Below are 217,500 nucleotides of genomic sequence, written 5' to 3'. Positions count from 1 at the left end.
TTGTGTTAATTGCAGCTGATTCTTCAGAGGTACAGATAACTAAAGGAACAGGACTAGTACCACTATTATTACCAGAAGCAGTGGTTTGTAGTTCCTACTGCTCCATTTGCTCCAAAGGTATAAGTAATATTATTACCCACTGCATGTCTCTCTCTCAAACTGTTACTTCAGATGTCCTGTTTAAATCTCCCATGGTTTCTATAGATGATGTTAAGACATTGTCCTACTGTTGAGGTTTTAGAGGCTTGCTGTATTATGGAAGTCGCCTGTGAGGTCCTAATGCTGGTTTGGTTTTACTTTATGGAGCCTGCTGTATTTATGGAACTCTCTTACAAGGCCTAATGCTGGTTTTGTTTTACTTTTTTCATAGGAAATTTTTTTATTAATCGGAGATTATTTTTTAATTTTTTTTATAACAAAGCTGGGCCCCCCTCAGCCAATACGGCCCTAGGCAACTGCCTAGCTTGCCTAGTGCTGGCTCTGACTCTGCTAATACCTTCTCACATTTGTGTGTTAGCCATGATTCACTGTTTGTAGTGTTCTCTTTTTTCCCTGGAATTGTACTTTTGGGGGATTATTTGTTGTATATGAAATTTTAGATGAACTGCACTTAGATTAAATTTTTAGATGTTTTCTGTTTAGATGAAATATTCCTTTAAATGTAATGTAATAAACACACACACACAATTTTATACATATATGTATATATATATATATATATATATATATATATATATATATATATATATATATATATATATATATATATATATATATATATATATATATACACATACATACATATATAAATAATTATATCAGCAGTCCTTGAGCTGAACTTTAGCAGAGTGCAACTCAGTGATACTGATCCATCTAATGAATCACATCATGTATAGTCACCCAGAATGAGAACTACCCTGAATCCTGCATTGGGGGGTAGGGGGATGGCAGTCAAAAATACTATCTTCAGGTGATGGATGGGGACTACATGAAATGTAGTAGACTAAATGCAATTGAACTACATTATTAATGTAAGCTATAGTTAAGCTATAGTTATAGTTATTGCTCTATAGTGTTAGCACTAATGATAACTTTACAGCTATCATTGTTACCTAACTGGATATATACCTTATAGCTTCCTATAGTCTTGCTCCTAGCCTAGTTAGAATAATAAGATTTAACCAGAATTTTGTTGACTTACTTTTGATAAGGACTTGCTATAATACTGATTAGAAGACTTGTAAGGAGTGATGCATCTTTCTAGACAACTTGAGAACTTGATAGCCTGAGCTACATTTTTGTACAGTTGTACATGATTAGATGCTCATAATATTATGTTTAATTACAATGCCTTTGATACAAAACTAAATATCTTGTTTCTACTATTTTTCTCTTTCTGTTAAGGGGTCCAGAGAAGTAAATATTGTGGGAAGAAATATCCAGGGAATTGTTATGGCTAGGCTTGCATAGGCCCTAGGGCCGATAGTCTAGTACCACCCTGTGAATCTATGAACCTATAAAACAATCCCAGCTCTCCAATCTGAGTACACTGCTCTAGGAGACAGAAACTAACAACCTGAAGAACAAGGATCCTGTCCAAACTCCCTTCAGTCTCCACAGTTGAGCAACCTATACCTGTACTTTCTCAGTAAAGGGAGCATGAAAGTATGTGTCTAAACTATCACGGCCAGTATAGCCTATAACTTATTATTAGATCTAGGTGGTTATAAAGCGCTAGCCAGGAAAACCAGCAGCTTTACTCCCTCCCCACTCTGTAACCAGTCTAATCTACTTTTTCCACCATTTAAAGACACTCAGAACCACTACTCCCTTTCTTGCATTAGGAACCTAAACATCCTCCTTTTTTACCCTGCTTACAATAAATTAATTTGGGCCACCAGGTGGCAGACTTGTCCCTTCCAGACCTTGAAGCCTTCTCCTGACCTGTACTACACCTTTGCTATATACTGTTTATCCACAGACTTGCTATTAAACTGTAGCCCATAACAATCTATTTATTTGTATGGTTAGCTGTCACACACCCTCCAAATAGCTCTATTAACTACTCTTTTAACTTTATTCCAGTATTTAGGGTTACATACCTACTGTAATCCTTGCTTCAACTGTTTGTTTTTTTCAGCTGCTTACCTCTCTTGTCTCTACCTGCTCCGTTTGCCCTGCGGGGGCTCACTCTGCTCCCCTACTCTACCCCAATTTCCACCCACCCCTGCTGCTCCTAAGCTTATACATCCTCACCACACCCTCTTCCTCTCCAATCCAATCACAATAGTCATCTTGTTAACATTATACATACACCTCTCTCTAATCACCCCTAGTATAACTCCTCCCCTTTAAAGAACACCAGTAAGCTTAGTAGTCACTAAGCAAACATGACCTTTCCAAATCCAACTAAGGCTCTTAATCATTGTCTTTCTCCTACTTTCTCTAACAGCAACCTACCTGCTAACCTCATATGAACAGTCAATATATTTACAGCTGAACTTCCCTAATGCGCAAACAAGTACTATACCTCTTATTAACTCCCCAGAACACATAAATATAACATCTTTACCTAGCTATTTACCTGCTAAATATCACAGACTGACCCATATCAAATACAACTATCTAAAAACCTAAAAAACCTCTTCACCATTACTTTAACCTCCGCAATCCCTTAAACAAACTATTACACCTATCCTTACTAGATGGGGACATTCATCCTAACCCAGGACAAGGGCAAAAAACAAGCACAGAACCACAAATTCATGTTCCTGCTACCCCAAATATCCCATCTAAATCTCCCAACTCACTCTATATAGCTCACCTCAATATTCGTAGCATAAATAATAAAATTGCCCACCTCCATGCTCTCCTGGATGTTCATTCCTTTGATATACTACCCAAGATGTTGAAATTATTCCATCTGGGTACAACATCTTGAGACAAGACTGCAAACTAAAAAAAGGAGGGGGGTGTTGCTATCCTCTATAAAGAAGGGCTACAAATATCTATACTAGATCTTGTTTCCTCTTCTGAAAACAATGCAGAAATCATTAGCACCAAACTTCAACTTAATCACACCAAATCCCTAAATATAATATGTATCTACTTGCCCCCTGGTAACAACATCACCACTCTGGAAGGTATCCTTGCTGAACTCTCCACAGAAATTCCTCAAGAGACAACAATTATTAGAGACTTTAATATAGACTGGAAGGACTGCTCTACTGAATCACCAACCTCCCATATTAACCTTAATGGCTTCTCACAAACAATCAACTCCCCAACCAGAATTAATAAACCCAATAACAAAGAATCCATCCTAGACTGGATTCTAATAAATAATCACCAACAACTCTATAATGTAGGGACCCTCCCTGATGATGTAAGTGACCATTCTCTCACTTACATAATCAGGCAAAGGTCGAGCTCACACAACCCAACCATATATAAAACAATAAGAAGTAACAGAAACTTTAACCCCAATAACTTCCAAGCTGAACTAAAAGAATGTGATTGGTCATCTATAAAATACCTCCCACTTGACGAAACAACAAACTACTTTAACTCAAAATTCTTAACCATCCTTAACCACTATGCACCAAAGCGTTCCATCAAAATTAAATCTAAACCTGCCCCATGGCTTACAAAGAAAACCAGGCAAACAATTCAACAGAGAAATAAAGTTTGGGCACTATGGAGAACAACTAAAAATCCCGTAGACCAACAACAATTCAGGCAAAAAAGAAATGAGACTAAGAAAGCTATACTCGAAGATAAAAAAAAAACTTTTACTTCCACCTCCATCAGACCAACCAAAATAATCCACAAAAGTTCTGGGCTAGCATAAACAGACTACTTCAACCAGGCCAGTCTGCAACACCACTCCCTATAAGATCAAATTCCGACAATCCAAAACAAACTGCTGATGCTTTTAATACCTTCTTCACTGAGACCATCCAAACACTTGCTAATCAACTAACAGACAATAGCTCTGCCCTTCCAACCAATACTACTAACTTTCTCCCAACTCTAAACCTGCAACCTGTCCCAACTTCCCTTATCTGCAACCTCTTAAGTAAACTAAAACCTACTACCCCCTCAGCTGACCAGCTACCTGCTGAATACCTGCAAAAGGCAGCCAAAGTCATAGCTTATCCTGTATCATTGCTGATAAATAGAATCATACAAGAAAGCACTATTCCCAACATCTGGAAAATCTCCTACATTATCCTCTTCCACAAGGGTGGAAACTCCAGAGAATATTCTAACTATCGTCCCATAGCTCTACTTTCCCCATTAGCTAAAATAATGGAAAAGTGCATCCACAGACAGTTACTAGACCACCTACTCCAGAACAATTTACTGGGGAAATCTCAACATAGCTTCAGGCCTTTCCACAGTACAACTGCACTCCTATCCTTCATTGACAGCATCAATAAAAACCATAATAACAATCTTCTCTCTTCAGCACTTTTCATCGACCTTTCAAAAGCATTCGACATGGTCAACCACCACTTACTTCTCAATATTCTAAAATCCTTCTCTCTGGACACAAAGACTATAAAATGGTTCCAGTCCTACCTTGATAATAGACAGCAGGCAGTGCTATGGGACAACAACCTCTCATCCCATCTCCCAGTTACTCTAGGTGTTCCTCAGGGCTCTATATTGGGCCCCCTCCTTTTCTCAATATTTATCAATGAACTCAACCTAGCTATTCCTTTAACTAACTGTGTACAATACGCAGATGATTCGACAATAATCTGCTCAGCTGAATCTCAATCCCAACTACACACTCTAACTCAGACAATGTTCAATAAAACAGAAAATTGGTTTCTACAATGCTGCCTCCTCTTGAACCCCCCAAAAAACAAACTCATCGTCTTCACTCCTACCCGTAAATCACTCCCAATGAACTTTTCAGTCTTATCCAATAATGGTACACTCATATCTCCCAATCCAACAACTAAACTTGTAGGAGTAACCATTGATAACAACCTGAACTTGGAAACCCATATCAACAATACCATAAAAACTGTCAACAAGAAACAGGGCTCCCTCTATAGGATAAAACCCTTTCTCTCCCCACTAGCCAGAACCACTATTGCCTATTCCCACCTTATCTCCCCACTTCTTTATGCTTCTTCCATATATACTAACTTATCAAAAAATAACCTTAACAAGCTAGCCAACATTTACAATAGCTTTGCCAGATTTGCTACTGCTTCCTCCTTTAGGACCCATCACTGCCATAATCTGAAACAATTAGGCTGGTTAGAGCTTCTGAATCAGATTCACTTTAAACAACTCACCATTGCGCACAAAACCCTTTTCCAGCCTACCAATACCCCAATACTTGCTAGTCTCATTACCCAATATAAGAACCTTTCAACTTTACTCTCATCTAATAAACTACTAGTATCAACATGTAAATCTAATAACATGGCAGGAGATGCTCTGTTCTCAAATGCAGTTGGAAAGTATTGGAACCAACTCCCCCATGAACTTACATCACTGTCTTCATTTACACTTTTTAAACACAATCTGAAACTCTATCTTAAAACCCATTGGTTATGTCCCTGTACAAATCCAGACTAATCTCATACTATATCCCAAATACACTCTCTTAAGACCTAATTCCTGCTCTGTCTGTGTCTTTTTACATCAAGGCCTATCCTTGGCAAAAACATATCTTTTCCTAATAGAGATAATTTAAAATACCTAGTTAAATTCTTCTGCATATAATTCTAAAGCATCCTACCTAAGGCAGGCAAAAAGTATTGTTTAAACTGTGAGCATTGCTGAACTGTTGAAACTTTAAGTATGCATTTGTTTAAGAATTACTTTCTAGTTACTAATGAAGTCTTGTACATAAAGTCTAAAATATCTTATGCTTGTAAATCAACTGTGAAGATTCCTGAACTGTTTAAAATGTGTAGTATTTAACTGTATAACAACTAGTACCTGTATGTTAGTAGTCTAGTAATCTCTTGGAGCTTATCTCCGTGGGACTCTACTGAAAATGGACATAAATCCAGTTAGACTATCCCAGTCAAGAAATGCAAAATAAATAAATAAATAATAAGTTGATTAAACCCCACTTGACCAGCCTGACCTTCACCATATACAGACACACACACACACACACACACACACACACACACACACACACACACACACACACAAGTGTATATATATATATATATATATATATATATATATATATATATATATATATATATATTTAGGTTTACTTCTAAATTTCAAAGTATCAAAACTTCAAATTTCTTATGGTCAAAACCATAAGATTGAAGTTTTAAACTTTGAGATGTAATTAAAAAAAAATAAAAACAAAAAAAAATCTTTTTTTTGCATCTTTGCAGGGGCAAGCTCTCCTGCACCCCCTACACTACCCACAGTCCTGCTAATTAAATATACCAACTACATGATCGCACTACAGTGAGGAAAATGGTAAATATACTGTTCCATGCTGTACAGCAATCTTCATTTAAACAGTCCGATGTTTCAAAACTTCGATCTTATGGCGTCGACCATAAGAAATTTGAAGTTTTGAAACTTCAAAATTTAGAAGTAGCCTCATATATATGTATATATATATATATATATATATATATATGTGTGTGTGTTTGTGTGTGTATGTATGTAGCTACACACACACACACACACACACACACACACACACACACACACACACACACACACACACACACACACACACACACACACATATTTTTCCCATAAGGAATAATGTAAATTGAATTAATCCATTTCAGACCCCCCCAGAAAATAGAGATGTTTTAAGGCATTACATGCATTACTAGAGTTGCATTTTACTAATAAACAGTACAGTATATGTTCACTAATAAACAGTATACGTTCTCTAATAAACAGTATAACTTCACTTTAGCTGTTGTATTTTACTAATAAACAGTATAAGTGCACTAATAAATAGTACAGTACAGCATAAATTCAGTAATAAGCAGTACGTACAAGGCCAAATGGGATAATGGTAAGGAAGATGGTGAGGAGGAGGAGAGATTTTATTGTTTGGAAGGAGAGTCCCCTTCCATAAAAACTTCTGGCAATTGCCCTTCTGGGGTTATTTCTATTTCTCTTTTCTGTCTCTTATCACCACTAAACCCTGCTTGAGACTCACCAGGTTTAATTTTCACTAGAAACCAATGATGTTTTTTTTTTGCCTGCATTTCAAGATGCCTCTAAAATGGGAAACTGTTTGGTCATTGAACAAATTAAAATTGCGGCTTGTTAGAGCTTTGTCAGGGTGATATTTTTCAACAAAATTTTGCATTTTCACCCATTTTGTGCACATTTCCTTGATTAATGAACTGGGGACATCCTCCCTTACCTCCTCCTCACCTGAAGACAGTTCCTCAGCCAGTATCTGTTGCTGCACCCGCTGAAGCTCCTGCAGCTCCTCTGTGCTGAGCTCTTCTTTATGCTCTTTAACTAACTCCTCTACATCATCAGCATTGACCTCCAGGCCCATGGACTGCTCCAGAGTCACAATTTCCTCCACAATGCCTGTAGGCCTAGGCTTGGTCTCAAAGCCTTCAATGTCCCTCTGAGTTACAGCTTCTGGCCACAATTTCTTCCAGACAGAGTTCATGGTCCTATGAGAGACTTCCCCCCAGGCCTTATCAATAAGATTTAGGCACTGGAGGATATGAAAATGTTTTTTCCAGAATTCTCTCAAGGTCAACTCTGTATCTGGGGTCACATCAAAGCAGATGTAAAAGAGAGGACAGTCGGTTCTGCCATTTTACTGCTTGTTGGCATCCTGATAGGTAGCTTTTAAACCATGAGATAAAGGGGGTGCTGATGTTTAGGGTTGATAGTATATTAAGGAGTCTATTATGGTTGGCCATATCGAAAGCTTTAGACAGATCTAAAAAAGTGGCAGAAACTAGTTGTCCCTTGTTTCTGTGGTGGTTAATTGTGTTGGAAAAGGACTTTAGAGCTGTTGTGGTGCTGTGGGAAGGGTCTAAAGCCATGCTGATATTTAGATAGCAGATTGTTTTTTAGAAGGTAGTCTATTAGTTGGGTGTGAACAACTCTTTCTAGTATTTTTGATAAGGGTGATAGAATAGCAATTGGTCGGAAATTACTGAGTTCTATGGAGTTGCCACCCTTGTGTAGTGCTATTACGTGGGAGATTTTCCATATAGTAGGTACTTTACACTCTGATATTGATCTATTAATTAGAATAGCAACAGGATAGGCTATAGCCTCTGCAGCTAGCTGTTGGAATTCTGCTGGTAATTTATCTCCAGCCAGGGTGGTAGGTTTAAGCTTGTGGAGGAGTTTTAAAATGGATTTGGTTGACACTGGGTGCAAGCTAAAGTGAGAGATATTATCTTGTATGTTTGTACTAGTCTGTGTGGCTGGTAGGACAGGGCAGCTACTATTACTTTGGGTTTATGCAAATGCCTGAACTGTTTCTGTGACATATTTATTGAACTGAGTGGGGATAATATCATGGTCATTTACTGTTGCTGGTGTAGGGGTAGCAGATTTACCTGGTTGAAGTATAGAATTTATAGTTGCCTAGAAGTTTTGAGGGTTGTGAGTATGTTTTTCCTGGAGGTTTTGGTAGTAGTTAATTTTGTCTTGTTTAATGAATTCTTTGGCTTTATTACAGAGTTCTGAGTAGTTTTGTTTTGTTGATTGGGTTCTGTTTTTGTGAAACTGTATCCATGCTTTGTCCCTGTCTTTGAGAACGGATTTAGTTACCTTAATTAGCCAGGGAGCATACTTTGTCTTTATTCTAATGGTTCAGGTGGGTGCATGATGGTTTAATATTTGTAAGAAAGTCGAGCTAAAGTAGTGTACTGCCTCATCTAGAGATAGTTGTGTTAGTGGTTTCCAATTGTAACATTTTAAGGCATTTATATTCATCTGGTTTGAAGTTGTTTTTGTTTCTGACTTCTCTAAAGGTTGTCTGGTTAATCTGGTGAGTTCTATTTCTACGAAGGAAGGCAGGCTGATGGTCACTAAGGCTTTCAGGCAGACAGCCTGCTTGGGATGCGAGTGAGGGATCAGATATAAGAATCCAGTCCAGAATGGACTGGCACTTGGGTGTGTTATCAGTTCTAGTAGGGGATGAGATAAAGTTGGGTGAACCCATGAAGGTTGATGTGGGTGGATGGATTGTGGCCAGAGCAGTTGTGCCAGTCTATATTAAAATCTCCTAACAAAATATTTTCCTGAGGAAGAGAGTTTGAGATCCATTCTAGTAGGTTTTCCATACTAGTAATGTTGTTACCTGGTGGGCAGTAGCAGCCTGTAATACTTATGTGTTTATTGGGATTCAGTTTTAACCTTGTAAGGATGACTTCTGCATTATCTATGTCTGGAATATTAGCATCAGGTTGTTTTAAGATGAGATGGTTTTGGAATATTAGCGCTACATCCCACCCCCTTTGCCTTTTCTATCTCTGTGTGTTATAACCTGGTGCTGTTATTTCATTGTTATTGATTTCTGGTTTTTAGCCAGGCTTCTGTCAGTAATACAATTTCAGGTTTATATAGAGCTAATAGGGCATGAAGCTCATGAACTTTATTTAAGATACTTCTCACATTAAGGTAAAGAAAGAGGAGATAGGCTTTGTGTCTATGGATAAGAGGAGTAGGGTGATCAGGATCCGGATTGGGTAGAGTGTTGGGACCAGGGTTGGGGTGTATGTCACCACTGCATGTTACTTTATTTAGCATACATAAGTAGAGTTTGCTAAACTTATAGGTTATGATATAATGTTTCAGGGAGAGCTGAGCATTTAATTGACTGTATTTTGTGTAGGTAATAGTCAGTGTGGCAGGGTCTAGAGGCATGGAGCTATATGAATGTTTGGTGGTACAATGAGATAGCCAGTAGCTGCAGTTTGCCATGTTGTTTTGCAGCTGAGTGTGGTACGTGGTGAGGACTGAGCAGTATGATAGTTGTGACTATATAGAATAGGGTTTTAGTATGTGATCATGTAGGCTGTGGAACATTGTTCCTTGTATGAGGATGATTAGATGGAGTAAGTGGAGTATTTCAGTGTATCTGATAAGATTAGTTAGAGTGAGGTTGAGGTGTGGTTACTGTGGTGTGGTTGAAGTTGTGGTTAAGTGTGATAGGATAATTAGGTCAGTGGGAGGTACTGAGTAGTAATTGAGGGGTGTGGTTTGTAACTCTACTTAAACTCTTGAACAAATTCATCTGCAGCTTTTTTGTTGGCACTGGTTGCCTCTTCATGTTGCACCACACTATGTATGCACTTCTCTTTTTACTATTTTCAAACTGCCCATGACTGGCTTTAAACACTTCACTAATATCAGCACTTGTTCCAGGCTTGTATTTCAACAGATCAGCATGCAACACTTTTGCTTTTTCACAAATGATGGTCTGAAATACTATCACCAGCTAACTGTTTTTCATTTACCCTAATCAACAACAATTTTTCCACTTCCTCTAGTCTCTGTGATCTTTGTTTTGTCACAGCTTTCACTCCTTTAGCAACATCAGCTGCTTTGATGGCCTGTTTATTTTTCAGGATGGTGGAGATGGTTGTTCATGGCATTTAGTACTCTATAGCAAGATCAGACATGTGGATACCACTCCCATATTTCTCTGTTATCTCTTTTTCTGCTCTATCATGGTTCTAACTACTTTTCTTTTCTGTTGGCTGTTATCACTAACCCTCTTAGGACCCATGATTATGCAGTACTGTACTTCTCTGCACAAAGAATAACACAACAATCAAAAAAAACACACACACACACACACACACACACACAAGAAAGTGACAGTGGACCTGTTCTAGCAAGCGTGATGAATGCCAGACAAATGACAAGTGCCAAGATAATCTTGTCTCCTCAAAATGTGAGAAATACCAAATTCGATGAGTTTCAAAGCCGATGCGTACTTAGCATGCATAAGTACCACTGTATGCATATTTTCCTGGCAATTGAGAGAAAGAAAATAAAGTCCCAGTGGTTCATAACAATTTATAAAAAGTGTGGATAATTAGTGGAGAACATCAACTGGTACAAATAACCAAGGCAAAATAATTAGTATACTTGAGATTTTTCTGGTACTGATACTGTTAAGGGGGAGATGAATGTTGTCCTGAACTGATTTGATGTATAATGGTTCACCCAAGAAAAATCTGCTGCATGAACGCTATGTGTTTTGTTGCCAACTACAGCAGCTGGTTAAATCTTTTAACACATATACCACAGATTTAAGATTAACAGTACAGCCATGAATAGACACCAGGGTCTTTAGGAAATAGAAAGCAAACAAACAGCTGCTTAGAGACGCAGAGATATTGGTTGTAAAGCAAATGAGCAAACTGAGAAAACTTAAAGCATTTGAAGCTTGGTCTGTGAACGTCAGTGTTCATAGAGGTGTCAAATGTTACAGAAATGAAGAATGTAATAAAGTTCAAAGCAAAAACATGCAGACATTTTGGTGGAAGTTGTCCTCTTATATAACTCAATTCATACAGAAAGGTCTGTGCCAAATGCAAAGGAAACAATTACTTCACCAAACTTTAAACAGAAAGTGGGAGTATATGTGTTCATGATAAACAGGCATACTGTGTGAGATGATAAAGATGCAATATTTAAAAATATGGTGAGCAAGGATGTAATGCATAAAGGACTCATAAGCAGATGCAGGGACATAAAGTGATCAATACAACATGGAATTCAAGAGCACATGAATGCACTTTTTTGCATACTACTTGCATCTTCCTGAGTCGGAAAAATGACACTAGTACAAAACATCAAATATCCTGATTGCAGATTCAAAATGCTTGAACAGAAATCCTTTAATAAAAAAAATGGGGTTAAAGATAACAGTGATCAAGTGTTTTGTTTACCTGATATACACTTGCTTCAGTGAATCATTAAGTACATCTGATGATCGTAGATGCTCTTATGGAAAATAATTACTAATTGGAGATCAAGCCAGTGAAGCCCTGTGTTGGTGAAATGTATTAGCCTTGTTAACGTGGCAGGACTTCTGTAGAGTGCATCTGATAACAGATTACTCCAGTCATTTTAAGTATTCAGCTTGTTCAATCCTCTAGATGTATTAGCCTTATTAATGTGGCAGAACTGCTGTAGAGTGCAGGTGGCAGGACTGCTGTAGAGTGCGTCTCATAACAGATTACTCCAATCACTTCAAATATTCAACTTGTTCAATCCTCTAGTGACCTTAAGCAAGATCTATGGAGGGTGACCTACAAAGGATAGTAGCTTAAGAGGTTATCAGACCAATATAAGAACTTAGTAAAAGGTTTAATATATATGTATGGATTGAAAAGGCATAAGTGATGTTTTAAAAGGACATTACTAAGTACCAAAGTAATACATAATATTGTGTGAGGTGACAGATTGTGAATTTTACAAAGCATGACATATCACAAGAGTTCTAGCAATGACAGGTCAGCAGTGGAAGTGCCCATTGGTGTAACAGTAACACACCGTTTGGACAACACAGGTGGCAGATGCTTTCTTTATAGAATTATTTAAGCATGGTAATTCATTAATTTGGTTGTGTTCAATTTGTTTGAAGAGCTGGAACATGTTCATGATTACACACATAATGTAATTATCTTAGAATAAAAGAAATATGAGCAGAATGTGTAAAGTCCTGGAAAGGGTATGTCATTATGAGCTAAACCTGAATAAGGGAAAACTCTGAATTCTGCAGTAAGAAAGCTGTGTTCTAGTGGACTGCTCCACCTCACAAGGCATATGTCCACATTTATAAAAACTGCAGCTGTAGGTAATGTCTCTGAAACAGAAGACTGCAGTGCCCAGAGAGAGCCTTAGGAATGGTTAATTATGTGGGGGAGTTCATGCCACATCACACATCAAAAGCTAGAGTGCTCTGAGAATTGCTGTGAAAAAATGCTGACATGGCGATATTCATTTGAAGGTTAGTGGGAATACCTAGGAGTTATTCTAATTATGCACCTGGTGCTGATATACTCTGATGTGAATAGGAACACCACAGCACTTACAGATGCATCAGAGATGGGCTGGGTGCAGTTTTACAACAAGAGCATGAAGGATGCTAAAAATGCAGAGCCCATACAGCTCAGTATGTGACTTAAGGACAGATCTACATGAATGGAAACAGAATGTCTGCACATAATATTTGGCTGTGAGTGGTTTTGTTCTTATACTTCAGCATTACCTCTGATAGAAATGGAGGTGATCATAAGCTTTTAAAAACAACAAATAAATAAATTCATTTATTTATTCATTTTATTTATTTGACATTTGTTAATTGGGATAGTCCGAATGGGTCACATAACCTGTTTTCAGCGGAGGCCCTGAGAGAGAAGCTCCACATTTAGACATTTAGGTACATATAAACAGATCGATCCCAATTTTTACAACAAAAATGTTTGTTAAGACTTCACATAACAGATTGCAGACAGGTTAAAGTTGAGAGCAAAGGTCCATGGTTGCTTAGTGTTTTGCTTAACTTCTAAAACATTACTATTTTTTGTCTGTAGATTAATTGAGAAGAAAATAATTAATGTATTTAGCAGCATATTAATCATGAGACTAGGGATACACTGGACCATATAAGATCATATAGACAGCGTTACTTGGAGAAGGAGAGAAGTAGCATAGAGATTTGTAGGCCTCAAAGATATACAAGGGGTAGAGAAGACTGAAGAGAATTAAGGGGGGTGGGTAGAAGAACTAGTGATGAGGGGGAATTAACCTGGAGTTAAACATGTGCATTGTTTTCGGATCTGAGTAGTCTGCTTGGTGTATAGTGTTTGACAAGATTCTTTAGGGCAGGACAGGCAGTGTGTCTGTAGATTAGGTTGTGTATAGTAGTTAGCTGGATATATGTTCGTTGGTTACAGAGTTCAAGCCAGTTTTGTTCCCATAGTGGTTTACAGTGGTGTGTATGGTATTTGGAGTTTGTGGCGAACTTGGCTACTTTGTTATAGCATTGTTCCATTTTTGTCTTGGTGCAGTTTTGCAGATTGGTGAGTATACAAGAACCATAAAATACGGAGGGGAGAAGAAAAGTTTTTGCTAGGGTAGTCTTGGTTGATGTGGTAAGGAATTGTCTATTTCTTTAGAGGAGTCCTATTTTCTTGTCGGTTTTCTTTATGTTTTGTTGGATTTGAAGGTCAAAGGTGAGTTTGTTATCGATAATTTTGTTTATTGTACTCTTTCGATGACAGTGTTGTCAGCTGAGTGGATGGTAAACTGGTCAGAGCTGAGGGTGGTATTTTTGGGTGAAAGACTATGAGTTTATTTTATTTATTTATTTGTTTTTTTGGGATTCAGAAAAATGTGGACATCTGTGAGCCATGATTCTATAACAGTGAATGAGTTTTGAGTATTGTTGAGTCGTTTTGGGAGAGAGCGAGAGATACAGATTAAGGTGGCATTGTCTGCATACTGAATCAGCATTTCAGGGGAAGAGGTGGTATATAAGTTATTTATGAATATATTAAACAGTAGGGGTCCTAAGATGGAGCCTCAGCAGACTCCTCTAGAGTTATGTAGAAAGGGACAGAGTTGATTACACCATTTAACGTCTTGCTTCTAGTCTTGTGGATAGCTTTGAAACCATTGTACTGTGGTAGGAGAGCATCATACGTTAGACAGGTTATCAAGGTGTAAGGGGTGTGAGACTGTATCAAAGGCTTTAGAGAGGTCCAGAAACACTGTGGATACCAAGTATCTTTCACCGCTAGCCCTATTTAAGGTATCTGTAAAGATCGTAGAGCTGAGGATGTGCTGTTTCCAGGCCAGAAGCCATGCTAAATTTGAGTAAGAAAGTTGCTCTGTAGTAGGTATTTCATTAAATGCTGATGGATACACCTTTCAAGAATTTTGGATATAGACGATAATATTGACATGAGGCAAACGTTGGATATTTTGGTGGAGTTCTCTCCTTTATGTAATAGTGTTATATGTGATAGTTTCCATATAGCAGGGACTATAGAGTCAGAGAGATCTATTTATGAGGATGTGGTTAGATAAGTGACTGAGTCAGTGGTGAGTTTTAGGTATTGTGGGGGGAGATTATCTGCAGAGGTGAAGCAGGATTTTAATTTGAGCAATAATTTGTTTATTCTTGAAGTGGCTATAGGCTGAAAGGAGAATGAAGTTTGATTACCTTTGCATTGGTTATGTGTGTTGTTATTGATCTGGTCTGAGTTATACAGTTGGGAGTTATTGGTGTTAGAGTTAGAGATTTAGTGGGGGTGTCTTGTGTTAGTGTTAGTAGTCAGTAGCCAGCAGGTCAGCTATGGATTTTATGAGGTGTTTATTAAATTCTTGAACAATCCTCTAGTGGAATACATTGAAAGATGTCACTGCATACGCTGAAAATGATGCATTTGAGGAGGCATGATTATAAATGATTGTACAGGCCTTGAATTATCTAAATATGACTAATGCTTTGTCAAGAGTATGTTCTTCATATGACTGACCACTAACAAGAACAGAACTGACCACTAACAAGAACAGAACTAAGTGGCTGTTGATATTGTAAGGCTGGCAGAGGAGTATAATGGAGGAGACATCTAAGCAGGTCGTATGGCATATGAAGATGACCAGACATGCCCCACTGTTTTGCACTCAGTAGTGAGCTATTTGGTGAAAGGAAGATCCTGCTGGATGTAGAGGTGTTTGGGCACTTATAGGTACTCAGTGTTTTTTTTTATTCAGTAGTACCTTTTTGTGGAGGTTATTCCATAATGTAATTATCTTAGAATAAAAGAAATATGAGCAGAATGCATAAAGTCGTGGAAAGGGTATGTCATTATGAGCTAAACCTAAATAAGGGAAAACTCTGAATTCTGCAGTAAGAAAGCTGTGTTCTAGTGGACTGCTCCACCTCACAAGGCATATGTCCACATTTATACAAATTGCAGCTGTAGGTAATGTCTCTGAAACAGAAGACTGCAGTGCCCAGAGAGAGCCTTAGGAATGGTTAATTATGTGGGGGAGTTCATGCCACATCACACATCAAAAGCTAGAGTGCTCTGAGAATTGCTGTGAAAAATGCTGACATGGCGATATTCATTTGAAGGTTAGTGGGAATACCTAGGAGTTATTCTAATTATGCACCTGGTGCTGATATACTCTGATGTGAATAGGAACACCACAGCACTTACAGATGTATCAGAGATGGGCTGGGTGCAGTTTTACAACAAGAGCATGAAGGATGCTAAAAATGCAGAGCCGATACAGCTCAGTATGTGACTTAAGGACAGATCTACATGAATGGAAACAGAATGTCTGCACATAATATTTGGCTGTGAGTGGTTTTGTTCTTATACTTCAGCATTACGTCTGATAGAAATGGAGGTGATCATAAGCTTTTAAAAACAACAAATAAATAAATTCATTTATTTATTCATTTTATTTATTTGACATTTGTTAGCTGGGATAGTCTGAATGGGTCACATAACCTGTTTTCAGTGGTGGCCCTGAGAGAGAAGCTCCACATTTAGACATTTAGGTACATATAAACAGATCAATCCCAATTTTTACAACAAAAATGTTTGTTAAGACTTCACATAACAGATTGCAGACAGGTCAAAGTTGAGAGCAAAGGTCCATGGTTGCTTAGTGTTTTGCTTAACTTCTAAAACATTACTATTTTTTGTCTGTAGATTAATTGAGAAGAAAATAATTAATGTATTTAGCAGCATATTAATCATGAGACTAGGGATACACTAGACCATACAAGATTATACAGACAGCGTTACTTGGAGAAGGAGAGAAGTAGCATAGAGATTTGTAGGCCTCAAAGATGTACAAGGGGTAGAGAAGACTGAAGAGAATTAAGGGAGGTGGGTAGAAGAACTAGTGGTGAGGGGGATTAACCTGGAGTTAAACATGTGCAGAGCCAAAACTTATTTAGGTGTGCTTTTAAAGAGGCTTTAAAGAGTGGTAAACTTGGGGTTATCCTGATATGTTTAGCGGGAGAGAATTCCATAGTTTAGAAACCTGAGTATGAGTATGGAGATTGTCCTGCTATTTTAGACGGTTTGGAGATTTCTAATAGGTTTTTGTTTTCGGATCTGAGTGATCTGCTTGGTGTATAGTGTTTGACAAGATTCTTTAGGGCAGGACAGGCAGTGGGTTTGTATATTATGTTGTGTATAGTAGTTAGCTGGATATATGTTCGTTGGTTGCAGAGTTCAAGCCAGTTTAGTTCCCATAGTGGTTTACAGTGGTATGTATGGTATTTGGAGTTTGTGGCGAACTTGGCTACTTTGTTATAGCATTGTTCCATTTTTGTCTTGGTGCAGTTTTGCAGATTGGTGAGTATACAAGAACCATAAAATACGGAGGGGAGAAGAAAAGTTTTTGCTAGGGTAGTCTTGGTTGATCTGGTAAGGAATTGTCTATTTCTTTATAGGAGTCCTATTTTATTGTCGGTTTTCTTTATGTTTTGTTGGCTATGAAGGTCAAAGGTGAGTTTGTTATCGATAATTAATTTTGTTTATTGTACTCTTTCAATGACAGTGTTGTCAGCTAAGTGGTAAACTGGTCAGAGTTGAGGGTGGTATTTTTAGGGTGAAAGACTATGAGTTTATTTTATTTTATTTTTTTTTGGGGATTCAGAAAAATTTGGACATCTGTGAGCCATGATTCTATAGCAGTGAATTATTTTTGAGTATTGTTGAGTCGTTCTGGGAGAGTGCGAGAGATACAGATTAAGATGGCATTGTCTGCATACTGAATCAAAATTCCAGGGGAAGAGGTGGTATATAAGTTATTTATAAATATATTAAACAGTAGGGGTCCTAAGATGGAGCCTCAGGAGACTTCTGTAGGGTTATGTAGAAAGGGGCAGAGTTGATTACACCATTTAATGTCTTGCTTCTAGTCTTGTATATAGCTTTGAAACCATTGTACTGTGGTAGGGGAGCATCCTACATTAGACAGGTTATCAAGGAGTAAGGGGTGTGAGACTGCATCAAAGGCTTTAGAGAGGTCCAGAAACACTGTGGATACCAAGTATCTTTCACCTCTAGCCCTATTTAAGGTGTCTGTAAAGGATAGTAGAGCTGAGGATGTGCTGTTTCCAGGCCAGAAGCCCTGCTAAATTTGAGTAAGCAAGTTGCTCTGTAGTAGGTATTTCATTAAATGCTGATGGATACACCTTTCAAGAATTGTGGATATAGACGATAATATTGACATGAGGCAAACGTTGGATATTTTGGTGGAGTTCTCTCCTTTATGTAATAGTGTTATATGTGATAGTTTCCATACAGCAGGGACTATAGAGTCAGAGAGATCTATTTATGAGGATGTGGTTAGATAAGTGACTGAGTCAGTGGCGAGTTTTAGGTATTGTGGGGGGAGATTATCTGCAGAGGTGAAGCAGGATTTTAATTTGAGCAGTAATTTGTTTATTCTTGAAGTGGCTATAGGCTGAAAGGAGAATGAAGTTTGGTTACCTTTGCATTGGTTATGTGTGTTGTTATTGATGTGGTCTGAGTTATACAGTGGGGAGTTATTGGTGTTAGAGTTAGAGATTTAGTGGGGGTGTCTTGTGTTAGTGTTAGTAGTCAGTAGCCAGTAGGTCAGCTATGGATTTTATGAGGTGTTTATTAAATTCTTGAACAATCCTCTAGTGGAATACATTGAAAGATGTCACTGCATACGCTGAAAATGATGCATTTGCAGAGGCATGATTATAAATTATTATACAGGCCATGAATTATCTAAATATGACTAATGCTTTGTCAAGAGTATGTTCTTCATATGACTGACCACTAACAAGAACAGAACTAAGTGGCTGTTGATATTGTAAAGCTGGCAGAGGAGTATAAGGGAGGAGACGTCTAAGCAGGTCATGTGGCATATGAAGATGACCAGACATGCCCCACTGTTCTGCACTCAGTAGTGAGCTAGGTGTGTTGGAGAAACAGGTGCTGAAAATGATCAGATAATAATACACAGTTTCATGGAAGTAGACATGTTCCACATGTTATATCAGGACCAACTGGACAATGGAAAATAATGAAACTGATCTGAAATGTAATATGTAGGCACAACATGACCAGAAGCATAAACAGATGGATAAATAATTGTACTATGTATATCAGTCATTCTCCTAGGTAGCAGCGGACGTTTTGTTAAATGACATATCAAAAAGTCCTAGGGAGAAAATTCCAGTGGATTATTTCATTTCAGAATTCCAGACTATAATTGTGTTTAGACTACTAGTCCATTTTAGAAAATTTTCAGAGTTTACTGCTGTCACAATGACAGGATCTCAGGCAATGACCCTACCCAGTACTTTTTTGACATGTATGGCTTTCCAAAAGCTGTGATGTCTGACAAGCAATTCAGTATACTACTTATACTACATATACTATTTATGCTATGTATACTACTTATACTATGTATACTACTTATACTACTTATACTACATGTACTACTTAATACTACTTATACTACATATACTATTTATGCTATGTATACTACATATACTACATGTACTACTTATACTACATATGCAACTTATACCACATGTACTACATATACTATGTATACTACTTATACTACTTATGCTACTTATACTATGTATACTACATATACTACTTAAGACTTCAAGACATTTATTGGACAGTATGCACTGAAGGGTGTCACCGTGTGCCTGTAGTTACCTCAGGTTATGAAAATAATGCCTTAAGAAACTAGAAAATGAAATTGATGATCCTTGTCAGGAAATTCTGGCATAATGTGTGATAAATTACCTTCAGGAGCTAACATACTGCAAAGTAGATTTGTGTGTACACTGATGAATTAGATCTGCATTCTAATACCTTGATTTTCAATTATCTGTGTTTTAGCTGGGTTTTCTCCAGGTACTCCAATTTCATGCATTCCAAAGACATGCAGATGGTAGACTGATGACTCTAAATTGTCTGTAGGTGCTAGTGTGTGTATGTGTGTGTGTGTGTGTGTGTGTGTGTGTGTGTGTGTGTGTGTGTGTGTGTGTATGTGTGTGTGTATGTGCGTGAGATACAGAAGAATATACTGGCAATCTACGTTCAATCCCTGTGTACCTAATATTAAGTTCCAAGAATGATGCCAGCTGTTTATGGAGTTAGTACAGGTGTCAAGTACAACGGAACAAGTCTGGATGAATGGAGGCATTGTGACCTAAATACATCTAAGGATTTGAGTCTAGCTTTAATAAATGATTCTGTCAAATCACAAAGGTCTAGTGTTAAATATCATAGTACAAAGCCTTATGTATCAGCTGCTTGGTTTCATAGGTGTATGACAGATGCAAGGAATGCAGAAAGAGTCCAAAAATCAACTTCACTAAAATAGTTAGTTGTCTATGGCACTTAGTATAAAGTGAAAGTTTAAAATTATAAACTTAAACCCTAAGATATTGAAGGATATTCTCAATTTAAATGAAAAGTGAAACAAACTAAACTTATTAGATTTGTCCTGATCCCATTATTAGTACAGAAAAGAGGATAAATTAAATAAATGAACTGACTAAAATGCTTCTTAGAATGGAATGACTGGTTTGCTACCCAGTAAAGCTTAGCCCTCAGATTTAAGGTCACATTACTTCCATTCATCCTTTGATTAAGAGTTCATTTAGAAGGGCAAAATCAACACAATGTCCTAATGTATCTGGACTAATACTTTTATTAAAATTAGTCAACATAAGAACTCAGAAAATTTAAATCAAATCTTTATATTTTTTATACAAAGAACATATATCTAATACAGTGTGCTGGCATAAGAACCGTCATTGTGTCCATGAATTTATTGTGTATACACATGGAATGTTGCTCTAATATTGTGTATACCCATGGAATGTTGTACTAAGTATGTAAGGAATCTTCAAGTTGACTTTCATTGAGATTCGCTGTATTGAGATTGATTCAGTGAAGCCCAACTCAACAAACCTCAGAGAGAAGCTTTAACATGAGCCCCAAAGGGACTCTTAGCATTTGATGAGTCAAGCTGTGATGAATCAAGCTTGGTTATCTGAATATTGAAAAAACCTGGCCAGACAAAACCTAAGGAACCCTTTGCAACATCTCCATACATTTGAATGTGGATTATTTCTTGTGGATTGCTCTTGTACTAAGGCAATGTGAAAGCATAAACTAAGCATGTATATCCATCTCATTAGTGTGGTTCAAACTTTCATGATAAATAATATAAGATGGGAATTTTACTATAGGTCATTCAAGAGGTCAGGAAGGGTTTATATTGAAAACAAAAATGTGACGATAAGAAATCTGACTTTATAACTGTGCATACTAACATTAACTACCAACAAATGTTCATTGCATCAGTATCATATCCAAGCCTTCACCCCCACCCCCACCCCCAGCCAGGCATTTTACCAGAGGTCATTTCAAGCCTAGCCTTTTCATCCCAGTGTAATACCAGTGATACTCTGGTCAATACCCAGGACTTTATTTAGTAATGAATGCCCTTGTCTATGAGGGTTGTGGGCGCTATCCCCAGTAAGAATTTACAGTGCCCTATCCAATCATCCAGATTCCTTTTGAACAGTGTCATAGAGGTGTTCTGCTTCACATGAATTGTCAGTCTATTCCAAAGATGCAGCAGTCACTGGGAGACAAATCTGTACCCCCAGCATGTCCTATTTACGTCCCTGGAATGGGTGGCCCTAGTCTTTTTGATTTATAGTTGTGCAACAAATTCATTAGGTTTGGGTTGGAGAGTGCTCTGTAAGCCAGGCGTAAGTCTCCCTTAAGAAGTTTATATGATGCTGAGTCTAGTGACAGGGACTTTAACCGGTCTGTGTAAGGCACGTGCTGGAGTCCCTTGATCTTCTTTGTTGGAAACCTCTGAGGTCTCTCCAATTGCTGTAGGTGCTTTGTATGGTACATGCCAAAAGGGGTGTTAAACTCAATTATGGGCCTGATTAGTGACGTGTATAGAGTGATTATAACCTCCTTTGCTCTAGAGGAGATGTCTCTGCTAATCAAGTGTGTTACGCAGAAAGCCTACCTTACTACAGTAGACACATGGTGGTCAAAGTTAAGGTCACAGTCTACTTGTGATCCCATATCCCTTACCCCTTCATAGGTACATAGGGTATTGTTATTAATTTGATAGTGTGAAGGGACATTGTTATTAACACAAGGAATAATGATGCATTTCTTTGCATTTAGTTTGAGACTGTGACTAAGACACCAGCCATTGGTCTGTGTAAGACCCTCCTGAAATATACTGATATCATTTGGGGATTCATTAATTCCACCCAGTTTGCAGTTGTCCACAAACTTGGTGATCCACAGCCCCTTAGTTTTGTCCTGAATTTCTTAGAAGTATATACCAAACAGCAGGGGGCACAGCATTGACCTTTGTTGTACCCTGCTGGTGACAGGTCTGCTGGTTTGATAGTGTGTGACTGGTTTGTGAGCCATTTGGCAACCCATCTAACATCAAAGGGGTTTACATTCAGTTTGCTAAGTTTATTGGTAATGTCTAAGTGCGGGATTGTGTTAAAGGCCTTGGCCAAGTCAAGGTATGCTGTGTGCACAGATTTGCCCTCGGCAATGGTCCTGCTAACATTTTTGAAGAAATCCACCAGGTTTAATAGGCAGGATCTACTCTTCATGAAGCCAAATCAGGTCATATCCAGGGTGTGGAGGTTGCCTATGTCTTTATTTATGAGGTCCATGATGATAAGTTCCATGGCCTTAGAGATGAGGCTGGTCAGACTTATGGGTCTATGATTCCCCAGGTGTATTGGTAAGCCACCTTTGTGGAGGGGAATAATTGTTGCTGTTCTCCATTCCACAGGAACATAGCTTGTGGTTAGGCTGTGATTGAATAGGGTACTTAATGGTTATGGTAGTTCATGTCTTAAATAATTAAACATCGCCATGTAGTTCCTGCAACTGGTACAGAAACACCAAATATAGAACAAAAAAACTGACCAGGAAGCCCAGGATCACACAGAACCGAACCTTTAATGTGAAAACACAAAGTAAAATCACAGTTAGTGCTTTCATCAATGAACAGGCCTCTTCAGAACCATGAGTTACAAAGACTGCAATGCTGCTTAAAAGCTTAAATGAACTAGAAACACATCCCCAGCAAAAAAAGAGTTAAATGCTTTGAGTCCTGAAAACCCAGCAAATGTTTAAAAGAGACATGAACATGCAAAGAAAGACACAAGAAAAGAAAAAAAAGTTAATAATTAATAAAAGATGCTATAAGATGCTGTAAAGTTCTGTAAAAATGTATTTATTTATTTATTTATATTTATTTTACATTTGGTTACCAGGTAGTGTCCGACTGGGTCAGGAGCCCATTTTCAGTGGAGACCCGGGGAGAAAAGGTCCACAATACTGAAAAAGTCAATGACAGCAGAGAAGTTATACAAAGCAATAAGATGGATAGCTCATACAAAAATGTTAAACACTGACCTGTTTCAGCACAGCAGAAAATTGAGACAAAAATAATTTACCGTGTCATGTATCAGTATAGAGTACAGTATAGAATACAGTATAGAGTACAGTATAGAATACAGTGTAGATTAGAAGAAAATACTACACAGCATAGCATTGTAATCTTTTTTTTTATTGAATCTGTAAAATAAATTAAATCTTATTCTCACTTCTTTTAAGTTTACTCAGTATAGAAATATAGTCACTAAGACCGCATGGTTTGATGCATCTAGTTTAAGTTGCCAGTACATCTCCCTGTGCAGCAATTTGTTCTCCCAGTCTCCAACAAAAGCAGCTACTTCCACTTGTTCAAGTCTTAGAAAAGAACATTTCTTGAAATTCTTACATATACAAGCATGTCTGGCCAGTGCACTTTTCTTGTCTTTCTTGGATATACTATAAAGGTGCTGATATATCCTCTTGTTAAATGCATTCTTATTCTTGCCTATATAAAAAGCAGGATGTGAAGTGCATCTGGCCAGGTAAACAATCCTTTCTGAACTGCAAATGAACTTACCCTGAGCCTTCATGGCTGTAATCTTGTCCAACAAATCATCCTCAAATATTCTTTCAATAAATGAGCACGGATGACAACTGCCACATTTTGTTGTTACCTAAAAGTCGTCATTTAGACCATCTTTTGGCTTCTCCAGTAGGCATTTTATATTGGGCTTATTCTTGAAGGTAAAGGATGGGTATTCAGGAAAACACATTCTTATCCCCTCATCACATTGCAAAATACTCCAATTTCTCTACAGCACTTTTTGTATGTCCTTAGCATCAAGAGAATAATGTAGCACCTTGATGGTGTGTCCTGCAAACTCCTTACCTTCACCTTCACATTGTTTAAAGTCACCAGTACTGAAGCCATATTTCATAACTGTGGTGTACCTGTTATGTCTTTCCACCCACACCTCCTCACATAGGTTGTCAAATAAAGATTCAGGGTAACTTCTGTCAAGAAGCATACATTTAAGTGTATCAAAATGTGAACACATATTGTCATCAGAGGGCAAATGGGAAATTCTAATAAGCTGTCTTTTCACTATGCCCCTTTTCTGGTGAAATGGAAGGCAGCTGGTGAAAAACAGAAAAGAATTGTAGAAGGTGGACTTTCTAAAAATCTGTGTATCCAGACCACCCATATCTCCTTTCTCTCTCAATATCCAAATAGTTTGTATATTCAGAATCAATGTGATAAGTGAACCTCAAAAAAGAGGCACTAAAATGTAATTGCTTCAGAAATGCTTCCAGTTGGGCCTTGGTACCAGACCAGATGAACAACAAATTATCAATGTATTGAAAATATCCCAGACATTTTTCAAAACAGGGGCATGTGAAAAAGGCTGTAAGTTTCCACCTAAGGACTGCATTTGCAAATGTGGGAGCACAAGCTGCCCCCATTGCAACACCTTGTAGTTGTTTATAAATCTTCCCTTCAAAAACCAGGAAGTTGTTATTAAGTACAATTTCCATAAAATCACAGACAAGTGTGGTGTCAGACACAGACAGAGAACCAGTCTGAGACACAATTTCCCCAAACCATAACAGGCCTTCTTTATGAGGAATCATTGTGTATAAACTTTATAGATTACAGGTCACAAACAGAACATCATCACCAGGTCTAATGTTCTGATCTCACGAATCTTGAATGATATGTGGAAAATCACAAAAAAGCTGTTTCACCTTATGCCCAATGAATTTTGTCATTGGCTCAATAACAGAGCCACCAGCTGCAACAGTTGGTTGTAGAGGAGGGTCAGAGATGTTGGATGTCCACCAGGGCAGCTAGTTTTCACCTTGTGCCCTGGCTTTGATTCTATCTGGAACAGCTGAGTCTATATACTTATACAAGTGTTTGTACAGGCTTTAGTGTAAGCTTTGGTGTAGTTACCACTTCCAGCTGGGAGTGGAGTTTGGAATGCTTTTATAGCTTCCCCTAGGAGGGTATATTTTGCCTTGGTGAAGTTTTTTAGTCTGCCTTTACACTTTGTGAGTTCTGGTGTTAGTGCCAGTTCAAAGGTAACTAATCCGTGGTCAGATTTAACTAATGAGGATCCAACGGTTGCATCTGTTTGTCATGTTAGTGAGGACCAGATCTAGTATGTTTGCTCCTCTTGTTGGGGTTTGAACAATTTGTTCCAGGGCATTTCAGTTAACAAAGTCAAGGAACTTTTGCACTAGTGAGATAGGGCTAGATTAGGTTTCTCAGTTGATGGTGGGATATTGAAATCCCCCATGACCAGAGTGTCTGGCAATATTTGGATTGACTCCAGTTTGGCCAAGTAAGCCTTATGCACATCATGATTCATGGAGGGCGATCTATAACTAGCTATGACTTGAATGGGGGGGGTCTTACCCACAATAATCTGAACTTGGAGTAACTCCATAGAATTGTCCTGTCTAACTAGTCGAGAGGTGAATTTATCTCTATTATAGGTAGAAACACTGCCTCCTTTGGTTCTCACATGTTCGTTTTGTGGTCTGAAGGTGTGAAAGGTATTGTAGCCTTGCAAGGCTGGGGTACTCTCTGAGGCCTTGAACCAGGTTCCTGTGTTTGCACAGACATCTACATCCTGATAGGAATGCTTCCAAGGTGTACAGTTTTTGGTTTAGGCTCTTAGTGTTTAGCAGCATAACCCTTATTTTGTTATGACTGGCAATTTTCACATTGGCAATTTTGTTTTTGATACCTCGCCTAAAAAAAGGCACTATGGGGGAGGCAAGAGCCTTTGCCAGCAGCTGAAAGCCTATTGATGCCAGGTGCAAATGGTCTCTGGCAAAGCAGTAAGGTTTGTCGGCCGTGTCATCCCAGGCTGACAGAAACTGGATCCCCTTTGAATGACAAATACTGGCAATTAATGTAAATGGAGAAGTAACTGTAGGAAACACACATCTGCTATGCTGTCTAGACACACATACACAGGCACACACACACACACACACACACACACACACACACACACACACACACACACACACTTGACTATAATGAGAACAGAACCCCTACCAATTTAAGTACATGGACTATAGAACACAGTACTTAACATGTGGGAATAATTATCAAATTGGTAGGAACTAAAATGTTCTCTCAATAAATATACCATATCTCTCAAGTGCACCTCACTGTGAGGAACATTCCTCCTTTTGGGACATAAAAAGTTCATGTTTCTTTCTGTTCTACATTGAAATAGTTTGTTACACAGTAAGCATTAAGAATTTTTTATAACTAATATTCATAGTAAATAATATTGAATTATATTAATTCAAAAGAACATTTTATAAGTATAAAGTAGCACATTTTAAACATTCTGCAAGCTTCCTAGTGGAAGCTGTTAGTAAGCTGCTAGAATGTGTTACACGTTTTGCCCATTTGTTATACATTATGAAAGGCAGTGTTCCACATTTTGGAGATGGAAGGTTGAGAGCTATGATAAATGCTGCATATAGCTTGTAGATGCATGGGCCCAACACATCAGTCCAGAAGGTATTTGATAAATGTTGATCTGATATATGACTGCTACAATCATTGAAAACACATTATGTAGCTTTGCTAGGATATACATTCATAAGAGATACTCATGGCATCAGACACAGAACTAACTTATTTCTGCGGTCAGGCAATTAGCAGCAAGGAGATATTTTAACCTTTTCTTTTATTCGATTGTTTTTCACTGACATTATTTAATAAAAGATGGGCTGTATTCAATAACACACGATTTACTACATAAAAAAGTCAAGAAGAAACCATGTGTATAGCAGAAAATGGAAGGCGATGATTAGGATAGATCTAGAAATACGTCACAGAAGACAGTGATAAATGCATTATCCTACTGTTAACCTCTGTTTAGCTTCAAAACAGAATTACAAAGAGACCATATGATTTTCCTCCGAAGTGAAACAAAGTGCTGCTGGATCTGAAGGCACATTTGGCCTGTTAGGCTACCTAAAATAAAATGTAAATGACTAATTTAAGCATACTGGATAATGAAAACCAGGACTGTGTATCTCCTGCATGGAAATGATCTTGTAGCTGTCAGTACTTTGAAAATCATGCAGTGTTTTGAGTATCATACCTGTACGTTATATGTCTTGCAGGCCTTACTTAGAGAACAACCACGGAGCGCGTTGTGCCATCCTTATTTGCACACCTTTCCCTCTCTACTACTCCTCCATCTCCTTCTGTAAAAGATTAACAACAGAAAATGAGAAGGCTTTGATAGGAGCAAGCCTCTGACTGATAACTAGACCAGGTGGGGACATTGGTAACATAAACTAAAACATCCATGGAGATTCCTTTTGTTAAAACTGGGCTATTCTGAAATGAAATACTTCACTATGATGACCTGTGGGGACAGGATTCAGAGACAGGAGTATCACTGCATATAGGGCAGTGTATGGAGAATTTGTGGAGAAGGACAACTTCTGATCAAACACAAATATGCAGTATGGCTGTTCAAGATATATGTTACTGTCTATAAACAGATAACAGATGGGGTGTGGTAGATATTCAGACAGAATTCAAATATTTACATGATTGGTGTTACATTCCAGGTAGTTAACGCATATTCAAATCAGCAACAAAGAATGATTAACAGTGTTAAAATAATTCAAAGACATCTATAACATACTTGTGTATCTCTGAAACTATATTTCCCTGTAGTTATAGTGGTGCACAAACTGTGGTAAGGTCACTGTATTTCTATTTTACACACACACACACACACACACACACACACACACACACACACACACACACACACACACACATACACATGGTAGATGAATTACACCAGTTTTTTGCCTACTGTTCTTTAGTTTGGCATCTACATAAATGAACCAATGTGCAAGGATATCCCTTACTGATACAAGAAGAGCCAAGAGAACTGTAACGCTACAAAAGTCAGCAATGTTGTGATATCAGGCACAGAGCATCAAGTACAAAAATGCATCAGTTTTGTGATAACAGACACAAAGCACCAAGCACAACAGAAATCAGCAGTGTTGTGATGTCAGACACACAGGCTCAAGTACAAATAAGATGCACAAATCACTGTTATGCCACAATGGGTAAAGTATACAAATTGCACTACCTAGTCTTCATTATTCACACAGCATATACTTGTCTCTTTGAAGCTGGATGATTCTTCTGCACTCCCATGTGTAACACATACCCTGAACACAGAAGAAGTTATTAGGGACCTGGGAACCCAGGTTGACAGTAGCCTTTCATCATATGTGCCCTGTCTGGTGCTGTTGTAGCACACAGTCCTGAGCACCTTATATGATCTCATATGCATAGCACACAGTGCTACTGTGCTATACACCCTGAGCACACTGTAAAACCTCAGCACCTAGTGTCTCATTCTGAAGCAGGGAGCATAGTGTTTCTCTGTTTAATACTCTTACACTTAACAAAACATGCACTGCCTTGCGAGTACAATCAGTGGTCTATGTACATATGGTGCCAACTGTGTTATGTGTATGCATGCAGTCTGCTGCACTGCCTACTGAGTACTATCTGTGGTCAATGTATGTAGAGTGCCAGCTGTGTTCTGCTGCAGTGCTCAGCCTTACATAATAAGTACCAACAGTATGTTAAATACATATGACACACAAACTGTTATTCTCTTTTTGAATGGAATCTGCTGATCACATGTGTAATCACAACACTTAATTTTCTAGTTTGATTCCTGGCTAGAGTGCCTTTCAGGATGAACTGAGGTTACCCATAATCCCTTTGTCTGCATGAGTTTTTGTCAGAGTGTCTGTTTTTCCCTCATCCCAGAATATGCAGGAAGCTGGAATAATGATGATGCTTCAGATTAATCCTAGGGCTGCATTTGTGTGTGTGTGTGTGTGTGTGTGTGTGTGTGTGTGTGTGTGTGTGTGTGTGTGTGTGTGTGTGTGTGTGTGTGTGCGTGTGTGTGTGTGTGTGTGTGTGTGTGTGTGTGTGTGTGTGTGTGTGTGTGTGTGTGTTTCTCTGTATGATGCTTCAGAATAGTCCTGGGGCTGCATTTATGTGTGTGTGTGTGTGTGTGTGTGTGTGTGTGTGTGTGTGTGTGTGTGTGCGTGTGTGTGTGTGTGCGTGTGTGTGTCTCTGTGTGATGCTTCAGAATAGTCCTGGGGCTGCATTAATGTGTGTTTGTGTGTGTGTGTGTGTGTGTGTGTGTGTGTTTGTTTGATAACTGGCTTGGTAGACTGAATAGTCTCCTATACAGTACTTCCTTAAAGTGATATGTATCCTCTTCACTGTCTACCACATTGTCTAATTTTTGCTGATGATCCTCTTAGTGCTTTAACTAAAAAAAAAAAACCTCCCTTTCCATACTTGCAGAGTAATTAATTTATTTGACCCTTCATTAGACTATATTGTAAATTATGATTACTAATATTGAATATTAGTAAAAACATATACCTTATTAGTTTATCTGCAAACAATAACACTTGGAAAACAAACTGGAGGTATGCATCCTTTTCATGCGATACATAGCTTATTTCCCACTCACAATACTGCTAATGAACATATTACCAGCCTCCTTAAGTACAGAATGCCTTCATTCTCACACTGAAGCCATACATATCATTAAAATTGAGCTTCTACTTTTGCCATAGCATAAATGCTAAAGTACAATGCAAGTCTGGTAGTAGGCATTTTAAACTCTGTCTTCCATTTATATTTCCATTGCTTTAATATATGTAAAACACAGTTCTGGAAAGAGAGTTGTACATAAATATTTTGCAAATGACAGTATAAAACATTTGCAGGATGACGTACCCTCACTCTCACACATTTAAATATGCCCCCTATGATGATAATATAATGATGTACTATCATGGGAGGAGGCATTCATTTACAGAGGTTGGGGGATGGATTGGTTTGTCTGCATGCCATTGTGGAATGATAGTAACCATTGATCATTACACCAGATGTGCAACAAGGGGTGCCCCTACAGTGAATTCCAGGTGATAACACCAGCTAGTTTATTTACCTATGGAGCAAACCATGTTTTGTATCAGGTTTTTGCCTTTCCCAAAGATGGCAACCCTATTTATACATTACACAGCCAACATGACAATAATTTTTAACAGTATGGATTAACTGATAATGGAATACTTTTGCCTACTCATCCTGAAATTACACCATACAATGGGTTTATGCTGTCAAAATGAAGATGTTATTGCCTATTCTTCCTTGCCCATTTCTGGCCTACTTCACACATTTAATGGCATTAGGTCCATTCAGTAGGAGCAAACAATATACTGTTGCTTAAATCTGAGATCTTTACATCTTTTGGACATGTTTTAGCTGAAATAGCCCAGTAACAGACCTTTATTAGTGTTCAAAAAGGGCACAGGGATTGTAAAACCAGAGTATAGTACAAGCAGGTAACCTAGTTATCCATATTAGTATAACCAATGGAATGTTCATTATACTTTTTTTCCTACGGCAGAATGTATATATTCATTTTTTAAACTCCAATCACTTAAAACATTTTTAATTATTTTCTGTCGTCCCTTATTAATATTTCTTAGATTCTGTAAAGTGGCTGCAGCAACCAAATATGTTGCTACCTTATCTTTGTTACAGTTAATTGTACAGAGTAATGAAATGAACCAGTCTAGCTCAGTTATTTTATTATGACCTCCTATATTATGGTGCAAGCGTTGACGTAGGTTCATATGTTAGTACTAGGTTACCTACACTTGTCCGTCATTTTAAGCCTAGCCAGTTTCCTTTTCAAAGGTGAGAATCACAGCCTGTACCAAGTGTCTGTGGGGTAAACACCTTAAATGTTATACCAGCCCAAACCCATTAAAATTTAGGCTCTAGATGATTGCAAACCTAACCAATAACCAGAGGACAGAATCTAACCCTGTACTTAATATCAGTGAGGTAAAGACCTTAACCGTTACACCAACCCTTGCCATTATTATTAGTAATATAATGCACTGGGTGCTGTATAGCATGAGACCTGGTAAAAATGATGGCGGTAAAGCACAGGTAATACATAATAAATTTACACTGATGAGGTTAAAAAATCACCAACAAAATTTAAACTTCAGACTGCTTTCTAACACCACTAAAAGATAAGGGGAAAAAGGAATTTGGATCAGGTAGTACTTTTGTAATCAAATGTAATTATACTTTCATTAGCAGAATTTTAGTCTGAGGACTGTTTTGCAGCTCTTGTTTCTGAGGTGTGCACAAAATGTTTGATCTGGTTGACTTAATACCATTGAAGATATCTGTTACTTCCAGGTTATCACATGCAGCACATATTAGGGCCTACCTTTGTATACTCTGAAAGTTAGAAGGCCAGACATGAGGTAAAAAGAGAGGAACAGTGAAAGGAATTGTGTGTTGATGCCTTCACTGATAATTATATGCACCCTAAAATACACAGAATACCACATATCTTTCCATTTGATAGCCCATTTGAAAGGACAAGTAGTTTGACAGAACAACAAGTTCACTTGTCATGGTACAAACTTAATGCAGACAATACCAAGTTTCTCACATTTTTATTAGGCCTTCATCATCACCCTGTATGCTTTCAGTTGTCCTCTATAATGAAACCTTCACATGGTTATGGTCTTTTTATATAAGAACTCCAGGTACAGATACAGTGTCCATGGCAAGAGCTCATGATTGTCTTATACATACAGTAAAATGTTTTGTTTAGCATTTTATTTTCTTTTGGATAGAATACCTTCTTCCTTCACTGCCACTTTTCAAGAGCTCTCTCTCTTTTTTCAACTACGTGCTATCTGTACATGATCCCCTGATTGTTTTTTTTTTTTTGTACTGAATGAGGACATTACAGAGGACAAAACCAGATTCTAATTCTGTAACTTCTATTAATTTATTTTCCCTGTGCATATCACATTCCAGGTTTATATAATCCTTCAGTAACCACGGTTCATCATGTTACTAATTTTTTTTACATGTTGTTAGTTATGTATATTGTGACTGTATTATAGTCTTTGTATACATGCTGTATTAATCACTGCTGTGTTTCACATCGTTTATATGCTAGCTGTTCATGTGAGTTGTGATTGGCTTATAGTTTTGATATATGATTCTGACCTTTCCGAATTGGAGACTATACATACCTTAGTAAATGAATTATAGTCCGTACATACTTTGCAGACTTTACTGCAAAATGATATTACTTTTATTATTTGCAATGTGCATGCTATGTCTTATTACCATAGATAGTATTTTGATGTCTTATAATTTATTCTAGTTCTCATCTCACCATTTTTTACGTAGAGTTGTTTTACCAAATAAATATTTAAGGGTTATTTGACTCAACAATGTCAGCATAATCAGAACATCACATGCAGAGGGAATGAGAATTCTGACAAGAAAAAGCAAAATCAAGTTCTGTGTGAATAAGTAAAGAAACCAGGCTGCACGAAACCAAGCACGGAGACTACAAATCCTAACAGTATGTCTCACCTTTTACTTAGAGATGATTAAAACAAAGACAAAGACAACTCCTTTCTTCTTTAGCTATCAGGAACAGGTAAATAGTAGAAATTACAATTAATATGCAGTATATACCCTGACAATGACAATTACAGTGCGGAACTCTCAGGTGCATTACACATTTATAATTACTTAAAAATATAATGTACACAATTACTTACACCAATATTTTACCATTTACCAGATGTAATATATCAATCACTCTCTCTTTTATCCCATGTCAATGCAAGCTACACCTGTTGTGTGTTCATTTATATTTTATTAATAATGGTTCTTTGTTTTAAGTCTGCAGTAAACCAAAATGATATAGATTATAAACACTCATGCAATCCTTATAAAAATATCAGTTTATTCTGTTAAACAACTAGGTTGGTATTCATAGCCTCAAAAATGGGGACACATTTTAAATATTGCTGTTATAAACTTAGAAAGTTGCTAGAATAAAAGATCTTGTATTACAATACATTTTCTGAAGGATATGAAGCCTGAAACTGAAATGCCTGTCATTATTAAATGAATTCAGTCCTCAATGATTTACCACACAAATTCAGAAAACCAAAAATTTTATTAAGAACTGACTAAAAATATGAGGCAAAAATCTAGACATTCTGTGAAAATCTGGACAGTTTTAAGGTATGGTCTAACATCTCTGAGGTACACACATCCATTGTTAAAAACGATGCTATGCATTTGATATTGGAGTTGCAATCCACAAACTTGTTTGTCCACGCATGCATAAGCACTTTCCTGACACCTAAATTAATAACTTCCCACAGCGACCACTTCAGTAGCATTTTGCAGCATGCACAAGCACCAAAATTAAACATTCACCCAAGCAATCCCTTCACTAACATGTCTAGATATGCATAAGCACTAGAATTAAACATTTCTCCCATTAGTAACATGCCTTAATTTGCACAAGCACACAGATGAATCATTCACCCAAGCAACCACTTCATTAATATGTCCACATATGCACAAGCACTAAAATGAAACATTTCCCCAAGTGATCCCTTCAGTATAATGTCCAGGTATGCACAAGAACTGAAATGAAGCATTCACCCAAGTGACCCCTTCATTTATATATCCAGGTATGCACAAGCACTAAAATAAAAATTTTCCCAAGCAACCCCTTCAGTAAAATGCCCAGGCATGCATAAGCATCATCTAATTTCCTTCACATCTCTGTATTTTCCCTGAAAACTGCTGTTAACTGGTGTAAGTTCAGAGCTAGTTACATACCATGTATGCAAATGAGCTCATTATAGATTCATGTCTCTGTATCAATCTCATATGTAGTTGTGTAAAGGCCCTTAGCAGCGTAAAGACTGTACCCCTATTGATTTTATTATAATGGAGAAAATGTAATCCCAACTCAAATACATTGGCATCAGACCTTGAAGGAGAATAAGTGATATACTCTTTGCAGATCACCATTTTCAACAGATACTTTACTCATGACCAGGAAACTGTCTACCAATAATCCTACATAGATACACTTACTATAACTTAATATAAATGATGGAAAAGTTCAAATGAGGCAGAAAGGGGATTTGAACCTTGACAAAGAGGTGCTTCAAGCTAGAAGGCATGGAGGAGCCGAAACCATTAGTTCTTCTACAGTTTTGGCACATGAGAATGTTTTTGAATGTATATCCTTAAACACAGAATCTCAGTGTGCTACTCTCAAGAACCAGATAGAGTCTATAGGGTTCTGGAAGGAGGGGATTTAAATAGCTTAATAGCAATCCTATGGTAGAACTGACAGTAGTTTCAGTGGAAGTGGCAATGAGATACAAGATCATGCCATCATTAAATGCCTTATCAAATGATGAGGAGAACAGAATCCTGGATAGGTTTGGTTAGAAAATATACATCTCAGTCAGATTAGCATTTCAGTCATTAGCACCCAAACATGCATGTTGAAATAGCATGATGAGGTCCTAAAGAAGATAGAGAATATACTCCTGGGCATCCCAGATGAAAGCTTTTAGGAATGAGTTACTTTACTTACTCAGATGGCTTTTACACTGGCTAAGCATGTCAGAAAATGTGTCTATGAGTTGATGGATGCTAAGAGCAGGACAGCAATTTTTGGGATGGTTCTGAGAAGCCATAGTTAGATTACACTCTAGCCTCTTCCAGGGGATATTAAGGACTCACTCATAGATGCGTCTTTTGATATAGTGCAATTATTTGGGCCACCCTCATAGGTCACCTTGGAATGCCTGGAGGCACAAACTAAGATCACGATGCCAATCACGTTTTCGCCAGTTTCCAAATGTAGATGAAAATACTAAAAGAAAAGAATTCAAGTCTTTTTACAGAAAACTAAGGCTGAACAACACAGATCAAAAACGAATTAGACCTGGGATTGCCACAGAGGTCATGGGACATACCAAACAATGTGAAGATGAACTCAGGAGGTGTGATAGGATAGCTCTGTACAACAAGCCCTGGACATACATTTGGAAGATGTTGAGTAACCAGGGCAAGAAGCTTTGAAATAGTTGCTTTCTCTATTATCATATTACTTTCTGGCCTGATTACCATCTAATTAAAACTGCGCCATCCTTTGCTGACCCTTGACACTGGAGTGCTTCTATATTTGCCATTTGTTTTTCCTTTCTAGTTCATGTTTTTAAGCCTTGTGTCTAACTGTTTTATGTAGTTTTCACATTTAACCTGACACTTTTCTTAACTCCTGAGATGATATGCTCTGCCTCTGCTTTATATTTTCCTTCTCCTACATTCATTCATTGAAGAACGGCAAAAATAATAAAAGCTGTATTACCAGTATGTGTGTGCACACCTACATTGTACCCTGCATAACAACTTACATAAAATAAAATAACCTAAATCCTATTTGATGCTCATGTTTAAACCCAAATTTTTCTGTGGCACTCTCAAACCCCATCCTCTGGGTTTGGGAGGGAATAAGTTTTCTTAGGAGGTTAATTCTTGAAAGTCGCCATTTTCTCTGTAAATTTCTTCTAAGCTTTTCTGCCAGGTAAACCTTTTGATGTGAGTGCCTAACTGCAGTCATCTGCCTATACTGATACAGAAAATACTTAAGCTAGTGTGTGTTATTATCAGTTTCTCTATCTCAGAATCGTTTAAAGATTTTGTTCCATTTGCCAGAAAACTCTTTAAATTGCATTACATTTTTATTCTTTCTTCTAGTCCTCATTAAGGCCATTTTATTTCCTGTCTGTGATTTGTCTGTGAATCTGTATAACCTACAAATCTTCTGAACTTCTATTTAAGCATAGCATTGCTGTATTGGTAGTCTTGAACCTCTGACTTTGGTGTCTTCTACGTTACCCGTCTCCCTTGACTCATTCATATCCTTTCACCTTACAATTTTCCAGTCTTATGCAAATTATGTCCCTTTGTATGCCATCCATCTCAACAATCAGAACGAGCGCACCCATTTTATTTCTTTGTGTTACAAAAACATGGCTGTTCTTCATCTATTTTACCTGAATATGCATCCATTACTCCTGTACTAGAGTTTCTGTTTAATTTTGTTTTCTTATCACCACTTTTCTCACATACCGTATAGATGTACCCCTTTTACTACTTTGGGTGCCACTTGTTGATATTTATTGCCCTTATTTTTGTTCCATGTGTCTGCTTTCGCACTCTAAATTTGGTGTACCCTAGACATGCCTCACACCACCAACATTGCCATAACTCTCACTTCCCGATATGTTGCCCCCGAGATATTTTCTCAACACTTTACACATGTTCTATCCTAACTATTATTCCTTAGCATTATTAACTCCATATGGCATTTACTTTAGACATGTAAGAGAAGTAATATTTTACTGTGTCCTCCTTGGTCCTTTTCCCCTTTTTGATAGTTGTGCATTACATATCCACTTAATGATACTGGAGGAAATAGGGGTGGGCGGTGTTTTATACTCAGTTTCCTTTGTGTAACAGGAGAAATACTGTAGCCCTTTGGACTGTCTTACAAAGGCAGAGGAGTTTAGTACAGACAAGGAATGGTAGGGATTGTGGAATTAATTCTTGTAATTATCTATAAAAAAACTGTAACAATCCTGAGTGTGTTCAACTTAACCCTAGTTAATGACTTAAAGATCCTTTGGTCCCACACAGTGCTTTAACCTACCATGTTTAACACATTTTAAAAAAAGCACAGACCAAGTGTTCCTTTCCTGACTTCAGTGGCAGGCTTTTAACACTAAGTGAAGTTGTTCTTGTAAAAATACGTTTTTCCTTATAAGCTATGAGTCCTACAACCACATGCACACTGTATATTTTAGTTTGTATATGCTTTGGCATTCTTTCCAAGCTTTTTAAACATCTGTCTGTTCAAATTCTTTTTATTGTGTATACTGGCTGTGATAAAGTACTAAAATAAAGCTCAAGTTGATGTGTGTCATGCAGATCTCATCATAACCTGAGTCCCACAACCCACCTTTTCTCCTGTGTCAAAAGCATAACAGCATCATACTGCTAAAACTTGCATGCAGTACATCAGCTCCCTTCTTATATATCCTGCCTCATTGGGCCTGTAGCCACGAGCTTCATATTATACTAAATACATTACTTCCCAGCAGACATGTCTGAAAGGAAACAGTATTAAATATCAGTGGTGCATTAACTGCCAGAGGCTGACTGCAACTGTACAATGAAAATACTATAACTATAGAAATATGTAATTTACTTATGAAACAAAAATAGAGTGACAATAAAGAGATAATGATCCAAGGGTCTCTCGCTGGATATTTAAAGAACTTATCTCATGTCTAACTGGTTACTGGGTGTACTCTCTGAGCAGACAATTTCCTTACAGATGAGGACAGGTGCTGTGATTTGTTGAAGACTGTCCTAAAAATAGCAGATTTGCCTTATGAAGGATCTTAGGCATCCATCAGGCACTTGGATGATTTTAAGAAAAAAACTGTGACTCAAGGCATAGCAGCTTACTTTGAAAGTACTGTCCTAGGACAAAGCTTAAGAAATATATCATATGTATAATAATTTAGAAATGGTCAGAGCATGAAAACATATAGTTAACTAGACAAAATGTTTCATTTTTCAGATAGATTACTTGCCTTAGTTCTTTAATAAATGCTTGGATGCAGATTTTGCAGGCACTTTATACAATATCTTTTGCTGCCTAGATAGTTTCTGAGTTTGATTTTTTTATGTTATTAGTGGAAAGGCAGGTGTGTGATTCTTTCACACCACAGTATAAAGCAAAAAAAATAAATAAAAGTGCCATGTTTTAATAAGATTAATGAAAAAAATCATGTTTCAGCCTTAGAATTTGAGGGATGCTATTTTTACATTTCTTCTGCATTCGTGGTATGTTTGAAAACCTTTTGGAAGGACAGCATATGAGAGATGTGCTCTGCATAAGTGCAGCTGCAATGGCTGTCAGTGTAGTGGCCATGTGCAAAATTAGAAATCTTCCAGTTAAACCCTTCTGTGTCACCACATCTACACTGTGCTATATCCGTGAAGCAGACTCACTACTGTTGTATATAGTCTGTGTCTCACAAAAATTCTAGAATTCTTAAAAGATTTTCTAAGGCTAAAAATGCAAGCACACTGCTGCCCTTCTGAAGTATAATATGGCCTACAAGGTTCCTTTTGCCTTATTTGCATCTGTTTAGGAAATTGACTTGCTTCTTAGTGGGTCTTGAATGCTCAAATCCATTCAATCGAGTATAAAATCATTGAAAATTTTAGTTTTGCAATATCAAAGTTAGATATGTTAGTTTTTGGGATAGCAAGGATGACTGAAGCATTCTGAAGTGAGGATGTAGAGGAATAACCCTCAATTAAAATAATTTTAAAGGAATGTCCTTTCAAAGTAGGGATGGGTAACTCAAGTCTCAGTGAAAAGGAGGCTGAGTTCAGGAATCAGACTTTTCCTTCTTGCTCTGTCTGGTATATAGACATTTTCTTTCCTCATACTTAATAGGCATCGTTCATACTAGGGAGGGCCATATTCCAAAACAAGTTGGGGGAAGCACATTATCCCGAGCAGTAACACAGTGTTTGATTCCATGAATGGGGTTTCAGGATTTCTAAAGCTGTAGGCTATGGAAAAATCCTGCAGCCTTATGCCCAGTTCTAAAATGGGGATCAGGCTCATAAAGGACTTAGAAATTTTGCATTCATGTTGAATGCCAGTGCAGAGTGCCTAAGTAGTGGTTTGCCCTATTAAATGAATGGACTATACTGCTGTAATTTTATGCTTGTCTTGATACTGCAGGCATTACATGGAGGAAAGGCCTGTAGCCTGCAGTACCAGTACTAGAGTACAGGTGGAGCTATACTGCAGTCTTCAAGATGTTTGAAAAGTCAACCAAGGACTGCATGCATGCATGCTCACTGCTTTTCAGAGGTTGCTCCCTCTATACCTGGGAGATAACTGATATATCTTATTCAGTCTGAAATCAGCCTGTTTCTCCAGTGCAGCCACACAACATACCTCCCATATTTTCTGGTATGAAAATGCATGCCTTTACAGACTTTTTACCTACCATGCATGCACTGTCATGTCCAACACACATGTGGTGCTGTGACAACAGCAAATAATGGAAGACTTTGGCAGTTAAGCTGCAGGTAGGTCAATGTTTGGGTTACATCTGAAATAGTCAATGAGATTCAGTTGCATAGAATCTTTCATATCTCATTAATTTGCCCTTGTGTAACATGCAGTCCATTGACTTGTGATGTTGGAGTAGTGTACACTGCCCTATCAAAATGTTTTCATACCAGGGGCAGAGACAGGTTTTACCATCATGGCATATTTCCAGACAGTGTAACCCTTTTTTCGGCGGAGGCCCGGGGAGAAAAGCTCCACAAGAGTACATTAAAAAAGCACCTCAAGAGTACATACAACGTTTACAAAAGTAACAATTAATGATTATATTACAGAGGAAATGTAGTAAGTTGAGGGTTTTGAATTTGTGTTAAGCAGCCAGTTACTTAATTGTGGAAAGGAAGCATGAAATTAAGTTACTTGAAAAGGACTGGAGAGGGAAGAGAAAGACTGCTCTAGGAAAGGGCATTAATTATGTTCATACTCCGCCAGCCAGATAATATTAATTCCAGGAATGTGCTTTCCAGACAAGTCATCCTGTGCACAATAAGAGATTAGCTGACTCTGTGGAAGAACATTGTACAGGCCCCAGACATGAGCTGAATGCAGTGATGATGGGGGAAACAGTGAGACTGGAGAACACCTGTGCTTAAGCAGAATTCTTTTCTAGTTTCAGTTTTTTTGAGTGAAGTGTGTAGATCAACGGTGTACATCAACTCCGATGTCTGCCAGCCACCTGGAACACATATGCACATATGTATCTTCTGAATGCTGTGGCGAAGGACCACTAGGCAATTATCAATCCTTTAGTATGCTGGGCTGCATTTTTGCCTCTGCACAAAGGGAGGATGGCTTCTGGTTGCTCTGATTCTCTCACGTCCAGCAGACGACCTGAAGACTTGAGTGCATTACTAAGCCCAGTTTACTGATGTCACTCACTAGTGCCACACTGAGTTGGTGAGATGGCATGGCATTAGCTCATCACATATTGCTTACTGCATTCGTAACATGAGCTTATAAAGGGAATGTGTGTGGCCTCTTTCTGCTGCTTCTTCCAATGGGACTCACATGGAAGTACTCTTGAATTATGAGCCTTTAATGATAATGGGCATCATCGTGTTTCTTATATAAATTCTGCCACACCTGAATGTGTGATTTATGTGTGCTGCAGCCTACATTTTACATTCCCAGATGGTAGGTTTGCCCACTAAAATTTCTGTACATTCTCTGGGTTGGAAAGAACATATTATCTATGCTTCACTTAAAAGGAATCAACTTGCAAATGCTGGAATGATGACTAGTAAGTCAGAAATGATTTACAGCACAACTACTCAAAACACCATACTAACATATTTTTTCAGGGAACAACCCCCTTGAATCCCGTACTCATGTGGGAGACTTTAACTGTAATAAATCCTTTACTTAATATATGGTAACCCCATGACTGCACCGTAAAGAAAGGAGAAACCCTCTGCATATATGAACATGCTTGCAATATGAACTGTGAGTTCTTCAATAGAAAGTGTGGTCAAGGTAGGTAATATCATGGAAATGGACCTGGGGTGATAGTAGACAGGTGTCTTCGACTTATATGGAAGTTGTTATTGCTTCCCTGTCATGCACAGTCTTTTGTAATTACCCTGCCAACTCAGAATAGGCTAGTCAAAACTCAGTTGTTTGTATCCCTCTGCATTCAATTCAGTCACCTGTATGAGCTGAACTACAAGCGTCGCTTCAAAGTCTGCACTTGTTTCCAAGTGGAATAGTTCATGTTTGAACCAGGGACCCCTCCCCACATAGGATAATAAGGCAGCTTTTTATTAATATTTGTACTTCTTGACCATTTGAAAAACACACCTTTAAAAATATTTGGTTACCCACACTCAATCTTGGGTACTTCTCGGTGGTGTTAGCATTTTATTAGCATTTGTCCATTTAAGCCACCATTTATCACCAGATGAAACACAGTGTGTATGAAAACTTATTTGCATGACTGCTATAAAGCCTAGTTCATTTCTTAACTCAGGAAATCAAGAAACAAAGTAGGTTTGAATGAAGAATTAAGCCTACTTCTTTTCTTGATTCCTGTGCCAAGTGTTGCGTTTTTATTCATTTGCATTATCTGTAACACAGAATTTGTCTGCTGGTTCTTCTCTTATTTTCATTTCCTTCTATCATTTCTTTCTACTCCCCCAAATGAAAGCAAAAAATACATAATGGCTGAATGACTGCTCTAAACTGTATCTATTGTTCCATTTGGGTTTCTGTAGAAATTATGAATATTGTAATTATAATACTTAAATAGTGAGACAAATACAAGGAAAAGGGGAAAAAAAAAATATATATATATATATATATATATATATATATATATATATTAAAAAAAATATATATATATATATATATATATATATATATATATATATATATGTAGGGCTACCTGATAACGCTGAAAGCTGAAAACGCCGACGACGAGAACACTAACACTGGAAGATCAACAACAGAGATGACCAACAGTTGAAAATCCCAATGCTGGCAACATCGACATGTCAAACAAGCACTAGTGTGTAAGTATGCGGTAGTGACGGACGGCAGGGTTAGGGTGCGGGTAAGGTAAGTGTGCGATAGTGATGGACTTTAGGGTTAGGGTGCGAGTAAGGTAAGTGTGCGATAGTGATGGACTTTAGGGTTAGGGGCAGATTAAGTGAGTTAGGGTTAGGGTGTGGGTCAGATGAGTGTGCGATAGTGACAGACTTTAGGGTTGGGGCGGGTTAAGTGAGTTAGGGTTAGGGCATGGGTTAGGTGAGTGTGCAATAGTGGCGGACCTTAGGGTTAGGGTTTGGGTTAAGATTAGTGCATCGATAGCTGTGTTTATAAGGTTTAGTGTAGGTTTGTAAGGCTTTTGGTATGCTTGTGTTGTGTGTGTGCTTTTTGGACAGGAGATTTGTTTTGATTGTTGACTGTCGGGATTGTGGTTTGTCGGGCATGTGATGTTTCGTGTTTTTGAACTTTCGGTTTTGTGGTGTCGGTGATTTCGTTGTCAGTGTTTTTGCATGTCGGTGTTTTCAGGTAGACCCATATATATACATATATATATATATATATATATATATATATATATATATATATATATATATACATATATAATATATATATGGTTTACCTTCAAAATGTCACATCCCAGTTCATCAGGTTTGAAAACGTCTTAACCAAACCAAAATGTCATAAGTGCAGAAGCACAAACTCCCGGAACATCGTATTTCCTCTCTGGGAAAATACTCACTTGGCCATCAATGAAAAAAACACAAACGGTAGCAAACTACACCCATCGAAGTGAGGAGATTTTCCCTCCCCTCCCCCCATATGGGCAGCTTCATGCCTAACAACCCCCTTACTTAAATATACCAACCCTGAGATTGCACTACAGCAGAGAAAGGGCAAAGTTCACCATGGTGGCCAAATGGTTACTTATCTGGAGAGAAAATACGATGTTCCGGGAGTTTGTGCTTCAACACTTATGACGTTTTCGTACTCGATGAACTGGGCCATGAATTTATGAAGGGGAACCATATATATATATATATATATATATATATATATATATATATATATATATATATATATATATATATATATATATATATACAAAGTCTGAGAATGCAATACTTTGGAGTATTCCCCTTACAGGAATCTCAGATTAATATTAATGAAGCACATACAAAAACTTTAATGGCACTGTGGTGAGTTTAAAGATTTATTGTATTTCTTTGCCAACTGCACTATTATCTTTCTAACTATCCAGATGTATGTTGCTATATTGAACTGCCATAATATTGAATAGTAGTACATCAAAGCAGGAAACACCAAACTGACTGCATTGAAAAGTCAATGACATAAACAACAGTATTTTTGCAGGTGGGCAGGTCACCCTGCACTCCCCACTCCCTCTGCATATTATATAGACCAACCCTGAGACCACAGCACATTGAGGAAAGGGCAAACACCCAAACCCAAGAAATTCCAGCTTTCTGATGCTAAGCTGGTTCGATGTTCTGTGCTTTGATGTACTGCCATGTAATATTATGGCAGTTTGATCAAACAACATGGATCCATATATATATATATCTATATCTATATCTGTCGATCTAGCTATCTATCTATCTGTATTGCTAAAGCTTGAATACCCCAAATGTTGATATGCAAAATATCAATGCAAAAATGTTGAAAATGCCAATGTCGACACACAGCTATGCATGCACTGAGAAATCGCCTCACCACACGCAAATTTTAAAGTTACAAAAACAAATAAAACATTCTTTTTTGCATGGGGCAAGATTGCACAAGCACAAGGTAAGAGCATATTCCCCACCCCCAAGAATTGTAAGATCTCCGACACCTGATAAAGGGTCGACTAAAAAGCTGTTGACTAAACATGCACACATACACACACACACACACACACACACACACACACACACACACACACACACACACACACACACACACACACACACACACACACACACACACACACACACACACACACACACACACAACCTTTTGAAGCAAACGATCAATATATATATATATATATATATATATATATATATATATATATATATATATATATATATCTGTGTGTGTGTGTATATATCTCCATATCTGGCTCATCTATCTCCCAGTTGTGCCCTACCCCCTCAGTTCTTCAGGTGAAGATTAAAAAAAGGAACTTCTTCCTACAGTACAGCTAGTCAATCCACACCCACAAAAGGCACATTCCCTCCAAAAAGTCTTCGGCCTGTTACTAGCAACACAGCAGCCAATTCCCAGACACCGAAAGAGAACAAAAAAAAGCTTCAGAAAACCTTCAGCTCAAGCAGGACTCATAGCTCATGATTTCACCTCCTGGTATAATTGCCCCTTTAGCCACACTTTTGCTGTGCTACTGTGTATATAGCTGCATCTGTGGGACTTGCACTTACAGGCATACCTCTCAAATTCTTTGTTCATGAATTCTGGAGAAAGTCAAAAATAATTAGGGTACAAAGCCACATGTCAGAGACATTGTTTAAATACTACACTAATCATTTACAATGTTAATAGAGCAACAGTTTTTTTTTTTTTTTTTTTTTTTTTTATCAACATGCATTTTATAAACACATTAAGAAGTTCTGTTCTTCTTTCAGCTTTTCCCGGTTAGGGGTCGCCACCACAGAATTCCGGTCCGCTAATGATTGACAGTAGAGTTTCACGGTGTCGAGGTTCCAGCTCAACACCCACCCTTCAATGAAGGCACGCCCATTCACATGTCTTTCAAACACCACTCGACCGTGGGGAGGACATGCAGACTCCACACCGAAGGCGCTCCAGCCGAGAATCGAACGGGAGAACCTCTTGCTGTGAGGCGACAGACAACGCTACTGCTGCACCACCGCTGCTTGAACACATTAAGTATGAAACTCTAATGTTTGCCACTGTTGACTGAACTGTAACCCTCACTGATTTACCAGAAAATCAGAAATTTTACAAGGGACAAGGCAAAAATGTATGGCAAAAATCAGGGATATTCTGAAAGCTCAGGAGCAGTTGAGTTATGGTTATAATGTACTTGTGTTTCTTCCTACTTTATTTTGCTTTTGCATCATCTTAAAAGTACTCAATTGTACTTATTACTGCTTGGTGTAACTCATTCTAAGCCTTTTAGTTTCAACACTTGGGCTTCAGACCAGTTGTTTTACATTGAGAAGGTTTGTGGTCTGCACTGTAGTGGCAGAACAGGTAGCTTATATCCTTCTAAGTTGTGAACTGCTGATTGAGGGCTCAGTGTCTGTTATTCCTAAAGTGTATTAGTTCTGGTTTATGCACTTGGGCTTCAGGCCAGTTATTTTCCATTAAGAAGGTTTGTAGTGCATGCATATCTGAACTGCTTCTTACTGAAATTGGTACACCTTGTTTGCTGTAGCATAGACTAGATCCAGGCCTGCTGAATCTAGCTTTGTTTGTATAACTTGAGCACTAATCCAGGCATTCTTTAAAGTATTCAATTGTATTTATTACTGCTTGGTAGTAACTTGATTAAAGTGTAGCTATCATTCTAAGTCTTTTGGATTAAGCACTTGGGCTTCAGACCAGCTGTTTTACATTAGGAAGGTTTGTGGCATGCACTGTGGTGGTAGGACAGGTAGCTTTCATCCTTCTAAGTTGAGAACTGCTGATTGAGAGCTCAGTGTCTGTTATTCCTAAAGTGTATTAGTTCTGGTTTATGCACTTGGGCTTCAGGCCAGTTATTTTACATTAAGTAGGTTTGTGGTCTGCACTCTTATGGGAGGAGAGGCTGGACTCTGCCCTTCTGAGCTGGGAATTTCTGGTTAAAGGTTTATAGTGCCTGCATATTTGAACTGTTTCTTTCTGAAATTGGTACACCTTGTTTGCTGTAGCATAGACTAGATCCAGGCCTGCTGCATCTAGCTTTGTTTGTATGCTTGTTGTTTGTTTGCTTGTTATTTCCCTGGAATGCTAATTCCACATAAAACGCGGCTTCTCAGCGCTTCTGTGGATCCCTAGTGATATCTGCATTGCTTACTGTACTTATTTCCTTGTTTCACTTGAAAGAAAGTTACTGTTTGTCGTTTTTGCATTTAAGTTACCTGTAACACATTGCACTTAAGTTACTGGCACTTGCTCACTAAAGCAATTATATAAGTCAGCACTAAAAATTAAAAGCACCACACCCTCACTCCCCATTGGCCGTTGTTTTCAATTATAAAGGAATTCCCAATATTATTCTAGCATGTCCAAAGGTCAGTTGTCAATCTCCTCTCCGGTCCAGCTGGTGAATCTGGGAATCTTGAGGCAATGTTACAACTGCCTCATGTACACAGAAAACTCTCTCCTCCTCCCAACAAATTCCAACACATGTGAGAGATGCAACCATATAGCCAAACTGGAGGCTAACCTCTCTCAACTCAGTACTGGCATAACCAGCCAGGAGGAGAAGGAAACCACACTCACTACAATTCCAGTCTCACATAGACCTACCACGACAGCAAACCAAACACATAATCACACAAAAACATACTCGGAGGTTCTAAATAAAGATCTGCCTAAGCAGCAGAGACCTCCAAAGCAGACACCCAAGCAACCGCTACCCCAAAACAAAACATGTGCAACACATATCTCACAAAGCCAGTGTGCCAAACAGTCACAGCCCTTAAGGCTAAACAACACACCTGATACACTTGTAATAGGTGACTCTATCATCAGGCACACTGACGTCCCGCTCACCAGGCTGAACAAGGAGAAGGTCATGGTGAGCAGCCTGTCGGGCGCTAGGATCCGCCACATAACACAAGCACTCAGGTCACTCCAAGGCAAGTACATATATGACTCAGTCATTGTCCATGCTGGTGTGAATGACCTGAGACGTACCTCCCTGGACTACATGAAAAGAGACATAGAGGAGCTCTCTGAGCATGTAGCCCAGGCCAGTATGACACTGACCTTGAGTAGCATCTTACCCTCACCTAGAATGATGCCACAATATGAAGACAAGATGATCAATTTCAACAATTGGCTAAAGTACTGGTGTCATTCAAAGGGAATCCATTGCCTGTCAGCCTGGGATGATATGCTCGACAAGCCACGATGCTTCGCTAGGGACTGCTTGCACCTGTCACCCCTGGGCTTTCGGATATTGGCAAAGGCTCTTGCTACCCCCATAGTGCCATTTTAGGCAAGGCTCAAAAGACAAACCCACCTCCATAGGTATCACAAGGGATAAGAAACTAAGAGTAATGCTACTCAACGCCAGAAGTCTCAACCTCAAGATGCAGGCACTTGAAACTCTCCTTAGCACGAAGAACATCGATATCTGTGCAGTAACAGAAACCTGGTTCAGGGCTCCCGAGAGCACCCCAGTACTACCAGGTTATACCTCATACCATGCTTTTCAGCCTCAAAACTTGGATCGAACCACAAAAGGAGGGGGAGTATCGATATTCATCAAAGATACCCACACCTCCAGGTTGGTGGAAAAGCACGAAGCATCAGAGACTATCCATGTGCAACTAACAGTGGGTAAAACTGCCTTCCAGTTTATAGCCTGCTACAGACCACCCTCCCAAACCCAGGAACCCCACTTGGCCTTCCTGAGAACACTGGAAAATATGAAGGTCTCTCCAAACACCATTATATTGGGCGATTTCAACTACCCAAACATAGACTGGGAGAATTACTCTAGCTCCAACAACCTAGCCCAAAGGTTCCTAGAATTCATAAACTCAAATGCTATAGAACAACTTGTTACCACTCCCACAAGAGGGGAAAACATACTGGACCTGATCATCACCAACATGGGGACTCTATGCTCCAGACCAGAAGTGTATCCCTCACTGGTAAGATCAGACCATAAACTGATCTCACTGAATATTCACATCCCGACCCCACCCCCTGCCCAGAAAACCACAGTGAAAAACTTCTCTAAAGCAAATTTCACACTCCTCAAAACTGAGGTGGAATCCTTCAAAGCCCCCGGGCCTGTGGAAAATATGGCCTAGACCGCAGAATCCTTTATAAATGCATTCTATGAACACCTTCAGGAATGCATGGATCATGCAATCCCAAATAAAACCAAGACCCAATCCTCCAAAGGCAGACATCCTGTCTGGTGGACCCCAGCCATAAACAAACTATACAATAGAAGGAGGAAGCTACTACATGATAGAGTAAAATCCCAAAAAGGGAAGGCATCTCTGATCAGTATTAGCAAAAAACTACAGGCACTCATAAAATCATCTAAGGCCAGCTTCGAAAGAAAAATTGCACAGGACACTAAGGATAATCACAAGGCTTTCTTTAGTTATGTTAGAAACCTGGGTGGGAATTCCAAGATATGCTCAGAATTAGTCCAAAATGACAAAAAAATACACCGAACCCACAGACATTGCCAACATCCTAGCTGACAGGTTCAGCGCAAACTTCTCCTCCCCTCCCCACCAAAAGGGCAAATATCTATCCCAGTAGAGTGCTGCCCCCCTGACATCTCAGATGCTCAGGTAAGAGCCGCCCTCTCCAAAGCAAAAAACGCAGCATCAATGGGACCAGACAGTGTCCCGGGCTGCGTCCTACATGAACTCCAAGAAGAGCTAAACCCAAACAAAAAACTACTGTTCAATCTCAGCCTTACTACAGGATATGCACCCAAAGAGTGGCGTACAGCAACAGTGGTCCCTCTCCACAAAGGTGGTGCCTCAATGGACCCTGGAAACTATCGCCCCATAAGCCTGACTAGCTTGGTCTGCAAAGCTATGGAAAGGATCATCATGGACCTCATAAATAAAGATATTGGGGACCTACAGACACTGGATCCTACCCAGTTCGGCTTTGTTAAGGGCAGATCCTGCCTCTTAAACCTGGTTGACTTCTTTGAAACAGTCACCAAGGCCATTGACGAAGGGAAGGTGGTCCACACAGCCTACCTGGACCTCGCAAAAGCCTTCGATATGATACCCCACTCGGGCATTATAGATAAGCTCACCAGCTTAAATATAAACCCCTATGTCACTAGATGGATTGCAAACTGGCTCAAGGACAGAACCCACATGGTTAGAATTGCTGGAGCCATGTCAGACTCCAAACCAGTTACAAGTGGCGTCCCACAAGGCTCAGTCCTGGGACCTCTCTTGTTCAGTATATATTTCTCGGAGGTACAGGCCAACACAGAAGGACTGTGGCTGACCAAGTTCACAGATGACTGCAAACTGGGCACCATAATCGACTCTCCAGCCGACACAAGCATCCTCCAAAAGGGCCTCATAGAAACAGACAACTGGTGCCAGAGCCATGGCCTCAAGCTAAACGCCAAAAGTGTATAGTCATCCCTTTGGCAAAAACAAAGTGCCCACAAATTACCACATAGGTGGTAATCCATTCAGTACAGAAGAAGTAATTAGGGACCTGGGGACCCAAGTTGATAGCAATCTCTCATTTGACAACCACGTGGCCAAAGTGGTTAGAAAAACATTTTATACAGCCCACCTAATCATGAAGGGATTCACATCTAGATTAGGGGAGGTCATTGTGCCTCTTTACTCATCCCTCATCAGGCCCATAATCGAGTACAATGCCCCTTTTGGGATGTACCTTACCAAACACCTGCAACAACTGGAAAGACCCCAAAAGTACCTCACCAAGAGGATCAAAGGGCTCAAACAGATGCCATATGCTGCCCGGTTAAAGAAACTCCAGCTCTACTCAGTGGCATACCGCCTTCTCAGAGGCGACCTGTGCCTGACGTGTAAAGCCATGTCCAACCCGGAATTAAGGGACATGCTGCACCTCAAAAAATCCAAATCCCATCGAGCTACACGCTTGAGAGATTTGAACCTCAGCACTGAAATAAATAGGACATGCTGGAGGGACAGATTCATAACCCAGAGGCTCCCTTCACTCTGGAATAAAATCCCAGTCCAGGTTAGGCAGAGTCCCTCATTGACTCTCTTCAAGATGGGAGATTGTAGGTTTACCCCGGGTATCACTTCTGTGTCACTGTTAGACAGAGGCACGGTATACTAACCTCGAAAAAGGGCATAGCAAAATTAATTTAAAATGGGTGGTGAAAGCCAAACATACTCTGGCTAGGCTTATAAATGCCCTAGAGCAGATAGCCTAGTATGAACCTATGAACCTATATGGAGCTGTTATATTTATCCCTACCCTTACAGCAGTTGAGGTTTTAAAACAGTTTGACAAAAGATAATTTCATACCATAGTAACATACACTCACATTACAACCACAGATTTTTATGTACTATATTGAATCCTTTAAGGTTAAGAAATGTCATTGGTTCTAGATAACTTGTGGAAGAAGTGGAATCTTTCCCCTGACTCTGATTAGTGCAGACTAGTCACTAATGTTGCTAATGCATTTTACTGAATAAGCAGAGCTGCTTAGGCAAAGCTCAAAGTTTTTCTGGAACTCTGTCAAGTATCGGACTGCAGTAGCATGTACAGATCTTTCAGGTGTGAAGACCTCTGCCAGTGAGAAAGAATAGGCTATTAGTTTGTCCAAAGCTATGTCCAAAATAATACTTGCAAAAATTTGGCTCTTAATAGTCTATCCAGAGCACTCCACTAACTTACTCTTTGGGTGGACCAGACAACTTTCTAGTTTACATCTGTACATGCAACAGCAGTAACTAGACTCGAGGAATTCTAAGGTAGGAATGGGCACCACAATAATGAGCTGTTCCCTAAATTTCTGATAATGACATCCCTTTGTATTAGTAGGACCCTCCCCTACATTATAAACATGCCCCTCCCATCTGGTATAATTCCCCCCTACCATTATTCCCTGGAGTAAGGTCCCATTTCCCTCACTTGTTACTGACTTCTGTCCCATCTGTAACATTAATTCCACAGGAAGAATTACGGAATGAATTCTCTTTGAGCAGCTCCTGGGATACATTTTGACTGTAGCTTGTTGTCACGATTCCTACATGCTTTGTGAAAAAGGTTTTAATGCCATCTATAACATATCTGATGTTACATACACAAATATGGATCAAGGATTGCCTTACCGTAGTTATTTTCATGACCCTAAAGAGAACTTTCAAAATAGTAGAGCACAACTTAATACTGGCTAACCTCAAAGCTTGGGGGAGGGTCCTTGGAAGTAGTTGAAGAGCTACTTAGATAATTGTTTTTTGAAGGTATTTATAGAGGTGTACATTCAGATTTAGGTACTTTAAATCTGCAGTACCTCAGTAGCCAAGTGTTGTATCATTCATTTCTGTATATTAATGAGTGAAATCATTTGCATAGGTGGAATCTAGCTTAGTTTTTATGTTGACAGTTTTATTACATCATGGAGGAAGATCTTTTAATAAGATGCAGCACAATTCTCAGTCTGTCATTGAGTCTGATTCCACAAGATGCATTGTTGTTTAACCAATAAAGAACAAACTAAGGCCTAGTAGAAGAAAATTAGCTACTCTTATAGAAAACACTTAAGTTTAATTTATTTTTTTAGTTTATCATTTGTTGACCTGGAAAATAAACAGGTCATCATGGGCCCTTCTCAGCCACAAACTGGACACTTAAGAGGAATAAATCAACCAGCATGTTTTGGAAGGTGTGTAGAAACCAGAACACCAAGAGAAAGTACAGCAGACACTAGGAAAATATGTAAACTCTATACATGCTGTGAACAGAGACCAGGATTAAACTCATAGAGCTGTAACATGGCTCCTTGGTACGAAGGATGGATACCCAGGAGACTGATGTTTGTCTAGTCATCCTAGCACAGGAAAAGTCAGATGGAAGTGGGGGGTGGGTGAACAGGTGTGTGGTCCACTTGCCTCTCCTTGGGGGATGATGGGGTTTCTGTTCACCCGGAGGTAAACTGGGCAGTGCTAACTTCCTGGAGAAGACTGGGAAGCTCAACACTTAGGCTTTGGGGTTGGTGAGTTAGGAATTCTTGGAGGGAATATGTTTTGCAGAGGTCAGGCGAAGGCCACAACTGACATTTCTTTGCCAGCCTTTCCACTTTGCCTCAACAGGTACATGCATAAGGACTGCTGAAATCTAAGAAAAAAAGGAGAAAACTTCAAACCACCTCTGGTGGCTGTCTGAATGATGGTCCCACCTGGTTGACACTTATCCTATATCCTGGTGTTGTGGAACAAACAGGATGATTGGCCTGACAATTGACAGAGAGTGATATATAATATATATATATATATATATATATATATATATATATATATATAAAATATATATATATATATATATATATATATATATATATATATATATATATATATATATATATATATTTTTTTTTTTTTTTTTCCTAGTAACTGTGAGGCAGAGATCTTAACTCATTTAATCCGAGTGATGCCTCCAGGTGCATCTGTAGTTAATTCCTACTGACGCCTCTAGGTGTCAAATATTGCTTGTTCATATTTGCATTAATCATTCCAAAACCATGCTATGTACAAGGTATTAAAAGATTTCATCTTAAAGCTTATGCAGCGGCAAACTTAACTGTATTAATATTTGACCTCTGTCTGGTGCAAATAAATAGATACTATTTTTTTATGATATTAATTTATATAGATATATTATCACATTTTTCTAGATATCTCAACAATCAAGTAACACAGACAGAACTCCTTCACCTCATATAAAAGCGCTCAGCTAGATGAATAAAATTTCACTGACAATATGTGTATAAGTTGAGTGCTTGTTGAGATATTGTAGGTTGTTTACAAAATATTACAAACATAATAGGTACTGTGTTTACTATGACTTATAAAATTTGGTTTAAGATCTAGAACCTAAAGAATACTGCCGCTATAAAAATAGTTTATGTTGAAGAGTTTGCAATTTACACTTCTTTCATAACCACCATGGTTCTAGAAATATGAACATTTGTTTGAAATTTGAGGACATAATTTGATTCTGTCGAAAGCCTTAGGCTTCGCCCATTGGAAGTTACAGTTATCTGTCATTCACCTGTCTCTGTGTGTATCTATATACAGACATACACATGCAGTACACACATATATATATATATATATATATATATATATATATTACTTTCAGCCCTTCAAAGCTGCAACTGTTCGATTGAAAAAACCCTTTATAGTTGATTAAAAATCAGCTTATATTACGTAATGCCTTTTTTAAGTGTGAGGTTGTTGTGCTGTGGGGACTGGGGGAATATACCCTTTCCCTACTGCAGTGCAATCTTGGATTAAGTATATATAGTTAGCATGGGGGTGTGGTGGGGTGCAGGATGGCTTGCCACCTCCTACACAAATATATATATATATATATATATATATATATATATATATATATATATATATATAAAATCTTTGTGACTCAATTTTTAGTGAATTTAAATTTTTGTGTTTCAAACTCTTTTAGTGCTTTGAGAGATGTATGAAATGTTGATACTTTGAACATCTGTCATAGACTCATAATTTTATATATATATCTATCTAGCTATATGTCTATATCTATATGTGTGTGTGTGTGTGTGTGTGTGTGTGTGTGTGTGTGTGTGTGTGTGTGTGTGTGTGCACGCGCGCGTGTGTGTATCGGTCCTGTGAACTTTGTTGAATGGTATGCTCAACATCTGCGTAGGGGAACATACTCTTTTCCCTGGAGATTGTGCTATCTCAGAGTTAGAGTATATAATTAGCAGGGGGTGTGGTGGGCAGACCCACAACATGGGGGGAGTCAGGGAGCTTGACCCCTGCAAAAAAGATGTTTTGTTTGTTTTTTAAGTTTTGTGTGCGCCAAAATTAATTCTCAGCACGTACGCAGTGGCCTGTTGTCATGCATAATGTTGCTCAATTTGGATTGACATTATGCATGTCGACAAAGGTAGTATTTGATGGATTTAATATATATTTGTTTGTGTGTTCCATTTAGCAACAATATGGTACAGTCAGGACTGGGAATTTCCCTTTCCCTACTGTAGTGTGATCTTGGAGTAATATCTACAAGCAGTAGGTTGTGTGTGCGATGATGTTTTAAGTTAGTTTTCTTTTTCAATTCTTTTTTTAAGGTTGTGTTTGATTGGTGCCAGGGTGTGTAATAGGTTCATAGATACAGACACACACACACACACACACACACACACACACATATTTATATATATATATATATATATATATATATATATATATATATATATATATATATATATTTTATATATATGTTGTTTGTTGTTTGTCTTTCAACTTTTCCCGGTAAGGGGTCGCCACATTAATGATTGGCAGTAGATTTTTACGAAACGCCGAGGTGCCAGCTTGATGCCCAACCTTCAACAAAGGCACACCCATTTACGCACGCATGTCTTTCAAACGCTATTCAACCACGGGTAGGACATGCAAACTCCACACAGAAGACACTCCCAAGCCCAGCCAAGAATCGAACGGGCGAACCTCTTGCTGTGAGGTAACAACGCTACCGCCGTACCACTGCAGCATTCCATATATATATATATATATATATATATATATATATATATATATATATATATACACATACATATACACATACACACTCACATCTATATCGCAGAGATTTAATAAACTCCGTGTAGGCTTCACGCAAAGCCTACACAGAGCTTACATATGTGAGTGGGGAGTGGTAGCTTGTGCCACTGTGCAATACATATTCATGCTGCTCGGAGCATTTAAGCAAGGTTTTGAGGCTGGAAACAGTGTTAGGTTCATAGGTTCATAGGTTCATACTAGGCTATCTGCCCTAGGGCATTTATAAGCCTAGCCAGAGTGTGTGTGGCTTTTGCCACCCCTTAGGATGAGAGTACTATACCCATTAGTTTGCTGTGCCTCTGTCCAGCAGTGACACAGAGATGATTCCCGAGGTAAACCTACGATCTCCCATCCACTCGTCAAGATTTCTCTTGAACAGAGTCAGTGAGAGGTTCTGCCTCACATGGACTGGGATTCTGTTCCATAGTGTAGGGAGTCTCTGGGTGATGAATCTGTCCCTCCAGCACGTCCTATTTATATCCGTGTTGAGGTTTAAGTCTCTTGCTCTCGTGGCTCTGGTGGATTTGGATTTTTTGAGGTGGAGCATGTCCATTAATTCCGGGTTGGACATGGCCTTGTATGTCAGGCACAGATCACCTCTGAGCAGACAGTATGCGACTGAATAGAGCTGGAGTTTCTTCAGTCGGGCAGTGTATGACATATGTTTGAGCCCGTTTATCCTTTTGGTGAGGAACTTTTGGGGTCTTTCCAACTGCTGCAGGTGTCGGGTAAGGTACATTCCGAATGGGGCGTTGCACTCAATCATTGGTCTGATAAGTGAAGAGTACAGGGGTACAATGACCTCTCCTGATCTGGATGTGAATCCCTTCATGATCAGGTGGGCAATGTAGAAGGTCTTCCTAACCACTTTGGCAATGTGAGTGTCAAAAGAGAGGTTACTGTCAACTTGGGTCCCCAGGTCCCTGATAACTTCTTCCGTGTTTAATGGATTACCACCTATGTGGTAATTAGGGGTTACCTTGTTTTTCCCAAAGGGTATGACTATACATTTTTTGGCATTTAGCTTAAGGCCATGGCTCTGGCACCAGTTATCCATTTCTATGAGACCTCTCTGGATGATGTCTGTGTCTGATGGAGTGTCAGTTATGGTGCCCAGTTTGCAGTCATCTGCAAATTGTGTCAGCCACAATCCCCCTATGTTTGCCTGCACTTCAGAAAAATAAATGCCGAACAAGAGGGGGCCCAGGACTGAGCTCTGTGGGACACCACTCATGACCGGCTTAGAGTCTGACATGGCACCAGCAACTCTAACCCTGTGGGTTCTGTCCTTGAGCCAGTTTGCAACCCATCTTGTGACATATGGGTTTACATCTAAGCTGGTGAGCTTTTCTATGATGCCCGAGTGGGGTATTGTGTTGAACGCTTTTGCTAGGTCAAGGTAGGCTGTGTGAACTGCCTTACCCTCATCAATGGACTGTTTTGAAAAAGTCGACCAAGTTCAAGAGGCAGGATCTGCCCTTGACAAAGCCAAATTGGATAGGATCTAGTGTCTGTAGGTCCCCAATGTCTTTATTTATGAGTTCCATTATGATCCTCTCCATAGCTTTGCAGACAAGGCTCGTCAAGCTTATGGGGCGGTAATTTCCAGGGTCTGTAGAAGCACTGCCTTTATGGAGTGGGACCACAGTTGCCGTACACCATTCTTTGGGTACGTATCCTGTAGTAAGGCTAAGATTAAACAGCAGCCTTATGTGTGGGTTTAGTTCCTCATTGAGTTCGTGTAGCACACAGCCGGGGACACCGTCCGGTCCCATTGATGCTGTGTTTTTTGCTTTAGAGAGAGCAGCTCTCACCTGGGCATCTGAGATGTTTGGGAGGCTAGACTCTGGTGGGATAGATATTTCTCCTTTTGTGGGGAGGGGAGAAATTTGCACTGAATCTGTCTGCCAATATGTTGGCAATGTCTGTGGGTTCAGTGATTTTTGTATCATTTTGGACTAATTCTGAGCATATCTGGGAGTTTCCACCCAGGTTTCTAACATAGCTAAAGAAGGCCTTATGACTGTCTTTTGTGTCATTAGCGATTTTTCTCTCAAAGTTGGCCTTGGATGATTTTATGAGTGATCGTAGTTTTTTGCTAGTAGTGATCAGAGATGCCTTCCCTTTTAGGGATTTTGCTCTGTCATGTAGTAGCTTTCTCCTCTTGTTGTAGAGTTTGTTTATGGCTGGGGTCCACCAGACCGGTGCCTGCCTTTGGTGGAAAGGGTCTTGATTTTATTAGGGATTGCTTGATCCATACATTCCTGGAGGTGCTCGTAGAAGGCATTTGTAAGGGTTTCAGCAGCGTGGGTTGTGGTTTACACTGGCTCGGGGCCTTGAAGGATACCACTCCAGTCTTAAGAAGTGTGAAGTTTGCTTTTGAGAAGTTCTTCACTGTGGTCTTTTTTGCTGGGGTTGGTGGCGGGATGTGGATCTCCAGTGAGATTAATTTATGGTCTGATCTCACCAATGAGGGATATACTTCCGGTGTGGAGCATTTTGTCCCCATGTTTGTGATGATCAGGTCTAGTATATTTTATCCTCTTGTGGGAATGGTGACTAGTTGTTCCATAGCATTTGAGTTTATGAACTCCAGGAACCTTTGGGCTAGGGTGTTGGGGCTTGAGTAATGTTCCCAGCCTATGTTTGGGTAGTTGAAGTCACCCAATATGATGGTGTTTGGAGAGACATTCATACTCTCCAGTGTCTTCAGGAAGGCTGTGTGGGTTTCCTGAGTTTGAGAGGGTGGTCTGTAGCATGCTACAAACTGTAGGGCAGTTTTACCTATGGTTAATTGCACCTGGATGGTCTCCGATGCTTCGTGCGTTGCCACTAACCTGGAGGTGTGGGTATCCTTTATGAATATGGATACTCCCCCTCCTTTTGTGGTTCGGTCCGGATTTTGGGGCCGGTGTTGCTGTCCAGGAAGCCATATAAGCAACTGCGGATAGCAATTCTGTTTAAAGAAGAGCACCTACAGTCTGTGGTTTTGCTCGGAATGCCACAATGATCACCAGAGCTTCACAGATAGCTCTCAGTCTCATAGTTCAACACATCTGCACAAAGGCCAACATAATGAAGGGACAAATAACCAGAGATAGGGACATATTTGACATAGATGTTGCATACTAATGTGGTAGAATGAAACTCAAACATATCTCTTAACCTCTTAGAGCAAGAAAAATGGACTAATGATGTAGTATAAACTGGAAGCCAACCACCACGTACAATCAATTCTTTATTAAAACAGGAGAATAAGCGCTTTTGCATGCATCCACAAAGGCACGCTTCTTCAGATTCAATAAATGTAGAATAAAATTACTCAATATATATAAAAACATTAATTGAATTATATATGAATTAACCAATTCAGTTCAGTTGTTACTTATTCAATTAATTAATCTAGGGTGTAGCTTAAAAAACGCTTAGTACTACTTTTCTTTTAAAGTCATTAGTTTCAAATAATGCAATAAAAACCAAAAAACCATATAGACTATTCATAACACATATAGAAATTAATATACAGTGGTCCTACAAATTTTATTAAATATGCAAAACATATATATCGATGTCCTAAAAGACTATTAAATGTCTGAATTTGTAGTATGAATATAAGAGACATTATAAAAATCAAAATAGCAATAAATAATGTCAACTTTTAAAATCTAATGACAGAATTACTTATATAGGTAATATTAAATGCAGTTCAAGAATGCAATATGACAATATATAGAGTCTACTATTAGTCATGTATATAGACATATATTTTTTTATATAGAGTAATATAAAACCTGCATTTTAGTTTTTTCAGGTATGAATTGTGTTTAACTAACAATTATAATATTTTCTATTTATATAAATACAGTAATGTGTTATTAGTAACCCAGCAACTCAGAGGTTTTTACTTATATATATACATAGGTATGCTTTTATAGATGTTACAGATCATAAAATTTTATGTATCTATAGACAAAATTCATTTGTGGTGGGGGTTCAAAGATATATTCTACTGCTTATATACAGTCCTATCTTTGACTTCACATCTTTTATCATACCTCGATGGTATATATATGGTCATATAACAAACAACCATTCATGATGTTAAATAATTATCTATATAAGTATGCCCATTTAAATGTGGTCTGATGAGCTATACATTAGTTAACATGTAAGTGTATTTATGGAAAAAGAAAAAGAGTTAGCTGTATATACAGAATAATATGATCTTGGCCATCGTCTCTATATGCAGATAAAAATTAATTAATAATTAATATTGGACTAATGGAAAAAATGGACTAATAATGGGGTGCAAATGGCCAAAAAATAGGGACAGATTCTAATATTGGTCTTATAAACCTAGAAAACTGATAGAATAATAGATTTTACAGTAACATGACTTTTCTGAAGAATGTGAAGTTTGAAATTCAAATGTCTGTCATTATTTTCTGATTTCATTTGGTAATGACATGCCAATGATTTGCCAGAAAGCCAAAATATTATGTGGAAAAGATCAAAAATATGAGACAGAAAGTGGACATTCTGTAGAAATCAGGACAGTTGAGAGGTATGATCTCAAATGTATGTATTACTGACTCACATCAGTCCTGAGATCATCCCAGTGATATGGCAGAAAGCCACAAATGTCATAAGGAACACATTTGTAAATTTTGGAAATGTTTTGACCATGGAGAGGTATGAATGCCACATATATGGTCCACACATAGTGCAAGACAGTATATCTATAGTGCAGAGTATTGCGATATCCCATTCCTGGCATTCTGTACTGAAGCTGTATAAATGATCTGTAATGGGACATGGACTGCCATATAAAGTGAACATTCAGGGGAAGTGTGTGTATTGAATAGGGACAGACAAATAAATTGCAGGAATGAACACAGGGAAAAAGGACAGATGAAAGCCTAATGTACAGCAGATGAGGGCAGATCAATGGAAGATGATTGCAGCAGCAACACCAATTACTTTTCTATATGGTGCAGTAGGGACTGCACAGTGAAAATGTGTTTTATGTGACTGTCACACAAGGTGACATTACAATGGGGAGGATGCCTGTGTGAGATAAGCATCCTTACATGAAAAATGCAGAAGATCTGACATACAATTGGGGTAGGGTGCATATTTTGAAACTGTGCAAACTGATATACCTAAATATGAGTGTACTCTCAGCAGAGGACTGCAACAAGGTGGGCAAAGGTAAAGGCTCATCGAAAACATTAAAAGAACCAACCAGAATCATGAACAATATTAGAATAATATCACCACTAATCACATGCCTCTGACATAACATATCTGATTTAGAGTGATAAGAGATGAGTCTGCACACACACACACACACACACACACACACACACACACACACACACACACACACACACACACACTCACACTTGAACAACTATTATGCTACATCCACACTCTATGAGGGTAACCATGCATAATGTCCTGGCACTGTATGGACACTGCTGTACCTGTATGAGCAATGCAGGCTAGTTGACTGGTGTGCATGACGTGTATATGTATGTATGTATATATATATATATATATATATATATATATTGCACAGTCCCCACTGTCATGAACGATATACATTCCATTGTTGTGAAACACCTATGTATGTAGTGTGTGCAACCATAGAGCGAGGAGGAGGGAGCACCCCCCACTTTTACAGCTGCAAGACCATCTTCACTAAGCAACATAGGCAATTAAAAGCAGCATCTTCTTTAAGGACTCATCCGTGCATCACATGCCAAAGCAGAAGTCTACTCCACACTTACATGGAATTTAAACTAACTGTTCCGTTTTTGAGAAGAGTTCTGCTGTCCCAACCCTTTTTTGCTGAATCACATTTGTTCATGCTCTCCAAGTGTTTTCCAGGTAAGGAGATCTCTCACAACTAACTGTTTTTTGAGCTTTTAAGAGAGTTATGCTGTGTAAGTTTAGTAACAGTTCTGGAGGAGAGTTCTCCTAGTGTGTGTGTAAAATGCCCCAGTTAGGTGTACCTGGTGATTACTGTCATTCAGGCTCAAACCCTGTACCTTAGGTACAAGGAACAATAGCCTGAATTCTCTACCCACACCACCACTTGTGATTCAAGGAGTTGATTTTCACAGAATACTTGGCTCATACTTTTGGTCTGTTACTCTTAAAATGTGTGTTTTTTTGGCAAATCAGTGAGCACTGAATTCACTAAATAATGATAGCCCTTTAAGTTTTAGTCTTCCTATTTTTCAGGAACACATAGTAACACAAAGCACTTTATTTTAGTAACTTTCTAAGATTATAAAAACAATATTTAAATGTGTCCCTGGTTTTGGGCCTTTGTCCCCTCCAAATAAATTTTGTTTTCCAGATTTCTTGAGTTGAGAGATTTAGTTGAGTGTCAAGTGGATTTTACAAGGAGCTGAGGAGAAGAGAAGTTTAGTGCTGCTTACATTAAGTTGCTTGCATTTTTAGTAGCACAACTGGTAGTATACTTGCTTTTGATGCAGAAGGCTGTGGGTTCTACTCCCACACTATGCAGATAGATTGCTGATACTGTATTGTGTTGTACTTTAAAGGGAGGCAACAGGCACTTTGTAGATGAATCAGTGAAATATAAAGTTGTTTGCTAGCAGCAACCTCTTCGTTAATTACAGATCCCTTTAATGTGGAATTATTTATATGACTCACTTCTGCAGAGATTTTGCGTATTTAATGATAAAGATAGATTGTAATGACAGATGTTTGAGTAGCCTTTTATGGTTGAAATTTTCTGAAATGGGTAGTTTTGTCATTATTGGTTCATACATTTTGTTTCAATGCTTACTAGAAGACTGTTCAAAACTACAGTTTTAAAGCACATTATAGCAAGTGGTGCTGTATTATACAAGGAATATAATTTAATACAATCAAGAAGATGAATCAAAGAAATAGATTTATCAACCAGAGACTCCCCATGCTGTGGAATAAAATCCCGGTCCATGTGAGGCAGAGCACCTCGCTGGCTCTGTTCAAGAGAAATCTTGACCAGTGGATGGGAGATCGTAGGTTTACCCCGGGAATCATCTCTGTGTCACTACTGGACAGAGGCACAACAAACTAATGGGCACAGTATTTCTAACATAAGGGGTGGCGTAAGCCACATAACTTTGGGCTAGGCTTATAAATGCCCTAGGGCAGTTAGCCTAGTATAAACCTATGAACCTATGAACCTATGTATACATGGCCCTAAAAATGTGTAAGGAGCCTATGGTTTGAAAACAGCTCCGAGGTAAGCTTAGTCCTCCACTGCCAGATGCAAAATGAATGTGGGTTTTCATGCCTTTTCAATGACTGTGAGTTTCAAGGGAAGAGAGGTTTACTGCTCATGCTGCCTATTTTCATTGCGAGACAGTATTGTTTGTTTAGCAAATGGCTCAGTGTTTGTCTGAAACTCAAGTGTCTATCATTATTTAAGTTTTGCAGTCCTCATAAATTTGCCAGAAAAATCGCACATATGAGGAACAGACCAAAAATATGACACAATCAGGGACAATCAAACATATGCTCTGATCTCTCCACCTTTTAGGGCAAGAATCGGGATAAAGTGTGAAAGGCTCAAAATCATAGGCAAATTTTAAGCTTTACTCTTGTCACCAAAGCAATGGATGAAGGTAAAAAAAAGTACAAGGAAATACCAAAGGGCTTTGGCTGACTAAGTTTGAGATGACTGCAAGCTCGGAGCAGTTACTGAATCCCCAAATGACTTAACCATCATGCAGGAAGGTTTGTCCCAAACAATAACTGGTGACAAAATCATGACTTGAAACTAAACTCCAAAAAATACATTATCGTATCCTTTGGGAAGTCATCTACTCCAGGGAACTGCCAAATTGACAATGAACCCTGAGAAATGACCCAGTTGTTTGGCATTTGGGAACTTGTGTGTACAGTGACCTAACTTTTGACCAACATGTGCCCAGAGTCATAACAAAGTCTTTCTGTATTGCACAGCTTATAAACAAATTGATTGTGACTAGATCCAGAGATGTTATTGTCCCCCTTTGCAAAGCCCTCATTAAGTCAATCATTTTATATAATACCCAGTTTGGCATGTATCTGTCCAGACCCATGCAGCAATTGGGATACCCACAGAGATGTCTTATTAAAAGGATACAAGTCCTAAACAATAGCTTTTGAATGGACCACCTCAGTGATTTATCACTATGCTCAGTATCCTACAGAGTGCTTAGAGGTGACATGCCTGGCATACAAGTCATCCTCTGACCTAATACAGATGGACCTACTGAACATCAGCAAATCAAATGGCATCAGCAATTCTCCATCCAGGTATCTAAACTGAATGTTGTGGAAAGAAGGATGTATATCACAGTGGCTACCACTGTTCCAGAATAGAGTATCCATTCAAGAAAATCAAAGCTCATCCCTGTCCATATTCAAATGCAACTTGGATCTAAGGATGGGTAATAGAAAATGTACTCCAGGATTGCACCTTGTGCCACTGATTGGTAGAGGCAGTTCCCAAATGCTGCATCCCTTACATGGGTCCCCTCAAATTATCTATGGTATGATCACAGTTATTCTCACTAAGGGTAACATACAATTATCAGCCATGGGATTGGTAAGACCAATCAGGAAATGTTAATTCAAGCTCCAAAAGGAAATTGGCTAAGCTTAAAATGTCCTCCAAGTGAACCTATGTTGTGGTAGTAAATAGTTTTTTAAAATTTCCCTTTTTAGATCACTAAGTGACCCTCTCACCCTCTGCCCCCTCCCCCAAGTCTTCAACAGCTTCCGGTGCCTATGGCAGAACAGGTAGCATACATGCATCTAGTGTAACAATTTGATCAGAGAGTCATGTATATTGCACAAATAGAATACCTAGGTATGGCAAATAAGCTGTGAGACAGTTCACTGTGACAAAGGTGGTAAATTTTAGTTGCGCATTAGTGGAAGATGTGTAGGGAGGTACATGAAGAAGGGGACATTGTACTCAGTTATTGGTGTGATGAAGTCAGGGAACTATGAAGGTATTATGGCCTCTGATGTGGATGTCCTTCAACTACCCAGTACTTGTGTTACATTCAAGGGAGTAGTCAGCACTGTGGCTACATGCTGGTGGATGTTCACTTGCCATGTACCCCAGGACATGGGTTACATACCTATTGGTCTGATGATAGGGTATGATGTCTAAATTTTACTTCTGTATTATACTAATATCACAGTTGGAGTCAATGATTGCCCACAATTCAGGCAACTGTTTGGACCCATGATGTTTATGTCATCTCTGATGTCCATCACTTAATTAATGGACAGGAAAGGGCCTAGCAGACAGCCCTGATGTTTCGACCTGTTCACTGGACCTAAGATACAAGTCACTTCACACATTTCAACATAGTTAGATGCCACGTAATTGATAAACTGATCTACCCAGTTGGTGATATAGCTGTTTATGGCCACATCTGACAGCGTTGATTGAATAACTCAATGTGGATTTGTGACAAATGCCTTGAACTGGTCAAGTTCCACAGGATGATGCTGTTGTTATCATGCATGCCTTCAGTGACCTCTTTGAGGACATCTTTCAGATGTAACAGACATTTAGCATTAAGAACTCAAACAGGTCTGTTGCACACAGCTGGAATACTACTAGTGTCCATTTAGAAGAGGTCCATGATGACTTGTTGGTCTACCTCACAGATAAGGAGAGTCAGGATGTCTCTATACATGCATGCATGAGATGCTCTGCCCCCAACTCAAATGGGTGCATGTTGATGTTCACCCTTCTATGGGAGCATAACCCATGTAGAGGGTGTGTTGAAGTGTGGATTCAACTGTTTCAGGAAGGTGTATATCCTGAGTCACACCATAGGTGATCTGTGATGCTGTCACAGCCCAGTGATTACGTGTGATAGGCCAGGATGAAGGTATGACAGTGCATGCTGCCTATTGTGACCTGGCCTAGGATTTTGACCCAGTCCCCTATGCAGGTATCCTTGAGAAACCCTTCTAGCTGGGGGTTAATCCCTGTGTCACTAGATGGGTAACCATTTGGCTCACCAACAGAACACATACTTTGAAAGTTGGAGAAATCAACCTGTACCAGTAGAGCTGTCACCATTGGCAAGACTCAGGGATCTGTGCTTGGCCCTTCACTGTTTGGACTCTATTTGTCAACAGTTCAGGTTAAAGTATATGGCCTTTGGCTTACCAAGTTTGCTGTTTCTTGCTTATTGGGTGCAATCAGTGAGTCCACCAATGATGATAACATAGTACAGGAGCAGGTCACACAGACAAATGATTGGTGACAAAGGCACATGATCTATAAATAAATGCAGAAATGTGTTTTTTTATGTTGTCCATCTGAAAAGTGGAATTTCATGTTAATCACAGCATTGACAACTGTTCTACTATGCCGAAACCCAGTAAAGCAACCACTGGAAACACACATAGATAACAATCTAAACTTTGACCCCCAAGTGTCCACAGTGGTATTGAAAACCTATGTTGTGCACATCATAAGTCATGCTGTCATATTCGGATCTTAGAATTGTATGACCACTGTACTCATGCCTCGTCAGAACACTAACAGGGTATAATGCTTTCTTTTGCATGTACCTCACTAGACACATGCAGCAGCTGGAGAGACCACAGGGCTTATTCATCCAGAAAACACAGGGCCTGCAAACTATACCATGATTTATGTGGATAGATTAAAAACCATATCACTGTAATCTGTCTTGTATAGGATGAGATGACTCCTGCCTGGCCTCCAGGCCAGTCTCTTACCCTGTCCTAGTGAGAGTACTGCATATCCAAAAATCTGATATAGCTGATGATATCAGTGGTGTCTGTTGAGGAGAATATGGTAATAACAGTGTCCCACATGAGGGTATAAAATACTCTCACATGCTCTCTGTAATGTCAAGTAAGAGTTCACACACACACACACACACACACACACACACACACACACACACACACACACACACACACTTGACTGCAGTTAGAATAGAACCCCAACCTAAGTACACAGACTACAGAACACAATATTGTATGAAAGTGCCATATCACAAGTCTATTACAAGGGTGCAGGTCAGCTTATAGTAGATGACATCAGCAGGCCATGTGGGAGACAGGATGTTGGAAGTCTGCCTAGGTTCATAGCTTCATAGGTTTGTAGGAGGCTACTAACCTAATGGCCCTAGGGTGTTTACAGGCCTAGCTGTGTAAAAACACAAGTACCCTTACTGAACATAGTTAGATGGTCATTGTTTGCAAAGTGATTTTGTGAGCAGCATCAGCTGGTCCTTTCCATGAGGGACATAGGTGCTACCCAAGAGGTGACTTTACAGTCATCCAACCAGTTGTCAAGGTTGCGCTTGAACAGAGTCATTGAGGAGCACTGCTTCACATGGGTGGGAGGTTGGCATAATGGTTAAGGTGTTTACAAACACAAGATGCAGGGTTTGATTTTCACATGGGGTAATTGAGTAGGCTTAAGATGGCCCACAAGAGCAGTTAGCCTAGTTCTAATCTATGAACCTATGCAGTGGCAGCCTAGTACAGAGGAGTGCCAATCACCGGGGGGTATATCTGTCTCCACCGCATGTACTGTTTATGTCACAGGCTAGGCTGAGAACTCTGGGGCAAGTTATTATTGTCCCATTTAATTTGCAGATGTCCAGCATTTCCAGTAGGGCAGGGTCTGAGACTGCTCTGTAGGCCAGGCACAGGTCACCTCTCAGCAGCTTGCTTGATAGTGAGCACAGTGACAGGTCTTTTCATATATGTCATGTGTGGAAGCCCTGGATCCTCCCAGTCACAAACCTCTCTTTTTTCTCCAATTACTGTAGGTGTCTGGTGTGGTACAGACAGAAGAGAGCATTGTACTCAATTAGTGGTCTGATAAGGGTAGAGTGCATCAGAGCTATGACCCGCCTGATCTTGGATGTGATGTCCATATGTATGAGTTGCACACTTGCTACCAATATGTGTTCCCAAGTCTCGCAACACTCTTAGCTTAAATGGGTGATATGTATATCATAATTATCAGGCAACTTTATTGCCAAAGGGGACATTGAGGCCTTGTTTGCTTTTAGGTTCAGTCAGTGAGTTTGCCACCAATCATTTGTCTATGTCAGCCCCTTTTGTAATATGTTATCATCATTGGGGGACTCAAAATGGGTGTGTCCAGTTAACAGTCATATGCAAACTTGGTAAACCACAGGCCAGCTTCTGTTGGCTGAAGTTTCCAAACAGTTGACAGCCCAGCACAGATCCTTGTGGTACTTCACTGGTAAGTGGGCTAATGGTGGAGGTGAAGTCCCCAACTTTGAGAGTTTGTGTTCTGTTGGTGAGCCATTTAGCTATCCATCTAGTAATATATGGCTTAATTCCCAGATGGGAGATCTTCAGTATGAGACATGAATGGGGGATTGTGCCAAAGGCCTTGGATAACTCAGAATAGGCAGTATGTCCTCTTATCCCTCAACCAGGTCTTTGGGGTCAGTATCAAAGAAGTCCACAAGGTTTAATAAACAAGATCTACCATTGACAAAAACAAAATAGGTAGCATCAAGTGTGTTGAAGGTCACCTATGTCCCTGTGGAAAAAGTACATGCTGAGTCCTTCCCTAACCTTGCAGATAAGGCTTTTTAGGCTTATGGGTCAATAGTTGTAGTTCTGCATATTACCATATTGATGTGCATTGCATATCACACATTTGATATTACTTTTGGTAGTGTAGGTGATATATGTGTGAAAAAAGTACTGAGACACCAGGGTTGCAGTGCTTTAGTAGGGTGGCAGCACATGGCTGTATTGTGAATATGTGACATATTGTTAGATAAGGCCTTCAGTTTATGTTTCCACATATAATTTCATATCATAGACAGGAAATGGACAGTAAACTACAACAATGCATAACAGTATTTACTATTCTATAATGTGGTGAGCAGCAGGTTTGCATGACAGCTAGCAAAGTGTATATGCATGCAAGATACACATGTTTGTGTGTAGCTAAGCACTACTCAAACACAAGCTGCATTGCCATACTCTGATAGTTAGTACTGAGTCTATGAAACATACCTGCTGCTTAATTGACTCTGTGGCAGATGGTGTAAATGCATTGACATTTCTTTTTCAGCCCAGATGATACTGGGTTTGAATCCAGGTGTATGTAATACTTTTAAATACGTTTGCATAAACATTGTTAAATCAATACATGAATTCTATTATGTTACTGTGCATTGGCATAGTGCAGCAGAGTTAAGCTGTATTGTGCGGACCTAACTGCAGCAGTCTGCTGCCGCTCACAATTGCTGTGCATTGGTGTGTGATGTGCACTTCTGCACCAACATGTAACCCAAAAAGTGAAGGGATCCATTGCCTTTTCTGCTACTAATGTGTGTTGTGTGCAATTCTAATTTCTGAGCAGATTAAAGATGTTAAAATGGGATAGATAGGAAAGTGGTGAAATGGGGAGCAAGCAGTGGGAAGGATAAAGGGAAAGTGGGGAAGGAATGTGCAGGAGGGAGGTAAGAAAGAACCATAGCTATCCATTTCTTTAACATTATAAACTGAAAGTATGTGCAGAATATTAAATGAATTTGGACTGTCACCTCCAGAGAGAGGGGTGATCACAACACAATCATGTTGTATAGTCAACTGGACTGAATCAAGTGCAACAAGAAGACGTGTGTGAAATGGAGAGCTATATATACATGGGATGAACTTTTTTGTGGGATAGATGCCCATTTATTTTTCATTTGAGAGAGAGAGAGGAATGTTGGGGAAGGGACGTAGGTATGTCTGTGTCAGGTAAGTTAGGTAGGTGAGGAAGCAATTGCAGACAGACAAGACAAAGAAAACAACAGACAGGGATGGTGATGGATGCAAAAGGTTGTGAGACACCACAACTGGGGTGAGGGTGGGGACAACCTGGGCCCAGGGCCATCAAGCTTGGAGACAGTGAGAATTAAGTCCTCACCCACTGGACTGTTATCACTGTCACCTTTACCCCTAGGTGGATGGAGTGCTTGACGTGTCCTCCTTCTCTACCTACTATGGAAAATAAGGGATAGCAGCCTCCCCATTTGGTGTAGGCGTGCACTAATGGTGCAGTGCACAACCCACCGCTCCATCCCTGGCAACTCACTGCTGGACCTGTACCCCCGAAGACTGCAGACAAATTCAGAATCTTTATTCACAGTTGCATTTTAAATGCCATTGACTGGATCCATCTCAGGTTCCTTCCAATGATGACGACCTTCTCTGGTAAATCAACTTCTAGAAAGTCAACAGTCTATAATTCCTATCAAAGTTGAAAGAAGAGTCACATGCTCCTTTTAATAAATTTCATGTAAAATTCATCTAGATGCTACAGGTAAAATGCCCTAAAATCACACCACTATTCATCTGACAGGGTGCCATACTTAACTTAGTAAGCTTATTTTTGAAGGTTAGAAGGGACTGGACAGTGTTTATTCAATCCACACAGCAGATCTGGACCTAACACCTTTGACATTGTACACTACACCATGCTGGGATTGCACAGAAGTTAAAAGACCTAAAATTAATCCTTTATGTGTTAAGACAGATCAAACTGACTGAAGGGTAGAACCTGCACAATTAAGGTGGCAAGTGCTATTTCAGCAGCTATGAAAGTAACCACTAGAATACTGCAGGGTTTACTTCAAGGACCTCCAAACCAGATTTGCAGATGACTGTAAGCTGGGTATTGACATCTTTTCCCTCACTGATACAGAAATTTTTGCCAAGCTGTAGTCCTTACTACTCAGTGTTGTACAGAGAAAGGGCTCAAACTAAATGCAAAAAAAAAAATAAATAATAATAATAAAAACAAAACATGCAGCATCATTGCCTTTGGGAAATACCTCTCATCCACAATATACCACATTGCTCAATACCCCACTTCACACTGACATGGCAGTTTGGGATCCTAACATCTTGACGGACAATTCCCTCATATTTGATCACCATATTGCAGCAGTGGTTAGGAGATCCTTCTGTCTAACACAGAGGATTTTAGACTAGCAGCCTTTTTCATCGGGAAGCTTCGAATCCTTTTTAGTTGCCTTATGTATCTGGCTAAATACATGCTAAAAGGTGCCTTGTACTTAATGTCTTTTGGCTTTTCCTGGTTCGGGTTCGCCACAGTGAAACTCCGGTCTGCTCATGATTGGCAGTGGATTTTTATGGTGCCGAGTTGCCAGCCCGATGCCCAACCTTCAACAAAGGCACACCCATTCAAGCTCGCACCTACCTGCATGTCTTTAGTGTTATCTGACTGAGGGGAGGACATGCAGACTCCACACAGAAGGTGCTCCAGCCGAGAATCGAACAGGAGAACCTCTTGCTATGAGGTGACAATGCTAACCACTGCACCACCATGGCCTACTGCTTTGTACTTAATAATTGGTCTAATTAGTGATACATACAGAGGGACAATAACATCATTTAACCTGGATGAGATATCATTCAGTGAGACTGGTCCCAAAGCTTTCTGGTGAAAAAAGATTGCAGGCCTGGAATCCGTTAGCTATTAAGACAGACTTGAAACTCTGTCCCTTTACTCTGTGTCTTGTAGACTCTTACATGGATATCTTTGCTTGGCATTCTGGATCACCAGTGACCCCACTGTAATGGATCTGTTATACCTTTACAGGCTGAGCAGCATCACAATTACCCAGACCAAGGACCTTACCATTTACACATATAAATAAAACAGCCACTAGAAAAATATATCCATTACCCAGTGGCCGGCCCATCTTTCGAACAAACTTCTCATGTATGTTAAGCAGATTGATACACTTATCTCATTCAAGGCTAAATATTAAGATTGGATGTGTTCCCAAAAGTTAATTCCTGGCCTGACATGTCTTGCTGCCTTGGAAGCACGAAAGGTGGGGTGGAGTGGGGGGGGGGGTAGTAGGCATCTTGAAAATAGTATTTTGGCAAAACATATATATGGTCTTCAGACTTACATGTCTTGTAGTTCCTATGATCATATAAAGTTATGAGATGCTAAAGAGTTTTATCCTGTAGTCCTCTGCTTGATTCTTTCAGTACTTGCTTACCAGAATGTGACCACGTTTCAGACTTTTGGTCTCAGTCACTCCTGAAAAGGAGCACATGTTTCTATTGGCTTTGCCCATGTAAGAAACAAAGTCCCCTAAATCTGGAAGTGGGACAAAGCTGTGTCACTGCACAAAAGTGCAACTTCTATTGTATTAGAAATCCGCAATGTGATTGCAGTGCTCTATGCTCTGGAAAACAGATGAGAGGCTGTCTGTAAGAAGTTATGAGTCATGTGAACAATATCATCTGATGTGTGACTTTCAGTATAAATGATGGTGTTCCCATAGGGATGGTGCTGCTCTCTTTTCACTGTGTTGACTTCATGTACAAGAGAATAGTAGTCAGACTTTGACAGGCATTTGATACTGGTGACAACTCACTACTGCCAAAGTAGTTTCAGACTTATTTTACTTTGATCTTACATAAAGAAAGCTACATTTGGTATAGACAATTTGTGCATGTATTCTCTGTTTGTTGGCTAAGATCAGGTGTGTGGTAAGGGAGGTTAACACGGTGAGTGCTAAACAAATGTTGGGTGAGACCCCAACATTTACATGCGCCCTGCATGCCTCATATTACATTTAAAAGCAAACAGATAGGAAAAAGGTGATTGGGATGCCTGCTCTAATTATGTAAGGTTGGTGTATTATGCTCTGATCAATCTATACTGTACCATTTTTTTTGTTTTCAACAAATGCATAACTACATGCTTGTTTAAAATAGCTATCATATCTAATTTACAAGGTGTATTTTGTGCAACTGGAAGGATTTTAGTTACAAATCAAGTAATATTATACACAATCCACAAAATTCCAGTATGGAACAAACTATAGATTATAGTCTCAACAGGGTGAATATCTGGTTGCATAAGAGACGGACACTGACTAAAATGAACCTTTTACCTGTAGCCCATTTTACAGCAGATTATGCACAGTGTTAATGCACCACCTAAAATGAGCTGTACCTGCAACACCTTGTGGCCTAGGTAACTGCCTGTGTTGAATATCATTACAGTCATTCTTGAGTTTGACAAGTACTCTATGATCAGAGAGAGCATTTCACTATACCCTGAAACTTAATAAATAAAAATGTTTTAGAAAGCTGAAGGGAATGAGCCACTTTGCTAGAGTCCTGGGTCTGAATCTCATTAACTCATTGCCTTTTGTTTTATGACAGTGAGTAAAATATACAACTCAAAGTCTTTTCTGCTTGCCTCATTTGAAGACCCCTCCAAATTTAATGAACTCATCTGCTAATATAAAGCAGAAAGTGTTATGGGGAGGGGTCAGGTTTGTAATGGCATATCTTAAAACCAAAGCAGAAGACACTTGCATCTTAAAGAATTATAACTGTACAATGCCACCTTTTTTAATGATTGACTAACCAATCAGTTTTCAGACTAAACAAGACTTACCTTTTGCATGATTGGCATAACATAAGTTTTTTTTTTTTGTTTTGTTTTATATCTCCTGTATAAAATATGCAGTAAGATTATGGGTAAAAGCATTAAAAACGCGTTGATCACTATCTAAAAGCATCACTAGCTAAGTTCTTGAAACTGGCAACTTTGCTAGCATACTTTCACATATTAGCTCCTATAAAAATAGTTTCCAAACATAAATAATTAGGCCCAAACAGTCCTTATGTGTCTGATTACAGTCACCCATGTGCTGGTGATTCCTCTATAATGTGATATAATTTAGTAAATAGTTGAAATGAAGATAAAAGGAAACTCCTGCTCATGAAGTGTGAAACAGCTTAAAAGTTAATAAATTCTGTTAACTGACCGTTTCTGTTAAAGAAATTGGTTATGTGTGCCAGCTGTAGTCTGTGAGAAAGAGATACAGTAAGACATTTATATATACACATATGCACACAGACACACAAATGTGCATGCTCGTGTGTGTGTGTGTGTGTGTGTGTGTGTGTGTGTGTGTGTGTGTGCATGTGTGTGTATACATATACATATATATATATATATATATATATATATATATATATACAGTAAGACATGTATATATGCACATATGCACACAGACACACAAATGTGCATGCTCGTGTGTGTGTGTGTGTGTGTGTGTGTGTGTGTGTGTGTGTGTGTGTGTGTGTGTGTGTGCGTGTGTGTGTATACATATATATGTATATATATATATAAATATATATATATATATATATATATATATATATATATATATATATAAATGTACACACACACACACACACACACACACACACACACACACGCAAAAGCAAATGATTTTAAAAAAGGAAGGCTACAGTACTATATTTAATAGCATTGTTTTCTGAAGTATGATTAAAATACTTACTGTACTTACATATTTTAAAAGCAATGCCACTTAAGTCCATGTATCATTAGTAAATTAAAAAAATAATAATTCGGTGCCAGACTGGAAAGATTTAAGATGAAGTATAAATTCCTTGTGTCTCTTTGAAGACTAATTCATTGCATTCTAAATAATTCAAATTCTGGAATGAACTCGAAAGATGAAAGCAAGCACCATATAAGGTAATATTTAGTAATGTTCTTGAATGGGATGTACAGATATGTTTGCTTCTGACATTTATTTTCAGCAGAAGAAAAACAGAACACAGCAATAAATGTCTTCTCTTGAGTTTTAATCTTCTATGCTAAAACATGAATATTTGTTTAACTTTCAAAACAGTAATTGTTAATGGTAATAGTCTAGTATTAATTGCAATTATTTCTCTGATTTAAGCCAAGTGATATGAAATATTGCTTCAGAAAGACAGTTTGTTCAGTGGGAGTGGACATGATTTTGTGCCTTCTGTAGATTTAGCTGTGCTTTCTGTTTTGTGCCTTAACTTCAGGCTATGTTCAGAAATAGACACAGATTGTATTAGTCTGCCTCATGCTCACCAGATCCCATATAAAGTCATACTAATGGGCTAAAATCTGGGACCAGCGAATTGCCTGCCAGATCTGAAAAATCCAGCCCAAGGGGTGGGATCAACCCTAAAGTACTTCCAAAAAAGTATTGCATGACCAAAGGAATGTTTGTGAGGTTATAGCTACAGAGAACTTCTAGTGCAGTCCAGCAGTCAGGCACAGCTCAGACGCTCTGGTCTCCTCTCCAAGTCAACCTCGTCTTTCAGTTTCTTTTGGAGAACCTTGCTCAACACCTTCTAAGCCACCATGGATGCCATCAAGAAGAAGATGCAGATGCTGAAGCTCGACAAGGAAAATGCCTTGGACAGAGCTGAGCAAGCTGAAGCCGACAAGAAGGGAGCAGAGGACAGAAGCAAACAGGTCTGTTTTATACATTGTCAGTGATCTGCTTCTGCTCAGAAAAGCTTTGATCACTGAATGGAAGCTTGCAGCAGACATGCAAGAGAATTTCAGACTTAAAATGATTTTCAATTAGTCTAGTTTACAAGGCAAACCCTGACATACATTGTTTTGGAGATACTGAGGCAAAAAATATGTATGCAGTTGTCTAAACTAAGAAGAATTTTAAACTATTTTTACACCTGGTTAGTAAACATAGCTGAAGGACAAAGCTAAATGTAGTGCTGTTTTAATAACATGGACTATATTATTTAATAATATTATATAAAATATAAAAATATTGAATTTACTAGTGATAAATAACTTTAAATATAGTAGCTGACAGACTTGATAATACGACAAACCTAATATTATAATATATGGGACCCAACATATATTTATTTACATATTCACTCACTCACTCACTCACTTATATGTTTGTTTGTTTGTTTATGTATTACATGAACTAAAGGACCTATCCATTGTCACATTTATTGCAAATTAAACACCTCACTTCAGGCATGGGACACAATTTTGATTGTTGACTGCCATTCACATTATTGAGTAGCATATGTAAGGTGTCACCAGCCACATAACTCACTGTTTTGCCTTTACATGAATTATGTGCCTATAGTTAGAAGAGGAGATTAATGAGTTGTCAAAGAAATTACGTGTGGCAGAAGACGAGAGGGACAGAGTCCTGGATGAATTCCACAAAGCAGAAGAAAGTCTTTTAGCTGCTGAGAAGACTGCTGCACAGGTATTTGGTGACCCTATATGACCCCTCTCTAACCTTCATTCTTTTCCTCTTCTCTTTCTCTGTCTGTGTCTCTGTCCGCCTGCCTGCTCCACTCTGTGAACGCTCACGCTGCCTGCTGCCTGCTGCACACCCTGTCCTGTATCCACTTCTCTCGCTTTAGCTCGAGGATGAGTTAGTAGCACTGCAGAAGAAACTGAAGGGTACTGAGGATGAGCTGGACAAATACTCTGAGGCCTTGAAAGATGCTCAGGAGAAGCTGGAACTTGCTGAGAAGAAAGCCACTGATGTGAGTACACGTGGCACAATTTCCTTCTTTACAATGCTTCACAACTACTTCTGCACACGCCAGGCAATCATCTGCTCTTATTTGTTGTTTCATTTGCTGCCTTCTGCATCCCACTGTATGACACATTACCTCTTAACAGGGATACTTCCTGCTTTTGTTAGCACCTGTCATTACTATGACTTCTCAAGGTGATTCTATAATATATATTCTGTATGAATAATTCTTATTTATCTGAACCACTGAGAAGGCCTGTATTGGGGATCTTATTGGATGTACATCAGTCTGAACGATATATAGAATATGTTCTGAAATAATATAAATATATATATATATATATATATATATATATATATTTATATACATATATGCACATGTGTATGTGTGTGTGTGTGTGTGTGTGTGTGTGTGTGTGTGTGTGTGTGTGTGTGTGTGTGTGCATTTGTAAAATATGGTGACAATAATGGAGAACCTAAACTGAACTTAAGGGCATCCATCTGCCCCCTTTTCCTGTAAAGCACAGGGTCTGCTGTTTCTTGCTCCTGAAATACATCATGTTTGTATGCTAACTTCAAAAGGAGATAGTGATATATAATATGTGTATATCAGATTACTCCGGTGTGTATCCTGCATGTAGGAATTTAGTTATTTATTTTTACCCTTGAGTAAAACTAAATACTTCAAAGAGCTGTTCATAAGATTTGCAACAATATTCCTGTCCCTTCACAGTGTAGTACTCACATTCAAGCACATGACTTTACTGTATCTAGACATGATTCTCCTAAAATAGATTTATTTCATTATTTACTAAAGTGAGAGAAATATCCGTGGTGGTGGTGCTGCAGTAGCGTTGTCACCTCACAGTAAGATGCTGACCGGTTCGACTCTCAGCTAGAGCGTCTTCTGCATGGAGACATGTGTGAATGGGCGTACCTTCATTGAAGGTTGTGCGTTAGGGCTAGCAACTCAGCACGTAAAAATCAACTGCCAATCATTAGCGGACCGGAGTTCCGCTGTGGCGACCCCTAACTGTGAAAAGCTGAAAGACACAGCAACAGCAACTAAAGTGAGAGAAATGTATCTGAATACCTTCACCTAGGGACTCAGCCCTACCTCACTAGAAAATATAATAGCTAAACTGTATTTATTTATTTATATTGGCAATTAAAGGACAGTATAATTCTTTACAAATTAAATTCTTTACATTAGAAACTGCAGATGTCAGACTACATACACTTAACATTTCCATTTTAATTACAGGATACTGCATGGCATAAATCAATATTATTTTATCACAAATTCACCTATGTGAAAAACTACAACTAAAGAAACCATAACTTGATAATTACTTATGAATATTAAAACAATTTAATACTCATTTCATAAATGTCTGTACCAGTCTGTAATGGTACTGAATCTATTGGCAAAAAATCTAGCTTATGTATTTAATAACTGAATATTTTACCAATATAATGACATCTAATGCAAGCAGCTCTTACCTGTATATTATTCCCCCCATGATTAGCTCTTAAGACACAACATTATACATATAACTGCACTGTCTCTTTGATTTTGGAAAGTGAATACCTGACGTCAAGGAAAAGTGACCCCCCCCCCCCAGAAACGTAGATGCTTCTTTTAACTCTGATTATTTGTGGGGGGTGGTGACTTATTTCTATGTCAGGAATACTGCGATTGACACATATTTATTTGTATGGCACATTACCATAGCAGTGGTGCTTAATACCAATCATACAGCTGAAAATAGGGGTTCACATACATTTTTGGAATGCAGACCTCACATAAGCAGTCTGGCTTGCACAAGACTGTATGGGCATGTCAATATGTAAATTTGAACTCACAGTGGTTTACTGCATAAAAATCAGACGACAAATCCATTTGAGATAAGTTTCCTTTCTAACCCTGTTTGATTTGTCTTCTTACTGAGCCCAAATCTCATTACCTGACCAAAAGTGAATCGATCAGATGTCACAAAGGAAAACTGAACGTGAAACAAAATATTTTAAGCATATTCTCTTATAAAATGCTGATGAATTTAAAGTCCTTTCATGCATAATTATATTATCTATTATTTGATCTGTTATTTATAAGCACTTCTAAATAGATAATGCATTTGTAGAACAAGAAAGAATGCAACCATTCCAAAGACCAAATGTTCTTAGGCTGACTCAGCTGAAATGCTAAAGAGGTGGGAGGGTAACTTTTACTCTTCGTAGAGTTGAAGTGTCCTTACTGACAGCAGCTGTTATTACCATATGCTATTGATAGTGAAGAAAGTAAATCCTAGGGGAAAATGTTATAAATAGTTACTGAAAAAATGTAAACCAGTTTTACCAGGTGGTTACTTTATACTTGTCCAAATGGAGTATAGCTTTTCAGATTGCATGAAGACTTTGCATAATTAGTTTCTGCATTTTAACAGGCACTACAGAGTAATGCATGACTTTGCAAAATAATACAAACAAAATCATTTCATTGACAAAGGCATGCAAAGACAAATCTTTTGTTTAGGAAATCAGTGATCTTGAAATATAGGCATCGGCCTAATGTGAAACATAAGATGCTAGTGAAACTAATTATAATATAAACCTCACCTACATTGTATTAGCATGTGGCCTACATATAAATAATCAGGGCTGTTAATTTTTTACAAATGTCAAATGGAACTTCCACATATTTGTAAATGACATGAGTATATGCAGGCAGTGCCACAGTAGTGAAGAAATATTAGAACACGTTCGTATTGTTACTGCACACCAAATACTTGGCCTGAAGCCATGAGTTCACAAAGAAGGGACATTCCATTTTCAGTTTATTTTTTTGATCTATGTTACATATAAATATTCACATACTATCATATTTCATCATATAGTGTATGCATATCATCTCTCTGTGTCATAAGCTAGTGCTGAGTACAACTCATGAGAATAAATAGTCTTCAGCTAGAACACGGGATACAGCCTATAAGCTGAGTGTGAATCACTTGAATTATATATGTATACCATATAACCCTTAATAAGTCACTTAACTTCCTTCTCAAGCTAGTCTACATTATGTCTGCCTCTGCCTGGTTAACAAAACTTAAATATATGAATAGGATCAAAATATGTCCCAAACATCAGAATGCATAATGCAGTCTATTGAATCAACATTCTTAAAGTACAGGGTAGCTTAAAGATGTTATCCTGAAAGAAAAAGTATATATTTCAGTATCCATGCCCTTAATGTCCATTTTTTTCTTATCCTAAATGTTTTTTTTTTCCTTTCTAAGTTACTGTTTTACTTTCAAAGTAATACACAAAAAGCTTGTCTTACAAAGCCATCCAACCTTTCAAGTTCTTCTTTCCCAGCTATCCCCGAGCATTCCACAGTTAGCAGAAATGTTGCCTGCTATAGAATATTGATTATGGCATCACTGCTTGTCGTAAAGCACAGTGGGTGCTTGATAACTTACTGGCAAACACAAATGTTAATAAAAGCTAACATATTGACTGTATTACAAAAAGACACATTGTTATTCCAAATCAGGAAGTTGATAGGGTCTGTTTAGCACAAGAAAACAAGGACAGTATGAAGTAAACTTTAATATGATAAACATCAAACCAACCCACTTAATAAGCATTTATCATTGCCCATTGTCTATAGCCAATCAGCATGAAAATAAGCCAAGTAAAGATTACATTCCAGGCTTACATTTAACAATATTTGAAAAAACGATTCTTACTTTTCCTTGAGTTTCTCTTTTTGCACACCCTGTTACATCTAGTATACTTTTGCATGTAGGACAACTTTATTTTTGCAGTTTTAAGGCAAGCAAGACATACCACCCGCAACCTTATTTCACAGTGCATGCTGGGACCACAGTAAGTTAGGCAACTTGTTCATGTTCACACAAGTACTGACTGGGGGTTTAATATCTTTCTTTATTGAAGTTGAGACTGGATGTAACTCACGGGGGGGGGAGTAGTTAGTCTTAATTAAAGCAGTCCCATTTTATAATATAATATAGCAATAACCCACGCCTGGGTGTGGGTAATGCTAAATTTACCCACGGTTGGCGTGGTTGACCAAACAAAGCCAACCGTGGGTAAATTTAGCATTACCCACACCCAGAAGTGGGTTATTGCTATTATACCATGACATTATTTAAGAAAAGAAACTATTACTTTTCTTAAATAATGGCATAGTACAATGCCTGTTTGCTGCCCTTCCGCAGATGTCTGGCATCTGCGGCAGTTCTGATGTACTGCGCGCCTGAGCAGTACATCAGAGCTGTGGGCAAAAGCAACGGAGAAAGTAAGATCTCCGTTGCTTTTTTTTTAGTGTTTCGCTATGTTAAATGAGTTTAACATAGCGAGACAGTTTTAAAATAAGCAATGGAGATGTCCGTTGCTTATTTTAAAACTGTCTCGCTATGTTAAACTCATTTAACATAGCGAAACACTAAAAAGCAACGGAGATCTTGCTTTCTCCATTGCTTTTAAAACACTGTCTCGCTATGTTAAATGGGTTTAACATAGCGAGACAGCTTTAAAATAAGCAAAGGAGATCTCCGTTGCTTATTTTAAAACTGTCTCGCTATGTTAAACCCATTTAACATAGCGAGACAGTGTTTTAAAAAAACGAGTTATACTAATGGAAAAAAGTCCAGGCGACCGGACCTTTTTCCATTAGTATAACTCGATTTACAACGGGCACGCTGGCCAATCAGCGTGCACGTTTTGGGGGGGGTCATGGTATAATAAAATATAAATCCTGTTACTCAACACCTCCCAGAATATGAAGAACAACAATGATCCTATTATGTGGTTATTTACATGGACAAAGGTTCCCACCATGCACTACAACCAATGAAAAACTGATAAAGTCACAGATATGCCTAATATTTGCTGTCTCATATAAAGATGTACATATTTCTCTTTACAACTGCAAGAGATTATTCTATAGGAAAGGAATGCTGGCTGGAGAAGGGTGGAAAATCACATACATTTCAACATTGCTTAAGTTGTTTTATTTGTACCAGGATAGTACCCGAGAGGGGCAAAAGTGGTGTTCTTTTAAGAGATGACACATCGTGATGGTCAGGTGCCAGCACTCATAATATGAGTTACATTCCTGGATAAAATATGAACCCACAGCTGACTGCCTCAGAGGTCAGAGTGCTGCTGTGGTTACCACCTGAGCTACAGTAACACCCTTGCACATTAACATATATTTAACAGGCACACACCCCCCTCAGCCTCAATGCTGATTTAAAAATGGTCTTGCTTCTTGTACGTCTCCTTACAGAATTAATACAATCTATTGCTAACTTGCTGATCCACTGAATGTTGCATTGCATGCTTTATGAAAAAAAAAAAAAAAAAAAAAAACGAGTCAAACAATGGCACAGATAAATGTTCATTCCAGCAATCACATTTAAAGTCATTCACCATTAATTATGAAATATCTATCTTCATTTTAAGGATGTTCTACACACACATTAGCACTTCACCCATTGCACAAATTTTATGTTATTAACAGTTATCTTTTCACGCCATGAACATCTAACAAAAAAAGTAGGCAAATATGGAAGAATCTCTCATAGCTATAAAAGTGACTCACTTATTTAAAATGGGTTTGCTGCAGCATTCAAGATATCTTATAAATAAATAAAACTTGTATTTAAGAATTAGGTTCAGATAGATGCATTTTCTTTTATTCAGCTGTGCCAAGACAATACATTGCAATCTGTCAAGTGAAAATGTGGATCCAAATTAGGAAAGTTGATGGGAAGATGATACTTGCTAGGTCTGCAGTCTTAAGAAAGTGAAGGCCAAGCTTTATATATAGAACACAGCTTTATATGGTCTTAACTTAGAAGAAATACCACCTGCTGGTCTTCTGTCGTGGGCACGTACAGACCGTAGCTACTTAGACATAACGCATACAATTCCCAGCACATGTAACATTTAAGATCTTTGACAGCTGCCTGTCTGAAACATCTATAGTGTGAGTAGCTGCAATCTTTCTACATGTGCAGACAAGTATATTATTCTACCTTTATTAGACAAGGCCAATAATCAGCATTATCCCAAAAAACTGAAATGTAAACTTGTGGTTTTAAAAACCAACCCTTTCATATCTACTCAGCCCTTTTTTGCTATAAACAGTTACTGCAGGCTACCAGCAGGCACTGTATAACAGAAACTGGCAGAAAGCCATTTAGTGGTTGACAGAATAAGCATGTACTTTAAAGGGTCTATTCCTTATAAGGAAAAATATGCTAACTGTTTGGAATAACAGACTTAGCTTTCCCATGCTGTTTGAGAATAGCTTCAGCAAGATTTGAACTTGGTTACAGAAACTGCAGCCATGTGTAGTGTGGTGAACCTGTGGTGAACATGAAGGTATCCAAGAACAACAGATGGAGGCTAAACTACTTTCATAGATTACAAAGCATGGAATACTAGTGGAATAATACACTGCCTTAGTTTATACAGTGCTTTAACAAATCAACTGAAAATAAATAAACAGATAAATAAAGCAAATCTGTGTTCACTTATTTCACTAAGAAAGTGCTAAAACTGGAATGCAGAAAGCTGCCCTGCTGTTCCCATACTTTGATGGCTTATATGGATTTTCCCATAATAATATATTTAGCCCCTTGACAGAATTTGACATATGCAGGCTTCCTTGTTCCGGGGGCTCCACATAAAGCATTATGTTACATGTAATCTAGAATAACGTAGGTGTACAGCACAGGTTTAAATCGCCAGTGGTTTGCTAGGTCAAGCTGACGGACCACACTAGCACTCTTTTAAAATTCACTGTATACTGATATCATTACAGTGATTTCAAACCGTCAGACATACTGGCTTTATGTGGAAAACATGCTGTATTTATAAATAACTCTGTCACTAAATTCTTGAAAAAAAATGATCGGATACATAAATGCTTATTTCGTAATATTATTTTATACCTTTGCACAATAGTATTGAACATAGTCAGTGTCCTCATTCCAAGTTTACTTACAAATACCTTTGACTGATGTATTTTAATGACAATGTTGATTACTAAACTATTTAGCTACAAAAGAGATAGAAGGAGAGCAAACAAAGTTTATTCTGCTGTTTTCGTAATAGCACTCTGTATATATAGATCATCTGTACATATAGGGCCCAACGCAGGATCCCATAGTTCTAAACAAACTAGTGCACACAACAATAGATGCGAGCTAACCCCTGGGACACTGTACATTCTTGCTTTCAATGATTGTACTTTCCTACTTAGCACATGCTTCAAATTCTGTCATATGGTCCCTTGTTTAACAGCAGTGCATCCACAACCTAAAAAAATGTGACAGTTGTAAGTCTGTGGCACTGCCTGCAAAGCAGAATTAGTAAGAGAATAGTAGATTGCTTAAGAAAATGAACACTAGAATATGACAGATATAACAGGGGCACAGAGTGGTTGAAAGAAAGGGGTGTATCAAAGATGAAATGCATCTTGCTTTCAACAGGGGAATTCACTCCCTACATTTATTAAATGCAAACACTCACACTGCCTTTATGTGTTATGTCACAGAACATTATGTCTGACCAGATCAAAACTTTTGTGACATCTATAAACATATACAATTATTTCTCAATGTTTTTACCTGTAGAACAATGGCTAAAAAAATATCAGTGAAATGAATACACCTCACTATCCCCTACATACCACATACCCCATGCTCACAAATATAGCCCCCCCACCCACATTTGTATGATGTTAACTAAAGTAGGCAGTTAAAATATACACAGGTGGCCTTACAAAGAAAGAAGTTTCACCACTGTCACCCCTGGCTTATGTGTGTGTGCCAAGTTCTTGATGGAGATTAAAAAATAAAGCAGGGAAAAACTTGAACATATTTTAAATTCTTAAATGCTTTCTTTAGCACTTGGAGGATTTATTCGGGTAATACGCCCATATTTCATCTTAAGTAGCTATATTTGCTGATTGCATATTCAGATAATTCCTTTTTTCATTAGGTTTCTCTATATAGACCTAGGAAGTTCAAAATTCACCAGTCTATTTTGCAGTGTTTTCTGTGGCAGCTGGAGGCCACAACTGCCCTGTACCATGCTGCTTTGTTTATTTGTGAGCCAAGCTCTAGTAGCTGAGACATAGCAGGCTTTGTTATGCTCTAAGACCCACCCCAGCATTCTTTTTCAAAAAAGTGCTCCACACTGGTTTACACAGTGTGCATGTACACAGTGAAGAACATAATCTATTTTTGTTGGATATACTCCCATTAATCTAACATATTCATGTTACTGAAACATTATATGGAGGTGCCTTAAACATTAAATACCTCAAACTGCACTGCAGTTTTTATACAAAGCATCTGGGAGGATAAAAAGGAAGGACTAATGCTATATCCTGTCTGTTACTTACTTTGCCTGGGCGTACTTGCTGTCATGCGGATACAATTGCTGTCTTTAGGTCATGATACAGTTCTAATGAAATCATGTTCCTGTGACAATCAAGTAAAGAAGTATGCAATTCTATTAGAGGTATGGAGATTTCAGCATTTTTTCATTATTTCATTCTCCAATACCCCATTATCCTTGTTATGGACACATTTGAGCTAGTACCACAATAGTGGAAGCAAGGCAGAGAAGCCAGTTCTGGATGGGTTGCCAGTCCATTTCAGGACATGCAGTCATACATACAGACAGACAGATCACACACACACACACACACACACACACACACACACACACACACACACACACACACACACACACGGAAACATACACAAGCAGCATCTATGATATGGCCTGAGGAATGAAGCTGTGTTGCTGACTTGACAGATAGTAGGCCCAAGTATCTTCTGCATTGCAGCTGAAAATTAGAATGATGCTTTTAGCCTCATCATAATTATCAGGGAGAAAACGCTACCTGCAGTTTTGAAAAGGATCCTTTGTGTGCAACAGTTTCATATCTATCATGTCTCTAAGATTGATAAGCCTGTTGCAAATCCAGACAGGCTGTGCAATTTCTACTGACATCCTTCATTCCTATAAAAAGAAAGCAACCCTACCCCAAACCAAACAACTCAAATTAGTTAAAGGGATGATAATCTACTGTATGATAACATAAAGTCACTGAGCAGCTGTTTCATTATTACTAGGTATCTAAATAAATATAATTAAATCCAAATATCTATTTAACAGTGATATTTCTATATTATCCTCATGCTGCTGCCCTATTTAGTTGGAACCCAGGCTGCTTGAGCCAGTTTCGTCACTGCATTTAACATGTATGGAGCTCCCTGACAAATCTTATACATGTAGCACTTTTTGCACCGAGGAAAATATACAGCATTAGTATTTTCCTTTGACTTATTCTTGGAAAAAAGGTACATCCTAGCTGAAGATGTTTCTTTTCCAAAGACAGATCTCTACAACTCTGTCTAAATAAATAGACAGCAGTTTTTTTCTGAATAAAGTTAAGAAAAGTGTAATGATTTTTTTAGTTATGCAACACTGAATAAAGCAAATAGTCTTGATGTGAGAGCTAGATCAGTGACATGGAAAATAGTATTTTAAGTGCTGTGAGAAGTTACTTTTAAATCAACATTTCACAGAGTTCTGAAAATCTGCCAGGGAACAAAGCAGCTTGACTTTTTTAAAACACCATGTAATGCAGATATACTCTCATTCACTCATTTATTCTTCTGTTATCCACTTTATCTCTTTCACAGTAATGGGGAGCCAGAACTGTCTTGACATGTAGTGGATGGATGACAGAGAATCTAATTCTATATGGGAGACGCACACACACACACACACACACACACACACACACACACACACACACACACACACACACACACACACACACACACACATCGGCAATAACCATAGAATATCTGGAGGCTTACCAGTTCACTCATGTCAGTTCTTTAAGATATGAAAGAAAACAGGAGAATCTGGTGAAAACCTGCAAAAGGACAAGCAGACACCACAAAGAAATTCCAGCTGAGAACAAAAGTAAAGAACCAGATGTAAGACAGCAATGCTAACTGTTGTACCATTACACCAATGGTATATACAGCTTTTCAGAAAAAAAAAATATCTGTGTTATATAATAGTGAATCCACCATTTTATGAAAACAATAGCAATCAATTTAGATCAATAAAATATTTATTAATTTTTCTTACATGACTTTCATTACTAAAGTATAATAACATTATGTCCCTTACTTTTCAAATATTTTACCCAGTTTGGGGAACGTATGGTGATAATCATGCAATCTTATCCCTGAAACAGCTTGTGACTCAACATTTGAAAGTGAATCCAATAATAATATCTTCAACACCTTTCAGGAAAAAGACTCAGTGGGGATTCCAGTAAAGATAACAGTGACTGCACTCTGGTATATGGATTAGTGTTTTCTGCTTTTGGCTTTTGGGTGTATTATCTGTTTCCACATTAGACCAGTTTTAATTGTATGCACACTTTGTAAGAAAATATATTGATGCAGTTCTTGAAACCTGTGTTGTGTAGTCTTAAAAGTCTCAGTTGCTGTAATATATTGATAGGCACCTTGCATTAAACCATTTGACAAGTGGGAAAGGAAGAGTTACCGAGCTGTTTACCTGCTAACTAGCGATTTGCAGTGCATATAGCAGGGGTACAGTTGTAAAAGAGACATCCTAGAATTAATGTGTGATGGGTTTACTTGGTTTAAGGTAACTGTAGTAAAGTAAAGAGTACTGTTAGAGTCTGTAATATTTGCTGTAAAACTGCATGAAAATTGTGAGCTTTGGCCCCATCCACCTTCATTTAACATATTATATTTATTGATAACCGATAGGTGTAGTATTATAAAAGCAAGGGTGGCATAATGGTTAAGGTGTTTGCCTTACAAAGACAAGGTGCAGGGTTTGAGTCTCACAAGGGATAATTGGCTAGGCTTACAAGGGCATTTAGCTCAGTACGAAACTATGAATAAAATCAAAATAGTAATAATGCTAGGGAAAATGGATTACAGTAAAACCAACTCATCAAATAAAAGTTGAATAATTTTTATAGAATGCTTTCGGGACTTCAACAGAATATATCCCGCATTATATCACATCCTTAAATGTAATTGTTTAATTGAATAGATCAAATTAAAAGATAATTAAAATAGCAATTTAAAAAGATATACTTACAATAATTATCATACAAATACACACAAACATACTGATATAAGTATTAAAATACTTTCAAAAGCCTATAATTTCAATATATTTAATTTGAGTAATGGCTGTACTGAAACAAACTCATTCAAACATTGCTTTCTATGTGCATTCAATCTTAACTAACATAATAACTCCCTGTGTTCCAGCTTAATTTCCCAGTCACCACCTTTGGGACTGGTTTTATCCTGCTCCAATATGCCAAATGAAAATGTAATATATTGTGGGTATTTTAATACATGTTCAAATAATTAATTATTTTCATTGTTATTCTTAATATCGTAAAGATATAGCTGTGGTGGTCCGGTGGTTAGCATTGTCGCCTCACAGCAAAAGGTTCTCCCGTTCGATTGTCAGCTGGATCACCTTTTGTGTGGAGTCTGCATGTCCTCCCCGAGGTCGAGTGAAGTTAAAGACATTGCAGGTAGGTGCGAGTGTGAATGGGCATGCCTTCGTTGAAGGTTGGGCGTCGGGCTGGCAACTTGATACTGTAAAATCCACTGCCAATCATGAGTGGACCAGAGTTCCGCTGTGGTGACTCCTAACTGGGAAAAGCCGAAATACTTTTTTATTCTTAATATCGTAAAGGTGCTCATAAATTATTTTGCGTAAACATCTTTCAGTTTTGGTCACATAAAAGACAGGCCAAGCAAAACACTAAGCAAGGTAAGTGACTCCCTTGATGGAACAATTTCCTTTTTGTAAATATACCTTACACTTTAAACCATTATATAAAATGAGAGTTTCACCTTCAAAGACATAAGAACAGTGGTTGCAACAACCACACCTGGTATTACTATATTATTCTCTCAGTTTTTGTTGTGTTATTTTGGAACTTCAGTAAGAGGCAATGTTGCTTGTCATGATGATATGAACGTTGTCCAGATGGATTTTTCTTATTTATGCATGCTGAATTTCTCTACCTTCTTGGCATAGGCTGAAGCTGAAGTGGCCTCCCTGAACAGGCGTATCCAGCTGGTTGAGGAAGAGTTGGACCGTGCTCAGGAGCGTCTGGCCACAGCCCTGCAGAAGTTGGAAGAGGCAGAGAAAGCTGCAGATGAGAGCGAGAGGTACATGACCTGAAGAAGTTGTTTGCATTTAATATAAGAGCCCTGACATTTACAGAAGTAATGGATTTGGTAAAGTGTAATGAGACTAGAGACATACTCCAAAACTGAAGTTCATATTTCACAATTTTTGTGCCTTTAGCATCTTTCAAAACATGTTAATAACAGGAAATTGTAGTTAGTCATATTTACAGCTGTATATCTGTTTTTATCTGTTTGCCTAGGTAACAAAAATAATTAAGAAAACATATTCTTTCTGACATGCACTTATATGCATATGTGTGTCAGCACACAAATACAGACACACACACACACACACACACACACACACACACACACACACACACACACACACACACACACACACACACACACACACACACACACACACATCACCAATTGAACATACAAAGGCATACACACTCACATACTCAGACACACATAAACACATGCACAATTGCAACAACTGCAGATGTTCACTACACACAAACACACATATGTGTGTGTGTATATATATATATATATATATATATATATATATTCATATATATAAAAAAGCAGTTGAAGATAATACAGACATACATATGCACTCACTCAGAGGCACACACATAACCACATGCAGAAATGCAACAACTGCAGATACTCACTACAAACACACACACACACACACACACACACACACACACACACACACACACACACACACACACACACACACACACACACATGCAGATATGCATACCACACATCCACACTCACTTGTACTCCCTTACATAAGTGGTCATGCAGAAATTATAACTGCACCTATTTTATGCATTTATACTCTCTTTCAGAATTATACAGGATAAATACTGTATTTATAGAATTCCTCCCAACACCAGGAAATTCATGTGACTGCAAACAGTCATTTGGCAAATAAACTTGAAATATTTATGCCGGACACGGGCTTGGAGACTGTGGCTATGGGAACCAAGAATTGAGTGGTAACCAGTTTAGGATGATGTCTTGGATGCATTTTGGCTTCATTCAATGGTGATATAGAAATATAGTGGTGTAGGGTCCAAGAAGGAGTACGAGGGATGGCTGTTGTACTTAATTTGAGTGGGGACACCTGAACAGTTCAGGCATGGTTTTCTAAACTTACTGAATGGCTGAATATATCAAATGTTAACTAACAGAATGGAAATGGGCTGACATGACTGACAAGACAGCTTCAGAAATATTGATATAACTGCATTATAACTTTGTTCATCAATTTCAAATAGAAAAACATCAATTTATGTACTGTAACGGCATCATTTTATTTGCCAGACCTGACAGTAGCAGCAACTACTGCAAGAGCAGCTTTGAGGAAATAAAAACTAGCAGGATGACTTAAGAAGAGCTTATCACTGTTGCACTGTATGTTATCCTCTGGCAGAGTTCGTCCACAGGGTAGGTCTATAGTAACAACATCATTTTATTCTTCTTTCCTTACAGAGGCATGAAAGTTATTGAGAACAGGGCACAGAAAGATGAGGAAAAGATGGAAATCCAAGAGATCCAGCTTAAAGAGGCCAAGCACATTGCTGAAGATGCTGACCGCAAGTATGAGGAGGTGAGTTTGTTAGTTATTGGAAGACCGGTTGCAGATATTTAAATATTGCCCATTAATCATCTGTTACATAACAGGACTCCCACCCCCAGGGTTTGTATGATCTGTATGAATACTACCCTTCTATACCCAGTCAAATCATTTATTCCCCCAATGTGGGTGAGAGCCAGGCCAGTTCTTTCCCTGGGCAGGATGACTGCCATATGGCCCACTCATTTGCTGATTAGAGTGACAGTCTTTTTGACACTCCTGTTCCCCACTTGAACTGAAAGTCAATTATACAGGAGTGAGTTAGCCTGCCTGTGTGACACCCCACCTAATTCCCTCCCCACAGTGGCTGGGGCCATACTTAAGCTGTTGCTGTAGGGCCCTCAGATCTTGCCTCCACATACTTGAGACTACCTCCCTGATTTATGTTCAGCATGATTCAGCTCACACCATACCTGCTACCTTCCATTTCTCAACTCTTCTTTTAAGGTCAGTGGTGCAGTAGTATACAAACCACCCTGCCCCCAGGATAACTGAGCCAGTAATGGCAAGTCACTTCGATCCTGCAATGGTCAGCCCTTCCTTCTTATTAGGACTTTTTGCTCAACCATGTTGTGAGATAAATTACTATCAGAAGAAATACATACTCGTTGAATTATTGTACAAACATTTGGTGTCCGTGGTAGAGAGGATGGGGCATTTGGGATAAAATTATTCATATATTCATTTTATTACAGCAACCTTCAAATTTAAAAAAAAAAAATGCTTCACTTTTCTGAAGCAGTCATGCTAGAAATGTGGTCCTTTCTCCCCAAAACAGAATGAAGTAACAATTTTTGGTGCAAGCAAAAATGTAATGCAGTAATAACACATATAAAACATTTGCCAAGCACAATGTCAGCTGCACTGCGTAGCTGATTATACAGTTATGTTAAAGGACAGACTTTACCATTATTTTGTTTTTCACCTAGGTCGCCCGTAAGCTGGTAATTATTGAAAGTGACTTGGAACGTGCAGAAGAACGTGCTGAACTTGCAGAAAGGTAAAATTAATGCAGCTAAAGAAAATTCTTCTACTCATGACATATCAACACTACTCTTTGGACATTAGAGAAGTTCATTTTATGCTGTAATCTCTTTATAAAAAAAAATGCAAGCATAAGAAATATCTTTTGAAGGAACTTGAGAGAACAACAACCATTTATGAGTACAGATAATAATCCTATTTATATTGGATAATTCTCAAAACATACTGGTCTGCATATGCCATCTATGTGACCATATACTATATATATATATATATATATATATATATATATATATATATATATATATGTGTGTGTGTATGTGTATATATATATATACACACACACACACACACACACACACACACACACACACACACACACACACACACACACACATACATATATATGTACGACTCTTATTTAGTACAGACGACTCATTTAGAAACTGTTTTTTTTTGGTTTTTTTTTTTTTTTGTAGAAGAGTACTTCAAAACATAATCCCATCTTGTTTTACCTAATTCCCCCAGTCTTGTTAATAAGATTTTCCTGATCTTGTATAAGATCATTAAATATCTCACCTTCTTTCATTTGTTTTTTGTAGCTATAACCCAGACTGTGTGTTTAGGTTATTTCTGCATACATTCATCTTTTGACATCATCACTGTCAGTGTTGTGATCGATATTATGTTTTCTTTTCTTTGTTTTATTTGTCACTGAACACCCTTCTTTCTTATTTTATTGTAATAAAACAGCAAATGTGCTGAGCTGGAAGAAGAGTTGAAAACTGTGACCAACAACCTGAAGTCTCTGGAAGCTCAGGCTGAGAAGGTAAGCAACAAGCGTAAGTCAAACAACAGTGCAATGTCTAAAGGAAATGAACACCCCCCCCCACCCCCCGAGTAAGAAAAGCATTTCTTTTTCTCTTGTTCCAGGTAATAAGAATAAATGCTGTAGAGTTTGTTCTCATATCTTAGATACAATTAAGATGTAATGTAATTCAGTTTAATATCATTCCATTAACAAAACTATATGAAGACATAAAAATGAATATCACATTCTTATGTGAATTTGGATATGCTTATCAGTTTGGAACACACTAGAAAATAACTTTAATGTGAGTAGTTAAATGCTGATGTATTTTAAATTCAGTGAGTAGTCCAATTCCTGTGTTATTTGCACCCTAACTAAATATGCTGGGACAAGATCTGTGGTGACCATCCCAAAATGCAACTCTCACAAATGGAGCGCTGCAGGTAAATAAGCTATTGATAACTGCCTTTTGGTTTTTAATTACAGTACTCTCTGAAGGAAGACAAGTATGAAGAGGAAATCAAAGTCCTCACAGACAAACTGAAGGAGGTATGTGTGTCCCACATTCTGGCTTTATACTTTTGCCTTCATTTGCAACAGTAACCCGAGCTCTAGACGTTTGCTGTATTCAAAAAGAAGTCAACTAGGTTCTAAATGTCTTTAATGATCCTTTTCATCCCACGTTCCAGGGAGCTAATCTATATACCATATTTCTGTTAACAGAATAGCACTATATGAGTGTCTTAAATAATTAGAGTACTAATATTCCTTCTTCGGCCATGTGAGCTCAGTATTTCTCATACTAAACTAGAATGCCAAATGAAGCACTCACTGCTGCCTATCTGCATGATCACACTTGAACTGTCCATTTCTCATTACTACTATTTTAGCAATCATTGTTTGTTTTAATTTGCTCCACCTTCATACAATCCACTTCATAATTGCAGGCTGAGACACGCGCTGAATTCGCAGAGAGGACAGTCACTAAGCTTGAGAAGACCATTGATGACTTGGAAGGTATGATTTTTTTTCTTTCTAATTTGCTTGTTGTATTTCTTTCCTTTACAGTAACTCATTTCTTGATTAATTTTGGAATTTCTGAACATATGCACAACTAGGTGGTTTTACCATAAGTGGTAAGAACAAATGGAAACTCAGTTTAGGTGACACAATAACTAAGCACAAATAGTTTTCTCCTTCAAAAGTAACTCAAAAGATGACACCTTTAGGGGCTTTGATTTGATATTAACAAACATTTTGTATTGCATACTTTATTTGGTATAGTTCCCAATACAGAAAATGTTGACACTCATTTCTATATTTATGCAGACTCTACCATAAGAGACCCAAATATGTATGTCAAACAGTCAAATGTACATGGGTAATTACTTCAATAGCATTATGCTGAGAAGTATTTGGGCTTTGTTTTTTCTGATATTTCTTGCACATATAACTTGCAGAATTATAATTTGCCATCTTTGAAGTTGATCTCAAGTTATAATGGTTATATGATCTTGCCTTTAATATCCAATATTCTGGTTTTATGGTGATACACGCACACAGTTTGTTTTTCATTTTATGAAGATGAAGTCATAAATAAGAACTGGACCAAACTTTAGCATTTAATAGCTACAGGTAGCTGAGATATCCTAATACAAAATAAAAAAGACAATAGAAATATAAATAATTCCATGTGAAGTGGAATATCCTTACGCCAAAGCGTTTCTCACTCTAAGATACCGTACGGCTTTTCAAAATGTTCATGGAAAGAAATGGGTCTCAGTTATCTATAAGAAACATGCATTGTGTTATCATATTAGAGAACAAATTCAGCAGCTTTCCCCGAATTCACTAAAGAAATAAAATGCACTGCATTTTCCTGCTACAGTTGATTTTATTTTTTTATTGTATTGTTAGATATAACTCTGAAAAATATTTTAAAATGTTATCGGATGCTGAGTGTTAGGAAGGGAATTATGCCGTTTTTTTATAATTGTCATGCAGATATTAAAGTGGTCATTAGCATGGTATCAAGATCTTTTCCACAATGAGTGAAAAGCATTGTTGAAGTCTATAGGTGGAACTATTTTCATGGTATATAGAACCATGAGTACATATCACAAGAGAATCTTGTTAGTATGTTTAGTTTAACAGATTCCAAATATATAAAAAGGGTACATCAGAGCAAAAAGATGCATTCAGTGGGTCTAATAGCTTCTGGCAGGATCTAGCATGCCATGTAGACAGCAGTTGTAGGATTCAGGTTTTAATATGAAATTATTTTGTGATGTTGCAAAGCAATGAAATCTCAAAGTAGTCAGTTGCAGTGATCCAAATTTAAAAAGAAAACAAAAATAAGCTATTGGATTTACTTTTTCTACATTTTCACATTGCACATTATCCAAGCCCCTTTTTAATGTTGTTGCTAGTAGTCTTTCAAGTAATTCCTACTCCTGGTTAAAATGAAGTTGTAAAAGAAGTTTACATATTTCATACCCCATTAGATAATTTATTCTTTGTCCTTTCTGGTTTTATGATTTACCCTCCCAATGTGCTTTATCTTACAGTGAGATTATCCTGATTAGCAAAAACTGACTCAAATGACCTTATTTGACAATGGCAGGTATACATCAGAGTCATCTTCTAATTCAAGGAATAATTGGTAAATTGATGCATCAATGGCTTGCAATAGCCATAGCACCAGAAAAACATCATTTGTTTGAGGTACACAATTGATAATATAATGCCAACCACTATTAAGTATGGAATGCCCTATGAGGCTTTACTTTTTCACACACACTGCAATACTTTAATCACAGCTATTTGCTCTGACTAGGGGATACTGACTTATACCAGATACAGACAGTATCACCTCTTAGTTTTGAAGTAGTGGTAACATCCAAATCTTTCCATACCTGTTTATGGACTTTTAATTAGTAAATATGGTTATAACAGTTATCCAAGTTTTGTTGTATATTTACTCAAAATATGCTCTTTTAACTTGCTATGTTAATTCAATCTCAAGACAGAGAGCTAGGAATTTATAAACTATTAGGCTTTTATATAAGTATGTAATTAATTTTTAAAGAATGTATTTATTATATTTATCTTGTTATTCACACAATTTTTACTTTTATTTTTTATTTTTTTTGTGTGTGTTTGCCTGGATGGTCACTACACCTATTCTTGCTGTGCACAATCACTTTCTGCTCTTTTTGCTTGATGCTGGCCAATCACCTTCAACGGCTGCTGTCACATGATTTCCTGACATCTCTTGGCTGTTCTGGTCCTTTTTTGCTTTCACGTCACCTCTACAGATGAGTTGTATTCACAGAAACTGAAGTACAAAGCAATCAGTGAAGAGTTGGACAATGCTCTCAATGACATGACCTCCATGTAAATAAATATTTATCTTGTCTTTCTGCCTGCTTGCCTGCATTGACATGAACATAATTTCATATGCTCTTTCTTTTGTTTTTCCTAGCATGCACTAATATATGCCTATTTGCCTTGACTTCTGTTCATTTCTATTAATTCAGTGCAATTTAAAGGGAACCACTTCATGGAAGCACGGGAAACTATTAACATACTTGAATCACATGCCGTGCTAATTCATAAAATAGAGGACAAAAGACACTATTATTTTTAACATCTCAAATCTATAGTAATGGCACTGTGAACAATACAACAAACCTATTAAATTAAATATTTCTTTTGATCACATTGTAGATCAAAGTGAGGGTTAGCATACAAAGATGAATGCTAGTCTTTGAACTGGCCATGCAAGCCATTCCAAGAAGTATTAGCTTCTGATAACATTGTTAATGATCATAACAAAAATTACTGGGAAATTGTTTAAGAAATATGCAACAAATATTATACTTTGATAACATTTGATGATGATAACAGAAACCACTATAATATAGCTTGAAGGGTATGATAATCCATATTTGAAGATATAATTAAATATTGGTCTGTTACATGTAGCATGAAAAGTACATGCCTGCATTAAACATGACAATACAGTGTACAGTGCTGCAGACTTTTGTTCATCTAGTAAGTTGCTACCCAAAGATATTTCCATAGTAAATGAACAGATGTTAACTATATCAAAATAACTCCTTTTACCTGAAAAGTCATACAGTTCCCATTTTCCTTCTAATGTAGAAACTGCGTGACTCTTCTAAAATATTTTTGAACTTTCTTGCTTACTGAGTTATATTTTCATAGAATAACTCATGTAGACTAATTCATGGTCTTTTTATCAATCATACCATTGCATGCATTAAATCTTAGTAAGGCTTTGCTAGTGATAATTGAATGGGTACAGAATTTGAAGAACACAGATTGGGTGAATAATCTGAAACTGCCACTGATATTTAAGGAAACCGCACTTACAAAATGTTAAGTATAACTTAACTACATTCATATAATAAAATAGCCATACTGGAAAACACAAAATAAGTTACAGAGGTGTACTGACTGTAGATGATCACATACTTGCAAATACTTAAATCATATTTTTTAGACTACAGCATCCTAGTAAAATGGGAAATACTCCCTAGGAATACTTTGCGTTCTAGTTTCACTGATACAGATTTAAGGTTTAAAGCATCTGTTTACATAGTCTAACAACCCATTTCAAAATCACAGTAAAGTATATCAAGATAGGTTTTGTGTATGAAGTCAGTTAACTTACACCTTTGTGGTTTAGTTCACCTGAATGAGGTGTGCTACCATCCTTGCACAAATTCTATATTACTAAGATTTATATATTTGCTGCAGTAAGTAATAAATGCTTCATTTCTAGTTGTGCTTAAATTACTTTCAGTTCCAGTCTTCTCTCTTCTTGTTTGTAGTGAAATTGTCTGTTTTGCTAGCCTTTGTTATAAACCTAAGCATTAAGCCTTTTTCTTTGTAATTTATCTCATCATCTTCATGGATTTATAGATCTATGGTTTCTTATGTGTTTGCATGCAGTGTCTTACACAGCAGACAACAACTTGCAGCTTACAGGCTTCTGTTTATTTTTGTGCATTTTAAGTGACAAAATGTAATGAATTAGCCAAATACATATTTATTAGGGTAGCACAGTGGTGTAGGAGTTAGTATAGCTGCTTTATAGTACTCGGTTTCCCGATTTGATTCTCCATTAGGTCTTGTAAAGTTTGCATATTTTCCATATTTCCATACATACACATGGATTATCACTGGGGTCAGTGGTTTCTTCCCTTATCTGCCAAAACTGCTCCAAGTGAATTGTACTAAATTGGAGACTGTGCATGTGTGTGCACGTGTGCATGCATGTGTGTGTGTGTGTGTGTGTGTGTGTGTGTGTGTGTGTGTGTGTGTGTGTGTGTGTGTGTGTGTGTGTGTGTGTGTGTGCGTGTGTGCGTGTGTGTGTGTGAGTGTGTGTGTGTGTGCGTTTGTGTATGCCCTCTGCAGTGATGGATCTTGCCTTATACTCATTGCTTCTTGGTACATGATTTAGCCCTTACAACCTTGAATTGGATAAAGCAATTATGTAAAATGAGTGGATGATAAGATATCATTGCCTTCCATACTACTTTATTTTAAGCCTACGCACTATATAGTTTTTGCTTTTAACAGACCCTGCAACATAATTATTACTTTTAAATGCAACACCATTTTGTCTGACTTTTTATACCAATATGGTGCCATATCTCATGAACATATGCCAGTCTATGTGTCTGAACTCATTGAGTACCATCCATGTGCTCAGTTATTAATCTTTCTTAACTGATGTGCATGTTAGAAGTGTGCTGCATGGATTTTTGCATGTAGTAATACACAGCAAGCTACCAACAAATATACTTTTGTAGACTCAGGTATTTCTAATTTTTGCTGGTATATTAAATATTTGGTACATTTGGCAAAAATCATTATATATTATTATGATTTATACATTTAATTTTCCTTTCTTTGAAGTATGCATAACAATTTCCACCTCTCTTTTTCTGTAGCTAAACTATTGCTTTGCTTCACAAAACCACTGATGTCTTCGACCGGCTGGGCAACTTTCTTTCTGAACTCATCACCACTTTTCACAGTCCTGTCTCTATTTTCCAACTTTTCTAAGTCATTCTCCTATGTCTAACATTCTGTCTCTGGGCATGGCCCTCATGGTGACTTCTATTGTACAGATATCACTGGTCCTTTCTATCAATGTAAAATAAACCTTCATATGTGTACACTGTACTTATTCCCAATGTTTATTTATTTTTAAATTGCAATTTGAAAAATGTAATAAAATTTAGAATCTGTACCTTATTCTTTTAGGGCTGTTTTTTTACTGGATGATTGTTTGGGAGTTCTTTCATGTGGTTTCAGTTGCACAAGATGAACTGTGTGGTAATGAGGTGTGCCAACAGTTCACAGCCCGCAGAGTGTTTTTTTTTTTTCTCATTAAGACAGTACAATCTTTCTATAATGAAGACACAAAATTTAAAAGCAATTGCAGCAAGACCGATTCTGAGAGATAATACTTCCTGCCTTCTGCAGATAGGTGCTAACAGACATTGTGAGTCAAATATGTTGAATGAGAACTACATCACAATATAACATTGGGATTACATGAGATCTCATTAAACTTTTGTTGCAAATTTATTTGTTTGGCTGTCATACTGTTTCACCCATTAAATTCAAGATTTTTGATCCAGGAAAAGCCTTGCACAGGAAATTCTTTTTATTGTTCCACCTCTTCCCTTCTCCCAGAGTTCATAAAATTACTGCTTCTCTGGAATTGGAAATTAACTATGACAAGGCTTATTTTGCCACAGATAACCGACCCCTGAGATTGGAATGAAAAAGAATGAAATTTGACACTGACTGAGGAATGAAAGGAAGGAGTACCTACAGGAGGAAAATAAGCTAACAAAGTTTTGTACATTGAAGGCTATTTGTTTTAGAATTTTCTTCAGCTCTAAGAAAGTGTTCATTTCAGAGTCTGTAAAGCAATTATAGGAACACAAACATTTGCAACTCACAAAATATAGTTAGTGGCACTACAACAAGGGATCCTGAAAGTGAGTAGCACTTCTGGGATCTTTCACTCTAAGTGAATGGAAAGAAAATCCTGCAGGTGAGAGAAGGGTATTATGATTTCATTTTCAGAATGCCTTCTAAGATAGAGAAGAGTTTGTCCCCCAAAAATGTCAATATTTCCAGTCCCATAGCATCAATTAGGTCATACAAAAAATTAAAATTATTAACAGTCGGTTGTGCTGCAGGGAGGTTTTCATTGCAAATGCATACAACATCAAAATGTTATGTGTGTGTGTGTGTGTGTGTGTGTGTGTGTGTGTGTGTGTGTGTGTGTGTGTGTGTGTGTGTGTGTGTGTGTGTGTGCAATTGTTGCCATTACCATGCAGTTTGTGACTTACGCAACTTGTCGACAAACAGCATGAATACAAAGTTAAATTGCATTATATTATCTTCAGCAGTTTCATGAAGGATTCACTGTGGTCACAGTTCTATGACCATGGAGTTAGTATATGTATGTAAGACAGTGTGAGGGTGAAGACCCCACATAAATGCTGTTTTAGTGATAATTTGATTTGCTTGAATGTAGGTTCTGTTGTTTTGTAACTTCTTGCTGTGATTTGTGTAGGAAGTCAGTAACGTGTTGTGTTAATGGAAATAGTTAAATGGTTCCTGGATATGCTCACAGTAAAAACTGTTTTGTGGAGGAAAGTGTGCTTGTATTTTTTTTTTTTTTTTGGTGGAGTAACAGTATTTCAGGGAAGGTGAGATGCAGTGTTTGCTTTGTGTGTGTGTCTGTGTGTGTGTGTGTGTGTGTGTGCAATAAGCTGTGTTTTGGTATTTGGTGAGATTGACTTGTTTTGTTTTGAATGTGTTTCTAGTGATTAAATGTGTTTCAGTGATTCTTTCAGTTTATAATTAATAATATAGTCATATATGTCATTAAATGTTAATTTCATTTTCTGCACCTATTGTCCCTTTATCCCCACAGTGATTCAGTACATCAAATAGAAACAGACGGAGGCAGAACCCCACTGCCTAGGAAATAACATATTTCATCATGGCTGTTATTCATCCTTGTAGTTATTGCCTTCACTGTCATTTTCTGAAGCACTAGATTTATAAGTTAATGCATGCATTACAAAGAATGTTACAGCCATGTACTTGTATTCATATATGTAGTTGATAAAAGAATGGCCTACTCAAGGCACTAGTTTGTTGCATTTTTATGTGACCTTAGAATTTGCCTGATGACCACAGGAAATACATGAGAAGATAAGCAACAAGCAGTCTAGTTTATAGCCTTTCAAACAATCCCACCAGTAGGTGTTATACTTACCCAAGATTTGTAAGGGGAACTTCCATTCCATACTTTAAGGACCTGAAGACTCCTTCCCAGCAAGTCTGGATCCAAATGCAGATTACTGATGTATACTCTCAGGGGTTCAGAAGGCAGGTCACGTGTTTGGTTTACTTGCTTATTAATCTAGTTCTCTCCCATTCATAACTAGCATATAAGTGAGCCGTCATAGACAGTTATAGAACATAAAATAAACCACCAAGCATCCAATCAGAAAGTCATGATGTCATTCCCGCAAACTAGCTTTCATATCCTATAACTGGTTCTTATTACCCTGTTGCTGGTCCTTGCTCTCACATACATACTTCCTTTTGTAGGACACAAAGTGCCTGTAGAAGGGTAAAGTTATGCTCAGTAAAATCTATTTTTATCAATGTTTGTCCAGAAGCAGAACACAAAGAACTATTCCCAGCATATTCACACTGGCTCCATAAAATAATCACTCCTAGTTATATTTTTCATCACTATTTCCAGTCTTGCAAATGCAAACAGCACAGTATTTTCTTCCTACAAAGACACTTAATTAAAGGTTATAATTTTAAATATTCCTTTATATTTTCTTTCTGTTGTAGGGAGAACCTTCTGTTTTCTGGTCTACCATTTGAAAAGGTTGTATATTAAATCATCAAATGCTTGAAATAACGAACGCTGATTTATCGACCCTTAAAAAAGGAAAGCTTGAAATCCCGAAGACACAGAACAGCGATTAAATCGCTGTTCCACAAAACAAATAAAAAAAAACAAACAAACTTCAAAACACTAAATAAAGTGTGTGGGGGGCTGTGCCCCCACCCCCCCTACTTAAATATACCAACTCCGAGATCGTACCACAGTGGAGGAAATGGCAGCATCCCGAACATGGCCCAGCAATTTTTTTCCCTGGGAAAAAATCGCTGTTCTGTGTCTTCAGGATTTCAAGCTTTCACTTTTAAAGGGTTGATAAATCAGCGTTCGCTATTTTAAGCATTCACTGATTTAATGTAGACCCTTTGAAAACTGCACCCTGCTTGACCATGGTGAGGTTTTTTGGACTGGCCCCTTGGAATCTAAAAAATTACAAATTATATATAGTATTTTCAGTAAAAGTCATTTAGTTTCACACATGGATAGAGCAATACTTCAGCAACATTACAGCATCATTGAATGTTAAACAACGTTGTGTAATAAACAATAAAATCCTACCACCAGGATATAGTACTTATCACACTTTTAGAAGTAGAAATGGACAGATGGAACTGCTATCAATACTTAATGTATTAGCAATCCCCTTCAAAGCCAGTCTATATGTGAGATGTACGTATTACTGGTCACAGTCAGTGTCAGTCAGTACAAATCTTCACCGTGGGGTCGATCTACACAGATGTTATTCAGAACACAACAAAAGGCACGCTGTCATGGGTAACATGAAATGTAAATGGAGAAGGGCTGATATTCGACAACTTCAGTATTGATGAGCATCCACAAATAACTGCTATACGCAGCCTGCACTAAATCTTTTTGGTCTGGCCTATTGTATCTTTAGCACTACCAGAATATACAAAGCAATAGATGAAGCAGTATCCTAGACTAGCTACTAGCAACCAACGCTGACAACATAGATAAGGCAGCCACTAAATCTGATGGCCTTAGTGACCACCACCTCTGTACAGCATGAGATCTGCATCAAAACCATGAATTCTCACCACTTTACCTGTTCTAGGAATAAAAAAAAAATCAACACACAAACATTTTTATCACTCTTCAAAAATTTCATTGAGTCCCTCATCAACTGCTTCAGTACTGATGCTGCAGTTAGTTGCTTTAACTACTCCATCCATAATGTCCACAGCAGCTGGACACCTGTAAGGCGTAAAACACGATGGCAGTGTCATCTACTTTAAATACTCCTTCTTTCCTTAATAACTTTGCACCTCTGTAAAGTCAGATCTACACCCTGACTAATCTCTGACATCAAAGGTCATATGTCACAATGTGACCAAGGCTGGAAACATTATCATTGTTATAAAAGGACTCCATACCTTCTATAGTGTAGAGATCTCAAAAAAAGGGTAAAGTTTCTCATAATAAGCAAAAACAAAAGAAAAAAAGAAAGAAATTCTCCTTTAACCAACAACATGAACACAGAAACAATCCTCAGACCTTTTGTTGTAATCTCATTTAGTTACAAAGCCCTTAACACAAATCTCAGCCCTACTATTGTGCCAGAATTATCACCACTTGAAATTGCTAATAAATTTAAAGGCCACTCCAGCCCTCACCCTCTTCCATCTAGTTCTGAATCTTTTGATTCTCTCATGTCAAACCATCAACAGCTTTAGCAAATGGCAGTCTCCCTGCAGAATACCGTGATATATCTGCATAAGCCATTGCCTATCCTGTAACCGTAATAATCCTCGGATGTCTCAGCGTTTCTGACATCATTTAACTGTGGAGATCATCTGCCATGATTCCACTCGATATGGAAATAATTCAGCTGAGTCCTTGTCCTTTATTTTTATTTTGTATTTGTTAATCAAGGTGGAGCACTGATCTCCATGGACCTTTTTCAGGCCCCTATGCCCTGTCTAGTTAAGCGACTTGCTCAGACTCACACAGATAGGCAAATGAAGGATGAAGGAATCAAACCCTGGGCCACTGGAGCAAAGGAAGCGGATCGTTAGGAGCTCCTTAATCCTTTTCAGCAATTGCCAGACTGTTAAAATAAAGCTAGTGATCGGTGAATGAACATGAGGTAAGCACTAGAGACTGGCATCCTAGAGGGACTAATCTTAGTTTTGCAAATAATAGTAGGATGCCATATACCATAACTCTTAACTTTTTTTCTAAAGAATTCTGGGCAAAAGATAAGCATTAGAGTGGGATATATGCTCAAAATCAGGACTACTTTTTAAATATTATTCCAATTGATCTAAAAAGTAAATAGAATAAAATGATTTGCATCAACATGCATTATCTGAACAATAAGAAGTATTAACCTCTAATGCTTGGCATTACTGCCTGCCTGTAATCTTGAATGATTTACCAGAAAATAAACATTTTATGAGTGACAGGGCAACAATACGAGGGAAAAATCAAACATTTTGGGTACAGTTGTGAACATCCATGCCCCTCCTCACACACAGTCATGCAGACAGAGACACACACACACACACACACACACACACACACACACACACACACACACACACACACACGCACACACACACACACACACACACACACACACACACACACACACACACACACACACACACACACACACACACACACACACACCCACACACACACACACACACACACACACACACACACACACACACACACACACACACACACACACACACACACACACACACACACATTACCCTAATTACAACAAGTTGTATGAGTGCAACTGTACACTTCAGAAGTTTAATTACAATCAAATGGATGAATAAATACATAAATAACTGCCATACAGGAATGTATCTTCCCAGCTCGTTAGGCCCCCTGTGCCCCCCAAATAAAAGAATGCTCCTTACACAGTGAATGACTGCTGGCACACATACTTAAATGTCTAGACATGGTGGAACAACATAAGCAGGGGATTATCACAGTAAACACTACTGATCAACGCTAATCTGCATTGTAATTCCTGTCCTCTAAAACCACATCCTTACACTAAAACACATGACTGACAAGTATGTGATGACTTGTAGGATAGCCATACAAACATACACAGAATGAGAAGGAAACCTCTCATCAAAATGAGGCCTGTATTCTTACCAAACACCATTATACAGTTATAAATTAATGGACGTCTGCTGAAACAACATACAAATGCAAATTAATTGCTGTTTGTAATAACATACAATAGCATGTTTACCTTGTATACTGACCGTTGCACCACAACAAACAAACATATAAATAAGATGCATAGCATTTTAAACCAAATAATTAAGTGGATGCTTATAAATTAATTAGTTCAAAGAAAATAATATCCTTGCAGTTTGTGTAGTATATAGAGCAAGAGGAGCTATACAATGGAGATGAGTTCATACAGTCATCGGTTCATAGGACAATACTAGGCTGATGATCCAGAGGATTGTTAGTAGCCTTGCTACAATACCCCAAATCACAGATACTCATTGACGTGCCTAATTTATAACTAATTTTAACCCCTTCAGTGAATGTTTGAGGGGCCATACCCAGGGTGTATTTATGGTAGCCCATCCATTCTTCCAGGTTATACTTACAGAGGCTTAGGGAGCTACTTTGCTTTACATAGAAAGGAAATCTATTCCATTAAAGAGGAATCATCAGGGATATATACCTACCACACTAGCAGATCCTATTTAAGTTTTGGTAGAATGTAAATCTTATAGGTTCATAGGTGTTTACTAGGCTAATGACCACAAGGGCAGAGTGATGACTGTTGCCTTTCTATTCATGAGGCAATAGTAATTCCAGAGGCACTGATAGGTCATGTTTCATGCTATTTAGAAGGCATCCTGGGATATTGTCTGGGCCCACTGATGCAGTGTTCTTGGTCTTAGAGAGAGCATTAAGGACCTGTTGCCTAGTGATAGTAGTGGGAGTTATATTTGATGGTATTTCCTGAGGGAAGGTTGAGGAGGAGAGAGGAGTAAAGTTGGAGCTGAATTTATCAGCCAGGAGGTTTGCTATATCTTCTGGCTCAGTATAGGAGGTTCCATTTACAATGAGCTCTGCACACACCTGTGTATTGCCTTTGAGGTTGCGGACATATCTAAAGAATGCTTTGTGGTTGTCCTTAGCCTGGGAAGCCAAACTTACCTCAAAATTTGGCTTTGGTAGACTTTTATATGTCCTGTGAGTTGTTTGTTTAGTTTAATGAGCATACTTTATCCTGCTGGGTGCTGCATTTCCTATTTTTTGCCATGATTTTCTTCCTTCTGTTATACATCCGACTGATTTTGTGATTCCACCAGGGTGGCTTGTTTTTTGAGTTAGTTCTGTACTTCTTCCTGGTGGGTACAGCTGCCTTTATGCAGCTATTAACATGCTTGTACAGGGTTTCTGTGAGCAGTTCTGCATAGGCAGAAGTGTTCTCAGGGTTTATAGGGGCTTGAAATTTTGACATATTCTCACTTAATAGCAGGAGGTTAGCCTTAGAATAGTTTGTGAATATTCCCAGTTTAGCTGGGGGTCCAGGTTTTATTTTACTTCAAAGGAGACCATTTTGTGGTCTGACCTTACCAGGGGAAGGCATTACGTATGGGGTGTACAGCATTCTCCCATATTAGTGAGGACTAGATCCAGTATGGTTGCACTTCTCATTGGTGTACTGACTATCTGGTCCAGGGAGTTTGTGTTTACAAAATCCAAGAATCTCTGTGCATGTATGTTTGATGTTGTATAAGATTCCCTGTTAATAGTGGGGTAATTAAAGTCACCCGTGAATATAGTATTGGGTTGGATGGTTAGTGTTTCTAATAAATTTAAATACATGGTATGAGTCATAGAGGGGGACCTATAGCTTTCAAGGAAGTGGTATTGGATTTTGCCTAGGATGATTTGAACATGGAGCAGCTCAAGTGCATTGTCCTGTTTGACCAGCCTTGAAGTATATTTATTTTTGATGTAAATAGAGACACCTCCACCTTTAGTCCCTGCCTGTGAAGTAGCTGGTCTAAATGTGTGGAAGGCATTATAACCCTGCACTGTTGGTGCACTGTCCGCGGCTTTAAACCATATCTCTGAGACCACATAGACATCAGCATTCTCTAGGGTAAAGAGATCTTCCATGGAGTGGAGTTTTTTTTGTTTAGGCTCCTAGCATTGAGCAGCAATACTATTAGATTTTCTTTGTTTTGATTTGCTATGTCGAAAGTACTTTCAGTATGGCATTGCATAAAAAAAGGCCCTACGGGGGAAGACAGTGTTTTAGCTAATATTCAAAAGCCTAGAGGGGAGAGGTGCAAACCATCCCTGGAAAAGCAGGGTGGTCTGTTGACCATCTCCTTCCATGCTGAGAAATATTGCAACCCCTTAGAATGACACCAGAAACTAAGCCAATTATTAAAGTCAATCATCTTTTGTTCATATTGTGGCATCATCCTTGGAGAAGGTAAAATGCTGCTCAATGCTAGACTTAAACCAGCCTGAGACACATATTCCGAAAGCTCTATGATGTCTCTCTTCATGTAGTCTAGGGAGGTACATCTCAGATAATTTACTCCCACATGGACTATGACTGAGTCATATTGGTAATTGTGATCCAATGACCTGAGTGCTTGAGTAATGTGGCAGATCCTATCCCCTGATAAGCAACTGACTGTAACTTTCACCTTACTCAGCCTGGTGAGAGGGGACATCAGCATGTCTCACAATGGAGTCTCCAATGACTAGAATGTTGGAATGTGTGATGACTAGCCTTATGGGCTTAGAGGTAGAGGCTCCATGAAATGTAGCTCTATGTGTTGATGTGGGTGTTGTTTTGAAATTGTGCTTTTGGGGGTGGTGAGGGTATTTCTTATATGTACTTTGTCTAGGAGGTCTTTGTGGTTTAGGAAGGTTATATGTAAGTGTCTCAGTATATGTGGGTCTAGATGTCTGCTTTGAATTGTGCATAATGGGTGCAACATGTGTACTACTGACAACCTTATTGATATTAGGAGTACCTTTATGTGAGAGCTTTGCCTCAAGTGACATGTAAATGCATCTCTCACATACCGTATCAGTTTGTTTGTGAATTAACTGGTTGTCAGTAAACATGAGGCAATTTCTACATTGCCTCAGTAAAGCCCGTATCCATCAAGCTGGTAATGGAGACAGTAGGAAAGTTCATATCCATGGCAACATACACTTTTTTATTGATTAGATTGTTGGAGTGAGAATGTCGATCTCTGTCAGGAGTATCCGGTTTGCAACTATGTGGACAGTACTTGTCACTGCAAACTAGTTGTCCTGTGTGCACGTAGATATTGGAGAAATATCAATTGTGCTTTTACAGGAAAAATGTCACTCAAGGTATCTGAGTCTGTACAGAGCACTGTCAAACACTTGAGGGTCAACTAATATGTAGACCCTGAAAATTTAAGGATGAAGTGTTTAGGCAGATATTCTGAAGTTAGAAAGAAATCAAGCAGTACTAACTGAAAACAAAGAATTAGCTTGTCAAGAATGATGAAAAGGTGGGAGTCACATGACTGGCTACTGCCTGGCTACTACTAAAGCTGGTCTCAACACAGCTTCATTCTGTTGGGATACAATGCACCTTTGCTTCTTCTCTCACCAGAAGCAAAATGTTAGTACCAGTCTAAAGAAGAGAAGTAGGCCACAGCCTGTTTGGTGATTCACAGTTTTGTCCCAGATGATGCAAGGGTCTGTAGGCTTGTAGCCTTTTTCTGGTAGATGCCTCGAATAGAAACCAGACCAATAAGGTACGTTAAGCACAGACACTCACTCTCCAACCAGAAAGAATCAGGAATCAATGCACTCTGCTCCTACTCTCACCAGGATCAGAATACAAGCACAGATTCCAAGCTGTCACTTATAAAGCAGTTATTAGGCTTTCTGGTGATCAGCAGTCTCCAAGAAATAATGTCACTGTATTCCTTCTCTCATCAGGTGAAAATAGAAGCACTAATCCTAAGATGACTACTCTTCAGTGGGTATTGAGGGTTTTATTAGTTTTGCAGATATGCAGGAGGAGACAAGGCTTTGTAGGCTAGACAGAGGTCACTTATCAAGAGTCTATAGGAAACAGAAAACTGAGAAAGCACCTTAGAATGGTTTGGGTAGCTTAGGGAAGTCATGGCCTTAATTACTGCAGTGAGGAAATGCTGTGGTCTCTCAAGCTGAGTCATATGATTTAGGCAAAAAGGAGCATTATACTCTATTATGACCCTGATAAGGGAGGAGTAGAGACAGATGATAACTTTCTTAGATCTGGAAAAAATATCCATGGGTGATAAGTTTGTCAAGGTAAAAAAAAAATTCTTAACAACAGTAGATGCATGGTGATGAAAGGATAGTTCATTGTCAATGAAAATGCCCAGGTCCCTAATGCTGTCAACTTTCAAAAGGATGTCACCTATGTGGTAGATGAATGGATGGCCATTCTTGCCTAAGGACACAATGCTGCATTGCTTGGCAATCAGTTTTAGGTCGTGGATCAAGGACCACTTATTGGTGCCTGTTAGTGCCTCCTAAAAAATTGGAAATTAGATGGAAAGTTACTGACAGCTCTAAGTCTGAAGCCATCTGTAAACTTGGTCAGCCACAGGCCCATGATGTCAGCCTTGACATCAAAGAAGTAAATAACAAAGAGAAGGGGTCTTAGGACAAATCTGTTGGGGACACTGCAGTTTACTAGTCTTTTTGAAGTGACCATGTCTCCCACACTAACGGATTAGGTTCTGTCAGTTAGCTAGTTTGCTGTCCAGCAGATAACACAGTGGTTTCCTTTTATTTTGATTAGCTTGTTGATAGTATCAGAATGTGGGATGGTATGAAAGTCCTTGGCCATATCCAGGTAGGCAGCATGAACTAATTTAATAGATTCTAATGCATCAGTGACCTATTCAAAAAAGCCCACCAGGTTCAAGAGACAGTATCTGCTTTAACAAACGCAAACTAGTTTGGGTTCAGGGTTTGTAGACTGCCTATGCCCTTGTTAATACTTCTCCATAATGATGCACTCCATTCATTTGCAGATAAGGACAGTCAGGCTTCTAGGTCTGTAATTTCCTGAATCAGTAGTGGATCCCCTTCCGCTTATAATCAACATTTTGAAGACTTGAGTGCGAAAGTCATGTGGGCGAAAGGCAGTTTTCAAAGTTGCACAATACCGAACCTGAATAATATGACATCATAATAATGAACATAAAGCTTGATTCGTTATTATGAGTTTGGCATTGTCAATGGAAATCGTGATACAGTGAGGATACGGGAGCTTTCCCCTTTCCTCACTGTAGTGCAATCACAGAGTAAATATATATATATAATTTTCAGGGGGTATGGGGGGGTGCAGGGGGCTTGCCTCCCTGCTAAAACATAAAAGGAAATATGTACTTTTGAAACCAGAAGTTTGTTATGTCGAGTGTCGAATGTTATGTTTACAATGTTTGACATTTAGGCTAGCTTTTGTTTTCATTTTTAGGATGTTCATTTGTTGTTTTGATGGCAAAAATAATTTGTCTTCAAGATTTTGACAGTAAACCATCCCCTTCTTGTGAAGTGGGTCAATTATTTCTTTAATTAGTAATGGATCCCTATCTTGTGCAGTGGGTTAATTATTTCTTTAATTAGTAATGGATCTCTATCTTGTGCAGTGGGTTGATTAGTTCATTTCTCTATTCCTCTGGCACAAATCCATTAGAGAGGCCGGGGTTGAGCAGGTGTAGTAGTGAGTCAGTCAGACAGTGTCCAGTGCTGACAAGACAGCAGCCAGGAACATTATCAGGTCCAATGGAGCATGAGTTTTTGGCCTTGGAGATAGTATTCAGGACCTGCTCAGAAGTAATTAGAGGGGATGGGGTGAGCATTGCTAATAATTGGAGAAAGTTAGGGGAAGATAAGGGAGTAAGCTAGAGATGTATTTGTCCTCTAATATGTTGGCTATGTACTCAATGTTTGAATAAATGTTGCTGTTATGTATGACTTCTGAGCAGAGCTGGGCATTACAGGTAAGGTTTCTGACATAGCTGAAGAAGGCTTTGTGGTTGTCATTTGCAAATGTAACATTTCCAGTTCATACTTACTTTTGGATGATTTGATTTTGTTTCTGAGTTCTTTATTGAGCTTTTTAAGTTCAACTCTAGATGATGTGAAAGTTTGCTTTTATAGGCTATAAGTTTCTTCCTCTTATTGTATAGTTTGTTTATACTACGGTTCAAATATAGGGGTTTATTCCTGAATCTGGCTATTTATGTCTTATGGGGACAGATGCCATGATGCATGCATTGAGATGGGCATAGAAATTATTCACAAATGCGGCAGCATACAAGAAAGGGTCAGAAAAGTGAGGAGGGCACTTAAATTTCATTAGGTCATCTGTTAGCTGGATTAGGTTTGCCTTAGAGTAGACTCTAAAAACAAAAAGGTAGAGTAGACTCTAAGTACAGGAAAGGTTTTGTGTTAAGTCAGGTTTTATCGTCATAGTGAATGCTACTAATGAGTGGTCAGATTTGACCAGTGATGTGTTTTCTGTAGGTGTTTGTCAGAGCCTGGTCCAAAATTTTTGAATGTCTAGTTAAGACTTGAGCCAGTTAGTCTCTGGAGCTGGCATTAATGAAGTCCAGGAATGTTTGTGCATTTTTATTTGAGGCAGTGTACGTTTCCCACTTAATGATAAGTAAGCTATTTTATTACATAATGTTTGCTCCAATGAATGTATGTATTTATAAATATTTTCATTGGTGTAGCTCAGAAATATTGCTACCAAGTTTTAGTTTAGTGTTCACTAGGCTATAATACTTGTTAATAGTAAATTGTATACTGAATTCAGCAATACAAATGCAGTAGCAGAGAACTAATGAAAGCATCTCATACCTTGCCTTAACAATATGTATTGAGAATTGCATCAAAGGAATTGTATAAATGGTGGAAGTGACCTTTTCTGAACAAAAGGTTAACTTGTATGCTCAAAGTGTATGTAAGAATATGATTTAATACCACACATAGAACTACCTTATGTGACATACTGCACAGTGAGCAGAGTTATAAATGTTCATATGAAATGCACACAAGTGGTTATGCACAGTTTAAAACAATGTAGCAGTTTTGCAAATGCTGAAATAAATTGTACTAGAGAACATTTCTATCATGGCAGAATGTCTGTCCTTAATGTGCTGCTACATTACTGCTGTGCGGTGGTGATTGACTCTAAGGTTCTGTAAAGATTTAGTAGGTATCCTGTCTCTTTTCGGTGGCACTGCCTTTTATCAATATGGTGTTTACCTCTGTGTGCTTTTGGGCTAAGTGTGGCACAACTGTTATATTGGTGTGCTTCCCTAATAGCTACCACAGCCTCAGGTCTGACTACTCCCAAGTTACAGGCAACTATCTTACAGAAGTGCAGCTGTCCTATAGATGCTGTACTCCTCATTAGTGGTAATGTCATAGGTCAGAGCAGTGCCTGAGCATTGCATATCAGTGGTAATGTCATAGGTCAGAGCAGTGCCTGAGCATTGCATATTAGTGGTAATGTCATGAGTCAGAGCAGTGCCTGAGCATTGCATATTAGTGGTAATGTCATAGGTCAGAGCAGTGCCTGAGCATTGCATATTAGTGGTAATGTCATAGGTCAGAGCAGTGCCTGAGCATTGCATATTAGTGGTAATGTCATAAGTCAGAGCAGTGCTTGAGCATTGCATATTAGTGGTAATGTCATAGGTCAGAGCAGTGCCTGAGCATTGCATATTAGTGGTAATGTCATGGGTCAGAGCAGTGCCTGAGCATTGCATATTAGTGGTAATGTCATAGGTCAGAGCAGTGCCTGAGCATTGCATATCAGTGGTAATGTCATAGGTCAGAGCAGTGCCTGAGCATTGCATATTAGTGGTAATGTCATAGGTCAGAGCAGTGCCTGAGCATTGCATATTAGTGGTAATGTCATGGGTCAGAGCAGTGCCTGAGCATTGCATATTAGTGGTAATGTCATGGGTCAGAGCAGTGCCTGAGCATTGCATATTAGTGGTAATGTCATAGGTCAGAGCAGTGCCTGAGCATTGCTTATTAGTGGTAATGTCATAGGTCAGAGCAGTGCCTGAGCATTGCATATTAGTGGTAATGTCATAGGTCAGAGCAGTGCCTGAGCATTGCATATTAGTGGTAATGTCATAGGTCAGAGCAGTGCCTGAACTTTGCATATTAGTGGTAATGTCATGGGTCAGAGCAGTGCCTGAGCATTGCATATTAGTGGTAATGTCATGGGTCAGAGCAGTGCCTGAGCATTGCATATTAGTGGTAATGTCATGGGTCAGAGCAGTGCCTGAGCATTGCATATTAGTGGTAATGTCATGGGTCAGAGCAGTGCCTGAGCATTGCATATTAGTGGTAATGTCATTGGTCAGAGCAGTGCCTGAGCATTGCATATCAGTGGTAATGTCATAGGTCAGAGCAGTGCCTGAGCATTGCTTATTAGTGGTAATGTCATAGGTCAGAGCAGTGCCTGAGCATTGCATATTAGTGGCAATGTAATGGGTCAGAGCAGTGCCTGAGCATTGCATATTAGTGGTAATGTCATACGTCAGAGCAGTGCCTGAGCATTGCATATTAGTGGTAATGTCATAGGTCAGAGCAGTGCCTGAGCATTGCATATTAGTGGTAATGTCATAGGTCAGAGCAGTGCCTGAGCATTGCATATTAGTGGTAATGTCATAGGTCAGAGCAGTGCCTGAGCATTGCATATTAGTGGTAATGTCATAGGTCAGAGCAGTGCCTGATCTTTGCATATTAGTGGTAATGTCATGGGTCAGAGCAGTGCCTGAGCATTGCATATTAGTGGTAATGTCATGGGTCAGAGCAGTGCCTGAGCATTGCATATTAGTGGTAATGTCATGGGTCAGAGCAGTACCTGAGCATTGCATATTAGTGGTAATGTCATAGGTCAGAGCAGTGCCTGAGCATTGCATATCAGTGATAATGTCATAGGTCAGAGCAGTGCCTGAGCATTGCATATTAGTGGTAATGTCATAGGACAGAGCAGTCTTTGACCATTATATATTTATTTATTTGATTTTATTTTACATTTGTTTACTGGGAAAATCCGACTGGACTAGCTCCAGAATTATAACAATAATACATGTTTTAAACAGAATTATAAGGGCAAGCTATAAGTGAAGAACACCAATAGATCTTTACATGTGGGAACTTATAGACAGACAAGACATAATAGATATTTACATGTAGGAATTTTTAGACAGACAAGACATATTAAAACAACATTATTCACATTTTCAGGCTAGAAATATGAATACACGCAGAATATATTTCAGTAGTGATCATGGTTGATGAGCTACTGACTAGCGATAGCTTAACTGTTAGTACTGTAGAGCATTACAGTGAAGTAATTAGAAGACATCCTTGTCAATGGAAGGTGAGAGGTAGGAAGCATTGATATATTAGTGGTAATACCATAGGTCAGAGCAGTGCATGACCATTATATATTAGTGGTAATGCCATAGGTCAGAGCAGTGCCTGACCATTATATATTAGTGGTAATGCCATAGGTCAGAGCAGTGCCTGACCATTATATATTAGTGGTAATGCCATAGGTCAGAGCAGTGCCTGACCATTATATATTAGTGGTAATGCCATAGGTCAGAGCAGTGCCTGACCATTATATATTAGTGGTAATGCCATAGGTCAGAGCAGTGCCTGACCATTATATATTAGTGGTAATGCCATAGGTCAGAGCAGTGCCTGACCATTATATATTAGTGGTAATGCCATAGGTCAGAGCAGTGCCTGACAATTATATATTAGTGGTAATGCCATAGGTCAGAGCAGTGCCTGACCATTATATATTAGTGGTAATGCCATAGGTCAGAGCAGTGCCTGACCATTATATATTAGTGGTAATGCCATAGGTCAGAGCAGTGCCTGACCATTACATATTAGTGGTAATGCCATAGGTCAGAGCAGTGCCTGACCATTATATATTAGTGGTAATGCCATAGGTCAGAGCAGTGCCTGACCATTATATATTAGTGGTAATGCCATAGATCTGAGCAGTGCCTGACCATTATATATTAGTGGTAATGCCATAGGTCAGAACAGTGCCTGACCATTAGATATTAGTGGAAATGCCATAGGTCATAGCAGTGCCTGACCATTAGATATTAGTGGTAATGACATAGGTCACAGCAGTGCCTGAGCATTATATATTAGTGGTAATGACATAGGTCAGAGCAGTGCCTGATCATTATACATTAGTGGTAATGCCATAGGTCAGAGCAGTGCCTGACCATTATATATTAGTGGTAATGACATAAGTCAGAGCAGTGCCTGATTATTATATATTAGTTGTTATGCCATAGGTCAGATCAGTGCCTGACCATTATATATTGGTGGTAATACCAGTACCTGACCATTATATATTACCGGTAATGCCATATGGCAGAGCAGTCCTTGACCATTGTATATTAGTAGTAATACCATAGGTCAGAGCAGTGCTTGACCATTACATATTAGTGGTAATGCCATAGATCAGAGCAGTGCCTGACCATTATATATTAGTGGTAACGTCATAGATCAGAGCAGTGCCTGACCATTATATATTAGTGGTAACACCATAGGTAAGAGCAGTGCATGATCATTATATATTAGCGGTAACATCATAGGTCAGAGCAGTGCCTGAACATTATATATTAGTGGTAATGCCATAGGTCAGACCAGTGCCTGACCATTATATATTAGCAGTAACACCATAGATCAGAGCAGTGCCTGACCAATATATAGTAGTGTTAATGCCATAGGTCAGACCAGTGCCTGACCATTATATATTAGTGGTAATGCCATAGGTCAGAGCAGCCCTTGACCATTATATATTAGTGTCAATACCATAGGTCAGAGCAGTGCCTGACCATTATATATTAGCAGTAATGCCATAAGTCAAAGCAGTGCTTGACCATTATATATTAGTGGTAACGCCATAGGTCAGAGCAGTGCCTGATCATTATATATTAGTGGCAATGCCATAGGTCAGAGCAGTGCTTGACCATTATATATTAGTGGTAATGCCATAAGTCAGAGCAGTGCTTGACCATTATATATTCATTTCCGTCACAAAGCAGCAGCCTAGTTACTCAGTGTGCTCTTTTAGCAGTGGCACTACTACATGTCTAAACGGCACCATCTTATTACAGTCCCTCTTCTCACTGTGACACAGGAAATAGATGATATACCCATGGTCAGTGGTATCAGTGTAGGTCAGACTGATTACAGTGTATTACATGCTACTATCTGGATGTAGCCTTTGTTAATAGCAGTTTGTAATAAAATTGTTGTAAATATATATTACTGGCAGGGTATAAACAGTAAGCTATAGGCAAGGTTTAAATCTGGCAAGGAATACATTTAGTCCAGTGGCTCTTCTCGTCTCCAGAGTTTAGTACCTAATTTCTTATGAATGATTAGTTAGTTAACTGAGCACTTTTCCTGTAATTATTTTGGAATGTAATTTAAATGTTATCTTTGTATCAAGCCATAATTCTAGATATTTCTAATGAGTTGCAGGTGTTACAGCAGTACTTTTTGTGCTGAATGTCTGAGTAAAATCATTTTTGTCTTTTGTCAAATAACACAGTAGCCAAATTTGGATGATTAAGTAATAGTTTATTAATAGAGAGCCATGAGTACACATTAGTTTATTTATCTTGAAGACATTTTTGGATGATAATGGGAATTTTGGCCTATCTGAGTAAAATAAGGGCATCAGCACATAACATCATAGTTTTGGTAGCGTTTCAAAAACTTTAATAAAATGTGTTTCAAGAGAATATGGGAAATCCATCATCAAAACAACCTCCAAGAAATTCTGCTTCAAAATCACGTGAACTGTTAAATATAGGTGCCCCAAATGGCCCCTCTGCTTTTCCATGTGTAGACCATAGGGACAAGGCAAGGAGAAACACTGAGCCATTGTTGGAGTGGTAGCATATTGAAATAAACTTGGGAAACTTCTGACAAATTGTGATATCATGTCACTACTGCTTTGGGAAAGCATAGGTTATTGTATCCAGAATGTGAATTTAGAACTGACTGAATTACTTTAAGATAACATGATTAAAACATAAATATATGTACTTTGGGTGGACTGCGGTATATGAAGTGTTACATGTTTAAGATATGATCTTGAAGACAAGGAATGTCGTAGTTTAAATCCTCCAAGTCAAGGATGAAGTCAGATTATATCTTCCACATGTTAGCACTGTTAGCATTTGCAGTGCCAGTAGCCCATGTTCTCATGATGAATGGTCTGAATCTTTTTTACATCATCTGAGTGACAGATGCCTTTTTCAAAGAAATGTCTCCTGACCAGCTCCTTCTGATGATTATCTTGATAATTCGCAGAAATGAAAATTGTTTGGAGGCCCTCACATTAAATAGAACAGAAAAATGATTCCCTCAATCACATCCAGTCTTTTCTGTGTCTCAGACAAAGAACAGACTTTGCTGATACTAACTAAAGATTTAGACTGTGCAAGCATATGCACTTGAACTATGACAGCAATAGCGTCTCCAACCATCATCCTGCACACTGGAAGACTTTCCTGAGCCTTGAAAAGGAAAGAATAAGCAAATTAGCATTCTGCACAGCAACCAACTACTGGGCTCAAAATAATACACCATGGTCCATAGGGTCTGTAGGGTCAACCAACCAAATAAAGAATACTTTATTTGGTTGGTGCTATCCCAAACAGAACCAAGACACTATCCTGCAAAAAAAAGGAAACAAATCTGGTGGTCCCCTGCCATAAACAAACTGTACAACTGAAGAAAGAAACTGTTGCAAAAGAGAGTAAAATCCCATGAGTGGAGGAACTCCCTGGTCAGCCTCAGTAAGAAGCTGCAATCCCTGATAAAATCTACAAAGCTAGTTACGAAAACAAAATCGCCACTGATTCTAAAGACAACCACAAAGCATTCTATAGTTATGTCAAGAATCTCAATGGCAACACTCAGATCTGCTTTGAGTTACAGCACAATGGCACTAAATATACAGACCCAACTGATATTGCCAACATCCTGGCAGATAGGTTCAGGGCTAACTTTACCCCCTTTTCACCCCCTAAAGAGCCCATCTCTATACCAGAGGAATGCAAAGTTCCTGTAATCATGGCTGCACAGGTAAAAACCTCACTCTCCAAAGCCAAGAACACAGCATCCATGGGACAAGGCAACATCCCAGGCTGCGTTCCACATGAACTAGAGAACGAACTGGCACCCCACCTAAGTACCATGTTCAATCAAAGCCTCACCTCAGGCTTTTTGCCCACTGAATGGTGCACAGCGACGGTTATCCCACTCCAGAAGGGGGGAGCCACCATGGACCCCGGGAACTACCACCCCATTAGCCTGACGAGCCTGGTCTGCAAGGCTATGGAATGTATCATCATGGAACTTAAAAACAATGAAATTGGTAATCTCCAAACTCTGGACCCCACCCAGTTTGGGTATGTAAAAGGCAGATCATGTCTCCTAAACCTGATAGACTTCTTTGAAGCAGTCACCAAAGCCGTAGACAAGGATAAGGTGGTTCACACAGCCTATCTAGATCTTGCCAAGGCTTTCGACACCATCCCCCATTCTGGAATTATAGATAAACTCACTAAACTAGGTATAAATCCCTATGTCACAAGATGGGTTGCCAACTGGCTCACTGACAGAACCCACACTGTGAAAGTAGCAGACTCCAAATCCAACTTCAGACCAGTGACAAGTGGAGTACCACAGGGTTCAGTCCTGGGTCCTCTCCTGTTTGGTATCTACTTCTCTGAAGTACAGGCTAACACAGAAGGTCTTTGGCTAATGATGTTCACAGATGACTGCAAACTAGGAGCCACAATTGAAACTCCTAACACTGTGGACATCCTACAAAAGGGCTTCACTGAGACAGATGCCTGGTATCAAAGCCATGGCCTCAAGCTTAATGCCAAAAAGTGCATTGTCATCCCTTTTGGTAAAAACTCTGTACCCATGAACTACAACATAGGTGGTAGTATTCTTAACACCGAAAGTGTGATAAGAGACCTTGGGACACAGGTGGACAGCAGTCTCTCCTTTGATAATCACATCGCCACAGTAGTCAGGAAATCCTTCTACGTGGCACACCTCATCACAAAAGGTTTCTCATCCAGAAAAAAAGAGGTCATTGTTCCCCTCTACTCATCACTCATTAGACTCATTATAGAGTACAACGCCTCTTTTGGTGTGTACCTCACAAGACATCTACAACAACTGGAAAGGCCGCAGAAATACCTCACAAAGAAGATTACCAGCCTCAAACAGATGCCCTACGCAGACCGTCTCAAAAAACTTCAGCTTTACTCTGTCGCATATCACCTACTCAGAGGTGATCTCTGCCTAACATACAAAGCTATGTCAAACCCAGAGCTGTTAGACATGCTCCACTTAAAGAAGTCCCAATCCCTCCAAGCTACATGCTCTAGGGACCTAAACCTTGTCACCACAATAAACAGAACATGCCGGAGGGATAGATTCCTGTTCCAGAAACTTCCCATACTCTGGAATAAACTACCTATCTATATCAAACAAAGCTCCTCATTAGCACTCTTCAAGAAAAATCTTGATGATTGGATGGGAAATAGGAAATTCACCCCGGGGATCACGTCTCAACAGTGGCACAGGAAAATAATTTCTTGGGTGGCAAAAGCCAGGGTACCTTTTTGCTGGGCTTGTATAGGCCCTAGGGCTGATAGCCTAGTACCTACATTTTGAACCTATGAACTTGACCAAGTACAGTGGGAACTGATGTGTCTTGTCTCCTCACAGAGCAAAACACCCTTTTGCCAGCCTATATAGAGAAAATCAGAAATCCTGTATCAGTCACTAATAACTATAGCTAATATTTCTAGGCTCCAGTCCAGATCTTCAAGTCATCCAACGCCTTATTACGGCCAGTTCAATCTCACTCTGCGATCTAAACCCAGCTCCCAATTCAACCTCTGAAACAAGCACTGTTGTTGTTTTGGATGGTAACTCTATGCATTTGTGTAAGACAATGTGGTAAATAAATAAATTAATGCTATATTTTAAAACAGAGCAAAAGATCTAGAAATGATCCGGTACAACAGCCAGTTCAAAACTAATGTCATAGACTGATTTGCCTTGGTGTATGTCTGGGTGCAAATGTCCTGAGCCTCACAATTTTCTGATTAGAAAAGTAAAAGTTCACATACAATATACAAATTAGGTGGCATAGTCTCCCATCCACTGATTTGCAGTATAGTGTTAAAGCAATTGGAGGGCTTTGTTTTCACTAGAACAATATGTATAGTATAACTTGATTTACAATCTACATACACTAGGGAGGCAGCATCACTTTCTATGGTTTGGTTCCCAGTTTCCTTTAGTAGTCTTTATGCAACAGCTTGGTGTAGTATATCAGCTCTGAATCTACAATCAGATCAGTGATCATTACAGGTACTAGAGTCACTGGTTTATCCACAGAAATGCAGGTTCGTCAACCTAGATCAGTGCTTAGGATGAATCAACATTCTAATACATCTCCAACTCCGACATCTCTGAATCTTGAAAGTTGCATACTGCTCTCATGATTACAGCCTCCAGTCATTAATGTACTATTTCAGAGGAGGGTGTTGAAAGATCATGGAGAATCGTCGTGGTATCCTGGCTCAAATGTATATTTTTCTAGTGTGTATAAATAACACCTGAAAACAGTGCATAAGCCTTGTGGGGCTTTCCTCATCAGTAAAAAGTAATTAAATAAATAATACACTTCCAGGAAGAGCACAAAGCTGTTCTGAAGCATAGCCACTGTCAGTCCACAAGTCCTGTGGGACAGTAGTGTCATAGCTCGTTCCCACATTATTCTCTTGGCTTAAGAGAGTAGGTCATAGGTCAGGTCATCCATCCCATCTCTCCAGATGATTCTCCTAGTACTTAGTCTTTGCTATCTGAGCATGGGCTGCCACCATTATGGTTGGGAGTCCAACCAAGCACTGAATCAGGGAATCCAGCCAGTGGATGCACCTTATAGCCTGCGTGCATTATCAGGCGAAACCTTTGGGGACTTGTTCAGTTTGGTAAGTAGCTTCAAGGAAAGGGAAATGAGACAAAATAAACAGTTTTGATTTGCTCCAATTAAAGAGAAGATTCAAGATTCAAAGAGTCAAAGTAAACTTTATTGTAATTTAGGAGCACACATGTAGCCTAAATTAAATCCTAGAAGAAGAGTAAGATAGAGATACATTGTGTTCTCTTTATGGTAGCAAAGAAAACAGACTGATTGCTTTGGTTGGTTGACTAACTGATTGATTGGTTTTGGGAACATGGATCAGATGAATTCCTTCAGATTGCACTCAGTTACAAGTATTACATGTCACTGCAAAATATACCATAAATTAGTAGGAGTGGTTTGAAGATTAAGATAGCTTTGCAAGAACTGTACAGTACTTCATTTATATGTTTGCAAGTAGTTACACGAACATATACACCAATACAGACTGTATATGTTTACATATACAAACATGTACTGACATTTCTAGAACTATTTTTTTATCTAATATAGACACATGGATGCACACAGAAATTGGTACATATCTATAGGCATACCTATGTTTCACATATGTACGTATATAAATATTTGTATATATTTTATGAGAGTCTATTAAACCACTAAAAAATTAAATTACACATATACTTTACACAGAAAAACTCACAAAAAATAACATAACCCACGTCAACTCCACTGAAATCAAGTTTGTTCAAATTTAAACAATAAAACGAATACGAAAGAATAAAAATAAAGAATAAAAATAACATAAAAGGTGTCCCTTAACTAGCCAATGGGAGAATGGCACTACAGGCAAAACGCACATAATTCTAATTATGCATACACTGATTAAACTAATTCATAAAACTGATAAAGCCTTATATGATTTTCATTCCTAATCACAGTAAGAATAAAAAAGACTTTACAAAAAAGGAAAAAAGAATATAAGAAAGAAAAAAGAAAGAACTGAGTGAGATTCATAAAGTCTGTTCTCATCCTGCAGAGCTGGTGAGTAGTACAACAGCTGTGATTAACAATGTAGTGAAATCCTGAATAAGGTCTTTGAGATCTTACCCCTATGTTTAGTGACAGTAAACTTTTCAATGTGCACTCATACAAATGACCCCATAGCCACCCCCCCCAAGGCTGTCCATGGTTTGGAAACACTGCACCAATTCTGCAAAGCCAAGTCCCAGCTACATAAGTTATGAAACCAATACCAATTAAATTGCAGTTGGCGTAATGTATCTGCGTACAATGTCAGCTAATTTGTGTTTGGAAAACCAGGTGTAAAGTTAATGAAGTCTTTGAAGGTCTATGAATATTTTTGAGGCCTTAAGAAGTAGTACATTTGTATACAGCAATGTCCAGGAGCAACACTGCACGCATTACAGAAAATTGGAGGACAGTGTAAAAGAATGGGACATATGCTGGGTATGACTGAATAAGGTCATACATAATGTCAAGAACAGATTATGGGTGCATGTGGTAGACAACACATGTACTACAACAGATGTGAGTGTCTTCACCAATGAGTATAACAGTATGATAGCACACGTAAGCTACACAGATGTTGTGTATAACAACTATTGTAAGATGGAGTGCTTCATCCACAGGAAGTGTTGAATAATATGCAACTGTAAATAGCAGGTCTTTTGGGGGTTAGTATAATAGTTAAGGTGTTTACCTCACAGTCATAAAGGTACAGGGTTTGATTCTCCCATTTGAAAGGGAAATTGGCTAGGCTTAAAATAGCTCAGTAGGGCTGCTAGCTTGTACTTATCTATGACCCTATGATCATGCACCATGTCAGTGAGAACATCATCACGTGTTCATGCAGACAGCAATGCATATATATCAAGGACATGGGAAACCAAGCTATGGTGTACAGGAATGGTCTACACACTCAAACAACACTGATAAGTTAATGGCCTACCACAAGACTATATACATAGTGGTATCTGGAAATGACGTGTAACTTATACATGTAGGAAATGTTGCTGCATTTATAGTGACAACCCCCAACATTTTTCATTAAAGTAACTGGCATGTCAGATGCATATCTTATGACTAATGAAGATGTCTACCATCATGTACACCCAAATCACATAGTGCCTAACATCAAAGTATTCTACTCAACAAATGCATACTGTTTGCAAAGACTGCAGCATGATAATCATGCTGCATAACAATGGGAATGTGGAATAATATCTGTTACTGTACCCAACAAATATTATAATGTTAGATAAAGTACATGTACCCCCACAATATCCCTGCATGTGCATATAATTTCTGTATGGTTCTATAAACTATTTTCCATGCACTTTGCATGTGTCACCTGTTCATAACTCTGACACAGGCAAAATGAATAAAGAAAAATGATACTTAAAAACAAGTAGATGGGTGCTAGTGGGTGCAGATGAGTGCCTATGAGTGCTGATGGATGCAGATGGATATCGATGGGTGCAGATGGGTATAGATAGGTACACGGATGGACAAGCATACACAGTTTGAGTGATGCCAAGCAAGGATTTATTTCTGTAGCTGTAGTACCTTTTAACGTGTGAAGAGAACAGTGACAAAGCAAATGGCTAAGGCAGGGATGGACATACATAGACAAGAAGCAGATAAATATATGTACAATACAGAGAGATGCCACTGATACACAGGGTGTGCAGAACTGCAAAACAGGAAGGGATTACAGTAGGAGTCTATAATGTGACTTTTGGCAGACAGGAAAGGGGTAGCAAGGGACTACATCATAGGTATGTGAAGTAATATGTGTGGAAGACAGCAGACTGCATGGGGATATAAGAGAACAGTATCGTCATGTGAAGGTGCCTGTCTTCCAGGATGGAACCATGTATACAAGATACAGAACGAGCCTGGAGATACAGAGGTTGCAGTTGTGTATTTTACAGGAACAAATGCCAACATTTCAATAGTTAGGTCCACTACCATCATGTGATAAAACCTCTTCAGCCTTATCTTGAGTCAATGCACCCTTATCTTGAGGCAATGCACCTGGGACCACCTCATCAGCATGCACACACTTTCCATGCACCTCACAAGGCCATTAATCATCATCCCTCCCACAAAACCCATAACAGTCCACCTCAAGATGACTACATGATGGCAGTGTTGCATTATCATGTAAAGGTATTCCTACAGGTGAAAAGGGAGACAGAAATAAAAGAAGAACCTGCAGTATATAGACTGTAACAATCTAAACAAAGACACCTTCACCAAATTATAATATACAGCAGACTATGCACAGTACAACATCAGTTATTAAAGAGCACTGCAGGACCATTTCAGCAACATGAACCATATCTGCCATCTTGTTATGTGGCTTTAGTCACAAAAGTCCCATGTAATATGTCACAGACAATGCCTGTTCAGCAGCTGGCCACATGGGATGAACATGATATATGAAAGTCAGTCAGCATTCCACTGCCACAGGACACACTGCAATGGTCATGGTGCAGCTCCATCAGTGTTAGAAACCATCAGGCACATGTACTCCAGTGACAATGTCTGACATATGATAAGGCTTTTTGCTGCCTGCCATGGCAGCTTCCATACACCTGTATGCACATTTGAGAATATACTACACTTATGTCCACACAAGGTCTACCCCACAACTGCTGGTATACATGACTACTGAAAAACAACATCATATCTGTAGTGTTACACCTGTGAAGCCTAAAATAGATGCATATAGCAGAAAATTTGTGTGATATGTTTCAAGCTCTGAGATTATCATGATTAATAGAACAGGAATAAAACCTGGAGGGCGCACCTGGAAAAAGTTATATAACAAACATTGCAGGAACATGTTGCCATCCTCACAGAGTATGCACAGCTGTTGCTTAGCACACAAACAACATAATAATAAAATTGTGTAAGTGCTGAAGTGATCCTATTCACCTGGTCTGTGTCTGCAAATGGTCCACTGATATTAATGCATTGCCCCAATAAACACATATAAATAAATGATAAATAAATAAAAACTGACAACTAGCTTCTTTTAAAATAGACTAAGTGAACAATTCCTACAGTAATGCACTCACTGAATGATTCATCAGTTCTAATGCACTAGACCAGCTTGTCTCATCACCCACAAGGAGAGATAACATTCTAGACTTGGTTCTCACCAACAAGGGTGACCGCTGCAACACTCCCACCCATAGTATGTTCATCCCTAGTGAGATCAGATCACTGGACTGTCTTGTTCAAAGTTTTTATTTCACCCAACCCCCCTCTCCCCAGCCGTAATCAATCTAAAAACTTCTCAAAAGCTGACTACAACCTCCTAAGGGAGGGTATCTGTAGCTTCACACCACCGACCCCAGAGGATGCAGACAGTGATGTTGAACAGTATGCCAATGCAGCATACAAGCACCTGTACAACTGCACGGACTCAGCCATACCCAACAGAACTAAAACCTGCCCCTCAAGGAAACGCAAACCTGTCTGGTGGGCATCCTCTATGAACAGGCTTTACAACAAAAGGAAGAAACTGTTGTCCAAGGGTAAAAAGGAACAAATTCCAAATTGGAAAAACTTCCCGCTTAGCCTCAAAAGCAAATTAGTTCACTAGTGAAAACCTCCAAACCCAATTATGAATCAAAACTAGCCTCTGAAACAAAAGGAAACCACAAAGCCTTCTTCAGTTACATCAGGAACCTTCATGACAAAGCCCCAGTCTGTTCTGAATTAGTACTTAACAGTATCACTTACACTGATTCTGTTGACTCAGCCAACCTGCTTGCAGATAAGTTCAGCACAAACGTAACCCACCTGTCCCCTCTCAAAGGTCCTTGCAACATCCCTGATACTTGTCCTGCACCTCACATCTCCGTAGATCAAGTGTTAAAGGCGCAATCCAAGGCAAAGAACACAGCTTCCATGGGACCTGATAGTATCCCAGGCTGTATTCTGCACCATCTTCAGCAAGAACTGTCTTCACCATTGAGCACCCGAGTCAACCACAGCCTAAGTACAGACTTCATTCCAGCAGAGTGGAGAACTGCCATTGTCATCCCTTAACACAAAGGTTGTGCCACTACTGACCCTGGAAACTATCGCCCCATTAGCTTGACAAGTCTGGTCTGTAAAGCCATGGAGCATATTATTATGGATCTCATAAACAAGGACATAGGCAATCTCCAAGCACTTGACCCCACCCAGTTCGGGTCCATCAAGGGCAGATCTTGCTTGTTGAATCTGGTTGACTTTGAGACTGTCACAAAGCCCCGGATGAGGGAAAGTCAGTACATACAACTTACCTTGACTTGGCCAAGGCCTTTGACACAATCCCCCACTTGGGCATCATCAGAAAGCCAACACAACTTGGAGTAACTCCCCATCTCATCAGGTGGGTGGCCAACTGGCTCACTGACAGGACCCTCAAGGTCAAAACAGGTGCCTTCACCTCCAGTAGCAGAATTGTCACTAGTGGAGTTACCCAGGGATCTGTCCTGGGACCCCTGGCATGTACTTCTCAGAGGTCCAGGCAAAGACAAAAGGCCTTTGGATGACCAAGTTTGCAGACAATTGTAAGTTGGGTGCTGTCATTGACTCCCCAGATGATGTTAACATACTGCAAGAGGGTCTCACAGTAACTAATGACTGGTGCCGAAGTCACGGCTTCAAGCTAAATGCAAAAAAAGTATCATCATACCATTTGGCAAAAACACGACCCCTACTGATAACCACATCAATGGCAGCCCCGTAAACACACAACCTGTGGTGAGTGACCTGGGTACTCAGATTGATAATCTTCCATTCGACCATCGTGTTGCAGCAGTGGTCAGAAAAGCCTTTTACTTGGTTCATCTCAGAAGTAACGGGATTGCATCCAGAAAAAAGGAGGTTATTACTTCTCTGTACTCCTCTCTCATTAGACCAGTAATTGAGTACAACTCCCCGACTGGAATGTATCTCTCCAAACATCTGCACCAACTGTAAAGGCCACAGAAATACCTCACAAAGAGGATCCATGGTCTACAACACCTGTCCTATGAGGACAGGCTGAAATCACTATCACTCTACTCTGTATCATACAAATTTCTCAGAGGTGAACTGTGTCTTGCCTACAAGGCAATATCGGATCCTGCCCTACTATGGAAGCTCCATATCCGTAAGTCTAACTCCTCACACACTACCTGCTCAAAAGGCCTGAATCTAATATGTGACATCAACAAAACCTGCTGGAAAGACATGTTTGTCTCTCAGAGGCAGAGGCTGACCTGTCTCTGGAAGATTTCCCATATACATCAAACAGAGTACCTTGCTGACCCTCTTCAAGTGCAATTTTGATGAGTGGATGTGAAACCACACATTTGTCCCAGGGGTTTCACCTGTGTCCCTCATCGACAGATGCAACAGGTGCTGACTGAGGTTTCTTTTTGGGGATAAACTCTTAGCTAGGCTTGCAAGGGCCCCAAGGCCATTAGCCTAGTAACTCCCTATGTTCCTATGATCCTATGAACACAGTAATTTTCTATTTCTAACATATATCAGTACCCCCCTACCAAAATACTTCTTCATAACACTGAAAACTGTCTTCATTCCATATCATACCATGTATCCTCACCTAAAATATATATTCACCACCAACCAAATGAAAATGTTTTTCTAGCCAACTAATTTCTTCCTTTAGAAATTTCCACAATCAGATTATTAATCTTTCTATGTAGGCTTACACCAAGCATCTTTTACTTGTTATTTAAAGAAATCTCTTTATATTATACACATACCAAAACACCTAAGTGGTCCCTCATTCTTAAATCCTGCCTTCTTAAAGCTGGTCAATTAAAAATAAGTTAAACCAAGTGGAAACATTTATATATGCACACTTTCCATATATACACACACACACATATATAAATATATATATATATATATATATATATATATATATATATATATATATATATACATGTATATATATATATATATATATATATATATATATATATATATATATATATATATGTTTACCTTCATAATGTCACGGATGGTTTGTGCGATTGTTCATAACATCGAACCATATGAGCGAATTTCAGAATGTGTTGGTGGCACTATGTTGAAACTCACTTAGTGGAATCCGGATGTCGAAAAGATGTTGTTCAGTTGAATGGCAAGTTGCATTCGCAATTCAGCCATTCGAACATCTGTGAAGCAACATTATGGATTTATGCAGGTGTGCTTTTGCTCAATTGTTTGTCACAGAAACCATCTGTGACATTATGAAGGTAACCTATATATATATCTATATATATATATATATATATATATATATATATATATATATATATATATCAATATATACTGAATTCAGGATCATATCTGATGCTCCCACTAATTATACATCCAAAGATGCAAGGACATCTTTGACAGTAGTCTAGGTAAAAGATATGTGGGTTGCACGCTAATGCACTGTTAGGAAAACCTTAATTTCACTATTACCTCACAAACCATCTCCACTTCAGACTTCAACCCTAACTGGTTATCAGCTGCAGTACCACTGAAAAACAGAAACAGAAACAAACTTCAAATCACAATAGCCTACCTTCTACTTCTCTCATCCCAATATATGGATAGAAAACTAATGCAATTTATCAGAAAATCAGCCAGTGAGACCTTACTGATATCAGAAGATTTTAGCCTAAACCTATTCAGGCAAAATACACAAAACTTTGTTGAACCGCTATCAGAGTAAGAGCTAACGTAATTAATATATGATTTCCTAATGTAAAATCTGGGAAACATTTGCTACTAAACCTTATTATAACCAACACCCAGTCTATGTCAAGGACATCTCAAGTCTACCCCATGTCTGAGTGCCCACTGTCCTATATTATGTCATTTACAATTCATGAATCACATCAAAAAACAATCAAAATTCCCCTTTAGATGATAATCAGAGAAAAATAAAAAGTCAAAACCTACTCACCTGATTACCTAAACAGACTGGAATCCATTCTTAACTTGGCCATATGACAGTGCTGTTGCCAACACCCTTACTTCAATACTTCTAACACTTCAAAACACCCTCTTACCCTTAAGAATATGGTTATACAAAGCTAATCACAATAGGTGATAAAACAGAGTACTAAAACAATTAAATGAAAACTCACCTCTACTTCCAAAACCCACAGAACACATAAAAACAAGTTGACACCACAGAAAGGTTAACTGATGAGATACTTAATATTAAACAGCTCAACTAAAACAATTACTTAAACTCATATACAAAGCCAGGTCAAAATGGAAATCTAACAACTCCAATGAAGCCAAAAAGAGAATTATTACCTTATCAGACATTGCTAAACAAGTCATTAGAAGGCTTAAGGCGACCTTCCTTCAAAGCTGCAAACCACACACTTTAACCAATTTAAAGCATTTTGGAAACATATAAATAATTTCATGTATGGATAAATAAATCAAAACAAACCCAAAACTGTTTGGATCACCAATTGTCCTATCTCATCAGATGAATTCCTTAAATAATTGTCAACTTCCCTCTCCCCTCAAACCTATTAATATTATGCCAAATCCAAATCGTCCTGAATTTACCCCCCATTCTATTTTACAAATAAAATCTGGAGACATAGAAATCCTGCTCAATAGTACACCTGATGATTACATATAACCTTCAACCTTAGTTCATTAAAGCCTGCTCTGTGCTCATTATCAAACAACTTAAGCATATTTATAGGCTGCGGTAGCATTGTCGCCTCACAGTAAGATGCTATCCAGTTCGATTCTCATCTAGAGCGTCTCCTGCGTGGAGACATGCATGAATGGGCGTACCTTCATTGAAGGTTGTGCGTCAGGCCTGGCAAGCCGGTACATAAAAATCAACTGCCAATCATTAGCAGACCAGAGTTCTGCTGTGGCGACCCCTAACCGGGAAAAGCCAAAAGGCACAAACAAACAAATTGTATCAAGACTCCTTCCCTGATAGTTGGAGGAATAAAATTATAAACCATTTTAAAAATTCCAAAGCCCAGCTCTCTTTCTGACATCAGGCCAATATCGATTCTGCCCATTTCTGGAAAATACTAGAACATTTCTCATCCATCCATTGTATTAAATACTTTAAAACTTTTGGTCTCCTCTCAGTAAACCAACATGGTTTTTGGTCCAGCCAAAGTATGTTCACTATGCTATGTGCCTTAAAATATGAGATTTTAGTAAATATAGTCATGGGCCAATTGAAAGGAACAGTTTTTGTTGACCACACTAAAACCTTTGATTTTATTGATCGCCACCTCCTTTAAGTGTCTCTGCTGACTACAGTAATAAGCTCAAAGGCATCACATTGGTTTCCAAACTTTCTCTGTAATCACAAATCTGCAGTAAGAGATGGCATCAAATACCCTACTGCTGCTACTTTCCCCAAAGGCATCTCTCAAGGCTCCATGATGCACCCCCTTCTCACTTTACATAAACTCCCCATGGATGATCCTCATTTCTTCCTTCAGCTAGACCCCTTTGAACTATACTTACCAGTGCTGGAGTCAGATATACCAACTAGTGAACTAGTACAGTTACAAACAAGAATTGTCAAAGAAATAGGTTGGCAATTGCCTGGGGTGACATACCTTGTTCTCCCTTCAGACTTAATATCATAAAGGCCCAGTGGTGCAGTGGTTAAGGTGTTTGCCTCTAGTATGCAAGGTTGGATTCTCACCGCTGGAAAAAGCTAGCCTCATGAAAGATGCTTATTTTGGGGTGGAAGGTTGGCATAATGGTTAAGGTGTTTACCTTACAGACACAAGGTACACAGTTTGATTCTCACATCAGATAATTGGCTAGGCTTAAAATGGCCCACAAGGGCAGTTAACGTAGTACTAATCTATGAACCTATGAACACTTCTATAGCCCTGATAAAGGAGTTTGACAGTAGTGCAGTAATTATATAATTGACAGAGTTGTTGCAATGGCCACTGTTTTTTTTTTTTTGAAAAACGTACTGTGGAATAATCATCCTGATGCTACTGACTGCTGTTTTGGTACTCAAGACTGAATGTGTCTCAAACAGCATGCTTTGTTTCCTTATATGATACTACACACATATCTCTAGCTATCTGTTTATCTATCTAAATATGTATATCTATGTATATTATTTGATGTAATGCATTCTTAGTCTTAGCTCTGTCTTAGCAGTTACAGTGTTAAAAATAAACTTTACACACACACACACACACACACACACACACACACACACACACACATGCACACACACACACACACACACACACACACACACACACACACACACACACACATACACACACACAAAATCACCCCCCCCCCAAAAAAAAAAAGAAGAGGAGGAAGAAGAAGAAAAGAAAAGACTAAAGCCTAAAATGTAAAAGCTTGGAAAAAAAAAAGATCAGATTAACTACCTCTCTAAACCCCAAGAAAATAATACTGTTAAAAGAATAATGAAGTTAACAAGACCTAAAAAAATCTGCATTATAATAACCTGCACATAAAACAATATGGTATACTAACACAACTCTATTTGCATACATTACAAAACAAAATCATACAATTACACACACAAAATGCAGACATTCCCCAAAATGCTCTACTCACTCAGCTCTAGCCCTAGAAATTAAAAACTGACATATTTAAATATTTAAGATAAATAAATTAAAAATACTTTAAAGAAAAAAAGGAAAAGCAAAATAAAAAATACTACCAACTGATCAGAAACTGTAAAAGAATAAAGCAACCAAATACCAATAAAACAAAAGCCACTAACCTCAGTGGCTTTTGTTTTTTTGATCAGAAACTGTATTACTGTCAAAGTGAGCACAAAACTGTGTCTTAGGTAGTGGATTATATGTGTGGATTGTACGGTATAATTTTATTATCTTGTTGTAAGAAGAAAGTTTGTGATAAAAATGTGACTAGCAGCTATATCACCTATCATGAAAACTGTTTAGCAAACCTACATGTGAACCATCACATTTCAGAAAAGGCTTCTAGAAAAAACTATCTTGGTGTAAAAGAATTCATTAGGACTTTATAGTGCTTGCATAACTAGAGCAGAGCAGCGGTTTAAGCTATGATAACAGGAGCTCAGCGACAGTGTCCTGATACTGCGGCAGAGCCAGGAGTAGTGGGTGGGATATGAGTACTGTTTGTTGTCAAAAGAACTGATCAACAGAGAGAAAGAGGCAGCCCAACCAACCAGGGATGAGTATGTGAGTGACATCACAGGTTTACAGCAAATAAAGATGGAACTTGGAACAAGTGTGCTAATTTATAGGTGAAGGAGGTTCAGAGATTCATACGCTTATAGGTTAATACTAGGCTGCTGAATTTACCAAGACATGAATTAATACTTGACCTTCAACAGGATGAATTACTTTCGGACCTAGTTGCATCCCCTTTCCATAAGGGCTGGAGGGGCCAGACCGAGGGCACCCATCCAGTCATCCAGGTTGCTATTAAAAGGGTCGGGGATTACTGTACTTGACTTCAGGGGGGGACACTATTACATGAAAGAAGCATTTTATATGATAGATATCTATATCTATCACATTAGGAGTAGATATTTATATTGCAGGTGACAAGTTTAGATCTCTTGAGTGAGTGCTTAGACTATTATTAGTTTTGTGAATGTAGAGATGGTTGCATAGAACCGGATGCTTTGAGGCTCTATAAGCTAGACATAGGTCTCCTCTCAAAGTTGCTAGGACATCAAAAGGACTAAGAGTGTTTTTAAGTGGTCAGGGTAGCTGAAGGTGGACATGTTCTTTATTGTCTTAGTTAAGGATATGCTGGGGTCTCATGATCTGGGTCGTGTGCTTCAATAAGTACTTGCTAAAAGAGGCATTATACTCTATAACTGGCCTGATGAAGAGTGAGCAGAGGTGAACAACTTCCTTGGATCTAGAAGATATAGTCCTGGTGATTAGTCACACTATATAAGATGATTTCTTAACAAAAGTGGTAATGTGGTGATCAAAGGACAGTTCATTGTCAATGAAAGTGCCAAGTCCCTAATGAGTGAATCACTTCTTAGGAGGGTTGTTACTTATACCATAGGAACATGATTGCCCAGGTTTGCAAAAGGAGACCATTCTGCATTTCTTGATATTTAATTTGAGGCCATGGTCTAAGCACCACATATTAATGCATGTTAGGTCCTCTAGGAGAATCCACTGGTTATTTGGAATGTTTATGACAACCTCCAGTTTGCAATTATTACCAAACATCATCAGTCAGAGAACCCCAGTGTTGGCTTTGGCACCAGAGAAGTACATTCCAAAGAGGAGTTGTCCCAGTACTGATCCCTGATGTATATCACTAGTAACTACTTTTTTGGCTGAGAGTGTGCTTCCAACACTAACAGACTGGATTATGTCAGTCATCCAGTTTGCTCTCTAGCAGGTGACATAGGGATTTATATTTAGTTTGATTTGCTTATTAGTGATGCCAGAATGTAGAATGCTTTGACTAAGGTCAGGTATACTATGTAACTCCTGGAAGGTCTTGTGCCACGACGCTAGAGAATAAAATACATTTGGGTCTGAACCAGTAGTCTTGATTTTCTCATTGTTGCTAGTTGTATGGAATACTTTGTGAACCAACTTGTCTAAGTGCAATGTATCTGTGACTTGTTCAAAAAAGTCTACCACATTTAGGAGATAGGAGCTCCCTTTTAAAAAAATCCAGACTGGTTTGCATCCAGGGTTTGAAGACTGCCTATGTCTTTGCTAATGAGTTCTGTAAGAATGCATTCCATTGTCTTACAGATAATGCTGTGAGACTTATGGGTCTATATCTTCCCCAATCAGTAGTGAGCCCCCCTTTGTGGAATAGAATGACTACAGTAGTTCTCCATACCTCTGACATAAATTCAGTGGAGAGGCAAAAACTGAATAGACTTAATAATGAATCATCCAGATGATGTTTGATGCTGGCAAGAAGACATTCTGGCGTATTATCCAGGCCCAAGGAGCTAGTGTTCTGAGCCTTGGATAGAGCACTTAGGACTTACATAGAGATGATCAGTGGGGTGGCAATGGCATATTAATGTGCAGCATAAATGTAGGCAGAGATAGGGGAGTAGAGTTTGAGCTGAATGTGACTATCTCCTCAGGGGATGAATACATAGTGCTATTCTATATCATCTCAATGCACTATTGGGGATTTCTTCATAGGTATCTAACTTATCTAAAGAAGGCTTTGAGGTTATTCCTGGCTTGGGTGGCAAGTCTCAATCTGTAGTTGTTTTTGGAGGATTTGATTTTGTTTCTATGCTCTTTGTTGAGCTTTCTGTGTTTTTCTGTAGCTGAGGGGGGTGTTAACTTTTCTTTTAAGGGGCTATGAGTTTATTCTTCCTATTGTGTAGTTTGTTAATACTTAAGTTTCAGCTTAAAAAGAAGATTTTTTAAAAGCAAAAACATGAATGTCATAGTGCTCTGTGCAGGCAGGGTATAAACTGCAACTGTTTGCTATAGTTTAAAAGAAGTCTTTTTTAATGAAGTAAGTTGAAGGAGGGTTGGAGAAGGGCACAGAAATGGGACCTGAATGGCTGGTTCAGAAGAGAAGGATGTGTGTGTTGTGTATCTGGCCACCTGGTTAGTGTACCAGTAGAAGGAATGCCCTTTTTGTTTCAAGTTAATGGAAGATGTAGGGATGAGGCATAGATCTAATTGCTATAAGGCAGTGGATGAGATCAGCTTTTACAGTGAAGTGCTTTTTTATTTTTCTTGTCTTCACTTGAAGAGCTGTGGGGTGGGGGGGGGGAACTGGTTCATAGAACCCTATCCCAGGGTGCTGTTTGAACCAGCTATGCTTTTGGAATGGCACCAATGGCTAAGCCAATAATTAAAGTCAATTATCTTTTGTTTGTGTTGAGGCATCATTTTTGGTATAGGTAGAGAACTGCTCAATGCTAGTTCCAAAATTACTTCAGATACATATTCTGATATCTCCATCATATCCCTCGTCATATGACCTGAGAAATTAAGAAGGTATATCTCAAGTCATTCACTCACAAGTATGTAATCATCAGGTCGCATATCTACTTAGGGTGAAGCAACTTGAGGGCCTTGGTCACACTGCAAATCCTGGCACCTGAGATGCAGTAAACTGTGACGCTAATGATGAAATCACTTATGACCAGGATATTTTGAGATACCCAGGCTTGGTTCTGCTGCCTTAAGGGCTTCTATATATTGGTTATGTGACACATTTCTGTGGCTTATTTTACTGTAGTGTCAGAACATGCTGTATACTGATTTAGACATGTTGATGCTGAGTAATTTGCAGGAAGTAGGCTGAGGGTTTAAGCAAATGTCTTGATTTAGGAGTTCTAGGAGGCTTAGGTAAAGATTTTCTTACTGCATCAATACAAAACAGTTTTTTGTTACTGGTATGTGGGCGGGTTTAAGACAGTGTTATGCTCACTGCATTTTACTGGTTTAGAGAGATGCATCTCTAGTTAATTTACATATTTACTCCTTTCACAAATAGAGTCCTTTGGGTTAAATAGGAGTTCATTTCAGTGAGTATGAGGCCATTCATACATTGCTTTAGGATACCATGTGATATAATGCTAGCAATAGAAGGAAGGTCAGTCCACTGTGTCCCCATGACAACCAGTGCTGCAGTCTGATGAAGGCCTGTGAGTTGCTAAAGTGGGCAGGAGGATTAAAACAGGGCAGAAGTTTGTTTGACTGGAGAAATGCAGGATGTTGCAGCTCAGAGACGGACTGAAGAAATTCACTCAATATCAGATCACCTCAGTGGTTCTCCATGCAGCCCAACAAAAGGTGTTCAGACAAAGCAGACATTTATTTATTTATTTATTTATTTGGCATTTGTTAACTGGGTTAGTCCAGTTGGGCCAAGTGGCCCATTTTCAGTGGAGACCCGAGGAGAAAAGCTCCAGTTTATAAAACAAAAATTTAAATTTAAAGAAATGTTTACAAGAAAGTATATGAACAAAGAATACAAATGTTAACATGCAGGACTGAAATATAAAGTACAGAGACTAAAAGTACAAAAGTATATGAACAAGAAGCACACATGTTGACATTCAGTGCTGAAACAGTAAGTACGCAGACTATACATCCAGTGTAGAACAACAAGAAATTAATATATACAACATTCTGGTAAATCAGGTGGATAATGAGAGGAAGCACAGTCAGTAATGGAATACCTTTTTACCTGGTAGTATGTGAACAATATAGTGATTTTTTGGCTGGAAGAGTGAATTTTGTTATGTAAAGAGGGTGGATATTATAAGGTTTAGATGGTACATTTTGTTAATGTTAGACAGGAGAGAATATGAGCAAGGTATACTGAAAATGTAGAGGACAGAAAGAAGAGAGATAGAGGAGTGGAAATGAAATAATTAAGGGGGATTATGGCAGGGGCAGGTTCTAGAGTTAAAGAAGTCATTTTTCAGTTTAGTTTTGAAGAGACAGGTGCTATTAATGCTATGGATGTCAGGAGGAAGCCTATTCCAAGCTTGGGACACTGAGTGTTTGTACAGGTGTTTGCCATTATTTTTATTTGGTTTATATATGGCTAGAAGGTTCTGGTCAGAGCTACAAAATGAGAGCTGGGATACTATGTATAAAAAAAGAGGGACAGGCTCGGGGTTTATTTAGTAGCGAGTGTGTTAGCTGCAGTTGGGAAAGAAGCAGGAGCTGGGGGAATTTGAGCCATTGGAGTTTTTTCAAGGCAATGCAATGATGTGATTTATATGGTGGGTCACAGGCAAATCTGGCTATATTGTTATAGGTTTGCTCAAGTTTGGTTAGTAGGGATGACTGGAGATGAGTAAGAATAGGAGAGGCATAGAGAAGGCATAGGAGGAGGAAGGCTTGAGCTAGAGTGGCCTTGGAGTAGGGAACTAGGAATATTTTATTTCTATAAAGAAGACCCAGTTTCTGGTTATTTTGTTTAATACAGTGTTGTATATGGATATTGAATTTTAGCTGGTCATCTATTATAGTGCCAAGTAGTTTGGTGTGTCTGGTTCTGCTTTGGTAAGGGTGTTATCAAGAGAGGAGATGGCAAAGGTAGATTTGTGGTGTGAGACAGTTGTAGGAAGGAATAGTAGGAGCTTAGTCTTTTTGGGGTTAAGTATGAGTTGATGGTCAGTTAGCCATTTTTCCACATATGAGAAAGTGGGGTTCAGATGCCTAGGCAGCGAGACATTTCCCAGTGGTACATTTGACTGGGGAGACATGGCTAAAGTGACAGTCAGCTGCAGAGAAATATGTCTGTTTGCAAATTTCCTGTGGGCAAAGAGAAGCACACACTACCATACTCACATCTTTAATAACCAAGGGCATGGGGACAGAAGAAGTAGTGAGTGTTGTGCTCAGTGTACAGTACATATTTATGTAACTACAACATGTCGAAGTGTTCTACAGCATGCAGGAAATCTGCAGGTTACTGTATTCACATTTATGCTCCAGTATGCATTTTAGGTAATGTTCCCTAGACACCGTGAAGGGGGTAGTGGTCCATACACACCGATTATAAACGCACTTCCCATTGTGCATTGCATTTTTACTGTCACTGGCATGCCTCTGGCCAGCCTGCTGCTGATGCCTGCCATATTGCCTGCTGTCTCATGTTCCCTTGGGGACCATGGACATTGTTTTCCCCCTGTGCATTTGGTTATTGAAGTTGTGAGCATGGCAACACATTCTTCTCTTTGCCCACAGGGAATATGCAAACAGCCATATTTCTCTGCAGCTGACTGTCACTTCAGCTATGTGCCCCCAGTCAAATGTACCACAGGGAAATGTCCTGCTGCCTAGGCGCCTAAATCCAAGAAAGTGTTTTTGGTAATAGAAAGAAGAGTAGAGATGTTGTCAGAGACAGAGATGAGGATAGAGTCATCAGCGTATTGTATGAGAGTGGGGGTAGAGCAGGAGGAGAAAAGTTTATTAGTAAAGATGTTGAATAGGAGGAGACCAAGGACTGAGCCTTGGGGGATGCCAGTCTGGATACGTAGGAAAGGGGAACAGGTAGATTGCCATTGCACTGACTGGAGACAGAGAGATAGCTGGAGAACCATTAAATGGTGGAGAGAGAGAGGTTACATTCGGTTAATTTAGAAATTAGCATGGGATGGAAGACAGTATCGAAAGGTTTAGATAGGTCAAGGAAAAGGTAGGCTACAAGAAGTTTTTGTCCCTTGCTTCAGCAATTGTATAGGTGAAAGATAGGAGGGCAATGGCATTGCTGTGATTAGGCTTGAAGCCATGTTGAGAAGGAGTCAGAAGATTTTCATCAGTTAGGTATTTCAGAAGCTGCTTATGGATACATTTTTCAAGGATTTTAGAGAGTGGACAGAGAATAGCTACTGGTCTGTAGTTTGATGGGTTTGTGGAGTTACTTTCTTTTATGAAGTGGTATGGTCTAGAAAAATTTCCAGATGTTGGGGATGGTGGCTTCTTGGATAGATCTGTTAATTATGATTGACACTGGGTAGGCTATAGAGTGGGCTGCAATTTTAAGAAAAAGGAGAGTGAGATTGTCTGTGAAGGGAGAGCATGGTTTTAGTTTTAGTATAAGAGACTTTATGTAAGGGCATATATAAACAGTTGTTTAGTTGGGTTGGTATAAGTAGTAGATGTGCAGGAGGGGCCAGGATTGGGGTGAATGTCACCATCTAGTAGCAGGGTAATAAAGAGTGAGTTTGGATTTATGGGGTAAAAGTAGAGAAAATAAGGTTTGTGTTTAGGTTTGAGGGAAGTAGTTGAGAGAGTGAATATTTTAACTTTGAGCAACTGAGTAGAGGAAGAATTGAAAAGTGAGATGGAGATTAGGAAGGGTGGGGAGAGTTTCAAGAGGGGTAAAGGATAGGCATGAGTAGGAGATGGATGACGGTGATTAAATATAGTTTGATAGGATGTAAGGAATGAGAAGTATAGTAGTAGGATAGCCGGGATGAGGAGGAGGAGAGTAGTGTGAGTGAGAGACATGAGTAATAGGGAGTTAGAGATATTAGTGTAAGAGTCTGGTAGAGAAGAGGGTATGAAGATAATGTTTTAAGCAGTTAAGTGCTGAGAAGTGAGGTTATTTTGGGAAGTTGTAGGTGGTGAATGGTAGGTGAGGGGGAAGAAAGATGAAATGGACGAGTGATAGGAGGTGGGTGGGGTCTGATAGGATTGGATGATTTGGAAATGTGGGAGGGGCTAGAGCAGGGAGTGAGAGTTATAAATGTAGTGTATGTGGGGGTGTGTGAGAATGGGGGTAGGGTAGAGGAGTGGAGTGAGCCGAAGCAAAGGGCGAATGGAGCAGGCAAACACTACCTTCTGGATGAACGCAGGTTCTAAGAAAATCTATCTGTTGTTGTGGTCTAGAATAGTAGTAAGCTGCAGGGTGCAAAAGGTTTCAAGGAAGAATTAAAGTGCATGCAAGAGAGGTATTGTACAGTTTTCTTCCCTTAATGGATTTGCTTTAGCTTCTGAAAGTCTCTTGAGTAAGGGCAATTGGCAGGCACACTTAATGTGTGAGAAGCCAACTCCGGAGATAGGGAAGTAGAACATATGGTCCATGAAGCAGAGGTTCTTAGAACCTGCATTCATCCAGAAGCCTACCTTCTGGATGAACATAGGTTCTAGAAAAACCTGTCTGTCATTGTGGTCTAGCGTAGTGGTAAGCTGCAGGGTGCAAAAGGTTTCAAGGAAGAATTAATGTGCATGCAAGAGAGGTATTGTACAGTTTTCCTCCCTTAATAGATTTGCTTTAGCTTCTGAGAGTCTCTTGACTAAGGGCAATTGGCAGGCACACTAAAAGTGTGAGAGGCCCACTCTGGAGATATGGAAGTAGAACATATGGTCTATGAAGCAGAGTGAGCATGAGCTTATGCAGAGATACAGGCAGATAAAGCCATTTATAAAGAACCTGAGAAACTGGGTGACTATAGGCATTTTTCAGCTAGGATCATTGTAGCCTATACAGAGTTCCCTAGTGGCATGTTCCCAATAGCAGATTGAAAGACTTAGTAGGCAGTATGTGAGAAAAAGTACAGCCAGATTAAGAACACTGTAAAGCCGCAGGGATAATAAACACACTTAGATGAAAATAATTTGGCACACTGTCTTACAAGTTGGTTGATTGGGACGTTCATTTTCAGTCAGGACACACTCATTATTGCTAGTCAGAATGTGCGGACTGGGGGGGAACTGAAAGAAAATAAAACATAAAATGTGAGTCTGCAATATAAGGAAAATAGGAAGAAATTAGCTGGTGATAAAGGCGAGTGGAAGAGGATGCAGAGAGTAGCAAGCTGGAGAGGAAACAGATAAATAACAGATTAAACATAATCCAAGTGACTAGGGAGAACCAGGCCAGTGAGAGTTTAGAGTAGAAAGCAGAAGAAGAAACAGTAAATATCCACCAGCTGTATTGTAACAGTATAGTCAAGCTGGGATACACAACCCAGTGCATTTCTTCATGCTGGTCCCAAGCCCAGATAAATGGGGAGGGTTGTGTCTGGAAGGGCATCCAGCGTAAACATTTGTCAAATGAGATATGCAGAAAACAATACAGATTTACATACTGGATCGGTCGAGGCCCGGGTTAACAACGACCACCACCAGTACTGTTAGCCAACAGGGTGTTGGTGGAAACTGGGCTACTGTTGGCCGAAGGAAGAAAAGGAGAAGAAGAGGGGGGAAGGCATGCCCAAATGCAGGAAGAGAGGAGAAAGGTTAGGAGTGTGGTAGTGAGGGTAGGAACTTTGAATGTTGGCAGTATGACTGGTATAGGGAGAGAGCTAGCTGATATGATGGAGAGAAGGAAGGTTCATATATTGTGTGTGCAAGAGACCAGGTGGAAGGTAAGTAAGGCCAGGTGTATTGGAGGTGGGTTCAAATTGTTCTATCATGGTGTGGATGGGAAGAGAAATGGGGTAGGGGTTATCCTGAAGGAACAGTATGCTAAGAGTGTTTTGGAGGTGAAAGAGTGTCAGATAGAGTGATGTTTATGACGCTGGAAATTGATAGTGTAATGATGAATGTTGTTAGTGCATATGCTCCACAAGTTGGGTGTGCAATAGATGAGAAAGAAAAATTTTGGAGTGAGTTGGATGAAGTGGTGATGACTGTACCCAAGAGTGAGAGAGTGGTGATTGGAGCAGATTTCAATGGACATGTTGGTGAAGGGAACAGAGGGGATGAGGAAGTGATGGGTAGGTATGGTGTTAAACAAAGGAATGCAGAAGGTCAGATGGCAGTGGATTTTGCAAAAAAGGATGGACATGACTGTGGTGAATACATATTTTAACAAGAGGGAGGAGCATAGGGTGACATACAAGAGTGGAGGGAGATGCACACAGGTGGATTATATCCTATGCAGGAGGGCCAGTTTGAAGGAGACTGGAGTCTGTAAAGTGCTGACAGGAAAGTGTAGTTAGGCAGCATAGAATGGTGGTCTGTAAAATGACATTGGTGATCAAGAAGAGGAGGAGGAGTATGAGGCCAGCACCAAGGATCAAATGGTGGAAATTGAAAAAGGGTAATTGTGAGGCGGAGTTCAGAGAAGAGTTAAGACAGGCACTGGGTGTCAGTGAAGAGTTACTGAACAGCTGGGTAACTACAGCAGAGCTAGTAAGGGAGACTGCTAGAAAGGTGCTTGGTGTGACATCTGGACAGTGGAAGGAGGACAAGGAGACCTGGTGGTAGAATGAGGAAGTACAGGAAAACCATCATTACGAAAGTCCAATCAAGACAAAATGAAGTGTAGAAGAAAAAAAAATCATTTCATTGGCTACTTGACAACTTACTTAATATCTAGATGGAAACACAAAGGTTGTGATGTATGAAAAAATAAATTACTTTTTAAATACATTACTGGAATGCCAGTCAGAATCAAGTATAAAAAAAACAAGTAGCACTCAACTCAAACCACTTCTCCTTGCACTGCAGTTCTAATTATAACTTATATTCAGCTTTATAAAATTACCAAGTAACACGCTGAAAGTAGCAATCTCTGTGTGATAGCCCACTTGTAAAAATGTTTCTTATCCAAAAAAAAGACCTGCTGCCTGACAACAACTATCTACTTGTTTTCATGGGGAAGACATGATTAATGTAAAAAATGAACAGCAAACAAGAAACAAGCTCAAGATAAACTACTTAAAGGATTACTGCACAAGTTATGGACCACACATGATAGATTGGCATTCTGTTTAGTTTATGTGTATAGCCTGCAAAGATTACTGCAAATCTCTAACAAATGTAATGAGCTTCTGAAAATACTGTAATCCTGTCCTTTATTACAAATACTGTCACATGCATTTCAATACCTAAGGCTTATACGTTATCTAGTTATGTAAATATTCTCTGCATGGCAACAACAAAAAGGCTTTCAATGTTGGTAATTCTTTAACAGTATGCTTATTAAAGCTTACTTGCATCTTACAATCTCCGACAAGCTTACCTGATGGTCATTAAAGTATTGGTATTTAAACACAGAGCAACAGGGAACTGTGACAGCATGCATTTTCTGAATAATAAGAAGCATAAATCAACAGTATAAAAATATGGCAGAAAACCAGAACATTCTGCAAAATCAAGGACAGATAAAAAGCCATGGTTGTACTTGTGGTCTACCTTGGATGGGGGAATACTCTGCACACTTACACTGCATAACTGCTCCTTGCCTTCCTTGGACACATCCAGAGCCACTATAATGGGGAGTGGGGTGCAACAAGTATGTCACAATTTGAAATGTCTCTGGTTGACAGTGATGGCTCTGACACTCATACCTCACAGCAAGAAATCTGGACAAAGCCATACATAGAAGTGGGACACAGGCCCAAAAATAAGGACAATTTTTAAATATTGCTCTTATAAACTTAGAAAGTAGTAGGTCTTGCATTAGTATGAATTTTTGAAGGTATGAAATCTGAAACTCAAATGTCTGCCATTATTTTCTAACTTCAATCTTTAATGATTTGCCACCAATTTGCCAGAAAACCGCAATTTTATGAAAAACAGACCAAAATGTGATGCAAAAATATAAAATTGCCACACAATACAGATGGGAACCTGTCAAAGAAGGGACACATTTTTAATATTAGTACTGTTAACTTGAGCAGCTGACAAAATAAGAGCATTTACATGCATTTCTGAAATAAAAGTAATCTACAACTCTGATCATTACAGCTATTTATAATTATAAACCCTCCACGTTTTCTTCCAAAATTGCCATTTTGCAGAGGGATTATTAGGGGGACAGCAACATTTTGAGACAAAATTGGGGACAGTTGAGAGGTTTGGATATTCCTAATTCTATAAAGCGATTTATTTGCACATACCTCTCAACCTCTTAATGCAGGAAATCTGGACAAGGCCAAATATATTGGGGGAACATTCAAACAGTGATAAAAATTGCTCTTGTATAAACTTAAGACAGTTAATAGAATAACAGGTCTTGCTTTAGCATGCATTTTTCTGAAGGTTATGACATCTGAAAATCAATGTCTGTCATTATTTAGTGACTTCATTCCTAAATGATTTGCCAGAAAATCACACATTTTATGAGGAACAAACCAAAAATATGAAACAAAAATCTATTCATTCTGCAAAAATCTGGACAGTTGAGAGCTATAATTCAGCTGGGGCCATCTTTGAGTTTGCTGTCCTTCCCCCCTCACAAAATCATGGTAGAATGGAGCCTCCCCCCTGCAGCCATTCCAATGTCCCATTCCTTGGTTATTTTGCCCCATTTACCATAAACACTGTAATGTGCACACTGCTTTACTTCTGCAATGATTTTGATTTCATTTGAAAGTTTTATTTTGCATTTTACAGCACAAACCCTAATAGATATCTGCTAAACAAAGCAATGCAGTCTCACAATGAAAATAGACTTAGCATTAACACGTCTCTGCCCTTGAAACTCACATTCATTGAAACAGCATTGAAACCCATATTCAAAGAAAATACATTTTGCCAGTGGCAGATAAAGATTAACTTTGGGCTGTTTTCAAATAAAATGCCCCTTGAATATGAAACATACACATGCTCTTTGATACACCTTCCTGATTGTATTAAATTATATTCCTTGTACAATACAGTACAGTTATTAGAGGGCATTTTAAATTTATTGTTTTGAACATTTTTCCAGTAAACAATGAAACAAAATGCATGCACCATTAATGACAAAACTGCCCAGTTCAGACAATTTCCATCATAAAAAAGTCTACTCAAACTTCTACAGTACAACAGTATCAGTAAATATGCACACTCTGAAGAAGTAAAAGTCCTCTAAATAATTCCACATTAAAGAAATATGTAACTAATGAAGAGGTTGCTGCTAGCAAACAACTTTATATTTCATTGTTTCATCTACAAATAAAGTGCCTGTTGCCCTTGAGGAATAAATTGCCTATGTTGCATTAGAAAAATGATAAGCTAGTAATATCGCAATAGGGAATGGATGGCAAACTGATAACAGGATCATAGTTACTAGGTATCTTCACCAAAAAGGACTGCAGCATCAACCCCCTTTACAACATAGTACAGTATCAACAATGCATCTATCTAGAGTAGAACCCACAGCCTTCTGCATCAAAAGCAAGTACACTACCTGTTGTGCTATTAACAATGCAAGCAAATTTCCCATAAGCAGCACTAAACTTTTGTTTCCCTGCAGCTCTCAGCTCCTTGTAAAATCTACTCGACAGTCAGCTGAATCTCTGAACTTTGCAGCACAAGAAATCTGGAAAAAGCCAACATTTATGGGGGGGGGACAAAAGCCCAAAAACCAGGCACACATTTTAAACATTGCTTATATAAAGTTGGAAAGAAGTTCGAATAAAATGCTGTATTACCACCATATATTTCACTGCCAAGTCTTGACCCCAGGGGACCCTGTGCAAAACAGTCAGAGCAACATACCACTATGCCAAATCATCTGTTTTGTGAAAGAGAGGAAGACTGAAAGTTAAATGGCTACCATTTAGTGAATTCAGTTCTCACCATAGCTGTCAACCTCTTAGCACAAAACACCTGAACGAAGCCAATAATGGGGGAATACAGCCCCCAAACATATTCAGTGAATTCAGTTCTCACCATAGCTCTCAACCTTAGCACAAAAAACCTGGACAAAGCCAATAATGGGTGAATACAGTCCCAAAAATAGGGACAAATTTCAAATATCCATGTTATGAACTTAGAAAATTGCTAGAATAAAAGGTTTTGTGTTACCATGTACTTTCTGAAGAATATGAAGTCTGAAATTCAAATGCCTGTTATTTTTATTTAACATTTGCTAACCAGGAAAGTCTGACTTGGAACAAAAGTCAAGTTTCAGCAAAGCAGGGAGAAACACTCCAGACACCTGTTCCTTGTAAGATGGGAGGACATGCAGACTCCACACTGAATGCACCCCAGCCAAGAATCAAACCAGAAAACCTGTAGTCGTCACGCAACAATGCTACCACTGCACCACAGCACTACTGACTTTGCAAGGAAAAACAAACACACAGAAACCACAGATTTTATGAGGAGCAGAACAAATATGAGCAAACATCTGCAATTTTTTACAAATGGTGGTGGGTAGGGACTTCAGGCCCTTGCCACCTGCACCCAAGGTACAGGGTTGAAGCCTGAGTATTCTCTACCCACCACCATGTGTTCTGTCTAGCCACCAGTATATAGCAACTGGGGCATTACACACACACTACCTGAAGCACCCCGGTAGGTGATCCAGTCTTCTGTTCCATACTGCAGCAATAATCCAGTTGTTCCCCCTGAAAGCAAACTCCTTTGTAGTCACGCAAGCTAACAGCTGGTTTCCAAAGCAAGCTCCCCTGTAGTCTTCTCCTCAGCCCGCACATGCTAACAGCTGGTTTCTAGTTTGGCTTGTCTCCGTGAGAATAGGCTGGAGGCTCCAGCCTGCTGATGACGCAGTCCAGTTTCCTTCTCGTCTGTGCGGTCATCACTGCACAGACTTCTGGGCTGGCAGGGCGGAGAAGCCTTTCTCCTCTATCCAGACTGCCTAACACAGCAGTCTAGAGTTCTGTGAGTACCAGGAATGCCAAGCACGCATGCGTGGAGTTTCAGGACTCACGATTTTTCTTCTTTCTTTTGTACAGGTGGGGGGCTGCAGTCCTATAGCACGAGTCACCCCTGATGTAAGAGTGGTACAGGATATGTACAAGGGTAATGTGACAGCGGTGAGATCTGCAGTGGGAGTGACAGATGCATTGAAGGTGAAGGTGGGATTACATCAAGGATCAGCTCTGAGCCCTTTCTTATTTGCAGTGGTGAAGGACAGGTTGACAGATGAGATCAGACAGGCATCCCTGTGGACTATGATGATTGCAGATGACATTGTGGTATGTAGTGAGAGTAGGGAACAGGTTGAGGAGACCCTGGAGAGGTGGAGATATGCTCTAGAGAGGAGAGGAATGAAGGTCAGCAGGACTAAGACAGAATATGTGTGTGTGAATGAGAGGGAGGATAGAGGAATGGTGAGGATGCAGGTAGTAGAGTTGGTGAAGGTGAATGAGTTTAAATACTTGGGATCAGCAGTTCAGAGTAATGGCGAGTGTGTAAGAGAGGTGAAGAAGAGAGTACAGGCCGGGTGGAGTGGGTGGTGAAGAGTGTCAGGACAGATTTGTGGCAGACAGGTACCAGTAAGAGTGAAAGGGAAGGTCAACAAGAGGGTAGTGAGACTAGCTATGTTATATGGGTTGGAGACAGTCATTATCATCGTCATCTTCTTTTGGCTGTTCCCATTAGGGGTCGCCACAGCGGATCAATGCTTCCATTTCTTCCTGTCCTTTGCGTCTTGCTCTGTCACACCAACCACCTGCATGTCCTCTCTCACCACATCCATAAACCTTATCTTAGGCCTTCCTCTTTTCCTGTTACCTGGTAGCTTCATCCTTAGAATCTTTTTCCCCAATATACTCAGCATCCCTCCACAGCACATGTCCAAACCAATGTAATCTTGCCTCTCTGGCTTTGTCTCCAAACCTTCCAACCTGGGCTGACTCTCTAATATACTTATTCCTAATCCTGTCCACCCTTGTCACACCCAGTGCAAATCTTAACATCTTTAACTCTGCCACATCCAGCTCTAACTCCTGCCTTTTTGTCAATGCCACTGTCTCCAACCCATATAACATAGCTGGTCTCATAGATGGAGGCAGTGGCATTAACAAAAAGGCAGGAGTCAGAGCTGGATGTGGCAGAGTTAAAGATGTTAAGACTTGCACGGTTGGACGTTTTGGAGACAAAGCCAGAGAGGCGAGATTGAATTGGTTTGGACATTGTGCAGTAAGTTATTAAATCAGAAAAAAATTAATGAAGGACAAGTGAAATCTGAAGCCCAAGAACTCTTAGCTAGCCAGCCCCTGAAGTAACTTGTCTAAATCTCTCTTACATTAATCATTACTTAAATCCAAGATGGCCTCTACATCAGGCCAAACTGATTTTCTCAAAGCAGAAAGTAAAATGCAGATTTACTCAAAGCAGAAACAGTATCAGGCAATACAGAAAACAACTTTGAATGGCTAGATCGGTTAGACAACTTAAGTGCATTCACACACACACACACACACACACACACACACACACACACACACACACACGTAACAAAGCACAATTACAACCTTCAAATACTCAAGTAAGAAAACTGAGCTACACAACTGCAACCTACTATAATATCCTTGAAGGACTCAAAACCAGCCAAAAAGCATTGCAGAGGAACCAGGTTTGACTCCTGTTAATCCACATTAAACTTTATTAGAAAAACATAAATGCTTAACTAAATCACCATGTTTTCATTTCACAGACTTCATCAGATGTAACACACTCTCCCATAACCCATCATGTAAACTGACAATTAAAAACAATTGAACTTCAATAGTCATAGCAACAAAGTAAAGGTAAATAACCATATTAGCAAATAGAAAACTAAAAGGACTAAAACCATCTTAAATAATAAACTATTGCCACATTGTTTTTTAATAACAACCTGTAAATATATTTGATAAATATTTAAAAAATAGAACAGTCATTAGAAACATGTCTAAAAACATTTCTAAAAACTATACTATGATTACACTATTATAAAGCACTATCCTAAAGCGCCATCTGTTGTCCTAAATGCAGCATTACATCTAATTCTCTTAGATACACGCAGGGCTCAGAGAGATCCAAGCATAAAATGCATCAAAATAAATGCATGTCAAATGTGAAAAAAATGGAACAAATGCGTATATACAATTATAAGAAAAGGGGTGAAAAAGGAGTAAAACCACACTTCATATACTCAATACATTATATATATATATATATATATATATATATATATATATATATATATATATATATATATATATATATGGGTCTACCTCAACCCATCAGAATTATGTTTCTATGAAACCTAATTAGGATACCCCTTCTTCCCGAAGTACATTTTTTTGAAAATGCACTTTCACGAATAAGGAGCTAAGAGAACAGCAATGGAGAATGTTGCATAATCATCCAGGAGAGACAACATTAACCACATGTATGCAATGGGGCAAGCTCCCCTGCAAACCCCAAGATCGCACTACAGTGGGGAAAATAGAATATTCCCTTATCCCTGCAGTGCTGTTAGTGCGATCTTGGGGGTTGCAGGGGGACTTGCCCCATTACATACGTGTGGATAGTGGTGTCTCTCCTGGATGATTACACTCAGCAGATTAGTTGTACTAATAATAGCTAGTAGTACTTCCTTATCGCATTTAAAGCAATATCACCTCTACTAAGTGTGAGGGTTTTTCACTGACTAGGCTTTCTACATTATAGGTTTTCATTCAATTCAGCTTTCAGTGCAGTAAGCTCGAGCTTTTGCCATTTGGTGGCTCGTACTTTCGTCCATTGAAAGTAATTCCATATATATATATATATATATATATATATATATATATAAAGATAAATAAATAATCATAGCCTAGCTGTTCTTAGTTTTAAAATAGGTTCTAAAGGCACATTTTCATTAAGCCCTCGTGTTCTATTGACTTCCATTGTAAGCTGCCAGTAGACCTCTCTATATTCCATTTTAGTCTCCCAGGCCCCTCCCAACATCAACTGGAACTTCTTCTAATACAAAAAATAAAAATTTAGCTTGAGTACAAACCAAGGTGTATTTATATAATGCATTTTTTTCTCCTTCTTAGTTTAAATATCATAAAGGTACTCATAAATTCTCCTTTCAAGCTTATGCTCAGTCCTTCCTTTATAAAAAGAGCCCCAGCTCTCACACTAAGCAGTATAAATCACCCCAGCACTGTTGCATTTGCTATAAGTTCTACCTTTAATATGTTTGCCCCTGCCCTTAATATACACTGACTCACTGTTTAATATATAAGGGCATTGAGCATAAGTACCACATTTAAAAGTTCCCATTTTCTTCTTACTTAACTTATTCCTTTTATTCCTGTTCTGGTCCAATAAATCTTTAACACTCAACTCCTTCCTAAAAAATAAATTTAAGGGGCATCTTAGAAATAGCATCCAAATCTGAAAAACTAATAAACCTATTCCATTCTGTAGTAATACTATTTGTAATTATATTAGTATCTCTATTAAAATCTGTTATAAAAGCCCCCTTATGTTCAACCTCCTCGTCCTTCTTATGATTAAAAAATACATTATTCCGAGTGATTTTTTTTGTCCAGGTGTACTAGTGTTCCTAAAATAGGGAAAAATCTACCCTTCCTTCCTGCCTTGACTTCTTCAATAACATTTTGGATTAACTTCAAGGAATATTTTCTCACCATAAACATCTCATTTAATTTATCACACTCCTTGACACAGTGGCAAAATTGCAAGAATGTATTACTTATATTAGTAATTCTACTGACTTTTTAAAATGTATGCATAGTATTACATATGACAAAATGAATTACTTAGATGATATGATTCATAAGTTGAATGAAATGAGAGGGTTCAAACCTACTCCGTACTGTAAGGATACATGTTTGAATGCATATCAGTGCTATACTAGTGCTCACCTTTATAAGCAGAAGAGAAGTATAGTTAAGGATCAGTATGTGAGGATATGTAGAATGACTTCCGATGAACTAGATTTCCTCATGGAATGTGATAAATTAAAGGAGATGTTTATGGAGAGAAAATCTCCCCTGATGTTAATCGAAGAAGTTATTGAAGAAGTAAAGGCAGGAAGGAAGGATAGATCTCCCCTCTTTTGAGAAAGAACAATAGTATACCTGGAACAAAATTGATTGGAATAATGTGGTTTTTAATCATAAGAAGGATGAGGAGGTTGAACATAAGGGGGCTTTTATAACAGATTTTAATGGTGATACTAATATAATTACAAATATTATTACTACAGAATGGAATAGGTTTATTAGTTTTTCAGATTTGGATGCTATTTATAAGATGCCCCTTAAATTTATTTTTAGGAAGGGGTTGAGTATTAAGGATTTATTGGATCAGAACAGGAATAAAAAGAATAAGTTAAGTAACAAGAAAATGGGAACTTTTAAATGTGGTACTTATTATGCTCAATACCCTTATATATTAAACAGTGAGTCAGTGTATACTAATGGTAAGGGCAAACATACTAAAGGTGGAACTTATACCAACTGTAACAGTGTTGGGGTGATTTATATTGCTCAGGGTGCAAACTATGATGCTTTTTATACAGGAAAGACTGAGCTTAAAAGGAGACTTTACGAGCACCTTTAAATGTGAAAACTCAGAATGAGAAAAATGCATTATATAAACACACCTTGGTTTGAACTCAAGCTCATTTTTTTTTATATTGGAAGAAGTTCCAGTTGATGTTGGGGGGGGGGGGGGGCTGGGAAACTAAAATAGAATGCAGAGATGTCTATTGGCAGATTTCAATGGAAGCCAATAGAACAACAGGGCTTAATGAAAAATGTGTCTTTAGCCCCTATTTTAAAAGTAAGAGCAGCCATATATATATATATATATATATATATATATATATATATATATATATATATATATACATATATATATATATATATATATATATATATATATATATATATATGTATATACAGAGAGAGAGTTTCACTTCAGAATGTCGCACTATTGAAATATCGAATTTCAGTAGCTAGAGACCGAAGTGTCGAAAATGCACTTGCACAAAATGCAGAATCCTGAATGTGGAAATGGCGAATGTGGAAATGTTGAATCTGTGGTTGTGGAGGCGCGTACATACCGTGGGATTCCCTGTGTTTGTGATGTGCGGTGTGGTATATGCATGTAGTTGGAGATTTAGGTAAGTGATGTTTTACTAGGGGTTTTGGGTAGGGATTTTAGTGTGTGTGAGTGTGTTTGGAGTTTTGAGGTGTAGGTTGGGTAGGTAGGTAAGACTGTGAGTGTGTAAGTGTTAAGAGTGGTGGTATTTGTATGTATGTGATATGTATTTGTGCAAGGGGAGTGTAGAATGTGTAGTGGTGGATTTTGTGTATTTGTGTTTTTAGTGTGACCTCGGAGTTAGTATATATTAGAAGCAGGGGTGCAGGGGGGCTTGCCTTGGTGCTTATATGTAGGGTTCACGCATTTGTTTGTTTTGTTGGGTTTGTGTGTGTTTTTCTGGTTTGTAGTGTAGGGAGGAAGGTGTATGTGTGCTTGTTTTTGTTTGGAGTGTGGTATGTGGGCAGTCGCGATTTTGAATTTCGAACTTTTGAGGTTTCGGGTTTTTCACTGTTCGGCTTTACAGTCTCGAGATACTGAATTTCTATATTTCAGTATTTTGGGATTGTAAAGGGAAACCATATTTATGTATGTATTTCACATTTGACATACATTTATTTTGATGCATTTTATGCTTGGATCTCTCTGAGCCCTGTATTTATCTAAGAGAATTAGATGTAATGCTGCATTTAGGACACTAGATGGTGGTTTAGGATAGTGCTTTACAATAGTGTAGTCTATATTACAGTTTTTAGAAATGTTTTTAGACGTTTGTAATGACTGTTTTATGTTTAAATATTTATCAAATATATTTATAGGTTGTTATTAAAAACCAATATGGTAATAGTTTATTATTTAACATATGGTTTTATTCCTTTTAGTTTTCTATTTTGCTGATACAGTTATTTACTTATTCTGTATTGCTATGACTATTTATTGAAGCTCAGTTGTGTTTAATTGTCAATTAACATGATGGGTTATGGGAGATGAAGTATATAAACCACAAAGTTTTTTAGTGTGTTACATCTGATGAAGTCCGAGAAATGACAATTTGGTCATTTAGTTAAGCGTTTATATTTCTATAATAAAGTTTAATCTGGATTATCAGGAGTCGAACCTTGTTCATCTGCAATGCTTTTTTTGGGTGGTTATTGGTTGCTGTACTTTGCATAGCTTAAGCACTGTTTTCCTGCTTAGTCTGGGGATGGTATATTCTTGAAGCACTATAGCAGGTAACTAAGGTAACTAAGGGCACTGAAAGTGGAGGACTACGTCGAGAACAACTAGGCAGAAAGCTTACTGCAGGAAGAAATTGTCAACAGGAACATGCGCAAGCAAATTCAGGAGCAGGATTCGATCAACGTCAAGAAAGAAAGTGGGGTTTATGTGAAACAATAGAGGGTTAGAAATAGCTCTGAGAGTACAATGCAATTAGGTGATCGTTTAGATAAGGAAGAGAGAATACAGTGACTAACAAACTTACCGCGGGTTAAAGGGCACACGGACTGGGTGAATTTAAATTTAATAGGTAAAAATATTCCAAGTATTAGAAAAAAGCACAATACATTTGCCATTTTGCCACTTAGTAAAATGTATTGTTTACTGCATTAGGAACTTCTGGAAATTTATATGTGGAAAAGACAGTTTAGGATTTCAACACTAAAATTACTGAAAACTGTAGAGACATTATTCATAATTGTGTATAGACAGTTCCCCTTGTACATGCAGTTGTCAAAAGGGCGAGCCAAGCTGCATTTCCTTCATTTATAAGTATAAAATATTATTTGCACATAAAAGAAGGGGATGATTTTGAAATATATGCTAAGCCAAGATACAAACTAGTAGATTTTTACACTAAAAGGATGGTGCCCTCAAGTTTAAATAGTTTATTAAAAACTGGTACAAAATACAATATAAAAGTAAATTAGAACATATGCTAATTATGATATGTTGTGGTTATAGTTGATAACTGTATCAGTATTATGAAAAATTAAAATAAAATAGTTAAGTACGAAATGTTTTAATAGTAGGAATGCCAGCAGTACTAATTATATTCAAAATGCTTTATTTAAAAAAATCTGATTTCTAGTAATATGAGAGCAATTTAAAAAGAATTTAATAGTCTTTAAAAAGGTAAGATTAATACTTCAGTTTTGATGTCATTCGACTGAATGTATAAATAAGAATACATGCAATCAAAAGTCTTCTGAAAAGGCAGAATGGGTTGCTATTTTTATCTGCCTATCTTATGTATTTAAACAACTAAAAAATATTTTGTATTACTGAGTGTTAGTGTTTTAGTGAAATTACTGGAAAAATCATTATTATGAGATTCTACTTGTTTACTTCACAATAAGCAAAGAAATTTTGTTAAACATGAATGCAACTCACTGTACTTCTGCGGTGGTGCCGTGGTAGTGTTGTTGCCTCACAGCAAGAGGTTCTCCCATTCGATTCTCGGCTGGAGTGGAGGGACTGCCTTCTGTGTGGAGTCTGCATGTCCTCCCCACGGTTGGATGGGTGTTCGAAAGACATGCGTAAATGGACGTGCCTTCGTTGAAGGTTGAACATCGAGCTGGCACCTCAGCGTTTATGAAAATCTACTGCCAATCATTAGAGGACCGGAGTTCCGCTGTGGCGACCCCTAACTGGTAAAAGCTGAAAGACAACAACAACATGAATGGAACTCAGTGTAGGCATGCTAAACTACTGAGTTTTACACACCATATTAATCTCAGTATGTGGCTCTGCGATGTAGAGGAATAAAGTCCTGACTATGACACACGATCTGAGAGTGATTAGTAGCTCAGGTGCTCGTAGAGCCAGACATGGGAAGGTGGCTGTGAACAGTTTACAGTGACTCACCATTCTGGGGGGAGGAAGATGGTGTCCCCTTTCTGCTGATTGCTCCAATGCAAGTGGAAGATTACATGTTCAGTAGCTGTAGGATCAGGGAATGTGGGCTTGGTGATTCAAGCCGGTTATGCTTGTATGTGGGAGCACACACACACACACACACACACACACACACACACACACACACACACACACACACACACACACACACACACACAGACATACCATGTAGGATGCCGCGTGGTTTCAGGTACCAGCATTAGACATCAGAGCATCAGTAGTGGGGTTAAGGCCATTCAAGAGAAAATCCCAATGGCTGTATGTGTGATGACTTATGTGACTGGCTTTTATCCATGGAGTGAAGGAAGAAAAATTGGTATCCAAATCTAATGATCAGCAGACAGTGGGTAGAAAAAAATATCCAACTCAGGCTACTATTTCTCCTTATATTTTATAGTCAAGGACACATCTGTGCTGAAAATAAATCAATTTCAGATTTTGGAAGTGATGTTTGTAAACCCAAAGTCACAATGCTACAAATAAGGCAAGTGTCTGTCTTCACTCTGTAAGGAAATAATTACAGTATTTTTTATCTATATTCAAAATTTGTGATTTTCTTTCACATGCTACATCTCATACTGAGTACAAAGAAAAACAGAGCCTTTCAGCACTTTCTTTACTCAATGAGATTGTGACACTGCCATAGAGGAGGGGTTTATGTGCTTCTGTGCTCTGGAGTTAATGCTTACAAGCTCAGGCAAGGCCTCGGCCTGGTGTGAGGTACTCACAAGCTCCCAGCCGTGTACTGTATGGCTACATTTTGTGCCAGCAGATGAAAGGATTGTGTCAGTGTCACAGCAACTTACAAAAAGAAGGGAATCTCTCATTTTCATGCAATATTTACCTTCTTAGTCACTGTGAGTGTAGTGTTCTGCAGGATACAACCTACTAATTATATAGTTCTGCTGAAAGACTTCAGTGCTGCTAGGGGGTGTAATGATGACTCCTTGAAGGCTAACTGTGGCCGAGGCGCTAGAGACAATATATTCTTTGACTGCTTGGATCCGTGTTTTTTTTTCGTTTTTGGTGTAATGATGATGCCTGGACGATGTGAGTAAGAGTAATGACTTACTTCATTTGAACCAATTGGTGGATTGTTTGTGGATTTCTGTACTATTCAGCAATTGATTGTCTATAACATGCATGATGTTAGAACACGGTGATGCCTGATACCAGACCACCTTATGCCAAAGGCTAATGACCAGTTTATAATCTTGCCATCAGATTTGAGGCCAAATGCTCTGGACACTCAGATGAAGAAAGGTGCTGAGATGTATTTAAGTTAGTAATAATCTAGGTCCAATAGGTAGGTAATGAATGGACAAACCGTAAAAAAACTAAAAAATGTAATGATGGCATTCTGCTAATGTCTAGGCAATCCTTCTGTGTAGAATGAGTTGAACTCCCATGTCTGGAAGAGTTTCTTATGTAGACCCGGAGAAGATAGGGCTGCATAGTTCATATGGATCCTGTTCATTATCTCAATAGTTGAGGCAGTAGCAATGAAATATGGATGAAATGTGGTTGTTTTTATGGTAGTAGCCCTAGGGCTCACTGGAGGAGACCAGTGGTGAAAAAAGACATTAATTTAAGGACCAAGTCTTCCATACAATACTAATAAGGGAATCTTCCATGGAAGGGTCTTAGGGTTTAATTGATATGTATCTATAGACAGGAAAGTAGAAGCAGCAACAATTACAAGGGTGTGGAAGCAACTTAACAAGGGCATGGAGAATATCTTTCAGATGACCACAGTGAAGTTCCAGCAAAGGCAGAAGATTGCCCAAACTGTTCTCTGCAAGGATGGAGAAGTAGTAAATTTGAATAAAGACATTGTCAGGAGGGAAATGAACACTTTGAGGAATGCAGTTGGCCTGGCCTTTCCTGAGGAGGCAATGTCAGAACCAGCTGGTATGATTGGATCCTTTTCTACTGATGAGGTCACTGTGGTAATTAAACTGTTCGGCTATGACAAGGTTGTGAGACTGGATGAGATCCAGCCACAAATGCTGAAGGTACTGGACACACCTGAGGGTATTGTGGTTAACATGTCTTTCCAATGTTGCATGGAAGGTGGTGATTATACCACTGGACTGGTATACCACAGTAGTGATCTCCATTTTAGAAATGGAGACAGGAGAGCATGTTCCAGTTATAGAAGGATTATGGTCCTCAGCCTCCTTGGAAAAGCCTATATGCGGATCATGTACAGGAGACCTTATTCAATAGCTGAGCATCTGATTTAGGAAGAATAATGTGGATTCAATTGTTACCATGTTAAAGTGGATCAATTCTTTGGGGAGATATGGAAAGTTGGCCACTACACACTATGTGTGTTTGTGGACCTGGAGAAGGCATATGATGGAATATCTTGGAATGTCTTGTGGGATGTGCTACTAAAGACTGATGTCTTGGTGTATAGAGACTTGTGTCTGCAGTCTTAGCAACAGGTTTTTTGAGGAGGGCATAGAACTGCACCAAATGTGTGTCTTGTTTCCCTTCTTGTTAGAGATTTTCACATACAGAATATCAAGGCACAGCTAATGTCTGAACAGTATCAAGTTTGGAGACATGAATATTGAATCTTTGTTGTTCGCAACTGACATTGTCATTAACTTCAACATGCACTGCAACCGTACAGTGTTGTGTCTGAAGCAGATGGATAGAAAATCAACACCAACAAATCTGAAGTCATGGTTCTCTCCTGAAAGATGATGGGTAGGTCTCTGCAGGTTAGGGTGCGAAAGGAGTAGATATCACAAGCAAAACAGTTTACCTACACTGCAATCTTGTTCATTAGTGAAAGTTGAGTAGATTGAGAGACTGACCAGTGGTTGGGGACTGCAGTGATGGCACTTCAGCTGTGGTACTAAATTATGATGGTTATGCAATTAATGAATTACAGGGAGAAACTATCAGTTTATTATTCCATCAAAGTAATTTTTTGCGCATGTAGTTACTGTCATCATTAGGTTTGGGTACTCACAAAAAGTTGAGATTAATGATATAAGGGGCAGCAATAATGCCCCTTTGTAGAGTAGCTAGTTTCACTTTTCTTGGCAGATTGAGAAACTCAACAGTCTGGGAGGATCTTACAGTACAGCTCCTACTCCAAAGGGATCCCAGAGTACTGTCATTGCTTTCAGCATTCCAGGGGATCCCAGAGTACTGCTACATCTGTCAGCATTCCGGGGGGTTCCAGAGTGCTGATACTGTTGTCAGCATTCTGGGGAATCCCAGTGTACTGCTACTTCTGTCAGCATTCTAGGGGGATCTCAGAGTACAGCCACCACTGTCAGCAGTCCAAGAGGACCCAAGAGTACTGCCACTTTTTTTTTTAAACAAGAAACATCTTTATTAAATTACCACTTATGACATAGGCAATCATGCATTTATATAAATGAAAACAAACCATATTGACATAATCTTAGCTGCAAGCAATTTACAATACAAACCATATCGACATAATTTTAGTTGCAAACATTATGCATCCCTTATAATCTACCCAATCATTGTCAGTCAAACATTATATAGCTCATTCAATCCTTCCTTCTTGTAAACCTAATTCCTGGCCTGTATTGTTCTCAACAGTTCCCATGTTTCCTATGTAGTTTGCTCCAACCCTTTTATAAAGATCCCAGTTCCTATTGTTGCATCTCTGTTGTGATATTCACTACTTCTAGCACAGTTGGTTTATACTTTGACTTCCATTTTCTAGTAACTGCTTTTTTGGCAGCCACCATAATCAGACTACATCTATGTTTAATCTTCAAAGGTTATGTTCATCGAACCTCCACTGATCAAACATAAACCATCGAACGTTATTTCATTGAACGTTCAGCAAATGTGTGTGAACAGGAAAGTAACCATGTGGCCAACATTTCCCCGTCACACAAACAACATTATTTTAAACCCACCCAGGCAGGGAGCTGTGCCCACCACACCCCCTAACAATATATACCAACTCTGAGATTGAACTATAGTGGGGAAAAGGACACATTTCCTCTTCCATGCCCTTTTCCCCACTATAGAGTGGTCTTGGATTTGATATATATAGTTAGGCATGTATGGGGGCAAAGCCCCCATATTGGGGGTGTGGGGGCACAGCCCCCTCCTGGGTGGTTTTAAAATAGTGTAGTGTATGTGATTGGGAAATGTTGGCCAAGTGGTAGCTTTCCCCATTTCACACATTTGCTGAACTGAATGTTCAATGTCTAGTGTTCGATCATCAGAGGTTCGATGAACATAACCTTCGATGATTAAACACATAACCAATTAGATCCAGCAAGGCATTAACTATGTCTAGTGAATTCTGATTCTGTACCATAGCTCAGAAAAATAATTTCACCAATTTGTTCACCCAGTATTTCTGATAGAGTAGTCTGCAAGGAATCCTCAAAGTCTGCCAACTGATTACACTCACAGAAAATATGTTCTCAATTATCTCTTTCTTCCCCATCACATCTCCAACATTTGCTGACTACCTAAGGAAAAAAATTCTCTGGATTCTATTTGGGGTATAAAAATATCTATGCAAACATTTCCAAGCAAGAATTCTAAATCTTCCAAATTTTGTTGCATATTTGGGAGACATACATATATCCTCCCATTGTTTCTTTCTTAATTGGTTATCCAGTCTTTCTTCCCAATCCTTTCTAACCTCTGACTGATTCTTATAGTTATCATGTAATATTTTATATGCTGTACTAATTATTCCTTTTTTAACAGCAGCTTCTGTTCTAGATTCTACTAAAAACTCTGCCAGTGTTGATCTCTTGTTTAGCCCCTCCCCCCATTTATTTCTCTTTGCCTATACTCTGATATGAATCCTTGATAGGGAAGGCAATCTCTAATTTGCAGTCCAACTAAATTCTTGTCGACCTCCCATTCTATTACCGTTCCCTCTCTAGTTATTTGCTCCCAATATCTTGATTCCTTTGCAAGTTGTCTCCAATAAATTTCATCTCCCTCTTGCCTATTGTCTGTATCCCTAATTGCAGTTATCCCTATTGGCAGAATCTCCTTTCTCCATTTCCATGTTGGCTTAATTCTTAGGATATTTTCTGCTACTTTATGAATATAATATTCTGTATGATTATTGCTAGTCTCCTTAAAGGTCTGCATTCAAAATCCTAGTATCACATTTCTTGACCTTCCCCCCTGTTTCATCATCATCCCATTTCCACTATGAATTATAGGTTTCTGCTTGTGCTATGTATAGGAAGGAGCTTATCCCACTTGACTCTTGCCATCTTCCCCTCCCAGATAAAATCCTTCAGCTCTTTATTAATTGCTATCCACAACTTCTCTTCTGGTTGATTAATATAGGCCTGACCTCAGTTGTGTATAAGACTAAAGGCACTAAACACATTTTAACTGCTTCTATCTTACTATCCATGTCCATATAACAGAGCTTCCAGTTTCTCAGTTTTTGTATTATCTTTTGTTAATCTCTTCCTACATATCCTTAGCTTCCACACTGGAATCATTTTTAATCCATACTCCTAAATACTTCATTTTATCATGTCCCCAGAAATATGAATATTACTGAACAAGTTCATGTGTGGTTGCATAAATTACCACTATTGCCTTTGTTTTAGCTTCATTAAGTTTGTATTCCAAAAAGATTTGAAACTGTCTCAAAATGTTCCAAAACACTGTAATGGTTATTTCTGTTTTTTATCAGGTATAAAATAACATCATCTGCAGACAAAGCTATCTTTTTTTTGACTACAGTACCAATCATATACTTGAATTTCTGAGTACCTTATTTTCTTTGCCAATGGTTCTAAATATAATGTAACTAACAAATGGGAAAGAGAACTGCTCAAGCAGAAATCATCAGAGAGGAACCCACCCACTTTAACTTTCACCTCTGATCCCTCAAATATACTCCTAATCAATCTTATAATTTTATCATGGAATGTAAATGCTTGCATTGCCCTGCTCATAAAGTCCAAGCTTATTCTGTCAAATGCTTTCTCTGCATCAAGACCCACCCACAACAGTGGTTTTTCTTACATTCTGCTTCTCTCTGGATCATTAGTTTTCTGTTAATGTTGTCAGATGTTTGCCTCCCCTCAACAAAACCACATTGATCCATATATATATCAATTTTGGCATCAGTTTTGCCATTATTTTAGCCATTATAGACATAAATGCTTTATAATCATGGTTTTGTATTGAAATTGGCCTGTATGAAGCTGGATCTGATCGATCTTTACCCTCTTTAGGTATTACAGGTACCACCATTTCTTCCATGATGTTGGAACTTCTCCTCTTAAAACACTGTTAACCAAAACCTATCATTTTTTCCCCTCCTAGCTTCCAAACTTTCACAGAAATACCATCTTTTCCTGGGGACTTTCCTGTAGATTGGTTATACATCACCATTTTTATCTTATCTCCTCCTCCTATCCTAACTATTAGTAATTGAGACTTATCTACCTCTAACCTTGTCATATTTAATTCTCCCACAAACATTTCTATTTGTACCTTTTCTTGATTTCCATAGTTGTATATAGACTTTCATTGAATTTCCAAAATATTTCTAATACCGCTACAGGATCCCTTGTTATCTTCCTTATTATAGGCTTCCTAAGCTTGGTGACAGCCTTTCTACTTTCTGTTGCCTGAGTCGTCTGCTAAAAGTTCTTGTGCTCTAGAGCAATCTTTCTAAACTCATGCATTTTATCGAGGCAATCCCTTATTTTCTGTTTAGCATTTTGCAATTGTTCCTCTTCTTGTTATGTGAGAGTCCCCCTATTCTGCAATACTTTAATATTTGTCAGTCTCTCTAACTAATTCTTGTTACTTTTAACCATATCTCCCTTTCTTTTATTTCTACCCTATTTTTAAACTCTACTTTAATTTTACCCCACTCCCTAGCTATATTTTCAGAGGAAATTTCCATCTTCTCTAATAGATTCTGAATAATTTCCACTACTCATTTTTTAAATTCCTCTCTTTTCAACAGATAGGTGGGAAAGTACCAGTGTCTAATTTTTATTTCATTACCCCATGTTTTTATTTTAGTTACTTTTGGTAGATGATCTGAAATAGTTATTGGGTACATATCAAGACTTTGAATTAAATACACATGTTCCTGTGAAATGTAGCCTAGTTTTGTATCTTGCGGAATGATATATAAATTAAATCCAAACTCCTAGTACTGAATTCACATCTTCCATGCCAAATATTTTAATAAACTTCTTCAAAAGTCTTCCCCCCTTGTTATATTTTCCCTTCTGGGCCCCCAAGACCGATTTTCACTGCTGCAAATCAAATTCCATTCCCCACCTATAACTAATATTCCTTGCTGAAATCTGATTATTTCTCCCAGAAATTTCTTAAGCTCCATTATAGCAGTTTTAGGGGGAATATAAATACATGCTAGTGTAATCCTCCTCCCTTGCCAGTAGCCCCTTAGTACTACAAATCTACCATTATCATCTTTTTATCCTTTTCTATCATTATTGGAGCTCCTCTTGCAATTAATATAAGTACTATTTTCCTTTGGCCCAGGTATTCACTGAACAACCATCCTGAAAAACCTTTCTTTATCAAATTCACTTGTTCAGTTCTTTCCAAGTGTGTCTCCTGTAGCACAGCTATTTGCACTCTACATTTTAACAGCTTTCACTACTCTTTCTATTTTGTTTTGTCTGTGAGACCATTGACATTTAAAGACATTACAGAAAGTGTCATTGTGTTAAAAAATTATTATTCCCACCTTTTATGTATAATAGCTTTTTTTAATGTCTAGTCCCAGCTTTTGTGTTACATGTATACACAGCTTGGCAGGTTGATCTTTTATACAGTTGCTTCATGTCATAGCCATTTCAGCTTATGTCATATCTTACAAAACTTTTTGTTTTGTTGAAATCCCTCAAATAACAACAAAAAACAAAACACACTCCCCATGCACGAACTAACTTAATACAAATACACAAAACTATGTACATCTTCAAATATTGAAATTGTACCCTCCTAATAGCAACAAATGTCTGAAACTGACAGCTAAACTCATAGACTTGAGTTAACCTAAAAGAAAGGTTATCCATGTTAAGACACATGGTGCAGCCAATGCTTCTACTAAGTGCTGTCTGGTTTTGTCTTATCTTTATAGCTGTCCCAGCTGGGAAAACACTTGAATGTTTTCAGAGAACACTATGTCTTAGCCAATTTCTCTTTATCAGATTGTCTCCTTGGAGACATGAGGACCAGATTCAGAATTGCTACTAAGCATACATTTATTTACTAGAAAAAAAGCTTTATAAAATTCAATATTTTTTTTCATTTGCTTTCTTTCTCTTGAAACATGTTACTAGATCAAGCTGAGTACTTTAATAAAGTCATTCTCCTGTGCAAAAATAAGAAAAAGTACATTGATTTTTCTTTTGTCATGCTCTTTTGACCAGAATTTTCTTCTTCTTTTTAAAATCGCAGTACCTACATTTCTTAAAACTGAACAAGGAAAAAGAGAAGAAGGGAGAAAAAAACAGTAGCACCTGTTTATATTAGTATCCACATTACACTTAAAATAACTGAGAAAACCTTAGTTTGTAGCATGCAAAAAATCATGCACTATAAAAATAGTAGCTCTCCCTCTTACACTCAAATTATTAACAAACCTCCTAATTCACTCCTGGTTACCCATCTAAATATTAGGAGCATAAATAACAAAGTTCATTACCTTCATGCCCTTCTTGACTACCTTTCCCCAGACATTCTTTGCCTCACTGAAACCTGGCTAAAGCCATCAACCATTGACAATGAGGTTACTCCATTAGGGTATAATATAATAAGGCTCGACTATATCATTAGGAAGGGTGGTGGGGTAGCAGTTCTATATAAAACCACACTTGAAATGTCCAATATAGTCCCATAATCACCATATTTCGATAAGGTAGAAATAATTATTATTAAGCTCAGTATCAATAAAAGTAAATGCATATATATATATATATATATATATATATATATATATATATATATATATATATATATATATAGTCTGTGTCTATATCCCCCCAAGTAACAACATAAAAATTCTACAAGACGTACTATGCTGGCTGTCAAACAACCTTCTCCAAGAAACCATTGTCCTAGGGGACTTTAACATAGACTGGTCCACCTGCTCCTCTGAACCCCCCATTCACCATATCAACCTCCATGGATTCACACGGGTTATCTCCTCCCCCAAGACAACTACCAAACCCTCCAACAAAGAATCAATAATAGACTGGAATCTTATCAATAGTAATCCACTCATGTACAATGCAGGGACTCTCCCTGATGATATAAGTGATCACCTCCTCACCTATATAGTCAGGCATAAGGCTGACATTCCTAACCAACCTACCTACAAAATAATTAAAAGTAAGAAAATCTTTAACCTCACCAATTTTAAAACGGAGTTCAAACAATGCAATTGGTCAACCCTAAAGCACTTGCCACTTGAAGAAGCGGTAGCATACTTTAATAGTAAATTCTTAGCCATACTAGACAATCATGCACCATCTCAATCTATTAGGACTAAAACAAAAACAGCCCCCTGACTTACAGCCGAAACCAAACAAAAAAATCTCTCTAAGAAATAAAGCCTGGGAAACATGGAGAGCCACAGAAAACCCTACAAATCAACTAAGATTCAAGCGATTAAGAAATGAGACAAAAAATGGTCCTGACTGACAAAAAAAACTAGTATTGCCACCTACAACATAAACACCAAAATAGACCCCAAACATTTTGGGCAGGTCTAAATAAGCTCTTCCGACCAGGTAAATCAACCACCCCCACACCCTCAGCCACAACAGAAAAACCACTAGAGGAGGTCACTAACACCTTCAATAAATTCTTTACAGAAACTATCCAACATCTAGCTAGTCAACTATCACCTAGCTGCCCAAATCCAAATGATACTACACCCAGTGCCCAAATTAACTTCAACTTTCAACCTGTCTCAACATCATTTATCCAAAAACTCATTAAAAAATTAAAACCAACTACCCTATCTGCAGACCTACTACCTGCAGAATATTTACAAAAAGCTGATGATGCTATAGCCTACCCAATATCCATCTTAATTAACAGAAGCATCTCTGAAGCTTCCATCCCCTCTATATGGAAGATAGCCCATGTTATTCCCCTCCATAAAGGAGGTAGCTCTACTGAGCTCTCCAATTATAGACCCATAGCGATCCTGTCTCCACTTGCCAAAATTATGGAGAAATGCATTCATAGGCAACTCCTGAGCTATCTCATCATGAACAATCTTCTTACAAACTCCCAACATGGGTTCAGACCATACCACAGTACTACCACTCCCCTTCTCTCCTTTACAAATGTCCTAAACCTAAACCATAACACTAACAAACTTTCCTCTGTCATCTTCTTAGACCTTTCTGAGGCCTTTGACATGGTAAACCATCAAATACTTATACAAACACGGGAATCCATCTCCCTAGACAACCAGGCTATTCGATGGTTCCAGGCATACCTTAGTGACAGACAACAGGCAGTCCTATGGAAGGGGAATCTATCCACCCTGTTACCCATCACCATGGGAGTTCCCCAGGGTTCTATTTTAGGACCACTCCTATTTTCTATATTTATAAATGACCTATACAAAGTCATCCCAGATGCCACCTGCATCCAGTATGTGGATGACTCAACTCTAGTTTGTTCAGCTATATGCCCAACAGTAGTACAGACTTTATCTCAAACTACTTTCAACTTAGTTGAGAACTGGCTCCTAAATCACCATCTTATTTTGAATCCTAATAAAACTAAGATGCTGCTTTTCTTTCCATCTCCTAGGTCCACTGTACAGACCTTCACCATCACATCTAACAATAGCACCATTATTTCACCAGACCCCTCAACTAAGCTACTAGGAGTAATAATTGACAATAACCTTAAGTTTGACCTACATATAAACCACATGATTAAAACAGTTAATAAAAAAATTGGGTCTCTTTATAGGATTAAACCCGTCCTAACTCCTCTAGCTAGATCTGCTATTGCCCACTCACACCTATTCCCCAACCGCCTCTATGTCTCCCCCCTATACACAAACCAGAGCAAATCTGACTTGAACAAATTCACCACCTGCTATGATCACATAGCAAGATTTACCAAGCGTACAGCCAACAGAACTCACCACTATAGCAACCTTAAGCTTCTACGGTGGCTGGAACTACCTAATCTTCTAAAGATTAATCAGCTAGTAACTGCTCACAAGATTCTCTATCAATCTGAACACACACCTGTTCTAAAAAGCATAATCACTCCCTACCATAACCTCAAAGCACTCCAATCCTCTAACAAAAAACTAATCTACATGTTCAAAGCTAACAACTCTGCTGGGGAGGCACTGTTTGCCAATTCTATTGGTAAAACATGGAACTCTCTCCCTGCCAACCTCGCAGCTGAACCCTCTCTATCCCTATTCAAGAAAAATCTTACACTATACCTTAAAACACAGTGGCTATGCCCCTGTTTTACCCCTGATTAATGTATAAACTACCGACTGTATACCATAGATCATCCTTCTACATCAAAGTGACTTTAACCTAACTACCTGGTAACCAGCTATTTACTTAGCAATCTACTTGTGTGACTGAGTTATGTTTAATTTTTACCCTTTAATGAATGTAAACTCTTGTAACTGTATTACCTAATCTTGAATTATATATAATATTGTAATGTCTAGTACTTCTGTAGAATTAAACTGGAGCTTTTCTCCTTGGGCCTCTACTGAAAATGGACATGTATCCAGTTGGACAATCCTGGTCAACAAATGTAAAATAAAAATAAATAAATAAGAAAAAAGTTGTTTTACTTACAATAAACCTTCATCTTATTCTCCTATCCTAAGTATTTTTTGAACATTAATGACATGAAGTAAGGCATATGCTTTAGAGTCCCCTACAAGTTTAACAAAGTCCAAAAAATCCAATATTTCCAGATTTTCTTCTTCTGACATGTTTCACAAATATAATTATTGCTTTGTAATCCCACAGTTGTCATTTCCAAGTTAATGGTTTTATTCCTGTTCATCACCATCTCCCAAACCCTGTCTCTCCTTTATTTCCTATGTACTCTTGATTCTTCTAGTCAACTCTTGTGCTTTTTTCCTTCTGTCATGCATTTTCCATTGAAACATTGGAAAATGTTTCACTGGCACAGTCTCTCTGTAGTCTTTACTACCAGAAGAAGAAGAAGCAGAACCTCCTTCTGTTTCACAGCTCACTTTATGCTGGACAAACTTTTTTATTTCCTCCTTAGCATGTACTTCATAAAAAATGATTTTGTCCCTCCAGGGGAGAATATTTTGAAGACAGTTGGGTACAGCAGTTTGAATCTCATGATTGCTTCCTGACATTCCCTGAATAGTGGAATAAATGTTATCCTCTTCTGCTTGGTATACAGTGAGTAATCATAGGTTCATAGGTTCATAGGTTGGTACTAGGCTATCAGCCCTAGGGCCTATACAAGCCTAGCCATAACAATTCCCTGGCTATTTCTTCCCACATTATTTACTTTCCTGGACCCCTGTCTAGCAGGGTGACTGGCGTGATTCCCTGGGGTGAATTTCCTTTCTCCCATCCAATCGTCAAGGTTCCTCTTGAAGAGGTCCAAAGAGACACTCTGCTTGACATGTATGGGCAATCTATTCCAGAGTCTGGGGAGTCTCTGTGTCAGGAACCTATCCCTCCAGCATGTTTTGTTTATTGTGATGACAAGGTTTAGATCCCTGGAGCGTGTAGCTCTGAGGGATTGGGATTTCTTTAAGTGTAGCATGTCCAACAGCTCTGGGTTTGACATGGCCTTGTATGTTAAGCAGAGATCGCCTCTGAGTAGACGATATGCGACAGAGTATAGCTGGAGTTTTTTTAGGCGGTCAGCGTAGGGCATCTGCTTTAGGCCTGTGATTCTTTTAGTGAGGTATTTCTGAGGCCTTTCCAGTTGTTGCAGATGTCTTGAGAGGTACATACCAAATGGGGCATTGTATTCTATAATGAGTCTAATGAGGGATGAGTACAGTGGGACAATGACCTCCTTTTTTCTGGATGAAAAGCCCTTTGTGATGAGGTGTGCCACATAGAAGGATTTCCTGACTGTTGTGGCGATGTGGTTATTGAAGGTGAGACCACTGTCCACCTGTGTCCCTAAGTCTCTTATCACACTTTCTGTGTTTAGTGTACTGCCACCTATATGGTAATTCATGGATACATGTTTTTCCCAAAGGGGGATAACAATACATTTCTTGGCATTGAGCTTGAGCCCATGGCCCTGGCACCAAGCATCTGTTTCTGTAAGGCCCTTTTGTAGAGTATCCACATCATTTGGGGATTCAATAATGGCTCCCAGTTTGCAGTCATCTGCAAACTTTGTTAGCCAGAGTCCCTTAGTGTTGACCTGTACTTCAGAGAAGTAAATGCCAAACAAGAGTGGCCCCAGGACTGAACCCTGAGGTACTCCACTTGTCACTTGTCTGGAGCTGGATTTGGAGTTGGCTACTTTTATAGTGTGGGTTCTATCAGTAAGCCATTTAGCAACCCATTGGGTGACATAGGGATTAATGCCCAACTTAGTAAGTTTATCTATGATTCCAGAGTGGGGGGATGGTGTCAAAGGCCTTGGCAAGGTCTAGATAGGCTGTGTGGACCACCTTACCCTTGTCCATGGCTCTGGAGACTGATTCAAAGAAGTCAATCAGGTTCAGGAGACAAGATCGGCCCTTCACAAACCCAAACTGGGTGGGGCCCAGTGTTTGAAGGTTGCCAATGTCTTTGTTTATAAGTTTCATGATAATACGCTCCATGGCCTTGCAGATAAGGCTTGTCAGACTGATGGGACGGTAGTTTCCGGGATCCAAGGTGGATCCCCCTTGTGGATTGGGATAACTGTAGCTCTGCGCCACTCAGTGGGCACGAAACCTGAGGTGAGGCTATGATTAAACATGACACTTAGGTGAGGTGCCAGTTCATATTGTAGTTCATGTAGTACACAGCCCGGGATGTCATCTGGTCCCATGGATGCTGTATTCTTGGCTTTAGAGAGTGCATTTTGTACCTGTGTGGCCGTTATTACTGGAATTTGGCAATCTTCCGGTATTGAGATGGGCAATTTAGGGGGTGAGAGGGGGGTGAAGTTGGCACTGAATCGATCTGCCAGGATATTGGCAATATCCTTCGGATCAGTATATTTAATGTCATTCTCCACAAACACTCTGCTGTCTCCCACTTTTAGTACTTTGCCCTTCTGCCACAGTTTTATTAGAATCAACAACTCTTGCTGGTAGGATTGCATTTTTACTATTAAAGATCTAGATTTCTTTCTCATAGCCAGGTTTGGACCATGCACATGATATGCCCTTTCAATTAATAACTCCTGTTGTGGAATACCAGTACAGTTGCTTATTTGTGATTTCATAAAATGAATACAGTCTGTTCCTTCTAGCTTCTCTGGTACAGCAGAAAATCTAAGATTTTCTATATGCTCTCTGTCCTCTAATTCTATTATTTTTTGAAACATCTCTTCTTGAGCAGTTTCATATTCAGCCAGCCTTTTCTTCATTTTGAACTCTGATTTTTGCAGTTTTATCATCTCATCTGAATACCTGTTTAAAGCTTCTTCCATTTTTTCCAACCTTTTGTTGTCTGAGTTGATATATTCAGACATTGTTTCATTTATTTTAACCAGGTCTGTGTGCAGTTGTCTTATACTTTCCTCTAGGTTACTGGAAGCCATGTCTGCTTTTTGTTGTACAACTTCAGTACTGTTCCCAGTCAGGGCTTTTTCCTCACCTTTTGTGGCTGATTTTGTTTCAGGTCCTCTGTATTTCTTTTTTCCTGGCATCCAGGCAGTACACTTTCTAGCCAGTTACTGAAATTTACATAAAAATACAAGTCCACTGACTTTCTCTGCTGAGTTACTGTTTTCACACTGGGAGAGCTAGAATTAAGCTATTACTCAATGTGCAGCCATCTTGAAAGTCCCAGAGTACTGCCACTTTTGTCAGCATTCCAGACGATCCCAGAGTACTGCTACATCTATCAGCATTTTAGGCGTATCTCAGAATACAGCCACCACTGTCAGTAGTCCAAGGGGATCCCAGAGTATTGCCATTGCTATCAGCATTCCAGGGAATCCCAGAGTACTGTCATTGCTGTCAGCATTCCAAATAGCTCTCACAGTACTGCTACTGCTATCAGCATTCCAAAGGGATCCAAGAGTACAGCCACTGCTCTCAGTAGTCCAAGAGTCTCCCACATTACTGTCACTGCTGTCAGCATTCCAGGAAGATCCCAGAGTATCATCAGTGTTGTCAGCATTCAAGGGGGATCCCAGAGTATCATCACTGCTCTCAGCATTCCAGGGCATCCAGAGTACAGACACTACCATCAACAGCCCACGGGGATCTTGGAGTACCACTACAACCTCTTTGGATTGAGAAGACTCAGTTTAGCTTCTCTGGACACATGGAATTTGTTTCCTGTATGCCCTTTAGAGGAGAAGTACCAGTCACTAACACCTGAGGTGGGCAAAGTATAAATGTAAAGATTATGAATAGGGTATATCTCTTAGCTTCCATATAAATTGCTGGGCTCCCCCAGGATGAGCAGCATACTGTTGATGGGGATAAACAATGCCTACTTTACCCTGATCAGCTTGGTACCACTATATCCTTCAGCTGAACAAGTGGTTTAAAATCTATGGCTGGGTAGGTGGATGCTTATTATTTGAAATAAAAAATGTTTTTGTTAGTCAACATGAGCCTAGAAATAGGTTTTAGTTTATTTGTAAATGCAGTGTTGCTAACTTTAAAAATGTGTAGTAAACCTAGAAAAATGATCAAGTACAATAAATGTGTGAGACTGAATATTAATTGTGTGATGTTATGGGAAAATTATTGCAAGAAACAAAAAAAAAAAAAAAAAGAGATAAATTGTGACGCTGTTGCTTATGAGAACAATACAGCTTATGACATTCCTATAAAGAAGAAAATACAATTTCGTTATAATCAGTGGGTCCCTGCTAACTTTGAGGGTCATATTAATAAAGAAGTTGGAAGGGAGAATTTCAATGCTACTAGCCCTTTAAATTCAGAAAAAGCTACATATAGAAATTATGTCACTTCCTGTGCTGGTTCAATGGAAAATCCTGGAAGAATTAAAGAAGGTGAAGGTGCTGGTTTGGTTAGTCTTCAAAGTCCAGGTTTGGATTTTTCAGAACTTCCTCTGAAGAAGTGGTCCTGTTGCCCTTGGAGTGCCTATCATTACAGTGTTGAATTTTAGTTGGTTAATTGTACTCTTGTTTTTACAGGTATTACTTCAGTTTTTTATTATTTTTTCATTTGATTTCTGGAGGTCTCGATGGCTAGTACACTTGAGGATGACCTACTCAACTTGACTCTACACCCTGTATCTAAAAGCAAGATAAAACCTTACAGGAGTTGGTAGTTTTATTCGGGGAGATACAGAAATCTCTCACAGTGCTCATCCAGCAGAATGGCTCTTATGGTCCTGTTATGAACTATAGATAAGGTTCTACTGAGTCGTCTGACAGAGAAGACACTGTCATCAATTCCCCACTCCACCTGGGTTGGGGTGGTAATACTCACTTCAAGGATGTGGCTACTATTTTCAGCCATAATTATGATCCCTTTTCTGGGGTCTTTGAGTATGCAGAAGGCTGTTATAAAACAAAATCTCAAAGGTCTTCTTATTGACTTGGAAAAGGGGCTTAAAAACTATAGGACAACCCTTATAGAAAACAAGTACTTTGAACATTGCATTCAATTAAAAATAGTACCTAGGGGTCTCTAATTTTTTAAAGTCCTGAATGGGGTCATTCAGGCTAGCCCATTCTATAAAGAACTAGTTGGCTTTTTCAGTAATGCTGGACTTGATTTTTTGAAACTCCTTGTCTGTAACAACAGTGACATTTTGGTTAAACTGAAAATTCATCTTGAATACACTGATGCAAAGGCAAATGAACTTTCAAACCAATACTGTGATTATAAAACTGACTGATGGTATATAAGTTTCCATTGACAGGTATAAAAAGACCATCATGCAACGGAAACAAAAAAAAAAGTTAAATCATGATGTTGTTGCTTATAAGAACAATACAGCTTATAACATTCCTATAAAGAAGAAAATACAATTTGGTTATAATCAGAGGGTCTCTGCTAACTATGAGGGTCGTATTAATAAAGAAGTTGGCAGGGAGAATTTCAAAGCTACAGCCCTTTAAATTCAGAACAAGCTACACATAGAATTGATGTCACCTCCTGTGCTGGTTCAATGGAAAATCCTGGAGGAAGTAAAGAAGGTGAAGGTGCTGGTTCGGTGAATCTTCACAGTCTATGTTTGGATTTTTCGGAACCTCCTATGAAGAGGTGGTCCTGCTGTCCTTGGAGTGCTAGCATTACAGTGTTAGATTTTAGTTGGTTATTTTTGCACTTGTTCTTTGGGTATTCAGTTTTTAATGTCTAGTTAAGTGACTTTGTTCAGAGTCAAACCCTGATCTTAATTATTGGCAAGCAAGTGCTTTAAACCTCCACATCAACTGCAAGATTTTCTTTATTTTCATTTGTTTTCTTTTTTTTTTTTTTTGTAAACTGAGGATCAGTCTGCCAGTGACAGTCATAGGGTTTCAGAGTTATGTAGTCCAGTGTTAGTGGTGCAACAGGTAGCAAGCTTGTTCTTGGTGCAGAAGTCTGTGGGTTTTCTTCTCACAAAAGGTAGATTGTTTGCTGACACACAACAATTTTTTTAAATGTAACATAGACAATTTAGTCTTCATGGACAGAAGAAACAGAATTTGTAGATGAAGCACTGAAATGTTGTTTGCCAATAGCAACCTCTTCATCAGTTACAGTTCTATTTAATGTTGAATTATTCAGATGACTTTTACTTCCACAGAGATTATAATGACAGCAATCTGAGTGGCCTTTTATGGCTGAAATGTTCTGAAATGGGTAGTTTTGGCATTACTGGATCATATGTTTTGTTTCACTCATCATCATCATCTTCTTTCCACTGTTCCCGTTAGGGGTCGCCACAGTGGATCATCTGTTTCCATTTCTTCCTGTCCTCTGCATCTTGCTCTGTCACACCAACCACCTTCATGTCCTCTCTCACCACATCCATAAACCTTATCTTAGGCCTTCCTCTCTTCCTCTTACCTGGCAGCTCCATCCTCAGTATCCTTTTCCCAATATACCCAGCATCCCTCCTCAGCACATGTCCAAATCAACGCAATCTCACCTCTCTTGCTTTGTCTCCAAACGTTCCAACCTGAGCTGACCCTCTAATATACTGATTCCTAATCCTGTCCATCCTAGTCACACCCAGTGCAAATCTTAACATCTTTAACTCTGCCACATCCAGCTCTGACTCCTGCCTTTTCGTCAATGCTACCATCTCCAACCCATATAACACAGCTGATCTCATTACCCTCTTGTAGACCTTCCCTTTCACTGTTTACTGGAAAATGCTAAAAACTACAAATTTAAAACACACTTTAACAAGTGGTGCAGTATTAAACAAGTGATATCATTTAATACACTCAGAAAGGTGAATTAAAGAACATAAGCATGTATGCATGGTCCTTAAAATGTGTGCAGGGGCCCATGGTTTGAAAACAGATCAAAGGTAAACTTAATCCCCCACTGGACAGAAACATTTTCTGTGAGTGTGGGTTTCAATGCATTTTCACTGAATGCGAGTTTCAAGGGCAGCGATGTTTACTGTTACTCATGCTGTCTGTTTTGGTTTGACTGTATTTTTGTATGAATGCATTTTTTCTTAGCAAATGACAATCAGTATTTGTGCTATAAAATTTGAAATAAAAGATTTAAGTTAGATCCAAATATCTGTAATCATTGTAGAAGTAAAGAAGAAAACAGTAAGCATGCTGACAGGTTTGAACAGTGTTTATAGTAACTGGGGAGACATTGCCAAGTAAATGGGACAATAGAATGGCTGCAGAAGGGTGGGCTGGCTGCAGGGGGTGGCTCTGATCCATTTCCCTGCCTTGGGTCTCATTTGACCATGATCTGACTCTGCCTTTAACAGCGGCACCTGTGGAATGATTTAATGAGATTTTAGGACAGTGTGTCATTAGAGATTATTACTGAACTTCAGGTCACTGTATATTTTTGACTTATTACAGGTGCTGTAGAGAGAGAATCCTGTAACTAGGAGAATAACTTAAGGACTCTCTGTGTGGATAGGACATTATTAGATTTGGAATGGATGTGGAACAGACATCACCTTGTAAAACTGTAAGTGCAATGGGCAGCACCAAGCCTGTTCATGAAATGAGTGGCACAAGGGCACAGCAGTTTGTTGCCTCATTTGCCACAAAACATTCTATAGCTATGTCAAGAATCTCGATGGCAACACCCAGACCTGCTCTGAGTTACAGCACAAAGGCATGAAAATTACAGAACCAACTGATATTGCCAACATCCTGGCAGATAGGTTCATTGCTAACTTTACACCCCTCTCACCCCCTAAAGGGCCCATATCTATACAGGAAGAATGCAGAGTCCCTGTAATCACAACTACGCAGGTAAAAGCTGCACTCTCTAAAGCCATAAACACAACATCAATGGGACTGGACAACATCCCAGGCTGCATTTTATATGAACTTCAGAATGAACTGGCTCCCCACTTAAGCACAATGTTCAGTAATAGCCTTGTATCAGGCTTTGCGCCCACTGAATGGCGCACAGCAACAGCTATCCCACTCCACAAAGGGGGAACCACCACTGATCCTGGGAACTATTGACCTATTAGCCTGACGAGCCTGGTCTGCAAGGCCATGGAACGTATCATCATGGAACTCATAAACAAAGACATTGGTAAACTCCAAACTCTGGATCCCACCCAGTTCGGGTTTGTGAAAGGCAGATCATGCCTTCTGAACCTGATCGACTTCTTTGAGGTAGTCACCAAAGCCGTAGATGAGGGTAAGGTGGTTCACACAGCCTATCTTGACCTCTCCAAGGCTTTCGACACCATCCCCCATTCTGGAATTACAGCTAAACTCACTAAACTAGGTATAAATCCCTACATCACAAGATGGGTTGCCAACTGGCTCACTGACATAACCCACACTGTAAAAGTTGCAGTCTCCAAATTGGACCTCAAATCAGTGACAAGTGGAGTACCACAGGGTTCCGTCCTAGGACCTCTCCTGTTTGGTATCTACTTCTCTGAAGTACAGGCTAACATAGAAGGCCTCTGGCTAATGAAGTTTGCAGATGACTGCAAACTAGGAGCCATAGTTAAGTCCCCAAATGATGTGGACATCCGACAGAAGGGCCTCACTGAGACAGATGCCTGGTGTCAGAGCCATGGCCTCAAGTTCAATGCCAAAAATTGCAGTGTCATCCCCTTTGGTAAAAACTCTGTACCCATGAACTACCACATAGGCAGCAGTCTACTTAACACCGAATGCGTGATAAGAGACCTTGGGACCCAGGAGGACAATAGTCTCTCCTTTGATAGTCACATCACCACAGTAGTCAGGAAGTCCTTCTACATGGCACACCTCATCATAAAAGAGTTCTCATCCAGGAAAAAAGAGGTCATTGTTCCCCTCTACTCGACACTCATTAGACCCATTATAGAGTACAATGCCCCTTTTGGAATGTACCTCACAAGACATCTACAGCAGCTGGAAAGGCCACAGAAGTATCTCACAAAGAGGATTACTGGCCTCAAACAAATGCCCTACACTGACTGCCTCAAAAAACTCCAGCTTTACTCCATAGCATATCGCCTACTCCGAGGTGATCTCTGCCTAACATATGTCAAACCCAGAGCTGTTGGACATGCTACACTTAAAGAAATCTGAATCCCTCCCAGCTACATGCTCTAGGGACTTAACCTTGTCACCACAATAAACAGGGCATGCTGGAGGGATAGATTCCTGTCCCAGAGACTTCCCATACTCTGGAAAAGGCTACCCATCTATGTCAAGCAAAGTTCTTCATTAGCACTCTTCAAGAAAAATCTTGATGAGTGGTTGGGAAATAGGAAATACACCCCGGGGATCACTTCTGTGTCTCTGCTCGACAGTGGCACAAGAAAATAACTTTCTTGGGTGGCGTAAGCCAGGGAACCTAGTTGGCTAGGCTTACGTAGGCCCTTGGCCTGATAGCCTAGTACCTACCTATGAACCTATGAACCTATTTGTTAATATTTTGGGAAGCATATCCTTAAAGTTACAAGACATAAAGATCCTGGAATCTGTGTGGGCAGTAGTCTAATTTTCTGACAGCATGAACCAAGTGGTACAGTGGTTAGTGTTGCAGCTGCTTCCCAGTTTGTGCTTCTCCAGTCTGGTTTCCAGCTGAGGTGCCTTCCTTATGGAGTCAGAATGCCTTCATTTTATGTATGTTGGTATTTGTTGGGTGCTCTGTTTTTTTCTCACCTCTCAAAGATAATATGTGAATTGGTTTTCTTCCAGACTGACTGTTGTTAAATACATTCTGGAATCATTTTCAATGTTTGCAATCTGGAGTTTTTGAAAAATGCCTTAAAATAAAGCTTCTCTCTTCAAAATTGTTTTTATATTGCATATTCATGTCATGCTGTCTGTGCACATGTGTGTGTGTGTGTGTGTGTGTGTGTGTGTGTGTGTGTGTGTGTGTGTGTGTGTGTGTGTGTGTGTGTGTGTGTGTGTGTGTGTGTGTGTGTGTGCGTCTTTATCTTGTGATAGATTGGTATTCTATCTGAGATTAATTTGTTAGCTTTGCACCTACCATGTGCTGTTATTTTTCAAGCACTGTCTTTACCCAAGAGCCTGGGCTGTATAAAATGGGTAGTGGAAAATGAGTGAATTAAAGAATGTTAAAAGAATTGTCCTAGTTACTAATAAGAAAATGGGAGCCTTTGTGGGACTTGTTTTTAATCTAGGTTGTTGTTGTTGTTGTGTCTTTTGGCTTTTCCCAGTTAGGGGTCGCCACAGCTGAACTCCGGTCTGCTAATGATTGGCAGTTGATTTTTACATACCAAGTTGCCAGCCCTGACGCACAACCTTCAAAGAAGGTACGCCCATTCACGCATGTCTCCACGCAGAAGACACTCTAGCTGAGAGTCGAACCGGTCAGCGTCTTACTGGGAGGCAACAATGCTACCGCACCACCACCACCATGGATCTACTTGTTTTTAATCTAGGTAATCTGCTTTAATAACACTCTATAGAGTATCTCAGAATAGCAGCAGCTGACTCCAGAGCATGTCGTGTGGCCATACCAGTTAATCGTTTTAAGAAAGAGACTGTGTCCTCCTTCCATGGAATCAATCTTACATTATTCCTCTCCCAATGAAGGCACCTACCTTAGACAACAGACAAATAGCTATCTCATTCCACTCTCAAAATTCCTGAAAAAGTGCATCCACGCACAAATTCTCACATACGTCATCAATAATAAGTTGATCTTTTATAGGTAGCATGTACTGTAACCATTACATGGCACATAAACTGCTTTGTTATCATTCCTATCATTCCTAACTATATGAAACCAAAAGTGTAATGAAGGAAAAATCATGACATCCTTATTATTGGTCCTATCAAAGTAATGTAAGACTATATCACACCAGCTAGACTCTCAAAAACTCACCATCATAGCAACTCAACTGACTGGCTGAAACATTATCTCAGCTAGTATATTCAGTGTCAGTCCTAGCAAGTCATATGTACTCTTCCTACCTAGCTATCACTGCTGGAGTATCACATGAGTCCATTGCAGGCCCCTTGCTTTTAAATGTCTTCATAGACCAAACACACACTGCTACCTTCCATGTTACAATTACCCAGTGCACAGAGGACTGTACACTAACGTGTTGTGCTCCTTCTCTTAAGCACCTTAAAAAAACAACACAATTTCATGTATAAAACCAGAAAATTATCCTGACATTAGTAGCATATGCAGCTCAACTCCTTGTCAGTCCAGTGGCAATGACAGCCAGACAGAATGCAGGGGACACTGGTTTCAATCCCCAGACAAGGGACAGAGTTTTCCTTTCCTTTTGAGTTAACATACTTAATTACTACAACTGTACGTGCTGACAAGGCCACTTTGATTTCAAACTCAGAATGTAATCTTAAGACATAAATCAAACAACCACCATGGAGACTCACTATTCTTCATATATGTTAATGCCGCTGAACTATGGAACAAACTTCATATTTGAATGAGATGAGTATCGAATGTCAAGGGATTTTTTGAACAACTGAAAACATACCTAAATATTAAATTGATCTGTCTTTGCACTATATCACATGGTTAATGTTAAACCTCTTCCTGCCCCAGACAACTATAGATAAAAAACATTTAACCGTCTTATTGAAAAACGTACAATTTGAAAAGCACCAAGTTTTAATCTTCTCATATGTGTGTGTGTGTGTGTGTGTGTGTGTGTGTGTGTGTGTGTGTGTGTGTGTGTGTGTGTGTGTGTGTGTGTGTATAGACATGTTACTCTACATAAACTCTGTATAAACTCACTGAATTAATTTTCCTCCACCTCTAGATTAGGGTGGTATGTACAGGGATGCTGCATACTGTGCAAAGCTGAGCAAGTAGGATTGTGATTCAAAAATTGCTTCTAAATACAGCACTAGAGTTTACAATGCTGCTCATTTTTTTTCAGAGTCATATGCAAATATCATGTGGCACTCCATGAACATTGCTTATGTAAACAAAGTCAACTGTGTATCAAATGGAGCTACCCAGCATTAGGGGCTGTGCTGTGTATAAAATGATTTATAACCATCTATTCTACACAACTTCTGAGCAGAGGAGTGTAGATGCAATGTGGGTATTATCTGCAGCATTGTTAATGGAATTATCTGAGCAGGACATTGTGCAGCAGAATGTAGGAGATTTGCTCTACTTCACTTTGACCTGTTCAGAGTGGTTTTAGATAAGTAAATGGTGTGCTTTGTGCTGTGTGTATGTGTGAATGTGTTCCTGCCTGTGATGAGATGAGACTAGGACCAGATATGTTTTTGTAGTTGTATATCTGTCTATGTGCATGCACGTGTGTGTGTGTGTGTGTGTGTGTGTGTGTGTGTGTGTGTGTGTGTGTGTGTGTGTGTGTGTGTGTGTGTGTGTGTATGTATGTGTGTATGGGTAAGACTAAGAGTCTATCTGTTAATGTGAGAGTATATCTGAGTGTGTGTGTGTGTGTGTGTGTGTGTGTGTGTGTGTGTGTGTGTGTGTGTGTGTGTGTGTGTGTGTGTGTGTGTGTGTGTGTGTATGTCTATGGGTACATGTGTGTGTTGGGGGGTAAGTGTGCATATGTCCCCTGCTAGGCTTACATTCTGCCCAGGACTAGCTCCTTCCTTATTCCAATTATGTGGAGGATATAATGTATCCTTTAATGATGCTGAGCTGATAAGGTAAGTACTCAAAGCTGCTGGATCGATAATGAAGTCTTCTCTACTGTTGCGCCAGCACTTACTGAGAATCTGGTAGACACTGTTGTGTGTGTTTGTGTGTGTGTGTGTGTGTGTGTGTGTGTGTGTGTGTGTGTGTGTGTGTGTGTGTGTGTGTGTGTGTGTGTGTGTGTGTGTGTGTGTGCTTATACAGATAGGGCATCCATTCACAACTATGCTTGGTGGGTGATTACTAAACATGTAAATGACAGTCATGCATAGTATATATGGCTCTGAACTGCATTATTTATTTATGTCAGTTTGATAACTTAGACTGGTTGACAACCCCTTTTTAGCCATGATGTGGGCACCCTGGTGCAAGACATAAAAAGAAAAGAAAATTATACATAGATTAAAGATGTAAAGTATAGTCACAAAGTAGAGACAATGCATGTGTGCGTTATTTAGTTATAAATGCAAACAATATTATTATTTGCAATATGTACATTAAGATAGGCCTTCAACCAGTGGTCATTTATTAAAATTATAGCTTTACAAGAAAGATGTGACTACAGTGTGAGCTGCAAAGACTAAACATCTTCATGGAAGCAACAGTGTTTGTTGTCCTTAAACAGAATCTCTTAGTTTGTTTCTAAATAATTGAAGTGTCTTTTCCTGCCTTACTTCTGCAGGTAGCCAGTTCAAAACAGCTGGGCATAGCCTTGAGATAGCTTTTTCTCCTGGGGAGGTTTTCAGAAATGGTCTAATGAGAGTGGTGTAGGATTATTGTTTGTAGTTTTGTTTTGGGGGGAAAGTGTCCCATTTTTAAGAGTTCATTGATTTGACATCTAAGGACGCATAGTCCTAAGTCATAGTTGAGGAGAAGTTCTCCCACCCATAAGGTTGTACAGTAAAAAAACAAAAGAGAGAGAGAGACAGAGAAAGTCCATTCAAAATCTAACTCTTCTAACTTTAAGGAGCAAGTCAGCCAAGCCAGGTCTGTTCATCCAGAAAAGAAAAAAAAAATCAAACTGAATTAAATTGTAGCAAACCACTTGGTATATTTGTAGGAAGCAGTTTGCTACAGTTTATGTGACACCAGCGTGCACAGACCACTAAAACTTCAGTTCAGACTGAAAAAAATTACTTTAATTTTAAAAGTGTATTAAGCAGCTGCTGTTAAGCCACACATGGGGCAAGGCGCACTAAAGTATTGCTTCACTTTATAACAAGATACAATATTGGAATTAATGAATGACAGTAATGCACCGAAGGCCTACTAACTTCTAACCCTTCTAACTTTAAGAAGCAAGCCAACCAAGCCAAGTCTGCTCATCCACAAAAAAATAAATAAAATAGTAAATAAATAAATAAATAAAATAATTAAACTGTAGCAAACTGTTTTCTATATTTATAGCAAGCAGTTCGCTACAGTTTATGTGACACCAGAGTGCACACAGCACTAAAACTTCAGTTCAGACTGAAAAAAACATTTCTTTAATTTTAAAATTGTAGCAAGCAATTGCTCTTAAGCCATACACAGAACACTAAAATGTTGCTTCACTTTATAACACAGATACAATACTGGAATTAATGAATAACAGTAATGCAATCAAATCCTCATTGCACCCCCTTAGCCATACTGTAGCTTCTGCCTCCATCATTTACAGGTAGCCAGTTATACTGTTGTAGAGGTTCTTAATGATGAGGTTGGGGTTCAGCCAAGAGAAGAAATCTGCAGATTTTGTTTCTGTTACTTTGTACTGTACATGTTTTTGAGCTGGACTGTAAGGTTACAAGAAGGGACCCCATATTTGATTTTAGGGATAACCACATTTTTAGTTAAGGTATCATGAGCAGTAGGGGTAAGGAGGTGTTAGATTCTGTTTTGCTAGTAACAGTGTCAGGATACTTGACCATTGAAAGAGTAGTGTCTAAATGATACTTAGGTATTTCTGTTCTGTTACTAGTAGTAGTGGGTTGTCATATGTATATGCAGTAAATAGATTTAGAGATTGCTGAGCAGAGCATCTGAGCATCACTAGTTGTGTTCATAGGTTCATAGGAGATTACTAAGCTGATGGCTTAGGGGCTGTTACAAGCTTAACCAATATAAACCAATTTTATCCAATATGGCCCCTACGATAGCATGGATTTGTGTCCATGCATTCGGTATCTTACACAGTGCCGTTGTCCACAAGGGAGATAGGCACTACTCCAGGTGTGAATTTGCAATTTCCCATCCATCGATCCAAATTGCATTTGAAAAGGGCTAGGGAAGGGCTCTGATTATTGTGAATAGGCATCAAAGAAAGGGCAATCTCTGAGACACACATCTGTCTCTCCAGAGTGGTGTAGGATTATTGTTTGATTTGCTGAGTTTAGATCCCTAGATCGGGTGATCATCATGCTGTTTGAATTGTGGATGTGTAGCAGCTCAATCAAGGCTGCATTTGTGACTGCCTTGTAGGTCTGCCTTGTAGGTCAGGCATAGATCACCCCTTAATAGTCGGTAGGAGACAGAGTAAAGGGATGGGGCTTTTAGTGTATCCACATAGTTCATGTTGTTCACACTCTGTATTTTCTCTGTGAGGAATCTCTGTCTATGAATATCAGCCTTCTTATTTTTAAAACTTACTTACCTAGTATTTAAACCCTACTCGTTCTAACCCCTCTCCTTACCTCAGCCTTAATAGTGGAGAGTGTCCTTATTTCCCTGATATGTGGAGCTCTCAGCCTTACTTCCTACTTAGATCATATTTCCTCATAAACTACCTTAGACAGTATGCCTAATACATTTCTGTGTACATTAATTACAAACAAAGCACGTCAACATATGCAGGTGAAATGGTTGAGTTTTATGCTTTGTGTTAAAAACGGTAAACTCAGGATAACTGTATATGTTTACTGACACTATTTGTCACTCGCCAGGTCAAGAAGAAACAGGCGAACATTGTGGGTCCTTGTTTAAGCAGCTTTATTATATGAAACACATTATAAATTAAGCTAAGTAACTTTAACTTATAAACAAACTAGCTATCATGTACATAGATATTAACACTCTAGCTGCACCTTCAAAATGGTACTGAAGATAACATGTGCTTGGAATTTATATGCACACACAGACTTTAGAAATGCTTCTTAAAGGTACAGCACACCTGTTATTCTACATCCTCCTTCTTTGAGAAATGAGTCAGGCATTGTCACTGGTATTACTAAATATGTAATTTATACAGGAATAAGTTTCATCATGCAATTATACAAAGCTAGGTACATATATACAACTATGTCCAAGTTGCTGTGTATTTCACACTAGGCTTTGAGATGCGACCATATCGTGTGACATAAAATTTGGGATCTGGTTTAGCAACTGGGATTGTTTCTGCTGACTGTTCAATCTTAGGAACCTTGGGACCATCTGCTGGAACAGTATCAGGAATCAAGACATGTTCTGGAACATGAATATCATCTGGATTGCTCTGAGAGTTAGAGTCTTTATCATGGGAACAATGTTGCGATGTTGGTTCTGCTACAGGAAGATGTCTGCGATTTCTCCTGTACTCCACACCCTCAGATTTAACAAAATAGGATCTCGGCTCTGCACATATACTCATTACATGACCAATCCAGTTGAATCCTTTCTCTGTTTGTATCCTCACTGTCTCTCCTTCTTTCAGTGGATAAAGAAATCTGCTCGATTTGTCATAGCTAGACTTTTGAAAAGAATGCTTCCTAAATAACTGAGCTCTAATGGCTTTGTTGTTTTTTAGCTTTAGGCCTCAATAAACTAGAACTGATAGACAATGTTGTTCTGGTTTGCCTGGACAGAAGTCTCTGAGCAGGTGAGCCAAGTATATCGTCACGGGGTATGTTTCTGAGATTGAGTAAGTTCAAAAAAATATCGGTATTATTACGGTTTGACTTCTCAAGTAATTGCTTTGCACTCTGTACTGCACGTTCAGCAAGTCCATTTGATTGTGGATACTCTGCACTCCTAGTAACATGTATGAAGTCCCACTCTCTTGCAAATTTCTGAAACAATTGACTGGAAATTGGGTACCATTGTCAGAGATTAATTTCTGTGGACTGCCATGAACTGAAAAATGGCATTTCAACTTAGTGAAGACTGTAGTAGAAGTTAGATTAGTTAGTAGATCGATCTCAAACCAATTTGAATAAGAGTCTACCAGTACAACGTAATGTTGATTGCTCCACTCGAATATGTCAGTAACTACTATTGACCAAGGTAGTTCAGGGACTTGACTTAGCTGAAGTGGCTCTTTTTGCAAATGTTATTTAGTACTATTACATACTGAACAGGAAGAAAGTACTCTATCAATGTCTTTCACTAGAGAAGTCCAAAACACAAGTCCTCTTGCCCTTCCCTTAGTAGATTAGGAACCTGGGTGACCACGATGCAAAATCTGGATATATTCTTGTTGTAAGGAAGCAGGAACAACAATTTTATGACCTTTAAAAATAATGTCATCTTCCATGAACAAGTCATCTCTGTAAGGAAAGTAAGGCTGCATATCGGGTGGTACACTAGATTGCTTTGACAGCCATCCAACACTGATGTAGTGACTGAGCTTTTGCAAAATTGGATCAGTCATTGTATGATCTCATAGATCATCAAGTCTTGTGGTGGAAAAATTATGCACTTCCATGACATCAATGTCAAAATTCTCTGCGTCAAGCTGTTCCGTTATATTTCTGGGCAATTTGAATAAGGTATCAGCCAGATAAAGAGGTTTGCCATGCGTATAAACCATTTTGAAGTTGTACTTTTGCAATTTAAGCATCATTCTTTGTAATCTCACTGGAGCTGAATGCATAGGCTTCTTTAAAATAGTAACCAGAGGTTGATGATTAGTTTTATTCTGGATATCTCAACCATAGATATAATCATGAAACTTGGAACATGCAAACACTATTGCCAAAAGTTCCTTCTCAATTTGAGCGTACTGCATCTCAGTCTGGGTAAGTGTTCTAGATGCATAGGCTACTGGCCTGCCTTTTTGAAGAATAACTGCACCTAAACCAAATTGTGAAGCATCGCAGGAAAGAGTTACTGGTTTGTTGACATCATAGTACCTTAATGTTGGTGGAGTAGCAATTTTCTGCTTAAGAACTTCAAATGCTTTCTGGTGCTGTTCTGGCCATGACTATGTAACATTTTTACATGTGAGCTCTCTCAAAGGTGCTGTCAGTTCACTGTAATCTGGTGTAAATGTGCCTAAATAATTGACCATACCAAGATAATATAGATCTTGCACATTATCTGATGCTGGCATTTCAAAAATGGCTGCTTGCTTGGACGGGTCTGGTCTCAAGCCAATACTTGCAAATAAATGGCCTACATATGTAACTTCTGGTAGTCTGAATTTGCACTTCAGAGAATTGAGCTTTTAGTTTACTTCACATGCTCTGTCTAGAACTCTCTTAAGATTTCTGTCATGCTCTGCCTCACCATTGCCTCCGAACAATAAATCATTTACTATTATGGCACAAGGATAACCTGAAAAAATTTGCTCCATTGCTTGCTGATAGACTTCAATTGCAGAATTTATTCCAAATGGCATCCTGAGGAATCTATATCTTCCTAATGGGGTACTGAATGTAGTCAGTAGTAAAGATTTGGGATCAAGCATTACTTGCCAGAATTAATTATTTGCCTCCAAGACAGAAAAAACAGTGGCATTCAGTATCAGTGCTACGACTTATTCGACTGTATGCATAGGATGATGTGGTCTCTTCAATGCTTCATTGAAATCTCTTGCGTCAATGCATATTCTGATTTCATCTGAGCCTTTTTTATGAGCTGCTACCTTGGACAACACCCATTCGCTAGGTTCTGTAACTGGACAAATGACACCTTGTTGCAACATTTTATCCAATTTATGCTGCATATGGGAACTCTTCTTGCTGATCTGACCACTGGACTGATCTCTGGGTCTAGTTTCATAGAATATACCAATGGAAGTTTACCTAACCTGTCATCAAAAACATCATCAGAATCTGAAAAAATAGTGTTAGTGAAGTTGGAACTGGGACACGTGCTTATTTGATGAACTTCTTTGGTAAAAGAAAGCAGATTAATTCTCAAACTGTCCCTGAGACCCAATAATGTCTGCACAGGTTTTTGAACTACATTGAATAATAGGCTACAACAGTTCTTGGCCACATAACATGAAAGCACTACTGAGCCTTCATTTGAATTTCTTCACCTCGATAAGCAACAAGATTTGCACAACTAGTCACGTTTAGTTGTTCACCAGCTCTGACCTTTGCAAAAGTATCTGCAGACATAACATTACACTTTGAACCAGTGTCTACTTTGAGCTTGGTGGATTTACCATTGATCCAAACAGTATAAAATACTTCATTTCTTTTCAATAAATCTACTGCATCAATCTTTTCACCAATCACTGACACACCATCTACATAGAAAGCAGACTGTTTCAGGTTTACTTGATTAACTTTCATTTTTGATTGACCCTTCTTTGTAACTGTGTTAGGTCTACTTGATTTATAAAATCTTTGAAAATGGTTCCATTTCTTACATTTGTGGCATTGCTGACCAAATGCTATGCACTTTTCTCTTCTGGAATCATGGCCGGCACCACAACAGCTGCAGTTAACAATAAAACTTGATTTGGGTTTTGCTGATTCACCCTTATACTGTACTGAGCAGCATCTGTTCTGCACTGAGCATGCGTAATTAACTGAACTGGTCTTGGAATTTGCTAGAAAACTACGGGTTTTACCTGGAAGTCCTGCAGGGGCTGCTGCTTCCATGTGTTTAGGCCTGCTTTTGCCTGTCACATGCTGCATGTTGTCTACATTAGCACTGGAGCCTGTTGAAACCATGCTCTTATCACTAGCAAGCATACTTGTGTGCCTTTCTGTAACTGCATGGATCTGACAAATCTCAATGGCTTTGTCAGCATGAAGTCACTGTTATGAAGCAAACTCTTTCTCACAGCAGCATTATTAATACCACACATGAGTCTGTCCTTTATTACTTCATTTTGTAAATCACCAAATGTACATGTTTTAGCTTTGTTTCTTAGGTTAGTAATGTAAGCTGCAATGTTTCCCCTTGCTTTTGATCAATCGTGTAAAACAAATGTCTCTCTAATGTAACATTAGTCTGGGGGTTACGCATTTCTCTGAGTTTGCTATTTAAGCACTTGGAGTCTTCCCTTGATTCAGCCTGCAAACAATGCTACGAATTTATCCTTCACCTTCATACACTGCTGGTGCATAGACAAATGAATGCTCCCTTTCAATGGCTTCTGACCCTACTAGGTTTAGCAAAATGAATACCCTGTTGCATGCATCTTTATTCGAATAAGCTGCTTGTATAAATATATCATACTCTTGCTGAAATATTCTCCAGTATTCTGCAATATTCTGATCAAATACAAGTGGTTGCGGCTGTCAAAATCCATCTGCCATATTAACATATCTTACTGAAGACTTTTACAAATATATAAGAACACACACAGTTATACATACACATACATATGTGCTTGAAATTTATGCCAATACTTGAAATAGCACAATAAGCCTCTGTATAACTGAACTTTACAAAATAAGTCTCCTGAGCACTGTAATACTCTGAAATTACTTTACTGTAAAAGTCACTTGTCTTCAAATTATTTTACTGTATGACCAATTTATCTTGAAATTATTTCATTGCAAAAGTAATTTCTCATCATTTTAAGAAACCTTTCGAATAACTGCATAGTACGAATAAATTGGAAAATAGAAGCTGAGGGCAAGAAACATTTCGAAGCAACTGTACTTTGCAAATAAACTATTTCGAAGTAATTGCAATTTGTGAATAAATTGTTTCAAAGTAATTATACTTTGCAAATGAACTGGCAGAAGAAGTTCTGAGTGAGAAACACTTTGAAATAACTGCACTTTGCAAACAGCAGTACACAGCACACTGAAATTTCCCAAAATGGCTGCACTTTGCCAAATACTCTGTACAGTGCAAGAAACACTCTGTAATGGTAGCACTCTGTGAATAGATGCACCCATGTACAAGAAACTTTTCAAAATGGCTATATGTGACTGCACGTCTTGAAATAGTTGCGCTTCGCACATAACAAGCTTTTTGGAATAAATCCACAGTAATAAACACACACTGTAAGCACTTTTTACACACTTTGAGATACTTTGAATAACTCTAGTTATACTATTCAAGGCTACAATCAATGCAAAGTAGAAATTTATTCCAAAACACAGTAATTTGTCAAAACACATACAGTCGCCTTGCTTTATTTATGCTCAGTGTGCCCTTTTCTGCCCTTTCTGTTATATTCATTTTGCTCATTTAATCTCTTTTCATGCCCATTATACTTTCTTGTGCTTGCTTTAACTCTAGACATGTGAAAAAAACAATATACATATCGACTCCAGGCAACGAACTATAGGTTTTTGAAGAAGAAACTGTTTAATATCCAAAATAAAACAACACAAGTACAAAAGTACTTTCACAGAAAAAAATCTGCTTCCCCAGGCGACAATTTCAAACTAACATACTCTAAGCTTTTTATACACATGTTCAATTAGAAACCAATTAAAACAAATCAACTTTTAAAAAGACATTACATAACTCTAGACATGCTCATTTTACTTTAAACATGCTCATTTTAAAATTCTGAGGTAGTTCTAAATCCCGTATGTACTTTTCTGATACTCCTTTTATCAAATAACCATGATTCAAACATTTTGTTTGATCAATGAGATTTTTTATTCTTCTCTTTTGCTTAATGAATGTTTCTTTGTTATTTGTTTGCTTAGTAATGCATTTTTTTGCCCTTGCAATGCTCCATTTTATCTCTTTTAATAAATAAATCTTTCATGCGTTTTCTCTTTACCTTTAGCTTGCTTCTGGCCCTTTTCGCTCTCAGTTCACTTAGTTTGCCTTCATCGTTACCTCTGCACCTCATGGTGGCTTCTTGTTCAAGCAGCTTTGTTATGTACAAACACATCATAAACGAAGCTAGGTAACTTTAATTTATAAACAAACTAGCTGTCATGCACGTAGATGTTAACACTCTGGCTGCACCTTCAAAATGGTACTGAAGATAACATGTGCTTGGAATTTATATGCACACACAGACTTTAGAAATACTTCTTAAAGGTACAGCGCACCTGTTGTTCTATACTATTAACTTTGTAAGTGTAGGCACTCTGTAGATGTAAGCAGTGATGTTTTACTTAATGGGTGCTATGTAAAAGCTATTTTTTTTACATTGGTCAGATGTCATTATTCATATGCTTTCAGCACAGTTGTCAATATATGTCTTTATGTGGTGCTTTTCTCCCTGGGCCTCCACTGAAAGGGGGCTATTTTCAGTCAGAGTCTATGCTGGTAAAAAAAATGCAGATAATTTCATTCATTAGATTAACCAATGACATTATGTTGCCATGTTCAATCTTCAAGGTAAATCTGAGAGGAGAACATTAGACAGAGATCAGTCTAAATGGACCAGGAATGTTCCAGAAATTGAGAAAATGATTTACAAGTTCAGACTAGTTCTGTCTGATACTCAGGGCATATCTCTCAACCTCTTAGCCCACAAAATCTGGACAAAGCCAAAAGGAATGGGGGGGCCAAAGGCCTAAAAATAGGGACATATTTTAAATATTAATCTTATAAAAAATGCTAATTTTCTTACATCTGCAGCGATGTTCATTTTTTTTTTCATTGGTATATGTTTGGCTGGAGCGCCTTCTTTTTGGAGTCTGCATGTCCTCTCCATGGTCGAGTGACGTCTAAAGACATGCAAGTAGGTGCATATGTGAATGGGTGTGCCTTCTTTGAAGGTTGGGCATCAGGCTGGCAACTCGGCACCATAAAAATCCACTGCCAATCATTAGCGGACTGGAGTTCCGCTGTGGCAACCCCTAACCGGGAAAAGCCGAAAAACTTTTTATATGTTTAGTGGAAGTCAAGAAGTCTGCAGATGTGGGCAGTTGTTAATTATGTTTTGAGTGAAATTTACAAAGATTCATTGATGACTACTTTTGTGTAGATATATCCTCATGTGCAATTAATTAATCTTGAGAGTTCTGAGAGCTTGCTGTGAGAAATGTAAAATTTAAAGGCCCAATGACATGCAGCTCAGTGAAAAATAAAGTCTAAAATAATGGGAAGTGAATAAGAGATATCAGCTTCCCTATCAGCCTTAATACATTAATGCATTTAATAGAACAGTGTACAACTTAATTTTATTTAAAGATAGCCAGTACGCTTTTTCACAGGGCTAAAAGTTATTGTTTTCTGAAAGAATACAAACTGTTTTTCACATCTGGAAGGGTATTAAAAATAAGAAAAGAACATAAAGCAGTCAAAGTAAGTGGGAGCACAGGCTGTATCATGTGATTTAGCATGGGTAACCTTAATTTTATGTTAGGAAATGCTGTGGGTGCAGCAGTCAATTTGGGGCAATTGTTCCTATTTGGATGGATAAATGTCATTAAGATGTACATAGTTTTATGTATTTTTCTAAGTTAATAGGGGATGGAGTGTTCTGAAAATGTATTTAACTTTTTGTTTGATGGTTTTCATGTTGCATTAAAGCAGAAAGTCTTGAAAAATGTGAAATATGTTCAAATGGGGATAAGAGGAAAAAACTGTATAAAAGACCAATCTGCCAAATATTATCATCTGCATGTAACACAAAAGATGGAAATATACATTAAAAAAACTATCATGTATAATAGGTGGGAACAATAGCTTTTTATTAAAATGGTTATACAGGCCATGCTATCTTGGAATGTAAATGGCCTTACCAATATAAACAAAAAGGAAAGAGTATTGAATTACATTAAGAAATGCAGACTGCAAACAATAATGTTGTAGGATATGTTGTTGTTCTTCTTCTTTTGGCTTTTCCCGGTTAGGGGTCGCCAGAGCGGAACTCCGGTCCGCTAATGATTGGCAGTAGATTTTTATGGTGCCGCGGTGCCAGCTCAATGCTCAACCTTCAATGAAGGCATGCTCATTCACGCATGTCTTTTGAAGGCCACTCGACCATGGGGAGGACATGCAGACTCCACACAGAAGGCGCTCCAGCCGAGAATCGAACGAGAGAACCTCTTGCTGTGAGGTGACAACACTATCGTTGCACCACCACTACTTAATAATGTTGCAGGAGATACATTTGAAAAATAATTGAACATGTTAAATTGACAAATTATTTTAGGATGGATATTCAGCAGAATATAAACTTTCAGCAGGGAATATTACTTATAGGTGCAGCCTGGAACTTGATTTGCAAAAATGAAGATGTATTAGGGGGACGTAGAAGGAAACATATAATAAAAGAGAATAGATTTCTGAAGAAATTTATGAAAACATTTGGTATGGAAGATGTGAATTCAGCAGTAGGAATTCAGACAGAATTTACATATTACTTCCTAAGGTAGACTAGCTAGGTTAAAATGAAACAGCATATACATAAACTAATAAAATCAAAAGACACCACCAATGGAACTCGCACCATAGGAGGAACATTCCACAAGAAGTCAAAGTCTGAATAAGAAACAAAACAAATCAAATAATGCAAAGACATTTAATTTCTTTGCATTATTTGATTTGGTTTTCATTTTGGCAATAACTTGGTTAGACTAAATAAAAATTATGTTTCACAGGAAAGTGTGATTTTAATTGAAAGCTTCAGTACACATCCAATAAATATTTCAGATCATACACCAATAAAAGCTAATATGTAAATGGGGTTAATGAAGTAAAAATGAGGCAATGGCACTTTCTCACCTACCTGTTATAAAGAGATGAATTTAAGGAATATGTAGTGGAAATAATTTGAGAGTTATTAGGGAAGATAAAAATATCTTCAGAAGTTATAGCTAGTGAGTGGGATCAACTGAAAATTGAGTTTCAAAATAGAGTAGAAATAAAATAGAAAGACATATGGTTAAGAAGTAATAGGAATTGTTTAGAGGGGTTGACAAAAGTTATAGTATTGTAGACTAAGGGGAATCTCACAGAACAGGAAGAGGCACAAATCCAGAGCACTAAAGAGAAAATAAGATATTATCTGGATAATATGCATGCATTTAGAAGAGTGATGTTAAGTAACTATTTTTAATAACTCCAGAGTACAAAAACTTTTAGCATAACAAGAGAAAGTAGAAAGAGTTGTCACCAAACTTAGGGAGCCCATAAAAAAATAACCAGAGATCATGTAGAGGTATTAGAGATATTTCAGAAACGTTATGAAAATTTGTATAACGCAAATAAATGTGGAAATCAAGAAAAAGCACAAATGGAAATATTTATGGAAAACATAATTATGCCAAGCTTACAGTTAGATGAAGCTCAACAACTTACAGTTCAGATAGGAGAAGATGAGATATAAACAGTGAGATATAATCAATCTTTAGGAAAGTCTCCAGGAACAGATGACATTCCAGTGGAAATTTGAAAGTTAGGAGGGAAGAAAGTGGTAAAGATCTGAAAGATTTAGTTTAACAGTATTTTTTAAAGAAGGGACTAACATTTTGGAAGAAAACTGTGGTGGCTGTATTACCTGAAGATGGTAAAGACCACTTTCAGTTTTACACCATGATTATGCAGTGCTTATACTAGCTAAAATAATGTCAAAAGTCTAGTCAGAGAGAATAGATATGGATCAATGTGGTTTTGTGGAGTGGAGGCAAACATTTGACAACAATAGAAAAATGATGATCCAGAGAGAAGCAGAATGTAAGAAAATGTTGTTTTTGTTGGTGGGTTATGATGCAGAGAGAAAGCATTTTATAGAGTAAGCTGTGATTTTATGAGTAGGGAAATGGAAGCATTTGCATTCCCTGGTACAATAATAAGGTTAATTAGGAGGATATATTGAGGATCAGTGGCAATAATTAAACTGGGAGAGTTCTTCACTGATAAGATGTGTTTGAACAGAGGAACTAGGCAGGGATGTCATCTTTCCCCTTTGCTATTTACTTTATATTTTGACCTATTGGCAAAGAAAATAAGGAATATGGTAATCAAGAAAAGTTGGCTTTATTTGCAGATGATATTATTTTGTACCTGATAAATCCAGAAAAAGACATCTCACTGTTGTGGAACATTTTAAGACAGTTTCAGGTCATCTTGGGATATAAAATCAATGAAGATAAAACAAAGGCTATAGGCATAAACTATGTGCCCACACACAAATTGATTCAGCAATATCCTTTTTTTATGGGGACACAATAAGATGAAGTATTCAGGAGCATACCTCTCAAGCTGAAATCATAAAAAATCTGGACAAAGGTACATGAAAAATAGGTACAAATCTGTGCGCTGATTAACATAATATTTGCATACATAATTATGTAACCACGCCCACTCTGTTGGAATTGTGAGATACCAACTTTTAAATACAAACTGAAGAACAGACAAAATATGATCATGAAACACAAAATAAACATAAGAACAGTAGTATTTTATTTATATTAATATTTGAACTTGCATCAAACTTTGAACTTGTGAAAAACTAAAATACAGTTTTTTTTATAAAAGTAAAATTAACTGCTTCTGCTTCAGCCTTCTACATCTAACTTATATACAACAACTACAAAGTCAGATGGTATTAGGGAAGGGAGAAACATTCCCAAAAGAGTGCATGGTGATGTCATTCAATTACTTATTTAATTCTAACATAAGCAACCAAGTGGTTCCTACTTTTACCACATTGAGTACACATGGGGAAACCTCCTACAGTCCCCCTTCCCCATTCCCTCCTCTGTGTGTGCCACTTATTGCATGCTTCTCAACATCAAATTCATGTTAATTTCAGTGCTTATTATCTAGGCAGTCTTACAAACTGAATGTAGTAACCCTCCCCCCAAAAAATACAAAGCATGATGGAAGCATGTGGACTTCCATTATTTGCAGGATATGTGATGGCAAATTACCAAACACTGTTTTTTTAAACTATAACTAGACGTTGTCAGCCTTGTTGAATTTTAAAGGCCTAATTAAATTCATTATGTGAGCTCAGAAAACATGACACTGATTACCTCAACATACTCTTATGTTACCCCTCCCCCCAAAATTGGACCCACCACACCTACATATTGTCCCATATGCTATGTGAAATACAAACTTTAGTCAAAATGCAGATTAAATTTTATCACCATCTATAAAAATTATACGGCATCACTATGCTTAAATTCCTTCACTTCTTTGATTACAATACGTCTTTATTAAGAGCACTTTAGCAGTTTATAACCCTTTTTTGTGAAATAATACTTCCTTATGTAAAAGAGCTATGGAAACATAGATCCTTAACGATCTGTGCATTAGTGTGTGTTTCTGTTTACAGGACCATGGCCCAATTCTTGCTAAGTGTCTTGTTATACCAATCTATTCTTTCTTCCTAAAGCAACAGTGAGAATATAATGCAGGAACACAAACTTACATAACATAAGGTAAAAGCAAATTCGAAACACCCTTGCAGTACAAACCTGGAATTATTTTCCTATTATGTTCAAATCAATAAAAGAAACTTACTCTTTCAAAACAGTATCTGCAATTACCTCTCATCCTAGGCAGTGCAGAAATGTAATTGTGCACACAACACTCTAGCCAAAAGACACCTAAACTTCTGAAATGTTTTTATATGTTGACTGCAGTCGTATACAAATTTAATAAAATAAACTTTAATTTCACAAACAAAATTATGCTGATTTATTAGGCTACATCTTGTTCATCTTTAGGAGATTCAGCAAGCAAAATGCCACAAACCAAGTGAAGCAAAGACAATTAAACTTGGCAACAGTACAAGACTTATCTAACGCAGTGGTGGTGCTGCGGTAGTGTTGTTGCCTCACAGTAAGATGCTGTCCAGTTCGATTCTCAGCTAGAGTGTCTTCTGCGTGGAGACATGTGTGAATGGGCGTACCTTCGTTGAAGGTTGTGCGTCAGGGCTGGTAACTCGGCACGTAAAAATCAACTATCAATCATTAGCGGACCGGAGTTCCACTGTGGCGACCCCTAACCGGGCAAAGTCAAAAGACACAACAACAGTACAAGACTTATCTAATAAACACCATAGTGAACAAGAGCAGATTGCTTAGCTATTACAATGATTTATATTTTTCTAGAAAAGGAATAATCAGGACAAAAAGCAACCAGGGCGTCAAACTTCTTTACTATTACTGTAACAACTAAGAATGTACAACACATCACTTATCTATGTCATTTATATTGTACAGATCATGTCAAAATCAAGTGTTTAATAACATGGTTGGAATATTATACAATTTGTTGTCTTATAAGACTTCTGCATTATAATGAAATTAACATTACAGGGTGATTCCCGATTTAAACAAATAAAACAAAAATGTAGTCTTTGACAACGTTAACTTAAAGAGGCTAATGAGACAGGAAGGGGGCGGGGTGAAGAAAACAGTTACACACAGACACATACACTCTCTCAACACTAGAAAAAGGTTCAGTTTTTCAAACGAACTTCCCACCTTACCGTCAAGAGTAGATTACAGCTGCAAGAAAACTAAGAAAGACAAGTTTACTAGCACATGTCCACCTTACATTTCAATAACAAGTTAGACACCAAAATCTCAAACAAAGTGAAAATGTAACAAACCAAACCAGATCTTCACTTATAAACCATGGAATCCAGTTTCCTCAAGAGCAGGCCTCCTCGGTAATTAAAATATCACTGAAATTTTATCTCCAAAATACTGTCCAGTCAGCTCTTTCCCACCCACATCATTTTGGACCGATTCAGAGCACAGAATTAAGCATTTATGACATATATACCTACCTCAACTATTTTAAACATTTCAAAAACATTAAACCTTAATCACTTCACTTACTAAATTCTAAATTGCTTCACTTACTAATTCTTCTGATACCTGCTCTGCTCCCTCCGCGAATGGTTTCAAATTCCACCATAAATAATATAATGATGGGAATGGAGCGGAGGACAAAGACTTTAACTCACTATTGGCCAGCTCCTTGTTGCTCCTCGCTTCTTTATCTCCCAGGCTGGCACCTCTTGAGAAAATGGTCCATTTGCTGACTGCTGTGCTGGTGCTGCTGCTACTTAATTACATCCAGTGGCGTCAGCACTAGTTCAACCCTAAACAGTCTAGGGTTTTGCAAATGAAGGCCTCTAACATTTGAACAAACTAAACTATGCAAAAGCTCTTCCAAAGGAGAAGCAAGTGACAGACCTGCTAGACACTGTTTATTTTCTTGGGGCGTTCCAAATGATGGGCCAGTTTACCAACTTAACTATCATAATTTAAGTATCTGTGTTAACTCATTCACTCCAATAGAACTCAGGAAGTTTGCACTGCAACCTCCAATGGGCAGAGCCTAAGCCTTTTGACAGAATCAAATTATGCCCTCACATTTCAAACAAATGTTCATATCTCTGGAACCATTGGGGGTTATGAAAGAAGTGTAAATGGCAAACTCTTCAGCACAAACTATTTTTATAGTGATAGTAGTCTTTAGATTCTAGGTCTTAATCTGAATTTTATAAGTCACAGTAAACACAGTAAGTATTAAATTTGTAATATTTTATAAACAACTTACAATATCTCTGCAACTAGTCAAGTTACACACATACTGTCAGCAACATTTTATTCCTCTAGCTGTGAGCTTTTATATGAGGCTTAGGAGTTCTCTGTGTTACTTGGTTGCTAAGACATTTAGAAAAAATGTGAAAATTATATCTATATAAATTAATATCATAAAAACAACAGTTAAAATATCTATTTACTTACATTAGATAGAAATCAAACATCAATGCATTTGAGTTCGCCATTGTATAATCTTTAAAATGAAATCTTTTAAAACCCTGTACATAGCATGGTTTTGGAGTTATTGATGCAAACAGAACAGACAATATTTGATGCCTGGAGGCATTAGTAGGAGTTAACTGCAGATGCACCTGGAGGCGTCACTCAGATGTAATGAGTTAAATAAATGCCGCACACACAAAATAATTACTACAATAACATAGCTGTCCATGCTGGTTCTTTCTATACTGAGTCAAACCTACAAGTGCCCAAAACAAGTCAACACAGAAGAAAGACATTTTTACTAACTAAAGTTGATTTCTACTCAAGAAGCTTAGAAAACCCAACCCCTTAATAACTCCCTTTACCTGACAAGCAGCATATCAAGCTAGCAGTTTGCTTTCCAGAATAGGCTGTTACATTTAACTATTGTTGTGACCAGGTAAATAGCAGTTCTGTTCTTGATTCCACAACCAAATGAATCCATCCATCCAAATCCATTGCAACTTGCAACAAATGCAACCACGAGGATGTAACATACAGCAAACCAGGTTAAGTAAAGAGGAAGTACACACCCCCTTCAGCCTACAGCTGAATTCCAACAGGCTGGTATCTGATTCATGAAGCTGACATCATTGCACATGCCCGTGCATGTCATGACATCAGCATCAACTTTGCCAAAAAAAAAAATATATATATATACAAAAACAAAAAAAACCTTGGGTAATTCAGAAATTAAAGGGGCCACTCGGGAATTCATGGCACCACATTATTTTGCCCTCAAAACCGGTAAAAACAGGGAATTCAGTAGGGTTGAGAGGTATGTATCAGGAGTATGAATTAAAATATGCTTTTACGATGGCAGCTAAGGATATGTGGGAAGAGGCTGAAGAAAAGATAATACAAAAACTGAGAAACTGGAAGTTCTTGTTTGTAGATCTGAATGGTAAGATACAGCAGTGAAAATATTTTTAGCCCCTGTAGTTTTATAAATAAGTCAGGCATATTTTTATTAACAAAAAGTGAAATTGTGGAAAATAATTAACAAAGAGTTGAAGGAATTTAACTGGAAGGGGAAGATGACTAGAGTTAAATGGGTTAAGTTGATCCTTCCAATTAAACAAGGTGGTATAGGATTATCAAATTTGAAGAAATATTTTAGGGAAACACAGTTAAGACATATACATAACATAAGCTGAAGACTATAATTCAAAACGGAAAGGGATGATATGAAGTGGGGGGAAGTTCAAGAAATAAAGAAAGAGTAGGATTTTGGAAGATCTTTAAGGAGAATAATAACAACCATACAGAACATTATATTCAAAAATTAGCAGAAAGTATTCAAATAACTATTCTAGTCCAGACACAGATTTGCTGTATCCAGAACTGTTTGTAAGCTCCTGAGCCCCCCCCCCCCAAGCCTTTCTGTGTTGGAAGGAAGCCTTCTAGCTTATCAGTGGGCATGGTAAGCACTAGGTAGCCTATCTACCACAGGAGGCGTGGTTCCTGGCCCAGAAATTGTAGATTATTTGCCGTTTGGGCAGTTTTTCCATTTCTGTCAACTTTCCAGTTTAAAAGCCCATGTTTGCTCTTGTTTCCTGCCTTTTCTGTAACTAGTCTAGTCCAGATACAGACTTGCTGTATCCAGTACTGCTTGAAAGCTTCTGATTGGTGCCAGAGCCTGCTCTACAATTTTTCCCTTATATCTACTAGTTCTCTCCCCTCCTGCACTTATAGTAGCTTATTAGTCTAGCACTTTACCAGACCTCTTGTACAATTATTGTAGCACACAAGTGCTACCAGCACTAAACGTTCTACAAGGAAACAGATCTAGCACTTATTATCAATGCACACCCCACCAGACATGTCTAAAGGTCAGTTCCCTGTGCTTTCTCCTATTAACCTGTTGAACTTGGGCATCCTGAGGCAACGTAGCAACTGCCTCATGTACACTGACAACCCTCTCCTCTTACCTTCCAACACTTAGACTTGTGAGAGATGCACTTATATATCCAAATTGGAAGCCATGCACTCTCTAGCCGTGACCGGAATAGCTGGTCAAGAGGACAAGGTCAACACTTGTACCACACCACATGGAACACATAGCCCTCCGGAACACACACCAGCACTTCCTTCACATAAAAACACAAACCGCACACCCACTTTCGCGGAGGCTCTCAGTAAAAATCTACACAAGCAGCAGAGCCCTCCAAGGCAGAAACACACTCACGAGACGCATAACTCTCCTAAACAGTGTGCCACTCAACCAAAGCCCCTAAGGCAAAACAGCATGCCCAACACACCAGTCATAGGTGACTCAATAGTGAGGCACATTGATGTCCCACTCACTAGGCTGAATAAAGAGAAAGTAACAGTCAGCTGCCTCTCAGGTGCCAGGATCCGACACATAACTCATGCACTCAGGTTGCTCAACAACAGGTACAAATATGACTCTGGCATTGTACATGTGGGTGTGAATGACCTGAGATGTACCTCCCTGAACTACATGAAAAGAGACATGGAGGAGCTCTTGAATTATGTAGCCCAGGCGGGTATGACCCTAGCCCTGAGCAGCATTCTGCCATCACCCAGAATGATACCACAGTACAAGCAGAAAATGATTGATTTCAACAATTGGCTACATTTCTATTGTCATTCTAAGGCAATCCAGTATCTGTCTGCCTGGGATGACATGATTTACAGACCTCGATACTTTGCCAGAGATTGCCTGCATCTGTCACCCCTGGGCTTCTGGATACTGGCCAAGGCTCTTGCCACCCCTATAGAGCCTTTTTTAGGTGGCGTTCCAAACACCAGATTACCACCATAACAGCTACAAATAAATGCAATCTGAGGGTCATGTTGCTTAACCCTAGAAGTCTAAATCTCAAAATACACTCGCTTAAGGCAGTCTTTAAAATGGAGAACATCGACATTTGTACTGTAAAAAAGACCTGGTTCAAGGCAGCAGAAAGCACCCCTGCACTACCAGGCTATAACTCATTCCACCCCTTTTGGCCCCAGAACTTAGACCGAACCTCCAAAGGCAGTGGTGTCTCCATATTCATAACGGATACGCACACCTCCAGACTGGTAGCCCAACATAACACATCAGAGATACTTCAGGTGCAGCTAACATTGGGTAAGACAGTGATTCAGGTCATAGCTTGCTATAGGTCCCCAAACATGTCCCAAGACTTGCACTCCATGTTCCTAAGCACCCTGGAGAATATTAGGGTCCAACCTAACACTCTCTTACTAGGTGACTTCAACTACACCTCCATTAACTGGGTAAACTACTCATGTGCCAATACACTTGCCCAATGTTTCCTGGAGTTCATTAATTCCAATGCCCTGGACCAGCTCATTCTTACCCCCACTAGAGGTAGCAACATCCTTGACCTGGTCATTACTAACATGGGTGACCATTGCTCTACATCAATAGTCAGCTTCTCCCTGGTTAGATCTGATCACAGACTAATCACCTTGGAAATCCACATCCCTCCCACCCCCCACCCCCAGCAAAGATAACCACCATGAAAAACTTCTCCAAAGCTAACTTTGGGATCCTAAAAACAGAGGTGGCTAACTTCACAGCACTCATGCAAATGGAGAATAGTTGCATGACTGAAGAATCATACATCAATGGACTGTACAAACACAATGAAACTGATGTAGAATAAGGTGAAGTCCCAAGACTGGAAAAACTCCCTTATCTGCCTCAACAAAAAGTTGAGATCCCTCATCAAATCATCTAAAGCTAGGCATGAAAACAGAATTGCAGCAGATAGTAAAGACAACTACAAGGCCTTCTATAGTTATGTAAAGAATCTCCATGGCAATACCCAGATTTGCTCTGAGCTACTGCACAATGGTACCTCCTATACCGAGCCAACAGATATTGCCAGTATATTGGCTGACAGATTCAGTGACAACTGTACCCCTCTCTCCATGCCCAAATGACCAATCATAATACCAGTAGATTGTCAGGCACCCAGTATTACTGCTGCACAGGTTAAAACAGCACTGTCCAAGGCCAAGAATACAGCTTCTATGGGACCTGACAATATCCCTGGTTGTGTTCTACATGAACTACAGAGTGAACTGGCCCCTCACCTGTGTGCTCTGTTCAATCACAGCCTCACCTTAGGCTTTGTACCTGCCGAATGGTGCACTGCTACAGTTAACCCTCTCCACAAAGGAGGAGCGACTACAGACCCTGGGAACTATTGCCCCATTGGCCTAACTAGTCTGATATGCAAAGCTATGGAACGCATCATCATGGACCTAATAAACAAGGATATAGGGAATCTCCAAACTGTGGATCCCACACAGTTTGGTTTTGTGAAGGGTAGATCATGCCTGCTCAACTTGGTTGACGTCTTTGAGTCAGTCACCAGAGCTGTGGATGAAGGGAAGGTGGTTCATACAGCCTACTTTCATCTGGCCAAGGCTTTTGATACCATTCCCCACTCAGGAATCATAGAAAAACTCACTAAGCTAGGGATCAACCCCTATATCACTAGGTGGGTTGCAAACTGGCTCACAGATAGAACCCACAGTGTGAAAGTAGCTGACTCCAAGTCAGACTGCCAATTTGTCACCAGTGGAGTCCCACAGGGTTCCGTCCTGGGTCCTCTCTTGTTTGGTATCTACTTCTCTAAAGTCCAGGCCAAAACTAAGGGACTCTGGCTGACAAATTTTGCAGACGATAGCAAGTTGGGAGCTATTATTAACTCCCCAAGTGATGTTGACATCCTACAGAATGGCCTCACTGTGACCAACGACTGGTGTCAGAACCATGGTCTTAAGCTCAATGCCAAAAAATGTGTTGTCATCCCCTTTGGGAAAAACCTGGTTCCCATGAATTACCACATTGATGGTAGTCCACTGAACACAGAAGACGTTATAAGAGATTTGGGAACACAGGTTGACAGCAACCTCTCTTTTGATCATCACATTGCCACTGTGGTCAGAAAGTCCTTCTATGTGGCACATCTCATTACTAAGGGTTTTGCATCCAGGAAGAAAGAGGTCATTGCCTCCCTCTACTCTTCCCTCATTAGGCCAATCATTGAGTACAATGCTCCATTTGGCATGTACCTCATTAGACACCTGTAACAACTGGAGAGACTGCAAAAGTACCTCACAAAGAAGATCCTAGGCCTTAAACACTTGTCCTATATGGACAGACTCAAAAAAACTCCAACTATTCTCTGTCTCCTATCGCCTACTTAGAGACAATCTCTGCTTGACTTACAAAGCCATGTCAGACCCAGATCTGTTAGAAATGCTACATCTAAAGAAATCCCAATCTTACCGCACCAAATGCTCCGGAGATCTCAACCTCATTACCACAATTAACAGAACATGCTGGAGTGACAGGTTCATAACCCAGAGACTGCCCATGCTATGGAACAGATGACGCCCAACCTTCAGCGAAGGCACGCCCATTCACACATGTCTTTCGGAAGACACTTGACCACGGGATGGACATGCAGACTCCACACAGAAGGCTGAGAAAGCTGAGAATCAAACAGGAAAACCTTAGAAAACAGGCAATAGCAGGCTAAAATTTACTGGAGAAAATTGGCAAAAGAACCAAGGTTTTGGGAGCACATAACTAGAGATAGAAAGGTAAGAAAGTGAGATGACGAGGCCAAGAAAATGTTTGTACTGCATGGCAGAAATTGCTTTCCCTAACACAGATTGATATTGGAGTATAGGCATAGAGAAATGGATAAGGGAATCTTAAATGAAAGACCTGATCCTATGGAGTTTTTAGTTGAATCTAAAACAGAAGATGCTGTTAAAAAAGGATTGTTAGCAGGTCATTTAAAATATTGCTTGATAACAATGAGAATCAATCAGAGGAGGTTAGAAAAGATTGGGAAGAGAGGCAGGAAAAACAATTTACAAGTGAACAGCTTAGGAACTTTGCTTGGAAGAGCTTGCATAGGCATTTTTATACTCTAAGCAGACTTCTGAGAATTTTTACATAGACAGAAAACAATCACTGGAGGTGTGATGCAGAAGAAAAAGGTTAGTGGGAACATATCTTTTGACAGCTTAATGAGTTGGTAGATTTTAACAATTCCCTACAGAGTACTTTGTCAGAAATATTGAGTAAACAACTGGCTGTAACTAAGGAATTTTTTTGAGTGAGAGGTAGGACACAGAATCTGACTTGCCTACACATAGTAAGGCCTTATTAAGTTTAATTCTATTGGCTACCAAAAAAAGCAGTTATTAGAAAATGGAAATCAGAGTATAAACCAACTGTATTTGAAGCATTAAGTACTATAAAATAAATAAAAGAACTGAAGAGAGATCTTTAGAAAAGGAAATTAGCAAATTCCATAGAAATAAATGGAAATCGTGGGAACAATACTTGTAGAATAATGTTTAGGAAGAGGAGGAGTACAGTTTAAGGGACTGCAGGAATTCAGCAGCAAATTATATAATGTTGGACATGATAGAAAGAAAAGAAACATCTTATGTATAATGTATGAAAATGAAAAACATGTTAATATAGTTTTCTTTTTGAATGTATGTTTGTATGTTTGCCTAACTAAAATATGTGGAGCTTTGCCATTCCCTCTGTTATATTTTGAGAATGATGTTTTTTTCAATCACTTTCTGTGTTATATCCCTTGGAAACAAAGAATGATCTGTAGGAACAATTAATATTAATGAATCCCACTGAAGATATGTACCAATTGTATTTAATTAATTGTAGGTCTACAGTCAGGATACTTTCACTGTTGGTAAAGCAGTTACAGGCATATATAAATATGGCAGAAGACACTCTGATTTCTACTACACATCTTTTGATAAAAAGAAGTAAATTTGTGATGTTGGTTAGCGGTCTTCAATGTTTTACTCCAGGTCATAAAGTACTTTGAGTTATGTCACTTGAAATGTAGATTTTAGCACAGATCTCAGTCCTATTATCATGCTGTTCTGCCTGCTTGAATAAAGACAATTATAAAGAATAAAGACTAAAGAGTATTTATGTTAACTGCAGTTTCGAATGTAGTGTTTGATTTTGCATCCATTTTATATTTGAACACATGAAAAGTATATGTAAATGCATAATATTAACTGAAAATATAAGGCCTTCTGTTTTTCTATTTACATGGCAGAACAATTGGCAAAAGCAAAGGAAGAGAACCTCACTATGACACAGATGATGGACCAGACATTACAAGAGTTGAACAACTTGTGAAACCTGCCTTTTTTATCTAATGATCTCACACCAGCTTGACAAAGTAATCCCATATCAATAATGCATTGATTGTCACATGGAAAGAAATACTGAAATATTGGACTTCCTGTGAGTCATATATGGATAACATTAACATGGTACGCAAATTGGGAATCTCAGGCATACGACATTTAAGGTTTATTCAAATCAGTTTATATTTTTAACTAAAAGGAACTTAATTATGCTTAACTTTTAATTTGATTATCATGATAAAAAGATTAACTAGAAAAGATGAGAAAGCCTTAATTTGAAAATATTTTTCTCATGTATTAATGTGTCAAAAATATGATACAGACTACTAAAAAGAAAACAATCCTGTTTATCCAGGTGCATAACTTCACGTTCCAACAACTACTACTAATAATTGATAAGTAAAAGAAAAAGATAACTAAAAGTCTTAATTACACATGTAAAATGTGCACTATACCCATATATGGGTTTAAAGATAAATTGTGTTACATCAGAATTTGTTAAAAATTATTTCAAGTCTTATTTAAGTCTTACTATGTAATAGCTGAGATAAAAAAACACTTAATAGAAACTGATCAGTTGTTGCCAGTGCATTATTACTGAAGTAAAGGTATTGCCATCAGTTCTAAAAGTCAAAGTGTTCCAAATTATCTGGTAATGAAAAATGCCTTCCCCCGAAGAAATGTGATGAACTGTGAACAAAGACACTCCACAGACACTGAACTTACCAGACAGTTTGAAAAGATGGGAAATAATCAGGCAGTTAAAACTTTACATGGTATATGAAATACCTAGAATAAAAAAATACTACTACTGTGTGGAATTATTTACAAAAAGATTATGGTGATATAGGTTTAATTTGTTACCAATCCAATAAATGCACTTGCATGTAATACCAAATAAAATGAAGTATAGTTGCAACTTAAATTGTACATCTCTGGTTGCTACACAAGTCCCGGGCACGACTGACTTAAGGAAACAGAAGTTCCACTCCATACCTTTCCATTGCAGAGGTCTGTAAAAATGTTCAAAAGAAATTGGTGAATATTCTCCACAGTTATTGATTTTGGATGTGCTCAAAATAAAAATAATATTAAAGTGATTGTGGAATGGTTTCCCATTAATCATTTCCTCTGTAATACATTTCATCTTATCTTACTTGTATGAAAGTGGGATATAGAATTTGGTTAGAATTTATGAAATATAGATGTGTTAACAAATTGGAAATCCTACAAAAAGTATGCAAGTTCACCTCATAATTACATTACTCAAACAAATATTTTATTTTGTCTTACCAAGCGCTATCCAGGGAAGATAAGGGTGATTTACCTGTCTACACAGGTTGCCTTTATTGTGGACAGTCCAGAGCCTGACAACATACATGGTGGGATTGTCCCAGGATTAAAGTATTTTAGCCTAAGACTGCAGAACTTTTTCAATTCACAACTAGTAGAGAAGTACCTTTGGATCCCGCAAAAATGGGTACATGGACATATAGCTCAAGCACAGTCAATTCTTAATAATGACCTCCTTTATCTAGCCACCTTGACCACAAAACGCTTACTATTGTCATGCTGGAACTATGCCATTCAAAAAATTACTCCTAAAACTGGTCATGCTGGCTCTTTTCTGAAGCAGTCTTCTTTGAAAAATTAGCACTTAGGTTAAGCCGGCCAGTGAATAGGGAAGGAGCAATAATTAGTCATGTAGTTCATTTTTTTATGCTGTTGTGCGTTCTATGCCAATATAAGATGTATTATTCTATTTTTCAGAGACTCTAAAAACAAAAGAAGTGATACCAAACACAAAACTGGAAGCATCTACTAATTAAAACAGCATTGCTATTATACTTACTTGTGCTTAAAAACGGACTTATTTTGGAAGCAAACACCTCTTTTAATAACTAGAATTATACACGTGTATTTGTAAATAAGTTACATTCTTGCAGTTTGTAACTGTGAAAGGCTCTATGTTAGATTATGAGAGATTACCTGTATATGACTTAAGAAAGGCAAAATTAAGCGCAGGCTTGACATTTATTTGCCTATAGACACACACACACATATGCATATATATATATATATATATATACATATATATATATATATATATATATATATATATATATATATATATATATATATATATATATATATATATACATATATACATATATATGTGTGTGTGTGTGTGTGTGTGTATTTATATATATGCATACAAACATATGGTTTCATGGGATTGGGCCATAACAGCTACTATATTGCAACCAACTTTGGCCGACCATGAAGATCGTCGACAGTTGTACAATAAAGGACAATCCCTAGGGAGGGGGAAAAGGCCTTTTCCTGGAGACTTTGTGATGTCAGAGTTAGCATATATAAGTAGCAGTGTGTGTGTGTGTGTGTGTGTGTGTGTGTGTGTGTGTGTGTGTGTGTCTGTGGAGTGCAGCTCCCCACATGGATGGAGCAGGGATCATAGGAAGTTACTAGAATATTGACCCTGTGGCCCTTATAAGCCTAGCCAAGAGTTTATCCCATGTTTAGACAAGTCAGCACCCAAAGCCCCTGTCCAGCAGGGACACATGTGGAATCCCAGGGATGTATTTTCTGTTTCCCATCCAGTTATCCAGGTTGCGCTTGAAAAGGGATAATGAGATACTCTGCTTGACATGGAGAGGGAGTCTATTCCACAGATGGGGGAGTCTCTGGGACACAAATCTTTCCCGTCAACAAGTCCTATTGATGTCATAGACCAGGATGAGGCCATGCTTGCGGGTTACTCGAGTGAAGCTTGACTTGCAGATATGCAGCAGTCCCATCAAGGCGGGGTCTGAGATTGCTTTGTATCTCAGATAGAGGTCACCTCTGAGGAGTCTGTATGAAACTGAGTACAGGGACAGGGCTTTTAGCCTGTCTGTGTAGGGTAGATGTTTGAGGCCTTGGATTCTTCTGGTGAGGAACCTCTGTGGGCTCTCCAGCTGCTGCATGTGCTTTGCGAGGTATATGCCGAAGAGAGTGTTGTACTCAATAATTGACCTTATAAGGGAAGAATACAGGAATGTTATGACCTCCTTGTCCCTGGATGAGATACCCTTACTTGTGAGCTGGGCCATGTAGAAAGCTTTCCATACAATGGAAGCAATATAGTGATCAAAAGTCAGGTTGCTATTAACCTGGGTGCCCAAATCCCTCATGACTGATTGTGTGCTTAGGACATTGTTATTAATGTGATAATATGTGGGGATATCACTCTCCCTAAAGGGGATGATGATGCATTTTTTGGCATTCAGCTTGAGGCCATGTTTCTGGCATCAGTCATTTATTTGGGTGAGACCCTCTTGGAGGACATCCACATCACTTAGGAATTGATAACCACACCCATCTTGCAGTAATCTGCAAACTTGGTCAGCCATAGTCCACTGGTTTTGGTCTGCACCTCAGAGAAGTATAACCTGAATAACAGAGGCCCTGAGACCGATCCCTGGGATATGCCACTCATTACGGGTCTGCTGCTTGAGGTGGCTTCACCTATTTTAATTAGGTGGGTTCTATCAGTGAGCCAGTTTGCTACCCATCTTATAACATATGGATTGAAGCCTAGTAGAGAGAGTTTATCTATTATGCCCGAGTGAGGAATAATGTCGAAGGTTTTGGCCAGGTCAAGGTAGGCAATGTGCACTGTGCCCCCCTCGTCCATGACTTTGGTGATTGTCTCAAAGAAGTTGACCAGATTTAACAGACATAACCTCCCCTTGACAAAACCAAACTGTGTGGGATCAAGTATTTGGAGGTTGCCAATGTCCCTGTTAATGAGGTCCATGGTAATCTGTTTTAAACCTGTTCTTGCAGATCAGGATAGTTAGGCTGATGGGTTTATAATTTCCCATATCGGTGGATGCTCCACTTTTGTGTAAAGGGATGACAGTAGCTGTCCTCCACTTGGCTAGGACAAAGCCATTACTCAGGCTTTGGTTGAATAGGGTGCTTAATGGTGCTGCAAGTTCATGCCTAAGTTGATATAGGATGCAGCCTGGGATGTTATTGAGTCCCATGGAGGCTGCATTTTTTGCCTTTGAGAGGGCAGTGATGGCCTGTTTCCTAGAGATAAGGGGCGGGGTCAGATACTGGGGATGTCCTGATTTCCTAATGGTGGGTACAGAGGGATGAAGTTTTCACTGAATCAGTCAGCCAGATATCTACAGCATTTGTGTATGTGGTGTCCTTGACCACCAGTTCTGAACAGATCTGGGTGCTTCCTTTGAGACTGTGGATATATGTGAAGAAGGCCTTATGATTGTCTCTAGTAGATGTGGCCAATTTGGACTCGAAGGTGGCTTTAGAGGATTTCACTAGGGCTCTTATTTGCTTGTTCAGGCTAAGGACAGATTGCTTCCAATTGGGCACCTGCTCCTTCTTGATCCTGGACAGCAACTTTTTTTTCCCTTTTGTTATATAGTTTATTTATTGCAGATATCCACCATATGGTTTACTCTTCCTTGCAGAGGATGATTTTGTCCTGTCAGGTGTTCCTGATTCTATGCATCTATATAAATATTTGTATAGTACTTTGGTGTAGATTTGGACACTGGTGCCAGTTTCAGCAGAGGGGGAGGGAGCTGTGAAGCTGTTTATACCATCCCTCAGGAGGCTGTAATCAGCTTTGGAGAAGTTTGTTTGTTTGACCCTAGCTGGGGGGGGGGGGTCAGAGGAAATGCTGACTTCAAGAGTAATGGCTTTATGGTTGGATCTTACCAGGGAGGATGATACTGTAGGGGTGCTGTGTGGTTACTCATGTTGGTTAATACCAAGTCCAAGATAGTATCACTTCTTGTGAGGGTATCGACTAGCTGTTCCAAGGCATTTGTACTGATAAAATTAGGGAATCTCTGGGCATTTGCATTCTGGCATGAGTAGATTTTCCAGTCTATGGTTGGGTAGTTAAAGTCTGCCAGGATCAGGGTAAAGGATTGAATCTTGATAGATTTGAAGAGATCCAGATAGGTAGGGTGGGCATCTTTAGTCAAATTTGGGGGCCTGTAGCTAGCTATTATTTGAATAGGGGTCTTTTCAATGGTTAACTGCACCTGGAGTGTCTCCTGGGCATCATACTGTTTGACTAGCCTGAGGTGCGCATGTCTTTTATATATATTGAAACTCTACCTCCTTTGGCTTTGTTGCCCACAGTTTGGGGTCTGAATATATAATAGGATGAGCAACCAGGTAAGGCTGGGGTGGTCTCCGCAGCCCCCCATAAAAACACATTTGACTTTATAGCATGTTTCAAGGAGTAACTTTGGTCATGTGCAGATGGATGTCGACATTCACATTTTTACATTATTGAGTTGACATTAGGCATGTCAACAGTCTGCTGATTTAACCTCTGTATTGTTGGCCCAGTTTGGTTGAACATGAAGATCATTGACAGTTGTATAATTATGAACAATGCCAGGGAAGGAGAAAAAGCCCCTTTCCTGGGGATTTTGTAATCTCGGAGTTAGCATATATAATTATCAGGGGGAGTGTGTGTGGTGTGTAGCTTCCTACAAGGAGGGAGCAGGGAGGCTTATCTCCTTGTAAAAAAACACCTTTGACTTTGCAGCATGTTTTGAGGAGTAACTTTGGTGAATATGCTGATGAATGATGGCATTCGCATTTTGATGTTATTGTGTCAACATTAGGCATATCAGCGATCTGCCAATTTAACAAATGCCATACAGAAGTGGTTTAAATGGCAGAAACTCCCAGATGATGACATCTGTTTTGTCAGTACTCTTTGGTTGACAAAACAGCATAATAGATGGTTGACAGGTGTGGAAGTTCAATAATCCCCAGGGTTGGGGAATATGCCACTTCCCCAAAAGAGTGGGCATTTCAGAGTTAGTATATATAATTAGCATGTGGTGTAGGGGGCACAGCCCCCACATTCATTCATAGGTGTATGTTAGGCTAATGACCACCAGGGCCTTTATAATCCTAGCAGTGCCACCCAAATTCATTCCATAAGTTATATGTTTTGGACATTTATATAGGGGTGATTGTTGGTTATGACATGATTTACTGGCTGTCTCTGGTCATCATAGACAGAGGGTACCATATCAGGCGTGAATTTTAAATTTCCCATCCAATGGTCTAAGTTACACTTAATTGTGGTTAGGGAGGGTCTTTGTTTCACATGGATGGGGAGCCTGTTACAGAGAAAGGGAGTTCTCTGAGAAATGTAGCTGTCTCTCCAACAAGTCCTGTTTATGTTGCAAGCAAAATTTAGGTCTTTATATCTAGTAGTTCTGATGATGTTTATTTTGCAGATGTGCAAAAGGTTCAACAGAGTGGGGTCAAGGGATGCCTTGTATATCAGGCATATAGATCACCTCTCAGTAATGTGTAGGAGACTGAGCATTGAGATAGAACTTTGAGGTGATCCCCATATGGCATTGTGTTTATGCCATGTATTTTTTTGTAATAACCTTAGTGGAATTTCCAGTTGATGCATTTGTCTGGTCAGGTACATAATGAAGGGACATTATACTCAATGATGGGTCTGATAAGTGCCAAGTAGTGCAATGACCTCCCTGGACCTAGATGCCATGCACTTACTTATAAGTCGAGCAACTACTTTAGACACATGTTGGTCGAAGGCCAGGAGGTTACTGTCTACATGTGTTCCTAGATCCCTGACTAGAGGGTCAACTCTTAGGAGTGTTTTGTTGATGACATACTTTCCTGGGGTGGCCAATTTCCAAAAGTTACTATAATACATTTTTTGCATTGAATTTGAAGCCATTGCTTTGGCACCAGTCATTTTTGTATGTTAGACCTTCTTGTAAGATATTAGTGTCTTGCAGGGATTGTAGGACTGCTCCCAATTTGCAATCATCTGCAAACTTGGTCAGTCAGAGGCTTTTGACATTAACCTTGACTTCTAAAAAGCAGATGCCAAAGGTTAGCAGGCCCAGCACAGAGCCTTAAGGGACTCCACTGGTAACAGGTATCTTTTAGGAAGTGGTCTCAACAATCCTAACTTTCTGGGTCCTATATGTGAGCCAGCTGGCTATCCAGCCTGTTATAAAGGGGTTTATGCTTAATTCCATAATTTTGTTAATAATGCCAGAGAGGGGCATTGTATCAAATTCCTTAGCCTGGTTAAATTAGACAATATGCACTGGTTTCCCCTCATCCATTGTATTAGTCACCTTCTCATAGAAAAAAAAACTGGTTCAGTAGGCATGGCCTTCCTTTGACAAAGCCAAACTGGGATGGATCCAGTGTCTGTAGGTCTCCTATTTTTTTTTATAATTTCCATAACAATTCTTTCCATAGCTTTGCATGTAAGACTAATCACACTATTGGGTATGTGGTTTCTGGGTTCTGTTGGTGGTCCACCCTTATGAAGAGGGATGGCTGTTGTAGCTCTACATTCTCATGCAGCAAAGCCTGTTTTAAGACTATAGTTAAATAGCAACTCCAGTGGCCCAGATAGGTCATGTTTTAGACTATTCAGGAAGCATCCTGGGAAATTACTGCAGCTCAATGAGGCTGTTTTATTGGACTTAGTGAGTGAGTGCAGCCAGGACCTGCTCTCTGGTTATAGTTGAAGGAGTTATATTTGAAGGTATTTCTTTGGGGGTGGCTAGGGGTAAATGGGGGGGGGGGGTAAACTTAGAAATGAATTTGTCAGCCAGCAGATTTGCTATATCACCATGCTCAGTGAATGTTCGCACAATTAATCACCAGTTCAGCACACTGTTGTGTGCTGGCTTTGAGGTTTATGAAATAGCTGAAGAAGGCTTTATGATTTTCTTTTGTTTGGGAGGTTATTTTGGTCAAAAAAGTGGATTTATTGAACTTAATTACCCTCCTAGCTGTGTATTTTGATGAGAAAGGTCTTATCTTTATGGAAGTTATACTTCCTGATTTTAGCCATATTTTTTTCTTTAACAATATAACCTGTTTAATCTGGGATGTCATCAGTGTGGCTGGTTTTTGGAGTTAGTTTTGGGCTTGCGTCTGTTAAGTACAACAGCCTCTATGCAGCATTGACAGGATTGTACAGAGTTTCTTGTGAACAATTCTACATAGGCTGCAGTGTTTCCTGGATTTGGATGGGCATTGAATTTTGGCAAACTATCATTTAATAAGGGGTAGTTTGCCTTGGAATAATTCCAGACTGTTACTGGGTTTACTGGAGTAACCAAGCTGATTTGGATTTCGAGGGAGACAGCTTTATGTCAGATCTTACCATGGAGGATGTGATACTGGGGGTGGTGCAGTATTCTTTCATATTTACGAGTAGGAGGTTCAGTATGTTGGAATCTCTAGTGGGCATATGCACTAACTGGTTAAGGGTTGTTTGTATTTACGAAGTCCAGGAATCTCTGTGCCTGCAGATTTGTGACCATGTAGGATTCTCTGTCTATAGAAGGATAATTAAAATCCCCCATAACTAAGTTGTTAGGTTGAATGGTGAGTGTCTCCAACAGGTTTAAGTATGCACTATGAGATTTATGGGACATAGAGGGCGACCTATAACTTGCTAGGATATGGTACATGATTTTACCTATGGTGATCTGCACGTGAAGAAACTCCAGCTCATCATCCTGTTTAACCAACCTAATGGTGTGCTTGTTATTAATGTATATCGAGACACTTCCACCATTAGTCACTGTCTCTGCAGCTACTGGTCAAAGTGTGGAAAGCACGGAAACCTTGGACTACCAGGGTACATTCTGCAGCTTTAATCCATGTCTTGGTAACTGCACCGCTGTTTATATCCTCTAAGGCAAAGACAGCTTAGAGGGAGTTTAGCTTTTTGTTTAGGCTCCCGGTATTGAGAAGCACCTCCTTGAAGTTCAGTTGAGTTGATTTTGCTATGTTGGTAGATTTGTCAATTTGGCATTGCCTATGTAGCTCCCCCACAGGTGTAGCTGAAGTAGATATGGGTTGCTTCCTACCTGACTCTGGTGACACCCCTATTAGGCCCAACACACCAAGGTGGCAAGAATGACAGATTTTTTTTTCTAGGTGACACATCTAGCTTAAAAGGCAATAGCACATCCACAAACAGATTATTTCAACAGTGCACGAGTTAGCAATAAGGCAAGGTGAGATATGCATGCAATGAAACCATACATCCACCCTCTTCCCCAGATCTCAACAGAAAAAAAGGTCTTGACATCCAAACATGCACAAAGAAGGCAATATCAATGAGCAGTAAAGCTTTATAATGCAGTGATACAAACACGGGAAAAAATGCAATGTCATTAAGCAATAAAAGATTTATAATACAGCAATACAGATATGAGAAAATTGCAAAATAATTCAGCAGCAAAATTCTTGAAGGCAGCAGTACTAACATGAGCAAAATGCCATGTCATTGAACAATGAAGATTTATAATGCAACAATACAAATATGAGAAATATGCAATGTCATTGGGCAGTACTAACACCCTCAACCCCCTTGATCGATTCTAAACAGACCAACTATGAAACGCTCTATTGCACCCTGTTCACTGGCCAGTGACTACTTACAGTCTTGCTGTGGCATGATGGGGCCCAAGTTGGAGCTCATATGGATCCCAGTTATTTGTAATCCACAAAGCATTTAGGGGGGAACCACAATCTTATAAAAATATAAAATGATGGCCAGAGCCTCTCACCACTCCATCCAGAATATCCAAGTGACCAGGCACCGTGGTTCCTCTGATGAGAAAAGTAGAAAAATCACCTGCCAGAACTCTGGTAATCATTTATGGAGTCTCTGTACTAGACCTAAAGGAACTCCTTTCTAGGTGAATCATATGCAGGTGTGGAACTACTGGTTTCAGATTTCTCTCCTGATTCCACAAAATACCATCATCCAGGATTTAAGCAAAAGACAGACACAATCTGCTACTTCACTTCCCTGTCCCAAATAACTTATAAAGAAAATCCAGTCATGCTGCAAGGCACTTTTTCCCTTCAGCTCCCTGTTTCAGACTTACCTCCTTCAGCTAGTGTTCCAGTCTCCCCTTTCACTTTCAAAACTTTTTATATTCCTGAAAAGGATTGCCACCTTGTGGTGTAATGGAAAACTGCATTCTATTACTTCTACAATGAAATACAGTGGGAACTACACTCTCCCCCCACTTGAAAATCTCGCCCCCCCCCAAGAACTGAACAATATTTTTGCATTCAAAAGGTATATTCCACCAAGGGTAATCAGCCTTATGCTTAACTTGGGATGGGGTGTCACCACTGGGGTAGGAGGCATGAGGATTATGGGCACAGACTCTCCCATGAGCTGTGTTCACAGGCTCCTGTGTACTATGTCCAAAACTGTTATATGTAAGTCTCTGTGGGGGCCAAATCAGTCTCTGCAGTTTTGGTTTGGAAGAGACAGCTAAGGAATTTTGTTCAGAAGGTTTGTCACTCACATCTCATTCAATGTCCAGTTCTTCAGTAGGCATATTGTCTACTTCTAAGATCTCCTCTTGTATAACTTCACTTTTGTTTTCCATAATGGTATGACTGTCCTCAGCACTATTTTCTGAAGTTTGCATAGCAGGGCCTCTATCAGTATCGGGTTTTGCAAGAGGCACAGAAACATTACTTAGTCTAGTGTTAGTTCTGGGCTGCTCAAATTTACAAGGAACGAACTCCGGTGCATTTACATTGAGATTACAGCCCACAAGGTCTTGAACGTCCTCATAAAAAAGCCCACTGAAACCCCAGTCATCATCACTGTCCTCCTCTCCCTCAGCAGGAGGAAGCAGGGGCTCTTGAACATTGGAGAGGATAGTTCCTCTCCGCCTCAGCCTTCTGGATCGCTTTCAGTTAGGCTTCCACTGAGCCATTCTGGGTTCCAGATTCATGAGTCTCACTGATTTTGCCAAAGGCATTAAGTTGTTGCAGTGCCAGGTTTTAATGGGTCCTTCTTTCCCTCAGGGCAAACTTGGTAGACAGGGTTATTAGGTAGCTGAGAACAAATTATGTAAATCTCAGATCCCCAGTGGTCAGCTAGTTTATGCTTCCCTTGCAGTCCCAAATTTCTGAAAAGAACTCTGTCCCCTGGCTGCAAGTCATGCATCTTTACCTTTTTGTCACAGTGAGCCTTGTTTCACTGATGTCTTTGTTCTGTTGATTTTTCAGCAAGCTCATAAGCCTGTCTGAGGTTCTTCTTGAGTCTCTCCACATAACTGCCATGAGATCGCACTGATGTATTATCAGCTGTGATTCCAAAGGTGACATCAACAGGAAGACGAGCTTCTCTTCTAAACTTTAGGAAGTAAGGTGAGAATCCTGTAGCATCATTTTTAGTACTGTTGGTGTAAGCATGCACCACTGTAGTTACATGTCTACTCCATTTACTCTTCTTCTCAGCAGATATTATCCCCAACATGTCTAGTAAAGTTCTGTTGAAATGCTTAGGCTGAGGATCCCTTGAGGATGATAAGGAGTGGTGCGGCTTTTTTGGACTCCCAATAGAGTGAGTAGTTCATGGACAAGCTTGCTCTCAAAATCACATTCCTGATCAGAGTGTATCCTTTTTGGCAGGCCATAGTGCACCAAGAACTTCTCAACTAGTAGTTTCCCCACTGTAATAGCTTTCTGATCTCGAGTGAGAAATGCTTGAATGTATCTGGTATAGTGGTCTGTTACCACCAGCACATTACTGATCCCACCTTCATCTGGTTCAATGCACAGAAAATCTATACAGACCGACTCCATGGGTCCACTACTTTCCATTTGACCCAATGAGGCATCTCTGGTCGACAGAGTCTTTCTCTGAATGCAACGAAGACATGTACAACAATAATCCTCAACATCTTGCTTCATGCATGGCCAGCAGTACCTGACTCATACTAGACCCATAGTTCTGTCATAACCAAGATGACCATGTTCATCATGCAATGACCGGAATACTACTTCTCTATACTTCTGAGGAAGCAACAACTGCCATTTTTCACTGCCGAGTGCACTCTGAGATCTCCTATACACTAGACCATTTTGTATCTGGAGTCTGTCACATTCTTTGGCCAAAAGTCTTGCCAGAGGATGAGTATCCTTGTGAAGCATATTAACTTGTTTCTTCTCTAAAGCAACTACCACCAGCTGACCTAAGGGTTCTTCTCTTTGATCTCTCCTGAGGTCACTGTTACTCAAAGCTAGTAGCGATGAAGCCTGCAAAGTGACCAGATTACAGTAAGCTTGGAGTATGCTTGCTGCAGACAGACCCAACTTCTGGGGCCAACATTCAGTGTGTTGATTGCAGGTTGCAATCTGACCCATAGCTCTCACCCCCGGCACTGGATTTTCCACCCATTCATTCCGGGGTGTAAATCTCCCTGAGGTCTTCTGAATAGACCATCAGCATCTCCATTTTCATGTCCTGGGCAATATTTCAAACTGAAATTATAGTTGCATAGAGCAGCCATCCATCTGTGGCCAGTACCATCTAGTTTTGCAGTGGTCTGGATGTATGTCAGGGGATTGTTGTCAGTCTGCACTTCAAATTCAGCCCCATAGAGATAGTCATGCAGCTTGTCCACCACCACCCACTTTAAGGCAAGGAATTCCAACTTGTGTGCAGGCTAGTTTCTTTCTGTGGGGGATAAACTCCGACTGATAAAAGCCACAGGTCTCAGCTTCTTGTCATACTCCTGGTAAAGGACTCCTCCTAAGCCATCCCTGCTAGCATCCATATGTAAAATGTATGGCTTTGTTGAGTCAGCATATGCCAGCACAGGGGCATGTGTGAGGCAATACTTAAGCTGTTCAAATGATTGTTCACACTCAGGAGACCAATGACTCTCGATGAGTTCTTTAGAACCTCTCGATCCCTTGGGCTTTTTCACAAGGATATCATCATCTGTTTCATCTGCTTTCTCATCATTTTGGAGCAAATGGTTGAGGGGGTCTTGCTATCTTTGAAAATCCTTCCACAAACCTTCTATAGTAACTGAAGAACCCCAGGAAAGATCACAGCTCTGTGATAGTTTTGGGTCTGGGCCAAGATGTCACCACTTCAACTTTGCTTGGATCTGTGGATATACCATTTGCAGACACTACATGTCCCACATAGGTCACTGAAGGTTGGAAGAACTTGCATTTGTCCAATGACAACTTCAGGCCTTCCTTCTCAATCCTGTCCAATACCTTCATCAGTCTTTCTTCGTGCTCCTCTAGGGTCCTCCCAAAAACAATGATGTTGTTCAGGTAGACTAAGACTTCCAGAAGATGCATGTCTCCAACTGTTCTTTCCATGATTCTCTGGAACATTGCCGGTGCTTTTGATAAACCTTGGGGTAGGTGATCAAACTCATAAAATCCCAAAGGGGTGAAAAAGGCAGTCTTCTCTTTATCTTCTGGGTGCATAGGGATTTGATAGTATCTACTCCTTAAGTCTAGCCCACTGAACCACTTACTGCCCACCAGGCAATTTAGAGCAACATCACTCCGTGGAGTTGTGTACTGGTCTGGAATGGTTTGCTGATTTAGAGTACGATAGTCAACACACATGTGAACTGACCCATTCTTTTTCCTGACAACGACAATGGGAGAGGCATATGGACTTCTTGACTCTCGAATTATCCCTGCTGCTTTTAGTTCTTCCAAATATTTTCTTAAGTCCTCCGGGTCTCCTGGAGCTACTCTTCTGGAACGTTCCCTGAAAGGCCGGTCCTCTTTTACTCTTATTCAGTGTTCTACACTTTTTGCACTGCCCACATCTAGTTCACTAGTAGAAAAACAATTTTTCTTTTTCATTAGTAGCTCTCTAACTCTGCTTAGCAACTCAGGGGGCACGAGACCACCTCCTATATCAATATCTTCCAACATCAACTCATGGGCCGCGCTCTCATTCCTTGTCAACACAGAAGCAGGTAAAGGAGTGGCAGCATAGACATTCTCCAAAATCACTTGTGAACGCAGGACAATGGAAGTACTTCCTTTATTCTTTAACCCCACAGGCAAGTGTCATAAGGATGCTTTAACTTGTCCGCAGGCCAAACTTCTGGGACTAGTTCCAGCCCCGGTGGCAAGTCACTTTCTGGATCCATTTCCATCATGAGATGAGAGGAAACTGTTTTTCCACACATCCTTACTTTGGCTCTCAAGCAAGTGACCTGGCCAGGATGAATTATATGCTCTTTCCCAGACAGGGTCCACACATGACCAATTTCATCTTTCTAACTATCCTTCTCCCTTTGAAGGGCACAGAAAACTGATCTCAGGAGAGGATGTACTGTTGGGTGTTCTTGGGTTAACTGCTGCATTAGCATTCTTCTGACGAGGTCAGTTTTTGTCCCCACTAAAACAGATGCTGGATCCTTTCCTTTTGACCTGGGGCACACAACAGTGAGTGTTTCAAAAACTTCTGTTGACCCAACAACTGAAGTGGAAAATTCTAACTTGAGTGAGACATAATCATCATAAGGGAACTTCGTGTCACTTAGCCCCCAGATGTCCAAATCTTTTAACTTTTCAAGTGGCATATGCTTTAAGTATTTCTGGTAGAAGTCTCCGTACAAAGTGGTGATTTGTGCTCCAGTATCCAACATTGCTTTACTATGCACTCCTTCTATTTTTACTGACACGACAGGGGACGGTCCCAGTAGGCCATCGGGTAGTTTTTGTTTCCGGTGTTGTTCAGCTATACGGCAGTCAGCATGTGGTTGAGGTACCACCAGTTGGCCTCACCATCCTAACGGATAAGACTCTTGCTTAGTAATGCTTTGCAGTCTCAGATGCTGAGATTTTGGCTGAAATGGCTTTCCAATTCAGTTGTTCACCTCAGATGAGCTAGAAATGTGTATAGTAGGTAGTTTCTCTCCCCTATTACAAGGGTTACTGTGGAAAGGAGATCCAGGATGCTGTCTCTTGATGTTAGACTTTATAGAGCCCTTTGTAACTGGGCACTCAGTTGGCTGCTTCACTGAGGCCCTGTGAAGTTTCCCTGCATTAGAACACTGTCGCATTATATGCCCTGCATCCCCACAGCAAAAACAAAATCCAGTAGGAACTCTGAACATTGACTGATTCGGTTTTTCCCAGAGTGCTTTCGTGGAGGTTCTAGCTGATGTATTCCTCCCTTCAGCTAAAGTTACCATGGCTTTCTGCAATTCTGCAACTGTCTTGGCGACTTGAGCTATGGCATCGGTCAGGGAAGACACCTGCATCTGCAACTGTGACACCTTTACACTGCGGACACTCTGGACCACAACTCCTGTTTGAGTAGTGAGCATGGCTATAGGCTCCTGCTGGTGTTCACTCACTGTTTTTGTTGCTGTTGAACACTGAGATTTGGCTTCCAACAGGGCTTCCTCTTCCCTCACCTCTTTAACCAATTGAGAATAAGTTAGAGTCTCTTCCCTATTTCTTATCCTCATTTTCCACACAATGGGGTCCATAGCTTGAGCTCCCTGTAAAATTTGTCCAATCCGTACTTGGTCAGCTACTTTTGGATGGACCCCCTTCTTTAGGATGATCTGGTGGAGCATTTTATCTAATCGCTTAATGTAATCAGATAGTTTCTCACCAACCTTTTGGTATGTGTGTTCAAACTGATACAGTAGGTCAGCAGCCCTCTCGGTCCTTCCTGCAATACTTCTAAAAAGTCTTTGGCAGTGCAATCTTAATTACCCATCCTTAGGTTGCATATGGTATCCGCAGCTAATCCCTTTAGACTTTCAGCTATCCACTGCTTCTTCTGAGATTCTGGGATATCCCACTCCTCTAGGGCTTGTGAAGCCTGATCCATCCAGGATTCAAAATCTTCCTGTCCCTGAGGTGTGGGTTGTTTGCCAGAAAAGAAATGCAATTTGCGGTAGCCAAACCCAGTGAATGGCTGTGTAGGCAGTAAGCATTTTTCTGCAATACTTCCCAAGGCATTCAAAACTTTAGACCCTATACTATTTATGGGCAGTGAAGCTGCAGCTTCTGGTGTAAGGTTCTGACCTACTTGAATAGCTTCCACAGGCATTTTCTCTGTTGCTGAGGTAGTACACTTCTCAGGGATTACCACACGGACTGCACTCTCACCTGAAATTTGTACACTCGAAAGTATGTGCTCATACACTAAAGGACTTTTCCACTCTAATAAGGCCAATGTGATCTGTTCAGTGGGGTCCATAGTGCTGGCTAATAATAATCCACACCCTACAACTGGTAAGGATCCTGTGACTTGATGTATTTGCATATCAGTCCATGTGACCCTTGGCTACACCAGAACTCAGCAATGCTCTGACTGAGCATTGAGCTGTTTGCACCACTTGCGTTCATGTTTCTGCTGGATTTGATTCCCCTCATGTACAGGAGAATAGGGTGGAGTCCAAGGCAGTACAGGCAATCCCAGATGAGCCCCCAAAGGTAGCACACCCGCAAGTGTAGCTGAAGTAGATATGGGTTCCTTCCTACCTGACTCTGGTGACACCCCTATTAGGCCCAACAAACCAAGTTGGCAAGAATGACAGATTTTGTTCTAGGTGACACATCTAGCTTAAAAGGCAATAGCACATCCACAAACAGATTATTTCAACAGTGCACCAGTTAGCAATAAGGCAAGGTGAGATATGCATGCAATGAAACCATACATCCACCCTCGTCCCCAGATCTCAACAGAAGAAAAGGTCTTGACATCCAAACATGCACAAAGAAGGCAATATCAATGAGCAATAAAGCTTTATAATGCAGCAATAAAATGCGGGAGAAAAATGCAATGTCATTAAGCAATAAAAGATTTATAATACAGCAATACAGATATGAAAAAATTGCAAAATCATTGAGCAGCAAAATTCTTGAAGGCAGCAGTACTAACATGAGCAAAATGCAATGTCATTGAACAATGAAGATTTATAATGCAACAATACAAATATGAGAAATATGCAATGTCATTGGGCAGTACTAACACCCTCAACCCCCTTGATCAATTCTAAACAGACCACCTATGAAACACTTTATTACACCCTGTTCACTGGCCAGTGACTACTTACAGTCTTGCTGACAGCATGATGAGGCCCAAGTTG

General features: G+C 38.8%; 1 protein-coding gene across 6 annotated transcripts; it reads left to right on the top strand.

Annotated features, from left to right (window-relative positions):
* The first annotated feature begins 73,808 nt into the window (after window positions 1-73,808).
* On the top strand, window positions 73,809-201,606 carry LOC122798566 (tropomyosin alpha-1 chain). 6 transcript variants are annotated; one of them, XM_044067623.1, is made up of 11 exons: window positions 73,809-74,047; window positions 74,700-74,825; window positions 74,986-75,111; window positions 87,279-87,412; window positions 88,889-89,006; window positions 89,963-90,033; window positions 90,771-90,846; window positions 91,315-91,377; window positions 91,776-91,845; window positions 94,146-94,224; window positions 96,813-97,119. In XM_044067623.1, exons 1-11 carry the CDS (start codon window positions 73,934-73,936, stop codon window positions 96,814-96,816), a joined length of 981 nt encoding a protein of 326 aa, XP_043923558.1. In that variant the 5' UTR covers window positions 73,809-73,933; the 3' UTR covers window positions 96,817-97,119. The 6 variants fall into 6 exon arrangements, with proteins under 6 accessions (XP_043923558.1, XP_043923554.1, XP_043923555.1 ...); XM_044067619.1 differs by lacking the exon at window positions 74,986-75,111 and having other exon boundaries at window positions 73,810-74,047; XM_044067618.1 differs by lacking the exon at window positions 74,700-74,825 and having other exon boundaries at window positions 73,813-74,047.
* The last annotated feature ends 15,894 nt before the right edge of the window (window positions 201,607-217,500 follow it).

This window comes from Protopterus annectens, chromosome 3.part1, assembly GCF_019279795.1.
Source record: "Protopterus annectens isolate FY-2018-M chromosome 3.part1, PAN1.0, whole genome shotgun sequence".
Taxonomy (NCBI): domain Eukaryota; kingdom Metazoa; phylum Chordata; order Ceratodontiformes; family Protopteridae; genus Protopterus; species Protopterus annectens.
The sequence above is the reverse complement of the archived record's forward strand: the minus strand, read 5'-3'. Positions and strand labels throughout refer to the sequence as shown.

Excerpts from the sequence above, each read along its gene's own strand:
- LOC122798566 (XM_044067623.1), top strand. The coding sequence starts at position 73,934 with ATGGATGCCATCAAGAAGAAGATGCAGATGCTGAAGCTCGACAAGGAA. Across the intron at positions 87,413-88,888 it reads GCTGCAGATGAGAGCGAGAG|AGGCATGAAAGTTATTGAGA; the intron begins GTACATGACCTG and ends CTTTCCTTACAG. Across the intron at positions 91,378-91,775 it reads TCACAGACAAACTGAAGGAG|GCTGAGACACGCGCTGAATT; the intron begins GTATGTGTGTCC and ends TCATAATTGCAG.